Source organism: Diadema setosum, chromosome 14, assembly GCF_964275005.1.
Source record: "Diadema setosum chromosome 14, eeDiaSeto1, whole genome shotgun sequence".
In the NCBI taxonomy this organism is placed as follows: Eukaryota; Metazoa; Echinodermata; class Echinoidea; order Diadematoida; family Diadematidae; genus Diadema; species Diadema setosum.
In genome coordinates, this window is record NC_092698.1 from 25,302,025 (window position 1) to 25,565,997 (window position 263,973).

At 37.7% G+C, this 263,973-nt stretch overlaps 4 protein-coding genes across 4 annotated transcripts; 3 read left to right on the plus strand and 1 right to left on the minus strand.

The window, feature by feature from the left end:
- Positions 1 to 46,050: 46,050 nt before the first annotated feature.
- LOC140238242 (neuropeptide CCHamide-1 receptor-like) lies at positions 46,051 to 48,441 on the plus strand. The gene is made up of 2 exons (XM_072318177.1): positions 46,051 to 46,058; positions 47,316 to 48,441. The coding sequence occupies exons 1-2, from the start codon at positions 46,051 to 46,053 to the stop codon at positions 48,439 to 48,441; spliced, it is 1,134 nt and encodes a 377-aa protein (XP_072174278.1).
- A 9,911-nt stretch (positions 48,442 to 58,352) lies between these two features.
- On the plus strand, positions 58,353 to 176,406 carry LOC140238243 (leucine-rich repeat-containing protein 71-like). The gene is made up of 15 exons (XM_072318179.1): positions 58,353 to 58,423; positions 97,836 to 97,942; positions 98,299 to 98,601; positions 99,827 to 99,902; positions 102,993 to 103,067; positions 111,549 to 111,617; positions 112,425 to 112,584; positions 118,308 to 118,487; positions 119,526 to 119,633; positions 130,184 to 130,240; positions 134,706 to 134,772; positions 154,102 to 154,166; positions 156,354 to 156,465; positions 158,468 to 158,586; positions 173,738 to 176,406. Exons 1-15 carry the CDS (start codon positions 58,353 to 58,355, stop codon positions 173,861 to 173,863), a joined length of 1,695 nt encoding a protein of 564 aa, XP_072174280.1. The 3' UTR covers positions 173,864 to 176,406.
- An 8,266-nt stretch (positions 176,407 to 184,672) lies between these two features.
- LOC140237514 (high mobility group protein 20A-like) lies at positions 184,673 to 196,690 on the minus strand. The gene is made up of 9 exons (XM_072317446.1): positions 196,533 to 196,690; positions 195,872 to 195,957; positions 195,163 to 195,224; positions 194,427 to 194,645; positions 193,267 to 193,434; positions 190,311 to 190,389; positions 189,135 to 189,350; positions 188,159 to 188,297; positions 184,673 to 187,552 (listed from the first exon to the last, which is right to left on the minus strand). Exons 1-9 carry the CDS (start codon positions 196,661 to 196,663, stop codon positions 187,531 to 187,533), a joined length of 1,122 nt encoding a protein of 373 aa, XP_072173547.1. The 5' UTR covers positions 196,664 to 196,690; the 3' UTR covers positions 184,673 to 187,530.
- A 38,214-nt stretch (positions 196,691 to 234,904) lies between these two features.
- Positions 234,905 to 257,507, plus strand: LOC140238244 (cholesterol 24-hydroxylase-like). Its single transcript, XM_072318180.1, has 13 exons — positions 234,905 to 235,056; positions 235,672 to 235,746; positions 236,649 to 236,730; positions 237,877 to 238,037; positions 238,828 to 238,966; positions 241,572 to 241,685; positions 243,658 to 243,889; positions 246,864 to 246,936; positions 247,931 to 248,015; positions 253,412 to 253,522; positions 254,345 to 254,436; positions 256,089 to 256,164; positions 257,370 to 257,507. The coding sequence occupies exons 1-13, from the start codon at positions 234,905 to 234,907 to the stop codon at positions 257,505 to 257,507; spliced, it is 1,530 nt and encodes a 509-aa protein (XP_072174281.1).
- The last annotated feature ends 6,466 nt before the right edge of the window (positions 257,508 to 263,973 follow it).

Below are 263,973 nucleotides of genomic sequence, written 5' to 3' on the forward strand. Positions count from 1 at the left end.
ATAAAAATTAAAATAAAGACTAAATCATACGAAGATATCACCATTTCTTTACAAGAAACCATTAACCATGATAACTGTTGACAGCTAAGTATAAAAAACCCCGTTCTTATCAGATCTATTTAGCATATCTAATAATATTTGCAATGATTATACTGATTTAAGTTTGTACATTAGTTGTTCTATCCCTAACTCACAGTTTAGAACTAGTTTGAGGAATTAACTAAAGGTGGGTTTTGGTTTTACGTGCACTTATGGTAAATAATGCCTTGAACGACAACCTCAATCAATTACTGCCATCTTGAATTTTGTGCTGATACTATTTTTGTCGCTAAATATGACACATTGGCAAAATTTGTGCCAAATTCCAAGCTCCTATCTCTTTTTGGAAAATACTTTTTGTTCAATGTTCAATCTTATCTGCCTCAGAACAATCTACCATGAAATGCTACAGTAATAGCGACCAGTGTCACCTACCTGTCCACTTGGCATGAAAAGATAGTTTGCAGGCACTTATAAGTCAATAGACCATTACAGTATTACATGTGACCATGTATACATGAGACCATGTAAACACATTGTATGCAAAATTTATAATGCATAGATATATCTTTTTTTTCAAGTTTTAGATATTAACATGTCAACAGTGTATGATATTGCTTGTAATTCCATAAATATGAATTATGTCTCCTCTCAGTAGATTTCAATCACAATTGCAGGTTTCAAAATAATTATTCGGTTCTTCTTTGATAAATACTAAATCATGCATTTTTACATTTCATTCTTTCTTCAAAACAATATAAAAATATGAATTTCCTCCCCCTCCCCCCATTCATCACAATACTAGTACACAGCTAAAGTGGTATCAACTTTTAGGAAGCTTTTATACTCTCCTTCAAATGACATCAAAGTTTCTGCAATCCGATGTCTCTATCAATAGAAATGTTAAATCAATAAAAATGGCGACCCTATTGGACCGTATCTGTACTTTGGAGGTTTTTGTAACAAATCTACTGAGGTGTACTTACGAAACATTGCTTAGTACGCTTAGTAACTTTATGTATGGTCTTAATATTCATAGAGAGAGTGGAACTCGAAAAGTAAGCACAAACTTGGATTTGACCCTCTGTGACATCTTTGGAAACAGATGCGTGTAAAAACATGATATAATGTAAAATGAGATTTCAAGTTTGAGACATTACAACTCCTGAACCAAATACAATACTGACCTCTAATTTTCTCCAAATATTGATTATATGGGAAAGATGTTAATTTCTACATGGTTTTCGTAAACATTTTTAATTTTTTTTTTTTTTTTTTACTTTTTAGAGAAATATTTACGGTGCATTCTGAACAATGTCTCCATAAAAACCTAAGATGGTTTGAGCATTACAATTTTCAAATTTATATTAAAAACCATATAAACCAAACATTCTAAAAGCAAAAAAGACAAAATTATATCAAATCGAAATGATAATTTACTCTGGCGAAAACACATATGTCAGCTTTGATGGCCTGCAATCTTGATATTTTTTTTTTTTTGGGTATTGAGTCATATTGTTTTGTTAGAAATTTTCTAAAGCCAGGTTGTTTAAGCTTCTACCTCTATTTGAAAGAAATTTTTGCTTCATCTCATCCTTGATGTCACCAGAGGGTCAATCCACTTTGAAATAATAGCGATCAGCGTCACCTAAGAATATGGAAAGTTAGTTTGCAGGCACAAACGCTTGTTTGTCAATGCAAGAGTCTGCGTTTGCTAAGACTACTACACGCACCACTGGCACTGCTACACGCGCCAGTGCCAGTGGTGCGTATAGTAGTCTTAACGCGCGCAGACTTTTTTTATGACCAGCAATGTCTTGTCACAACTAAAGTGCCCATTTTTACAACGTGAGTTTTCAAGTTTGAAACATTATTACTCCTGAACAAAAAGCGGTACTGACCCCTAATTTTCTCCAAATATTAATTATATGTCAAACAAAATTTCTGAAACGTTTCAAGATAATCCTTCAGTCATTTTCTGATTTATGCTGAATCAAGCATTTTCATGATTTTCCTTTTTTTCAGAAAAATATCAAAAAATTAGTGTTTTTTCCTTAAAATCTCAATCCAGTTATCACAATAACCCACAAAAATGGTATCAACTTGTAGAAAATTTATTCTCTTTTATATGACATCACATTTGTTGAAATCTGATGTTTCTGTCGAATTCTATCATTCAAATAACAAATTCAGTAAATATGGCGGCCATTTTGGACGCCATCTTGGATTTGGAGGCTTTCGCAACAAATTTTTTGAGGTAGACCAGTGGAATGTTGTTTGTTACAATAAAAACTTGAAAATAAGCGTGGTCTACTTAGTTTGTAGAGAGAGTGCAACTCACTCGTTAAATAAGCGAGTTTTTGGGGTTTGGCCCTCCGGTTATTTTAAAAAAGAAAAAAAAAAATTATCCATTGATGTCGATTGTCTGAGTATCCTTTCAACACATTATTGCATCTATGAAGCGAGTCCATCAAAAGGAGACCGCGTGACAGAAAGGAAGAGAAGAGAGACAGACAGACAGACAGACAGAGAAAGAGAGTGCGGGGGGGGGGAGGGTAGAGAAGGCTGACAGCGAAGTGGCGAATCTGCAGCGCACCGTCAACCTCCACGGCTACGAGATTATCATCTTTCATAGAACTGCAGCACTATTATTTTGGCTGTCATATTTCGTTGCCCTCGTCATGTCAAAAAGGGTGACAGAGGGGGAATGAGGGAGGAAGGTTGGGGTGGGGTAGGTAATGCTTGTGTCAAGACGACGAAACGTGCCGATGGCCACGGTTATGTCTCCCCTTTTTATTTCTGTCACTCTATTGTAGAGGCTAACTTTGTCCCATAGCACCAAGCAAGGAGAAAAATAGGACCTCTCTCTCTCTCTCTCTCTCTTTCTCTCTCTCTCTCTCTCTCTCTCTCTCTCTCTCTATATATATATATATATATATATATGTTTATATATATATGTGTGTGTGTGTGTTTGTGTGTGTGTGTGTGTGTGTGTGTGTGTGTGTGTGTGTGTGTGTGTGTGTGTGTGTGTAGATATATATATAGATACATAGAGAGATAAATCGAGAGAGAGATTTACAGTATCATACTAATGCTTCTTTGTATGTCGAGTATAGGTAAACATTTTGGGAAAATACAGATTTAATAAAATTTTCATTATGCATATTTTTCTAGAGCCCAAAGAGCAAAATGATGATGTAAGTAAATATTATTTTTCATGTCAACAGATTTGAGTAATATCTTAGATATTTTGACCAAAAAAAAATGAATGTTCATGCTGGCATACATCTTCAAGGTCTCGGTGACGAATTTCAAGACTTCTTCGCGTCAGTTCATTCGAAGATTTGCTCAGACTTTGTCTTCGGGTGCATTTAGTCACTCTCATGGAAAGATAAGAGTCTCTCGTCTTTCTCTCCATCTTTCTCCTATCTTCTCCCCCCCCCCCTTTCTCTCCTCCTCCTCCTACCCCCCTCCTCTTAGCGCCTTTTCTCTATAGCGCCATAGTGGTTTTAATTTCCAACATTTTACTGAAAAGAAAATAATCTAAAGTTGACACCATGATTTCAATTTCAATGTCGATTTCAATTTTATTTTCGTATTTCTCGATGGAAAATACATAAAATATAACAAAATATAATGATAAAGAATGTCCAGCTTGGATATATACAAAAAGAAATAGGAACACAAACATAGTACATAGCGGTCGATGTGTCATTTTCAATCAAAGTAAAGAATGCAAAGAGAAATACAATGGAACCTACTAAAAAGCAAAGCTTGCTGAGTGTAGGTCCCAACAAAAGCTAGTGAGGAGAATAGGACGAGGAGCACGGGTACGACTAAAGACCAAACTAAGGATAAACAAAAGACAATGACTATTAATACCCGGGGGTACAGAAGATTCTTCTCACATAAATTCATGTGTGTGACAAAATGAGAGCAAGTCACCACATGCTGCATGATGCAGAGAGACCGAGCTCTACGAGATGATACCCCAATAACTCAATACCCCCCCCCCCCCCCCATTGCAATAAAGCCCTTCTGGTTCTCATCCGAAGTAATGTTCTTTCTTCAGTCTCCTCTTTCTTAATTTCTTTCATTTCTGCACGCTTATCCCCGTTGACTATAATGTCGGTCAGTTAAGAACTTGCAGGCGAAATGCAATATGCAACAACGTTGAAAGACATCCTCTCACAATATCATAGTAATTATCTATTTTTTTTTCACAGATTACTTTTCAGATGCATTAACGCTGTTATTAAAGGAATCTGCATTCATAAGTGTACTTGTTTACCAACTGAAGATTCTGTTTATTTTTGTCTATTATAGGTTATGGTTATTTTAAAGCCAATTAAAACTCTACCAAAGGAAGGGTGTGTCTCACCGTGGACCTAATATACATGGACTATTCACGGCAGTCTTTCTTTGATGTAATCATCGTCGCCGACACAATCATGATTATGTGCATCTTAAAGGACAAGTCCACCTTCATAAACATGACGATTGAGAGAATGCAGGAATATTAGTAGAACACATAGGTGAAAGTTTGAGGAAAATTGGACAATCCGTTCAAAAGTTATGAATTTTGGAAGTTTCAGTTCCGCGATCGCTGGATGTGAAGACTACTACAGCTTGTGATGTCATATGAGTACAACCATATAAAGAAACTATAAAGAAAATTCAACATATTTTCACTTTTCTCGCATAATTGAAGAGCACATGACTTGCCTCTTTCAGAGGGCAGGGGGAGTAATATTACCCTTAACATATATCAGTTACAAGTTGAGGGAATGTGTACTTTTTTTTTCAAAAAATGAAATTTTGTGGAATTCTCTTCATATTTTCCTTATATCGTTGTCAGCATGTGACATCATCAATTGCAGTAGTCTTCTCATCCAGCAGTGCCAGCACAGAAACTTCAAAAATTCATAACTTTTGAACGGATTGTCCAATTTTCCTCAAACTTTCACTGATGTGTTCCACTTATATTGCTGCATTATCTCAATCCACATGTATATGAAGGTGAACTTGTCCTTTAATGAGTACATTCAGGTGTCTGGACATTAACGATTGTGTGATCATGTATCGTCACTAACAAAAGAATCGTTTCCCTCATTTCAGTCTTGTTTCGCTGATGTGCCTTTTTCAGACTTTAAATAATTACAGAAGATGAGGAGCAGAAATATCTGAGAATATGACAGATTTTGTGTCAAAAGATGGATAATTGCTGATTTGAACATTTTCGCATACGCATAAGACCTTGCCTAATGGCAAGATATATCTGTTCTCTAGCATTATCGTCCCTTTTTGCTCTGGAATAAGCTGCGGAAAAGTGAAATATTGAGATCACAAATGACAATCATTCTGCCGAAACGTTAGCTTTCTTTTAAAAACTGCCTGCTTCTCCAAGCGAAATTGTTTGAGGCATGATTTCCAAACATACACCACAACTGCACATTCACTTTACTTGATTTTTGTGAGTTATTTTCTTCTTCGCATATAGTTTTAGATTTCTCGAATCTCCGTCTTGTTTTTCTCCCGGCTTGCTGGCGGCGACGATGATGGGATCAAAGCAGTTAAGCATTATAAAATGTCTTTGTGGCGCTTTTGAGATGTATAGGTGCATGAATTAAATAACGATACGATGAATGTCCTTGTACATTAGGTCCATGGTCTCACCGAAGTAATTCTGACATACTTTTGCTGACCTGTGACCTCTTCAGATTACGTATATATTTATATATTCTACAGTATATGAAAATAAAAAAAAAATTGCAAAGCATAAAACTATTTTTTTTTTAAAAAGCAAACGGGGGGTTTCGGGCGGTTTAGGGAGTAATAAGACAGGCGGTTTCGGGCTGTTCAGTTACTAATGGGTTAAGTAAATAATTTCCATGTTACCATAAACTTGAAAGCAAGTTTCTATATCAGGACAGGTAATCTTCTATTCAAAGCGTTGAGCCATATAATATTGTGCCCCGGGCACCTGCTTCTAATCAATTGGATCGATATTTCACCTCCTTACATACGGGGAAAGAAAGGGAATACTCACCGTACTGATCAAGTTCGTCACACAACGGCATCGGATTTTAATGGAATTGTCACACACACACACACGCATATCAAAATGACAGGTATTGCGGAATCCGCACCTTCATCATAGACAAAGCAGGAATATATATATATATATATATATATATATATATATATATATATATATATATATATACATATATATATATATATATATATATATATATATATATATATATATATATATATAGATATATATATATATTGAAGAGTTTGATTGGAAACGAGTTAAGCACCATTTTGAAACACTTTAAGTAAGTCCATCATTAGATAGAGCAAAATAAAACTTTTCCAGTGATACTAGGAGGCCCTACCTCACTTGTTACCTAACAAAGAATATTCTTAAAGTTATGACTAGAAATATGTCATATTTTCTTTCTTTTTTTGCAGCTTTAATCGTGAATATCTCAAATGAATAAGAAGTGGAGTCAATAGGTTTTGCGATCACGCTCTGCATGTATATTATTATATATATATGTAAGCCGGGATATGTTGTATTAAATGAGAAAGAAAGAAAGAGAGAGATAGAGAGAATGAGAATGGTATGATTTCACGATTTGTCTAATGCTCCGCACTATTCAATGTTGGCTATCACTTTGATGACGCCGGTTGGCCGGCCACCGCGTTCCCAATGAAATCGGGTAATTGAATAAAGAAAGATTCCCAATGGCAGATGTCGTTATGTCGCTCCCTCTTCACACGCTCTATAAACGTTTTGCATACGCCAGATCCCTAAAGTAATTATCCAATGACTGGGAAGGACTTCCCCGATAAATGGCGCGCTGGCGAGCAATCGGAAAGCTACCGTTGGGAACATATTATTCCGAGTGTCATCGTATATCTCGTCCTTATGCACTGGCCCACGCATATCTTTTGTAGGCTAAAAATGGAATAGAGAAACATATGCTTCGTTTATGATTAGATACTCATTAAGCGCTGTATTGACATCTGGCAAAGAAAAGAAAAACAAACGAGGGGAGATGTTCCTTGCCTCGGACAATTTCGAGTTAGTAACAATCAAGGTGCAAATTGACTGAACAAACATCTCTGAGCGAGTGCTCTAAATTGCTATTTCCATTTGATTGCTCTTTTGTCTTTATTGTACGTGTGGTAATAAACAAAATTGGTGAAATAATTTCATTTTGGGTACAGTTCCACCTTTGTCTGTCACATTGGATAGCTTTCAATCAAATTTCAAAGCCATTATGATAGACGAGCAATTTGGTTCCCCGAAATATATCTATAGGTGTATTTTTTTATTTTTTTTTTTGTTTTAGCAAATCTTAAGTGGAAATCGCAGCATAAGCATTTGGCTCGATATTCGTGTTGTTTTTTTTTTTTATAGATTTATTTAGATACATGTATATCATATTCCTTGAAATTAAACTTGGCGTGAATGCGTCTGTGCCTGCATGTGTAGATATACCCCTGCTCTTGCTGCAACTTGTCTGAAATTTGACGAGTTGCCGTGACTCAGCGGATGAAAACACGGACTATCAATCGCGAGGTCACTGGTTCGATTCCCTTTGCTCGCAGTAGTTATGTAACTTGGCAGGTAGTTTATCCTCATTGCTTATAGTCATTCGGAGGGGACTGTAAGCACTGGTAATTACGCTATCAGTCACGTGGTTGCTTGCTTACGAGCATTCAAATCAATTCAGTTCAATTCAAATTTTATCATATTTTTTGACAAACACGTATACATTTTATTCTTACTTTCTTTGATAACAGAGAATAAAGTAAGCAAAACCATGTGAAATGAGAAGAGTATACAAATTATGGAGCTTCATAGTTATTATACCTTGTCATGAAAACTGAAAGTTCATTGTTTCCTTATAGCATGGGCACTAGAATTCACTTCAAAAAGGCACCCTAAAAACACCTAAAAACTTGAAAAAAAGACTTTAAAAGTTGCAAAATAGCATCGACATATACAAAGATTGAGAGATCATAACTTTAAGGAAATTAAAGTTGTCATAATAGGTTTGTTTTATTAGATGTATAAGGAAGACTACTTATGAATATACGGATAGACACACTCATATACAGGCGTACAGATAAACACACTCTAACAACAACGTAGGCCTAAACGCAATCTGTCAAGTTTCAATTAAAGTAAGTTGAAAGTCAACGAGCAACCGGTCATAACCGGTCACCAAATGCTATTATTCTCATCTAAACATTAAATTCATCCTCCTGTTTAATGACGTGTGCAAAATCAGTGCAGAGTTCACGAAGATTTTTCGCCACGAGCATGCGTAGGCGGTGATGAATAACATGGGCAATGCTTGGTATATCATCGTTAAGTTCTATTCTCTATACCACTTTTTTTTTTCACCGTAAAGTTTAGAAGTCTAAGGTCGGCCACTCCCCTCTCTTAGTCAATGCTGTGGCTGTAGTCGCTCCTTCATGGCGATAAAGCTTTCATCCGCGGTGATGTCGAGACAAACTTTAAACTGCTGCGATTGCCGCAGGAGGAGAGAAGACACACCAACATAACTGCGTCTCTGTCTTATCACAGCTGCGATATAAGTTGCATCGATTTTGCCACAACAAGTTCCTTCGAAGCACGATCGAAAGGAGTGCGTCCCCAGCGCTCATTCCGCGGGATTAAAGCAACCGTCTTTATACTCGTATACACGGATCCGCGATGTGTTGACATGCAGTGAAAGTGATAAAAGCGTGCGACAAACAAGCTGACCTTATATATCTTCTGAGTAAGTTCAATTCAGTTTTGTTCCTGCATTTCAATTATCAATACAATATAAAAAAAAAACAGTTTTATAGTTTGCGCATTATCATTTGCGACATTAATTAACAGAAAAACAGGTTATTCAATACATACATTGCTTGTACAGAGCGCTGAAATAATCTGTTTTTGTCATTATGAGTGTAAACATGTGCAATTCAGCCTTTGGCTGCGAGACATGATTTTTAATAAAACCTGTTCAATTCAATTAAATTCAATACAAAAGCATTGTATAAACATATAAAGCAAGTTCATTGAATGTACGCTAAGAGAAGAAATAATCAATTAATGTTTCAGACAAAAACATTGAGAATACAGAATACCATCGTGAAAGGAACTTATCGTGAAGTACACTATAAATCTTGCAACTCACTGGGTTTCACTTGCCAGAATATTTGTGTCCCAGTAGAATATACCAGAATGTGAAGATTCGGTGCTTATCAAATGGTAAGATTCGTTATCGTTATTTAAATGTAGGTGATGAGCTTTTTTTTCTATCAAATAACATTTATTTCATATTCCAAACTGCAAAAATTAGATAAAAATTGCCATTTACACTCATTCACTAGAGAGAACATCTTACATAGTCAATAACAATATGGAAGATTGAACAAAGGTCTGCCAAAGCGTAATTTCTTTACCTCAAGTCTTCTCCGCAATTCAGATAATGATGGTAAAACCTTTTTCTTTTTTTTTTACTCTGTGATCCAGAACATGTAACAAGCATGGATCATAAAGATATAGAAGCGGCTCGTTCTCGTCAGCGTCAAGTGTGATTAAAACAACAAAATCCCACTTGCGAATCTATACCCGCAGATTAGTGGTATTGTACAGGTCACAAAGTCTAGACCGAAGGGCCGGGGAAGAAAGATGTGCCGAAGGTGTGCAAAAAGAACGAGATTGTATTATGTTACGATGTTTGACTTATGGCAGAATCCGTCATTTGATCCCTTCCGTGTATTTGATGGCATGTGATGATAGCTCTGCGGAGTGGGAGAGATGAAAGAGAGAGAGAGAGAGAGGGGGGGGGGAGAAGGAAAAGAATAAGGTAGGGTCTTAACCAGACAGAGAGAGAGAAAAAAGAAAGAGAGAATTTGGGGAAAAAAGAAGATGGAAAAGATGACCTTGATGAACGAAATATTCTGCATTTGTTAAAGATACACGTTGTGTTAATTCGTTCTGAAGCCATATATAATTGATCTTTTTCAATTTAAGCAAAACCTCAGTTCGCGTATTCCCCATTAGACATGCATCAAGATTAATAGATAAGTGTTGACATACAGCTGTATTATTACTCTGTGTTCTTTTTTTTATAACGTATAGCATTCTATTTTATCCTATCATACATTTAAACTTTTTACAAAGATGGATTATTTGATGTTTTCTGTCATAAATCTGTGGGCATAATCTTTCTAAATGTTTCATACTATAACATTAAAGTGATTGGTGAAATCAACACAAGAAGACAGTAGTTCTCTTCTTTTCCTGGATTTATCTATTTTTTCTAACTTTTAATCACGTATATTTATCTCAGTTTTTAAGAGTTCTGGAATATTCCTATATATTGATTCCCTCCTCCCCCCCCCCCCCCGTCCTTTTTAAATAAACCAAGATATTCTATTTCTGGCCAACAGATGACAATAGACATCAATAACCTTTACCTGTGTACGTTCAATGAGGTAGGTGGGCTTATCAAAAATACTTTCACTTTTAAAACGCCTCAAAAGGCCACATTTACTGACAAGAAAAGAATGGTGATGGATTTTGTCAACGCTAATGGAGACCACTTTTAATCTTCAGTGGATAATAGCAAAACGATTGAATTCCCTCAACCTTATAGTTTGGATTCAGAGAACGAATTTGGTTCTTGTTGACGGATTCATACGGCTCAGCATAGATCATCTTCGTATAGCAACACTTGCCTACGTATAGTCCTAGATGCAATCAGGGTATCAATTTATCCAACTAAATACATAATTGATTCCAAGGTATGTCATCTCAGCTTAAACACAGATGCATCTTGTCACAACAAGAAAGGTGATGATAGCAAAAATCACCACGAGGAATTAGGTCTCTATATCCAGCTTCAAGCACTTTGCCGTACACTAAATAGAGAATTTGCGTCATCGCTGGCACCGATAAGCACGTTCGCCTTTTTGCGATTTGGTGATATCATGGGATAAGTCGTATAAGGACGTGAATTTGCAAAACACTGCAAGTTTTCGTTGCGAACATAAAACTTTTTTGTCTTCTTTTTTTTTTATCCCCGGTTTGATATTTGGATGCCTATAGCCTAGGCCTATACTTGCTTTGACAGTTGCAAATTTCATGCCGGCAAATTTTACAAGATCAAAACGTGCACAAACAATATCTATCATTTGATTAATCCGTCTTATCTATCAGGTGTAGGAATTCAATGCTTAAGGTCTAGCTAGATAGGATTGTTTAGTTGGAAAACTACACCTTTTTCATTATGTAGTTTTCATACCTCTGAGCAATTTCACACCCATGAAACACAAGTTCACACAAACACCTTAAAAAACAGAAAAATGCCGTAACTGATAAATTTATACATGCTACATGACATGAATACTGTGTAAAGTTATGTGTTATCAATTTCAGCGGGTAATGTTGATTAGTAAGTAGAAGTGAAAATGGGTCTCAGCATCAATAAAGATGTGACAAATTATGATATTTTTTTTCATTGTTGTCTCATTTCAACAAACGCTTTGCTATACCACCACTTGAATTTTCATAACATTGACACTATGCTTCGAAATAAGTTCAAATCTCATTACCAGCCCTCTCACGTACAGACATGAGTAAACCAAATCGAATGTCAAGGGAGAATGATTTAGAACCTGATAACTCTATATAGATATAGGCAATAAACGTGCCCCATACATTGCGTATGGTGTATTACAATACACCACAATATTTGCAAAACGCAAGTCATTCCTAATGACCACATAAAAATCAAATAAAAGACCAATAACGGTTATGTTTCTGTAATAGCGTTCGAGGCCATCTCTGATAAGTTATATATCCTGAGGAAAGCCAAAAAAACAATCTAACAAAACCCAAAGAGCTATGTATAGAGGAAACTACCCATTAGAGTGTGATGTTCTATATACCCGCTTCGAGCCATCCCAATTCTCTTGACATTGCATGCTGTTTGGATCACTTTTCAAAATGTTTTCACTGATAAGATTCTGGATGACTTTGAGTAAACCCTAACGAAAAGCCCATCTTCACTTGCTTTGCAAGATGTTTAGACAAAATGCAACCATATAAAATACGATGATCGGATTTCAAGCTGTCTCAGATCATTATTAGGTGCAACATCCAGCAGTAGTGCTATCAAGTCTGAATTTATAGTCCGTGTTTCACAGCTCATGGATATGTGGACGTTTATATACAGGAGAGAAAGAAAAGAAAATGAGTGAACGGAGAAAAGATGTAATATTTAAGTTATAAATAGTGAAAATGAAATTTTTTCTTGAGTTTTTGCGAAGTAGTGGAAATTGGTCGCTGTTAATTTAGGCAAATAAAAAAATGAGGAAATAATATCATCGCATCGCAGGTTTGTCATTAATCTTTCAATATTAAACGGTTTCACTCATCTTCCTTGTGTTGTACTGAAATAACAAGATAATATCATAACATTTAACGATTGCGGAGGGGGCAGTAAAGTATAGGGAAAAAAAAAATCAACGAGGTTATCAACTCCTTGACCATCCAATTTCTCCCCCTAATTTGCTATTGCTTCAGTTGTATTCCACGTTCGTTTTACCACATTTTATATTATGGTGTATACCTGCTTAATTCAGACTAACATTTATGGAATATTTGTTGACAAAACTTTATCGAGAAAACTTGTGAAGTAAAAGAAAAAGAATCCATGAATATTTCATTTTACTTAATCCACTTCAGGGAGCAGATACACCTAATCATACACACACACACACACACATTGTTTGTGTGTGTGTGTGTGTGTGTATGTATATATATATATATATATATATATATATATATATATTATATATATATATATATATATATATGCATATATATATATATAGAGAGAGAGAGAGAGAGCAAAGCAAAGCATGGTGAAAGAAGAGAAATAAATACATCACATGTTTTAAATGTTTCTCCCCCCCCCCAAAAAAAAAAAAAAAAAAATCACGCGCACATACGCACAAAAAAAAATCTAATTCTACCTTGATATAAGCGTGATACCTCTTTTTGAGCAATATACCGCGTACTCTGGAATATCTGTCCATCGAACTGTCACCAGTCTTGGTCCATGAATTAATTTCGGCTAAGTGTCATATTCTCTCCTCATGTCACGATATCGTCGCCATCTGAACATCATGTATTAATTGCAGCCAGGCGTGGACAGCCACTCGAAGGTATATCAGCGGTAGATATGGACGTATTCCTGCACAGTCACGCAATCGTGCCTTACGTCTTTCATGTTTCTTGAAAGAGAAGATACTGTTGTCCGTAATCCACGTGAATTAATTTTTTTTTCTCTCTCTCTCTCAGTGCAACAGCTGGAACGTTGGGAGGAGAGAGAATTGAAGGAAAAGAACAGGAAAGATGTGTGAACATAAAAAGCAGAAGTGTGTGCGTGAGGGGGCAAGAGAATGATGGAAAACATCATCTCTTTTTGTGGAAACAGCACGGAATGACATTACAAGAATACTGCAATCCAAAAGAAATTCTATATTCACTTTTAGCCACTGCTTTGAATGGTTGAAAAGCACTCAACTAGTCATTGGTTTTTAAATGGTTTTCATCGTGAATCAAACAAAAACAAAAATAAAGAGTTTAAAAACAGTAGGAGGGAAAAAAAAAGATCTATACTTAGTCTCGTTGGTATATCGTATGTTTCAAAGAAATGTATCGTGCTTGTAGAAACAGAACAAGTGTGATAGCAATAAAAATGTGATCTATAAAAATATGTGATTTCAATTTTTGGTGTGATAACTAATCAAAAAGATACAAGAAGAAATAAAAGATGGGGGTATTACAAAGTAAGCAAGAAGATTTGACTGAGGTTGTTGTCATGACTTTATTTCAAATACATCTCAACTTTCCTTTAAAAGAGAAAGGAGGAAGTCAAAATGTTATTACTTACAGGCACAATGTCTTTATAGGCTACCCGTTCTATGGTAACTGCAGTGGTAAAAGAGGGTACGTGTTTGAGTAATATCATTGTTGCGATTGTGTGGCGGATAAGATAACGATATTCAAAATGATATAATAGTGTGTTACGATACCAACGTGTGTGTGCAAGTATGGAATCAGTGGGAGAGGAATAAAGAGAACATGAGATTACAAAGAAAGAGAAGCAGAAGAAGATAGGGGGAGAAAAAGAGTGCTCCTCACTAAAAAAGTATACCGGCGAAATCACAACTGTTTTCACAGGAGAATATTCTAAAATTGGTTGCCGCTCCATTGAAGGGGATAAAGTTTCCCGAATACCTTTATCGCAAGAGATCATTGAGATTTTATTGACAACATCAGTCTAAATATACAAGTGGAATGACAAGAGGTTTTATTATACATAGTATGCCCGCAAATGAGACTAATCACTTATAGGTTACCCTGATTCCGGCAGCTTAGAACTGGATAAATTAATCCCCTTAGAGATTGCTCTCAAAGAGCGTCAGTCCGCCGTTTGGTTGTTTGGTTTGATTTTTTTTTTTTTGTCTCTCTCAAACGGGTAGAGGAGCGAAGTGAAATCTCTTCTTTTTAATTTCTTCTTCGGTCAAAAATCTGGCCACTTGGCGCAATCACTGGAATTTACGTCTACCCCCCCCCCCCCCCCTGCCAAACAAGTAGCTGTTTTTGCTATTTACATACTTTTACCTGTCTACAGTGACAGCGAGAGCGAAGTGGTCTGGTCATGTTAATAAAAGGGAGAATTAGTATAATGAGTATGTACCAAGGAAATAATGTAAAATGAAAGACATTATTATTCTCTTTCCCAGTTCTAGAACTGGTGGTATAATAATTTGAATAATCATCAGATTATCTTTATCTGAAATACAAAGGCAGTGGAACAGGCCCGTACCAAAGCAATGAAAAAGGGCGAAACGCAAATTCTGTCGTACCTTATACCAACCTATTTGAATTGAATTGAATTGAATTGAATTGAATTGAATTACAGAAACTGCACTGGTATTTCTCACACAAGAAGACCTTCCTCAGCCCCCCCCCCCCCCCCCTCCGTTCATATATTTATTGTATATTTTGGATAAGTATACGATTTGTTATGCATTTTCACTTTAAAAGTAAAAGCAAGGGGATAAGTCACGCTCTTATGGTGGCCCTGGTCCTCTATACCGCCAATACAGATGCAGTGGAAAAATGCACCAAGAAGCAGTACTATATCATACATACTGTTTACATACTTTTACCTGTTTACAGTGACAGCAAGAGCGAACTGGTCTATCATGTTAAAAAAAAGCCCGAAGGGCTTATAGTTTTCTATTTTTTCTCTATTCTTTTCGCCCCTCCACATTTCATCGAATGATTCTTTTCGATTTTATTAGAATGCCCTCTGAATTGCCCTCGAAATCAATAGAAGGGAAATTGTGTGTTAACACTTCCTATCTTCCATTTGCGAAGGGCTTAACTAAAACCTCCAAAAGGAACCCATCCTTACCACATTCCATAATAATCAATTCCAATTAACCATCATTTTGTGCAAATATTTTATCCCAGCAGTAGCTTATCTACAGAAAGAAATAATCCTGGCCGACGTACAACATGAATGCCCGAACGAAACTTTGAAATATGAATGGATACAAAAGAGTTACGAGACATTTCGGAGGAAAAGTTAACATGTATAGCCTTTTCTTTTATGCTTAGTTGTTTATCTAGGGGGTTTGACAAAGGGGGTAACGCGCAGTGTGCTTTTTGTATCATGCGACAAATGTGACAAAACGTTACGATTTTCTCCTCTCATTGCGTATCACTGAATAATTGTGAGTCATTTTCAAATCGAATCATCGCTTCGAAATTGTGTGAACCTTGATATTTTCGGTTATTCTTTATTTTTTTTTTTTTATTCTTACGGTCTTATTTCTAATGACGATGTGAAAAGTCAAGGAGATATGCTGCCGAGTGTTTGATTTGCTTCCGACATCTTGCTCAAGTCTCTCCTCTTATATCAATTAGTATCCATATGTTTCTCCGGAATAGCCGAAGGCCATATTTCTAGCCGGAACAGCACAATGCAATTACCTTAATTGCCGAGTGTAGATATGATTGAAGACTGTCATCAGAGTTCTGATACAAAACTGCCAGATCTATTCGTTTCCTTTTATTCAATACATTCAAAGCCATATTTCATGAATATGATATGTTCCCTGACGTGCAAAAAACGAGCCTTTGAATGAAACGCGGTCACGTCGGAAAAGTCTACAGTGTTGAAGCTTCCTCGCGAGACGATATTTGTGAAAGATTTAATGGTCGGGCAATTCGTCGTATTATCCTTTGCATGGATGCTTTAAATACAACAACGACAAAAAGCAAGCAGGACAAACACACATAGGGAACCAGAAGGTGTTGTACGTGCATGTTTCACGGGATTGGTTGACATAACGCGGCGGAGGCGCCGCATTGAGGTACGTCATGTGTCAGGCAGCCAATCGGATGAGATGGAAAAATAATACTGCATGCCTGTAGATTAGAGCGCGCTGTTGTGTCGAGTATACAGTGTGTGTTTTCTGGGGAGGCTGCTGCAGCGTCAATTTCTTTCGAAGCAGCTTTTGCCTCGGCTGAATTTCATTCGCGTGGCGCTAAGGCAAACAGATTTAACAAACTCTTTGAAATACCTTTGATGGAAGAGGAGACAGTCTTTCTCTCTGGCGAGAAGTTCTGCTCAGGAGGCTTGCGTGTCTGACGAGACAGCGATTTTCACAGCTCTCGTCTGTAACCCGCGAGCAGGTGCTATCGCAGAAGGCATCTTGGCTATGTCAATGTGCTAAACCTGATGCTTTTTCTCCAAACACTGAATGTTTTCAGAAGTTTGTTATCAATTACTTTTTGATGACGAGTGATCCTTCGTTAAGTTTACTCCTGTCGGAGGCGGGTACGATCCCTCCTCAGTGACCGACTGGTACGCAGAATATCGCTTCCGTCTTGACACATGGACCCTTTAGGAATTTCTGCATTTTAGGCCGTGGGCAACTTGGTGCTTTCCAACTGCACGACCGGGAATTGATTTGTGTTTTAAAATTGCCCATCGGGTTTCTTTGGTAAAAAGAAAAGAGCGTCTAAAGCATCAGAACAGTTCCATCAACTACAGTTTGGAATCAGTGAATGCAGGAGCTGTTAAGATGGACATGACACTAATAACGTGAGTAGTGTTATCATTCATCAAACCTATGAATGAAATCGCCTACATAACATTCCGACTTTTTTTGTCTCTCTTCTTATGTTTCTTTAAACAACACCTGTTTTCTGCAACACTAGGTCAGAGGAATGTGTTTTATTGATTGATTGCTCCCTGCCTAATGGTGTCGATCAATAAAGCAAAGTTAATTATTAGCTATAGGCCTAATATGAGACAAACGAAATGAAATATTTACCTAAGGCATGTTAATTTATTTCTTTTATTTGTTTTCCTTACCTTAACTACTAGCTTCACACATTTCATGTTCAGCTTTCTCTTCAGTATTTTCGATCTTCGTTTCACTCTGCACTCGCTCATACCCATGCTCTCATTTTTTTTTGCACACACACACACACACACTCATGAATAAATAAGTGCAAGCCTTATGCGAGGCAAAACCTCTTTGCCTGGCTTTCTCGTGTTTTGTGTACTTTACTTCTGCTCCGAGTGGCGTAAGACCTCGGAGCCTTTCAAAATCCGATTTGAAGTCTCGCTCGAGCAATGTTCGGATTCCTGTTAGAGATGATAGATTGACAATGTACGTAGAGTGAGTATCCGTCTTAATTCCCGGGTCATATGTTTTATTTTTGTATTCTTTCTCTGCTTGGGATTTTTTTTTAACGTAAGCAGAGACACATTATCTCGTCTACCTTAAGGCAATTTGTATTCTTTCACAAGAAATGAGTGATGATCCGATTTAAGACTCTCTCTCCAGTTTTCAAGGGGCGGTCTTATCTCTTGATGATATGTATCAGAAATTCGCCCACCTGAGCAAAGATCAAATATGAAGTATCATCTTAATGCACATCATCACGAGAACTTTACCCTTAAAGAACCTACAACGGATTCTGGCAGGCACAGCTATTAATCATGACTTTGGTATGTTAGTATATACTATGTGGTATATTTCATCTTAAACGCGATTCGCCTCCCCCAAGCCGGTGGCTGTTCTGTTCGTATCCGAAAAAAAGATACAAGGCATCTTTCAGAACATTTTTATCATTTCTCATAGTCAACAAGAGAGTGACTACTGAGTACTGCTTCGTAACTTTCGGATGTGAATAGGAACCACTGCTGTTTGGAGATAGGTGGTATTTGACAACAACAAAAAGAAACGAAAAAAGAAGGCCCTGAAAGCTTTTATCATGGTAATAACAGCTTAAACAAGTTGAGCTCGATTGTGGTCGCGTTTGGAAGATCAGGAATTATGCATATTTTTGTATCCAATCCAAGTTTATGAAATAAATGTAGATATAAATACACATTTGAATTTTTAATAGTTAAAGGCTTATGAATTATGAGAAGCATCCATATTCTATGCGCAAGCATTATTTGCATGAGGTAGCATCTAGAAATTTGATGTTTCGATTTTATGTCTTCGTTTCACTTCTGGAAGACGAAGAAAAAAAAAAGAATCTCAGACAGACAATCACATCAGCTTTGCCGACGGCCAAGGTCTATTTGAATCGTGTTACACATTGCAATCAACTTTGAAATCAAATTCAGTGAGCAGTCTTCAACTCCCAACGCACAAGCGCGCAGCAACGTTATACTTCCTCGCTGCACTTGCACACCTGTAATCAAATTGTCCTTATGTCATTATTAGTTGGTGGATGCAGTCTTATAGGAAGTTCTAACCTGACTTGAGCAGATTCCTATAAACCGACAGCCTTCGTATTTCCGGTATGTCCGTGGAGCATACGTATGCACATATGCAGATATCACCTGGCGAGTATGGGGCGGAAATATGCGAGCTTATTGGGTTCTCGGAAAAGTCTGCGAAGCATATCTGCACTTCTCTTCTGACTCCATATGCCAACGTCATACTGCTCCCAATTGCATTATGTTTATTAAATTTGAACCATCTTGCATGTTTGATAGATGATAGAACAGAAGATTGAGCAATTTCATGTCATTGCATTTCCTGTAGAACTGAAAGTGATTGATATGGAGCATGTATGAAATAGTAGGTGTTACAAAAAAAAAATTCCCACTTTTGGTCCTTAATAGTTCGAAAACTATACATCAGATAACACTGTCATTGATATGAGTAATAGATGAATAATGTACAATTTAATTGAAGGTAATTTGAATATGAGATCATGAATCAGTTTCGTTAAATCCATGATTAATTCTAAAGTTAAGTTCCAGATTTTGGTCAAATTTGAATCATCTGTACAAAATTGAACTTTACACAAGAACCAATGATGTGTATGTGAGTGTGTGCTTACAATGACCCTGAACAATAGACATGAAAACCACGAATACCACCTTTTCAGAGCTCTGCTGACTAGGCTTCTGGACTCTTGCTCCAAGACACATGAATGCTTTATTGATAATTCATGATGGATTGCCCTGGGCACTGCTAGTCTGAATTTATGGTAAAGGGTAAAATGCATGCACATGAAAAAAAAATAAGCACATGTTTTCATGTGCTTGCATACACTACATTTCAGGATGAATAAAGACTAGCTGTGAAAGTGGAATTTCTCATGAATATGTAATAGAGCATTCCAATCTAGGCCATTGTTCAGGACCATTGTCATGATGTTAACCACACATTCCCATACACACCAATAACGACCCCTGTGCAAAATTAAAATTTTGTACAGAGGGTTGAAAACGGAGCAAAATCCAAAACCTAACTTAAAAATAGATCTTGAATCTAATGAAACTGATTTATGCTATCATTTCTAAATTAACTTCAACAAAATTGTACACTATTCGGCTATTGCTCATATCAATTTCAGTGTAATCTGATATATAGTTTTTGAACTATTAAGGATGAAAAGTGGGAAATGTTTTTGTAACACCTAGTACTTGTTCACATGATTATTTAAGACAGGTGCCTCTGTTGTTTTGTACGGGATGCAGTGCCTTTCGTCTAGTCATTTCCTGAGATGGTACGCATTCACATTCTAAACTTTTGCCTTATTTTCATTGTCATTTGGAAAATTGTGAAAGAAAATTGTTAAACATAAGAATGCACCCGTCACCTCTTCATTCTATCCCATGATAAAGGCATGCACTTACGCTCAAGTACCATCAACCACTTACGAAATGACGAAAGGAACGTTAAAGAAAAAGATGGTATAGGTTTAGTTCAGATGAGAATTCAGGTTTTGACGTTTGTTTTTTTTTTTTGGCAATATAATTAGAAACCATTTATATGAAATACTAAACCAGAGCATACAATCTTAAGAGGAATGAAAAGTTGGTTAAAAAAAAAGAGGCCCTACTGAAAGTTGGGTCCCACCTTTTATTTGGACCACTGTGTTTTGCTTTGTGTGTGTGTTGTTTTTTTTGTATCTCAGCTATTTCAAAACCAATTTAAAAGAGAGAGAGAGAGAGCTTTGGATTCTTCATAGAATTTTCTGTTCTTTAATATTTCATATGTGGTTTCTACTTACCTGTCAAAATGTTAAAACCTGAATCCCCATCTCAACAAAAACTACATACCATCCCTTTACGAACTTCAATTGGCAAGTCATAGATAAACCCGAGGGGAAAATGAAGCAGAAGAAGAAGAAGAAAACGAACAAACAAACCGACGGAAGCAGATGGCAATGGTTTGCCCAATTCAGATATAAGTGTCTTGGAAGAGGATCTAGATAATGCATAAAGTGAAGGTGTTATCTTCTCTCTCTTTCTCTCTCCATTGATTCGTCAAGCAAATGGCTCCAGTGATATTCTCATTCCTCCTCCAGATTTCCCTCATTGGATAACCTAATTATATTCCAGGTGTCATATGGATACGTTCATCTCAGAAAGTGTAGCGATGCTGAATCGCCTGGAAAAGAAAACAGCACCCAGCAGTCGCAAGCAGCAAATTACTCTTCAGAATGCATTGAAAAAACATTTATTGAACTTTTCAGGTCGACAGAGAGACTGATTTGACAGTAGAGCCCTCTTCCGTCACCAACTAAATGAACGCAATTGAACGCTTTCAAAAAAAGAAAAAAGAAGAAGTAACATTGATTCTGTCTTACTCTAGACTGAGACACGGCTATAGAAAAGCAGACTTTAGTCATGCAGTGCTCGTTGCAAACAATTTAGGCATAGATTAGGAAAAGAACGGAGCTATCTATAGATGCGATTAAATGAGCAGGGTAAGTAATTGCTTTGGCAAAATTCCAAAGTGAATCAAATCTGTATGAAACGATTAAGAAAGAAAGAAAAAATTCGCTGAATAGCATAGCTGACTGGTCTTGAAATCCAATTCAGTTCACGTATTCAAATGGGTGCCCAATTTCAATCATTTCTTTGCATATTATGTTGAATGAATTAAAACGAAAGTTTAATTGAATTGAACTGAAATGAAATGACGTCTCTTTCTGATCTGAATTATTACTTCAGTCATGCTTGCGGCGCGCGAGCGTGATTTATACCCCGAATTGTGTAGGATCTTGGAGGATAATTATCATTTACTGTATACTCAGATTCAGCTTTAGGTTCTTTGCTAATTGTTAACATGAATATTTCAGTTTCTTTTGGCGTCACAAAGTAGCTCGATGTCATACTATAGTACTATTGATCACAAGGATATACACACAAAACTATGTAAACTATAAAAAGCATTCGAACGCTTTTACATTTTTAGATGCAGCAGAGTCTACAAGCCAAAATACAAGAAAGAAATACACGAGGGACCATCATAATTATTTGGGACGCTTTATGCTAAACCCTTGTGTTTGTCTTTGTGTGTGTGTGTGTGTGTGTGTGTGTTTTCCACTTCTGCATTCCTTCTATAAGATTAATACAGCGATGTATTAAAGACAAATTGATGAGAATAAACATGGCTGTAATGCAAGGACTGACTGAACTTCTGATTCGTGACAATTAAATTCGAATGCTAAGATACTTTCTACAAAACAAAAGAAGAAATGCATGAGACCGCCATCAAAAGTGAAGCTTGCTGGATGGTGGCCTCAAAACAAATGAAGAGATACAGAAAAATCTAAGTCAGAAAGAACTAAGCAGTTTTGCCTTCGAAAAAAAGGAAAAGAGTCCCTATGTACTAGCATTGTTAAGACTCGTATTTGATTGAAAGTCACTCACTTGAATTCACTGAAACGTGATCACTGTGATATCATTATTGTAAACCGTTCCACCTTGTTATGGTCCGGTGTCTTGATTTGTGCTGTTCTGTTCAATTTTCCCGTGCTGGTAGTTTATACCAGTTGTTTACGCGTCAATCAAACATTTTATATGATATTGAATGTGAAACTGAGTATGTGCAGACTGGATTAAAGGAAAAAATGGTTACGGATACCTCGAAATTAAAAGATTTAGTCATCAAATCCAGAGGAAAATACAAATGACGGTTTAAACGCAAAAAGGTTTAAATGCAAAGCCTTTTTTAATGCCTACAGAGACGCCTTGCTGCAGTTGGGTTCTGATAAAGATAAAGATTCCAATCATTTTGATGCTTCGTATAAAAAAAAAACCAACGTTTTGTTTTCGATTGCTTAACACCGTTTCCCCCTTCTCTTTGTTTTAACGTCTTCCGTGCTCTATACACTTTTGCTCCGTTATTTCTTTGCAAAGTCAATCATTGTTGAAATGTGTGCGTGAAATCACTCACTTAAGAGCTATGTGACAGGCTGGAATTGTTATAATTGAGCCCTATAGTTTTGATGTCGTTGCATTTGACCCCGCAAAAGACACGACAATCATATTTCACCTGCAGTCCGTAGAATTGGTCACAAGGGGGTCGTTAGACGTCAGATTCCCGTCAGCAAATGTCGTTGCCTGTCACTGGTCAGTAACACCCTGCCACTTCCCGTAGGTGTAAATTTGAATTTCTTTGAGACAAATTACCATCATGATTAACATCGTCAACTCCCTGAACTCCAATTACTTAAGTAGTGTACATTCCAGCGATATCATCGTTAAAATACCGCTGGGATAGGTGAAGATTCTGAAAGTCGAGACATGGTAGACCCATCTTGTGTTGATGGATTGTCCGGCAGCGCGATGAGAAAATAACGAGCTATTTTACTCCCCTTGACGGCGGAGACAAATTTCGCAGTGGTTTTTTTTTTTTCTTCTTCTTTTTTTATTTCATGGAAAGTCCACGCAGACTCGAACAAACGTGAAAGGTATAAAAAATTGGTCATTTCAAGCGGAACAATACGGGGTGATTTGATATGCTTCGTCAGACAGTGATTTGGCGCGCATCTGTTGAGAGATTCTGCAGAAACCCCGCAGCTTTACTGTGTTATTGACATGCATGTTCATAAACATAAGAAGACGCTTCCTAGCCATTTTGCCAAGTAGTGTAGATCTGAAGGCGGATGTACTACATGGATCGTTACACGCCAGACCTCTATGGGACAGTACTGTTCTTGGAAAATGACTTGACCGCACTAATTTCACTTCAGCCCTTCTTGCCTCTATTGCAGTGAATCGCTCAATTCAAACACTCAATTCATCCACAAAAACTGCCGTAAGCTTCATTACGTCCATTTCATTACCTTGACTAGACATGTTCTTGTTATCATGATTACCACTATCCAAATCAGATGTCCTTATACTTGAATATTGCTGTCATTAGAAATATGATATCTGTCTTTGTCGTAAGTGGACTCACTAACATCATCAGTTGTATTTGAGAGGCTTGATATCAATGTTATGTGATTTCTTCGTTGGCATTAGAATTATCATTAAATTGGTATGATTATGAAGTGCAATTCCATATTTTCGTCATCGCAAGAAACAACGTGATAGAATTCACAGCCCACACAAACAATATACAGTTACACTGTTTATGTAATCAGAACATGTTATGCATTCTCAGGTGATTACACATTACAAGAGGTAGTCCGTATAATTGCCAATTTAAAGGCTAGAAATGAGAAGCGAAAATCCTCTTGACGAACTCAGTATCACCCACACGTCATAAGAAAGATATTTCTCCCCTGCAGAGAAGAACTCGGTATATGAGTTTTCCTGAAATATTTGAGCGTCCGCCGAAATCGGAAGATTTCTGGTCTTCTAAGGTCAACGGAAATAAATGTCCGATTGTAAAATCGTGACCCCAAATCCCTATGACCTTTTCGAACTTACACAATCATCTTCGTAAATATTTAAGTTGCCGTTCTGTTGATCGGCTACAAAGACGCTACGATGAAAATGACACGAGTTCGATAAGTTTTGAATTGGAAAGAAGAGTTCAATTTCCAAGAACAACAAGCAATGTAATCACTACGTTGCTCGCGTATAGCGTTTTAATACACAAGCCTTGGGGCAATTTTGGTTTTGTTTTTATCATTATTATTCTTTGGATGGCTATGAAACCACGTGTACAAACAAATCCGGATCACATTTAAAGTGTACCATGCACGTCATAGGGGCATTTTGGGGTCACCTTTCTCAGGGGTATTCCGGGAGCAGAACTGCTTGGGGCTTGGATATACACTAGAAGCATTGATTCAAAACCGCAAGTCGACTGTGAAACGGAATTAAACCAACCCTTTTTCCCCGTACATCATTCCCTCGGCGCGCCCTCGTATCCTACTCTCAAGAAGCAAGGTGTCATCCGGATGAAACGTACACCACAAAGAAGCGCCAAATAACATCTTCGAAGGACAGTTTTTCTCTCCTCTCTGTCTCTGTTCATAAAAAAAAAGGTTACAGCATCACTATCTAAACCTCCCCTGTTGACGATTGGACACAGATTTGATAGGGAAGAAGAAGAAGAAAGAAAAACACGTTATCTCAATACCATTTATTGGTCATGTAAATGTAATCGCAGACATATTCCAAGAGTGGAGACGATCACTGAAAGAACGGGATTAAAAAATGTAGAGGGGTGAAGATGTGCTATGACAACGTTTTTATCAATCGTCACCCTCTGTACAAAAATGATTTGTAAGATCGCAACTGCTGTTATATATATTTTCTTTTTCGGCAAAAATACTGTGCAGATGAGAATTAGTGTCACAGGAAGAACTATGCTCGCTTGCTTAATGCTTCTTGATCTAAGGGTAATTTATTCATGAAGCAAAACAGCTGAAATTTTGCTTCGAAGTCTAATTACATGACGGGAAAACTAAACGAAAGAAATGTATTCCACTGACAAAGTAGGTTTTATTCCGATCATATGAATAGAGGTGACTTAACAATTAAGATTAGTTTTGTGCATTGGGAAATCGCTACACCTGTGACAGTGGTCACATTTCAGTAGCCAAACTGGTCAGAACTGTAACGTCATTTGCATATCATTTTCTTTTCAATGGCTTCATAATTTGGAAATCAACTATAAATGAACTACTCCGCTATGTTTTGTGAAGATATTGAATTCATTACCTATTTCATTTGGGAAGGGGGATTTTGAAAGAACAATATGTAAGTATTTGAATGTGCATTAACATTTGTGTTGCGAAAGGTCTTTGGAGTAATACCATGGTCTATTCGTGAAAAAGACTTAACACCATAAAGGGTTACAGTTCGTTATTCCGAAGATTCATTACTCCGAAGTTTTGTTATTCCAAAAGTTCGTTAATCCGAAAATTGAAAAAGGGTCGTTATATTTCGAAGGTTCATTTACTGCTAAAATAAAAAACAAAACAAAACAAAAACTTATTCCAAACTTTCGCTAATACAAGAACGAAAAAATTTTCGCAATTCCGAAGGTTCGCTAGCAGTCACTTTTTGCTTTTTTCATTTTCGAATTAATGAATCTTCTTTCATTTTCGGACAATCGAACCTTTCGGAATAACGAACCTTGTTTCAATTTCATTTTCGGAGAAACGAACCTTCGGAATAAGGAACAACATCCCCTCCCCTCCCGCGCACACACACACACACACACACACACACACACACATACACACACAGATAGGGATACTAGGAGGGCGAAACATGAAAGTGTTTCATGACCGGAATTCGAAGAGATACAATCAGCCACCTGACAAAGACGGCTAATTTGACATGACATTTGATATGTTTGGTAGTGTACACATCCTTTATTTTCAGAGATCTGGGCGTTTCGTTTCGCTCGTGTGTAAATGTCTCTCGTTTGAAAATAAAGACGACTGAGAAAAATAGGTCGTCTTGTGCACTGGCAGGAAATTGGAGGGGATGGAGCTGGCTTGAGAATTTGGAGCAATGATTTCAACTCACAGAGATAGCAATCGTTGCTACTTTTCCAGACTAATGGCATGCATTTTCTTTTATATGTATATTTGCCTTACGCAGATCATAAACGCCCGACATAGTTCTTGAAAGTCGTTTGGACACTATTTGCCGAGGAATGAAACACACAACAAACGTGCATATATAAAAACAAGAGAAAGAGATGCGACACAAAATGCAGTAGAACAATAGTTGTACTCAAACGCCTGAGTTTGTTTTTTTCTTTCTTTTTGGAAATATTTATATATATCCTCCCTCCACAAAAATCACATTAGTACCCATGGTAACGACATGTTTTGTGTTCGTGTTTATCGACGAAAATTACGAAGATTCCCATTTTAGATTCCTCTCTTAACATAAACAAGAATGCATGGGCATTTGCCTTCAAATTTCCATGAAATTGAATTTCGGTTACTGAAGAGAAAAAAAAAATCCTATTCAAAAACGACTTCAAGAATTTAGGTTTTCCATGGTGAATTTCCATTGATTTTCTTGTGTAAAGGAGCTGTTTATCCTATTATGAGGGTGAGCAAAAAGTAAATTATTGGTTTCGTCTTGATTTCATAGTTTATAGTCTCCTTTATCTATTGATGAATGCACGCATGTTGTATATAAATCGGTTTAAACATGAGCCTCATGTCACTCAAAGCATATCGTCAATATCCTCACCGCATTGTCAATATTCTCGGGGTCTTAAAGCTGCGCAAAGTTAAGCCAGAGTTGGGACTGTCGACAGCTATGTTTGTTCAACATTATTTATTTATAACGTCATAATTTCTCCTCGGCTGGCTGTGATAATCACAGTCGACGTTCAGTGGGTAGTCGAGTGTGTTAATTCATGTCTCTTCTTGGCCAGAAATATGGGTTAAAGTAACGCTATTTGACCGCCAGTGGCCATGGGTATTGATACACTCTCAGACATTGATTGACTGTAATTTCCATCCGTCCCAATTAAAGCAACTCCAAGAGCCGTTTAATGGGACACCGCTGTTTAGATAATTCGCAATCGCGTCAATGAAATCAATCGCCAAGGGTCCGTTAAAGCTCCCTCTCAGTCAGTCCTCTCTCCATGCCCCCCCCCCCCCATCTCTCTCTCTCTCTCTCTCTCTCTCTGTCACCTCATCCTCCGTATTCTCGGCAGTTGCTAGTATCTATAAGATTTGGATATTGTTATACCGCGAAAAGAAAAAAAAAATGTGTAAATTTAACCACTAAACCCTTTCCCGGGGTGCGCAAAAATCGTCTCAATACTGTCCGGTGACGTATGTCCTCTTCTAACTTTAATGCACAATAAGAGAAGAAATCAGATAAGTTATACACTCCGTGTCCCATTTTGTCATAAATAGTTCCTCATGGTTCTGATGGCGATGGCTGCAGGTTTTACAAACTAACTTAGGTGTATTGTCGATATACTTTTCATCTGTGATCTGTATAGCATGACTACTCTCGTAGGGATAACCATTTCCGCAGAAAAAAAAATCTTTACTATGCCAGTTCGTGTCAATGAGAAACATGATTGTTTCTATTATGGCCTGTTATATCTTCCAATGTGGTGTGTGTACATTGCTATAATTCTTTACCGCAATTCGCCAGCCCCAATTCAAACTGCAAAGTGAATTTTGCAGTATATCAGGAATTGCAGACATTATACAAACCACGCTTTTAATAAAGCAGCCAAATCTCTACTTTTGCAAAGTGGTTTATTTCATTGTGTAAAGTTCAAGATAAAGGACATGATACGGCAAATATTGGTATACAGCAAGAGTTCGCTATGCAAGTTATGTCATTTGTGTGTATTATGTGTGTGTGTGTGAGCGTACGTTGGTTTAGTTTGGTTTGATTTTTTTTTTTTTGGTTCCATATTTCACATTTTACATGGAAATTCTGAACATTTCAAGAATGGAATATGCAAATTGTTGAACGCAAATAAAGTAGAATAAAAAAAATGTGAAATGTAAAGAATTTAATGTATATAAGAACGTATCCAAAGCCTGATATATCATGCCAACTGTCAGTCAGCATTTAGTGTATAAATCAGATAGAGACGTAGAGATGTATATCTAACATTCAAGGAGTGGTTATAGGTCTTTAATAATGACGCAAAAGTCACCCAATGTCCGTCAAATGTGTAGCATAGCGTGACTCTTGAGATCATATCGGCTAAAAATAGCAGTCGGTGGTTATGAAATTATACCTCATCATGAAGTATCGGTGGTGCCACAATTTGAGTCATTGACTTATCGCTCATCGACGTGCACTTCAATTGCCATTCGTTTTGCTGGTAATGTCGTTTCAAATTGCCCCCATCATTTTGGTTTTGATGGGCTAGATTTAACTCAAACAATTTATTTCAGAAATTCGAATGTCTCAGACTCAACTGCATCGCTTTGGACCATATGCCTCTCTCTATAAGAACTCTGGACTTCCTATTTAAAGCAATTTAACCTTTGCTTAATTTCACATCATTGGCTCTGATAAAACCAAAACAGAACGCCTGAAATAGGATAATAGAAAAATGATCGGTTAGGCTTCCTCAATTTGTTTTTATCCTTGTTTTTGTATGTTATGCTATCACGACTTTTATGATAACAGGAGTTAGGGAACTGTATATAATGGCTTAGGAGAGCTTCGCAGAGTGGAAATATTGTGCTATAATATGCGGAAAGGCAACTGAAACCTCCTCGAAAATATAATTTGAACTCCATCGAACCATGCGGTGTTGAATATAATGTGTGTTAGTCCATGAACTTGTGTTTCCGTATTACAATGCAATAAGTCAGTTTGGGGTTCCACTTTGCGCAATAAAGGTCATTTGTACCAACAGGGCATGCGGGTTTTTAAATTCACCGAGATAAACATCTGTAATGTAATGATTATTCAAGTAATCCTTAAAAAGGCTGCTTGCCAGCACATCCGCCTTACAGGAAAAGTGGTAATTGGCAGTATCAACAGCAAAAAATTGCAAAGTAAGAAAAATGTATGCTGTCCAAAATGTTCATTGATGAAACATTCTGGTCATCTCGTCTTTTTCTGTTCTGATATCAATCTTGACCTTTTTTTCACAATTTCTCTAGGATTTAATGTACACAATCTAATAACTAATGGATGTCATATTCTGGCGAAAACCAATTTGAGGCAGAAAGAGAAACAAATAAAGAAACACGGCACTGCAAAAATCGAGAAACTGTTGTTTATACGATAATTATGTTAATCAATGTCCTTCTAAACATCTACTTTAGATATTAAAACAGTGAATAACAGTATGTTAGAAGCCTTCAGCTGAAGATTCATTTTGAGGCTTACCCAAAAATCGCCCCAACATGTTAGAGTAAATGGGACCGGTGTTGCAGGGTCACACACACACACACACACACACACACACACACACACACACACACCAACACACACTGCTCTCTTTCACTTCGTCTCTTTCTCTCTCTTGAATATGCATATAATTATATATGTATATATAATCATATATATATATATATATAGAGAGAGAGAGAGAGAGAAAGAGAGAGAGATGCAGGGAAAGTCATAGGTGCAAGGCACGCGTTATGTGGCGACCCACTCTTCCTGAATTGGGCGCGTGAACGATGATATGTTGTAGCATGTCGATCCAAGGAGGTACTAGGCGCCTAGTACCTCCTTGGTCGATCCCGGTGTATCATTACGCATGGACAGGCACCTGCGGCATCCGAGCCCGTGGAGGTAGCACCTGCGTGACTTTACACCGCACGCTGGGCGCGGCTCTGCGCTCTAACCCCCGGTATGACTGCCTCATTAATCCTGCTTTGCTATTCGATCGCGCTTCGAACCCGAACATAGTCCGGACATTGCCGGATGACAGTGGTGAACCAAGGCAAGGCGAGAAAGACCGGGCGTTTCAGCTATACAGTGGAGAACAGAGATTCAGTGAAGAAAGAGAGGGGGGGGGGGAATGCTTGACGGAAGGAGAGAAAAAAAAAAGGAGAAAAGGGATCGAGAACAATAATGTGGAATGGAAGGTTAGCAAAAATGTGTGCTTTGTGAGCATACCTCTCACAATGAAATCTCGCATATTTTAAAGTATGCATAACACGTATGTCTTTATCTCATGCTCGCCTGAAGAGAACTCATTGATATCGCTGGCGGAGTCTCTTAATGCATTCTGCCAAAGAATTGATGGAAAGGGTGTGCCTGTTATGTATGAATTCACAGCCCTAGGCTTGGCATTTTGTGGATTAAAGGCAAAAGGCCTTGCTGCAGACATTGTGAATGATTGAACGCATAATACGACGTGACTTCTTGAGTTCGTAAGCCCCGTTTCATTTTTAATGAAGACTTTATTACAGGATCTTGCCGTTTTATTTTCAGCGTTGATACTGTAAACCCCGACTCAGTCCCTTGGGCGAGGAATGAAAAAAAAAAATCAACACTAGTGTAAAGCGATCGCTCGCAATCGATTGTCAAATTCTTTCATCAAGAGTCAACCAATAAGCAAAGCCAACAAAGCCAAAATTAAAGAAAGAAGCAACATGATCTCCGCTGTGTTATTAATCCGCTCTCGTGATTCGATGGTGGAAAGAATGACCAGTGTACTGTGAAAGCTGAAACATGAGCGACGAACGTGAACGTAAAGGAAAAAAAAAATGGTCACTGGTGTGTGTAAACATTTAAAACCTTGATTTGATTCATTGAAACCTTGATTGAGTTTGCCCTGGTGTTTAACAGATAACACGCTTCTATAAAGTCATTTCTTACATCTCCCGAAATGTATCTACCAAAGATCATTAGATCCACCAGGAAAGATGTTTCAAGGATCTTTCTCCCGCCCTTTCTGCCTCCTTCGGTCCCTACCTGTCTTCAAATTACTCTCGATTTCTCTTCCCTTTTCTCTTTCTCTCAACCACTCTTTCTGGGTTCTTTGAAATTTGTCTCAAGTCACTGTATTAAAAATATTTTACACCCCTTGATTACATAGTTCTTTACAGGCACCCATTGTGGCAGTGTTTATTAAAACGATTTATTTTCTTTTTGTTTTGTGTTTTCCTTCCACTACCGTAATGTTCTACACCAGGTGGGGACGCCCTTTTTACGCGGTGTCTCCCTCAGGCTCGTAGGCGAGCAATTCATCAATCAAGTTATTACCTAGTTGCGATAAGCCTATGGCAGGATGAATCGATATTGTTGCTCGGGTATCGTTGTGGTTTAATTGGAAAGATTTGGATATTCTCACCTGAGAAACAAAGAGGTTCAGCTGGCAAGTAGTTCAAGGAATGCAGTGTTTTCCTTTTCCTTCACCTCATCCTTCTGTTCTACGTTTTACTTCTCTTTCCTCCTTCTGTCTCTAAACCTTTTCCTCATTCTCCTTCCTTTTCTCACTTTTCTTTTGTCTTCCTACACTCTCTCCTTCTCCTTATAACTCGTCCTCCTCCTTCATAAGATTATTTTCTTTCATCTGTCTTTCCTCTATGATTATAGTGCCCCCCTTTTTATTTTGATGCGCCTTGAAACATCGCATGATTTGTTGCGAGTAAGACCATAATTTCGGAACACGGCGCATGGACGTGCACATACATGAAGAAATCGTCTTTTTCTCGTTTAAGAGGAGGGGAGTCAAAACATGATCAGGCAGAACATTATCAAGGGAAACACTCATTAACATAGAAGGCAGTTCTCTTCGGACTTGCTTTGTGAGTGCATGACGGCATCTCAGCGCATCGGCTATTAAAAACGGAACAGTTCGGATGTATTAAGGTCATGGTCGCATTTCAAGGTGATGCATTCGTCTGATGGAAAAAAAAAACTAAACGAAACAAAACAAAACAAAGGCACCTCTGTGCGTAATACCTAAACTAAGACCTGGGCAATCAATATTCATTGTAAATCCATTTCTTGGAGCATATCGCGCGATCTAAAACTGGGCCTGACCCACAAAAAAAAAAAAAACCCAACAACAACAACAACCCTTTTTTGTGGTCTAGCCATCATCTCTGCGTTCTCGACCATTCTTCAGCACCCAGATAAAACTAAGCCGGCGAGCGGCTAAAAAGATGTATTCAGTCAACCTACTTTTGACGACGACCCCTCCCCCTGAATTGGGTTTCCCCATTCCTACTCTTTTTCCTCCTCCTCTCCTCCTCCTCCTCCTCCTCCTCCTCTTCCCCTTTGCATTTCCCACTATGTTTCTCTGCTTACATGAAATCATGACACGAGGCTTGTCAACAGTGACTGACAGTCAGTCCGGAGGCGGCCACTTCAGTTACAGCTACCACCTGTCGATATTGCACTGGTTGCATTGGTCATGCCAAGGCGTCACTCAATGCGTGACCGAGAGAGAACCAATTGCATGAGGAAATCAAATAAACTGAAAAAAAAAGACCAGGACAAATCAAAAGGAACGAAAACATAATGTTTCAAGGTTTTAAGGGTGAACGTCTCATTTCCAACAGCGCCATCAGTTTTTCTTAAAAAAAAAAAAAATCAGTGCCTTGACCATGTGAACAAAACGGGACAAATCAAAAGGAAACAAAATTTATGTTTTAACTTTTTAAAGGTATGAACGTACCTTGCATTTTTAACAGTGTCCCATGCTTGACAAAGAAAAAAATATATAACTACGTTGTCACTGAGTAAATGCTGTCTCCAAATATTATTAAGCATATCATAACTTTCAACGTAAAGTGTACGAAATGATGCCGTCCATGCAAAGATTAAACTCTATGTTTCTCTCTTTCTGAAGTTACTGAGAGTACGAATGCTTTTAAGCGAATAGAGAATGAAAAAAAAAAAATGGTTTTCGCGACCTTTATCATTTGTCGTTAGGTGAAATATTGCAAGTGCCTACACAGTACACCGCCAAGAGAGGAAATTCACGGATACAGTCAGTTTGCACGAGGACCTGGGGTGGGGTAGTCCACTTTGTAGGCAAGGAAGTTCTGCTTGCGAAGTGTTTGGTGATTCGACAAAATTGCGCTCCGTCCCAAACAATCCCTCCATCGCCGGAGCTGTCTGCTCAACTTTCACGGGCAATTATTGGACTCGTTTGTGAGCTGAAGGAGACGAAAATAATAAGAAGGGGGAAATGGCGCCGTATAGCAATAGAATGACTGAATTGCCCGATGTACACATCTCCTGCAGCCGATCGTGGTGTGCAAATCACATGAACCAGGTGGGCAAAGACAAGGGAGTCTGTTCTTTAATAATTATTTTCCCCTTTTTTCACGTTGGACACCTATCAATCGCACCGAAATGTCTGCGATATGATGTGTAAACTAAGCTGTCAAGTGAGTGTACGCGGTCATAGACTTGATGACTCTTTGGGTCTTTTAATCGCACGCGTCTCGTGCTGAAGCAATGGATCCCGAGTGAAGATATAAATTATTATCATGTTAGTGCCTTACCAAGTGCGTATAGGACCACAAGTAAAGGCAAGACAAGGTGGAACGTGTATTCATGAGCAATCTCCATCCATGATTGTTACTCCTCCCCGTCTTTCTTACCTCTCTTCTTCTTCTCCTTCTCTCTCTCTCTCCCTCTCTTTCTCTCTATACTGCTCTTTCTGTCTGAATATGTCTATAATATACGGATTCTATGATAACAAATTATACTATAACATGATAATGTACTAATACTACTACTACTATACTACTTCTAATTATCATATTGATATACTTCTAATTATACTACTTATATACTATTATGAAAGTTATACACACGCACAGTAAGAGAGGAAAGAGAGGGAGAGAGATACATTGCCGTTGCATCGACAGGTTTTCTTTCTTTACTAATCTTTCTATAGAAACATTAGAGGCACGGTCAAGGGCTTCTCATCATGTTTTTTTCCCTATCTCTCTCTCTTTCTCTCATGTCATTCTCACCTACATCTAATTGTTAATGTATTTTACATTTACTGATACATGTAGTGTTTAAAGACTTTTTATTTCCCCAAAACATTAGTATGTGTATAATCAAGGTTACATATGGGTTATGCGTGTGTGACACACACTATGTAGTGAAGGGTTCATAACATGACGAACAATCAGAAAGGCAATGAGGATAATACATGAATGTCCCGATGTTATATGCAAGTATACCTTGTAGCTCCATGGTTATACTGAGGTGAAAGAGCAAGGTTACACTGACTGAGCATTGACCAAGTTATTAATGTTTCTTATTTGTGATACTGCCGCCTCTTTAATCTCCCGCGAATTGCGCGCTATTGCCAGTTGTTCTCCATAGCGATTGAATTAATCTCGGCAATATCACAAAAAAGGGGAAAGCTGACGGACCAGCTGGCGGTCTCGTCTTTGATTCTCGTAGAGTCGGATCCACCGCCCCGTATCATACCAAAAAACGACGTGGCGGAAACGGTGTCACTGTGCCATTAGTCGTTATTCAAGCATTCATGACTCGTGATTATATTTTTTTCTTCTTCTTGTTGTTGTTTTGTTTCTTGGCGAAGAACCTAATTTGGAAAATGCTCGGCATCGCTTTACGTGTCTTCTGGCAAATACAAGTTCAAGGATTTCTGTCATCGGTTAAAAAGTCGGCATCTCTAAAGCAAATTCATTAAAGGTACGGCCTACATTGTGTCTCCTCCAACAATGCTCCCTGTATGTTCCTTGAAGTACACCTTTAAGAAAGAAAAAGGAGGAACTTAATCATTTTTTTCGGGTGGGGGTGGGGGCTGGACACAAAAAGTCACATGTTTGATTATCAGCTTCCTATGAAATTTGCCGACAACACAAGGGGTAAAAACAGCCGACATTGTGACGGCATAAAATAACCCATTTCTACAGTTATACATGTCACGTGACGCCACCATGGCCCGAATTCACGAAGGTGGTACAAACGAAACCATGGTCTAAACCATGGACAAAAACCATGGAGCGCCGAGTGTCAAACAGAATATTTCGTTACGAAATTGGTCATTTCGTCGACAAAAATGACTGTGTTGTTAACGAAATTATCATTTCGTGGACGAAATGTTCATTTAGTTACAAAATGTTGTCATTTCTTTACAAAATAATCATTTCATCGTCGAAATGACTGATTTCGTATAGCGAAATATCCGATGCGACACTTGGCATTCCATGGTTTAAACCATGGTTTCATTTGTACCACCTTCGTGAATTCGGGCCCATGTGTCAGTATTCAGATTCGATCAGTGCAGTTTTAGCTTGCACAGAACTAGGCTTTCTGACATCCGGGTGAAGTTAATAGTGTCTCGCCGGAATGTCACTACGTGCGAACATAATGATTATAAGGGCAACAATATTATTAGCATACATTGTATATACTATGTAATATATATATATATATATATATATATATATATATATATATATATATATATATATATAATGTAAACAATATAATGATAATAAGGGTAGTAAAGTTAGCATATATACCGATGATATTGATTAAAGAGAGAATTACAAGATGCCATATCGCCCCGAAGCCGTTATCCCAGTCAAACAAACTGCGGGTTGATGATGATCTCCTAAATCTGTACATACCTCAAAAGATTATAGTTTGTTATTCCGAAAGTTTGGTTAATCTAAAAACGAAATACGGTTCGTTCTTCGGAAGTTTGTTTTCCGAAAATGTAAAAACAAAACAAGAAGAAAGAAAGTGTTCGTTACTCCGAAGTTTTGCTAATTCGAAAACGAAATAAACTTCTTGATTTCGAAGCTTTAATCTACAGATTAACGAATTTCCGGAGCAATGGACATTATTTCAGTTTCGGATTAGGCTATAATTGTTCAGATTAACAAATATATTTCATTTTCGGATTACATAACCAACATCTTGGCATAAGAAATTAATTTGTGTCTTTTGGAATAACGAACCTTCGGAATAACGAAATTTATTTCATTTCTGAACTAACGAATCTTCGGAATAACGAACATTACCCCCCTTCGAATGCACGATCATGTATGTTCTTATAGACTACACGTAATTATATACTCCTTTAAATACTCTGTAAGTATTCTTATTGATATTTCGATGAGGACTTTGGTGATTCGATATAATGATTTTATTTGTACTAGTGGAGAAATAGATAAACTGAAAATGAAAATGATATTAATGCTGATAATAACTTTGGTTTCATATTTCACAGGGAAACTCATGAATGTTTGCATTTTGACAGGGCCCTGTCACCACTGTCCAACCAATGGCATGTAAGTTTCCAACCAGTTTCAGTTCTGGATGAAAAGAGGGACAGGATGGATATCCAATGTTGTCAGACAATATTTACACCTTTCATGAGAAGTCGAATTCCGCATCGGCTGCTCAAGTTTCCAACTTGTCTAAAGTCTCCTTCACTGGACCAAGGTGTTCCCAACTTTCACTATAGTGGCGGCTTTAGAGTGAATCAAAACGTCACGTACTTGAACTCGGGATGGAAACCATGAGGGCGAAATTGCAACTTAACCACCTTTCGTCCAAGACTTTGGAGAGAAAGGATGTCATGGTTTCCTTGCAACTGAAACAAGAATGTTACCACGTGTTTGTTTCTAGGCGCCCGGAGCACGTGCTTGGGCGTAACCAGTCTATCGTAATATATGATTATATTTACTTGCCACCGGCTATTGATTGCCTGAAAATGCAAATCAATGATGCGCTCGCTAATAACTCATTTTTGTCAGTAGGGTACAGACACGAAAGTTTATGCGTCATGCATACGTCATGTATACGTCATATTATGTCTTTACCCTAATCAGTTAAGATATTTCATGACAATTTTCTTTGCAAGACCCCCTACAACACAGCAAAGTAAGGATCAGTACAACCCAATGGGAATACACACGTCGCGTTTTCATGATCTGCAATTTATTTATGCTCTTAAAGCGAATGCGAGGTGCCAACGTTATACTGGGGATATAAAAAGAAACACTCGCTATAGTAAATGAATAATGCACAGGTGAGAGCCCGTATAATGTGAAGATGGAGAGCATTCGAGGATGTATGGTGCGGCGCGCACGATCGCGAGGCACAGTTGAGCGCATGTTGCACGACATTGTGAATATCCAAGAGTGTGCTGCATCTTCACCGCCGTCACAAACTGGAACGTGTGCATTATTTGTTTGATAAAATCGGTCTATGATCTATGGTACCAGCTGGTTAAACTTTGTATTGCAATACTGTGGTGTAGCTCTCTAGACGAAAGTATGAATCATAGGTAATTATTGTTTGGGCTCATATACAGCGCACGCTGAATAGTGGGATTCACACGTACGCGAATTAGCGATAATTAGCGAAATGATAAAGAGAGCGCACGTGATTTATTTCATTGTTTTTGATTGGCTACATTCTTCAACCCATATTTAGTATTCCGTAATCAAGTTAGAATGTCGATACTAACTCAAATACTGACTAACAGAATCTGTATTAAAAATATATAGGCCTACATCATATAGATCTATTCAACATATCCCTTTATTGTATAATTCTCTCTTCTTTTTCTTTTTTTTTTGTCAGTGGCACTGTTTAATTTGAACAGTGTAAACACTATACGTGATATCTAACGCGAGTCCATTGCCTGGTAATCCTCACATCCTAAACCTAGTAGAAATGACCTTTCTGGACGTGGACGCATGGATTCTCTGTTTGCAAAGGAATTATAGATGCGGTTTTTTGTTTGTTTGTTTGTTTGTTTGGTTGGGTTTTTTTTTGGGGGGGTGGTTTCAAGAAAAAGAGATGGATGGTGACATTTCTAATTTATCCTAAGCGTCATTACCTGCGCAGCACCAGTTGTTTTCTCCAATATCCGTAATATTAAGCACAAGTAAAGAGCATAGTTGAATATCCGTTGCTTGTCCAGTTGACATTTCATCCTCACGACACCAGACGCGTGAATCTAATACCAGGGACAGGTATATCGGATTACGCCTGCGTTGTCTTTACAGCCCGGTCGATGTGGAGAAACACGTTGGAGAAGGTCACGTGGTAGAATAAATCGGACGCTGTTACATCCTCTCTACTCTTCAGAGCATTTTTTTTTTCTTTAAAAAACAATCGATTAGGATAGTTCACAATCAGGGGCATTGACCGTCAGCATCAGGGATGATCCCCTGAATAAAAAAAAAAAATGAATAAGGAAAACAGTACCGGTAGAATTGTGTCCGAAGCAGTTTACGTTCCCTGTATATCGATTGAACGTTGTCAACTTTTCTAACGCAAGTAAAAAGGGTACTTGTGTATTCAGACCTTTTTTTTTCTTTCTTTTTTTTTAAGACAGAGGGTCTGACATATTGATTGAGTGAATGGGAGAGAAAAAAAAATATAGAGCAAAGACATAAGGAAAGAAAACTTAACTCCTTTTACTCCTTTCGAGAGAGCGTTTGTGGATTGTGATCAGGTTTATTCACGGACAAGGCTCAATATGTATTAAGGATGATTCACGAAAATGTATTGGGAGGAAGGCCTGCAAATAGAAGCAAAATTGCTAGATATATTTTCCATTATACTACCTTATCAATCAAATCCTGGTCAGCGATTGGTCTACATAACATTATCGTGGCCAAATATAACATTGCTATGATGCCGATGATGTTGAAAACTAAATGCCGATGGAGAAAAATGTGCTACATCTTCTTATGACATAGTACACTATACCATTAATGTCGTCATAGATATGCCATTGATTAATGGTTTTCCTTGATACTGTGTATGTGTATGAAAAACTCTGACACTAAGTGTTCTTCCAGTGTGGTCGAGTATTTACTGAAGTTCAAAAAGACTGAAGTTGACAATGAATAATACAATCCGGGTTTCCTTGACGGATTGCGTAAGAATATCACTGTCTAGATTCAAGGCATTCCAAACAGTAGGCGCAAAGAGTCACCCCTCACCCATACACTAAACGCATGCAAATCGATGCTCAACTTAAAATTGTCCCTCTCTTAAATTCAGTTCTTAGGATTTGCGGTCTAATGCGCACCTCGCACAAAAACTTAACAAAATGAGCTCACATTAAATTGTTTGTGCCCAAATATCCGCTTTTAAAGACATAATTTTCTTTTTCCTAACACTGGTCATTCTCCCATGAAATCTTTGACGCATCATTTTCGCTCAAAATTCATATGTAAATGCCCACGCAGACACCAGTACAGTCGTGATAAGAGAGGTTTTTTTTTTATATGGTTTTAACATAATTTTTATTGTACTGTAGGCATGTTTTACTATCACAGCTAGACGAGAATGCACAGTGATATGAACAGTTACACGGGGCACATATTTTGTTGTCGGCCTTCATTGGTTTTTAGTGAGAATAATAAAGGTATGTAGTGGTCGTGGTTTAGTGATAGGTAGGCATGTTACATCACAGTTGGCTCGCAGAATGGGCTCCCGGTGAACACAAAGCAGACTGATTTGTAAACCCTTACATGCTATGCTCAAATTTCTTTCTTTTTTTTTTGTTTTGTTTTGTTTTGTTTTTAGAGCGTGACAAGAACAAAATAATGTGTGTCCAGATATCGGCCTGTTATTCTCTTTTTAGATGTTTGGGATTAGGATCATTTAAAAAAAAAAAATCTTTTATGTATAATGAAATCACCAGTCACATCTTTATGTTCGTAAGTGTCGGATTTTCATCTCCTCTAGAAAGGATGTTAATATCAACCTTTCCAATAAGTGTGAAGATATCCTATAAGACATACATTATTGGGATATCTTAGTATGATAGTCCCACTGTGGCTGCCATTTTAGAAACCGTTTTGGCTGTTTTGACAAAATCGTTAGATTGAAATGTGAAAATACGAATTACTGCTTTTCATCCGGAGTTCAATCTCCCGAATCACTTCATGGTATATTATTTTTCACCACTTATAATATTATGATACACTTGAAATACTATTCATATGGGAAATTTCAGACTGTTGAGACAAATTTAGTTTGAATTTCTCAAAATCCTTGAGGATGCAATAGTCGAATCATTCAGATTCAGATTCTGCTGCACCCCGGAAATAGTGCAAAACCATCTCTCTCTCTCTCTCTCTCTTTCTTTCGATTTTCCATAATTTAAAATCGGAAATGCGCACATACAATGTGTATTGGCGGCCATCTTGGATATCTCAAAATCTTCAAGGGTGCAAACGCTGCATCATCTAGGTTCAGATTCAGCTACCTCGAATAGGGCTAAACTTTTATTTCTTTTTTAATTTTTCACCATTCATAAGTAAATATGTAGGAATTTCAGATTTTGGCGGCCATCTTAATGTTTCACAGTCCTCAAGGATGAAAGAGTTGCATCATCCAGATTCGGATTCAGCACCATCGAAACAGGATAAAACCATGAAAAAAATATCGGGCGGACGATTAAACATGGTTAGGCCCAAAATCTGACTTGACACCCGCACTATATCGAGTGTGGTTTATAGTCATGATTAAAGCATGATGATATGACTCGGTCAATGCAATGCAATGCAATTCAATTCATTTCAGTTCAGTTCAATTCATTTTATTTTCATGGTCTCTCTTCCACCTCCCTGGTTCTCATTAAGGGTTACAGTCGGTAATTTTGGCATGCATCATTGATGTGAATAGAATGATGTCATCGCAAATACCCAACATATACAATAGGTAGTACATGTACTGCGTTCGCTCTGAAATGGAGCAAAGTTAATTTATTGGTTGTTGATTATCTCATCGAGTAGGCCTAACAGTGCCATGATTTTTATTTGTACTAAATTGAGCAAGCAAGAGGTTTTACGAAAAAATAGCAAATGTTAAATGTGCTTTTTACGCACACAAAGTTAATGAACGACAAACTGCTGCCCGAATTTTCCTGTTAGCAGGTTAATCTGTTGGTTGGAGAAGAGTGCGGCTTTGATTCTGTGTTTGGTTCCTGTTAGATCCACACACACTTTTTTAGTCAACAGAATATAGAGAATTGATCCGTACGTGACTGTTGCAGGAGGAAATAAAACATTTTTACCTACACTTCCATCGGCCATCATTGATAAAGTAATGCGTATGTAAATACATTCCTTCCCCTCTGCTTATGCAGCGTTTGAATAGAGCACAGTGCTGCATCAACACACCTGTTTCCCGGGGCGACATGGGGCCAAACATGAGTTAACATCGGAAGAACCTCCAAGAAGCAATAACAACGACAACAAAAATGTTGAACGATCTTCTAGCTGGTCCTGACGCGCGTTCGCGTGCAACCTTCCATCGGTTAGTCACGCACGCTGCCCAGCCTATATATATATTGCCGACTGCCACTCAAGCAAAGTCGCCCAACACTGTTTGATCAGCTGCCTTGACCATCACTGCGCGTATAGTAAACATACCTGTACCTTCATCGTCCGCACTGCATAGCGGCGCTTGCGCGCGCGGACTTCGGAAATTGCGGGAAAGTAATCAGAGCACAAGGGATAATGTTCACTTCACTGTAAGGTCACTTTGAGGGAGCTCGACGAGGTTGATCAGGATACGTGAAGATTATCATCATCAAATTTTCTTTTTGATAGTACGTCTTCCGCTTTTAGCTGCATTAGTGTTTTAGTTGTCTTGTTGCATAGTGATGTTTTAAGTCACTTCCAAATTTAGAGGAAGGGGAAGGATGGCGAGATCTTGTCTTTCATTTCTTTCATTATTGTTGTTGTTGTTGTTTTTTTTTTTTTTTACCGAAGAGGAATCATGAAGATTGACAAGATTGCATCTTACATACACTACCAGATATACCGAGCTATCTATACCGCAGACAGCAAGTGAACCTCATCCCACTTGCCATTTGCGTGGCGCGTTAATCGGAAGAGTGTCCCCAGCGACTACAGCAGAAACGATAAATCATTTACTGAAATCTTGAAGTGGATGTGACGGCCTAAATTGGTATACTAGCCCCCATCAATGGGGATCGACAGGGATCCTATAACCAACGAAGAACTGGAGTAAGGATTGAGCAGGGAAGTAATGCAGCTCCTCCTGACATTGCTTTTGGTGGTGATGCGATCTTGAAAGTTCTTTCATATCCTCATCTGATTGATTGGAATTCTTCGCATAGAAGACCTCCCGTCCTCATCCCAGTCAAGAGAGTGTGTGTTGATCACAACACCGAAGGGGTTTAGAAGAGCAAGATCACACGGAAACCGGGTCATCTCGTATCGCTCTCCAAGAATGAGATGTTAAGCTCCGGAAAAAAAAAAATGCTATGTTATTATCATAATTATTGTGATACATGACTGGGGCATTCAAAATGCTGTGAAACATAGGGTGATGTTCGTTTTTCCCAAGGTTCGTTGGCCCGAAAATGAAATAATTATGGTTCGTTACTTCGAAAATGAAAAGATGGTGCGTACTAACGAACCGTGGGAATTACGAACCTTGTTTCATTTTCAGATTAACAAACCTTCCGAATAACGAACTTTTTCCCATTTTGGGGGTAAGGGACCTTGTTTCATTTTCTGATTAACGAACCTTCGGAATAACGTACCTTATTTGATTTTCGCATTACAAGACCCTTCGGATTAACAAACCTGTAACCGAAACAAGGGGTGTACATCATGGCCAGAAAAAAAAAGAAGAAAAGTATTATGGTGTATTGTATGACATTATGTGTAATTCCTATATCGTGCCGCTGTGAACAGCTTGTTGCGGAGTCAAAACCTCAAACGTGAGCTGCCCCGAGAGAGAAGGGGGGGGGGGGAGTCAGTTCCTTGTCAATGTGAGTAGATATTAAAGAATTATTCAATGGCTTTTGAGAAACTCCGATAATAAAGGTGTGCCGATTCACGTAATTTTCGCCATCATGATGAAGAAACGTTTATCATATGGTAAGAGAGTGATATAAGACTTGGATTGCACTGTAAACCAAGGGTTTGGCTTTTCACATCAAATGTTCGCTCTTCAGATGTGTGCAATCTCTTCATGAAAAGTAAAGACAAAAACAACGCAACACAACACATTAACAACACTTGGAAACTACCCCGAAATAGATTGCAATGGCAAGTTTCATTTAAACAGTTCCTTAATTTAAGTGACGTCGCATTATGATATATGATTATGCTATATATTCATATTCATGATCTACATGGATATTTCTCTAGTAGATAGATAGATAGATATTACAATCATCTTTTAATGAATATCACACTGAAAAGCAGAATGTGAAGCTAACCTGCGTAAATTATGTATACTAGCAGGAGGTAATGAATTCAATTCAATTCAAACTTTATTTTCATTTTTTTCAACAGAATGTACCAAAAAAAAATGTGAAATTTGAAATACATTTTGTCGAATGTATACACAGACAGCCAGAAATAACATGTTCATATCTATATGATCAGTACAAAAGAGCCCTGTTAATGGGCGTGGGTGTTAATGGGAAAAGAGAGGATGAGAGAGAGAGAGAGAGAGAGAGAGAGAGAGAGGGAGAGAGAGGGGGGCCAAACTGAAATTTTACAGTTTAACTAAATCGCAGTATAGGAACCCGCTGGTTCCTGTGCAAAATACATGAGGAATTAGAGTATCTCGTAGGTGACGGATTAAAAACGTGGCTTATGGCTTGCGTATAGACTGTAAAAAATTGTGATATTGTATATGGCCGTTGGGAAGGATTGTAAATGAAACGAACCCAGAATCATTTTCATTCGGCTTCCCTTTCGTAGAGTGTTCCGATCAGGGGACGTTATTTCGTTCTTATGCAGGTGGGTGTAACGTCCATTAAGACTAGGTGATGATGATGATGATAATGATGATGATGATGATAATGAAACATCATTTATATATCGCCATTCATCCGTAGAAACATTAAAAGACGCCCGGCTCCCACAATGTGTAACACATCATTGACAAAGTTGCTGGAAAAGATAGGTCTTCAGTTCAGATTTGAAGGTATCGAAGATGTTGCAATTCCGAAGCGGGATCGGTAGATAAAATAAAGAGATGTTATATCAGTTAAATACGTTAACTCTTTGTTGCAAAAAAGTGCATTGACAGCAATATTTGCTCTCTCTCTCTCTCTCTCTCTCTCTCTCTTCAATTCTGGAAGAGAAAGAGAAGTAGAGAAGGAGGGAGATCACGTGCTCTTATCACGAAGCACCTTTTCTTATAAGTTGAGACCTCACTTGATACGGACAGCACTAAACAATGCACCCGTATGAACCAAACAATGCTTTCACTCTTCTCTTTCATTTTAAGCAGGGCTTTTGCAAACTACGTCATCTGAAAGATGTTGCGCATGAAACATGACACTATGCAGTGACACGAACTTCTGGCTCATGGACCGTATAGCTCGTGGGCCGTAGTTGATGTCGAGCTCGTGGGCTGTAGACTCGTGAAATTTATTCCTCGTGAGATGTATAGCTCGTGCACGGGTTGTATAATCCGTGGGCTGTATGACTAGTGGGTGTCGAGCTCAAGATGTCCACCCATACATAGTGATTACCTTATAGGGTCATCCCATCATTCCGTCGCCCACGAGTCATACAGCCCATGAGCTTGGCACTGGGCAAATAAGGTTCATGATAATAATAATAAGGTCTTATTTACCCAGGGTAGCCTCTTCAGTGTTGCTACTGCTCTACCAGAGGGCCCTACTATTATTATTACCCTAGCGTTGCCAGGTACCCATTTATACACCTGGGTCGAGAGGGACACAGTGGGTAAAAAACATCTTGTCCAAGGACGTAAGCACTGGGCGGGATTCGAACTCGGGTCCTCCGATCGGGAGTCGGGAGTCTTATCCACTATGCCACAGCGCCCCCACGCTGTCCAACAGTAGGCAAACAAGGCCCACGAGTCCAGCACTGGGCAAAAAGTGCTCCTTAATAGAGCTGGCCAAAACCATCTTAAGAAGGCGCCAGTCATGCATTGCTCTTTATAGCCAACAGGCTGCAAGACCCTCTCGCTAAAATGTTTTATCTGGCTCACCGGTATGCACTCACATCATGAAGTTCCTGTGTATGTTGTAAAGAGGTTTTCTTTAGTCCCACTTTCAGTTCTAGTTGTGACCTGTCCGATTTAATTGCATTTCTAAACCTTACCATAGTTGTCTACGCCCTATCACCAAAATAAAACATTTTCCTATTACGTTTTTCTTCAGGCAATTCAGCGCGCAAAACCCCTTTTGCTATTAAAACAACAGATACCCCTCTCATGTGTAGATTGAAATTGTATTCCAGTATTTGCTGTTTTGCTTATATTTATCTGTAATTCCATGCTGTGACGCTCTTCTCTTCTTCTTCTTCTTCTTTTTTTTTTTTTTTAGTAAAATAGATGAAATACGTTTAAAAGGGTTTGCGCGTCAGATGGTAATCATACGGTCCCGATTGCCTATGAAGCTCACGTGGCGTGTTTAGTGTGCATGAACGGATGTTCCGTATCTCTTACCGGTGGGAAACGCCCACACATCAAGGTAAACGGGAAAACTAAAATATTGAACTTTCGCTTCGAGTCATCGCCAAGCATTCGTCCTGTTGTTGCCTGAGTTTTTCATTATTTTTGCCTTCGGGCGCAGAGTAAATATTGCATTTCTGGCACCTTTGTGCTCACTAACGCCTGGATGAATCCGATAATTATTATTTTTTCTACATTAGCCAAATAACACCGAACCCGCCGTTCCGACAACATTGAATATACATAAGCCCAAAATCAATAGCCATTTCGTCGGATAAAGAAAACGGTCGACATGACGTGGTTGGTTTTTACAGCGTACTAAACCAATTGAAAGCAGTCACACAGATGAAATGGAACGTTATAGAGAACTCCATATATTTCTTGAAATAGATTATAAATAAGGTTTATTATAGGCCTGTTACACAGTCTCTATTCAAGTAACATGTTTGAAATTGATAATTAGACCCCTTCTTAATGAAAGATCTCTTTTACTGTAGCAACATTCTAATCTCAGTCAGGAGAGGGACACCTCAGAAAAAGAAAAGAAAAAGAAATAAAACACCTCTCACAAAATACGGCACGTGTAATGTCCCTTCTTGGAAAATGCCTACGTAGCAACGTAATATCCGTCTAGCTTTGAAAGTTTCCTCATGTATATGTTGCTTACTAAAATTGATTTTGTGTACAACAATGTACCTACACTTTGTGAGCTTTTGTGTAAATTGAAAGTGAAAATAAAAAAGCACTGAATTGAATTAGATAAATAACACAACTCAGCAATGCTTTGCACATACCCTATAAGAATATAGGTTTACTATCAACAAATGTACAAGCAAATGTTTGATCTTTTTGTTTGTTCGTGTGTATGTGTGTGTGTGTGTGTGTCTGTATGTGTATAATATACACATACAGACACACACACACACACACATTGGATGTTCATTTTTGTTAGCATTATCATTTAACACATATTTATGTGTTAAATGATAATGCTAACAAAAATGAACATCCAGAGTTCACGGGCAAACGGGGTGAAATGCCATTCGTAGTAAAGACCTGCACGAACAGCAAAATTTAGGTTGAGATAGCAAAACCTTTTTTTAAAGGTCGATTCACACACACACACACACACACACACAAGAAAACTACAGTGAGATCGCGGATGACATTAAAGCTGCAGTCAAAAGGGTAAAGTACCAGATGTGAATGAATAATGATAATGAAAACATATTTTACGACATTGCACCAGTGATGAGGAAGGAACAACAAGAGTAAGATGTCAGCAATTACCAGAGGGAGTATGTGACGTAAGACAGCCAATAAGTCTCTTCTTTCATAAACATTTTTTTTTATTAGACGCTATCTCATCGCGCCCTGCGTTCCACACTTGAGCATCTCTCCACACACAATTCAGACTTGCTAATAATGTGACAGTCAAGATCACATTTTAGCAAACATCTGCTCATGTTGAGATCAAAGCTAAGGATTGTAGTCATGCTTTTCAGTACCACTGATATAATTAATGAGGTGTACTCTCTTTTCCGTTTTTCGTCACAGGACCACCACTGCCAGCTCTACCACCATGGAGTCGTTTAGCTCCTCCAGCTTCTCATGGACCATCAATGAAACAATGTCGTGCGAGGCTGACTGGAGCTTGCACAAGATTTGGGGACCTTTCTTCCTCATCCTCGTGGCCATCTTCGGTTTCATGGCAAACCTGAGCCTCGTGGTCATCGTTCTGCGTTACAAGCATCTCCAGATGCCCCCAAACATCCTAGTGCTGAACCTGGCCATCGGGGACATGGTCTACCTCCTCGTCTCCACGCCTTTTCACGCCGAGCACGAGATCCACGCCTGCTGGCAGTTCGGTCTCGTGGTGTGCAAGCTCAGCAACAGCATGCAGGTGCTGTCGCAGGGCGTGTGCGTCTATTCCCTGATGGCGGGCAGTATCGAGCGGTACTGCGCCATCGCGCGTCCGGTCCGTGACAACAGCAACGTTTCTGCCCACCTCAAGACGTCTCTGGTGGTCGTCCTCATTTGGGTAGTGTCGTTGGCCTTGTCCATCCCCATCTTGAAGATAGCCAATATGCCACTGGAGTCCACGTGCGTTTACCTGCCGCATGCCACCCAGACGGCGGTGATTCATGAGACATTCAGATTCGCTGTCATGTACGTCATCCCTCTCTTCATCATCGCATTCTCCTATGCCAAGATGTCGCGAACACTCATCCTGAGTACATCCCGTTTCTCCGGGGAACGCCAGCCGGGTGCCGCCCAGCAGCTCAACACGCGACGACGGATAGCCATCATGTTGCTCACTATTGCGGTCTTCTTCGGCATCTCATGGCTGCCTTACTTCACCTACTCCCTGTGGTTCCAGTATTCTTTCGACTACCGACTAGACATGCACATCAAAGTGGCCCACGTGTTCCGGCAAGTCCGCTTCATCCTTGCCTTCCTGAACACCTGCTTTAACCCTGTCGTTGTCTACCTGCTCAGCACGAGCTACAGACGAGCGCTGGTCCACACCCTTCGGTGTCGCCCATCCTGCGAGCTTGGACGGGACGCCGTGAGGAGCACGTACTCTGCCTACAAGAACAGTGTGGTGACGGCCAAAAAGAGGGTTAACAATCAGAACAGCGGATGCTACGAAAGCACGGACATGACCGTCCTCAGTTCGTGACTAGCCCAGATAGGTCAGTGCTGTACCAGCATCGATTCTTCTTGCGAAGATACTAACGAGCAAAGCACAGAACAGCAGCAGCTACAGCAGGATGAAGCGAGCCCATCCTAGACTCCGATGTATTAAAGCTCACAATGAGGACATGCTTACTGCTTGACAGTACCCATAATGGTGTGGTGAGCTTTTGATCATGGTGTCCTTGTCCTGTATGCTTCATCAAGGGACTGATGTCTGCGTTTGGATTTAGAGACTCACAGTTACTGAACATCTCGACGTCTCGATAAGAACTGGAGTTAGTGTAAATAGCATTGCATCGTGCATCAGAATTGTGAGTCATGCCCATCTAATGTCAATCTGATTTTACCAGGCCACTTAAAATTGAGGTGGGAAATATTGCACGAATCGAAAACTAGTTCTGCACACTCTAAAAAAGATGCAGTTCGTTTTCCGATAACTCCACAAAAGGAAAGTAAATTCTAACATTCTGTTTGATGATATACTGCCTCGCGGAGGCAGAAGAAGAAAGGACTGGCATTACGAAGAATTATGACCCGCACAAAGTTCTTCATGACTGTTTGGGATGATGGTTCATCTCTCATTATGTAATTACTCTTCCCTAAATATGACAGCTGGAAGATAAGACAAAAAGAGTAACAGTAATTTTCTACTTGTTACAGTACATGAAAGCGGTAGTCTATACTCCCAGACTTAGTACATCCTCACAAAATGTCATTCGCAATGCATGCATGGATGTGAGTCGCATAGGATGTGTTGAGCCTTACTGAACATACCAAAGCAATGTTTCATATCGACTGAAAGAATAATCAGAGACTAGTTTAAAGGAAGTCCAATCGATTATTTATTTATTTATTTATTTATTTATTTATTCATTTATTTATTTATTAATGCATGTCTTCACTACAAACCGCTAACTAGATCAGGTTGTGGCAAAGGTGAATGGAATCCATCGGAATTGTTTTCGCCTGCAATAACTTACATTATTGATATGTTATTGTGTGGCAAAAATCAGATTGCAACTATTGATCTACCTGTTTATCATTAAATCAGTATGTCAGAGGGATCAGCACAGTTGAATTAATTAGAAATACACCAAACAAATAAAATACACCCAAAAAAAAAAATCAGAGTGCCGCATGAAACATTGTTTTGATTTCAGGCGAATCATGCCCCAGTGCAATATAATTTAAAGCCTTTCTCCCATTTTTTTAAAGTGTGTAAAATAAATTAATTGATGAACTCATTGATGCACAGGGATTAAAAGTGTTACTAATAGTCTATGTTCTTTCCTTAATCTCTCTTTCGCACTTTTGTTTCTTCCTTGCTATTTTTTTTTATCTTACAAGGAATTTGTCCATGTCGTCACTGCTCCCGACGTGCCAACATACTAACTTTGGCAACACAAACGATGCACTGAAAACGATATTTTACATATGTATGTAAATGATAAAAACCGATGCACTGACGAAAGAAAGTTCACAACCGTGAGAAAGATTGTGTAGATGATAACTGTACATCGATAGCCGGGAGTATACTGAAAGTACTTTGAACAAAGGTAGCGAATGCACTACTTATTCAAACCGTATTTGACTTTATAATGTATGAGAATATAAAGTTTTATATAGAAATTTCTTTCCGGTGATAAAGGAAGAAAGTGTGAAAATGGAAAAATGTATTTCACCTTACCATGTACATAGAAGAGAGCATTACTGTCAGTGTAAGGATAGTCTCATTCCTGACTCTCCTAACTTTTTGTGCTCCAGACACACCGCTATGCCGTTGGCTCTGTTAATGTTGCAGGTGAAACCTTCCTTCTTTGGGAGGCCAAAACGTAGTGAAACGTGGAAGTCTGATAGTACATGTTATGTGTAGGTATGGGGAAAGCGATAATTTTGTCTGTTTCTCGTTATCTCAAGATATGACACGTCGGTCTTTTGAAAGTGATCTTGGTGTGTTTCATGATGTAAAAGTAATTTTCAAATAGTTGAGTTTGATTCTGAACTACCTGTGTTATTTTTCTCCCAGCTAATTTATTACTTTCTTTATAGATAATTATGTTTACCAACATGAATGTCTTAGAGCAGATATAAACGAAGTGATGATTAATTGTCTAGGTTAGACTGTACAACTCGCCTTTGTCGTAAAGTGATTATGTGCTTCATTTCTATAGAACAAAGGTTAAAAAAAGCAGTTGACACGCAAAGGTCCAGCCACTTTCACACAATAATCACACACATCCTTTCCCATTTTCTCTGATCCGAAAATCACTTCCCGCTGTTGTCGTGTGCATTTGTGTGTATGAATTTGGACACTTCCCGAACAGGAACTAATGTGTTATATGTTTGATCCTTTTAAAAAAAGAGGAAGATTTGACATCTTTGACTGTATTTGACTGTCTTTGAAGAGATTTAGGCCTACTGGACAGCATTTTGTTGACTTTTACCCTGGAAATTTATAACCTGAACAATATTTCCAGACGAAGTACAATATTCCTCAGGACAACTTCATGTTTAACAACTACTGCCACTGACTGAGCTACACTCGGACAATTACCCTCGGACACTCTGACAAACCTGCTTATAATACGTTCCTCGAAGAAGATCATATTCTGGCACATAAATATCCAGGACCATAAACACGAGGACATTGTACCCAAATGACAACGACTCGTACAGTTACTTATAGAAGACATTTACCCCAATATGATTACGGTCAGATAATAACTTTCAGAACCATTGCTCTTAGACAATCATCATTTGCGAGACAATTGTTTCGATCAATTACCCCATGACCGAGTTTTCTCTCACGTACTGTACTCAGAATACTAGTGATCACTTCAGATGCCATAACGATTACCGACAGACAGTTGATTGCCGTTACATACCCAAGGATGCATACTCGTGACTACCTACAACTCTGTGACGACTGCTTGCTGTTACTTAACCAACCCCGAAAACGTGATCCCATATTCTACAACCAAACCAACGACCATGAATCTTAGAGCGTTCATCCATGGACAGTTATACCCTACGACATTTACTTCTGAGCATTAACCTCCGGACAATGAAAAACCAAATTTCTTTCCCAATGGCCATGCTGTCACAAGAAATGCAGTAATCTCGTGTCGACATTTGAGCGTCTCTGTCTTGTCTCACGCGCATGCTTCGATAGGTGCTGTTCTCCAATCAGTTTTGAAAATCTTTTCATGAAAGCTTTGAAGGCTTGGTGGCGGGTAGAACAGGTAGGGTGGTAGAAGGTCTAACGGTACACCACGTATTCTTTTCTGGGTATGTATGTGGCCCTGAAAAGGACCTACCCACTCCCGAAGTTTCGGCAAGCGTGTTCTTGCCGTTTTCTTGCCGTTTCCTGGTCCATCCAAGCACTATCCAGGAGACGAAGGAACAGCCAGCGGGTGGGCACTTCCTGTCTAACTTTGAAAAATATTGATTGGACACTCGTTCCTCACCCTTCCCTCTCTCACCTCCGTACACTCACCCATCAGATCCAGTTAGAATCCCAAAGGTTGTTTACATGGAAGCAACTGTACTGGATAGGTAGCTTTCATGGTCATGGTGGTCCAGATTGTCCAGATTGGGTAATGCTTTTGTTGTATACGCACATCTCGCCTTGTCAAGGTCGAAATGTGTTTAAATGACGTGGTTTAAGAAACTTTCATCGTACGTGTATCACCACAACAGCATAGCCGTTGATGTTACAAAATTTGTAGTAGAGTATTACGAGTACATTTTGGGGCAGTTTTCACCGTGGCAACGTTTCACAAAATTAAAATTAGCAACAAGTGTCTCAAGTCGAGGCTTTAAATTGCATTATTTTGTTTTAATACTATTGTCGTTGTTTGACAACATAATGTTCTCTGCGATTTATACGAGTACTTTGAATACAGAAAAATATGTATAAAATATTTATCGCACAATATTTGGTACGGGTCTCAATGCAATGCACATCCACACCACAACTTTTGTTTTAAACTAAAAACATGTGTCCGATATTCTTGTATCAAGTCTGTTCTAAGTTTTATCTTTATTGTTTCAGTGGTCAGTAATTTCCTGTTACGCAAAAGGCGCCAAACGTGTTTAGAGATGTCCTGAATTGCGACACCAACATCGCGATTTTTAATGCCGTTTTTGTTTTGTAATATTTCTGTTAAAAAAAAATGAACAAAAATTACCCTTTAGAGACTTAATGATTACTATTAACAGCGCATTGCGTGTACTTATTTTATCATAATATTATCAAGCCTCACAACATTATTTTGAAAGACCATAGAATATAAGCTAGCTGACTTTTAGCCATTCACAATCGAGCATTTCACAATGGTGTGACTTTTTCCCCAGTGTTGAAATAATTTCAGAGGAATGATGCCCCAATCAATTTGGATATCAACTTCACAAGAATGTCATATTCATAAAGATTATTTCAAAAGGACGCAAAGTTATTTAGTAATATCTGAACAAAGCAAAATGAATCATTCTTCTTTCCGGCTCGACTTCAACCTTGTAACATTACCAGCACTGGCAATAAATTTGAAAATGGCACACACACTCACACAAACACACACACAATTCAAATTTCGTGTTAAATCTATAATGTTGCATCAAAATATTTATGTGTTTCAAAGAAACGCATCAATAAACGTGTCACATCGGGCTCGTTATTTTTTTTTTTCGTATCTTAATTTGTCAATTTTCTCTGTCTTCACGATCATGATTCTAAGCCTCTACTGAAGTTTATCGTGCATCATGATATGATCTCCTATAATAATTTTTGGTCTCCCGCTTTGTAAAAAGAAAAGTAACTACTGTGTGCTAGCATGAACAAAGTTACCATATCAATACAATTAAAAGACATGCAGTTGATTATTAGCAGATGATCCAGCTGCTACCGTTGAAATCGTTATCATAAATATCATGCGTTGTACGTGTGCTACGAAACGCGGCCCAGAAGTGCTCCTTTTCAAAGAGTGGTTCGATCTTCAGTGATTATACTCTTGAAGGGGCCGGGGAAAATACCTGTCGGATTTAAGTCCCGGACAGAATGATTTTGAGAAAGGACTTTCCCGATTATTGTTCGTTGTCATAAACTGATGTTGAAGTTTTTCGCGTGATAAGTGTGGTTATATGTACAAAGCACATAATATAGTGTCTTACCATGCAAAATAATACCTTCTTTAATACTTTGTCCTTTCTTTCTCTTTGTTTTTCTTTTTTTCTGTGATTCAAACTGAAAATAAAAGCATGATAAAATCCTGGAACATCGTCAATCTCAAATGCAATCAGACATGGCGTTTTTGCTTCATGTTTATCTGATCAGTGTGAGGTTACAGACATCAAATCGAAAGGAGGGCAGTTCGTTCCCTTGAAGCAATGTTTCTTTGATCGATGAGCAGCACGTCAGTATCACTCAACCATCAACCTCTACCATCGTCAGAAGTCACTGTTCTACATAGTATTTTCAGTAGTATACATATTACGCTGTGTACAATCAAATAGACGACACTCATACTTCATTATTTCGTCTTATTGGGGGAGTATTTGATACCGTTCTTTTTATTGGTTTGCTTTATTTCATCCATCTACCAAAGTTTGTGTGAACATGACCTTTGACAGTTCGTGAAAATGTGAATGTCGTGTTATGACTTTACAATCAGTAAAAGATGACTCCATGTAACAGCATGACTGCAGATTGTTTTTGTATTATATCTTGCTTAAATATATATATTTTTTTTTGCCCCGACAACGCAAATTTCGTTTGATATCACGTAGAAGTGTGGATGTGAGGTAATATTTCATAACTAATATTCAGATTGTGTCGAATGACTCGTTGAATACAACAGTGGACGACACGACGTCTCGGCGGCGTTTGAGCTGTAAAATCATTGTGGTGATGTGGTGGTTTCGAAGTTCTGCATTGTAATGCACAAAGTATGATTTAAGGCCTTATACAAGTTGTATTCAATATACTTTAACGCTAATCTTATTTGGATGCTTTAAGTCCTAATGACTTCATCACAATAATCATGTGCAATGAACATGCTGTAATGCTGAAGTGTTTTTACATGTTTCAAACTTCCTTTCCATGAGTTCTGTTCCTGTAGAAAGAACGTTCCACTCGTGCAAGTATAGTATTCAATTAATGAGCGCTTGAGATATAGATAATAAAGTCATGTATTGAGTATGACGGGGAAGTAAAAGGGTTTACTGCTATACAATTGTATACGTTCAACTTACAGTCTTCGGAAGTATAACTCTATGTGATATCCGTTCAGACTCGAAATATATTCCTCGTTGCAAAACAAGCTGGTTTGTCAACACAGAGTATGTAAGGATGCTTCATGTATAGTATATATGGCAGTGTACAACGCGTCACCTTCTTAATAAAGGGCATTCTTTCATCACGAAATGTACAGGCCTAAGTATCATTTTGTTCACGATGAAGTGCAAGTGACTGATGCAGCAGAAAGTTGTATGTGGGTGTTCTTATGTTGTGGGGTTTATCTAGCTGATGACTTTTAGTATTGTAATATTTGATTATAATTAAATATTAAAAAAAAATTAATTACATTTAAATTTAATATCGACTTTTCCGAGAAAAGCCGACTAAGATTTTACAAGAATTAGCATAGGCATTGCTTTGAGGAAAAAAAAAACAAACAAAATTCATCCTTCATAGATACACGTACAAAGATGCTTTTAAAATTCATTTTTCTATCGTATATGTAATGTACATAATATACATAATATATACATATAATTGTTACATTATCACATATTCACGTGCATGTTATTTTTCAATGTATGACGTACAACCATACATAAGAATGTTGTTAGAAATACGCATTTGTCGTTCACGTTATCAATCAGAAAAGAAAGATTGACACAATTTTAACAAAACAACAATGATGTTGGTACGTAAATTTATATTCTTGAAACCGTTCATCTACGTCCTACTGTTTTCGTCATCCGTTTCCAACAATAGATGAACACTCGTAAGTTTTAACATTTTATATTGTTGTGGCCTATGTCGGGACAATAAATCTCTCAGTGCTTTAAGAGTTTGTTTGTTTGTTTTATTTATGCACGGGTTAAAATACTTGCACACAGCCGTTTGGTTGTTTTTCAGCAAGTCCATATGAAAACAGTGATACAATGAACGTATAAGGTAATACATACAAAAACATAATAATAGAGGCTACTTGTATATAGCGCATTCACAGGTCAACCTTTTGGCGCTCATGGCGCTTCATAAAATTAAAAGATATATATGCATGTATATATATATATATATATATATATATATATATATATATATAGATAGATAGATATGTAAATATATATATATACATATATATATATATGTATATATATATATATATATATATATGTGTGTGTGTGTGTGTGTGTGTGTGTGTGTGTGTACAAACGTGACAACAAAAAAGAAAATGGCAAACAACACATAAACACATGAAAGATAAAGAACACAACTGTTCTTGTTCCGAACATTACAAATTGCCGTTATAATCCTCGGTGTCCTCAATCCTCAGTCCTCATTACAATGAAACAAAAAGATCTGAAAAAAAGGAAACAAGTTGTAATTACACAGCAGGGTAATGCATAATAACTGAAAAATTTCTAAAAAGTCAACTACCCACTAAGATCAATGTGAGGCATTTTAGCAGTGCTGTTGTCATGTTGAATCAAAGTATTCCACCCCTTTCGTGCCCCTCATGCCGCGGTAAGAGGACTTTTTACTGCCTTTCCACATAGGTTTGACATGGACATAGCTGGAACTGGTTTCCGTAAGCTGATTTTTCTTGTTTTTTCTTGTCTTCCATTTTCATTTTCTCGCTAACATCCATTTCTTATAGGGAGCATAGATGGGTCGATCACTTATGACAGCTTAGCTTCGTTCCATACCGGCTGATGTCAAGTTTTCTAAGGAAACTCAACCTGACAGTGCTGACGAGGTGCGAAAATAACAGCCAATATCTGAACTCAAAAGGTGTTGGGTCCATTCTGACATGTCATGGCTGTGTAATCTGATTATTTTGGTCTATGAGGAGGCGAATAAATTAATAATGATCTCCTGTTTGCTTGCATGACCTGAAAAACGGCAAGCAAAGGCTGTGCAGGTATCCCCATACTATCTCAAAGAAGAAATGGCGCCTACTAAATCTATAGCGGGAAAGGCAAAGGCGATCACCCAAGAGGCCCACAGGCATGTTATACACCTTTTCATACGCACAAACACTGACAAAGTTGAAAACATTATCGCGAATGGAATGGGTAATTACTGAATTAAGGAAAGGACATAGAAAGATAATAAAAGACGAGACCAGTATCCAACAAACAATCAGAAATCTTGCAAAGACCAAACATGCCACTTTATTCGTCATCTTATGTACATAATCATAAAGCGCATGTAGCAAGACCATAAAAAAAATCGCGTATATACCAGCATTAAAAAAAAAAAACGATTTCTTGTACTAAGAGTTCATCAATTGTAGTTGAAGAAGATGAAGGTTGATGATAAAAATGTAATTCAGGATGCTGACAATATAGTGCAGTATGTAATCAAGTGGTATTGATCAAGCCTAGCTTCTCTCTGTTTCGCCCATTTAACAGAAATTGGAGAAAACCCCCAGAATACATTCAAAAGAACAAATATTGCCTAATTCATGAATCTATCTCGTAATATGTCCGTTCAGTTTCATTTGTCAAAATGACGGACACACTGATTTTATGTAGGGCCTATTATGCACTTAACAAGCAAGTATGATATGACCGTATTATGTAAATGAAACTTACATTAAGAATGTTTCATAGTCACGCATGCACAAATTTGTACACATGTATTTTGTAAATACGTGTTTAAAAAGTATATGGATAAGAAGGTGTCTGTGTGTGTTGTGTACATACGTGATAACTGAATGATAATGGACATGCGTGTGAACAGGACTGCCGAGTTGCAGCACAATCTCTGCAACATTAACACGTTAAATCTTCAGTTTTTACTTTTCTGGGCTGATAAGGGATTGTGTCCCGGGAAACCAACTTGGAAGCTAGATGGAAATCTTCAAGATATTGCCTGGGGTCAATTTTCCACACACGGGACTTATCGAAACCGGGATAAGCAGCCCTCCTTTTCTATAAAGAATCGGGGAGGTTGCATTCATTACTCGCGTTATTTGCGTTCTCTCTAAGCCCACTCAGAGAGCGTTATTTCAGTGTTTTCAAAATCCCGCATTACAACTGGTAATGTCTGATATTGCGCCGAGGGTTGTTAGCTTTAGAATACGGTAATCCATCGACCGTCTTTGGAGGATCTGGAGACACAATAGTTGACAAGATCTACCTTGGGCAGTAACAGGACTGGTAATCCCTTAAATGGGAGTCCATATAACTGTAAAATAATCGCACAAGACTTTTCACATCTTCAAATCTAGGGTGGGTAAAGTTGTCTCTTTGGGGGGTTGCGTTCACACCTTACGCTGCAGGCTGCTTGATAATTCATGATAAGAAGTGCTATATTTCAGAATATATCCTACATGTTGCATGAAATCGATGTGCGGCTTCTGTTTTGAAAAAGGAGAAATCAAATCTAAGAATCGTTTTCCATGGCGATTTGAGAAGATATCGTTCAAAACAGAAACACGATAAGGTCGAAGTCGATAAACACATCTCTCACCGTGCTCCCCGGGTAACTCGCTTTACAGCTTCTTAGCCCGTGCCGTGGTAACGTGAGAGGCTCTCTGGCGTCAAGGGCACGGGGAGGGAGGGGGAGGTACAGTCCCAAAATTATGCAGTGTAGAGGACAACATAACATTGTCTTCTCGCTTCGTACACCAGAGAGGTCGTCGCTCAAAGAACAAGACCATGGATTCCGCCAGAAGTACCAACACACCACCTTCCAGGTTTACCGGTAGTGGCAAGTGGGGATCCCTCGGGTAAGTTCGCAGTTGCTTGGTGGCTCGGATTTATAGTCTTTTGCACATCCGTTCAAGGATAGCGTTAGAGCCCATAAGCTTACACCGGAGAAAACGTATGCATCTTGTGCTATGTGTGTATAGTGCATTTTTTTTTTCGTGTCGTATATAATATGCTCGTCAAACTAAAATAGGGAACATTGATTTCCAAACGGGATGCCTTAGCATCAACCTTGACCTTTACCTTTACATATTAAAAGCTAACAAACAAACAAACAAATAAAAAGAAAAAACAAAATCCTTTTTCCATCAATGGATTTGCAGAGATGTATATTATCATGGTCAAATATCATAGTTGTAGGATTACGCAATAATAATAGTGTACACTTCACCATGTTCAAGCTGGTTTTGATCATGAGAGTGAAATCAAACATACGGAATGGCAAAACTTCCATTGAAATTAGTCATAACATGATGGAGCTATGGAACTCTTAAGTTCAACGTGTCATTCCGGAACAACAAACACATTTTAGACGAGGTGATTTTACTTATAAAAGTAAAATTTTACTTAAAATTATGTTAACTTAAAGTAAAACGTTGAGAAGATTTGTGAAAGCCTTGTGGAGTGATATCCTTACTTCATCTACTTGTGTTTGTGCTTCCGACGTGTACTATTCGTTTTACCACATCTTTTTTTTTACCAACTTCAGCTGTGGAATTGTACTTTTAATACTCACAGCTGGTGCCATAGTGATTACAAAAAAAAAAAAAGTTGTAGTGGTTGTGAATTGTTGCAAGACGGAGGTAAATTGAGGAGATTCTCCTTTCAGAAGGCGAAATGTCATTACTAGTTATATTCTTTGTGGAGCATAATTGAATGTGACCTGCGGGTGTTTTTCACCGTCTACTGCAGTTTCAAGTTTCAAGTTTATTTCATATTTCCATTTCTCAGTGATTGGTTGAAATCACGTGTCAGTTGGTTGAAATCACGTTAGTATAGAACTAGAAGCACCCTTATCACTAAAATAGCGCGCTCTGAAACAAGAGCGGGCGTAAACGAAATCGCTGTAATCTGATTGGCCGATTCATGTCAACGCTAAAAAAAGTTTGTTTATTTGTTGCTGTTGTTGTTGTTGTCGTTGTTCTTGTTCTTGTTGTTGTTCTCAACAACAAGCACATTTTTTCTACTTTCTATTCTACGGAAAAAAAAAAGAACCACTGCTTAATCAATAGCGTGAGTTTGATACATTAAACTTGGTCGCCCTGGGTGAAACATGATAAAATTAAAGAAAGAAAATGCGAAAGCTGATCCTCACTTTCCGTGAGAGATCCTCAATTATTGACATATCCCTCATGAATGTGGCATGGACTTGAAACCTTGACATTTCGAGCACTGCTTAGAGTTTTAAATGTAAGCACGAACATTTCTTGCTGCAGCCAGCTTTTCCCCCGTGTAACACACACGAATAATGAATGGTTTGCAAGGTATTGATTAGTTGCCATGTCATTATCTATATGAAAGGTGTCAGAAGAAAGATAAACCAAAAAAAAAAAAAAAAAAAGATATGGTCGAAACACGCGTAAGTCAATATTGCGTGGTACAATCTAAAAAGTTGAGCAAAACGTAAAAGAAAAATGATCGCCAGCACAGTGACGTATCGATTGGTTTTCAGTTTGAGGTGTCACATGGGTTATTCACCTCTCGATGTTTATCCGTAATTACCCAGACTGCGTCTTCCTCCAAATTGGTCCCCACCTCCTCCCCCCCCCCCCGCATGGTTGTTCGTGTATTTCTATGTGATTGCTATATGTTCATTTTTTATGATTTTCAATCGACTTTAGGCGTTCTTGTCACTTTGCAAAATTAAGATTTTTGTTGAAGTCCCAACGAGGGGTTATTATGCAGAGATCACTCTTTATACCTGTACATTTCTGTTTGGAGATAATAAAGTAATTGATTATAAATTACAGAGCGCATTCTGTAGATTAACGAGCAACATTTCGAAAGATCCTACTTAGCGGCAAGAAATTGGCTCGAAAGCAAAAGAAAAACAATTATATTATAATGTCATACTCTGGCGCATTCTATCGACATATCAATTCAAGAGCATGGTAACTCAGAAAGAGCGTCGACGTATATGCAGAATCCACGCACAGGACAGAAAACCAAGAAGCTTCAGTTTGAAGCTCCTTGAGAAAACATAGTAACAGCGCTTACGCAACATACGCACACACACGCAAGAGTAAAGGAGTAGTAGGTGAGAAGAGAACACTGTAAGTGTGAGGAAAGTATATAGGGATGTGTAGGTGTGTAAGATATTTTACGATGTGAGAGAAATAAGAGATGGGAAGAGGGGGATGCTAACTTTTTTTTTCGGCAGGCGGGAGGATCGTCTCTGAAAGGCGTAGTGCTAGTGGTTGGTTGGGTCAAGGGACCACTTTCTTCAACGGCCAATGATCAATGATGACTTGTTTTTTAAATGAGAAATGTGAACAATTAAATTTCAAAATTTTCTCATTCTCTTTTTTTTTTCCTGTTTTTTTTTTCAATGATATTTTCGTGACTTTATTTATCAATCTAAAGTCAATTTGAATTCTGAAAATAGTGGTACTGATTATAGTAACTGAATAACGCCTAAATATCTCTAAGATGCTCTGTTCATTAACCCTCGTATCGTCTTGCTTGGTTGATCAAGCCGCTGTTTTGTACTGAAATAATTACAATGGTCATTCATTTTTTTTTTTATTATTTGACGTATGTATTTTCCACTTCATGATTAACTTTGTCATTCTTATAAAAATGTAGATTTCATTTATGACCTCATTTCGTTAAAGTCAGGTGAATACGGATTGATCGAAATGTTACTGTGAAATTATTAAATAAAAGTAGAAATAATATTCCAAAGATTAGATTGCCATCAGTGGGGTTTGTTACTTCCCGTAAGGCTTACGGAACATCCAATGGAAATGTTATATAGGCTTACGGTAAATTTCGTATAATACCTCACTACGTTAAAGTCAGGTGAATACGGATTGATCGAAATATTACTGTGAAACTATATTGAACAAAAGTAAAAGTAATATTCCAAAGATTAGAGTGCCAATGGGGTTTCTTACTTCCCATAAAGCTTACGGAACATCACATGGAATTGTATAGGCTTACGGTAAATTTCGTGTAATATCTCCCTTCGTTAAAGTCAGGTGAATACGGATTGATCGAAATATTGGGTGCTGTTCGTTATTCCGAAGGTTCGTTATTCCGAAGGTTCTTTAATACGAAACACACAAATTCCCTATACCTAGAAGCTCGTTAATCCGAAAATGAAAAAGGGTTCGTTAATCCGAACATTTGTGTCCTTATTCCGAAGGCTCCTTATTCCGAAGGTTCGTTAATCCGAAAGTGAAATAGGGTTCGCTATTCCGAAGGTTCGTTAATCCGAAAATGAAATAGGGTTCGTTATTCCGAAGGTTCGTTGATCCGTCAATGAAATAGGGTCCGTAACGAACCTTCGGAATAACGAGTTTGTTTCACTTTTGGATTAACGAACCTTCGGAATAACGAACCTTATTTCATTTTCGGATTAATGAACCCTCGGAATAACAAACCTTATCACATTTTCGGATTAACGAACCTTCGAAATAACGAATCTTCCGAATAACGAACCTTCGGACTAAAAAACCTTCGGAATAACGAACTGTAACCGAAATATTACTGTGAAATTATCAAACAAAAGTACACTGTAAAAGTAATTTTCCAAAGATTAGAGTGCCAATGGGGTTTGTTACTTCCCATAAAGCTTACGGAACATCACATGGAAATGTTGTATAGGCTTACGGAACATCTCGTGGAAATAAGGTCAATTATTCGAAATTAATAGAGAGATACAATGCAGATTATACTATGGACATTCACTTAACACTTTAGATTTCAAAGATCAGAAGACAGTGGGTTAGTATATGATTTATCTTTTTAAAGACTAGTAGAGGAAAAGAAGAAAAATGAATAAAGATATTAAACAGTCCTTGAACTGAAATGATGCTCCAATAGCTATTATGAAATATCGCTGAAAGTTTTGAGACAGGTTTTGTGTTGGTGGTTATGCCTTCCTAATGATTTCGAATATACCCTCTGGTCATCCGTTTTATTTTGACCTTTCAACACTTTTATCGCTCTGCATCATACACTGAACGACTATCCCGTGAAATGAACTTGCTCCTTTGCCATGACAACAGCGCTTCCCCAGCCATCGGCACTTTACGCATCCAGTAAGACACCTATCAATCATTTTTTTTTTTTTTTTTCGCCAGTCATAATTTTGCCCAGTAAGTAATTCATGCTGTGATCGAGTGATTTCTAGCACTGGTATACTAGTATCTGGAAAAAAAAAAGAAAGAAAGGAAAGAAAGAGGGAAAGAAAGAAAGAAAGAAAGAAAGAAAGAAAGAAAGAAAGAAAGAAAGAAATCTCACGGTTTTTGTTACCTGGTTCCCATATTACGTGAGTGATTTCAATTCGGAAAACTACGTCAAAGTATTCATGGTATTTGAACTCTTTATCATCATAATCCCTGTCAGGCTCGGATCCAGTGAATGACGAGAACCAGTGATCACCATCAATCATTGTTGACTGAATAGCTCTGGGGGTACGTGTTTCAAAAAGCTGATGTCTTTAAAGTTACGAACGACTTAAGAACGACCGGTGATCAGTTCTTGCGCTGAATTATTGAAATTCTGATAAGTATAGCACATCACAACGTGTTCCAGTTGTTCTTAAGTCGTAAGTAACTTTAAGAACAGCTTTATGAAACACCCCTGGTTATATTTTGTAAGTAAGTAGGTTTAAAGTATTATGTCTGTGTCCACTAGCTCATAAGTGTATTATGTGTACGTATAATGGGTGCGCGCGTGCGTCATGTGCATTATGTGTTATTTTGGATGAATGTGTATTTTCACTTTTGTTTTGTTGTTTGTAAAAGAGGATTCCGTAAGAATCTATACATGACAGTTTAGTCTCGATATGCGTACAACTTTTAAAACTGCAACCTTAATATCAAAGACTTGTGCGATTTGAAAGAGAAAAAAAGAGAGGGGGAGGGGGAGAGTGTCTTATATCGCCTTCAACAAACAGGGGAAATAGAATAAAAGCGCCAAACCAGGAAATAAGTCCCAAGAAGTGACTTATCTTCATCTTTTATTATTTTCAAATAACGTACATATCTTAGCGGAGGTGGCCATTAGGCATGTTGTTAGGCCGTAGGACTTTTTTTTTCATTTTTTCTTTCTTTGTTGTTGTTGTTATTGTTGTTGTTGGGGGTGTAGTGTGCATATTAGCTCAGCAGATTCATGTCTTTTTTTGGGAGGGGGAAGATTTTTTTTTTTCAACTACGGAGTGCAAACGCCTTCGTAATCTCGTCACTTAAATGATTATGTATACATTATTTCTCTGTTGTTTTTTTTTTCATTTCTCAGTGTTTGTCTTATGCTTCATGTTTGATATGTGAAGGATTTGAGTTTCAATCTGTGTACAAATAAGAATTGTGTAAGAAAAACATAACAAGGACAAGAAAGAAATGTGAGTGCTTTTGGCTTATGGTGCCGAGGGCGTAAGATGTGATTTGTCTGATTGGGTGTGAAGTGGGCCCATCCTCTCATCATTAATGGATGTTTTATAAGCATTTTTGCCGTGTGCCAACAAGCAAATTGGCGCCTCACCGAGAGTCAATATATAACACTGCTTGAGCTACCCAATGCCGATGAAACGAGACTCCCGTTCGTTGAACCGGGGCTTCGGCTGCCCGTGGGTGCAGTTATGAAGCAACTGTTTCGTTGTAGCCTACAGCGACATTTAATACCGAAGTCTGGTATCATTTTGCCAATACACGTGCGCGCGCGCGCACACACACACACACACACACACACACACACACACACACACACCCTCAGGGAAAACACAGGAATCCTGGAAACGGAATTGTTTACAGAATGTCATCACAATGTGCGCCATTTCCATGGCTTTTTCTTTTTTTTTTTTGTATGCGAACGCAGGCAAAGTAAATTCAACAATCACATTAAGAAAACATGGTGATACGTATACTCCCGAAATAACTTTTTAGACGAAAATCTATAGTGATTTTTAGCTTCAACCTTGGAAAATCGATAATCAGTGTTCATTTTTGGAATGAGATTTTCCCTTCAATAGTGTCATTTGTGTTCGAATAGTGACTCTTCAGTTCGTCAACCAGAACACAACAAAACTCGAAAATTTCCGTCTGTTAAAATAAAAGAAAAGAAAGGATAGCAGAATGTTGATGATCACATAGCAGAAAGGCATCCCAAATGCATCTCGCAAGTTGAAACAAACCGACATTATTCACATGAAAAGGTGTCGACCTCTGCCATTCGCAAAGTCAAACATTAAACTGAATTCGTATTATCTAACCGGATCAATTTGAGAAGTTTACACACACACATACACACACACACACACACACACACACACACACACACACACACACACACACACACACACACATACAAAGTTGCCAAGCGCGCTCATAATCCTTTCAGCGAGCCCCTTGTATAAGTTTGTCAAGTTAATTTGCCAATAATCAATATTCTCCAGCACTGAATCCAGGATCTGACTTTTTAGGAAGGGGAAGTCCCCAAGGACTATGGATGGTTGCGAGTTCAACACGGAGACTTATCAATTATACAGTTATGAATACTGAGGACGGGATAACGGGTAGTCGACATTAAGTGCTACTGAAACATTCTTATGACTCTCTGTATCCATAGCTACCGTAGTCATGAATATTTATGTTTCAATTAAGAGGAGGGGGATTTATCACAATAACTCTCAAAATTATTAGTATTTACCTTAAAGTACAGTAAAATACGTGTGGAATGTGGAAGGAAGCAATATATTGATTCCCGTCCCCCTTTTTTCATTTTATTGGAAGAAGCAGACGATGTTGTTCGCGTTGATGTCGAGTTTAAGACGAGCTACGGTCGATTTATAGACGTAGCAGGATGTGGAGAAAAATCGGAACGGCGTCGGACGCGGCAAAAAGTTTTGAACTGCTCAAAAATTTAGCCCGCCGACAACCACGAGCGGCACACGTGGTAAAGACGTGCAACACACGTGAAACACACGTGATAATCCGTGTTCCGGCAGTGATTAAAACTTGGGGAGACGCGGTAAGACGCGAAAGTTTAGCGGTCTGTCACGGGCAGAACACGGTCATCGGACGCGTGTTACGCGTTGGTATCACGGGAAATAGCGTGTGTTTAGCGGCTTATCACTGACAAATGGATTTTTTTTTTGCCTTACACGTGGCTGGACGTGGTTAGCCGTGCTTAGGCAGTGCTTCAACAGTGGAACAGCCGCCGACAGCCATACCCTGTACAAAGCACGGCCAAACCAAAAATGACCGAAAATTGCCACTTACGACCACGTCCACCAGATTTTCATAACTTTTTGTACGTAATTTAGACGTGGAGTGCTGTGTGACCGGGGCTTGACCCATGTTGAGATGTTTACTGGTTTCAGATTTCATAAGTACTTTTCTACTTTAAAAACCGACTTAACTGTACAGAAACGATGCTCAAATGATACCAACGTGTTGCATCTAGGCCTCTTATGACTTTGAAAACGCGGCGTAATTTTGGGGGGCTTTGCAACATCTCGCGGGATTTGAGTTTTTTGTTTTGTTTGTTTGTTTGTTTGTTTTGATGCAGGAGGCGTCTTCGTTATCATTAAGAACGTGAATACATTTATTCAACTGTGAAAGTGACAGTTTGGATCTGAAATATTAATGTCTGTCAAATTTCGACCAGACACATTATCACTCTGGACTATAGCTTCATTTTCCTCTGATGTTTCGTTCCCACTCACTTGCTTTCATGTTGCATCCAATTGGGGACTTCTATCTTTCCCCCAAAGGGCGACACTCGAGTCCAGGGGATATTTGCAGTCCGAAATTTGCTCTCCATCTCTCTGCTTCGCGCAGATCCAAACAACCTTGGCAATTATTGCGGTGGCTTCACTCACACGGTGCCAATGTCACGTTTGATTCGCTTAGTTAAGTATTACACACTCCTTGAGATAAACACTCCATTTTCTTTCCGGGCCCCAACCAGGAAGATTGGGGGGAAAAGGAAGATGGTTGTGAGCGCAGCTCGCAAATACCGCACATGACGAAAGTGATTAGGGATCTAACTTTCATGGCCCGTTGGCTTTAGGACGATGCGTTGGGTATAGAGTGACTTTTGGCGACCAAGTTGATGATGCGGTGATCGCTCACGGAGAAAAAAAAAATGGTCGGCCTCACTATCCAGAAATATGATTGCTTGAACCCAAGAACTCAGAGCAGCTATAGATGCTGATTATATTTGTGAGATAGCGATAGGAGAATCTTACTCCCTGTCAAGGGATTGAATTGAATTGAAAAAGGAATTTTATTGGATATTTAACATCCGATGCAGCCCTCAGGCTGAACTGCGGACATTTTATCATTGTATCAGCTTGAATACATCAAAATATATAAATACAAAAATACATAAAAGAATATCAACTATTACACAATAATAATTAACTTTTCCACCAACAAAGCAAAAACGAATATTGCCATTTCAATTTCTAACATTACTATTCTCATTATCGTAAATAATCATTATTACTTATACATGAACCTTACTAAAAATAGTAATCTAAATTCAAATTCTTTCTCACCTACTCATCTTCTTCTTCTTCATTTTCTCCTTTCCCCTACTTATAAGCTTTACCTTCTTCTTCCACTTCTCCTCCGTCAACCTCATTTTTTCCCTGCAACAATATTTAAATTATCGTTATCATAATCACACATATATTCCATCATTACAATAAAACCACCTTTTATACACTATTACAAAACAACAATCAATATTACATTCACCAAGAATATATCATGATGACACAAAACTCTGGTTTTATATCAACACAATCGTTCAAACATGATATCAAATAAAAAAGAATACAAAACTTCATATTTCACATGACACGGGAAATACAAAACAGATATGGCAATCAAAATAACATCAGAAAAGTTTGCTTAAGACTAAAAAAAAAAAAAAAAGGCAGATGGAAAAAAAAAGCAGATAGAATCAGAAATGAATTAACATGAAAACATATTTTCTATGTAAGATGCAGGTGGTGTTCTGTTGTATAATCCAATACATAACTTTCTCCTTCTGGGTATGTATTTACATTTTGTTTTCATTTATTATTTCTAACAACAACATAATACATCAAACTATAATCAAAATCTCATCTTAATCAAATTACCAAAATATTACAAACCAACAATTATCATTATTACTTTTTACTCTTTATACTCTTTATTATCGGCAGCATAATGATGCTACACCAACATATTGCTAATAAATAATATTATGTATGTCATCACAAGCCCCCAATCGGCGGCGGGCAAAATGCTAAGTGCTGCAGAAATTGAAAAATATATATAAGATACACACACACACACACACACACACACATACACACACACACACACACACACATATATATATATATATATATATATATATATATAATAACAGTGGCACTTCTATGACGCATCAGTTCATCAAACATATTATGCTCTTCTGCTTGGTTAAAGAGAAAAAAAAAGTATGGACTTACAATGTTGCATGTGTTTCTTATTTAATTACTCCACGTATATAGGATGACTGACGTTCATTGATGGAGCGATCGTTCTAGACTTTGGGCTCATGTGTGAAATGGAGAAAATTCCCCAATAGTGCTTCATCCAAGATAACTAGATGGTCGAAACCATGCGGGGGAATGAAGTAATGTTGACAATTCTTAGGATTTACACAATAGTGGATCCACATTATCGCGCCCGCCGGGAATCTTGCATGCAAATCCACGCGTATTAAAAGACATCTAAAGTTTAAAGGTGATTAAGTTTACTAAATTTCAAATTGATTTACTTCATCAGCTTAAAATAAAAATGAAATATAAAAGAGCCTACAACAAAAATGTAATCAATAAGACAAACATTATGACAAAAAAAAATCTCTTATTTCAAAGAAAACTTAAATGACTTATAAATATATATGTATATATATATATATATATATATATATATATATATATATATATATATACATACATGTATATATATCTTACGGACTGAGAAAACAAAAATCAATGAAAAGACTTATTTGTGGATCGTGTAACCATCAATTAAAGCAAAAAAAAAATAATAACACTTGCATAAAACAGGTAAAGATCCTAAGAAATGAAAGTTGTCAAGATTTGTCTGATTGGGAAGCATGCGAAGAACAAAAACAAAAGTAATATAAGACGAGACAGAGCAAGACAAAAAAAAACAAGAAAAGCAATGCTTTGAAAAGAGGCACAAGACAAAAAAAAATCGGAAAAGAAACGAACTGATAAAGAAAAGGGGACGAATACGTTACGCGTCAAATTATTTAAAAATTGAAAACTTTGATGATAATAAAAAAGGGAAGTCACTGACAAACAACAAAAGCAGCTCCAAAAATTCTCTGCAAACCAGTATTGATGTGAAACAAGCAAACAAAAACTCGATTGTCATCATCTATATGTTCTCACCTGCACATACAACGTCACAAAAAGATACGCTCGCGAATACAAGCATAATCAGCCTGTTGGCTCATTTTAATCTCTTTTCGAAAAATTTTGATTACCAATAATATACTGTCACATATTTTCTCGTCCCTGTTGTCCTGTGACACTTACAGAGTAGATTCGATTCCACTTGTATTACTTCCGCATCTATTTCTCTCTATTTTTCCATATTTCCGTGTCCTTTCCACGCATCCCATTATTTTTTCGATATAGTTCTGTCGAGGATCGCTGGATCTGTTTTGCCTTTCTGTCCGTTGTATTGTCTTCCTATTATGTCAGTCTTGTCTCGTTCTGTCTTGTATTTAAGTCTCCCTTTATAAGTTTTGTCGTCCCAGTCTCGTTTAATGTTCATTCGCCTGTGTATGTGTGTCTGTTTGTTACTCTGTCTTCTTATTGGGCTTCCAGACTTTTTTTTTATCTGACTTTATTCCCAATCATTTTTCCCCTTTTTGCATCAGTTCATTTTCTATTGACATTCTGTACCTGAGGGGCCCACATTCTACAAGCATTGCCTTTTTGGTGGGTTCCCCCATTTTTCGATATTTTGTGTAATGTTACATCGTCTATATCACTTCAGTCAATTTTCATTACAACATATTTGTTACCCCAAGGTTCCACAATTATGTTTTTGTTTTGATTATATTATGCAACCTTATTCTCTGTTACCAAAGAAAGTGAAATGTTTATGTTTTTTTTTCGAAAAATGAAATAAAGTTTGAATTGAATTGAATTGAAATTGAATAACGTCAGATATACTGGTCCTAAAGTTTGGAATAAGTTGCCACTCCTCATGAAAACAGTATATCACTTCTCGTGATTCACCCTAAACATGTTCAAAATGATCGCATTGTTATCTGCACTTATGTCTATTGTTTACTGGAAATAATGTCATTGAACTGTAACTGAATTTGTACTACTCTGTTCTCAAGATTTCATACATTGTAAAATAAATGTAACTGTAATCTGCTGAGGCAGATAATCAAACACATCACTAGAAAGAGTAAAAACCAAGTTGACATTGCTGAATCAACATGCGGTTTTCAGCTACAGTTGAATGTTTTATCAAAGAGAGAAAGTTTTGGCGTGCCTGCGAAGGGCTGAACTTGAATCATGAAATACAGAATGTGTGGGCGTTATAACTTTCAGTAAACGTTGATTATCATCTTCTCTGTCAAAGAGATATCAAAGAAATCATAACTGTGTCAAAACACTTAAAGAAGCTTTCAAGCCTTACACAGATAATGGAAATAGAGTCAGTTGGGATCTCATTTTTGCGAATCTTCCCTGAAGCACTCAAATGAATTCGAGCGGCACATTCTAATAAAAAGGGGTAATATCTACACATAGATCAATTCTGGCGTATAAAATCCCCCATTCGGCATACATGAATGGCTCCGTAATTCTCTAAGAGGCATTAGCCCAGTTTAATTCTTTTTTTTTTAGTTTGTATGTTCAGGATTTGTTTTTCAGTGTGCACACTGATGTGGGCTTTCTTCTCTGTAGAGGCCGAATAATGTCAGGACACTGAAACGAATATAAGTCCTCTGCATGAATGGTATTAGTCAAAGGAAGACAATTTAATGACCCCTTTGCTGACCAGGTAATGGCAATAAATTGCAACCATGTTCCTGGTAGCATCATTTAATCCAAATGTAGGCCTACTGTACATGGGCTGATTAGTGCAAGAGGCTGAAAAACCAGATGTAGGTATCCTAAGAACGAATTGTAGCACATCTTCCTATAAAGCTCGAGTTGTCTACGGAACAAACGAGTAATATACATTTTGAAGGGATATGATAATCTACATCAATGCCAATCGTATAAATAGTGAGTGCAATAAATTTCATCGTGATTTCAAAAGTACACCGATACATCTCAGCATCTCTCAACTTTGAAATAAGATTACGCACTTGCACAATATATATCACATATATTTATGGTGGGTTTTTTTTTAAGAATACTCATTATACTGTGTAGAATCCAGACGGAAATTAAACATTAAAGAAGTACCACGGCATGTAAGCAACATATCTGCAACGCTTATCACGCGATTATTTGAAAGTGTAACATACATTATACCAAGAATGTTATTCCAACTGCTGGAGCATCATCATCAACAACAACAACAACAACAACAACTACAACAACGACAACAAATTAACTGATTGTATTCCATACATTCTGCCATGAGGTGGCCACTTTAAAGAATCGCGTAAGAGCATTAGAAAACTTTTCATAAAACATTATGTCCATCCTCCCCATCTCTCCCTTAGTTACAACCAGAGCGATCAATGCCAAGAATCTCTCTCTTAGTGTCCTGATGGCGTGTTGCCTTTCAGCTCGACACAGGAATTCATTTGCGCAAACTGGAGCTACTCGGAGCTGAGGTCATTCCGGTATATCGTTTCAGGCAGCTTGGCAAAATGCGTGTCTGCGGAAAGAAAAAGGCGATTACAACAAGGCGGAGTGATATCCATGGTAGGATTTCCCCCACGTATTGAATTTCGCGCTCCCATCAACCGCACGACTTCAATGAATGATGTCGATTTGATCAGCCATAAATCCGGCCGTTTTCATTACACCCATTTTGCACTCCGCCGCCCTCGACTTCTCTTCGGAGAGCACCCGGTCCCGATCGATTACTACTGGCTTTGCCGGAACACATCGCGGGGCTTTCTCTGACCAGCAGACAGGTGCGCTGGGTGACTGGGTTATTTCCATCTAATTACTGGCCCATCACACCACCTGATGATTGGCTTTTCATTATTAAGTGGAAGAGGAGCTGCGTTTCCCCCCTCGTGTTTCATCGGTGTATCTCGGAATAAAAGTTTAATGCCAATGCTTGCGTAATAAATAATAGAAGACAAGGCTTGATAAGAGCTGGCGTGCATTCATTTTTCCATATAAGCCATATCCTTCCCGTAGGCCATTGTTTTTTCCGTTTTGTTGTTGGAGGCGCCCTATTTCTCTAGGACGTAATTCAACGAAGAACCGAGAAGATGGTATGACGGGAGTGAGGAAATGAAAAACAAAATGTTTAAAACAGAAAGCAAAAAACCCTAGAATGAGAAAGATATGATTGGAATGACACTTGATACGCCTGGGCGACATATAGGGTATGAAGAAGGAGACTCAAATCCCCATTGGACGTGTTTTTATAAACATTGCCCGCTCAAGATGAATACCAAAGTTGTCAAGAGCGTTTCCGGATCGGGTTTCCATTTCAGCTCTCTAACAAACTATTTGTCTCTACCCTCAACCTAACGGAAGCCCAATAACATAATACTCCGTCTTGAGCGTGAGGGACGCGGGATGGGAAACCGCGGGAGAAGGGACCTGTTTGAAGTCACACATGATATAAGTCCGCCTCATGCATTCCATGAAGCATATTTGGTATAGCTCACACGCTTATTATTGCTCATAGGCTTTGATTAGAGCTTGTAGGTATTGTCACCAACACATTTCGGCATATCTGGTGATATAATACCTAGACACAAACACACGCACACACACACACACACACACACACACACACGCACACACACACACACACACACACACACACACACACACACACACGCAATAATGCAGAACCAGGGAGGTACCTCCCTTGGCACGAGGTCATACGGCCCACGGAGCTCGACATCGAAAAAAAAAAGGTCCATGAGCCATACGACCCGCGAGTCATACAGCCCACGAGCTCGACGCTAAGAAAACAAGGCCCATGACTCCGACAGTAGGCAAACTATGTCAGCGATGCCGACACTAGGCTTCAAAAAGGCCCACGATACCCAAACCCCGTGATGTAATGTCGGTCTCACGGGACCTTTTTGCTTGGTTTCGAGCTTGTGGGCTGTATTATGACTCGTTGGATACATGTCTCATGGGTGTCGGACTAGACTTGCACCCCCTGGTATAATATTCTCAAGACATGTTATAACCGCTAATGTTGAGAGGCTCTGATACAGCAAAATTAGGGGAATAATAACAACGCAGTATTTTTGGGTTGACATGATCGTGTTAATCAGTGCAAATAGAATATAGCCACAAAAATGAAATCCTGATACGTGCATTGCAGATACTTAGAACAAGCGTCTGTGAAAAAAAAAAAGAAATCGCAAATAAAAAATATGATGCTAACAAAGATTTTTTAAACACAAGTGGAGCAAGAAAGGATGTCTGCGTTCGAGAAAGTCACACTAAAAGGAAATGAAACTCCCTAGAAAACGTGTGATTTTTTTAATTTTTGTTTCGCATGTGTGTTTTTAGAGGAGGTTTAGATCTGTTTTCAGATTACTTCCAAAAGACAGTGACTTTGATATCAGAGGAAATCAGTCGGAGGAAGTCAGGTCTGTTTGTTTGTGTGTTTGTCTTTTCAATTCTTTTCGTGTTTCGACCATTTTTCTTTTTCAAATTTGTTATACAGCATATGTACTAGTAAAAGGCAATTAAACAACATTGATTTTCCTTTCCATATATAGGTCTCTTCAACTGTCTCAAAGGTTCCTTTCGCCCTTTTTCAATTTCTTCTCCTGAGTATTAAAAAAAAAATCTTATTCTCTTTTTATCTTATATGGGCACAAAATGTACCATACACGATTAATTAATGCCGTTGAAATAAATATAAACATGTCGAATGCCGAATCTCAGAGACTTTTTAATGTCATTCTATATCCTCCCCACCTGTCTGGAGATCAATATTAGCAAAAGTCGCCTAGCATTTTATCTCGTCTCTGCAATGGGAAATGTGTCAATTATCCAGTTTACAATACAGTACTCAGATTAGGAATATATTTTCCCCGAAGGAGCCGATGGGATGCTTTGTAGTCGGGGGAACAAAAAAAAAGAAAAAAAAAAAAGAAAAGAAGATGTTTTAAAGTTTATCTCGGCTTTAAAAAGTGTGCCAATAATTCATGTTAGCCATATTTACTGGCAGTCTTTCCCCATGGATAAGCTATAAAGCTATAGCAGTTCTCCCTTTCTCCTTAACAAAAATTTCAAATACTTGTAATCACTTTACGTTGATTAATTGTTGTCATCAGTAACTTTTAGGCAAGCTTTTTGGATGACAGAAACAAACTTTGTTACAATGGTGTGCACACAAAATAATGAATATGATAAAGTAGCCTTGTCCACCAGTGTGTAAAGACATGTTACTCGGTCGGGCCTTGCTTCTCTGTCGGCAGATTTCGTTTTGGGGCTAATAGAAAGTATTCAGAAATGGGCACGTTTATTAGCGGCAAAATGGTGTTGATTTATTTTTCACTTGCCTGACAACCAAAAAGATGCATTAGACCAACCATAAACTTATTTAAAAAAATCGAATACAGCCAAGTTGATTTCAAAGTCTTAACTTTTTATTACAGTGCTGGTAACAGGTGAATTCAAAAGCTCGATATTTAGTCCAAGGTCCTAAAAGCCAAAATATGCATTGATGTGAATACAATCAGACAAGCATTGTTAAGCAGACCGTCATCAAATTTCTCACACCTCGCATGACCAACATCTTTGAGTTAGACGAGAGAGAGAAAAAAAAAATAGTATGAACACCACCTGTTTGCGCATGACATTATTTTTGGTATCTTGCTGTATAATTTCTGCGGAAGGTTCTTTGAGTGCCATCAAAAGATAAGATCATTCATTCCCCGCCATCTCCAAATGCAAATTTTTGTGCGCATGTCAGTGGAAACATAAGAGGGGATCTAGTAACTTGCATTTTGATTATGATCAATATTTCACTGTTGCATGTAAACATGTACAACTTTTAGAACGTCCAAAAAAAAAAACAACCACCAAACTTTCATTCTGTGTTCCAATTTAACGATAAGACTTTGGCGTTCTCTATGTTTCTTTAATTTATCCACTTTATCTAAGTTAACTCGAGCACGGATTGCCGTCACTTTAGCCGCAAGGGATTGAAACAGAAGTGTTTCCCACGCGTTCTCGAAAGTTCTTTAAAGCCAACTTTTGTAAATCCGAAAATGAAAACAGGTTCGTAATTCCTTAGATAGTCGAGGTTCGGCAGAAAGCACCTTCTTTTTATTTGCGGATTAACGTGCCTGATTTAATTGCCTTATGCCCCAGTCACATATAAACACGGATACTCAAGGATCTACACGGTGATCCGGGGACGTCCGGGGATATCCGGGGAGATCCGGGATTTTGGTATGACTGTACACACGGTATCAATACGGCAGCTACACGGATAAGGCCGGAAGAGCGCGACGTCTACACGGACAAACACGGCATCTACACGGATCAACACGGCAGCTACACGGCAGCCACACGGACCACCCCGGATTGCTCTGCCAACACGGCAATCCCCGGATGACGCCGGATATTTTTGACCTCCAAAAGTTGCCGTGTTGGCCTCCCGGCGTCAACACGAATCTCTCCCCGGATCAGATCCGGGGTGGTCCGGGGTGATCCGGGATGTCTATATGACTGGGGCATAGCCCTCAAAATATCGAACCTCCAGAATAACTCCACAATGTTAAAGTTCGGATTAACGAATCGTATTTCATTTGCGGATTATACACGTTTCGGAATAAACGAGTCTTCTAAATAACGAATGTCACCCGACTACACGATCATTGCGGACTTTTTTCACAGTGACCCCATTTATTTTCAGCAAGTTAAGCGAACGAGCTAATTCGATGTGACTCATGCTTTAGGGATCATAAATACGCTTGTATCCTAAAGAGTTCATAATTTTTAGCATGTCCAAAACCAAGAAGCAAAGTCTCTCCATATTGCCGGCAACATGTCCTGCGCTGGAATGCGAGCAAGCTAAAATTTCGGCAAAAAGCGGGGCACATACGTTAAAAGCACGGTTCGCTTTGGGAATGCATCCAAGTAATAATGGTTGTGAGAGTTTGAGTCTGTTGACACACAATTACAAGGGAGAATAGACATTCGTTAGAGCGAGAAAACAGTTGTAGAATTTGTGAAAATTTAAAAAGTTTTGACATTCTCGACAGCGGAATGAAGGGCATGCTATATGAAAAAAAAAAAAAAAAAGTGCCACAAGTTACTTCAACAGTTCCATCTCCACGTTCTGGCTGTCAATGTCTTTTACTACAACAAAATTCATATGGCACGTTTTCTCTCAGATTTTCAATTTGTATTCATGCTCCCAAAATCTTCCACTCAGCTATTTTCATCTTTCTATAATTATGAGAAATTTCTAATGTAATTACCGGTCTATATTTCGTGTGTCTCCTGGCCTACTGTATGTTCTCCTTTAACCGAGTTCTTATGTCATATACGATGAATCACTGAGTGTTTGATCTGCCTATCAAATGTTATTCTTTATTTGAAGAGTCCCTGGCTTTATGATACGTACTTTGCGATTATAGTTCCTTATTCCGAAGGTTCGTAATTCCGAAGGTACGTTAATCCGAACATAACATCAGGTTCGCTTTTTCGACGATTCTTTAATCCGATAATGAAATAAGGTTCGTTATTCCGACGGCTCGTTAATACGAAAACGTAAAAAAGTTCGTTATTCCAAGGGTTCGTCCAGATTCGTTCGCACCTTCTCTTTATTTTGGGTTTATGAACCTTATTTCATTTTCGGGTAAATAAAGGTTTGGAATAACGAACCTTATTTCATCTTCGGATTAGCGAACCTCCGGAATGACGAACCTTGTTTCATCTTCGGTGAAAAGACACAAATGTTCGGATTAGCGAACGTTATTTCATTTTCGGATTAACGAATAGGTGGGTATAGGGAATATGTGTATTTTTGAGTAACGAACCTTCGAAATAACAAACGTTATTTTCATTTTCGGATTAACAAACCTTCGGAATAACGAACGTTCACCCCATAAAACAGTGTTCGTTTACTGTCCGACGCTACATTGTATGTGAGTCTTGCTTTTCAGACAACTGAAATTCCAATTATATCCACCAAGGTCACAGCAGGCAATCTCGAATCTGCTCTCGGCATGATGTTTGAATGAAATTGATGGACATTGTAGTAAAGCCGATATCCTAACTCAGCTTTGCAGACTGTATGTTTCTTTGTTTGCTTTTGCAAATAATCCTGGTGTTTGTTTCATAAAATTGTCTAAATAACTACGCCTAAAAATACCAGCGTTTAGCGTGTCAATAGCTAGGCAGCATCCAACCACATTATGCATTTTTCTTGTTCACGTTGTTGCTGATTGCCGTTGTGAATTCCAGTGTCTGGACATCTTCGCACTAATAAAAGCGCGTTTCATATCATGTGACTCCGGCTTATTAAACTGTTTTTCTTGTAATCTATTTTTAGAGTCTATATATACACATTTGCCAACCGGATGAAACTGCCTAAAATGTCTGTGCATTGTATTTTTGTATATCACTCTCATTGTTGTTTTTCCACATTTTTGTCATCATTGTCCGTATTTTTTGTAAGTGCTTTGTACAAAAATAGCGCAGCTCTAAAAATGGAGAAAATCATGAACACTTTTGGTATTCTTAGCAACTACCTTATAATGCCCTATCATTTTGTGGATTGTATTGGATGTTCTTTCTTTATTCCAGCTGAAATAATTGCTCTCTCATCAACACCTTACTGCGTTTATTCTTGCATGTTTGTTTTTTTCTTTAAATCTCGCTTGCTTTTTTTCTTATTCTTCGAACACGAATGTCTTGCAATAAAGGCTAGATTATATCAGTTAAGTCAAAATTGTTTTCAGTCATCAGATTTCCATCTGAGCCACACTCCTCCTCATCAACTGATAGTCTTTATTCACTCAAGGTGCAATGTTAATTCACTGATGCAGGTGGAGTTAACATAAGAACAGACTATAGCAGTCTCATTACACAGAGATATTATAGACGTATTATCACAAAGACATGATATTTCCAGGCTTTTTAAACACAGTAAGATGGAAGCCACACTCTGCTGGAAAGAATACAGTGTCCCACAGTGTTTTCACAATGTGTTCACAAAGTCGACTGTGTGAAAAAAAAAAAAAAAAAAGTTTACAGCTCGTTATTCCGAAGGTTCGTTTTTCCGAAGGCTTTGAATAGTCCGAAGATTCGTTATTCCGAAGGTTCGTTATTCCGAATTTCATTTTCGGATTAACGAATCTTCGGAATAACGAACTTTCGGAATAACGCCACAAATGTCCGGATTAACGAACCCTTTTTCATTTTCGGATTTACGAACCTCTATGTACAGGGAATTTGTGTGTTTCGGATTAACGAACCTTCGGAATAGCGAACCTTCGGAACAACGAAAGCACCCATAAAACCGCTCGTATTCAACAGTATGAAAATGATTTCACACTGTGGTGTGTGTGTGTTTGTTTGTTTGTTTACAGAGAGTTCACACAGTATTGTGTTTCACACTGTAACATCGTGATTCATACTGTAAATCTATGATTCACAATGTCTTCACTGTGTTAAAACGCTCGAATATAACAGGGTGAAGAGATTTCACACTGTGTTCACAATGTGTTCAAACTGTGTTTCACATTGTGTTTCACAATGTGGGACACTGTACTCTTTCCAGCAGGCATAGTGTATTTGGCAAAGTGACTATGAATACCTCACAGCACTCGATCATACAGTTCTTTATAATGTTTATTCAAAGAAATTATGGAATGCAGCATCTGTAACCCTTTCCACACTAACCTGAAACCATTTTGCTGGTTATTCATTTTTGTGAAAACAAAAGCAATTCAAGTATTTTAGGACAGGTCAATTCATTGTGAGGATTTTGACGGCGAAATACGTATGTATTCTTGTCTTTATTTTATTTGGTAATTCCGTAACTCATTTCATAATCGATTTAATGACTTGTCTTCCTCTTTTGTGTGTGTATGTGTGTGTGTGTGTTCCTTTCTGTGTGTATGCATATGTGTTTTTTTCTTTTTATTCACTAATATCCACGCTAGTGGTGAATGGCAAAGCACTTATAACTTTCGGCGTTGTTTCGAATTCTAGCTTGTCTTTAAAAAATGCATCACTGACATCTAAAGCTGCATTAAATACATCTTACATTTTAGTATTAATTTCTCAAATTTTATGTGTGGGGGGGGGGGTGGGTGGATGTGTGTGGGTGTGTAAGTATCCACCCTTCTGCATAGAAGTCTGTGTGTGCTTGTGTGTGTGTGTCTGCGTGTGTGTGTGTGTGTGTGTGTGTGTGTGTGTAGACCAGAGAGATTCTATATTTTGACCAGTTTATTGATCTGCGTTTTGAGTCAGCATACTGTAAGTGTTTGTGTCAGACCGATACAAAAAAAAAAAAGGGGGTAAGATAGCATCTTGATCCAAGCCTCGCTCCAACGGCCTTGCGGAAGTTCGCTTTGAAGACAGAGTAGACACGATTTGATATCCGGAAACCTTTTTGCCTGTCTTATTTCATTGACACTTTTCTTTATTCTTTCTTTATTCTATATTTTCTTTATGTTTTTCGGGATAAATTTTTCTGTAGCTCTCCCTTTTACTTTCTGTCTGCCTTGTCATTGTATTTGCCTTTTTGCTTCCCCCCCAAAAAATCCAGTACTAATGGATTTTGGTTTTGTGTGATAAAAGCCGTCTTAAGAACTAGCAGAAGTGAGTAAAAGCGACACTTCCATTAGAAAGTATATTAGGATCACACCATGGATTAGGCTACCCATCAGAGATATCGCTTGTATGCAATGGGCACGTTGCCACCAATACCCTTTCTCAACAATAATGACATTTAATTGTCCATTTTGTTCAACACCCGTAAACAACAGAAACTGGCATTAGTAAGCACTGGTTAGAGACAAGTGACTATAGTGCCTCAGTGCTTTTGGTTGATGAATAATAGATGAAAATGAGCATTACATTTGAATGAACTGAATTAGCATGTAACATTTTATTTTTTTTTATCTCTATCTCTCTCTTCTTGTTTCTCTTTTCTTGAGTTTGCGTATTAAAGGTAAATATGGTGTTATAGCCCAAATCATCAAGACATAACCCCCTTTGCTTCTTCGCGAGATAATCGGTGGATTTTTATTGCCAAAATGAATTCAACGATTCTTGTAGAGAGACGCGATATTATTTTTCAACTCTGTATATAGGAACGTAAATACAAGCACAAACAACCACAAATGCACGGCAAATACACGGAAAGCGTGTGTAGCCGAAAGAGTGCGTTGAGAGCGTGCCGGCTTTTAAACACTCTTTCGTGTCGATAGCAGCAAAAATAACAGTAATAAATGAATAATCATGATAAGAATAATTCATACTACTTTGATATCTATAAATTGTCTACATGAATGTTACAGCACCATAATAAATGATGTCATTAAAGTTAGATTAGAATTTGAGAAATGACGTTTTTAAAAATTAGTGACAGAATGTGAGATTGAGAAGAGAGATTGGAGCAAGATAGGAAATGGAGAAGAAGGAGGATAGGAGAAAAGTAAGAAAGAGAGGACAAGGTATTGTTACGGCCAGCAGTATTCAAACGGTTTGGAAGAGTTGCATTTTTCTTCATTTTATAGGTTCCGTCTTGCATTGAATCCGATGCCCCCGACAATACGCGCGAGAACGACATGTTCCTATGGACAGATAGTGTTGCACGATTTGTCGTCTCTTACGTCATCAAACATTAATCAGGCACGGTCGTCGGTGTTAGATAAATGCCGATTGCTGAGTTACGTGTCGGAAATAACTTCTATACCATGTGTATATCAATGAGCATTTTACAGTCGCCACGTCTACTCGCAACACCATCCCCTCCTCCCCCCGGGGGGCGGCGGGAGAATTATTGTGAGAACGCCACATCACGAAAAGTTGCAGAAGGCACTCCCCCTGACTATACAAACATCGCTGTGTGGTTTCACGCTTTCTGGCCACGTGGGGGGAGGGGGGGAGGAGGGGAGGGGGATCTGTCACGTGACTTGGAGGAGAGCGTGGCGTATCAGATCATTGATCATCACCAACTTGTCCTTGGTTTTTTTCGTCACGGAGACTGACTTAATATACATAGATACATCGTTTCCCCCCTCCTCTATTTTCCTAAGAGAAGTAAAATGGATATTATTTAACAAGTCAGTTTTAATCGTTATCGTCCATATTTCATCAGTGATATTTCACAATGTTTTAACACGATTTCAGTCATTATCCTTAACCTATAACATGCTCTCTTCAAATGTTCTTGTTCTTCTTACTGTTGTTCGCATGTTTCACTTCTACTACAATGTACCAACATCATCACGCACGTATACGAAAGTTCATTAGAAAAAAACCCCCAAACCAAATAAACAAACAAACAAGACACAATATCTCTCATATTATCAAGATAGATACAACGCCTTGATGGATATATAAATGTTCAAGACTATAGCTTCATTTGTCTCCGATGCACGTTGTAATTTCATTCAAAGTATACGTGCCCTGAAGGCGCAAGCAGTAATGTGTTCATAACTGGAACAAAGCAATTACTTCTGCTCTGTTTTAGTTTGTTTCGTTTCGCCTTTTCGTTTTTCTTCAAATTTGTCACAGTGGGTTATCCATCTTTGTAGTAACTATATGTAATGATTTATCTCCTTTGGTATACATGAATCCCTATGCAGTCCTCACTTCATTCTGAATGTACCCTAAATTATCATTTCCAGAGCCTGAATGATGACTTCAAATGTCATTAATCGAAATCCCAGTCTGAAATCCTCCAAATCTTCCAAGTCCTATTCCCGCTGATGCACACGGAAAGGGAATTAGACCAAATGGCAATCTGAAAAAGACAAACCTCATGAGATCATAATAAATTATTTCGTAATGGAGGGGACGGTTCCCCCGAAATGATCTGATAATCTGATTTCATCGCATGCCTGATCTTTAAGATGTCTTTGGGCCTATCTCAAGACCACGACGAAATTGATAATAACCCTCATACAGGCATGACGTTTTAACGAGAATCTAACGACTTTGACGATTATGTTTACCCGGACAATGCTTAACATCAGCGCCAGTCGCAGCCATGCCATGAAATGCTTACGGCATCCCTCCTTAGTAATAATGAGGGGGTGTGCATTTACCCCACTAAACGTTGCACACCATCCGAAGTGATTCAAGTTGATATTTCCATAAATAGAATACAATCGATCTCACGGAACGATAAAAAAGTTTCAATGATCAATGAATGGCCTTTGATGTAAAAAGTTTTGGTATTTCGAAATTCAAATGTTTTCGCCTGACTGTGCTGGCAGTCATCATTAACCACAGCCACATATACAAATTAGGTGAATCTTATGTCATCTCTTTCATTCTTTTATACACAAATTCATCATAAAAATCATGTCATCGTTGATGAATCAGAACCTATAAAATGCTGCTCTCTTTTCAAAAAAGCCCCAAACATCGTTGATTGCTCACGATGATACTATAACAATTTTGTTCAAAGGGATACGAGATTCTTTCGTCGATTCATTTCAGAACAAGACATTTTAGTGACGATGGGTGCGCACGTCGGTTATAGAAGATTTATGAGGCAAAGGTATCATTACCATCTCAATTAATTTACATATTTATGTGATTAAGACCAATATCACTTAACGCTCCAATGGAGATTGAGTAAACTTGCACCTTTACGTCTGGGAATTAAGTTTCCCCTCAAAGTAACTGAAAAATGAGGAAAGTTAGCACGTGTTGTTGTTGTTGTTGTTTTTTTCTATCAAATACTTTTAGGTTTCAATGTCTTCGATAAATCGGTTTAAAATGAATTAGTTGATTTTATGTTGAGAAATACGATTTTTCGTGTTTAGGCCTACCATAGTTTTTTTTTTTTTTTTTTTCGAGGAAAGGTTTGTTTTGCTCATTAGAGAGGGCCTTTATTTGGTTTGAACTCTCTAGTCGTCGTCGTGACAAACTGATCTATGCCTTTCCTCGAAAAATGACAATAATATCATTTAAAGAGCGACGCTCAATATTCTAACCCGAGGGTAAGTTATGACTGCACCTGTTTTGACGGGAGTAGACGGTGACTCTGCTCCGCTTAAAATAACCAACAGGAAGGATGACTTGGGCATCCTTTAATTTCGTTTGAAAATAATAAAGTTATAGCGTGTTTATTTTTGGTGCCAACTTTTCTTCTCTGAATAAGCCTCAAATGTCCCAGTATTGTTATTCAATAATTGTTTCCTGTGATAATTCATTTATTTGGATAAGTTCATTTCCTCTCCTATTTACTATCACGCAAGGAAAAAAAAATGAATGAATTAGGGGCAGTTGCAATTATGAGATAAGTTGCCGATAGTTGTTGAGATCTTTCGAAGTGTATGATTAATCAGAAAACTCTCGCTTCCGCTTTAAATCGATCGATCGAGTCTTTGTCGCGAACTGAGATTAAATCATGATGAAAAAACACACACAAGACCACTCTTCGGATGCCGAGATCGACGCAGGGAACTTGGAGCGGGAAAAGTAAGACGGGAAATGTGACAAAGTCGCGCGCCTAATCCGATTGCGCCGTGGGCTCCTGTTTTGATTTCTCGCGGGAATATGGTCTGGTGGCGGTCATCCACCTTTCAGACGAGGCGCTACCCACCTGCATGCAAATCTCAAATCGTGACGACTCAAAAAGAAAAAAAAAACTACTTCAGAATTCGACAATAAAAAGTGATGAAGTTCTGCAATCCAACGGCTTCGAGCGTGTCCCTTATCAGCACATTCATCACAGAGTCAAAGACCGGAGGGTGGAAAAAAAAAAGAAAGATGCATGCATGTCTCAGTGACAGTTTATCCAATGTTTCCTTATTTCACTTCGCTGGAAGATTTTCTCGCATCGACTGATGAGAACAAAACAATAAGAGTCAGAAACAAACAGACAGGGGGCAATGTTGGCGCACATCTCGCTTTTGCCTGATGTTATCACGATACTCTCTCAAAGTTTCTTCTGTTTTGTCTGTTCCCATGCATGCGAGAAGGTCAGTTTCCATGGTTACATTTTGACGAAAAGCTATACATCAAACGCGACTTCTTTGTTGCGTAGTTTATTTGACAAAAGATCATTATAATGATAAACTATTGTAACATCAAGCAAAATATGTGAATCTAAAGATTCAGTTTGTATCAAACATATCTTATAATAGATAGATAGATAGATAGATAGATAGATAGATAGATAGATAGATAGATAAATAAATAAATAGATATATAGATAGATATTGGTTTCTTCTGATCAAACAAAAAAGGTACATAGCAGCCCAGAGATTGACCAGCGTGTCATCGGTGTACATGTAGATACAAAACAATAATTGATAACAATAATTATGTACATTAAACATGAAAAATAATGGTCCTTATTATACCATTGTATACGTTAGAAAATATACAACTTTATTTCACATTATTTCTTTGAATCAAAGACTAATTGCACATAGAATATTGCGACTTAAAATCGAATCAACTGATTTTGGTTAAATATATATATATTTTTTTAATGTATGTGAACCGGTGATACAATAATCACTAATGTAAACGGATCTTAGCTAAAAACAGATCATTTATGTATACAATGCAATATTGTTACAACATTATGAGATTATAGTATAAAAATCATTCATTCATTCATTCATTTATGAATTTCCATCAGAAACATAAACATCTTACAGAAATTGAATACATAAATTTCATCTTAAATATACATAATAAATAATAGGTTAACAAAATATTCTAAGTTTTGCTGAAAATGGGGAGGAATGCTAAAAAGCAAAAAGAAATGCTAAAAAGCAAATAGAAGACAGCCAAAACCAGTTAGAACTCTAAACTCACATTATATGAATTATGAATGTTGACAAGAAGAAAATTTCGACATCGTAACCGCATGACTGTTTTTTTTTTTTTTTTACATTACGCAGTCTCTTCCATTTGGCAACTGACAAGCTCTTTCTGTATGTTTTCTTCATATTCATCTAGAGATGATTGTATCCACCTTTGCCGAAATACCCTCTAGAAGAAACTTATCATATACTATACCGTTTCTGTGTACAGAAACAAAATGTATTTAAAAGAATAGTAGATGCTGTTGTAATCACATAGATAAAAACAAATGTAAGTAATATCATTGATTATTATGATCAATATTTTGTTTATGTTCTTGTATCATTAAGCCACTGCATGTTCCGTTCATGTGAATGACCCTACCATGTGTCTTTGCTCTATCCTTTTCTTCCTTTTCTCCTTCTCAACACCCGTCCCGATTTTCGTTGTATTGTTGCGATTCTTCTCGTTCGCACTTCGATGTGCCACAGCTCACGTGCCTGTCTTGTATCTTGTTTTCTTCTTTGTTCTCAGTCCCGTCTCTACTAGATTTATACACTTTATCTAGTTTTATCAACCTCCTAAAACAATCTTAATTGATGTATTCATGTTTAATTTGGTTTATTGATTAAGCAATGTGACCAAGGTTTGATGAACATGCGTTCCCCCATTTTGCATTGACATTGTATTTATTGTAATCAATGGGATACACAATCCACAAGTTTCTTTTTTTTTAGTGGCCCCCTTCCAATCTCCATCCTTTTATTGATTTATCACCAAAATGCATATTTCTGCAATCCTCGTCAAAAGTGTAATGTACCCCTTTTTTATTGATTACATATGTTGATATTTCTTTACTTTCATGTAAATTTCAATATTCAATATTATTCAAATGAGATTTTATTTCCAATAACGTATGTGTGTTATCGATGCAGAATCAAAGAAAACAAAAAGTACAATGTATTACAGCAAAGGAATATGCATATTATATTATGGAACTCATTGTTCAAAACATTGCGATAATGGAACATTCGGAGTATAGTATATGTTACTGATTTTGTTTAAATTGAGAAAATTCAACTAAACTTGAAGTTGAATTTGAGCTACAAAACATTCAATATATGTATCATGCTGTAGTATTTGAAATACATGAAAGAGTACGTATAAAAATGTATTAATATAATTAGATTCAAAAAATTAAAGATTCTAATTTATTTTCATTTCCATCGAATAAACAGAGAAATTATATACAATGTATAAGCAGGAGATATTTGTAATAATTGCACAAAAAAAATGATTTTACAAAGTACATGCGAAAATGAGTAACACTTGTATAATCATATATTTATATATAGTGACAGCAATGGACTAAACCGGAACATGGCGAGTGATGCAAGGACATTACATATTGTCAGCAAATTGATATTTCTATGATATATCATTGGTAAAATTATTATTGAATGAATCATTATTTCGAGTACATGAATTAGCATCATGATAATGACAACATGTAAAATATCAGCCAATGTGATGTATGTACATTGTATATGCAAAAAAAAAAAAAAAAATGTTCGTCAGGATACATATGCATACACACACACAAACTACCGTAACGGTCCGACATGTATTAAATGCACGGGATGCGAGAAAGCAATATTATGGAAAGTCGATGGGCAGGGGTATCTTCTTTCTAGCTTTTCCGAGATCAGAATCGCATATTGAAGTTCCAGGGGAAAAGCATTGCCCATGCACCTTAAGTGCTACATTTTGGTCGAGAGTCGAAAATGGCATGTCATAAAGACGCCAAACGAACGATAATTTATCATGAGAATCTGAAAAGAATGACAAAAACAAAACGACTATGCTCCTCATTAATGTCATCTCCAAAACAAAAAGTTAGTGTATTTCCAGTTTTAGTGAGTCGCTATTGCTAGGACATGTCGAAACTGCCTTATCACCATCCCTATAGAGACAACAAGGTCTTTTTTTATAGTCCCGTGCAATATTAAAGAATTAAGATATACACAAACTAAAACGTTTCCACATTTTTGTCTGATATATACAGTAGACGATCGAGGTGTCATTATTAAAAGACAAATTTTGTCCACATTTTACAACTGCAATGCCAACTTCCAAGGTCATTATTTCAAACTATATCACAAGTCTCGAAGTAACTTTATGTGATTGTGATTGTGATCGTCGAGGTTTTTTTGTTTTCTTTTTTTAAATTTAGATTTATGCATGTTCGAAAAAATCAAAACTTCAAAATTTCACGATACTCTATTTTGGGTCTTATCTTAATAAAATCATTAATGAATCGAGTTAGCTCGTTTTGCGATAAAACTGGTGTGGGGATTCCCATCAAGTATCAAGATAAGACCAGTCCTGTGGATAAATACAATTAGTTCTTAATTTGGCATCTGTCAGGTCTGTTTCATTGAAATCCGTATTGTTTTAAAGAAGGTTATATTGTATAACAAATACCGTTTCATTTTTTTTTTTTTTTTTTTAAGTAGGGTAAGGAGCATTTATTCAGTTCGTTAGACTTAGGATATTACAGGGGCTATATTGGTACGATAACCATGATAACGAATAATACGCAATTTAGGGTGTATGACGTACCTGGTGACGCCATAGGGTATATGTCGTACAGGTGTGACGCCATAAGGTGCATATTTGCTAGCCATAATACATCATTTTACGGTCCATTTCTGAGGCATTTGGACGGGGATGGGTATACCAAGGTAGCAAATTTGTTCAAGAGCGTCAACATCATGCCAGTATGCATTTAAGGATTGTGTTTCACGCATCGCAGTTGGCCATCTTGTACACACTCTGTGTTATTATCAACTTCGACGATTTGTGCTCAATTCAATTCAATTCATTTTGTTTTCACTCAAAAGAGCTCAGTTTCCGGTGTAACTGGTTATGAAATGTTTGTACTTCGTACAATTTCAAAGCGCTGAGTCGAACGCAAATGTGCTCCCTTCCCTCACCTGTTGCCCAGTCATCTTTAAAAACGTATTTGTCCTGATGATGTCATAATTATTATCCGTGAAATACTGAATTAAAGTGAGTGCTTATAGTATTTTCGCAATCCATTTTAGCATCCCCCCCCCCCCCCCCCCCCCCCCTGTTTGGGGTATTAGAAAAGATGTGAGAATAATTCCGGTGAAAATAGCATGAAAGATTGACTTGACGTCAAAAATAATCAAACTAATCAGAGGAAATTCAAAGCTTATCAAATCGTATCATTCCTGCCCAGGCTCAGTGAGTCAAGCTGAAAAAAAAAATCAAAACAAAACAAAACAAAAAACAAAAAAAGGGGAGGGGGTGGGTCGTGGGGGGAATGGATGTTGAGCGTGTGTTTATTGTATGCCAACGATGCCAACTCAGAGGGCGTCGTCTTAATTATGTCGGCAATAATTCTGTTGCTAATGTACACAACGTCCAGTATCCAACGTTCGATCTGAGAGTTCTGTTCCGATTTTTGTAAGTAAATTACTGCCTATGCCAAGTCAGATAAGCGCGTTGAGGGTCAGTTTCACGAGTAGTACAATTTAATTTTACATGAATTTCTTAAAACTGTAGGATATTCAATTCGTCTGGATAAAACAAGAGATATGCCAACACTGGTAATTGAACTTTGATACTACCCGTCTCTTGCCGTACGACCGGACCGACACGTACATGTTTGTGTTAGCGTATAGACTACTTTGAATGCTTGTAGATCTAGATCTTTACGAGCTCCATGCTGCGTGCGCTGGCCACTGCATGAGCTGGTGTACTTTTAATACACTGGCTGCCTGTCCTCACTAAGAATACTTACGAACTCGTGATGGACGTCATAGGGAAATAGCATTGTTGAAATCTTATATCCAGATGTCGTACTGGTTTTATAGGCTATAGGCCTAGACAAGTCTTCTTAAGTCTGGATTCTAATTATAAATTGAGGAGGGCCAGGGCCCCGAGCCGGGGTTAGTTTCTTATTTTAATAGAGTGTCTACGTTAGTTAGATAGATCTAGATTCTAATACTAACGTTAGACTATAGATCTACGTTTGTATCTTTCTGTCTATGAAACTACAATCAAACTACAATGTAGGGTCTAGAACTCTATACGTGTAGCATGAAGAAGCCGACAATCATAAAAAAATATGTGATCTGCTGCAACAGTGCCAAGGCTCAAGCAAGAATAATCCGCAAACCACATGTAATGTAATGAGCCCCCAAAATACGTAGAACTAACGTACAAAATGTATGATTGATGGAGATATCTTGTATGGTAGCTCTACTACACATCGACCACCCTTTTTTAAACCGACCACGTAGTTTTGGCGCATAGAAAGCTTACGTAGTACGCACTGCACTGCGCGCAGAGCACAAAAAATGTATTGGCTTTGACTGTTGATGAGGATGTGTGGGAAAACATGAAAATTCACTGGTCATTAATGGTTTTAATCAAGGACAAAATTTTGAATGAATATTTTAACTGAATCGTAATGTAATGTCAATGCATTTTCTAAAAATCTTTGTACAACACGGTGTTCAATACAACTCGGTTTGTGTGCACTGTCAATGCAAAAACAGCGGTCGATCTAAAAAAGGAGCGGCACCGCAGGGAGCTGAAAAGAGGCCACGCAAGTTCAATGGCGATATTTTTGCACTGAAACTTTGAATTGAAAAGGGAACAACAGCATTTGATAGTGCTGGATTTTCTCAATCACATAGGTCAAGTTTTTATGTGAATTTCAGTGTTAAATATTCTTATCAAGCAAATGAAAATTAGGCAGTCATGAGTAGTACATGTACACCGTAGGTCCAACCATAGGTATTCAGATGCACTGAAGCGATGACAGCAGATGGTTTGCTGTAAACACAATTGTATCAAGCAATTCAAATCACTCACATGGGATCTGTGATGTGTTCTACAATCTTAGGTTGCTAGATTTACAGTAACTCTATATGTATGTTATCAAGTGTTGTAGACCGGTAGGGCCTTCAGTAATACAATCATCCAAAATGGTTGTAAATGTGTATAGAATTCTAGACTCTAGTGAGTAGTGTGTTTTGGAACGTTGATAGAAGCATTTCTGTACAACATGTAGCTGCAGCCTTTTTCTGCATCTGCATCAGCCCATGCATCATGGGCTGACTGATGCGCTTACCTTAGCTTAGTCTGTATTTTGCTCAATGTTTCATTCAGTGAATACAGTCTACTCTCAAACATTGTTAAAGGGATGGTACAGTATTGGTGGAGATGGGAATTGGGCTTTTAACTTTTTGCGAGATACCAAGAAAACACTTATTAAATAGTACAGAGCATACCATTTTAAGAGGAATTCAAAGTTTATTTGATAAAAATCAGGTTTGGAATGACTGAAACATCCAAAAACAAAGTAAAACAAAGCGATTGTAATAAAGTGTGGGTCCCACACTTATTAGAATCGCTCTGTTTTGGATATCTCAGCCATTTCAAAACCAATTTTCATCAAATAAACGTTGAATTCCTCATGGAATTACATGCTCTTTCATATTTCATAAAGGGTTTCTCATTATCTCACAAAAAATGTTAGAAACCTTTAATTAGGTTTCAACCAAAACTATACGATCCCTTTAAGCTATTAAACCAATTAGTAGTGAAATAATTACATTGTACATGTACCGTAGTTATACTATAGGTAAACTCGGCCCCCAGCACGCGCGTTACTACTAGCTGTAATGTGGGCGCAGGGGCCGAGTTTACCTACGTATAACTACGGTACAGTACCGTACATGTAGTTATGGGTAAACTCGGCATAGCGAGTAAATTGGCCACTTGTAATGAGGGTGCAAGGGGCCGAGTTTACCTGTTTTGGCCGAGTCTACCCATAAATATGTTCAAACTTACACTGTAAACTGCTGTCATGACTGCACATGCATGCAGTGTAACTGTTGTATGTTGAATTTAGTTTCGAGTCTATGAAATCATGTTTTGTTGTCATTTTAAAGTGGAAAAGTATATTAAGGGATGGAAGTGAAAAAGTTCACTTTATTCAAAGTCACACATTACTAAATAGTAAACTGTGACCGGCAAGCTTTTTTTCATTACAATGTATGAAACGTTGGACCAAGTCTGCATGTAACCTGTTGAGGACAGGCTGATTTTCCTACAACATGCATCTCCCATAGACGTCTGCCCAAGTATACTCGGGACTCGTCATCAACGGGTTAAGGAATATCAAATCATGTTGGGAAATGTGTTCTGAAGATTCTAGGTCATTGAAAAGTGCTCTTTACATTTTTTTTTTTTTTTAACTGTGATTTAAAAAAAAAAGATATTATTGTATGAATGTACATTGTACCTCTTTCAAAAACATTACTTTGTGACTGTATTCTCCCCCCCCCCCCCCCCCCCCCCCCCGCACAAGGAACCTGGTAGGGTGGGACATCCAATTACCGGACGCTTTTTTTCGTGGCTTTGATTTCCGTACTCAGTGGATGAAATTTCGGCTAAAAATAACACCACTTATTCACAGACTCCTGGAAATTACGAATTCAGCCAACTTATGTCAATTCTTCGTTCCAGTTTTTAGAAAATATGCTTCAAACATACCCCTCTAAAAATAGTTGTTTTTTGCGCGGTGCTAAATCGCATTGTATTACCGGACGCGATTTTCGTAATCGAATAATCGAGGTCCTTCGCACCTAGTCCTTGCACCAGAATCATAATTCATCCCACAAATCACCGTACACATTCTCACCGAGCGGATGACAAAGAAAAAATCGGCAAATGAGGCTCAAATTTCGTATTTTACAGTAAAATGTCTGTCTTGAACATTTCGAACAGTTCACGCAATAAAACCTTGTGAGAAATCGACAACTGGTTAGACTCTATACTTCTAGTTTACGTGCTTTGTCTATAGGAGCTGCACGCGCGGGTGATGAGCTGCGGGCCCCTTAGCGCACAACTATTCCGCATCGTTCGTGTTTGAGGACGATAACTACAAATTTCCGATATCGATCAGTGAACTTTTGGTTTTATTGGAATCTTCAGCATTTTTCCTGTATGTGAGTGGGATTTCATAGAATTTCAGTCGTGAAATGTGATTCAAACATGCATAAATATTAACTATGAAGAGGTGCGGGTCACTCCACTATAAATTTGAGGTAAAATGTGAATTTTTTCGTGTTTTTACAGTTTTATGTGGCGTTTTTTGCGATTTCGGTCCACACAAAGTCCTGTGAGGCTAATCTACGAAGTCTCGCGCGTACAGAATGTCATTAGTACGCAAAAATGTGCGTGTCCGGTAATACCATGCGTCCGGTAATACCATGCTTGCCCCTATCAGGTTCCCGGACAACATCGAAAATCATTGCAAACTACCGATTTACAAAAACTTTCACCATTTGCACAGATGCACGGCAATCTACAGTGTATTGATTGCTTGCAGAATCATTCCCCCTATGAGCTGTGCTATAATGTCAATAATATTATACAAATAATACATATCAGCTCTACCTGGTCCAACTGTTTTATTTCTGTGTGATTGCTTTTAACCCGTTGAGGATGGGCTGATTTTGCTATAATACACATTTTCCCTAGATACTGCCTCAGTATACTCGGGTATTGACCGATTCTGTGACGCGCTATGTGTATTTTTGGCATGGGCAGCGCCATTACTGCGGTGTATCATCCGACCCCCCCTCCTCTCTCCCCACCCCTCTCACGCGCGCAGAATGAAAAACTGATGCATGGTTGTTTTAGCCAATGGGCATCTCTTACTGAGTGCGCGAATGCTTGCTTAGTGCGCGAACCTTTGTTACAAGCGCGCGATAAACATGTTGCCCGTGGGGTGGGGGAGAGCAGGGGGGGTCGGCTGAGACACCGCAATTTGAGCTCATGGCTGCGCCCAGTGCCATAAAATGTCTGCTGCCCTCAACGAACCCGAATCGGTCAATAGTCTTCAATAGGTTATGAGGGTCTTTTCAAGGGTTCAAATACATTTTCACACAATGCAACTCTGCCACCAAGCTCTCAATACAACTCCTCCAGTAGGAATCCTGTATTATAGTGGCTATGTAAATTTTGATAGCAAAGTGATGATAGAAGTCAAGCTTTGGTCAGTGAAAGAACGGGACTTTTTTTAATCCATTGAGGACGGACTGATTTTTTGACAACATGCATTTCCCATAGACACCTGCCTGAGTACATGTATATTCGGGACTCGTCCTCAACGGGTTAAATTACAATTTTGTTTTGTGTGAAGTATGGCAACAAGGCAATCAGACAAGCATCACTTGGTACTATAGTCTGTTTCTACCTGAATGTGTTTACCACATCCCAATTACTGCACTTTTGGAAGCAAATCAAGGTATTAAAGGAAGGAGCAGGAGCAGCAGGTTTCATTAAGATATAGAATTTTCATAAATCTGACCACTTGTAAAAGTTACATTTCAAATGTCCCATATCATACTGCTAGTACTGTATAAGCTGTTATTTTTGTGAGGGTTTAATTTATTGTCAATTTGCAAATTACTGTTGGACTGCGATTTTAACATTGATCATGCAAAAATTGTTGCCAGGCACTAGAGTAATAGTGCACTTACAGTATGATAGCCTCAGTGTCAATTCCTGAAAACAGCATCTTGCGAAAATGTCCATGACCTCCTCGGATCATCTGCGAAAATATCTGTACACAAAAATAACAGCTTATACAGTACATTACAATGAATGATGGCCTTCACTTGACAAGCCCAAATTTCTCATGATTTGCTCTTCTGCTGTGCAGTGCAAAAGCCCTCATTTCTGGCTTAGTTTTCGTTTGTCTGCTTTTAGAAAGGAATTCATCACTGGCAAATTATGTCAACGTAAGTTTGCCCTTTAAAAATCTTTGTCGCCATTATCATTACATCATATGTACAACATGTTTGTAATATCCATTGTATAGTATAAGAGGAAAATGACCAGCAGGAATGAGATATAATCCTGTATCCATGACAACCTCTTCCACGTTTTTTTTTTTTCTTTTTTTAGTTATCATCTTCTCTTCTGCCTCTTGTACATTGTATGACAATAACTTTGATAAAGAACATTATATAAGTTCAATTCATCAGCCCCACTTTTTATTTGGGAAGCAGGAATGCATGTTAACAACAAACTGTATCTTTGGAAATGTCTAGTACAAGATTGAGGGTGGGAATACAAAGATGTACATTTGTAGGCTTCAGAATTCAATGCTTCCTAGATTCCAGATCTCTGCATGCGTGTTGTCTTAAAAACAGTATGCATGTTTGAGCAGTGTACAAGCATACTGTACATGGTGTACTTGTACAAGCTGCTCACTTCGACACTTGAATAACAAACTCCCATGATTTTCCAAAAAGAATCAATGCCAAGAATTGGACTGTATGCAATAACTTCAAGCTTTGATTACGTCCCTTTCATATTTTTGCCATTCATTGTGCCAGTTTGTTTGTAAATGCACACTTTCTTAACCCGTTGCGGACGGACTGAGTTTGCTACAACACGCACTTCCCACAGGGTAGACACTTGCCGAGTACATGTATACTTGGGACTTGTCCTCAACGGGTTAAAACTAAGTGGTCTGAACCAGGCCATCATACAACATCATATCACAGAAGGTGGCTGGTAAAATCATTATGTTTTATTACACTGTAATCCATGCCATGTTCATGTTAATGACCACTCCTAGACAGTTTAGGTGCTCATATTAAATGCACCTTTGAACTGCTATTTACCTCAATTATTCTGTATTTTTGCCAATTTATAGATACACATTCTAAGCCTTGAAGTACTACAATATGTCGTACATATGCATTGTATACTGTATTTTGTCTCTCTGTCAATTCCAATTGTAAATGTCAGTCTTTATTATTCATATACTGTCATTGTCTGATCAATATACTAAATGATCATTCCTGTCATCATTTTTACTCTTGAAACACAATATTAAAAATGCAGTTACCAGGTACAAGCTGTACATAGTATCAGTATAAACATTACCAAGATTACTATCACTTTAGTCATCATAATTATCAATACTGTAAACGCCATCACTGTGTCACAGTCTTTCACTAGGGAGTAGAATATCAGGATTTGTGGCCTGGCTTATTTAATTGCCTCTGATGGGTATCCATTGCTAGGATAGATACTCAATATCCTTTAAATATTAAAAGTTAATAAGGTGGAATCAGGCCATATGATGTGTACATTTTTTCCTCTTTTTTTTTTTTTGTAACTGCATGAATTGATTGTCTGAAAAGCACAAGGCAAGAGAGATTGATGCATCACATTTTTTTTTAATACCCTTCACATGAGAATTGAGCCTACATTGAAGCGCTGCTAACACTTTACTGTATAATGCGATGGTTCCCAGGCTATTTTTATAGAACATGATATAAATTATGTTCCATGTGAGCATAAACAGACCTACAGGTTTCTGTTGTCAGACGGTTGAGCCATGGTTTGAAATAGTTTTTGCTTGTAAAAGTGTGATTTGGTCTTGATCACTGGCATCCAGTTTGATTTTACATTAATTACTGGGTACTGTATGCTTCTGTCAGTAGCATCTATAGAACTTTGAGTATTCATTTTCTTTGTTTCGTTCATGCAATCGTCATTACACTTATTGCAAAGGTGGGGAAGCATTATACACTGTAAGGCACATTGTCAAGATTTTGTCAGGACTCTTTGTACACATGCCGTACACATACATGTACCTGTATATAAACCCTAGAGAGAGAGAAAAAAAAAAATGCAAAGTTGAACAAAGCCTTATCATGCCTGTATTTTTTTTGTTGTACACAGTGCACAAAATGTTCTATTACCTGATCAACCATCATCTGAAGAATGTACGACATTAAGATGTTGGCAGCAGAATGATGTTTCGTTTTGATGGGTTTTTTGAAGACCATGCATATTTCAGGTAGAATGATGTTGATGTGCAGATCCCCGTCATCAAACATCCAAAGCCCCAGAAACCAATTGTATTCACACCGGCAAGTCAGTATAAACTTAATTCCGCAAATGCAAATCGCAATGAAAATGGATCAATAAAATTTCTATGTGATTTCTGAACTTGAAGTATTGGATCATAGGCATGAGCAAATGCAAGCAATTTTTTCCCCTCTTTTTATCACAACTGCTCTGGATATGTTTTTGCAGCAAATGCCGTTATATGGGAAAGTGCATTTTTTTTTTTCAGTACAAATTCTGAGAGTTTACAATATCAAACTGTTACGTATATAAATGTCTGAGTAACACCATAACTTCCAATGATGAAAGTGCATCTGCTTGTGCTCATGATATTTGACACTCAGTGACAGTTCAGTGTATTCACCATTTAATTTTAACAATTATATTTTGCCCTCGAAATGATACAAGTTCATTTGAACTTATATTGTGAGTGCCGTATCCTGAAAGAAAAGAGAAAAAATTGTCACAATACTGCTCCTTTATTCTTGCAGGCAACTGTTTGGCAGAAAAGGATTGCTTTGATTACTCTACACATAGGTACATGTTATCCAGTAAAAGACCTGCCTACCAAAATGAAAAAATCATAGTCCTCGACACACACACGGGGGAATACATACAACAGGAAAAAAAAAAAAATATTGAAAAGTCTTCAAAAGGGGACTCCTGGAAATTGTTGATAGTGATTCTTTTCTCTACAAATATCTTTAAATTTGGAATGTTGAGATACATCTAATACACACTGGAGTAGTAATGATAAAACATTGTACAGTTTGCCTGGTACAGTGCAATGTGTAGCCACATGTTTATCAATGTATTGCCATCTTACAACTTTGAAACGAAATGATTTTCTTCATTTCTTATCTTATTCTTTTTTTTTCCATTGCAGATACAATGTTTGATAATGTACATGTACATGTACATGTACACATACACGTACATGCTGTGTGTTTGTTACCATTTTTTGTAACTCATCTTTTTATGATAATGTCCTAGTGATACTTCCTTCATGTGAAGGCATTCTGTTGGTTGTGAAGAGGGAAGGACATTGAGCTGAAATGTATTGTATTTTAGGCAAACTTACAACAGTGTACAAAAAGCTGTACGTGTACACGCTGTATAAATGGACACGTGATACATACACTTGTATGCCATCGTGCACACTGATGTGCATGTTCAATACATTGTGCGCTCTTAATTCATACATACAAATTAGCATTCTTATAGGCCTGTTCATTGGATTAAACATGTACTGCACTTGCAAATTATAAATGACTAGCATATTGCGAGTCATTGTGTTACATAGTGGTGCACTCAGTTTTTCTACCCCGTTACTGTGACACATAATCTCAATGGAATATATTTTGGCCAAAAAGATGTTTTCTAATAAAAAAAAGTAACTTTTGTTTCCTGTTGTTATTGACAATCACTGAACATGAACTGGAGCAAGTGTATGCTGTTATCATACTGTACGATGTTGATATCTTCCTTGCCTTAAAGATCAATACTGTAAATTTACAGGTTATGTTGTGATTTCGCCATTTAGAGAAAAATTCAAAGTCGTACCGTCCAGTTTTCTCACTCAATCTTTACAGTGTATTGCATGTCCTATCACCAGTGTACACTTGTACCTCATGTTTTTCATTTAATATTGTCTCAGTTTATTTCCCATTCTCATAATTTGTACCCATCCTTTATTCATTTATTTATATATATTTCATTCATTTCCATCATAAAATATATTGTAGATACATGTGAAACATATTATGCTTAAAAAATGATCCATACCAGTATATTCTTAATATGTAAAATTATAGTACAACTCCATACATGTACAAATTTGTACGTCACACAGAATAAGACATGTACCTTGTCAAGCAAAGATACCTAATATTTGCTGAAGGATGTTGAAAACAGAAAATCTTTACAATTATTTCCTCTGGTTTTTCTTTTTTCTCTTTTCTTCATACTTATTTGTTTGTTTGTTTGTTTGTTTTTTTGGTAATCACAATTTTCGTATCATCATTGCATTTATTTTTATCTTCTTCCTTTTTTTTCAGCCTAGTCAGGAAAGTGAAGATGGGAAAGCGGGTGGATAAGACGCAGAAGGACAAGGGACCACCGTCCACTGTGCCAGACAATGAAGATGACGCAAATAAGACGCCAGGTAAGATATTGGTCTTCTGAAGTGTAGTCCCTCCGCATTTTTCAACCTTGATTTTGACCAATCGGAACAAGGGCTGGATGTAATCTGCATAGTAGTCAGATCTAAGGAATGGGGATATGTTTGTGGTTTATAGATAGCAGACTGTACATACAATATATTACTACATGTGGCTCACAAAGACTGAATGGGAAATGGGTGTAACCAAAGTGTACACTAAGTAAGATAGCCCCAGGTTCACGTGTAGGTTGCCACATGAGTGACACATTATCCTACAGTATTTGATATCAAGACTGCGGTTACATTTATGTCGTATCGGCTTGCTGTAAGAGAGTGACATTTCTTCTTTGCATATTTAGAGCCTTACGTGTGCACGGGCAATTTTGAGGCCGACTTCACCGAGCTCTGGAGGCGGGCGGGGCTGCAGCAGGCCGAGATGCCCCCGGTGGTGATCAGGGCCAAGCGGCCGGGCATGCCCCCGCCCCTGGACCCCAAGTCCAAGGGGGACCCCACCCCCGAGGAAACAAAGGAGGATGAGGGGGAGGATGCCAAACCCAAGACATACGTCACCAAGGAGAAGTTCTCCTACTTCAAGCCCAAGATCCAGGTGGAGATGGAGAAAGAAGACAAGCCGGACACAGTCACAGAGGTCTTCATCAGAGGTCAGCTTTAACCTGCGGTCACTGGATTGACCAGACTTTAGTTCTTTAAACATTGAATATTTTGTAGTGCAAAGTTGTTCGCACAATTTGCCTCACCACTGACACATGTATATTGTGTCGTCATATGTTGTAATATTATGTCTGTTGTCCTTTGTGTGTGAGTGTGTGTGTGTGTGTGTGTTGGGGGGGGAATGTAGAGAATGGTTATACAATTTTTGGTTTGTGTTCTTGTGTCGTGAGCTTGTGTTCTCATGAAACTGGATATTCATATTGACTGTTGAAGAATTGTTTTTTGAAAAGCAGAGAAATTTCACAATTTCACGACTTCCTGAAGTTTAGCCCGATTTTGATCAAATTTTCATTGTTATGGTCATAGCATTGTACTCTTTTTTTATCAGACTTATTTTTATCTGGTCCAGAATTCCCCTATGATAGCTTGACAGTCAACTTTGCTGCCTTTATAGATACACCTGTTTTCATTTATTTCAGAAAGAGGAAAGCAGTAAAAAAGACAATAAAAAAAATTGAGTAGAATAAAGGGGAATTTCATCCATGTAGAGCAATGTAGGGACTTGTTCTTGTTTTTTTTTATCTTCTCTGAAACAGTGAGCGTGGTCAGACTCGTCAAAGTTGGAAATCTGAGAAACTGGGTCGCCTTGAATATAATCTAATAAAGTTTAATCTCAACTCAAACTTCAAATCTAATGAGTGTTCTATTGGGACTGTGAACCCTCTTCACAAGTCTAGATTGTAACTATGAAATAAACAGTTTGGCTCACACTTTGCAATATAAACTTTTCTATTCCCACAGTGAGTGAAAAAAAAAACAACGAGGAAAAAATAATAACTAGACAAAATTGCCCCTCTAGCGCCACCAAGTCATAGGGCCTTGTAATTACCCTCGTAAAGGAATGCTACTTTAGTTTCTAGTGACAGGTAGTTGTTATGGACTGCTTGTCTCCAAGTGATAACAATAATCATACTCCACGCCTCTTCCTTTTATCTGTCCTATCTTTGTTCCAAATGGCATTGCCTCCGCTGTAAATGCTACCATGTCAGTCATCTGGGAGGTACTCATTTTCTGTTATGGCGGCATTTTGATTTTTGTTCTTTCTCTGTTGCAGTTGTTGTTGCCTACAATCAATTAACTTCCTTTTTTCGCTCTCTCTTTTCACTCATCTCCTTCCACCCCCCCCCCCCTCTGATCCCGACCACAACCCATTAGGCTGGAAGATCGATGATTTGATGGTGAGCATCTTCAAGCAGTGTTTCCCGGCCATGGAGAAGCTACATACAATCAAGTAAGTGGGGGGCAACCCAGTTTCACACGTTTGGTGAGAAGAGGCGTCTGAATTGTGGCCTTTTTTTTTTTTTCTTTTTTTTTTTATACATACGGTGGGCATTGCAAAAACAGCGATGCCCCACATGCGTGAAAAATCAGGGACATATGGAGAATCAAAACAAATATGCCCTCAAAATATTGACTCAAAACTTTGCGGGAGAAATGTGTCCTATTGCTGCTGACCTTATCGATGAGTGAAAACAATATGTGGTGGGCAGGAGTGTGATAACATTAATGATGTATCGATTACAATGCAATGACTTTTGACATTTTTAAGGGTATCATTGCAGGATGCAATAAAAGGACGACAGTAAAAGGACTTTTTTTGTGTGTGTGCCAAAGTGTTCCTTCATATGACTCAGTTGTACCTTTTGTCCCTGGTTTGGGCGGGATTTGCTGTTTGTTTGTTTGTTTCTTTTGTAGGACTATTCAAGGTATGAAGATGAACATGATACAAATGTAGCGTAATGTGGGACAATGTTGCTTTTTTTTTGTTGCTCTGTCTTTCTTTTTTAATGAGCAGATATTTCACTTTTTGAGTAAACTCTGATTGTTGTTATTGTAAAGGAATGTGTGCATTTGAACAAAATGCACATTGAAATTGAATCGTATGATGGATATTCAGTAGTTGCATTTTAGATTAGTACATTATCCTTCTCTTGAAGTAAAGCCACCTTTACACCATAGTGAAAGTGTACATTCTCTAACTAATTACAGTTGTTGTTATTTCAGATTTTGCACTCTCCTCGTATTTTGATATCAATTCAAGTCTTGAAGCAGAAAAAAAAAACTTTTCAGTTTACAAATAACTTTCTGTTATATCAAATTGTGATGATTGCTCATGATATAATTTCGTATAAACCTTACAGTCATGACGTGATGTGACCTAAAAGATTAGCATTTGTCTCGGGTAACAATAGACTCTATGATTGCTGACAGAAAAAAAAAAAGAGAAAGAGAATACTTATTGTGTGGGAGTATATTTGTTTAAAATGATCATCTGAGCATAAGCTGTTTCGTACATGGAAGATCAAATGTGTCTCAAGGGATGAATTGTTAGCTGTCATAAAATACTTTTGCACAAAGGGTGATCCTTGTCTGTGAATTGAGTGACGTCAGTGATGACGGCATTTGTGCCAACAATTCCTCTCACCTTGTTTTATTCGTAGCAGTGTATTCCGTTGGTTGTTACAAAGTAGAGGGCATTGAACTCAGCACTATTTGATCACAAGTTAAAAACTTCGATGACTTTAGGAACTTTCAATCAACTGTCTTTATTATGTGTGTTGGTTTTGTTTGTAACCTTTTCTTTATTTATTATTATTATTATCATTATTATTATTGTTGTTGTTGTTGTTATTATTTATCTACTTATATATTTACTTATTTGGCATTTTTTATTAGTATTAGTATTACACTTGTAGCTTAATTTTGTATTTGTATTAGTGTTGTTCCGCTCAACCCCCAAAGGCATTGGGAGCAAAATGTACAACTCTACCGTGATTTACATATTGCCACATTTTTTTATTTTTTTTTTTTGCATCTGTGCGTACCCCCTTTGTCACTCACTGTATGTTAGCACCAATAATGTTTCATAAATGAATACCACAATGTAGTTTGGAGCACTCTGTTAATCATTTGCTTCTTGTGTGTAAACACATATTTTTAATATATATTTTGATTTTTGAAAATAAACCCAGCACACATAATCATCATACCTACTGAAAATATGCCTCGCACTTCAGATTTGAAAAATACAGTCTTGAAATAATACCTTGCTTATATATACCTTATGAAATGATACCTAGCAAACAAGATTGAAACAAGTTCTCTTTTACTGTGGAATACAAATTCTTGTGCATGGAGCAGATGAAAACATGCACACATACTGTAAAAGTGGTTATTTTCGCTCAAGTAATTTTTCACGCTCTGCTGGTTGAGATGAATTTCTTGTGTTTTTAATTCCATGGAATCAAGACATTTATGAGTGGAACATATGACATGCAAAAGTATTTAAAGGGGATGGCTAGTACCTGATCAGTGGGAATCAGTGGGAATGCTGGGGGATGATTGTTCCAATCCTTGTGGACTCATTTAAGAGTACATTTGTTGTGTGAAAATTATGTGCTTCAGAATGGTCTCATATTCAGTTCATATGCAGTTTAATGTTTCCAGGTTAGCATGCCTGTACAGCGATCGTTAACGGTTAGCATGCCTGTGCAGTGACGGGGCGATCGTTAACGGGCCGTTAACGATCGCCCCGTCACTGTACAGGCATGCTAACCTGGAAACATTAAACTGCACATTATTTAGATATGAGACCATTCTGAAGCAAATAATTTTCACACAACAACAGATATATAATGTACTCTTAAATGAATCCCACAAGGATTGGAATAATCATCCCCCAGCATTTCCACTGATTAGGTACTAGCCATCCCCTTTAAGTGTTTTTTCTCTTTGCGCTGGTTTCTGGTCGTGCATAATGCACTAAAATTTTATACTTTTACAGTAATGGAAATCATGGACTGCTACAGTGTAAATGAAATCATGGACAGTGGTGGATATCTAAAATAGATTTTGAGCTGTAAAAATTAAGTTACCCTGAATGACAGAAGTAATCAGTGCCATACTATCAGTGCTATACTATTTCCTGTATCCAGCATCATTACAGGAGGTCTTTACTACAAGGAATTTGACTTTATGTGCCATAACCATTTATAATTTTCATGATGTTTCATTTCAAGTTTTCTTGCTCTCACCCCATAATCTGAAACCCTAGGAATTATCCTATCAAAGCTGTGATAGTCATATGTCTCAGCCTTTGCATTCATAAGATATTTCAGTGTTTCACAAGTCACACTAGTTTAATCTTGCCTTGCAGTATATACATAAATAATATGTCCAGAGAGCGATATAAAAGTATGCTGTTTTTGTCTTTCATAGCACTGTTGTTTAATAATGTCTTATGGATACATTTGTGAGTGTCCCTTCCAGTCAGTTATCACATATCTGTACTAATATTCCCCTTCTTTGTTTCCCTGAACAGTTTCTGGAACACGAGTCTAACAGAGAAAACCCTGAAGGAACTGTCGTTGTTCTTGCATCAATGTCCAAACCTTAAGTGAGTAATCAAAAACTTTCTATTCATTAGAGATTGTAGAGTTCAGGCATTTGATATCTTAGGCTAGTTTCATTGCCCTTGAAGCTCTTTCTGCCCGCGCTTTATACTTTTGTGGGGCTTTCATTGAAATTGACTTTGAAATCATTTATTATCAATTTATTGCTTCCTTAGCATTTTTGCCTGAAGTGCTTATGCATTGTACAGATTTCAAATGATAATTTATTTATATGTCTGTTGATTTGGAATGTGTTTCCATGCATTGTTATACAGATACAGTACTGTATTACCTATTTTTAGAGGACTGGTGTAATATAACAATTGATATCTCCAAAGGAGATATACTTTCCCTGAGAATTTATATTTCCCTGAAGTGTGCAGTGCTGACTAGTGAAATAAAATATCATTGCAAGGGGAAATGTAGCTCTCAGTGGACTGTCAAATATTGTATTATTACAATAGACAAGAAGGCAATATTTGTTCTATTGCATGGTCCACTCAAATACACATCAGTTCATTGTAGCTTCATTGCCACAGCTTGCAATGTAACAGTTCCGATCCTTGCTGCATTAATCATGTGATTGCATTATGACCAATCAACGACCAGTATTTATGTAGACCAATGTAGTATATTACAACCCTGTGCATACTGCAGGTGGTACTATCAACCTGTTCCGTACAGGAACCGGGTGTATGCACCAGGTATCAGTACTGTAGGGATTTATCTCACAGGCAGTGGTTTAACAATTTAGTTTTGTCAATTTACTCTACATTCCATTTAAAACTTACAGCTACACATGCATTTTGTTTTGTTGAAAACTACTAGTATTCAAGGTATGAATTTTGGTTGTTGTGGGAGGGGACACCTATGTACAGGATGATCCATATATGAAGGGTCTGAAATAGCATTTTGAGCCCAGTGAACTTTTTGTATATATTCTTGCTGAGATAAGGTATCATCTGTGTAATATACTGTAAAAGTGGATATTTTCGCGTGACTAATTTTTCGCGCTTGGCCGGGCCGGAAGAGTTTCGCGTGTTTTTAATTCCGCGGAATCAAGACATCACGCACAGGCACATATGGCAAGCAAAAATATTCGCGTGCTTTTATTTTCGCGCTAGTTTCTGGTTGCGCGAAATGCGCGAAAATTTGAACACTGCGAAAATTTCCACTTTTACAGTATTGATAAGGGTTGGTCAAAGTTCATTGTACTTTGATAGTAATGCTCACCTTCAAATTGTTGTGGTTGCCATTTGACATGTACCATTGTCAATGAGCTCATGCAGATAATTTGCTGTAATGCACAGTTATGACACTTCAGTGTCTTTTCATTACATGCTGTATTTCTGTATTTTATTCTGTATTTTATTTAGTGACACTTATTTGATTTGATCTTTGTTCGTTTTAATCGGATCCCCCAGTAATAATATGGTCTAAAAAATATTTGTACTTATGTTTCCCCAAATCTGATTTTATCACGGGACCTGCGGCTCTATACAAGCTTGCTTTTACGCAGGCCCCATCATATTTTTTCGCATTATGATCTCAGTTTAACTCGCATGTATACAGACCTTGTGTATACCAAGACAAACTTTTGAACATTCCGGTGAAGTTCTATTTTGAATTATGTTCTGTATAAATTTCGCATCAATTTACTTTATATTGTGATATATGTGAGAAAATATGAAAATAAATTGAAATGAAATGAAATGAAAAAATGCTGTAAAAGTTGATATTTTCGCGCGACTAATTTTTCGCGATCGGCGGGGTAAGAAGAGTTTCGCGTGTTTTTAATTACGCGGAATGAAGACATCAACTACTGGAACATATGGCGAGCAAAAATATTCGCGTGCTTTTATTTGTGCGCTAGTTTCGAGTTGCACGAAATGTGCGAAAATTTCAACACCGCGAAAATTTCCACTTCTACAGTACATTGTATGCGATGTGTCCTGAAGTTGTGTGCCCAAAGTCCATCACATGCTCCTTCCATCAGTTTCATTCAGTTAACATTGGGAAATGTTCACCCTTGAGTGGACATTCCTTGAATATTCCTCCCATATGGAAGAACATTGCAAATGCTCTGTTATCATCTGACCATGGCTGTGTAATTGCTGACTGGTATTTGGCAAACCTATATCATTGAGTGTGAGATACAATGTAGGTACTGTAACATCAACAGTGGCACGTTCAAAGTCAGTTATGTCCATTTGCATCTGTTTCCACTGAAGAACAAAAATCCTGCATCTGTAGCCAGTTATGATGACTGTGCTGTTCATTAGAATCATGTCATATGATGACCTTTAAATAGTTTAGAACTACATATGTCGTCAGATTTTTTTTTTTCCAGGAGGAAGAGGGGTTTGATGGAAACAATCCTTTATTTCTGTCAATGTTTACAATATGTAAAATCAAAAAAGGAAATGAAGTGTTTTATATTAACACATTTCTTATAACATAGAGATGACGTACAAGTCATCAAAACAAAAGTGGTTACAAACAAGTCATCCAAAGACAAAACAAAAACAAAAACAGAAAGGAGAGTGTGGCTATTGAATTGGAGTTAAAGGAAAAGGTGTCACTGTAAAAGCCTCAAGGGTTTGCAGTGATGGCATCACTTAATTAGAAAGAGTTGATTTACTCAGGAATTGATAGAACAAATTGCAGTGCTAGAATGGTTAATCACAGGTGTGAGACCTAAAGTGTGAAATAAACTGCAATCTAATATTTTGCAAGGAGAAGTATTAAAGATTGTTTTTTAAACATCCAATTTTAAGTGTGAATGTTTAAATGCTAGGTAGGAGTGAATTCAATAATGATGGGACCAAGTTGGTGAAATGAATTGGAATGGATGTTTGTTTCCATTTTCCAATGGTGGAATTTGGTTGATTGTTGGGTCCTGTAACTATAGTCCGACCCGGGAGTCTGGCCCTTTCCTATCCAGGCATGTTGGGACTGGCACCAGACCGTATTTTTTAAAGTGATATGGCCGAATGTAGGACAAACAGTGCTTTTATATGAATACAGGTATGTACCTGTAGCTACTGTACCAAGCCAGTGGTACAAATACACTGTATATAGCTGAGTAGTTAGAGTACACTGCAACAGCAATGTACTCTATAGTAGCCTACTATTGAAAAAAAAAATAGTCTTATTTTTTAGGAAATTTAAACGTTTTGATGTAAAATTCATAGATGTGTGTATCATTTTTTTCTGTAGAAAATATCATGGTAACTCTCAGCAAATCATATGAGTTTTGTAGGAGTTTTAAATGAGTTGAAATCACTTCTTTTTTTTCATCTTCACTGCTCAAACAAGTTCGGATAATAGAAGGGTGCAGATACATTGTAAGAGATGGCTGGATAATTGTGGTTGGACTATATTTACATTGTGTCCAAACAAAACATCTCAGTACGTAAGATAAGGGGGAAGGCTTTTTGTGAAATACATTACCTGTGCACTGACATAATGAACCTACAGGTTGTACAGTGTACTTGCAAGACATTGCAGTCGTGAACATTCAGTGTGTGAATGTAATGAAAACAGTTGGCACAAGTACGGAGACGAGTGCTTTCTTCTGGAGTAGGAGTGCTCTTGACACTTTAAAGGGGTGTATGGCACAGTATAATATGGGGTATCATTTTAATATTCATTAATGTTTTGATAAAAGGCACGTTACGAGACAATATAAACTTCAAATTCCAACAATCCGGAATATATTATATATCAAATCTCATTTTTTGTGACAAATGAAGGGAGGTTGTACCGATTTTGACAATAATGAAAACAGAAGCTCTGGCTCCAAGAAGTTTCTATGGGATTAGAAATCGTCGCCTGGGAAATATTGTGATGTTTATACGCGTAATCTCACATGAACAACATAGCGGATCATTGCATCTGCACCAGTGGATGCTTTAGATACAAAGAAGATTGTGAGGGGAAAAAAATGAGAGAGAAATTGTTTGATATTAGACTTCTGTCTATTATGATTATCAAGAATTGTTCTCGCCAACTGAACATTAAAATGTCACTGCTGATGATGAACCCATCCATTTCCTTGGTGTCTTTTTTTTTTTTTTTTCAATTCTGTTCAGACATGATAACAATTTGCACTTGAGTATAAAGAAATAAATGTGGAACTATACAGTGTAATGCAGTAGGGCCTATACTGTACACTAGAAATGCAGGTGATCATATTTCTTAGAATGACCTTTTCAAAATCATAGTAATAATCTTTTTTTTTTTTTTTAATAGTTTCACACATTTTGTTTTGATTTTTTTTTTGTCTATCTAGCATTGAAACACTGTTTCCATGTCTTATATTAATTCTGTTGCCAGTCTCATACAGTAGATACATTGGTATAGTATCCAACTTGCATGCTATAAATCGTAAATCAATTCTGTATTGTCCTCCATCCACAGTCAATAATCAATTACGCTCTTAGCTCCGGTTGTGACTGAATTCAAAATGAAATCATGAATGCATTTTTTTTGGGTAAACTATCAATTGTAGCTAATCACTCATATGCCAGCCTTTTAATAGAATAACAATTACACGTAGAGTACTTTCATGTGCATACTTTGCCGGAAGTACAAAATATTGTATGTGTGGTTTACATCATTGACATGTTTTTACAGCACGTTATAAGACATCATGTTGGCTCTTGGTCTGCCCAGAAGGCCTCAAGGGATGTCTATCTCTGAAGTTGCATTCACATGCAGTTGCCAAACTTGAAGTTTAGGTTGAAAACTTAGCTCCACTCGTGAATTCACAGCTCGGGTTCACATGTGCACCTACACGAAACTTTAAGTTACAAGTTACAGTACGAGCGAATCCTACTCAATGATTACTTGCAAGTGCTGAGTCTTTGCTACATGTAAATGACCGTGCAATGCCCATACAAAATAGCGCAGCTGGAGGTTGACCTGGATGTGGACGAGAAGCGAGGTTCACACTAACTTACAAGCTCGTTGATTGTTGTGTCCACACGGAGCGAAACTATAATTGGGACCCCCCATGGCTTGTGGAGAAAGCGTAAACCCTAAGATGTCTTGTGGTTCTAATCATCGACTAAACTTTAACATTGCTAACTTTCGAGTGCATCCACATGGTGCTAAACTAAAAGGTAATCATTGAGAGTTAAGTTTTCAACCTAAACTTTAAGTTTAGGAACAGCGGGTGAACCTAAATTCAGATATGAAGCTCTCTTTCAGCACATATGCCAACATGTACAATGTACGTACTATGTTCTTCTTTTTTTTTTTCTTTTTTTTTTTTTTACAGTTGGCAAACCTGATATTGTAGTAAATATTATTGCATAATCATGATATAGGCCTTGAGTCTCAATGTGTTTTTTATGAACATATTTTGTTTTTAAAAAAAAATCCAGTAATTTCTCACCACTCTATGCAGGTTTGGATGATTATTGAAACAAAACAAAACAAGACAAAACACACACACACCTGCATCAAACAACATAATCATAACATGTTCAAAAACAGACAAGAAACAAAAATGAACTCAGGTATTAATAATACTTCTTAAAAGTGCATTTGATGCAGCATAATGTGTATGCAAGTAGGGTTTAGTGGTGATTGGTTGAAAAAAAAAAAACCAGTACATTCTCAGGAGAGATTATAGCACTATATGTATGATGTACATAGATCAACACAGGAAGATTTGCTGAATAGTTGAAACATATCATACAAATCTATATATATATCAAAAAACTGAAAGCCACTGCTTATTTATTCATTGGATATGATGTTGAAAAGGCACACCGATCTAGGGTCTTAAGCCCATTTTAACAGACCTTACTGTGACAATGCTGCGACAACAACCGGAGAACAAAATTCCTCTAACTTTGATTCCAATTAAACTGCAGGAGAGAGCGAGGGGTACCATTTTTAAAACAGACACACACCGAAAACCTTTAATACCCAGGTAGGATTCCACAAAGGGGGCATGTCCACTGATGTGACTACCCCGCCCACAGGCCAGTGCCATGTGTCTGTAAACAAAACGTTGTTCAGTGCCCGAAAATGCAGTTTAAAAGATGACCAGGGACAATCATTAATTACACAGGGTCTAAATGCTGCACTGCTTTCTTTGCGATGCCCCCCCCCCCCCACCCCCATAATTTCAAAGAGAAAGGGGAAAGCACAGAGATCATTTGTGTCCATTTTAAAAAAAAAAAACTGATTTTGGCTTTCTTTGATTTCTAACCATGATGAGGTGTGCATGAATGCAACAAGGTGTGTTCTTGGCAGCATCAGTGCTTTCATGAAAAAAAAAAGATGGTAGATAAAATTAAATGTGTTTATGCCAAGTTTTAGGATAATCTGACAATTCCTTCCTACTGGTTGCCATGGAGTCTTAAATCACAGTTTCATTCCATACACAGCAAGATTGGAGTGGGTGTATTTCAGCAGAAAGCGCTAATGGATTTTCTATCACTCATTTCAATTGGTTAACAGTGGACTTGGATATTAAGTTAAATGCATTGTAATATCACTTCAAAGCTGAGAATTTCTGATTTCTGTAATCTATATCTATCTATTTTTTTTGGGGGGGGGGGTAGTGATATAAGACAAAATATGATGTGTATTTCTTTTAGTGTAAATGCAGAAAATTTCATCTAAAGAGAAATATCAGTATGTAGCTCAAATCCTCACAGTGCTGTTACATATAGCTGTACAGTAGAGGTGTATACGCGGTCTATAGTATCAAATTTGTAAAAGTGAGATGTTCAGTAGGTAGTTGTCGTCGATCGTTGGATGCAATCTATGCTGATGAATGGCCCAGCCGTTATAATTAGCTGCTGGGACCTCCTGGGAACAATGCTTCAAGATGCCATTGATAAATTGGTCAAAGTGGTTGCCAGAGGTATTAACGGCAGAGTTACATTGTAAGTTGGGAATGAACATTCATGCGCAGTGGAGGGTGAATGAAAAACCTGATCGCCTGCTTAATGTGTGATGTTTCACAGCGATGCTCTGCTTTTCCGGCTCATTACTCATTGTTCAACTTCTTCTTCTCTCTCTCTCTCTCTCTCTCTCTTTTTACCTACTTTACCCCCTTTCTTGCCCAAGTTTTAGTTGCACACTGTGTGTGCAACATACAAATTCATTGTTTTAGGATTTCAAAATATTTGCTTTCACCGCAGTCCAGTAGATCTATTGTAATGCATTATACACAGTCACCATGACAGAATATGAAAAAGAACTTATGGCATGGTATATCTTTTATATTTTATATTTTTGTTATATTAAAGTGATTCACTACTAACATTCCATTATACTCAACTCTAGCACGCGAAGATGTATTAAGTTTAGAAAACATTTCATTTTTTTCTCCCTCATCCTGTACACACTGTCATAATAATGCAAAGTGCATACTTTTGTGATTATCTAACTTTTCTGCTATTATGATGTCCAAGGCTGTTAAGTATAGACAGTATTTTAATGGTGATTTTTTTACAAAATGTAGCTCACTTGAGCCAAAGCCAAAGGCTCAATGAGCAACTGCGATCATTCATCATGCGGCATCCCTCGTGCATTATAAAACTAAACTTTTTACATTTTTATCTTCTCCTTCAAAACCTCACAACGATTTTAATCAAACTTGGTAGGTAGACTCCCTATTAAAGGGTGATATGATCTCAATTTGTTCAGATGGATGGGGAGGGGGCAAAGCCCCCATATTTTTAATCTTTTGTAGTATCAAATTTATACTAAAAAAATAGATTATCTTTATAATGACTGTACACAATTGTACTTTTACGTTTGTTTGCTTGGATACGAATTGGGGGCTAGTTTTCAATAATCTTTTCAAAAATGCATTGTCAATTTTTTTACAAACTTGGCAGGTAATATTGCCATTGTGATACGTGTAGAATTACAAATGGACACACCATACTACCCTGGAGGTAAACACCCCCCCCCCCCCCCAGTTTGCTAATTTCTTTATAGAATTATACTAATGGGCACCATGGTACAATACTCTGGAGGCCACTAAAGCCCACCCTCCCCCTCCCCCCCCCCCCCCCCCCCCCCGCAAATCTGTCAATTTAATATGTGATAGTGAGCAAAAATGCATGGAAGGTGAAATCATAAGGTGAGCACTAGACCCCTCTGTCTCTTGTTGAATGTACCTGTTTGCTGTAGGGCCTATTACAATTTTATAGTACATTTTCTTCATCCGAAATGTCTAATTTTAGTTTTGAAATTTCTCCATTTGGGAGTAAAACTTGATACATTTTTTTTCATTTAACTGATTATGTTTTGTTATGATGTAGTACTACGTAATTTGGTCTGCAGAGCTTCGTAGTGCTGTCTGTATGTATGCACCAGCTTGCTGTACTCATAAGGCCGCATTCTGGTTTTTTGGTGCATGAATACACATGGTACAAAGGCATCATGTGTAAATGGTTTGCATAACTGAATTTCCTTCGACAATTTCTTGGCATTATCTTTTTCCCCACCAGAAATGTCAGCATTGAAGGCAACCCGATACCAGAGGAGCCATGGGCATTCCTTATCGGTGAAGAGAGCATGTGAGTATATGTATCTGTGCAGACTCATACGTATATGATATCATTTATTGCACTACGCTCATTCACACTACCACCGATAGCCCCAATTATTTGCATTGCAATTTGAATCGCAACACAAGAATAATTTTTTTTTTTGTGTGTGTGTGTGTGTTGTGGACATAAGTGAGACTATTTGTTAGAATCAAATTTAGATCCGCTCAACACTAAAAGTGTGACTTTTGTGAAGTATTATTTTTCTTCTGAATAGTTGTGATTATTTATCATTTAAGGAAAATTCCACAAAATTTCATGTTTTATGAAAAGTTCACATTCCCTCTTGCTACTGAGATATGTTAAGGATGATATAATTCCTCCTGTGTTTTGAAATAGGTGAGTTGAGTGCCTTTTCATTATGCTAAAAAAATGAAAATATGTTGAATTCTCCTTTATATTTTTTTATTATCATTGTATGTCATTGACATCTTGAAATGTTGTAGTCTTCTCATCCAGCAATGGTGGCTTCAAAACTTTGAAGACTCATTTTTTTTAACGCATCATCTGATTTTCATGAAACTTCACTGATCTTTTCCAATATTGCTGCATTTGCTCAATTTACTAATATATAAATGTATTATGATATAAATATATTAGTTTCATTCTCTTTTGCATAAGTGCCATTAAAGTTTGGAGCTTATCTTGGTTAGAGAAAGAAAATGTTACAGCCATAGAGTGTAGGGCTTCTATCTTAAGAATCTAATATCGTGCCAGAAGTATAGCTCCATTTGTATCACGCTGTAACTGCTTCATGATGGATTTGTTTCCCTGCAGAATCGTGAATCTCTCACTCCGTCATAACAACATCACGCAGAAGGGGGCGGTGCTACTCGGGCACGCCATCTCCACGGAGAGGTTGTGCAACAAAAACCTGCTCTCCCTCAACCTGAGCAACAACAAGCTTGGCGATGAGGGCGCCATAAGCCTCATAAATGTGAGTAAAAGAAAACGAACTAAACAAAGCAAAAATCTTCCGTGGTCACCTTGAATCTCTTTCCTATTACACTGTACGCGTACACTTTCCACTTTCCACTGTACCTTGTTTGCGTATTTCTGGGGTCTTTTTTGTGTGTGTGTGTGTGTGTGGTACAGTGCTTAAATGCATTTCAATTTGTATATTTATCACTCTTTACAAGCCATCGGACTTTGTTGCAGTCTAAAACTGTACCATTTCATCACAGCCTTTATATAAATCTGAATAATTTTTTGACTGATGTTTGTTACATTTGCATGTATCTTTCCTGTACATTTTATTTTTAAAACTGGAATGAACAAACTGCATAAAACTTTCCTGTTGATATACAATTTATCTTAGTAAAATTCTCAAGCCTCATTCTCTTTCGTTTCCCCCTTTTTTTAAGTGTGATGCTTTGTCATAACTGCGAGAATTTCTCATTTTTATTGAGAATTTCCGTCACAGATGTTAATCTTTCTGGAGGCATGTTGATGCTACAAGGATGCAAAACTTTGCTGAATAAGCATCATGTATTTTCTTTCCCGGTAAAATTCTTCATCATGTGGCGCTTGTAAGGACAGACAGAGAATTAAAGAGAGAGAGAGAGTCTGTGGGCATGCTACTTTTGATTAGTAAACACTTTTCTATATTCCTATGAGAATTACATTGCCATCTCTCCCCCCAACTGCCGTCATACAGTGCCATTTGGTTTTATTATTATTTTCTTCTTCTATTTTTTCTTTTTTGGGGTGTTGGGGGAAGATGATTAGTCATCAACCTTCAACTCTCATACCATGGGAATCAGATCGCTCATAGAAATTACGCATGCATCGTGATTACTTCGTCTCAGCTGACAAATAGCCGCCGTGATGTTCTGACCGTGGCTGTCCTTGACAGTTTCTGCTGTTCTTTTGTATAAGAAACTGGCTGACGTGTGATTTGACTTTGAATGTCCATAAATATCTTAGCATCGGAACAGACTCAGATGCTTGCAAGGGAAAGTCGCCTTCGGGGAGAGGAGTTTATCGTGCGCAAGAGATAATTTAGGTCTTCTTGAACATATCATGTCCGGAAAGATGTCATCGAGTGTGCGTCGATACATCAGCAATGGACATTCTAGTGGGATCTCGAGGTGGCTACAGTGTAGCTAATATATAACTAGGAGATCTCTATTCATCAATGCTATAAAATTTGTACAAAAACAACTTTTCCCCCCTGGGGAAATAACGAGTGCAAATGACTTACGTGTATTCTGTTACTCGTAGGTTGTTTTAACATGCATAAAGGTCTTTGAAGTACGTACCAGTATCTAGAATAGTGTCATAAGGGAATATTTGTTATTCCAAAACGTGAAGTGAGTGACAGTCTCAAATAGAATATAAAACAAAATGCAAGTATGTCATTTGAAAAGGAAGTCTAATTTTACCTGCATACTCTGATAGACCTCCTCCACAAGGGCCCAATGCTCCCAAAGTCATAAACATCCGGTCCTTTCGTGACGCCACCGTAATGATAGTACTATCAATTTTAAATAGCTGCAGGTCATCTGCTTCAAATACAAAACTCTTGATGAGAGCTAGAGACTTTACAGAGATGGTACAAACATTCATTCTCAAGAGTCTCTAAAGATCCTTCAAACTTTCCAGACTATCTTCTTTGAATATATGCAAGGCTTTACTCATCAGTTTGTCTGTATGTGTGTGTGTGTGTGTGTGTGTTTCAATGCATGTCTTCTTGATATGCCTTTTTATGATGCACGGCAAAGCATGGCAAAGATGTAAGGATGTAGAGATATAATGGGATTGTAAGCAAAGAGATGCATTGTAATATCCCACGGAATGATTTCATTGAATACAGTTAAATCTGCCTTAGTGGCCACCTGTCCATAGCGGCCGCCTGACATATAATGGCCACTAAAATATGTGAAAATCCCACAGAGAAAAGCCAAATGTTAATGATCCTGTCTATCGCGGCCGCCTGTCTATAATGGCCACTTTTTGTCTCTCTTGGATTGGCCACTATAGACAGGTTTGGCTGTAATTATGTGCGAGTACCACTGTATAATATGAAAATGTGCTCAGTCAGAATCAGAGTTCATATCTGAGAATTTCACACAAGTTTGTGCTCCGTTAGTATAAGAATCCCCTTCACTTCTTCTTGCCCATTTTCCTATAGAAGAAAACTATAATAAGACATAAACAGGTGTTCTTTTTATTTCTACACGTAACTTGGTGCTCAAGCATGTAAGAGAGAGAAAGGGAGAAATTCGAGAGAGAGCGAGAGAGAGCGGGAGAGAAAGGCACTAGATTTCGCCCATTGACAAAGAACAGACAGATTGGTAATCCACCTGTGCTAAAGCAGTCAAGTAGTACAACTATTTCCTATCCGAGCTGGTCAACTGCATGTGCCATCGAAAAATGCAAAATATCAGTTGAACGTGAGATACAAACAGAGCGTGCGCTGGGGTGGCAAATTCTTTTGTTATCACTATAAGGCCCCAAACGGGGTCAGTGAGAGTCAAAATCTCATGAGCTCAGCCTCTATTGCTACGTACATGTACGTCTTCATACAGGTATGTACAAATTTTGCAGCGAAACAAACATGCTATTACGTTGGAAAGTGTAAATCACACAAAACATGCAATTCTGAGACAGAAAAAGAACTGAATAGCTATTGATAGCTAGCAGAAACTCTAATCTTTCTCAAAAAGTTGTTTTTCTAACATCAGAATGGTACAGATAAATATGACTTTTGGCCACCAATCGAGACACACTTGTGTACATTGGGGAACCGGGTATACCTGGTTCCTGGAAGGAATGGGTTCAAATTAATAGAAAATGCCACTTTGATAGACAACTGAAAGTATATTATATAACGCCTGAAGAGGTCCTTGTCATTTGATTGGTTGTTTGACATTGATCATTCGGCCCATTTCACTATGACGTCATCGTCCGTGCAATTGTGGCTCCATTTACAGTGCAATTGTGGCTCCATACGATTTGCTCCATTGCACGCTCGTTGATCAGTGCCCGAAACACTACGCGTGTAAAACGCTTGCATTTGCAGTGTGTGTATGCGACAGCGCGCTAGCGCAAAGCGTTCACTGAGCACTCTCGCAATCTCAGATTCTCTCGTTTCTAAATCACTAAAATATCAAATGACAAGGATCTTTTTTAGGCGTTATATAAAACAAATAATAAATATTTTTCATTCGTGCAATGGACAGAATATTTCATTCGGTGAAAGATGAAATGTTTGATCCATTCAACTCGGCTGCGCCTCATTGAATGGATCACTTCATCTTTCACCTCATGAAATTGGAATCTGTCCATTGCACTCATAAACATTCATTATTTGTATACTATGGCATGGACTGCTCTGCCTTTATTATAAACACACTATGCAGTGAAACATACATTACCAGGTATTTGGAAGAGAGAGTCATTCCACTTGATTTTTCTTACCCACAAAATGTTTCAATACAACCTGTAGACTAAAACTGTGTATCTATTCAAGATATTACTATCTCAGGTATATATACATTACAGTTTAATATATTGGGGGCTTAGGGATTTTTGTTTCAGGGGTATTTTTGTTTTTGTGTTTATGTTTGTTTTTTTGTTTTTTTCACTTCTAAATAATCGAACAGGTTAACTCTAGTCAGAAATTTTGTGCCCGTAGTGAGCTGGTTTTCACGAAATTGATATACAGGAAAGAGTTGCTTTTTTTTTTCTTTTGATAATCAAAATTACTGGTCTATGATCATCATAGCATGCCCAAAACCAAATTTTGTACCTATCAATCAAATTTTCATCGATCAATCAGCACTATGATTGGAATTTTAACAGCGACAAATGGCAGAGATTTTCTTGATCCAGGCTCCACCTGTGTTGTCTCTTTTTTTTTTTCACATCTGTGATGCTTCTTTGGGCACACATCCATCACAGCCAAGACAGTGCTAGCAGCATCGAAACTCCTTGTTGATTTTATGCAAGTTCTTTGACGTAAATCCTAACCACAAAAATACTGGAGATTAAGTCAGCAAGTGTTCATTTCCTCCTCCATCCATTAAAAAAAAATATATATATATATTATTATTATTATTTATTTATTTTGGTGCATGCAGGGGCTTTAAATAAGAACCTTTTGACCAGGGAGGGGGTTACATCCTGGATATTTTGAGGACAAGTTTCCTTAAAGTTGTTTTCTCATCGCCATGAAATGGCATGGGGTCAAGAAAAGGAATATGTTAGTGTCTTTGGTAAGGGAATTAGTTAGTCTAATCTTGCCGTAAGAATTACATATATGCACCAACAGAATCTTGTGGTGTAATGATTGTTTTCTCATTTCAAGTCAGATGACCTTTAATGATGATCTGCGTGCTATCAGCTCATGAACAGAGTGGCCTTCTTTTGATAAAAAAAAAAGTCTTGTGAGAAGATATCATATTTCAACTATTTAATTCCACAGAGGAGAATGACCTGAGGCAAAAACTTTTTAGAATTTGGCTCTTCAGAGAGAGTTGATTAGAGGAGCGTTTGCTTCCATGAAAGCAGTGGAGAACTGGGGGGGGGGGGGGCAGATTCTTCAATGGACATGATGCTGGTGCAAGCAGCCTAACAACCCAATCAGTTTTCAGTTTAGTTCATTTTCATATTTCTCAAAACATAAACAATACTTTAGTGGTGACATAAAATACATAACATGCTCAAAACACATCTCATAAAATATACAGAAAAAAAAACAATATTGCAGATGTAAAAGAGTTAAGACTAGAGAGAGAAACATGAAGGAAACCTATGGAAGCTACAGCTTGTAGGAATTGCAGGTTTTCAAGGAAATATGAGTTCTTAGCATTATGGAGGTCTGAAATTATATGAAGCTGTCCAAAACAAATATTCATATATGAAAAACTAGACAAAACTGAACAACTTTCTTTATTGAAGCACAACCATGATGTAGCGGTAGGACAGTGTAGTGAGTTATTTTATAACTCATTATAGAATTGCATGATATGGGACAAACAGTATATCCAAAGAAACAGCTCTCAAAAAGCAGTTAATTCTGTTGTCAATCAAACTGATGGTTTTACCATCTCCAGTATTAACCCCTTTGAGGATGGGCTAATTTTGCTACAATACACATTATTTCCCATAGACCCTTGCCCGAGCATACACGGGACTCGTCCTCAAAGAGTAATTAAACTTCGGCACACAAGCTTCAAGGGTTGCATAAAAGCAGCTGAAAATAATTTTATCTCTTTTTCTTTACTATATTAAAGACATGATACAATCCCATGTGTATTTATCCAAACAAATGCAGAGAAGGATTGGGTATACACAGCTTCTATGATTATAAAGTTCAGTCTAGTCTTTTTATATTTGTTAGTTTGCATAGTGAATTTGTTTCAATATTCATCGATCTATTCATGGATTTTGTCATTTCTTCATACATTCATTTATTCATTCATAAATTCATCGTTTATTCTTTAGTCATTTATTTATCTATGTATTTATTTATTCATACTTGTTTATTTAGCTACTTTTTATGTTCATTTATCTATTCATTTTTGATACTCTGTACTGTTTATTTATTGCTTTCTCCATTGTTCATTGACCATTTCCTTTCTGTGTTGTTTGTCAGTCTTGTCACCATCATTGTCTTCTTCTTCTTCTTTCACCTCCCCATCCTCCTCCGGACAGGGTCTGAGAATGAATCGAGTGGTCCTGTCCCTTTCCCTGGCTTGTAACGAGCTGACCGACAAGGCAGCCACCTACATAGGGGAGGTGCTGTCGCGCTTTCCCCTCACCCACGCCGAGGTTGTCGAGAGGCGCAAGGTTCTCAGCGACAAGGGGTCACCGGAGCGGGGCAGTGGCAAATCTGTAAGTTGTCATCGCGTCTCAATTAAAAAAAAACACACACACACTCACAACGATGTACCCCCCCCCCCCCAAAAAAAAAAAAAAAAAAAAATGTAGGCAATATTTCTGTCTTCATGATTTCACAGAAATTTGCAAAACCTATTCAGATGTTATGTGTCTTACTCAGAATCACAGAATTATGATTAGTTTCTTCATTTCATTTGGCTCTGTATATTGATCTTTCTGGTACGACATTCCAAGTACTTGTGGTTGTAAAGAATATTCTTTGTTTCAGGTGAATACCGGTACACTGTTTGCATTGTCATATGATTGCCATGCAGCCAGTTTCTATTTACTGCAATGAATATTGTGAAGTTGTGAAAACAAAGAAAAATTTTCTTAAAACATTGACAATGCGTTTGCTATAGACAATTCCAAATTATAGCGCATGCATGGTTTATCAGAATCTATAAAGAGAAGAAGTTTTTTTTTTTCATAATAAGTTATCATTTACATATTATGTCAATTAATGAACTTTGAATTATGACAGATTTTATACAGTACTATCTTTTGTGGTTGTTAAATTAGAGATGTGTGCAAATACACACAAATGATCACATAGACAAATCAGACGCACAGCCACAATATACTATTAAAACTAAATCACAGTCATATTTCAGTTTGTGATGTATGGAAATTGGTGATGATCACCATAAACACATTATTATTCCCAGTGACCAAACCTACACATTGACGTGGTCACTATCATTTTCATTGTTTTATCAAGCTTGTGACATTTGAAAAGAAAGGGATGTCGGTCACCGCCAATTGAGCGTGGGCCTCAGTTGATTTGCAGTCTACCTGAGTCCCAGATTCTTTCTGGGATAAACATGCAGTGTTTTTCAGGGTCAAACTGTAATCCCTGAGGGAATCTTGAATAACAGTGAAACCCAAATCGCAAGATCTCGAGCCCTCTTACCATGAAAAACACTGGGCAAATAGTGGGATAATCAACTTAAATGTGTAAACGTGTCTCTCTCTGTTCACCAAACTTTGTAGCCGCCCCCATCCAGGAGAGCTGAGTCCAAGGACAGGCCGGGAAGCGTGAAGAGTGGGAGCCATCTGGATAAAAATGACAAGAAGAGAGACAAATCCTCTAAGAGAAAGGTAAGTTCTGTGTCTGTGAGCTAGTCCCACCCTATCAAATTAATGTTGCCTATGGTGATTGCACTTAAAATGGGTATTATGATACATGGACATGGTCTATACATACTGGTATATATATGTGTATTTACACCCTGTATGCATATGTATGTCATATTTATAATGTATATTGATATAATACAATGTATTCATTTCATATGTTTGTGTATGAGGAATGAATGCTGTCGGCACATATTAAAGTGTGCGGCGCGCCATTTTATGATAACCGAACGTTATAATAACCGTTTACCCTCTGTCCTTGAGAATGAACTTGCATGCCTGATTTGCCATTTATTCTTATGCGAAAACTGTGTTGGTGTTTTGGGAAAGCATACACTTGTCTGCATGTGCATTATTGTACGTAGCTTGATATTTTCTCTATCTTTAAAGATTTTCCACATAATTACAAACTCTTAATACATACATCATGTTGGTGGTACCTTCCTTGTAATATCATCTATCAAAGACGTATAGGCCTACCTGAGAGCAATGTATTGTTGTTTTGTATAAATGAATATTTCAACGATGAATTAAGTTTCAGGGACCACATGCATGTCACAAGATTGTATCGTGTAGAAGGGAACTGTTATCACTGCAACTTTCATTGTAGTTTCATGCAGTGACCATAGAAATGGCTGGGAAATGTTTGCAGTTACATGTAAAGGACAAGTTCACCTTCATTAAAGGGAACGCAAACCCAAAGAGCAATGTGGATTGAGTAAAATTATTAACATTAGTAGAACACATCAGTGAAAGTTTGAGGAGAATCGGACAATCGATGCAAAAGTTATGAATTTTTAAAGTTTTGGTGTTGGAACCGCTGGATGTGGAGACTACTAGAGGTTATGACGTATGAGCGGACAACAACATAAAGAAAATATAAAAGGAATTCCACAAAAATTTACTTTTCTAGCAAAATGAAAGAGTCCTTGACTAACCGCTTTCAGAAAGTAGGAGGAATAATTGCTACCCCTAACATATGTCAGTATCAAGTTGATGGAATGTGTAATTTTCATGAAAAATGAATTTTTATTGAATTCCCTTTATATTTTCCTTATATTGTAGTCCACTCATACGTCATAACCTCTAGTAGTCTCCTCATCCAGCGGTTCCAACACCAAAACTTTAAAAATTCATAACTTTTGCATCGATTGCCCGATTTTCCTCAAACTTTCACTGATGTGCTCTACTAATGTTACTGCTTTCACTCAATCCACATTGCTCTTTGGGTTTGCGTTCCCTTTAACATAAGGATTGAGAGAATGCAGCAATATTAGTAGAACACATCAGTGAAAGTTTGAGGAAAATTGGACAATCGATGCAAAAGTTATGAATTTTTTAAACTTTTGTGTTGGAACCGCTGGATGAGGAGACTACTAAGGTTCGTGATGTCATATTAGTACAACAGTATAAAGAAAATGTTAGGAAAATTCAACATATTTTCACTTTTTTTTTGCATGATTAAAGAGCACTTGACTTGCCTCTTTCTAAAGGCAATGGGAATAACATTACCCATAACATATGTCAGTAACGAGTCAAGGGAATGTGTACTTTTTTCAAAAGACGAAATTTTGTGAAATTCTCTTTATATTTTCCTTACATTGTTGTACGCATGTGACATCGTACACTGCAGTAGTCTTCTCATCCCGCGGTGACTGCACAAAAACTTTAAAAATTCATAACTTTTGAACGGATTGTCCGATTTTCCTCAAACTTTCAATGATGTGTTCTACTAATATTGCTACATTCTCTCAATCCTTATGTTAATGAAGGTGAACTTGACCTTTAAATAGTCATCGCCCAGCCTCAGCAGTGGTTACTTCAACTGTTGTAAGTTGCAATATATGTGCTTGATTTTATGACATTTTTTATATTTGATACTAACCATCTCTCCTCCTCCCCCTGAAAAAAAAAAAAAACACACACACACAAAAAAAAAACGGAGATAAACACGCAACATGCATTGTGTGAAAGAAAATGAACTTGTTCACCCTATCGTGGTTGTGCCAACAGCAGATAATGGTGTGGTGTACTCATATTGATATAGAAAGAAATCAAGATTTCCTACATTGCTGGTGATTTCACCCATCTCAAATGAGGAATAAACATGACCGAGCAGAAAGTGAAATGTTAAATTGAGTTGTGGCTGTGCTACCAGCTATGAAATTTTCGTGGCAGTGTACCAGATTTTTATGTTTTATATACACTGTATATATATTTTTTAAAACTCAGTACAGCATGGTGTCATGACTTGGGAATTTTTTTCCCTGTGGTCGAATCTTGAAGGTGACTGCCACCTGTATTGGCAAGATGCCTATATTTTAAACAGGAATCAAAGAAGAGGCATATATGGAAGCACATGGCATTCACTTGGGTTCTTGTATAACTGCAATCTTAACCCGCTGCCTGTGTTATGTGTCAGTGAATATGTATTCCTTTTTCGGCAGGATTCAGCTAGGGCGCTGAAGGAAGAGCTCAGACATTTCAGGGCAGAAGCTGTGGTAAAGCGACACCGAAGTTCTTCAAAATTCCATTGAGACGCAAACGAGCCAAACCTAATTTCCTTTTCATGATACACGCTCGCTTGCTTCCAGAATTGATATGTATGGCCACAGCTTCGTTCGTGAAGATCAAATCACGTGCTACATTTAGAATGTATCAAGTAGTCGCCCTGAAGACATCTACAGTAGCTTCTGTGATAAAATGCTGACATCAATGAGAGTGCCGTACATTATTTTGTTATCATTCTAGCACTATCACATTTTCACTTCAGAGAACCGATAGCCTAGCCTGGTACTGGTTTACAATATTAATCGAGTCATATCATGTATTGCCCTATTACTGCTTTGCTCCATGTGAACTGGGGGGGGGGGGGAATGAACACATGTACATTATATGAATACATGAATTATGTGTCTTGCAGATGTCATGGTGCATTCTGAATTCCTTAAGGGGGGGGGGGGGATGTTAGATTATTTGCCACAGTAAGTAGGGCATATGGGTGAACCAGGAACATAATAGTGTGAGTGTGAGTTCTGTCTCGAGGTTATTTTCAAAGGTATATATCATAGATATGTCATCAAATTTGTCCATGTCCATATCTGAGGTGAGTGGATTGGAGCTTTGACATAGATTTATTATGGTTGTGTACTACGGCACGTACATGGCAACTGGGGAAGTAATCAGATCAAATATTTGTTCATTACAGCAACAATTCAGATTGACAGCTTCTAGTCTCCTCTATGAGAATTTGATCTTTATAGAGAACATAACTTCCCACCCCTAATGGGACCCAATTTTGATATGATTTCCACATATGCAAAATATTGTCGGCCTTATGACAAAAGGGCCTTAGAGAACTTCCCCTGTTATGCCAAAAGGGCACTAATAGTGTACAAAATCTGTAGTGTTAAGGGCCTTTTGGTATAACAGTGGAAGAGGTTTAAGGCCCTTTTGGCATAAGAGCGACAATATGTTTTATAGTAACGTTTGGTTTCGTTGAGCTCATCAAAAGTATACAGAACTGCACTTCAATTATGACGTAATTAGAATACAGTTGAAACTTCAGTCAAATGCAACACACAAACCAGAGTTGCTGATTTGAATACTTGAAATATTTTCATTGATTTATTTGGTTTCAAAAACACTGCTAACATACTGGCCACATTGTTTCAGTAGTTTAGACTTGTAGAACGAGCAATCAACCTGTTAAAGACTGGTTTCGAGTGTACTGTATGCAGGTTTCTGTGTGAAACATGCTGTAGCAAAATTAGCTCATCCTAGATGGGTTGATTTTGATTGGGAAAGAAGTTGGGGTAAGTGTGTTTCATTCAAAGATGTGATGCTCTGTACTGCCACTTTTGGATTGTTGCTTTCCATTTCGGTGTTCAAATCGTTTGTGAGATCTGGCAACATTCCGTGTGCTTTCGTTGTTTGTGCAAATGATATGGCATCTTGACGCTTTGAACCACTCCACCCTGTGTCTCCCATGCAATGATGGAACTTTTCATATATTGAAGTAAGTTTGCCCATTGCTCTCTCGTACACATGTTATGTTGGTTGACTCCCATTAGTAGGTCACCCCTCTATGGCAAGAATACACAGGGACGCCGCCTTCTGGCACAGAGTCCAGATGTCAAAGTGTACATAGTCATTTTTTGTTCCTTTTTTTTTTCCTCCACAATTATGGAAGGTCCTGGACCTGTTCCAAGGCATGAGACAAGACCTTTCTCATTATAGGACTGTCATGGCACTTAACATCCTTGCCCTTCATCATGCAATGAATAATTATTCCTCCATTTTGTGGGATATACAAGATGACAGCATGCATTATGGGGATTACAGTAGCTCTTGTCTAAGTGTTTATGTAAGCCATTTCTCAGTGAACTCATGGGCAATTGATGTCAGCCTGATTTGCTGTCTCTTGGTCTCTTTTTTAAGTACTGTAGATTTGGGGTAGACTGGTACATGATCAAAAAAAATATATATATATATATGGGGTATTACGGTACCCATTTGCTGCTTGCTATTAAAACATCTCTGCATTTCCTAATTATTTTGTAACTTTGCCATTAGACTCAAAAGGGTGTCATAATCCTTGCCCTTTCCCCCAACCTTTTTTCTTTTTCCTCCATTGGCAATTGCTTTCATGGAAGAAGAGTGATGATGATGATGATGATGGTGATGATGATGATGATGATAATGAGAGGTTGGTTTTTCATTTACTGGAGGATGCCTTCTTATATTGTACCACAGTAAAATGCTCAAAGCTTATTTTAACATCTTATTACATTATGTAAAAGTACTGTGTACTAAAAGTCCACTTTAAACTTTGTGGGATTTTTTTTTTTCGGTGATAGGCAATCATGCAATCTGCTGTAATTTCAGCCACCAATTTCAGTTGAGGGTGTTTTGCTGTTCTTATTTTTTTTTCATCGTAAATGCAAGAGAGATACTTGGTATATTGTAAATGTTAGATTCAAACTTGTTCCTTGATTAAGATTTGAATGAGATCTTGGCCTGTTACAAAAGGTCTTGGGTGAAATTGATAAGTTCTCATGGCATTTCTTATAATGTTTCTACAGTAAATAAAATTGTCATCTGTTCAGGACATTATAGATACAGGTATAAACACCTCTACCATTTTTTTTTAAAAATAAGTACATGCTAATCTGCATTATATTCAGTTTGTAACAATAAGCATTTAAAAGGAGAATGAAATCCAAATATACGTGGAATGAGTGAATGCAGCAAAATCAGTAGAACACATTTAGTATAGTAAACTTTTAGGAAAATAAGACTATCCGCTGTAAAGTTATGAATTTTTAAAGTTTTGGTGCAGCCATCGTTTGATGAAAATCTACTACAGTTTGTGTCATCACTTTTGGAAAACAATCTAGAGAAAATATAAAGAAAATTCCACAAGCTGTATTTTTGTATATTATTGTGAAAAGTACACATTCCCTCGAGTTGTTACTGACATATGTCAAGAGTAATACAAGTCAAAACTTTAAAAATTCATAACTTTTGAACAAATTGGCTGCGTGATTATGCAGATTTAAGTGTTATGTCTCATGAAAAACACATAAGTCAAGTTCAAAGTAGGCTTTGTGATTTGAGCAATATCACCAAAGTGCATATCAGATGGTTGATCAATAATTAGTACAACATACCTCATGTGTGACAGGTAGCTACAAGAATATTGGTGTCAGGTTACTCTGAAGTTAAATCCTGAAGAGAGTTTTACGTACCATCAGTGCCAACTTCTGAATATGGAGAAACGATGACTTTGCAGCTTTTCACTTTAATAGACATACTCGATTGAAATCTGATCATAGAGCATGTATCAAATCGCAAGACTATTTCTTAAAGGAGGGTACACCAGCTTATTGCCCAAGTGATCAAGAAATCTAGATATTTTTTTTTTTTTTGCAGGAAGATTAACCTTTCGATTAACTCTTTGAAAGATGACACTTTGTGACGTCTGCTAATATTTCAACGTAGCATGCTGAAAGTCACAACAAGCTGCACAATTTTTACCATAAAGCAAACAACTATTAAGAAATGTGTCAAAAAAGGAGTGTTATTCATCAGATTTAAATCTTTAGTTTGTTTGCTCCATCAGAATATCTTTTTAAAAGGTAGTCATCTGACAAGCAGCTAACCACCTGACAAGGACAGGCAGTTTTCTTTCCACAAGCATTCTAAGGATAAGCTTTAGTGACTACGTACATTGACTTTTGTCACACACTATCTATGATATGGAGATTTTATCATTGGCCATTATCCTATACACATCTGCTTGTGGGAAATTCAGGCTCAGATTCCCCCCCCCCCCACCCCAAATTCTGCAAGCCGCAAACTCAGAGAATTCCTGACCAGAAATCAAGCGTCGACCACAAGGAAAGAAAGGATGATAATATACGGTGACCGACAAGAAACAAACACACACAGGATGAGTGGAAAAAAACCCAAGAGATTTGATTTTGTGAATGTTGAGCTCACATTCACTGTCCATCCGCTGATTGTACTGTAGGTGCTTGAGTTACAGCCGGGAGAATTTTATTCGGGAGAATTTTATTCGGAAAAAAAATGATTTCCTGCATTACTCCTTCGTTCCCTGCCGCTGATACGGTTACCCGGCTGGTGCTTCGGGCATGCTGAGCAATGGGAACTCCCGCGTAGGAGTAACAAAATCCATTACACCCAATGCCAAGTTTCTGCCCCCTCGCAGTTCAGACCTATACGAGGCGGTCATCGATACCTGGATGGAGTGTACGTCAAGGCCAAGGTGGGAATATTTGGCAAGATGATAGACTAAGATTATTGCGAAGAAGCTATAGGCCTACAAGCTAGGGAGCATACATGTAATGGACTCCAGGTCATTCCATATAAAAGACTGTCCAAAGGGGAGGTGCCATTATGTTGAAAACGGGACAAAAAAAGAAGAGATTTCTTCAGCATATATGAGAGAGAGGGGCAGGGATGGGAAGTGGTATGAGAGACTAGAATAGACAGATGAGAGTATTAAATATGAGAAGGAAACTGAGATAAGATACAATGCATCAGATATGACCTGAGAAAGTCGACAAGTTGAATGAGGCAGATAGAAGCGTAGGTGCGCAGTATTAAAAGATAAAGCTTTTTGGCAGCCTGGGATGATGTACAGTGTGCATTTATGCTGAACAAAACCAGGGCAGATCAAAAAGATAGTAGGTTTTGCAAAAGTACATTTTAGGAGGGAAGAGCACAATAAACTCACTACCATGATGGTGTTGTGCAACTGAAGGTACAGCATCATCTTTGAACATTAAAGGACAAGCCTCAGCCTAGTTTTAATTGTTATTATGAGATATTATGTATATGATGCTTATACAAACTCAGTGAAAGATGTTGTTTCAACAAATTGTGGCCCACAGGGCTTTGTCAAATCAATATGGCAAGCTTTAATTTGGAGATGGTATAAATCAAAATAAAAGATGTGTCATCAGTCATCAATAAAATGCACATATACAAGAAGCACACAACATATAAAGACATCACAAAGAATATACCAAGAAAGCAAGGAAAATACAGAGAGCATACACACACAAAAAGATGTCACAAAGAACACTAAGAAAGCAGGGGAAAACACCATCACAATGCAAGATGGTGTATGTGCACATTTTATTATGGATGCACTACCACTGACGACGCATTATTTTGATTTATACCATCTTCAAAATAAAGCTTGCCATTGACTTGACAAAGCCCTATGGGCAAAAATTTCTTAAAACAACATCTTTCATGGAGTTTTCTTAATTGATACTGTTGTGAACCAATATTTAGTGGATGCCGAGCAGAAACCTTTTGCTGTTATTCATTTTGAGTATACAATGTACTTGTACAGTACATCTTGCTGGGATTGGTCATGTCTTCAAAAGCATGCCTGATTCAGAAATGTTCCTTTCATTTAAAGAAAACAAAAATTAACTTGTTTTGGTAAGATGCAGGGTTGATGCTCCGACGGTTGACATTTGCCGGATGGTATCGCCAAATGTCATTGATCTGTCGCCTCCACGCACCCTCTTATGGATGTGTGCAGCCAATAAGCCTCTCAGTCCCCCAGGTTTACGGCTTGCCTCCCTCTCCCCAGGAGTCCTGTTGTCCCACATATATCCCTCAAACGAGAAGACAAAAAAAGACGAAAAGTTGTGAGAAGGAGAAACACAGGTGGACAGAGAGACAGACAAAACAAAAAAAAAAAGAAAAGTTTTAGAGAGACAGCATACTATTGTGACTGTGAGAGATAAAAAGGGAGAAAGACAACATAGACATTGAGACATTGAGACTGGAGATAAAGGCAGAGCCATGCAGAAACTAGAAAGAGAGTGCATACCTCTGCCAAGCAGCTCATTTACACCGATGCACGCATGCTGAGAATCGCCCAATATAGAAGCTTTTTGTATATTACGTAATCGGCTTCCAGCTGCGCGGCGCCTCGCCCGAGCAGAGCATGCGCTTCAGTGCCCGTATGCAAATCTCAAATACGCGCAGCTTGAACTTTCAAGTTCATTGACCTTATCTGCCAAAATATAAAAAAAAAAATCCTTTAAAATTCATTAAAAATTTCCTGGATCAGTACCAAAATTTAATCACCTGTTCCTTGTGTCATTATCAAGTTTTCCTACAAGTTTCATTCAAATTCGTTCACAACTTTTTGAGTTATTTTGCACGCAGACAAACAAACAATTAAACTAACAAACCAACGGCGATGAAAATACAACCGTCTTCTGTTGCAGAGGTAGTAGTGAGGAGTGACGCAGTCGATAGTTGAGCGTGCCATGTGCAAAATTTGCTTCTGCGCATGATCAAATCTGAAAAACGTCCAGTCCTGGGGAAAACGAGTACAGTACTTGGCCAAAGTACAATATTGTAGCGTTCGGTCCCGAGCTGGGCAGGATTCAGCCAGCCAGCCAGCCAGCCAATCATCGATCTTATTGCCGCGCCTCCATCCTGCTTTTAATAGATATAGGTACGGGAGTCCGAGTGTGCGGGGACTGTCACAGTTGATTGCTTTGGCGTATTCTTGGTCTTCCCGTCGTCTAGCGAAAACTCCCTAATAAATGGTGAGAGAAGGATGAGGGGATAGAAGGCAGAGACAAAGATTTGCAACCGATTACAGATGGGAGGGCAAAAGGCCCGGAGGCTGGGGAAGAAGACTATCACAAAGACATACCGGCCCAAATTCACCAAGATAGTGCAAACCAAATCCATCGTGGTCTAAATTTAGTCAATGACCTATTGAAAACAAGCTCGAAGTAGGCGTACCTGTCACCTGCGAGTATGAGCCCACGTTTATTACCGAATGTCTGTTGGCGTATGCAATCTGTTATATCTCACATTAACGGAAACAAAATTTGCACAATCCATGGACTAAATTTAAACTAACTTCGTGAAATTTGGCCACTAAGTATAATGTAGTAATAAACAAAGATTGAGAGTTGTTTTTTTTTTTTCTCCATGCTGCATTCAGCTCTTGCATTTCATACTTTTAGTGCCCCGAAGTAGAGTCTCCCAATTCTGCAGAAGATTTAAAAAAAAGGAAAAAAAATTATCTTGTTTATGTTAAGACAAGAGTATACTGTAATGCACCATTTGTTTAGCGAGCCTAATTTTCTTGCTAATCGGGACTTCCCTACAATTTCGCGAGTGGTTAGATTCCTGATTGTGGAGTATAGTATTGAACAGAAAAATGCTTGTCACATTCATGTCAGAATGAGAGGTAAATATTTTTGCATGTTTTTGAATTCGCAAGTAGCACCTGACTTACGAAATTCGTGAAAATAAAAACTCCATGAAATATTTGGTGTATACAGTAGTCTTACTTCAGGGAGGCTTAGGTTTGATACACGTATGTAGGTACAATATACTTCATTATGCAGAAATATTATACATAACTCTTCCTGTGGTAATTCAGAAGTCATTCTCATCTATTTAGGAGTAATTCCCCTATTATCATGTGTGAATGTTGACTGTCGTGTGCTTTCCATCTTTGCATTGTTTCAGCTTTATAGCAGTATGCATGATATATATATATATATATATCACTCTTATCCATACTTTATTGTGTGTTCAGCTTTTGCAATTGTTGCATTTTTTTTTTTGTTTTTTTTTTTTTGTTTTTTTAGAGAGAGAGAGAGTAGTAACTGTAGTAGAAAATGTGTGATTTTACTTTCCTGTGTAAAAGTGTGGTGTGGCTGCAGTACGGTATGTAAGCCTGGAACCTTCATAGTCGTTCTAGATAGGATAGCTTTGTGTTATGTAGTTGTGAGTCATCAAACTTTCTCTTTAAAGATTCATTCACATTTATCACCTCCCGGAATCAAATGTCCCTGGAGTGATTCTCTTCCAGAATAACAAGCTTGTGTACAGGTATATGTAATACCTGTTATTATACTGTGGGAAATTTCATACCTGTTTGTTTATTACTGCTTGAGAAAAGATATAAGAATTGACCTTTGACCCTTTTCCAGGATGGCAAGAAAGACAAGGAAGAGGAGAGGAGCAAGGGCAGCAAGTCTGTTACCATGGTAACTGCTTCATCAGTGGAAAACAAAAGAAAGATTTTAACACTACTTGCAATTTTGGATTTTGGCAGATCTACTACCAAATTACTTTTGATTTGCAGCCCAATGCTGATAATTCTAGCTATCATATTACATGATCTAACTGGTCGTTGGGAACGTGCTAATGATGCTTAACTTTATGATTTATTGTAAAATGTGCTTGTGACTGATGCATAATTATGTTTACATTATTTATTCATTCTAATGTTTAAAGCATTGTTTATAATCCATCAATCTCTCTGTTCATTTAAATCATTTGTTAGCACCTGCTTTCAATTTCCTGTTTAGTGCTTGTTATTGTCTTTTTGTCTGCCCTTTTTTTGTTTTTGTTTTGTTTTGTTTTGTTTTTAGTTTTCTCCTTGTACATTTTGCTGCATTTGTCTGGTGTTTGTTTCAGTATAAAGCAACTATTACCTCCTCAAAGGAAAAAAAAATTGGATCTCGATTTGAACCCTTTGGATCAGTACATGAGGTCCCCTGCCTGTAGTTGACTCACTTTCGAGGATTCCCAAGCTCATTCAGGCGCTTCGCGTTTTTGCCAATGGCCTTTCAGCGTCAGACATAAATCATCTTTCTGCCTCTGCTCGCCAACAAGGAGATACAAGCTACTTCTTGCAGTTCTTATTGTTTTTCGATGTACTGCATTCATTGCATTGCTTGCCATGTGACCAAATGCTTCGCTATAAAGCAATACCGCTAACTTATTTCTTGCTTTACAATCAGCAGCTTGGTCATCTTCCTGCCAAAGAAAGCATTTTACTACTTTGATAACATCAAAAAGTAATTTGCTCTTTGTCTGATGTTGATTAACCTTGTTAATCATTTCACATTGCAACATAGCCAACCCCCCAAAACAAAAAACAAAACAAAAAAAAAAAGATGGAAAACCCCAATAGCAGTTAACATGGTTGAGTGTGCAATTACTGTATGTGATACATTGTATGTTGAAGGGCAGGTGGTGATGTGTGATGTATATTGAATACTTCAAAAAATATTCGTTTTGAAAGAATTGCATACATTGCAGGGTGCTACATAAGCACTTGCCCAATTGCCTGGGGGGCAAGTAAAAATCAAAGTCAGGCAAGTGTTTTGGAACAATGAGAAAAAATGCTAGCCAGTTTTGAAGCCATTTTTTTTTCAGTTTTCCCCCCTACAAACTCGAGAAGTGAACCATACAGGAGCCCAAAGTTTATGACTGTTCCGTGCGCAATGCACTTTAATGTCATTTCAGCAACTCTCCAACACTTACGTGAAGAAGTTTCAGTGCAATGCAACACCAGTACACATACTTCAGTGAACCAAGTTTGTTTATAACTCAATGTGTTTATCCGTGTGCGAACCAACATCTGCTGTTTATATCCAGATGACTGTGTTTTATCAAGCCCTTGACTTACAAGTGATTTATTTCTATATCATTTTTATTTTTTATATCTTTTTGACTTTTTGGGCAAGTGAAATTCATTTTGGGCAAATGTTCTGCAGCAATTTGAAAACCTACTTGCCCAGCTGGGCAAGTGGTTAAAAAATATTATGTATTACCTTGTATTGTAGATTGCGAAAATTTGTATTAAAGAGAAAGTCATCATTTCACACAAGCTACTGATAGTAGTAGCTCCTCCCCCCCCCCCCAAATATACTCCCTCAGCTTTTGAAGTACTGGATAATTTTCTTTTTGTTGTTTGTTAACTTTTAATAGTTATTTTGAAGGATTATGTTCTTTATTTCAAAGTTTCATCTGTCAGAAAATGAAATAAGGTTTGCTATTTTTAAGGTTTATAAATCCAAAAATGAAATAAGATTCTTTATTCCTCAGTTTTGTTAATCCTAAAATGGAATAAGATTTCATTTGTTAATCTGAAAATAAAAAAGAGGTACTTTTGAATTATGAACTTCATTTTGTCTTTTGAATGACAAGCGTTCAGAATAACCAACCTTTATTCATTTTTAGATTAACATACCTTTTGAATAATGAACTGTTAAGATATTGATAAATGAACCTTCATAGTGATGGATCTTAATTTCATTTTTTTTTTTTTGATTAACAAACCTTTGTGATAATTAAGATTCAGAATAACAAACCATATTTTATTTTTGGATTAACATACATTTGGAAAAAAAAAAAACACACCTCCGGGATAATGAACTGTAATTGTCTTGAAGGCCATGTCAGAAAGGTTTGTCCAAAATCACTTTGAAATCAGCCATGAAGAGAAGAAAAGTGGATATGCAGTTCGTGACAATTCATGAAAACTAAAAGTAGAGCACTCCAATGCAAGACTCATTAAAACTGGAGACGCATCACAACACCACCTATTGCAGGTTGCTCCTGGGATGCTATGATCACTAGCAAAGAAGCAAGCAGTGCTATTGTATTTTTGGTCTAATGTTGCTCATGCTATTTATCGATCTACTTTTTTGTATTCAAATATATAATCTTGTTCAAAGCTTAAATTTCTTGTCAGAAAAAATAGGAAAAGTTTTTTATTTTCTGACTTATTGTGAGTTGTTCCTTTCTAATCATGAAAAGTTGCAAATTAATGTTGGTTCACACAATACATGTCCAGCCATGTAGTTGCGATCACTATTCGTTTTACAGGCATTTAATACTGTTTTTTAAAGTATAAATATTACGTGTTTTTTTTTCTTTCCACCATTTCATCTATATGGTGCTTTGAAGTGATTTGCAACATGAATGAAAGATGGTCAATATTACACACTCAGCCAGCCCTGGTGTGATAAAGAATTGATTGTTGTTTGCTTTTTTTAATTTATAGTAGATGAAAGAGGCAAGTGCAGTGGAGACTGACGGAGACACACGTTATTATGCCTCAAACATGCCAACATAAACCAATGTTATGTATTAGTCATTAACAAATGAGACTTTTAACATGACATACATGGTGAACCTAGAGAACTAACTTAATCCTCATTGCAAACAGCTTTAAATGTTGCAAATGGTGTGTACGAATGCAATTACCAGTTGTAACCCATGGCGGATGCCCTATACTCTGTTCATGCGGTCTCCATCATGTGATTTCATTTTGGCTAATTGGAATTAATCATTCACTAATCCACTCAAAACGCGTTCTGATTATGCTCCAGGTTATAGCACACTTGGGATCATAATTCAGAAGGCATTTCATAATTCTGCATCTGTGATTTGATAGCAAGCAAACTGGCATGAATGTTGGTAATTTCCAAATGCCCACCTCAATCATTAAATCCACGTTTATTGTATAATCGAGCTTCATGCAACTGTACGAAACAATGTGCGTCTGTAATGGAAAAATCTATAAATCATAAATGATGATCATGAATTAGTAAAAGGACAAAATATAATATGTGTGGGAGCAAGCAATTTTGGCCTAATATCACTTTACACCTTTTACACATGTACTCATCCTACTTTGCGAATTCTGGTTCATTTTGAGTATAAGCCTGCACTTTCCTGATTTAGACCTTGGTGGTGTCTCCCTGTATTTTTGTTTGTCCCGAAAGCATGACCACTGTTTCTGAAATTGTTAAAAGTTATATGCTGCCCAGCAGTGTGGTGGTGAGAGAGTTGACTTGAAATGGGAAGAGAAAAAGACAGAGAGAGAGAGAGAGAGAGAGAGAGACAGACAGACAGACAGAGACAGAGAGAGAGAAGGAGATGTCAATAATATATTAATTCATTTTTTGACCAAGAACTTAGAGAAATTTGATCATTCTTTAAACGTTTCAAACGTGTGTTTGCGTTGAGATGTTAGGACCGTTTCCTGGCTGTTCTAAACTGCTTTTTGTTGGTGATGGTTGTCCATTGCTTGGAGTGGTAAAGATATTGCAAGTATTCAGTGTCCACTTGAGAATATAGCCATATGAAAGGAATACCATAAACGGCTGGATAGAGAGAGAGAGAGAGAGAGTTCATATCTTCATCAGACGACGGTCACTGCCCGCCATCTGCCCTTGTCTGGTGGCGATATTTCCCAGAAAAGCTTTCTTTCATTCAGAAAAAACAAAACAAAAACAAAACAAGCAAACAGAACTTTCATACAAGTTTTTCTTTTATGGTGGTTTTCCTGCTATTTTCATCAATTTTATGAAATTCTGCAAGAAAATCAAATGAAAAATATAAAAAGACCTGGCTTTCCCATGCTGATCTGACAATCAAACAGCATCGTGAAAGATGAAATATCACGTGCGTAATCCTAGTATCTGCAAGCTGGCATTACGGAAGCAGCCATTATTCAGTGAAAGGCATCCGATTGGCAATTGAATGAAAGTGGGTGTTGCAATTTCCGAGCTTGTAAAGTGCACCGAGTGATGGCAAAACTCGTGATGCAAAGTGTAATTGCTAGTCATTGCTCATCATTGAATAGAGCATTATAAGGTTAAAAGTGGTATACTTTTATTTGTTTACTTCCTTTCTTTCCCTTTCAATAAATAGGATAGCAAGAAAGAGAAGGACGAGACACAGAAAGGAGGAACGAAGAAGGATGACAAATGGAAGAAAGGTAATATACAACTTTTGTTTAAAAACTTTGTATTGCTGCAGAGGTTTAATCGTAAAGTGAGGAAAGTTTTAAAAGCTTTTATTTGCATCGCACTCGGGCATTCCTGCTTAATGTGGGAGTCCCCTTATCGTCTGTCCGCCCATGGGAACTATAACCAATGAGAACAACGCTACTTTGACGGACTTTATGAGGGAGAAGCTTCCGACAAATGCCCACATTAAGAAGTGATATTATCTGATGGACTTGCTCCACCAAATCTGAAAGCTTACGGAGGGTTGAGCTGGGGCTCATTTCTATTTCACGGGGACAGCTCCCAGGCATGTGATAATATATTAAAGCACATATTAATGGCTTTCGGATAATGCATAAGGCGGTGAACGTGGAGAGAAAAGGGGGAAACCTAATCTCCTCCGTAGAATGTCACTTTGGTTCTCGGTCAAAGATTCTTGAGACGAGATCATGCTTTAGAGCAAGGGGGATGCTGAAATTAGTCTTGTGGTTCTTCAAAGTGCCTTCTACAATACAACATGTCTCAGTTTTGTTGTTTGTTATGTGGCTATTTAGTTATTCTGTCCGTTCAATCAGGAATTATTCTGGGAAAACAAAATGGCAGTGAGAGCTTTGCTATATTCACTTCAGATGAAAAAAAAAGGGGTCAGTTGGTGATAGCCATTTTGGATTCTTTAAATAGGTGTAGCAGCCACTGTTTGGAAATGCACAGTTGTGTAAACAATAAAAATTATAGCAATCATTTGAGTCACAAGTGGTGATACACATCAAGACATTTGCAATCATGCTAACAGCTCAGAGAAATCTGCAGTAGGATTTGCAGAAAGTTTTCCATTTGCATGAGCTCCTCTCTGGTTCCCACGCACGCAATGAACTCGTGCATGGCTGTCGCATCCGTAGCGACTGTGGGAAACGTTGAATCTCGTGCAGCTTTTGGAGATGCCAAAATCTTAAATTCAACTCAGAGTAGCATTCCACTACATCTCTGGTTACATGGGGGAAGGGGGGGGGGGGGGAGAGAATTGAAAGAAATACAATTGTGTGGAAGCTCTCTACAGATTGGGTGCAGGTTTGTTTTAATAGGCCACAAAAGTTACAGCAGTCACCTGTAATTATTATTTGTGGTGCTGTAGTATCCTTCTCAAAATGCATGTAGCAATTTGTCACCCTTGTCATTTGACGGAGGTGGCCATTGCAAGCAGGTTTGACCTAGGTTTGGCTTCTCTTGTCTTCCTTTTTGGAGCACAGTATGTCGTTCACCATGTGTGAGCCCTTAAAAGGACTGGTAGAATAACAGGAGGAATGAGAAGTTAGGATAAGAAGCAAGAAATTGAGCGAGAGTATTCTTTCTGGAGTGTGTGTAGTCCTGAAAAGGACTGTGAACCGAAGAGGGATAGAAGAGCTGGGAGAAAAAAAAAAAGGCACATTGTTGAATACAGTATACATGTATCTGTATTCAACAATGTATTGTTTTTGTTGGTTTACTTTTCAACATAATGCATTGTTGTTGTTTTTTTTAAAGTTTTGCATGAGTTGTGTAGACAGTATGTTGCTCGCTGTAATTTGTTTTGAGGATTATGTCATTTAACATTTTACTGCCATTTCTTTTCCTTTGTTTTAGCAGCTCATCTTGCACAATTTTGCCTAACAAATACTGTGAATTGGGCAAAATGATGTGTTTTTTGTTTCCCTTGCAGAGAAAGCTTATGAATTTCTGCCAGCAAAATTATGCATTTTACCTGATCTAGTCAGGTGATTGGCCAAACCGTGTCACATGACCTGCTTCAGAAGTTAAAAAAAAAAAAATCACCATACAACGATTGTGATGTGTTCTTTGCATGCTGCCAGCATGACCTTAAAGAATGTGTGTGATATGCTCTTTATAACTTCTGATTTGAATATTCATAAAGCAACATTTGGATGCATAGCATGCTTGTCATGTCAAGTTTTCCCAGACAGAATTATTGTACATTTTACATTCTACACACTTGTCATTGGTAAGAGCTTCTAGGTGTGTACATAATGTATAAATCTCAATTGCTTCCAATTTACCTTTGGATCAAGAGAATCCTTTGTGCAACCATGTTTAATACCTTAAATGTCTTTGACATTTTGATATGTCTGGCTTGTAAATACCATCTTTTTTTTTTTTTTTTTTTTTTTTTTTTTTTTTTGAGATAGACCCATTTCTACTTTTGCCAAGCAGGTGAATTTGTTATCAAAGATGATCTTACTTGTTTGGCATAAATGTTTTAAATCTAAATCCAAAGTGTATTGTGTAGAGTGTCTGTATTTGCTGATATTACTTTTTCTTGTATATTTAGTGAAGTAATTGTATTTTTTGGTTGTTATGAGGAACATTCGTACATTGATGTCCCATCTTGTATAATATTAATTTACATCATCCATTATCTGTCAAATTTCATGTGGGAAGGGAAATGTGTGTGGATAATATGTCTATGAACCTGTAGTGATGTCTTTTTAATTGAATGTATAGTGTGAAGTTTGTTTGAATTTGTATATACATGTAGTATTGATATGTCATTCCAAATATAAGAATTGATTTGTTTGATCTAGTCCTTGTTTTCATCAAAGTAATTCATACATTCTAGATGAAGAACTTGTTTAACTGTACTGTAATATTCACAATAATGTAAGTTGAGTTAGCAGTTGACCAAGCAATGTAATGTGTCCATGCTACGACAAGGTACCAGATATTGTTTGTCTGTTTGGTTAGCCTATGAGTGCAATGTATGCTTAGAGTATGGTGTTTAGTAATGTAAGAAAAAGATCCTTTTCTTACTTTATCACTGTTTTTCTTGACATTGCAATTCTTGGTAATATTGACCCCATCATATTCTTGTCGTATACATATGTGCATTTCACAGATTCTTTGAGCGATCTGTGAGTTACAGGTGTAAAAAAATGTAACATGGTAGAATTCGCCTGTCAGAGACATTCTGATGCAAGACAAGAGTAGGCCCTCTTAAACATTGTTTTTAAAGTGTACCAATACCCTGGAAATCAAATATGTGTGCCGCCAGAATACACACCAAAAAAAAAAAATACTTGTATTTCACCTGTAATAGCCCCTGAAAGTATACAAAGATATTGATATTTTAAATCAGATCATATCTCTATAATAATTTGGCACTTGTGCTCTTACTACATGTTTAAGTTCTGCTGCATATCAAAGCACCGGTACTGATGTATGCATGTTTTAGTTATACATTGTACGTGTACGTTTTATAAATAACATCGAGATTCCATGTCAGTCGGTTAACTGATTGCACGTACATGTATGCATTGCATGTATCACTATTGTTCAAGACGTGTTTGGAAAAAAAAATATTGATAGCGTGATCGTTTGATTGAAAGAATAAAATGATCAACTAGCACTCTTTAAAATTTACATTTAAAAACCAATGAACAAAAATCTGAATGACAAGGGCATGTCTCAAGTACAGATATAGTTATTCTACAAATATAGCAGACAGTAATACTCAGGGTATTGGTAGACCTTAATATAATATCATTATTGATATAATATATTATCATAAAAAACCTTTTATTCAGTATAAGGTATCATAATTTCATAAGCTACTGAAACTTATTCGAAAAACATTTTTTCACAAGACATTATTGTGGTATACAGAATACTCACCTAGCCAGGGTGACATTCTTTTTCCTTTCTAACATAATTACTGAATACAGAGAGGAGTATGAATATCTTATCACAGCTGCAAGAAATGCAACACACTTTTCTGTTTTCACTTCTGCCATGCCTTTTCATTTATTTCTTTTAGTCTCTTTTTAGCTATACTGCACTTTGAACGTATGTCTGAAAAAAAAAATCAGGGTGGAGAAATTGTTAAAAAAGCTCTGTCTATCTTTATAGCAAACTCTTAAAGTGCCATTCTAACGTTCACATCATGTTATCAGAGTAGTTCTTTAAAGAGATTGAGGGAATGCAGCAATATTACTAGAACTCAACGGATTTTGAGGAAAATCAGTCAGTTCGTTCAAAAGTTATGATTTCTTTCAATGTGGTGCAACTATCGCTGAATGAGAAGACCACAACACTTCATGTTTGGCTGAATACAGACTGTAAAGAAAATATAAAGAAGTTTTACAAATGTTCACTTTTGTAGCATAATGAAAGAGCACTTGCTTACCTTTCTCAGAAAGCAGGGGGAATAATATTACCCATAACATATGTCATGAAGAAATTGAGGGAATGGGTACGTCCCCACCCCCCCCCCCAAAAAAAAAAGAGGAATTCTCTTTGTATTTTTTCTATGCAATGGCACATACAGTATGTGACATCGTGAACTATAGTACAAGGTACTTTAATAAAAATTCACAACTTTTCAATTGATCATTTACTTCCATACAACTTCACTGATGTGTGCTATTAAAATGTTGCTGCCCTCACTCAATCTACATGTTTATTCGGGTTTCATTTCCTCAGACCTATACTGTCTCAAACTTCCATTGAAAATGCTTGCAACCAGATTGCCCCACTGTAATGACTAAGTTAAGCACCAGACAACTTTACATAATATAAATTATTTCTTTGAAAAACTACATCAGGTCAAGCTTCCTGTTAATTTTGTGTGGATGCTACTGAACAGACTTGTACATGTGCTAATTGAATTGTATACTACTGTAGCTGATAACAAATTCCAATTCGCACATTAATTAGCTTCCCAATTTCAAAGATTTTAGAATTGTTGTTTAGAAAGCATTGACAGAAAGAGAGGGAGGTTACTGCACCATTCTGTTTCACGCCGTCACATGAAAAAGGAGCATTCCTCTAGATTTGTTGCCTCTTCGCAATGCATTATATTTGTCCATTATGCTTTTTGATATGTCACCCACTGAAAGAAAATCTTAAGTCGTCGTTATGCTTCGTGGCTACAGGAAGATTAGATGAGGCACATTTCTTTCATTTTGTGTAATGTGTTTTTAAATACTTACCATTTTCTTTAAGATTTTTGGTGCTGTAACAGTTAATAAATGTTTCAGCAAGGCTTATCATATACGGTTGTATTAAAGTGCTTTCATATGCACTAATGCTTGCAAATGAATGGAAAAAAAACCAAAACATCTCTTTGGTCAAGCAAATTCCCATCCAAGAATCTTAGCACTAATCTTGTAACTATATGCATGTACACCTTTCTTTTCCAGATTTCTCCCTGCATGAAGTCAAGTGCAAGGTCTTAATCATTTGTTTGTCATTTTGTTTTGCTTCCTTCCTTTCTCCTGTGTAGCTGGCTTTAAAATGTCATTAACTGGTAGGATATAGCTATACCTTTATATGCTTTGCTCATTTCCTAGCTGTCTAGTATTGACAGTAAATTGGCTTCCAGCACTTCCACAGCAATCCAGCATCTTATAGTTGTGCACTTTTGTTTTGTTTGTTCTTTCATTTTTGTTCTTTATTTTTTTGCCTGTCTCAACTACTGCACGTTTTGCCATTATATTCATTTTCTCTACTTACTCTATCAATTTGTTTCGTCAGAATGTGGTTCCTTCACACCTTATCACCTCATGAAGGATAAACCCACCATTTTAATTCACACCGTTACCATTCAACAAAGGATGAGCATTACGTCCAGCACACTGCGATTTTTATAACCTGCAAAAGCTATTTCTAACCCTCACTCACAGTAAGTACAGTTCAGGTCTGTGCATCTATGAGATTTTCAACAAATTCATTAGATCGATGTGATCAGACATACAAGAGTTTCATTCACCGACAAAAAGCAGCATAAGATGCTATTCACATTTGCGATAAAGCTACTGCCACGACCGCACCATATATACAACAGATACATGGCACTCACCATCATGTACACATATTCACTCGCCTACCACTGCTTCAATTTCACTCACAATACTGGTATCACACGACTTGTCAGTATTTTGGAGCTGTGTGAGTTTTTGATCATAAGGTTAGTGCTGCTTGATTCAGACGGGCCACATATGTGTTCTAACTCAGCTCATGGAGTTGGAGTGCAGATGCCTATTACAAAAAAAAAATAATAATAATAATAATAATAATAACTTACCACAAATAAAACTAAACCAAGAACCAAACAACCATCACAAAAATACTCCGTATAACTCCACAAAAATACACAAAATTTCCTTTTTCAGTCTCCCACACAAGAATTCCCTCATAGCATATGTATGCCAGGCAAGAACGGAAGAAAAAGGAAAATAATCAGTACGCAAGAATACTGGTTAAAGAAAAGAAGGATTGAGTTTGAAGATAAAAAGCTTCGGCCTTTTCCAAAGCATTGCCTCAGTTTGGTGAATATCTCATCCAAATTACTTTTCCCACAGGCAGATTTGGATCCTCTGTGATTATTTCTCTCTTTTTTTTCTTCTTCTTCTTCTTTTTCTTTGCTTTCAGGATATGCAACCTCATTTCCTGTGAGCTATAGAATTAGCATCAGTTGCAAAGATGGCAATTAAAGAACCAAAAAGCTGTGCAAAGTTTTTACTCTCTGTTTAAGCTTGGCTTCAAACCAAGAAAATTGCAGACTTTGATATAGAATGTAAATTTCCTCCAGTGAAGCCAGTTACACAAATGCACTTTTATCAGCAGGTTTACCAGAAAACTATTAAAAATCAACGACATAATAGGAAACTGTTGACGTCATAAGAGCTGTGTGATGTACCACACAAAAAAGACGACTATACAATATAAACCTGTTGTGGCCGTCTAGATATCTTGTCAACCACGTAGCAATTACACTTGAATGAATCAGTTGGGATAAATGTGACAACTGTAGCAATTCCTTTATTATCCTGTTATCAAAATCGTGCCCTCACTCAATCATCGACAAGTGGTTTGACTCCACCGAGATTGTTGTCAACAGCACTCGGGCGACAGCGTGCCTTAGCAGCTCCATTTTGTTATCCATGACATATGTTTTTTTAAAGCATCGATATTCATCCCAATAAAGCTTGCATTCAGAGTATATACCTCCCAGTTGGCACCTTCAGCGGATCCCGCATCGCTTTACCGTAGAAGGGATTGGCCGACTGACTCTTGCATACCGGTAGCCTCAGATTGGGAGCAAGCATCAGTATTACAAGCTCCTTCAATGAGCATCTCCACGTGGACCATCTCAGCAGATTAGATCCAAGTGTGAACTCTTATTGGGAGAGAATCACTTTTGTTCTTGCTTGTTTTTTCATACAGCATGATTCTTAGTGAAAAAGTACTGCAGTATGGCCAGTGATTGAGAGCGCATCATTTAATCCATGAATGGCAAACATGTTTTATTGTTTCTTTTTTTTAGGGGGGGGGGGGGTGGTACTGTGCTATTACAGTATGAATGTCCTTTTGATGTAGTGAATATATGACTGTAGTTGTAAAAATACTGTACCATCTTATCTCCACAGGGTGGCTTTTTACAATGCTGACTTCAATGTTGTGTCCATGTACTGTGCTTTTGATTTTTTTTACAATAACCTTGCTTGTCTGTGAAATACATGTATGTCTCGTACTGCTTGCACTAATATGCAAATGCATTACCTCATGATACATGTACAATGTATGTATACGTATCTACAATACATGTATCTGTATATAATATATTCAGTATATCCTGGTAACAGAGTTATATTTGATTCAGTATTGTTTAATGCATGATCAGGTGTTGATTTAGGATGATATCATTTGTAATACGTTGTAACCCTCTGCAATTAGAGACAGTCAAGTGGAATCAAGCAATAAGTGCAAATGAAATCCTGTATGACGCACAGCGATCAGGTTTTTAAGACAAAGGAATGTAGCGATTTGGGGGTATTTCATGAAGCATTTTGCACGACAAATATGTCAGACAAATTTGCTTTCAGCCGATCAGATGCAAGGATTTCAGTATGTTGTAACAGTTTGTCAGAAAAAATATCTGACAAAATGCTTCATGAAATGCCTCTTAGGTTTTCAAAGGCAAAGGAACATATAGTGCTGGATTTGCTTGAGCTGTTCCAACTCTCTTTTACAAGCTCTGACATGCTGTACTTCTGCTCAAAATACACTGTATGCTTGCTCAAAGTAGAACACGCATTCATTTAGCTCATTGTATCGAGATCTTTTTTAGCTGTGTGTTTGCATATCATGATCATGTGCTGGCATGAATGTATTCGTATTTCACCTTGACCCTCTCGCATTTTCAAAAGTTCGTTTTTTCATAAACGCCATAAATGTCTGCATTTATTATCATTCCCCAAAGGTGGTGGCCGTGCTACAGCAGTTATGATAGGTATGCGACTATCAAATAGTCTCTTGAGAGAATTCTTCTCTCTCTCTCTCTCTTACTTTTCTTGGGTCAGTAGAATTTACTAATTTAGTTTCTTGTTACCTTCTTTTCCTGTCCTAATGTTACATCTATAAAGGAAGGACACAGAAATAAGATCCAAGCAAAGGTGGCTCCACCTCCTTCGAGCCAGGAGTTAATTCTCTCCCTTGATATTTTCCTCTCCCCCTGGGATGCTGTCTGCGTTTCACCACACCAACCTCACTTCTGTGGCATATATATATATATATATATCTGTGTGAAAACAAGGCAATATTTCCAGAGAGGCACCGGGCAATGTTTCAGAGATGTATTTTTTGCTTGGCACGCCTTCTGGGAGAACAGATTAAAAGTCACAATGTCCCCTCTCTCTCTTTCCATCTTTCTCTCGCTGTCTTTCCTGTGGTTCACATCCATTTTTCTTTTATCCAATGACGGCATCTTGCCTCCATAATTCTTAGAGCAAACACTCCTTATTTCTGCTCCACTGCGCAATGTTTTTGTCTTCTTCTCGTCTCTAGTTGTATAAGCGCATTTTGGCATGCGTGAGCAGCTTCTCCCTTCAATTTTAGTACATATTTTCTTCTTTTTTTTTCTCTATTCTTTTCTTTCATCAGTGCATGTGACTATGAATTTTTTGCCCCATCTAATACTGGAGAATGAACAATGCTGTCCTGTGCACACCCTATCAGAAGTAAAAGACAATCATATTAGAAGCAGTAAGGATTTAATGCAGCACAAATTCCATGGAGTTCACAATAATGCCCTTTCGCTTCACCACTGGTGTTCAAAGGAGTAGTGTTTTAGCAATGAACGTTTTAGAAAATTTGTAGCCACACCTTTCGCTACTAACACTTGTCCATATCACTGTGTATGAACTGTCAAACTGATGACTATGTCAGCCACTAAATTCCCTGCTGAAATTTTGATGAACTGTTATTCCAGAAATTTCTTTGAAGTTCAGTTTCCAAAAATGTCACTCACTTCTTTACCTGTTCACTGTTGCAAGCCACTTTCTGTGACTTGCAACAGGTGAAGCAAAGTCCCGACTTTGAATCGTCTTCAAACTTAGAAGAAGAATCAAGGTGCAATGATTCAGTTTAATGCTAATTACATGCAAATATTAAAATGCAGATTTATGCAGTAAAGTTACAGATCAAAATGTTGCAACTACATTGTAGTGCCTTTCTAAAGACTCCTTTACAAAAAAAAATTCCAGGATCACCACCGAACATTTTCTTTTTTTTTTTTTTTGTTCCTGAGCCAATTCTGACATTCCATGCAAAAAAAAAATAATAATAATAATAATAATTAAAAAATAGATAGATAGTTGAAATCATCCAAGTTGGTTATTGACTTTTGACATACATATTAAAGACGCTAATTTAACATTTGATAGACAAACAAGCAAACTAATGTCAGCAAAAACATAATGTCTGCCAAAAGCAAAGGAAGGAGTTGAGAATTGTACATGTTTTAAGAAAAAGTGATATGAGTCACAATCACGTATGCAAATAAGACGAGTCAATGATTGCATCATATCACCACTATCATCTGTTTGTGCATACTAATGGTATGAAATCATTCTTCAGAATTTTTTTTTCTTCTTTTTTTTAAGGAGCTGTGACTATGCTCCCCTTTTCAAAGTCATCCTCACTGGATTCTTGCAACTCTAAAATAACACTGTGTGAGGGATATCATTTTCTTCTTGAATTTATGTCAAAACAGTCTTTAAAAAGATGTATTTAAAACTGTTGTGCATGTGAATGGAAGACTTACAGTTAGTTCATGACATCATCACTTTCTCTAATTTACATATTTGGCTTTGACTTATATGTTAAAACAATTTTGAAATTCTGCAATGTCATATTGTTTGCTGATTTTGATGACACTGTCACTGCTATGTTTGTTTTGAGGTGTTTTTTTTTTCTCTTTTTCTTATTTTTTTCTTCATAGATTTGTTAGGATCAGCTTGAACTTGAAATTGTAAATTTTCACAGTAATAAATTGTGAAATATTTCCCTCTCTGTTGGTGTGATAGAGTTTATATGCTTCATGGCAGTCGTAAGGATAAACAATTAATACTGTTGACTAGATCCCATTTTTCTCTTGCTTGAAAATCTTCCTATCTAGATCTTCATTGCTAATTTTGTCATTAACAGTTATAGATAGACTGAGGTGTGCCATTGTGCATTGCCTGATACGTACAAACATTTCCAGCGTCTAAATGGAGAGAAGCAGTGTTTAATGTGTGCACTAAAGGGGGTTTCAAGCTTATGTGTATACAGATTTCTGCAGCTAATATCATAGGAGAAAGCTAATTCCAGTGTGAGGAATAGAAGAAGTTTACTTGATTAAAAGCAGTCTTTCTTATTCTGCCATGATGGGCATTTTTTACAATCTTCCAAAACAATTTTATACAGTTGACGAAAAGTGTATGCATTGCAAAGTCAAAAGAAAAGGTGGCCATGGTAGTGGTTTCATACTTACATGTATAATGATTCATTTGTTGAAATGAAATGATATCTGTCTAATAAAGTCAAAGGAAAATGGCAGAGCCTTCTGTCACAGCAATTAGCTGATGTACACAGTATTCAAATTAATGACTTTACATGTAGTTTGCAGACCTGAGGAAGCTCGACACTTTTCGTTGCAGTAAGGCAGTGCTACACAGAGTTACATGCATAAAGTCACTGACGCGTGTATGCAAGCTGTACATTTAAAAGCCATCCAGAAATTGAAGGACTGTAGTAGTAATGATCATGGTTCTAGGAAGAGTGCCATCATGATTCCTCCCCATGTGGATAGCTGTTCTCCTCATCCGGGGTCTTTTCTGTTTTCTGTTTATTTTTCGTCTTAATATTCCTCTAGACTGTTGTCTCAATTCACCCCCTCCTGGAATCACATTCACTTTCCCAAATTGCATTCACTCCCCGGAAACATGTACCCATCCATCTCATCCAGATCACATCCTTCTCCCCCAAATAACCTCCCCATTACCCTTTAACAAACCTACCCCAGGTCACATCCTTTTCCCTTAAATAACATCCCCCTTTCCTTAACAAATCTACCCCTCTGATTTCTAGCCCTCCTCCTGTTCCTTCTCACGCAGTGGTCGTTCTGAACTCCCGTCAGAGCCCTCTCTGTAATAATATGATGAACGATTTGCAATGTGATGACAGCCTTGTTTGCAAGGCAGCTAACCAGTCACTTCTAATTAGCATCAATCTTACAATTAATTATGTCTGCCTGTTACAGGAGGGTGCTGTCTCATCTAATAATGTGATTTACACCTCACTTTAATAATAGTTTGCTCTTCGAGAACTGATACACAATTGTGTTTAATATTGTGAACTAATTTGTCTGTGATTTGAATATGTCTGAGTCTTTGATCCTCCCAAAATGGGGGATAAGAAATGCTGATATGTGAGAGAAAGATGTTTAGCCAGTATTTTGAATACTGCTATATTCATCAGAAATTAAAGATAAGCAAATAAAAGAAATCCAACAATTCAGATTCAGAAAAAAAGTCATGTCATATTTGAATATCAATGTGTGTGGCACATTGAAGGCATGTTACTTGTAGAAGTTTCTGAAATAAAGACTGAAATGTGTTCTGTGCTACTTTTTGTACCCACTATTGTTTTATGCATTGTTTATATTCAACTAATCACAGGTCTACATCATGTGGAACTGTTATAGTATTGATTAAAAGAACAAAAAAGAAATTGACAATGACATGATCTCATATGTACAATGTATAAAAAAGTAGAAAATTTACCAGTGGTAAAAGAAAGATCTAACCTGATTATGATGTAGAGAAATTAGATAATTTGTGTGATCATTAACATTGTAACAGTAACGTGTGCTAATATGTGACTGCACTATTTGTAATTGTATCAATGTTATATTAATCAGTGTTGTACTATATCAATGTAGTATTGATTTGAATATCCTTTGCACTGTGGTACTTGAAATAAATTGTGTTCTTTCCCTTTGATCCCACGACACAGATTGACTGTTGCACCCACGAAGTCATTCACCTCTTTCCAAACCCCAAAATGCATGATATTTATAATATTCATATTTTAATATATATTTCATTTTTGAACAGAAATGCCAAGACTCCTTGCGTCACCCATTCAAAGATGTTTATCTTGATATTTGCCCCATTTCTTTAAATATTGCTGTGGTGGTATTGAAAAAGTGGGGAAACCAACAAAAGAAAGTCACCATAAACTTAAAGTTTTAAGCCGAGCTGAACTCTGCAGAAACCGGGTGAACAATGCTGAAATCAGTGACATCTAACTGATGATTTTTCTCTCAACTTCTTGGGACATTAAATGCAGCAATTTTGATTCCCTTGATGCAATATTTGGGGGAAGAATGGCATCTGCCAAAGAGTTTTGCTATTAAAAATGATGTCCCTTATGAGCAATACATGTATGCATTCTAATTCTTTTAAAAAATAATAGTAGGACAACACTTTTTGTCCGTTAATCGTCGATCTTTCCATTCCCAGAAAGGCCCCCCCCAAAAAAAAAAGAAGAAGGAAAGATTAAATGTTGAAATAAAGATATACACCATTTTGTTCTCCCATCTCCATCTCGAGATCGTTATCTCCCATCTGCACTCCGGATAATCCTCCTCCCGTCCTACATCAGCCACCCTCACTCCAACACCGGTCTACCCCGATGATGCACGATAACATCTTCTTTTTTTCCTTTGCTCCCACTTCTGTCCTGACCCGTCTCTTTCCTGTTGGACCCTTGTCAACCGTGTCATCTGCGGCTGCAACAAAAAAAAAAATGATGTCACGCCGTTTGCCTAATAGAACCGAATCAGCGCCATGGATCTAGAGGTGTTTTTTTTTTTTTTTTTGCGTGTGTTTTGTTTTTCTTTTTCTTTATAGTACATCCGGTGAAAGAATATAGTAATTTGACCTACTAGCATAGGAATTTGGTTTGGCATGTAGTCCTTCTAAAAAAAAAAAGAAATAAAAAAAGAAAAGATAAAAAGTGTTGCAGTAGTTAGAGTTTAGCTTGTGTGACATTCTGTGCAGCTTATAAAATACATTAATAGCCTCCTTTTCTCTTTTAACTCTTTCAATTTGTAAACCAAGAGAACAAATTGTCTCATACAAGTAATGCTTCGAATGCTACGAATCATCAAAGTTCTGCTTTCTAATGAAATATTAATCTAATCATGCATGAAATAGCCACTACTGACATTGGGTATTTGGGTCTCCATGTTTTTAATCATAGTTATCATTGGGTTTGATTGATCAAATTACAACAGAGTACTAGTAGCTAATTAACTTTAGAGCATAGTAGCCAAAATTAAACCACTAGGAGATAGAATACAGTGCCTTTGTACTAAAAGTGATTGTCTCTTTAGATTTACACTGTAACACACTCTTGCATGCAAAGTGAGTTCATTGACACTGACCTTTAGTTCGTAGACTACAGCACAGGTCGTCATCATTTGCCTTATTGTGGTCGTCATCGTTATCATCCCCACAGTCTTCGTAGTCTTCATCACTGCTGACGTCGCTGTGCGATTCGGCTGCCAAGCTATAACCTGTAGTTCTACTAGTATGTAGTAGTCCTCGAGATATATGCAGTAACATTTAGCAGGTGAATTATTTCAAATCGCTATGCCTACATGGAACAAAGGACGCCATTACCAAGATATATAGGCAACAGATCCACCGCTTTGTACAGATTTTTTTTTCCCATTTTTAACACACAAAACAATGAAAAATGAGAATGGGCATTTCCATGTCATTGAAAATGGACGGTCAATATTGTGAATTATACATATAATTGCAATGAGTTTTGATATTTCTGTACTGAAAAAAATCGATAGATCAGCTCACAGAATGAGGTATTAAAATTGCATCGTCAGTGGTGGGGAGGGGGGAGGGGTAACTTATTTATTTCCATCTTTTTTTTCTTTAGTATTGACTGACAATGTGCACTTTGAGTACAGAGTCATTTTGCGGAGATGAATCGTTGATGCTCTCTTCATTTGCTCAAGTGTTAAAGTCTCAATGGTAGTACTGACTGCGATAGTTGCACACAGCATCTGTTAGTGGGAAGAGGCGGCGAGAGAGAATGCAAAATGTAATGTAAAATGCAACAACAACAACAACAACCAAAAAAAAAAAACAACAACAACAAACAAACAAGCTATAAAATTGTTCGAAGGGGAATTGAGAGTATCCTCTTACCCGGCCACCTCTCCCCAGGGAGATGACTAAACGAGAAGAAGGATTATGATTCTGAAAGAAAAAGGTGCACTCTTCAATCAGGATTATAGAGCAGGAATGAAAAACTGCCAAATATAGGCTCCTACTCATATGCTTCAGAGCACAATATCGTACATGCTGTGGTCGAGGCAAAGAAAATCTTTTCAAAAGGAAAAGAAAGAAAGGTAGTTTGGATATAACAACAGATCAGCAAAAAAAAAAAAATTAACAAGAGATTGATCATCTCTAGTGTTGAAACAGAGAATGCTAGAAGCAAAAACTGTAGGTGTCGCCATTTTTTATGTGACGTGGCATCCACAGGTGTCGGCAGTTTGGGTCATGTGACCACGATATCATTAATTTCTGTTAATATTCCTCAGTTGATTTGTTCACAGTTTGAGTGGTCTCACTCAGGGGAATTGACCAGCTCTTAACTTTGAGAGTGATGGCGTGTGACCAAGACGTTTATGCCTTTAAATATTCCTCGTTCGTTGCATTTATGTTCACAGATCTTGTTCAGGGGAATTGACTATCTCTTATAGGCACATAGACCCGGTGGTTTAGTCAAATGTGTACACGGGCAGACAGCGCAAGTTTCCTATAGATACCGTATGCTATCGACTGCTCTTTAGTGCTTACGTTTAGACCCATTTCCACTCTGGGTTACGCATCTTTAACTTTGTCAGTGGTGTCAAGCAGGGTCACAAGAAAAATATTTTCCTGCAAGTATAGGAGAAAGTTCTTCAGAAAATGATGAGTGACATTGCTTGTAAATAATGATTCATATTTTTGTTAATAGTCATCAGCAATTAGTAGACGGTTTTCAGTACTGATGCCGTAATTGCCCACATCAGAAGGAATATGAAAGAGAATGAGTATAACAACCATAATTATGCTATTTTTGTTGTCAGTGTTGTTGGGGTTTTTTTTTGTCAGTGTTTGCGATAACAGAGCAAAGAAAACATATTGGTTCTGTATACCACAACTGATGTCACTCTGTCCAGACCAAAACTGCTTTTTTCATATCCCACGGAATGCCACGACATTGAATGTGACTTTCAGTTATTCAAATGGTCATATCTCTCTCAACGTTTGATTTTAAGCAAGTATGTGACTGATATAGCTGTATGTAGATTCACTGTTTTTGTTGAAATTAGCTTCCTTCTCCATTTATTCATCTTTTTTTAAGGTGAGTTTTTGAAGGTGTAGGCATTGATACTTTTTGTTGAGGATGAGCTGACTTTGCAATAACCCATGTTTCCCATAGACACCTGCCCGAGTATACTTGAGACTAGTCTTCAACGGGTTAAAGAAATGTCTGTTCTGAAATATATAGGCCTACATCTACAGTGTTGCAGATTCCATTGAAGAGAAAACTGAGAAAAATCAACAGATTATTATGTATATGAATTCTATGTGCGATTGTCATCTGTTTGTGCATTCTAATGATCCGGACACGCTCGGTGCTTCATGCTTATAGATTATTGGGTCTCCTGCATTAATAAAAGTAAAGCATCGGTCGCATGCACCTGTATAAATTAGGTATAGACTACTTCATTCTGCATGCACAGTGGTTGCAACTTGGTGTATGCACGGGTCAGCGATATTTTGCTCTACATTACATTGGTTGCATCAAGTAATGTTAAGTGATGATACAGAGCATAAACCTGGTAGAAGATGACACATTTTGTATGATGTCCATCTTTTCAGTAGATGGGAGTTTTTGAGACAAAAAAAAAAAAAGACTTTGCAAAAGTAGCAAAAATGAAGTCCTGGCCTGTCGGTATGCTTTCAAGAGTGGAAGCCGCCTGTGTGTTTTCTCATGGTAAAAATACATGTTGTAAGATGGCAGGTGCCCTATCCAAGGACTGTACTTTTCAGTGTTCGTGGCTGGTGACATCTCTAATGAGGTACCAGTGGGCCTGTGCTGAACTTGCATTCATCTTTGAGTAAATTTGTCATCATCTGCTGCTTTTTGACACATTTTCCACCTATGTACAATTGTAATTTTTCTATTGTGTGTCATGTAATTTGCGCGTGTACACGATTGTATACATGTATGTCACTTTCAAAATGAGGCTGCTCATGTTTTCAACACGACATCGGCATCACACAATTTAACCTATGAGCAGCGTTAAGGTACATTGATTTCACCCACATTGTGCAGTGATTTTCATCGACTGTAATCTCTTGTGTGCATCCATACTACACTGTGTGCTGTGTTACTAAAATTAATACTTTTATTATGGTGAGGGGTTTTTTGTTATCCTCACATGTGTTGTTTTGAATTTTTTACCTGGGTAAACGTTTGACATGACACTAATACCAAACAGTGGAATAAAATCTGCATTAATGCATACAAAACATGATGAAGTGTAAACAAAAGGTGGCATCCGGTAAAAGACATTTCGAGTTCATTTCTTTCTGTGTCACCTATTAAATCATAAAGTATGTGAAATTGTTTTGAAACCATGAGGAGGAAAAAAAAAAAATATTTGTGATGTGGGTCATTCCTTGGAACTTTTTAGCCACCCAAAAACGTGAAAACATGTTTTGTTTTGTTGGTTCATAAGCAGTGACTTTTGTTACGCTTTTGCAAAGTTAACCGCCAGCCAACAAAGTGTCACCAAATAATCAAGCAGTCACTCTCAGTTGTTAAGACAACATCCCTTAAAGGCATAATTTACCATTTGCAGATGAAACAAAAACCCAGCATTAGTGCTTGAAAATAGTTCTAAAATGTGACTTAGAGATAGAAATGACCACTGCAAAAATTCAAATCCGTAATATCGTTGTTAAGTATTGTTAAATACACAAAATGTGAACAATAGTTATAATAAAAATGTTTCCAGACTAGACTGTCTACAGTTATGGTTTATTTAGAAAAATACTGATATCTTGTTATATGTCAGGCTTTATTGTGAAAATTTTATATGGTAGAATGTTTTGTGATACTACAGACCTACACATATGCATCAAATGTGATATCTTGAAAATTTTTTACATCACTGCTCCCAAAGGTAAACTGTACCCTTAGACAAGTTTACACTGGTGTAAAATTAAATTACCAAAACACCAGTGTAAATTTTCGTGAGTTGTATAAGTGTAACAGTGTGTCTTGTAGTCACTGCCTCTAATAGAGTAAACATGTCATGATTAAATTGATGAAGCTCCCTTTAAAAAACCACATATTTATATATTTTCAACATTTAAACAGAAACAAAAAAATCCTATAACTTAAAGAAAGGAAATCAAGGAATCAAAAATGCCAGGTGTGCAGTGAGGCCTGTAAAAGCCAAATGCACAAATTTCTTATGGCCATCATAGTTGGAGTAGACCTCCCAACCAGTCTGAATTTAAATTAGAGGAAAGAATCTAAATTGTGACCATTCAAAGTCCTCGTTTCAATGTCATTTTCCTATTGTTTTTCTCAATACTTTTACTACACACTATTATGGGAACTGCTCTTTTCTCATTTTGAGCCAAATCATTCTATTTTTCAGTCAGAAAAGTTGAGAGATCTGGTTGGAGTGACGCTTTGAGAGTGAAGAATCCCAAGTCAAGGCATCCGAAATCATGCTGAGAGAGAGAAAGTAATAGTAGGGAAAGTTGTTGGTTGAGCTCATCCAACAGACCACTGAACATTCATGTGTTTTGTATGCATTCATGCAGAGAGGTGATGTAATGTCAACATCATGTGCACTCATCATGTGAGTGTGAATCCAGCAGTATAATTGTTGTATTTATGCAATCATGATGATCGCTTTCATGTCATCAACTCCTTTGGGTGCTGCACTCCACACACGTTGGGTTCAAAAGGTTGTAACTGTCACTTTGATGAAAGGCATTGCACTCTCCATTTTGAAATGTCTATCAATGTGTTTAAGAGCCAATGGTTATAGTGATGACTTGACATAGTCTGATGTCATAAAAATGAAATATGTTTCACTGTGCGTTTGCCTATGTCAGAAATTTGCAGATCATTGTGAACGCATTCCATTAACAATCAACTCGTGTCAGTGGTAATATTCTGACCAGAATTTCAAAAGTGAAAGAGCAATTCGTGTTCTGCAGATCTGAATTTATTTTATAGTTTATAGTCGCACTCGTGATTCCTGGGAATTTTTAGTACTAAAATAAAGAAGAGTTCATATCTGGTGAAGAAAGACGTCTGTGATGTCATTTGCTATCATCAAGAAACAATACCTAGTTTTGTTTTGTTTTTGTTTTGTTTTTTGTTTTTTGGGTATTCTTTTTTTTTTTTAGTAAAGCAGGATTTTTACCAAAAAAAAAAAAAAAAGAAGAAGAAGAAGAAATAAATGCAGCGTATCTGTATTAAAATCATTGCACAGGATTTTCCGTTCTTATCATCAATCGCACACTTCCTGGGATTCAAACAAATATTAGAATCCCTTTCTTACCGGGAAGGAGTGAAAGTGATGCACTTTGTAAAGATGAAAGGCAGGATTTTCTTGTCGTAATACCATTATCCCCCAGAAGGAAACTTGTATCGAAAGGCAAGGGATAATGTAAGCTAACACTGCATAATTCTACCGGATAGCGGGGGCATAAAAAAAGAGTATATATATATATATATCTATCTTACATATGATCGTAAGATATTGCAATATTGGTGTAAACATCGAGTTCAGCAAGAATATTTCTGTGTAATGGTAGGCTTATGGTATACAGAGATATTTGTGTTGCGACTCGAGCTCAAGCTTTTGTGTTCTCTTCCCCCTTTCTGTCGAACAGCGGAAACGATGAAGGTGACTAAAGGCAAGACAAAGGGAAAGGACAAGAAACAGAGTGAAGCCGAGGTAAAAACTCAGAGAGGACAAAAAGAACAAATATCTGCACTTCATTTGCCCTCCAAACCCCACAAAGATACTCATTTCATACCATCTTCTTCTACCAGCTCTATTCTATTCTAGTGTGGTAAAGTGTAGGTCCTATTATTAAGTTTATTTTTTTCGGGGGGGGGGGTATTGCAAAGGTTTGCAGCTTTGCTTAGGGATTGGGTCGATGTAACACATTCAAACCTTTTTGCATCTTTTCCCGAAAACTGCTTTAAGTTAGACATTCAAAATTTACTTTAACGCCATTATAATTATATGAATAGTGTGATCACAAGACAACTTAACTCCATACTTGTTAATATGAGATATTTGTGATTAAAACTGCTAAAAACAAAAGCAAAAAAATATATATATAAGAAGATATGGGCTATTTGTAATCATAACTTCAATAATATTAATTGTTATGTAACAAGTGATGTATCAGTGGAGAGGTTTTATTTTACTCTGTCTGATTACGGACTTGACTGTAAAAATAATCCAAAATGGTGGTTAAATAATTTTGCAAGCAAACTCTTCGTATATGGACATAATTATGTAGGCTCCAGTTTTGATATGGCTACTTCTGATCGAATTGTATCTTCATACTTTTTACTTCACCTTTAAATTGTCCTGATTGCTACATCAGATTCATCACTTCTTCTTCCCTCCCAAGATACCATCCATTATCTTTCTCTTGCCCAATCCTGCCATCACCCTGCCTTTTAACAACAAGTATATAGCCATTCTCTCGTGCAAGTCCCTCATTTTTTGGATCTTTTATGTTTGTTTTAGCAGGGCTGGCCCAGTTAAGTCACTAGTATTTCTCCCTGAAGAGCACACTTTGGTGTCAAGAGTGGGCATGTACTCTGGGTCAGATCAAACTGCACCAAGCGGATTAATAGTGCCAAAATTTCTTCTCCTTCTTGTACCCCTGATAATCTTAATCCAGTTACATTAGCACCTCGCTGTCGCTAGCAGCGTGCTTCATCTATCTCACCTCTCCCTCTCTTGGTGTCTACGTCTCCTCCCGTACCCCTCCCCTCTCCTCAATTCTGATTCACACCACTAAGCATCTTTAACACCCGGTCCCTTGTTCGCAACTGAACTAAAAATGCGGCCCTTGCTCTATTAATGCCTGTCTCCCAAATACATCCTGACCGTCTTCCATCATTTGATTACTACAAGTATCCTGATCCCCGCCCCTCTCCAATTCCCTTTTTCTCTTTAATGCGTGCCTTCCCTATCCAGCCCCCCTTGCCCATTACAAGTGGAACCATCATAATCTTGTTGAGCGCCCGGTAGCAGGGTTCATTCCCCAGCTCCATTATAGTGCTCGCCTGTGTGATAAAATTGTCTGCTCTGTCCACTGCAAATGTCTTCACTTGGCTACCAAACGTGCACTTTATTTTGTGGAGGCAGAGGTCGTATATTAAACCTTCGTGTACTGAGTTTAGAGAGAGTAGAGGCAGGGCGGGGGGTGTTCAGGCAGAATCCAACAAAATCTCCTCTTTTTTTAGATTGTATTAATTAATAATAATAATAATAATTGTTTTAATAATAATTGTTTTGGATATAAACTCCAAATTTTATTGTCCAAGAAAGGAAATTCTTTTTGCCCAATTGATCGTGGGCCCGGCAGCCACTGAGCAGCGCCAGATCGACGTTACTCTAACCTTTTCAACTGTTGAACGGCAAACAAGGTAGCAGCAACTCCCATCTTTTAACGTCTTTTGGTATGACGCGGCCGGGGTTTGAACCCACGACCTCCCGATTGTGAGGGCAGCCGCTCTACTCACTGAGCCAACACATCGTTGTTGTTTTTTTAATAATTTGTGTGCTCATTGTTTTCAGTGACCTGTGCAAATATATACTAATGACCAAATTATCTCAAATGTTTTCATGTCTCATTCAGTTTACAACCATCTTCCTTTCACCTGTTTTCTCTAACTTACTATTTTATCTGTCTTTGTTTCTACCTTCTTTTTTTTTCATTGATTTACTGGTAGGTAGCTATAGCACGCCTTACCACCCAATTGCCTGACACCCCCTTTCACTTGTCCTCCCCTAGCTCCTCCATCTGTCACTTCTATCTGATGCCATGTCTCAATCACTCTGACAATTAATGTGTCTCGTCCCTGTCTTCACCCCTCCCTCTCTCCCGTGCATCAGTCACCAGACATCCTGGAAGCCATCAACCCTCTCGTGGCGGAACAGCCGGAGTCGATCGACGGCCAGCTCTGGATCCCCGGCAACCGGGCTCTCATCAACCTTAACCTTGCACGTGAGTAGGCAACTCCCTCGATCCCTCCCCTCGCTCTCTTTATCTCCCCCCATCAGCGTGCATCGTCGTCATCGCGGGCACGAGTCCTCCAGAGTTTTCCTTACATTGATTAGGGATGTAATCCATCTCACGTTTGCTCACTCCTCTGGCGGGATCGATTTTCCTGCCCTCCTCGCGTGCGTTACCGAGAAGCCGTGAGTCCCTTCACTGGCGGGTCGGAACAACGACATCAGTGCTCAGTGCTCAATGTCAGGCCCAGAAATAACCATCCTGTGTACACACATGGGGTTTGAAGCCACCATTATGTCTCAAGTGTGTGTTTTTCATGAACAACACAAAGAATGAGTGAAACAAGATGTTTGCAATGTGGACTCACGTTGGCTCAATTTACTTCATTTTTCTTCTTTTTTTCTGTGTGTGTTTTCTGTAGATACAAGCACAAAAAAAAAAAAAGCAGTCTGCTTGTACACTTCATTGCTATTTGGACATGCTTCAAATATGACATTCTCATGAATATTCATGGTTTCAAAGAAGTGCACATGAACGAGAGGCGGGAGAGGATGGGTATATAAAGAGATATTTGATGCGCGAGGTGATATATTATATGAACAGACGATACGAACAGACTTGTGTGCCTGCAAACTGATATGATGCTCTGCTGACATTTTGACAAGAAAAGATATGGGGAGACTGCATTTATATTGGAGATGACCAATCATCATATCAAATGATGCTTCAAAAAATTAATCATGCGTTTGACATGTGGTGCTTTTCAGATGGGTATTGTTTGTATGTCTTAAGTCCCTCTATCTCTCTCTCTTTCTTTTTAACACATAGATGAGGGCACCCACACTTTTCAAGAATCTAATTCCTTTTCAACTATTAAAGTACGACATAATACTCCATAGTAAACATAGAGAATGCTTTCAAAATGATACCAACAGTGACAGGAAGCCTAATTGATACAGAAAACTTTCAGCAGTTTGAGTAAACACATAGGAATCCATCTGGTAATTGCCTACTCTTTCTGTCATTAGGTAACCTTATACTTGGCTGACTAGCTTTCATCCACTCCATTGGACTTCATTTCTCAGGCCAAATTATTCTTTCACACAGCAGCTGCTTGTTTGACGCTGCTTCCAAGTCACTAGGGTGTGGATGGGAGACGGTATTCATTCAAAAGCTAGCCAGTCAAATGATAAGATTGTTGACGCTCATAGATGCAGTAATGAGGAAGTTCGATTCCCCATTGCTGAAAAAGGTGCAGAAGGCACTTGGTAAGGATGCAGTATAACATTATCTGCATTGAAGAGTATCAGTCATCATCATTTTAGGCTTGTGACAAAAAAAAAAATGAGAATGTATTGACAGAGTGCCTTTTGAAAAGTGTTCCTTTATGAAGTACAGTGTGCAGCATCCCAGAACCCAGAACATATTGTTCATAATAACTCCTCCTGCTCCTTCTTCTTCTTCCACTCCTCCTCTTCCCTCTTCCTCCTCCTCCTTCTTCTTCTCCTCCTCCTCTTCCCCCTTCCTCCTCCTCCTCTTCCTCCTCTTCCTCCCCTTCTACCCTCCTACTCTTCTTCCTCCTCCTCTCCCTCCTCCTCCTCTCCCCTTCCTCCTCTTCGTCGTCCTCATCTTCCTTCTTCTCCTCCCCCTTCCCTCCTCTTCCTCCTTCTCTTCCTCCTCTCCCTCCTCCTCCTCCTCTCCCTCCTCCTCCTCCTCCTCTCCCTCCTCCTCCTCCTCTTCTTCCTCCTCCTCCTCCTTCTCCTCCTCCTCCTCTTCCTCTTTCTCCCCCTTCCTCCTTCTCCTTCTTCTCTTCCTCCTCCTCTTCTTCCTCCTCATCCTCCTCTTCCTCCTCCTCTTCCCCTCTTTCTCCTTCCCCTCTCACTACCCCCTCCTTCTCCTCTTCCCCTCTTCCTCTTCCCCCTCCTCCTCTTCCCCTCCTCCTGTGCTCCTCCTCCTATCCCCACATTCTCTTTTTTTGTGCTTCACACCACAGGTAATCAAATCGGAGAGGCAGGTATGAAGGCATTGCTTCTCGCTGTCCAGTATCAGCAGACCCTCAGCACGCTGTCTCCTCATCCGGCTCTCAAAGGGTTAATGAGACTGTCCATTGCGGTAAGTCAACTCTTGGTCTGAACAGGAATTCTTACCCAACAATGACAACATCTCAAGCAAAGAATAGGATCTCAAAAGTGACAAGATACAGTGTGCATACATAGGAGCACTGTAAAATCATTCTGAAATGTGTAAAAGTGCCAAAATCAGTGGCAAATATTCAACTTTTATTTGACTTTGTAGACTCAGACATAAGTATTTTAGGTTGTGAAATGTTTAGGGTTAGTTTGCGCATGACTGAAAATCACTATGGGAGCCTACAGGGCTGTGTGAAACTACACTAGTGGCGCGTGCTATAGCTTGCAATTGCCCTTGTGTGCAGCGGCTTCAGATCAGAAAAATAGTAAGGACCTCCCACATTACTCTCTTGAAAAATCCAGACTAGAAACTAACTTTTTCTTTTTTACCTGGCCTTACATACCAATTATGCAATGCTCTGTCCAGAATTTCCAAGCAAAAGTTTGCAGCAATGAACAAATGCAGATATTCTTATCACAGCATCCTCATCAAAAACTTTTGTATAATATGTCTCTCAATAAAGATTGTGGTTATGGATATTTTCAACGCTCAGGTTCTCATGAATTATTTTTTCCAACTGATGTTCTCTGAAAATGAATACATGAAACCCATATAGTCTGGCACTAGAAAAATAAGGGGGAAGGAGAGGGGGAAAAAATGATTAGTCTAACAGAGATGTGAACAGTCCTCACCAGTAATCCTCCGGGGATCATCATGTACCGGAGTAGATCCCAGATCTCACCATCGACTTCTAAAGTGTGAGGGGGAAAAGCAGGTTGGCAGTGCTACTGTGAAGGATTATACAATGCAACCGTGATTGTCAAGTTGTTTTTAGTTGAAAGGAATATGTCATGTTGGAATAATAAACTTTGCGGAGATTTCTTGCTTCTGTGTACTCAGAAGATCATTGCAGGGGGGAAAAACTGGAAATATTTAAAGATAGATGAGAGCTTTAGATTGCACAGTTGACTCAGGGAAAGAAATACATGAGGTGCATTTGGGTATCTTAATTCCCAATATTTATTACTTTCTTGCTTCTTGGGGGATTTACGTGCCCCGAGGGAGCACATCTGCATTTATATGAATTTTCTTACCTATTCCTTCTTTACTCATAATGTGTGTTTGTGTGTGTGTGTGTTTTCCCTACATTTATCCAGAATATCAGGATGCTGTGTTGTGTCAATAGCTATCAAAACAGGTGTAAATAATCAGCCCATTGGAAGCGCAAGTTTTTTGAAAAGCCGCAAATTGCGTATTGTGCGGGGATTCAAATTAGGCTGAACTTTGGGATCTCGGCAGACTTCCCAGAGCAAAGGGGAATGTTAATTTGCAAGCTTACTGATGCTTGTCATTAATAGAAGGCGATAGAGTGTAGAAATGAAATAGAGCTGGCAACTTCTTAAAGAGAGAGAAAATAGAGCTCTTCAACAAGTATGTAAATCCTTGTGCCCACTTATGTCTTTGGTGTAGATGCCGAGTCTCATACATTCCTAACATTGCGTGTTTTGATGACTATCAAAAAGCTGTTTTGATTGGCCAACAGTTTTGGTGAATGGATCAGTAGCACATCAGAATCCAAAGAATGGATTAGAATTGCCTCTCTTTGTGGAGGAATAGATGGAAAATGCTGCATGAGACTTGAAGGGAGGAAGAGAGAATGCTCTCCAAATCCAAATCAAATGAAGTTGCTTATCATGGCAGCCAAAATGGTCAGGCGATAGCCATGTTTTTAAATCCATATCTTTCTGTTTCATTGCTGTGCTGAGTAACATCAAACATGAAACAGATAGCAATGGACTCAACACAAATCATTCTGTCAGTAAGCCTGTTTAAACCAGCATCTTGGTCTGAAAAAACCCTCACAATTGCAAACACCACTAGTTTGATTCCCCTGAGAGTTGGTAATGTGTACACAGTTTTGCCTGTGTGCAATGTCCACCTGTCAGTAAAGATCATATCATTATGTTTCCGTGCGAGTGGTCTTCGTATTTAGGCAGGTTAAATGCATACAACTTCTGGTTTCCGAAACGGAGAATCACATACATGCTGCACTTGCAGCTGTCACCATGCTTCTTGGTACCCTGGTAGATTTCCAGCATACAGATAATGTTTTTAAGAACCACAAACAGAGTGTGGTTGGAAATGACAAATTCAAGCATTGTCAAGTTTTCCCAAAATTCCCTTAAAAACCACATGAATCCTCCACATGGCCACAGTTTAGTCCAAGAGGTAAAAAGTGCTGAAATTACACAGCAAAACATGACAATCCCCTAGATTTTCCACAATTCTCAACACTCCATTTGCATCAAGACCTTTGCTGTAATTTCAGCAAAACTTGATATTACCAAGTTTTGCTGAAATTACAGCAAAAGTGTTGATGCAAATGGAGTGCATCTGAAAGTGCATCTAGGAGGGTACTTACTTCTGGAGTACTGATATCAGCAGAACAGGTTTTGCTGTAATTACAGCAAATCTGTTGGACCGTTGTAGATGCACAGTGAACACCATGCAGGTGGGGGTCTTTCGTTGCACACTTTCTTTTTGTGGTCATTTATGTGTTGAAAATAATTTTATTTGGAAAAGACTCCTGAATGTATTAACAGAGACTTAAAGGAAACCAAAAGCCAACGAGAAATGTGGATTGAGTGAAAGCAGCAACACTTGTAGAACACATCAGTGAAAGCTTGAGGAAAATCAGAAAATCTGGTGCGAGTGATGAGTTTTTACAATTTTTGGTGTTGGAACTCCTGGATGAGGAGACTACTAGAGGCTATGATGTCATGCGTGGACAACAATATGAAGAAACTGTAAAGGGAATTCCACAAAAAGTCATTTCTCATGAAAATTACTTAAATTCTATCAACCTGATACTGATATATTAAAGCGTGTCAATACATTATATTAAGGGTAGTAATTATTCTCCCCTGCTTCCTGAAAGCGTTTAGTCAAGTACTCTGTCATTATGCTAGAAAAGTGAGTTTTTGTGTAATTCCCTTTATATTTTCTTTATTGTTGTCCACACATGACATCATAGCCTCTAGTAGACTCCTCATCCAGCGGTTCCAACACCAAAATTTTAAAAATTCGTAACTTCTGCATTGATTGTCCGATTTTCCTCAAACTTTTACTGATGTGATCTACCTGCACGTACTACACAATCAGACCAGTCACACAACTAGAGAGGCGAGCCGGTTGATGACTTCTTGCAGACTCAATAATGCATACTACAATCAAACTAAACATATATAGGCTTACGGCCGTTCTGGTTTCAGTACATCATAATGTAGCATGATTCACAGAAAGCCCATGACTCGTTGTGACAATTCGACATGTCAAATCTCTCCACCTGGCAATAAGACCCAGTCACATGACTGAAAACTGGCAAGACTGGTACACTTCCAGTCTTAAAGGGGACGTACGGTTTGGTTGGCCATATGGCACATCTTTCTGTTATTTAGTGGTATTTGCAGAATACGTGATGACATTGTGTTAACCAGTAAATTGTGGCAAAGGCATGAAGTGTGTGGTGTCCTTTAAGCTTAATTGTCTGACTTAACTGCATAACAAAAGAATGCAAGAAACAGAAAAGTTTGCAATCACAATTACATCAAATCATTAGAGGATATTGGACACTCATTTCAAGAAGTTGAAATACATGTGTTCCTGGAAGAGCTATTTTAGATTTCAGTTCTGCCTACACTTGTTCATGTTCTCAAAGGTCTATAGGTCACAATATTTATATTCCAGATGATCAGAATGCACATGATCAGCAAGATAGTGTGTCCACTAGATGTTATGGGACCCCTTCTTTAATTCCATATCAGATCTGCCAGTAGTCATGTCGCCAGGTCATATAACCAGCACCTTTTTGGATTCTGACACTCAATTCCAGAATCCAACAGAAATTTCACACCTTTGCATTTGGAAATTCTTTACAATTTTTTACTGCCAGTCTGATGAAAGTATCATTCCATATCATCCAGTGAAACACCATTAGCCATGGTTCCTCTAAAGTCCCATCCTGCTCTTGACACCATATTGTACAAACTGTTCATGCTCATTCTGTGTGAATGAGATGAACTGTACAACTGACGACTTCCATGTCACCATAATATCTTCTTCATCAGCAATACAGTATTGCCATAGTATACTGGTTAATTGATGAGTAGCAATACGTCTTGTTGAGTGGCATACATTTCAAAGAAAACGAAGTATACAGATTCCCATCCACGTATCTTCTAATGCATGCATGAGGTACTGCCACATTATTAGTCAACCAGTACTTCACAGTCAATTTTGGCAGGCCAGAATGTGGTATTTTCTCCAGTAAATTTGTCTTCAAAGTCACAACTCCACATAACCAATAGCTATGTGGGAACACGATTGTACTACAAAGTGTAGTCTGCCCAGTTTGGCTGCTATGCATTTGACTACCAAGTTCAACTTGCACAGTCTTCATCCAAGTTCAAGTAGAAAGGCCGACTGTGTAGTTACACAGGGATTAGCTCCTCCACAAACAATCCCTATAAGGATGCAAACATTTTCCTGTTGAAGCAACTACACCTAAAATGCAAGGCCTGGCCTCAGCTAATCCAAACAATCAACACTACTTCTTAATATGTTGGATAGGCCTACATGTATTAAAAGTGTACATGTGGAAAGTGTTGTTACAGTGAAGGGTACTCTCTTGCATTCTGTGTTGTGTGTGTTTTATAAAGAGCAGGGAGGTGAGGCATGTGTCTCACCTGCCTTGTGCAAGAGGACATTGTAGTTTCCAACTAAAGTGTTACTTAGATAATATAGGAAAAATGTACAAAAGAATTTAAGTGCTCCTTGAAACTTTGTTGCTGTCCAAGTAAATGATGTAATATAGAATAGAACATTTTTAAACAGCTCCAAAAATATGTTGAAAATTGTGTTTTATAGCATTTCTAAACTAAGTTTAACAAAATTACTTTGGACATACAAAACTATTTTTCATAGCATTTTTGTTGGTCGATGTTGCATACACTGTACACTATACTGTGAAAACTTCAGCTACAAAATGCAACTTTCAATAGAAAAGTAGGGCTGCTATCTTTTCTAACCAATGATAGGCTATTCAGTTGAACAACAGCATAGATGCCAAGTTAAAAAAAAAAATTATGAGTGAGATTTTTATGACTCGGCATCTCGGGGAGCGCGCATGTGCTTGAGTGGGGGAGTGAAGCGACTGAGCAAGGGGAGGGTGTTGAAGGGGAGTGATGTCCGCCCTCCAACGGTAGGGAGCTTTTTCAATTTTTAGCTGGTCCATACTTAAGTAACTGTTTTTTACTTATTTTGAAATACAAAAGGTAAATATGCCTTCAATAGCAGCTCTCACTTTAATCCTTTAAGGTATGCTTCCAATGCGTGAGAATAATGGGTGTCATGCGTGAGATATTGTGAGAAAGACCCGAAATGCTTGAGTCTCACTCACAACGCGTGAGACTTGGTAGCTCTGCAACAGCAAAGTTTCAATGAGCATTCATTATTTGACCTTCATATGTATCTGCATGTGTTACGCCAAAATTTTTATTTCATTGGCAAAAATTTTACTCCATTGCTTCTTTGAAGCAATTTTGGGACAAAGTTATCTCTCATTCAAGCGTTCTACAAAAAGTTTGTATGATATTGGGGCAATGCATTGTGGAAAATAAAGGGACATCCCCGCAGTACTAGTGTTTACTGTGAAAGTGCCCATAGATTTGGCTCAAAAGATATCAAGATAACATGTCTATAAGCTTGTCTTTTATCAAAAGAATTAGTTGATTATGTATAAATCCCCCCAAACTATACCCAACTAAGGTCTGCTGTCAAGACGTAAAAACGTGCTAACATGAGTACTACACAGGTATACGTATAATGAGAAAACATGACTTTAGTTACATAGCTTGAAACTTAAATTGCTTGATCATTATTAGTGTGGTCATGGATAATATTCCTTAATATTAATATCTGAAAGCTTGCCTTAGCACCAAACATATCATAATTATGGTCATTTTCTTGTATATGTCATGGTAGATAAACACATATTCTTTTATAGACTCCACTGGGAAAAGTCTTTACTTACTGTGAGAAATATGAGTCTAAACTACATTTAAAGCAAATATCTACAGGCTTTTATTTCTACATCACAAACATTCTTTTCTGATTGGTTTGACTGCAGTTCAGTTGTTACATAAGATTTCAATCATCTCCAGCGATAATAATAATATTCCACGATGATTAGTTGAATGACATAATGTGTGCACACTATATTTTGCACTGTTGCCTTCAGGTTGTGAAGCAATCATACCAGATGCCTACAGGTACTTTTGATGATAATAATAATAGTGATAATAATAAATCATTTATTAAGCGCAGAAACTATGTCTATATATTCTACTGCGCTCAAAGAGCTCTTAAATTCCTATGTTGCACAATATTGCATGGGAAGTTAAAAAAAAAAATGATAGCTACATGTTGTGAATATTGCTACTCCATGAATATGCTGTTTTCATTTTCTTTGTACATCAGTCTTAGCAAGTACAGTCAGGTTCATTCTGTGCAGTTTAAGCCAAAATCAAACAAACTTGCCAACTTCAAGGACAATAGCTGAGGCAGGAGGGAAGTTTGATTTAGCCCTGATTGTGCAAACACCAGTCTCCTTCCATATAGATGTACAGCATATATTCAGCTCTCTTTCATTAGCTCATGGAACAAGACCAAACTTTCTGGAATGCTTCATAGTACTGAACATGCTATGTGGGGAGGTATTTGGCTGCTGTCTGCTCAAACTGCAAAGGCCCATCAGGTGAGACCACAGTAATAGTGAATGATAAATGTGTTGCTTTTATCAGCGTCAGGCAACAGTATTTCTATCTGAATGAAGCAAGAATGTTAACGTTGTTAGCTGACATTTTATTTTTTGCATACCCCTTTGAACTATAGTTTTGTTGCATGCAGACATTGTAAATTGTACCTTGTTACATGTACCTCCACCAAGGGAGGAGGTTATGTTTTTTTTACCGTTGGTTTGTTTGTTATTTAGTTAGTTAGTTAGTTTGTCCGTGTGCAAAATAACTCAAAATGTAGTTTTGATTTGGATGAAACTTGCAGGAAAGGTTGAGAATGACACGAGTAACAAACGATTAACTTTTGGTAGTGATCCGAGAATTTTGGGAAATTTATGAAGGATTTTGATATTTTGGCAGGTAGGGTACAATGAACTGCGTGGCTTTTGAGGTTTGCATGCGTGCACTAAAGCGCGTGCTCTAGTTTCTGCTAGGGCGAGGCGTGCCACGCATCTGAGGGTTTAACAGTCAGACCGCAACGTCCTGAAAAGCCTTCGCATTTATCGTACGCGTATGCATGGACCTCGCGGACATGAATACGTAATGAGTTGGGAGACCACATTTTTAGAGTGTCTGTAAATCTAAACGACATTATCAATCTTCATGATTTATATATCGATAAAAAGCTGAAGAGTTGTACTTTGATGAAATTTGACCACTTGAAAGGTTATGACATATAAAACATACTGAACAAGGAAATTATAAAACACAAAATTTGCATATTTTTCATTCTTCTTAAGGGGTACACTAGACCGACGAAATTAAGGAGGACCAAAATGGAAGAGGTATAAAATGAAAGAGGAAATATCATTCTATGAAAACATAATGACTTTATGTGGACTGATCCTATGAACGGGTCAGGTTGGCGAATAAATCATTGCGTTGTACAGTTAATTTTTGACGAGATTTCAGTTTGCCGCGAATACGCGTTTCTGATTGGTTAATTCCCTCTGAGTGGAGAGTTGAACGCACCTCGCGGAATGACAGTAAACGTGTACTCTACATAACAGTAATACACTGTGTGTAGATGACAGTGTAGGACCCTATATGGTGTGTGTGTGTGCGCGCGCGCACAATGTGTGTATACGCGCTCAGGTTCAGGCAACTGCAGCTGGTGTAAGATCTCCACGTAAACAACAAGAACAACACTCCACTCTGATCGACAGCTCAACTTTGGCTTGAACTTTTTTTGCCAGCACAACTAGATAAGAGTAGAGTGCATTAATAAATAGCATACAAATCAATGATAAAAGATCTAGCACTGTGTTTGCACACATGAGTTCTTTGGGGCTCTCTTTTTGGTATTAGAATAATTATTCCTTATTAATCCACTGTATACATCGCTGAGTAATTTATCTAATGATACCCTGGGAACGCATGTATCTCAAATTGCCACACTATGATTTTTACTCGACGAGACTTTCAATTTTTATTGTTTTCTAAGCGAGGGACCAATTCAGTTCTTAGTGTGCTATCATAACAGGTATATCTAAAACGTTGACTATCATTCATGTGGTGATTCAACCTATGAACGGGTCGGGTTGGCAATAAATAGAAAGCCTTGTTCTAATTTGTCTCAGGGTCGTTTGGAAAATATCGATATAATGCAGAGGTATGAATAATGGTATCATAAGCTCATTTTGTATAATGTAAGCATTAAAAGGTGTGATTTATTTCAAATATTCACAAACCATGTCAATTAGTCATGGATAGTAGATCTTCATGTCGCCAATAAGTGAATCTCGTAGACCATGCACTTTGTCTCTGAATTATCTCGCAAAATCTCGGGTGCTGAGAAGGACATGCGCAAAAACCTGCGCGTACAATAAATTTTTGATTTGAGCTCATTAACAGCAGCGTTGCGGTCTGACTGTTAAGACGTTACAAAAGCTTCTATGTTTAGGGAGCTTTAAATTTTGATGCGCAGACGTTTGAGACGACGCTTGCGCTGGACGTTCTCCTCTCCCCTGCGTCATGCTGAAAAGTAAAATAATAAAATCGCGCCCCCATATGATCAGTGCATGAAGTAGCTCTCTACGTTACAAACTGTGCGGACGTAAAAATAGCCCATCAATACGCGTGGGGAAAAACTCAGGGACGCAAGCTAAAAATAGATCGACTTGACTTGCGCTTCTGCGCACGCTCAGAACATGTTTTTTCCCCTCTGAACGTCAGGACGTCTAAAATCTAAAGCTCCCTACTGTTAAATCAGGCGACTTTTAGCATACTATAAACACTTAATCAGCATGCTATGAGTACGTATGGATGGAAATCGGGGGCCCTTTGCATAAAAGTTACAATGGTGACAACTTTGCCATCCAATGGTAACCACCATGGCAACAATACTCAACAGCCAATCACAATCAAGAATTCCATGGAAGTTACCATTGTATGGTAAAGTTGCCATTATTGCAACTTTTATGCAACACGCCCCTTCTATGGAAGAACAAGATCAGTGATGGAAAAGAGCTGCATGCTTGGTGGAGGTCTGCACTCTCAGAGTGCTTGTCTAGTTAAATTTGTTATTGAATTGCAGTGTAATGTGTTCATATCCATTCAATTTCCAGGTTGAGTAATGAACTTGTATGAATTTTTGAATGATTTGGAAATAATTTGTGCACAAGCCTCAATGATGGAGCATATCACTTTCAGCACTTCAACTGATCCACAACTGAGATCTGAAGTGGGGCCAAAAAGTTCCACCCCCCCCCCCCCCCATGGTTTTAAGTTCCTCAAAAAACCAGGTGGGTGTAGGGTTAAAGTTCTTGAACAGTCAATAATATGCAAGCAATGAAGTGATGTTGCTATACCCCCACAACTTGCCATATAATTCAAACTTTGAATTTTCAGTTATTCATTCAAAGGCAAACATGCATCAGTCTAAAATCCTGATAGATTGACTTGATCATTGAAGTTATTTAACCAGGAATAACATCACTTCAATAACAGAAAATTGAATCTTATCATTTCTTTGGACATGATCAATAGACAATTGTAAGGTTATGACAACATCAGCTCACTCATTTGCATATTCATGTCAAATACATGTATGAAAATGTATAAAAACTGTTCTGCAAAAATTAGCAAAACTTCACAATTTCATAACTTCCCTATTTCACTATTCATCCAATTGTGATAAAAAAATTTTCACTGTCGTCCTCCCAAGTTTTTACTCTTATCATATTATACAGGCTGATTTTACTGAGCATGTGAATCATTTGCAAAGGATGTAAATGTCAAAAAATGGCAAAGTCCAACATTATAGAATTTTCGCTTTCTTTTTTTACTTGTTGCGACAATGGCGCTGAAAATAATTCTCGTCACGAGTAACACACAGCTAAACATTTGTAAATAGAAGCACTCTGAGAGCGCAGACCTCCATCAAGCAGCTGCTTTCCACCATGATCTTGCTCTTCCATAGAGATCAGTGATTTCCAGCCACTGAAAAAGCACCCAATTTCACAATATAGAAGCATTAACATCTTAAACCCTCAGATGCACGGCGCGCCTCGCCCTAGCAGAGATTAGAGCACGCACTTAAGTGCCTGCGTGCAAACCTCACACATACGTGCAGCCCTAACTCCAAAGTTCATTGACCCTTCCTGCCAAAATATCAAAAATTCTTTACAAATTCCCCCAAATTTCTTGGATCACTACAAAAGGTTAATTGTTTATTACTTGTGTCGTCCTCAACCTTTCCTGCAAGTTAATCTGTTAATCCCAATCCCAATCTGTTAACTACTTTTTGAGTTATTTTGCGCATGGACAAACTAACTACGTAACAAACAAACCAATGGTGATGACATCATAACCTCTTCCCTAAGCGGAGGTAATAATGCCTCAAAAGGTATGCAAATGATTTGCAGATATGTTGTAATTGATCAGAAAAAACTTCACAGATTTTGCTATTAACATACACGAGATATTCTACAAACTGAGGAGTTCCATATGAAAGTTCACAAAGATTTCCCGAGCATTATGCACGTCTTGTGAAGGTACCCATATGTACACATATGACGAGGCTTTTACACCCTTTTTCACAGCAAATTATGAGCAGATCACGAACAAATGTGCAAGTCCACAAGAAATTGTCTAAGTTTTGTTGTTTTATTTTAAATCAAAAACTAAAAATGACACCAAAAAATATTTCACAACACCTTCAATCCCCTGCTTAGGTTTTGCAATCATTTGCAAACTATTAAAAATGTGAATGTTAAACTTTGCTAGTTTTTCATCTACATCCTTTGCTAGGTTTACAAGCTCTGATAACCTGGAATGGAATTCCTGCTTAATAGCAAATGTTATAAAACAGTGTAACAAGGCACCAATACAGTGTATGTGATATGTGTTAGACTTACCATTATTGTGTAGGACTTAAAGATTTGAATAGAAATAATATTGTAATTAAGGATACTTGTAGAAAATTCTCATACAATTAGGAATCTAAGAAGCAAGCATTTTGTATTTTGTTTGTTTACAACTTTGCTTAGTCTCTGGCATCAGAGCACTGTTAAGCTTTGAGGGAAGAAATGGAAATGAAAATTAAAGTAAAAATATATTGCAGTACATTATTGGAAGCTTTACAGAGCAGCACACTGTTGCTTTGTGAAAGAATACATGCTGCAGTTTTTGCAGAACTCTCCTCCGCACAAATTTTAAATCTTCTCATTTGTTAATTTCATTTCTAGGGTATCGGCTTGATGGATTCCAGCTTCACGCAACATCACCAACAAGCAGCATCAGTCCAAAGTTTGATGTAAATCCAGGGGCATAATGGTCGCACCTTCAAGTATCTGGTAGTTTAACAGATGCATCAGTTATCACAGAATGCATATTAGTGTGCCACATGATTTAGGGCAGTACAGATCATTATAACATCAGAGTTAAAAAATCTATAACTGTAGCTTAAAGGACAAGTTCACCTTCATGGACATGTGGGTTGAGTGAATGCAGCAAAATAAAATAAGTAGAACATATCAGTGAGAATTGGAGGAAAATCGCACAATCCGTTCAAAAGTTATGAATTTTGAAGTTTCTGCTCAGCCACAGCTGGATGAAAAAATGTGATTGTGATGTCATATGTGTACAACGATAAAAAGAAAGAATAAAGAAAATTCAACATATTCCTATTTTTCTTGCATAACACAAGAACACTCAACTTCTCTTTTTCAGAAGATAGGGGGAATGATATTACCCTTAACATACTTTAGTAACAGGTCGAAGAAATGCGCACTTTATTCAAAAAGTCAAGTTTTGTGAAATTCTTTTTTTTATTTTCCTTCAATCGTTGTATGCAAGTGACATCATAGCAGTCTTCACATCCAGCAGTGACTGCGCAGATACTTTGAAAATTTCATAACTTTTAAACGGATAGTCTGATTTTCCTCAAACTTTGTGTTCTACTAATATTGCTGCATTCTCTCAATCCTTATGTACATGAAGGTGGACTTGTCCTTAATATTTGCCTCATCACAGAATGATACAAAGTGTGATTTATAAATCCAAGGAGGTTAGAAAGAATGGATCACAACCATCTTATATCCTTTGCCAGATGTTCGATGCTGCCACTCAAAAATATTTGAAGCATATGCCAAACTGGGTCTGCCGCGCAGATAGGAATACGATGGACTCGTGTCTCATTGTATCACCAGTCACTCTCTGGGAAAGATGTGTACATCTATGTGATGGTAATTACTTTTTGCTATCCCTTCTTATTAAAGAAAGGTGATATAACTATGATGGTTAAGACACAGGGATGCCCAAATAGAAATTCAAAAAAAAAAAAAAAGGAATAAAGATGAAAATTACCAGACTGCACAAGAGTCATCGAAACCAGACATAAAACTTTTTGTTAACATGAAACAGTGATTTCTAACACCATACCCTAAATTCTAACTGTACTTGGTCTTGTTTTATGAAGAGTTAGAATTGATTACAAAATTTACTTCTATTATAAGTCTGTAGCAGCAATTTAAAATCAAAATATCTTTTGATTAAACAGGGTCCTAGACTGTTTTGACCCATGGAGAATCAAAGGTAGATGTACAAGACACCGTTTTTGTTAGTATCCATAATGCGTTGCCATGACAACGGCAAATTTTCATTAAAAAATTATTGATTGAATTACTCTCATTTTTTGAGCAATTAACCCCAAATGTAGCATGTGTAACTCCCATCAAAAGAAGATGTGCAAGACACTTTCTTCATTGTTATAGATCGCCTAGTGCATTGCCATGACAACAGCAAATTAAAGAAAAAAATACAGAATGTTGTGGATGGAGCTACTCTTTCATTTTTTGAGTAATTGACCCCAAATTTGGCATGTGTGACCACTTTCAAAAGAAGATGTGCAAATGCTTTTTGTTAGTGTTGCATAATGCATTGCCATGGCAACAGCAAATTTTGATAAAATCTTATACATTGTGGTTGATCAAACTACTCTATCAGTTTTACAGCAATTCAGTTGAAATTTGGGATATAAGATGCCATCAATGTAAGGTGTAGTTGTGCAAGATGACATTTATGTATGTGTGAACAGATATGTTGCCATGGCAACAGCAGTTTTTGTATCAATCATACACAAAAAAAGGAGTGGATTGACCTAACTCCCTGTGTTTTTTGAGTACTTGACTTGAATTTTGGCACATATGTGACGACTACTGTGTGTAGAAGTGCAGAACAGTTTTATAAAATTTGTACAATTATTATTCAGAGAGCCTTACTGTTATTCATTGAAGCTATTCAAAAGTTAATATGAAAAAATTATTTTCAATGAAATTGTGTATTTCTTTTATTTATCCTAAGTTTGTATCATCTGAGCAATTCATATCCAAGATGCCATAATGATTGTAGTGTTTTTGAAATGATGAGTTCTGCCTGTAAATGTACATGTATTGCCTAGATTTAACAACTGTCAGTATTCTTCTTTTCTGATAAAAACATTTTCCTTTTTCTTGTATGAATTCCCATGTGTATTACAAATGCCACATATCAAGTACCAAACTGTAACACCCCCCCCCCCAAAAAAAAATGGAAATAAAGAAATGTATTTCAACAATAAACACAAATCTTACTATATCATTTATAATTATTTGGTATCTGTCGACAGATGTACTGAGATATGTTTTATGGAGTAAAGAGGAAATAGAATGAAAGACATAAAATTGAGTTGATGAGTGACTTGTCTTACTTCTGTCAGCTATATCATGGAGAGTGAAAGCCTAAACATGTTTGAAATCCATCATATGAGACAAATTCATCACATTTAGTTACTTGATACTTGATACTTGATACTGTAATCCCTCTCGCAGCTCCAAGAAGCTATACTGGGATGAAACTACACATGTGTGCCATTGGGAGGTGCCATGGTGATGATCTCTATTCACAATAAAAGTGTGCACTGTGCGAGTAAAATCTGAATGCATCCTCCTTTTAAAGGATGAGTGATCCAGAAGAAGGCTGCAAGGTTGTAATACATGGGAGAGCAGCTTCTCTGAATGTTGTTATGGTGGTGGCATGTACAACTTGACTAGGCAGGCGGTTCCAGATCCAAATTGTCCTTGGAAAGAATGAGTACTTGAATGCATCAATAGTTGTCTTGTTGACAATAGTTGACAATAGTTGACAATAAGGCTAGGATTTACATGTACATACTAATATTGTCAATTTCAACAAACCATGACATATGCATAATAAAAAAAAAAAAAACATAAACATGATTAGGTCCTACAATATGCACTCCAGCATCTGTCCAAAGGCCTATATAATTTTGCTGAAATTACAGCAAAATTTGGTCTCCATGGAAAGACCTGCACATACATCATGTTTCCTGAGCATTTGTAATGGTCCAAGAGATTTGCTGTAATTACAGCAAAACTTGTTCTGCTGATGTACCCTCCTAGATGCACTCACCAAGTTTTGCTGAAATTGCAGCAAAACTGTTGATGCAAGTGGATTGTTGAGAATTGTGGAAAATCAAGGGGATTGTCATGTTTTACTGTGTAATTTCAGCACTTTTCTTGAATGAGGATTGTCGTATTTTGCTGTGTAATTTCAGCACTTTTCACCTCTTGGACTAACCTGTAGCCATGTGGAGGATTTGTGTGGTTTTTAAGGGGATTTTGGGAAAACTTGACAATGCTTGAATTTGTCATTTCCAACCACACTCTGTTCACAGAACATGACTAAGAGAAATGCTGATGTGCATATATATCGCGCTTGAGCTGATCTGTTGATTTTCGTTTCGTCATGTTACATGTCTTCAATCCATCCCTTTGCAGAAGAATGGCGTCAGCGGAGAGTGCGAGACTTACCAGAAACTCCACGACCTCATGGTCCAGAAGGACCCATTCTACAAGCCGGTGTCGCAGAGCCCCTCGGGGGACAACCAGTCAACGGCCGGCTAGTCGGAGGATCTAGGGAAAAAAAACCAGCCATCAAAAATGAGAGCCAGGCAGTTTTCTTCAATGACTGCACACGGCGGCGACAGTGGGCGTGGGCGGGAAAGAGAGGAGGGGATTGAGAGATACTATAGAGAACTCTTTTTAAAATTTCCTTCAGTCTTCCCTCGAATGCAAAACGACCAAAGCGAGTGGTGCACACCGGAGTGCAGACGCTGTGATCTTGTGAATTGTGGTGTTGGCTATTGCTCATCACTAGATATATTTTCATTTCTCACCACTCCTCCTGTGTCAGTTTGTGAGAGGCAGAATGACATCACAAGGGAGATTAAAAAATCAACAATATTTTTAGCAAGATTAAGAGTTGCGGCAGCTAGGCTTTTGCTTGATAATTAAAGGTTGGAGAGTATGGCTCTGGCAACATTCCTTGATGGTTTTTTTTTTAGGGGGGGGGTTGCTTTTGCTTTCTTTTTGGCTTTTGGCGATTTAGTGTTTTTTGTCACGAAGACTTTTAGGCCTCTGTGCTGTTGTTGTTAACAACAGATCATGGTGAGATGGCATACACAGAACATTATATTAGTCAAGTAATTGAGAATTCTGTGAAAATCCAAATGAATGTTTTAGAAAAGCCCCTTGAAATTCCAGTCTGTGCTTTATATCTGCATTAAAACGACTGTCTTTGAGACACTAATCAAAGATGGTCTGCAGTTTCAAGCAATCTTTGAAATATTTTAGAGTTCATATATGCTATTTTCTAAACATTCTTAGGGTCTACTTCACTATACCTCTCTCTTATTCCATGATGAGAACTACATGGCATTTATGTGTTGTTTGAATGGCATTTGTTGTTTTCGTTATTTTGATACTTCAGTGTTATTGGCATGGAATGCCCATCAAATTTCATTTCTTATCATATTTGCAGATTTTTTTTTTTTTTTTTAAATCAGGTTTACCTTGAAAGGCCACATTCACTTGGAAATGATTCTTTAATCTCATCTTCCACTTGATTTGAGCTTGGATAATGATATTTATATAATATTGGATGTCAATGAATGGAATACCAGGGAATATTGCAGGAGTTAGGGGTCATTATGCACGAATTAAAGCTAAGTGCAATATTGGCTCTAACGAGTGCAATATACCCTGGCATTCCATGAATTAGACCATCCAATCATTATTCATTATTATCAATAATCATTAACTAGAGATGGCATAAACTGTAAAAAAAAGTACCATACTTCTACTAGACTTCGAAGTCAACTCTGCAAAATGAAGTGCTCACATTGGCGTATGTAGCAAGATGTTTGCATGGTTGTGAATTGTAACAGGAGTTTGTGCACCTGGCAAGTGCTCGTGCGACAGACAAGACAAAACTACGGTGTAGTATTGCACAGCCACTAATAACGGTAGCATGTGGGGAATAAAAACATTGGCTAATGCATTTCGTTCAATATTTTCTCATATTGCACAGTGAAAATCAAGCGGACAAGCTTTTTGAATGCACCACTTAAACGTCCTGTGTAATTCATAATTCCAAAGCACCCTGCAACTCAGTACTGTGCCCTTATCAGTGCTGATATAGATTGTGAAGAAATGTACATGATTTTTCAACATACCATGATATTCGTACAAAGTGTTTTTGTTTTTTTTTTTCTCTCTCTCTCTCTTCTATATCTTTACAAGGAGGAGCCTAAGGTAACACAAGCATTTGTGATGACATTCCACTTTTAGCAAATAGCAGATTATTTGCCCAGATGTTACAGCCGTATAGGTTTACACCCCATTTGTTTACCCTGGCGTAAAATCCAGTATTTGCTTAGACTGCGCCCGTCGGTATTAGTAGTCTTTGAAGATTTTTTTTTTCCCCATTGCTAAAAGGGGTTGGGGTTGATTTAGAATGAAAATCTTCATTCGTTTTTTCCTCCATAATTTCAACATCTAATAAAAGACCACAATTAATAGATTTTTTGGATTAAAAAAAAAAAAGGCAAAGAGAAGGTAGGCACTGTTGGAGGACAGAGAAGCAGGAAGTGGAAATGATGAAAGAGAAGATTTACTCCGTGGAAAGAGAGGCAAAGAAAATAAGATATGCGTGTGTGTGTCTGTGTCTGTGTCTGTGTGTGTCTGTGTGTGTGTTCGTGTATGTGTGGATGAGTCCATGTGAAGGTGTGTGCTGAGTTTGTGAGTCTCCAGATTCCCCCCAAACAAAAGAAAAATTGATAATTTGAAATTTGCATAACTTTGTAAATACAACGTACAGTTGGATATGTGAAACGTCTGTTCAATGTACACATCAGCTGAGTTGTACATTGATGGCTGATTACTATTCAGCGCTTGTATAAACTGTATTGTACATGTAGAATGATCTGTACATACTTTTGTATACTTCATATTGTGATATATGTTTTATCACTTGTACATTGCCTGAGAAACTTGGTAAATTAAATCTATGAATGAATCATCTATGAATGCAATTCAAATTCTGTGTCGTGTCTTTCGTTGTGTGATTGTGATAATGAACGGGAATGAGAGCAGAGTGATTCTAAAGAAAGCACTTTCAATTAAAAAAGAAGATTGATTTACACTGTATTGATATATACATGTACCACTCAATGAGAATGAGAGTGTACGAGAGTTGGAATTATATCTCCACTTTCACCCTAGTGCTTCCATGCTTTCAAAACAAAAAACAAGTGGCCAACTCTCAACAAACTGACAAGACAATGCTTTCTACTCCAGTGACTCCGTGTGTGTTTGGTATGACAGATATTCACAAAGCATTCTTATACGATTTAGACCCCCAAGATCATTATGTCGGGACATATTCTATTCTTGTTTTCTTGTTATGAATTATGTGTTGCATTTCTTACCATTGAAATGACAATGAATGGTACCAATGATACTGAAAATGATGATGATGATGATAATAATAATAATGATAGTAATAAAAGTAGATGCACTGTTGAATCAAATCTGTATTATTTTCTGGCAATTAATCAAATCAACATACTGTTTATATTCAAGGAAAACCAGCTTCATAATGGCACATTTATTGCCACAGGGAACAGAAAATATATCAAAGAAAGCATTCAACAAGTATACTTTTATTATTACAGCTAGAGGATGAGAGTATAGTTTTTATATCATTCTGTGAAGTGTGTCCAGGAACTTAGTGCAGAGCACCGCCACATGACTTGTAGGATGGAAATATACTCTGAATGTCTTTCATGCATAGTTGGAGGAGACTCGCCCGAAGTTCACTGTTGAGAGAATATTTGCGCCATTTATGAACGAGACAAATGAGGAATTCTAGAATTCAAAGTAGTTTCGTGACTCTGCAGATTCTAGATAGTATTTGATTCATTTTGTGTCTCGAGAGACATTCAAATTTTCATAGATTTCATTATGTGTTTTCTTTTTCAACGAACAGATCAAGATTGCATGGCGGCAAAGAGTGTCTGTGCATATGATTAACCCGTTGAGGATGGAGTGATTTTGCTACAACACCCATTTCCCATAGACACCTGCCCGAGTATACTTGGGACTCATCCTCAACGGGTTAAAGGGATAATATAGTTGTCTAATAACAAGTGGGTCCCACCTTTTATTATGACCTCTTTGTTTCTTAATATCTCAGCCATTATTTCTTTTTCTTTTAAAAATTGATTTTCATCAAATAAACTTTGAATTCCTCTAAGAATTGTATGCTCTTTCATATTTTGTAACTGGCTTATTCAATGAATATTGGTTTCGAAATGGCTAAGATATCCAAAACAAAGTGGTCCTTATAAAAGGTGGGTCCCACCTTTTATTAGGACCATCCAATAAACTTTGAATTAATCTTAGAATTGTATGTTATTTCATATTTCATAAGTAGTTTCTTATATTCTCACAAAAGAACAAAAAAATCTGAAGGCCGATCTCAACCAAAATTATATCATCCCTTTGATGCAATGATAAGAATCGTAGTATAATTGTATGGTCATCTGCCTTGCAAGTTGGTAATGAGTATGAAACTTTAATGGCAACTTGCTCCAGTTATCAGAAATAGAAAGTGGTTTTTGTTGTTGATGTTGTTGTTGTTCTGCTCTTGTTCTTGTTTTGGAGTTTGGTGGATTTCACTTATCCGGGAGTAGGTTTATAAATGCACCAGCTAGGGCTGTATATTCAGGGGAGCCAGCATTCTGCTTGAATCGTAGGAGGGTGGAGTTTCCTTGATCAAGGGATGTCATTTGAGAGGATCTTTGCGGTGTTCTGCTCATATTGAGACTTTTCCGATGATGACGGGCGAAATAAAAGTGCTAGAGGCCGTGTAATATCAAGCTCAATCATATCCTTTTCATTTCCTTTTGTTACTCTCTCTCTCTCTCTCCTATCTTTCTCTCTCTCTATCAGTCTATATATTTCTCTCTCTCTATCAATCTATATATTTCTCTCTCTCTATCAATCTATATATTTCTCTCTCTCTATCAATCTATATATTTCTCTCTCTCTCTATCAATCTATATATTTCTCTCTCTTTCTCTACCTACCCCTCTCCAGTCTTCCTCCTGCCTTATATTTGCCCTCATACTGACCTTAATATTTTTCTTTCATTTTCCCCGTCTGCCATTTTGCCCCATATTTTCTCTCTTCTTTCCTCACTTGTTTTCTTGTGATTTGTCTTTATTTTGTGAGTTATCTTTCTTTCCTCTCCCTATTTTTTTTTTCTCCCACACTCATCTTTTTCTCATATCATGGCTTCTCATTTCTTCCACTATTTTTTTTTCTTCTCTTTTTGTGTTTTCCTTCCCATTTTCTACCAGCTATTGTCCTTTTTGTTTCCTCACACTCCCCGTCCCCGTCTCCCCCTTCTGTTTATTCTCGTTCTGGTGCTCCCTCTTTTCTTTAATTCGCTGTACGTCCTTTTCTCTGTCTGCACACATGTTGCGTGGTACAAATAATATGAGCCAATATCTTGCCGCACATACGGGACAATTTTTATCAGCACCGTGCAAAGAGCTCCTAGAATTGTCTCCTGCCTGCTAGTGTAATAAAAACAAAACAAAACAGAATTAAAAAAAAAAAAAGGTTTGGCGAGGGGGGGACTCGTGGCCCGTTATTTCAATCAGTCAGAGATGGGGGTTGTGCATCAGTAGTGACAGTTGCCCGTGGTTCTCGTTGGTTTGAAGTGTTACCAGACACGTCCTGGCCCCAAGAGGGCAGCGTACAGACAAAAAGGCAGGAATGCGACTCGAGTAAAATATGGAAGGAAGGAAGTGTTGGCAAAATATGATGTTCTCTTATTCCCGTAGGATGTTGAAGTGGGCAGGAGGGGGGGGGGGAGGAGGGAAGGGGCGAGGGAGGCGGGGATGATTCTGCACGAGGGCACGCATTGTCCTGACAGATCAATTTAGACAGCTGTGGGGAGCCTCGTTATCGGGGACATTCAATCATGGGTCGGGATCGAAGTGTGCAGCGGGTAACATGGATGCTCAGACTCCCGGGCCACTTTTTGGATGGGCGAAGCGAGACGAAGTTTGATTGCTTCTCATTCCCCTGGTGATGCAGGTGACAAATGTGATTTCCAGTGCATTGCAGAACAAAGAAGACCCAAGTAGTTTCGAAACAAAACAAAGAAAAAGACAGATTGTAAAGTCGTTAATTAGGGTAGTGCTTCAACAAATAACAGTCCCCCGTAAGGAACCAGGGAAAGTATCGGAACAGCCTTGCACCGTACAAAACTTGTTGAATATGAAACAAAATAAAGTGACAGAGACAGATGAAATCATGCAGCAGCTGCAAAATTGATTAGGAGCAGAGGATACTGTGGCTGAAATTAGAGCACAAATCTAGAGAAAGAGAAACTTGATGGGTTTTGTGTGCAATGCCGATACACAGTTTCAATCAGATATTCTGAAAATGTTCAGTGGAATGCTTAACCCAGTTAAAATCCAAGGGAATAGATGAATTCTCCCCGTAGGGAATGGAGAAATTGATTTCGCCACTGGATTCTCAAACAGTAGTCACCGAGATGAAATGAACTGTTGCTCTTATACCATTCTAGAATGTAGCAATTAATAGACGGCACCAAAAAAAGTTTGAGGCAATTATCTATGGGCAGCAGTTGCTGTCCTTATGGGTGTTTACGAGAAGTCAATATAATTTTTATTTTCTTCGGGGTCACATAACTTACTGGTTGACATTCATAATACATCACAAAGGAAGAATGTCTTTGCACGGTAAATAAAAAAGACTGAACCAAAAAGTTTCATAAAGAAAGACACATGAAGACAATGTCATACATTGTTCAGTTAGGTGCACTAAATTTCAACAAGCTATATCTCCCTACTTTCTTAACTGACCATTGTTTTCAATTTAACTGATTAAAGCGTTGACTGTCAATCTATAGCGAGTTGGCATACTGGCCAGAGTTCCCTATAATATGCATATAATTATACTCAATGCCCAGTTTGAGATACTAATAATACCTTGGCCATAAATTTCGATCTTTTGCAGTCCAGCTAGGGATTGCTTGTAGGTAATCATTTTGTTTTAAAGGGTAAGAAGATTCCTCCCCCCCCCCCCCCCCCTCCATGGAATGATAGGTTTGTCTTGACGCTCATGGCACCTTTCTATATATGCCTTACAAGAGACTGTAGGTGAAACATGATTGGGGTACGTTGCAAAGTGTGAATAATTGCTTCCTGAATGCTTTTGGGGGAATATATATATGCGTATATATACACACACATCACGGTAACTTCATTATTAATTGCCAAATTTATGGCTTGTAGACAGACTTATTTTTATCTCACAGCTACAGGCATTCCAATTTAATTTCGCTATTACCACTGTGTTAAATGGAAAAGAAATGAAAAGCAAATGTGATCATTAGTCGTAGGCCTATGTGGTCAGTTTCCTGTACAGTAAAAACATCATATGATTGTGAAACACTGCAAGCTACAAGCATATTATGCAGGTGAAATTGTAGGAGAAATTCCATCAATTCAATTCAATTCAATCTATTTCACAAACATTCAAATAATCAGCATTTTCATCACATACACGTTATTTGATATTGTTGATATAATGTATATCAATCACAAAATATGATATATGCAGATAAGTAAAATCGATATATTGTAGATGGAAGGGGCGAGGTGAAAAACCAAAAAGAAAGTGGGTTAAGAAGAAAAAATAGAGAGTGGTGAATTAGGATATAGGATAAAATTTTGGAGTTGTGCTGTCTATCGCTCCTCGCCAATGGAACTCCCTCTTTTCTCTGTGAAATTGACAATCTTGATCACTTCAAAGCCTCACTCAAGACTTATCTAGTTTTCATCAGGCATTCAATTGCTAATTCTTTTCGAGAAGTCTGCACTTTTGAATGTTTCTACAACAGATATATGGTGCTATACAAATGGTTTAGCATTACTGAAGTGATACACATTGGCTACAGAATGAATAACTGCATTTGTGAGTACAAAATACCACATATTGACCATTAACTAAAGGTCATAATAATTATAGTATCATCAGTCAGCATACAATGAAGTATGCAAGGAGGTCTTTTTTGTTTTTGTTTTTTTGAAGTCTCTCTTTGAATACAGACAAAGTGGGGGCAGATTAAACATCGACTGACAAATCATTCCAAAGCTTAGGACCAGAAGAATAGAGAGCAGTGCTTAGTTGATCTGCTTTCAACGTTCGCACACAGCCAGAAAGAGGGATGTGATGATGATTGTGTTGGAGACAGACAGACAAAAAAAAAAGAAGGGAAAAAAAAGAGAAAGAAATGAGAGAGAGAGTAGGAGTTGGAGCGAGGGAGTGATGGGGGAGGGGGGGGGGTATTGATGGGAGGGGACCCTGGAAAGAGAAAACAAATATGCGGTATATATGATTTTTGTTGTCACTATTTATATTCTTGGCAAACATCATCCATGGGGGTTTTACAATGAGGAATGTTCCATGTGCATATCACAGCATAAAAGATATACATGTAATGCGCATAGTATGTTTGTGTATCCTAGCTTTCATAATGTGGCCGACATGAGAGCAGGGTCGTTGTCATTGGTGGTATTGTTGTTTTTCTTCATATTCTGTGGTTTGTCTCGTCTCAGCGAGCGCTTAGGGGAAGTAATTGGATCAGTCATGCTAGAATGATGCCCGCGATATCAATATGCATTAAGCCCTTGCTCGACCCTTGGAGGCAGCAGTCCTGATTTGGATAGCATGCTGGAAAAGCCATTCAGTGCAGACCAAAATTATACCTCTGGTGAAAAACATTACAGCACACAATTTGCAATTATAACAGCTCTACTAGCAGATGAAAAATACTCTTTTTCAACTCTCTTTCTCTCTTTTTCTTTTACCTGGACTAGGAAGAAATAGAACTTAAGGCATTTGCCCAAACATATGAAGTACCTGAGGCGTGAGTATGGAAGATAAGTTTTCTGTCATTTTCTACATGCATCTCATGAGGATAGTATACTTCTAGGGGGAAATTGACATGGGTGGCAGATAGGGGTACGCTGTTAACACCCCACAATATCAATAATGTGTTTCTGGAGGTGCATTTCTCTCTCAAAATAAACAGAGAATGTTTGAACCTGTGAGAAGCAAAAAGTTATATAAATGTTATGATAAGAGTTTATTGTAGGAACAGTATCAGTGTTCTCCATGATATGAGTCAACCATTGTATATCATAAATTTGTTGTTTACTGAACAGGTGCCTCTCTCACAATGCACACGCAAAAACACATTCAAAAATCTAAAAAATGTCAAAAATAAACAACAACAAAAGCCCATCACAAGGGGATAATACCCTGAAATTCTTTCCGATGAAGGGGTGGGGTACCACTGACCACTTTAAAAAAAAAAAAAAAAAAATGTTCTGCACAGCCCCACGCCTGCTGCACAGATTATAATGTGTAAATGATTGAACCTTACCTACATATCTATCAAATCAAAAGAAGATTATCCACAACACATTCTGGAAAGGAGAGAGAAAAGGGGAGAGACAGACAGACAGACAGACAGACAAACAGAGAGGGAGCAAAAAAGTAGTTGAGGTAGACATTATCAAATCAGGAACCCTTTAAAACATCATTCATGAACCTCTCTGTTTATAGATGATGGGTACACCGCTCCCCCACCCCCACCACCACCAACCCACCCTTGAAAGTGGCTTCTCAACAACAAAATCTGTATAGTCCTGAATTCAGTGGCTTCACAGAAGCTGTTTGTACCAGAGCTACCAAGTCTCACGCATTCTGCGTGAGACTCAAGCATTTAGGGTCTGTCTCACGATCTCACGCATGGCACCCATTTTTCTCACGCATCTGGTGAAGTCTGCAATTTGGGCCAAAAATAAGGAGCATAGCTCAAAGGATTAAAGTGATAGTTGCAATTGAAGGTACATTTTCCCTTTTGCCTTCCAAAATTAGTAAAAAAATAGTCACTTAAGTATGCACCAGATCGCATCATTAAGAGCTAATAATTTAAAAAAGCTCCCTACCATGGGAGGGGGACACCCTCCTCGTTCGCGTGCGCATGCGCGCGAGCACCGAGACGCTGAGTCATAAAAATCTCACTCATAAAAGTTTTTTGAACTTGGCATCTCTGTTGTACACGTTTTTTTTATTAAAGTTTGTATGGTGTGATCATAGACGTGTGTTAGTATTATACTCTCAGGGCGTGATCAGTATCGGAGGCAGTTTGCAAGGTGCAGGGGTGATGAAACTTCTACCCTGCACAAGAAAGTGTATTGGTTTCAGCTCCCCCCCCCCCCCTTGCTTCTTTCCTTTTTCCAATAGCCACACAATGGATTCACTTTGAGAAAATAAGAACGACAAAAAGGGAAAAACTTATTTGATGAGCAGTTTGACTGCTTATGGTGTACATGTATTTCATTACTGCACATCTGTACAAACTTTATTGATTATATACAAGCTGCTAAAACTAAACACAGAACAGGCTGTGGCATAACATTTAAGTACACAGTAGACACTGACAAAAACTGATTTTTAAAAAAAAAAAAAGAAGAAAGAATAAAGTACTTGAAATGTGATATACAGCACAAGTGAAACAATTTTTCTTTGTGTCTTTCAACTGCAAATAGATATGATGAATCTATCAACCCAACTACAAAGAAGCTGGATTTTTGTAATAACTGCTATGAATGCATAAATCCATTGCAAATCTAATACTGTAAATAATATTGTTACTATGCTTGTACACATGCATAATATTTCATTCACAGTCCTCTGTCATTATGAATACACTGCATCATGTGCCATGACTGGCAAATATAATTTGAATGCGGTACTAACGACAACAATCTGCATGCTACAGTACAAAGTAAAGAGAACAGTGAAATTATGTTATGTACATCAATTATCTCCCCACATTTTTTTTCTTTTTTCTGTTCTTCTTTGAACACAAAGTAGTTTCAATAAGCATTTGAAGGAGAGAAATTACTAAATACCACTTGCAGTTTATTCTTTTCAAGTGCCTATCTTTCCCCACATTTGTTTATATTAGATATATTATGATGTTTGAAGAGCAAGTTGGACATTATGTGCACCACATGTTCACAAAAACTGAACAATAGATAAACCTTTTCCACAGCATGTCCTCATTATACATAACTTACTCATCAAACCATGCTTGATCTTGCAGTGCAACATTTCTGCCACATGATCTATCACAAAGAAGAAAGCAAGAAGGCCCATGTACACTTTTGGGGAGACATTTTGGGACATAAAAAAAACAAAAAACAAGGCAAGTGGAAAAAGTTGTTGTTTTTGAAGGGGGGGGGGGGGGAAGGGGCTACTTCATCATCTCAAGGAAATTGTTAAAAAAAAAAAAAACCTCCTGATCTTTCAGTCAAATTTCTGACATATCACCTTCCACTAACGTACTTTTTTTAAAGACGATGAAAAAAAAAAAAAACGGAGGGTGCCAATTCCAAATAATGTCAGTACTAACATTTACTTCAGTACTTTTCAGCTCCAAAGCAAGTTGCTCAGTTACTTCCTTTCATTTTGCTTGTATGTTTGTATGCAAAACCATGGGTATCGAGGGTCATAGGAAATTAGCTCGATCAACAATCACTGGCTGATTTCTTTATAAAAAAAAGAAAAGAAAAAAGAAAATTGTTTGTTTCACAATGACTTTGCAAGTTCTCATTGTATTTTCATCCTCTCACACAAATTTTATCCCATCAGATTCCATCAGAATTATTCTTTTTTTTTCTTAGAATTCAACCCTTAACTTTAACCCATGACTATGACCCAAAACACAATCAGAAGTGTCTCCATCTCAACCAAGGAAAGCAATCACAAGAATGATTCTGCTGGAAAGCAGAATAGACCATGAGTACGACCAAGGATGTCCTCTTGCATTAACCATTTCAATGCTTTGAGCGATGACTGGCATGAAAAACGCCACAGCATTGTACACAACTGCCCAAAGTCCCTGACACAGAAAAGGATACGAGGGTAACCCCCTGTGGGTTCTGCATGCGAGCCTTTTTTTTCTGATTCTACCTACACATTCTCTCGGATTTACAGAAGTTCATAAAAAACATTGATGCTACTGAAGCAGTCTTTCTGCATAGACAAACATCGCCTGCTGTAGTTGGTACAGAGAATAGAATACCATGAGAATCTAAACTTCGTGGCAAGAAAAAAATTACTGCACTACTAATGAGAGTTTGGTTTACTAGCATTGGTCATCGCAAGATGTCTACCGCATTAGATGTAGCATAAGTGCTCAATGTTTTTCAAGTGCAGTGATTAGCTATCATTCCCCACACTACCAAAGCAAAAATGCTCATATTTAATGCGGAAACCATGAGAAAACTTTCACTTTCTACCTAGAGCTGTGAGGTTAGGACATTGACACATTATTTCTTTAACTTTTAGAAATTGGCAACAACTGAAAATAAGGTTAGTATCTAATAGTATGCGAAATATCTACAGCATGACCATAAAGCAGCAGCACACATAACTAATAATAGTTATATTATTATGATAACAAGGGATCAATGAACAGAATACACAAGATCACAAGAAAGAAATACACAGAAACAATTGTACAGCAGTCTATGGCGAGTGCAGCTCATACCCTTTTCACATGCTGCTGCTGTTTTCACAGTATACACAGTATATTGTTGTATGACAGTTTGTTACATGTAAGATGAACAGCTGTAAGGCAGGCAGGATTTTCATGAACAAAAGTAAATGTCAATCCGTTGAGGACACTTTGATTTTGCTACAACACGCATTTCCCATAGACACCTGCCCGAGTATACGTACTCGGGACTCCTCAACGGGTTAATGTGCCTATGAAAACTACATTCTTTTTCACACGTGGCAGTTTATCTTGTAAATCAGAGAAAGAAAAAGTAAATATTTCCATTGTATAAAACAAATGTCTATGGAAACATATAACAATCAATGGTACTGCCTTTGAAGAAAATGTATTCACTCTGGGGTTTGGGATGCTAATTGATTGTATTGCATTCCTCGTCACTATAATGGTGTCAGTCACTAGTGTACCTTTGGGTTTTACACGATAATATCCTCTTCTTAAGACTGAACATTTAGCACACAAATTCATCTCGTAGAACAAAATTGATAACCACAGATATTGAAAATACGTAGTTGGATCTGTTTAACCGGACTTACTTGTGAAAATCACGGAAACGACAGTTTTGTTTCTTGTCAAAGTAACTTCTTCAGCTCCAACTGGCTAGTGGGTATTCGATTGTGATGGATGAATGGATGATATTACTGCCTATAATTATTTACACACTGGACACTGCTTTGAGGAAAAAAAAAAGATGCCATCCTCAGCAAGGAACCAGATGGTTTGACAAGTTCCCAAAGCTGTATATGTGAACTTGAAAAAGTCCTTCCCTCATCAAAGGAGGGGGACTCCGACACAGCCTTTCACCAAAATATAAATCAGTGATCGGGAAAATTCTTTGATGTCTAAACAATAAAGGCAGTTGCATTGCCCATTCATTAGTCACAGTTGAATGCTCGCCATTCAGTTTGAGCTGAAAAAGAGACCCGGTAAAGTCACAAATTGTTGTCTTTGTTATTATGGCAAAGAAGTCCATTCAAACAGATTGAGCTACTAGCACGTGGTGTTTTCCTGGATGATTCAAAACCTACATCGATATAAATCACAGCTATTGTTCGTTTGCTACGCGACAACCACCTGTCCATTACTCTAATCTTCCTCGCTTTCACCACTCCGCTTGGCAGGTTGAGAGCGAAAAAACTTGTCGCCGCAGCAAGCACGTCATCCAAGGTGACAAACTCCCGAGGGCAGAGGGCGAGAGGGAGGCGAGGGGGTGCATCAGCTCATTTGTTCTTTTGACCTTTTTTGGCAAATCCTGGAATCTCCTCGGAAGATTATATATATATACACATTCAGGCAGCTTACTTACAGCACGAATTATTTACATGTTTGCTGCTCTGCTCCCATTAGAGCGTGTTCTGCGAGAACTTGGGATTCTCAACCACGAGGATCAGAAACTTCAGTTGTTGCTGTTTTCTTTTCCTGGCAACATCCATCTTCCTCCTCTTCTTTTGATAGTTTTTTCCACAGGTCCTCTTTTGATATCAGTGCAGCTGTATTTCACCCACAAAACATATCACTGGTGAGCCCATGCTGGTCATAATTTTGGATCCACATCACTGTAGACATATACAGCAAACAAGGAATCAAAAGAGAAACAGAAAAATATGAAGAAAACAACGGGAAACTGGTAAGATAAATGGAAAAAAGGATACAGGTTTGCAACCGCCATTTTTTTCTAATCACAATATGATATAGGTCAGCCTTAATTTACATACAAAATAAAATATAAATGTTCACCACAAGCATATATCATAAGTGCAAGGTTAGAATTTCAAAAGAAATAAACCAGCTTTACACCATGTACTTACCAAAGCATTCTGACTCATAAAATGTTGCCATGTTTTTATCATTGCTACTACAGGCCACTCAAACTACAAAGAAGTCCTCAGGATCACCAGTTTTCTTTTGATATATTGAAATTTTGTTATGGCAAAACAATTACAGCAAAACAATTATTGTGGTACAGAAAGGTATATAGCTAATAATGTTGGCATCTGAATTTTTACTTCTTTGTAAAGAGAGTTTCATTATAACTGTTTTTGTTAAAATGAAAGTGCACGGTATGAAAATATTAGAGATGTCCCTTTTAATTCTTGAAAATAAACTGCTTGCCCTGAGCAACACAAACTGACCAGACTGCCTCCAGCAGCCCCGATCCTTACCAGTGCAGATCCAGTCTGTTGACGATCTCCCTGACGTTAGTGATGAGGTTCTCGTTCTCCTGCGGTGAGTCCATGATGAGTTGGTGCAGCTTGGTCATGTAGGTGTCCACTGTGGTCAATGAGGGCACCTCGTTTGAGCCTTGGACATTAAAATCACACAAGATATATTATCTATACAAGTCACACATGCACCACAGTAAGATGTGGATAGGACAGGCAGGGGGGGGGGGCGTTGAAAAGGGTGGTGATGGTGATCATGGCTAAAAATGTAGGAAATAGGTGTTGCCGTAGTCTTCCTCTTGAAAATGTTCTCCCTCAAGAGCTGTAAGGGGGGGGGGGGGGAGAGGCAGTGAGACACTGTGCAGAGATGTCAATAGTCTGAAGGACTCCAGCACTCATGCATCAAATACTGAACGAAAAGCGAGATGGGAAGGTGAATTCTCAATATTGGCATTTGTATTTCCAGCCACATGAAGTCACAATGGAAGCAGAGACTTCCAACTCCGTGGGTCGGTCCACATCGCCCACCCTGCAGTTGGCTGCGATGTATCTCCCACCTTTAGGCCATTTTCACAGTGAGAGGTGGAAAGGATGGTGAGAGGTGGAAAGGATGGGGAGGGGGGGGGGCGGGTTGAAGGATAGTGGGGTAAATTATTTGTTTAATAGGATCCCATTTTTTTCTCTCTTTCCTTTTCTTTAAAACAACAACAACAACATTTTCACAAAGCCTCCTTTTCTCCACCCTAAATTGCAAATTTCTCCAGCTCTAGCCGAGTGTTTCCCGCTTACAGCATATTTTCTCCTGCGTATAGTTTATTTTTATCTTGCCCAACTATAGTTCTTTGTAACATGTGTAACAAAATAAGGCTATAACAGTACTAGATAGCATCTATAAACCTAGAACTTCCATGGCCCTGAAGTGGGTCCTGGACCCCGGCTTTATGGCAGCTTTAATGACACTGCCACCGCTGCTCACCTGGAAGGGGCACCCCGGCAAAGTTGGCAGTCAGCGTTGCCCGCAGTTGCTGCAGGTGGCTCTGCAGCGCCACGTTGGTGTTGCGCTGCTGCACGGTCTCCGCCTCCAGCTTCTCGATGGCCTCCTTCATCTTGTCGATGTGTTTCTGGAGGATGGCGTTCTGTTCCTCGTACTCGGTGGTGGACTTCCTCAGCTGCCGCAGCTCGTTCTCCCTCGCTACACACCAAGGAGAGACGGTGATAAGATTAGAAAAGCACTCAGAGAGCACAGACCTCCGCCAAGCAGCTCACTTCCACCAATAAACACATGCTGAAAATTGCCCAACATTGTATTTCCCAATGACAAGGCAGCCTTTGTAGTGTCTCAGAGTCTACAGGTACCTCAGCTCCCTGCTGCGCCTTGCATGCTGCACATAATGTATGCACACCTCAAATATGCGCAGCTTGAACTCCCTCATTCGTTGGCCCTGAATCCTTCCCAAAAAAAATCCTGGATCCAGATGGCTATCTGGATCACTACCAAAATTCAATCATCTGTTCCTAATGTCCCTATCAACTTTCCAGCAAGTTTCATCAAAATCTCTAAGAAAAGGATCATACTCCGTACAGCAGAAAGCAAACCTTCTATTTGATTACATTTCATTTGATGGTCTGGTTACTACGTCAGCAGAAAAAGTTGTCTCATTTTGTGCCCTTTGGTAGCAAAATGTCCTCAGAAAAGTTCGAGCCTTGTTTTACTGCACAAACCCTAACCCTATCCAGTATATGATTTGATATGTCCATCCCTATCTTTCTCTTTAAATAATAATGCTAATAATAATAATAATAATAATAATGATAATAACAATAATAATAATAATAATAAAAATAATGATAATAATAATAATAATAATAATAATAATAATAATAATAATAATAATAATAATAATAATAATAATAATAATATTAATAATAATAATATTAATAATAATAATATTAATAATAATAATAATAATAATAATAACAATAATAATAGCGGCCTTTATAATGCGCTGAAGTCCATCACGAATGATGCTCATGGTGCTCTTACATAACCAGCATGAACAGTACATTATACAACCATGCAATAATCAAATACGATAACTTATCAGAACTTGGCAGAAAACTGCCTCTCAAGTGATCAAACTGATTCACTCACCCTTGTTGTAGTTCAGAAATTCCTCTGTAAAGATAGGGATGTCAAAGCCGGGAATCTCTTCCCTATTGTCATCGATGAACTGGAAGGAAAAGATAGCAGTCATCATGAAGGAGCGCAAGTGAATGATTAACCCTAAGGGCCTTTCTACGCCAGGGGCTTTAAACAGAGTGTACAACGCTATGGGGTTATCTGTGTTGAATGACACTCGAAGAACACAAAGGGCTAATGCACGGGCCATTCACTGCTTACAAAATGGAGGTGTCAAGTCACAAGATCAAGACAGGCAATTTGCAGCGTCCAAGTAAGCGACATTTGAATGGAAAGAGCTTTGCCTTTTACTAATTTTCCAACTTTCCTATGTTGCTTGCTTTTTAATCAGAACAGCTTTCTGTAGATCCCTCTCACAGATATTTCTGACTGGTTAAGTAGAAAACTTCTTACAGCTCATTAAAAGAAAATAATAATAATATGAGAGCAAAGTTCATTTTTGGCAGACTGATCAGGAAAAGATTACAGCATATCACAAGTACTTCAAGCACTTTGCAGCCCATAATGTACTGGCAGCTAATAGGAGATGATATTTTACTCACAGTAAGGCAACAATAGACATACAAGAAAACGATTCCATCACAGGAGGACAAGCATGCCCCCTACCTACATTTGGAATAAATGGGACACTCTATGAACTCTGTCGTTTCTCTTTCGTAACTTGCAATCTGGTGTAATCCCAAAGTGGAGTTATTCTGATGCCATCTGCATTTACAGGGCCCTGCTGCCGATAAAATGTTGTAGTATTTACTTTAAAAAAAAAAAAAAAAAAAAGTTCCAACTACCTGGGAAACATTGCAGGATTTCAACAGCTGATTTGTTGTTTTCATGGTTATTAGCATTTGTACAAATGGCATTTATAGTATTTCTTCAACTGTTGGGCCACGGTGAAATTCAATGTGAATTGGGATAATGAACAACACGCAACAATACCATTTTTAATGAAGTCTGTGAGATATCTGCCCTATATTTTGCAGTAGTTTTCTTTTGGTAAAATTCAAGGATCAACTGAGGTTTGCAAAATGAACAACAGGCTAAAATATTACTACCCCATGACACATATGCAATGTCACAAGTCTTCAAGGTAAAAAATTACATACTTTGCCTATTGAAAAGGAACACTATTAACATTGGTTTCACATTTCATTACAGAGGTTCTCAACCATGAACTGAACCATTTCAGCAGCAAAATTGTCTGAAGTCCCGATTCCCTAAACTTTGAACTGTGAAATAAATGGTGTTGTATGCTCAATAGTCTCCGCATAATCACGTGCCGTTGGGCAGAGCATTTTAGAACTTAAGGATTTCTCAAAATCTGTGCAGCTAGACCCCTATGCTGGGCATGCAGCCAAGTGCTGCTGCAAATTCTGATGTCCTCATAGATTTACTGTAAGTTTATAGTTGCCATGAACAGCTTGAAATAAGGATTAGAGGCTCAGTGGAGCTAGCTCATCCCTTGTTTTTCTTGAGAGCTAGCTAGACAAGTGTTGGGATTAGTGTGTCACTGTGTGTGTATGTTGCAATGTTAGTGTGTAGTGCTGGTGCAAGTGTTTGTACATGATATGCATAAATACATGTCTGCTTCCCAGCAATACGGTGGGTTAGTTGCACTAAAAATGTGAATCTAAAGGCTGTATATCTTCTCAGCATATCAGAGTTTCTTACAAATTTATATTCAAATGCATTTTAAAGATTTTCTGTTGGAAGCTATGAAAACAGTGCATTCTTTAAGCATGTCTGCCCATTTAACCTTAATAAATGCCTACCCAATTTAACATCAGGTATCATAACATGCATAACTGATAGTCCTACCTGCGCATCAATTGAGCTGAGTACCCGATAACTATATCCCATTATACAGGAGACTACTGTACTATGTAGTCAGCTATGTCTTGTGAGCTTGGGTGAGTTTGAGCACTCTCCTGTAGCATACTGTACTGTACAGTACCATGCCTACGACAGAGGAAAACTTGGAACACTCCAAAATTGTACCGCATCGTTCTACACTGAGCCAAAAGTGGACCACTTTTCGATGTACTCCAAAACCATATCATCATACCTCATAGGGAAGGTACAGTATTGGCGGAGATGAGAATTGGGCTTTTAACTTTTTGCGAGATACCAAGAAAATGCTTATGAAGTAGTACAGAGCATACCACTTTAAGACGAATTCAAAGTTTATTTGATGAAAATCAGGTTTGGAATGACTGAAACATCCAAAAACAAAGTAAAACAAAGCGATCGTACGAAAGGTGGGTCCCACACTTAAGTAGAATCGCTCTGTTTTGGATATCTCAGCCATTTCAAAACCAATTTTCATCAAATAAACGTTGAATTCCTCATGGAATTACATGCTCTTTCATATTTCATAAGAGGTTTCTCATCATCTCATCAAAAAATGTAAGAAACTTGAAATTAGGTCTCAACCAAAACTATACGATCCCTGTAAGTTGGCATGAGAAGAATGCACGACACACACTACATAATAATGCAAGGAGTTAATCCTCTTTGTTCAGGAAAACTGTGTAACGTAGGCACGCCAGGTGCATTATGTGTGGCCCCTCAGACTCATCGTTTTATACCGAGCCAAAAGTGGACCAATTTCCAATGTACTCTAAAATAAAATCATCGTACCTTAAGTTTGCAAGAGAAGAATGCACATGACACACACTACATAATAATGCAAAGAGTTAATCCTCTTTGTTCAGGAAAACTATGTAACGTAGGCACACCAGGTGCATTATGTGTGGCCCCTCAGACTCCAGTCCAAAAGTCACTCATGAGGTATGATTTCTCCATTAACTGCTTTAAAACTGGGATGGTTTGGCATGATACGGTATTGCCTGGTTCGCTTTTTAGCACTCGCACGCGGCTTACAACATGCGACAGTAGCAGCCCCCTTTCTCACCTCCATGGAGGAGCCATTGATCTGGGACTCCTCGGCCTCCATCATCTCGTTGCGCAGCTTGCGCTCTTCTTGCTTCTTGGTGAAAGCCTTGAAGGCCTCCGTCTGCTGGTACTGCTGCAGCTCCTTGGCGTACCGCTCCTTATCGCGATCTGCCTCATCCAGGTAGCGCTGAACCCGAGATGGAATGAGAGTGAAGCAACACAGTCAGATGACCATGTCGTGCAAAACATATATGGTATATTACACTCTTATGTACAAGGGCAGAGTCAACCAGTCCTGACCTTCTATACTGCCAATTCTCTGCTTATCTGCTACAAAGCATAATATGGTGTTAATTATCCAAAGTAGTCTCCACAGTGCTGCCACTGCTCTACCAGAGGACCCTGCAATTATCATTATCTTTGCATGGTGAAGTATTATGATACACTTGGGTTGAGAGGGACATGGTGGGTAAAAACCTACTAGGATTGAGCAAAAATGTATGGATAGATGAGCACGATAAAGGTTAAGTGCTGTGATGGTCTTCAACTCAATACTTTATAAAAGCAGCTGGATGCAACACTTGTGTCATGATACTTCACCCCACGCTCAGTGCTTACAAGTATTTGATGTGCCATGTTTGCATGCCTGTCTCAGTCAAGTTCACATTTTTGCTTGAATGCACAAACACAACCAAATCGACAACTAAATCACCAATTGCCACAGAGCAATGAATGCTTCACTTGTAATTCCTTTCCTCCCACCTGTACCTTGAAATTGTATGTTGACTGAAAATCAAGCGGTGTCCCCTTTGGATTTCCCTGTAAATTCTATGTTTCTATCACTGTGTTGTGTGCAAAGGTCATGCCTGTGCCACTATGTACTTGTACCTGGTCATTTCAAAGAAAAACTAATCATACACAAGTTACATTATTGTAAGGATTTAAATTTTCTTTACAATTTTGCTCATTGTGTGTTTCACATATTAAACTAAAAATCTATAAAAAGTTGCATGGATCTGAAAAATAAAATGTTTTCCCATAAAATGGATGTGCTCCAGTCTCAGAATAATGTGACACACACATGGTTTACACAATGGGTTAATAAAGAGTTAGAACAAGCAAAGAGATTACTAAAATTGTCTGCAAGCAAATGTGAGATGTATATTAAAGCAGACTAACCTGCTTCTCCATTGGGGTCATTTTGGACCACTGGCCTGCCAACAGCTTTGTGATTTCCGCAAAGCTCATGTTGGGATTCTCTGCTCTGATCTTCTCACGGCCTTCCTTCAGGAACCTCACGTAACCTGTGTGGGGGGCCCGTGGGGCGTTGTGGTCCCTCAGGGGTTTCATCTTCCTCTTCTTACCCTTTGGCCATCCCCCTTTACCCTTCGACGCAGTCTGAAGGAGTGAAAGAGAAAGAGAAAACACATTTTTATGAATACATAGAAAAGGAGAGCTTCTCCATAGGTGTATTTATGCTGTAATTTCAAAATACTATTTAATCATATGATTTCAAATCAAGTGCAGCAACAATGATCTACCAGTGGTATAACTGGTGGTATAACATTTGTAATGACCATTCCTCATTTATCATATCTGCACCTTCGATGTAAACTACATTCATGACACAGTACGTCGATTTAATTTTTTTTTTATACTCCCTGCAATATGAAAATTGAAAAATCTGACAACTTGAGCTGATGTTACAGTTTCTAAGGATGATTACAGACATTGCATTGTGTTTTGGATAACAGCATGGAGGCAAAGGACTGATTCCTACTTCTTCATTATGCCTAAAATGTGCTGCAAATGATGCATCCACAAATATTATATAGCATGACACTGTATTCCTTAAACAAATGACATTCCTTGGAGGACACATGTACAGCATGCTCACGAATGATGCACCGCTTACCTCTGCATCTTTGTTATTATCCGTGGCATCTTGTGAAGGAGCATCTTGCTGTAGAATGTCCACTGTGATCAAATGAAATAGGAAGAGAACTTTACTATCAGGGTCACAACATTCTTTCAAGGATCTACTGGACATGTTAAACACCAAACTGACATCTACATTCATGATGCTGTGAATGCTAGCAAAATAATAAAATTTTGCACTAAATGTAAACTGTACGTAGTAGCTCTTTGAAGTTCTAACATAAAGCAACTCTGCCTTTCATGTAAATTAGCTTTAAAAAAAAAAAAAGATTGAGTCTACAATGTGTTGTGAAGTGTCTAAGACTTAGACAGGAATAAATTACAGGTGTTTTACATACAACATAGCAAATAGGAGCTGACAAGGATCTATTCATAAGTGTGAAAAATTCTGATCAATTATTTTTAATTTCTATGGTTTCTCCAAGCTTTTACTTGTAAGTTTTGTACAGTTTATGCATGACACATGTCAGTTATGGACACTATACTCTTTTTCACATATGATCAAACATGTATTTTGCAATTATGTGAAATAGCTGGTTGAAATATCCTTTGAGGTAATTTTCAAGGCACAAATGATGTAGGCCATTCATAGTGGTTGATAGCTGATCAGAGGAGTACACCAGTGAGAGGAGTGAATACATGAATAATATCCCAAAAAATATTTCAGATGAACACTTTGCACTTACCTTGTGAGATGTCTGTAATAATCTGGGGATTACTAAGTGACTGGTCCAGGCTTCCAGTGACATTTGGTGTGCTGGATTGACTAAAACTGGAAATACATTGTATGTACAGTTGATCGATTACAAACATTTTATACAATGAGTAAATTAAACATATAATATGGAAGAAAGGGTTCAATGACTTTCACATCTCAAATTGGTATTCAAACAAATATCAATATTCAGAAAGACTGGAGATCCCTGGATGATAGTGAATCATGATTACATCTCTGTTTTGTTTTGTTTTGGTTTGTTTGCTTGTTTGTTTTTATTCTAAGAGAAGATGCAAATGGAGGCAAAATCACAAAGGCTGTTGGCATTATGCCTCACTGACTGAAAAGAACTACTACAGCAAGTAATTAAACAACATTGCAGAATGATTCCAGATATTTTGACTTGCATCATCTCTGGATGAAGGGCAACCTATTATTTATCATCATCAAAAACAAAAACAGTATGCACACTTTTTCTATAAAAAAAAAATATATATACATACATATATATATACGGTGTAAGTTCCTCCCCATTTGTATTTAGATAAGTTTGATTATACAGACATACTGCTGTATCTTCGAATGGTACTAACAACTAGTGACAAGAATGTGTGATATCAGCATGCACGTGCCTTCCTTCTACAGTAAGTTGAGAGTCATCTTTGGAGACATCCTCCTCAAAGCCTGTGATGTTGAAGAGACCCCCAGAGCCCGAGGCCGAAGACATCAGAGATTGGTTGGTTGATCCCTCAGTGAGATCCATCGCTCATCCAACTTAGATGCAATAACCAATACCTGAGACAAACAATGACCAAGAATGTACACCATTATAACTTCCATGGCTGAGAACTCTTCTGAGCTATGCACACATAACATAAAGTATATCCATGGATGTTGAATTAACAGCATGCTGATGGTGATGACAATCCACTTGGGCCCATGTAAACAAAAAATTTTACCCTAATAGTATGTGAACCCTGATGAGAAGATCCCTGAAGCATCTTTTTTTCTTTTTTTCTTTTTCTTGTAGAATGATGCCCATGTACCATTCTGTAGTGAACCAACCAGCAGGTGAAGAATATTGTAGATATTTTTCCGGTTTGTACTTTCTTCAAGATAAGTGGGATGGGATGTGCAGTGACACTACAAGTGTAAGTACGAGAAGGTGTACGGAATGACAAATTTTCTCTTTTGGAAACCAGGGCTGTGCAAGCACAAATCATGTTCCTGCAGTTTACTGCATCCAGGAACTTACAGGAGATTCCAGCACTGTGATGGTGGGCAGGACCAGGGTGGCTTCCTTGGAAAGCAGCGACTGTAGTGGCTGGTACCTGGTTCCAGGTGTGAGTTACATGTATCTCCACTCAAGTCATTTACACGTACAATTAAGTATGAAAACCTTGTACATGTAGTACACCTTCTTTTTCTTCTTCTTCCTTTTGTGATTAATGCAAGGGCATGCACTGGGAAAGATGTCATGAATCTCCTACCCCTAGAATGCAACTCATAAGTGATCTTGTCTGTGAACATATTGCACACAGTTTTTCACCATGACTGAAAAAAAAACATGAAACATACAGACAGTACACATCTATATTGCATGCAATTCAAGTCATGTCTAGTAATATTTTGGATGTAGTGGTACTTGCAAACACCTCAAAGTCTTTGTATAAAATTGTAACTGCACCAACCACTCAGTGACCCCAACATTTGGGTGTTTTTAATACTGATTATTAAACACACAGTGCCCCAGAGTTATAACTCAATTAACTGCACAAACTCCTCTTTTGAAAATTTCTTACTCCGAGAAAAATTGAGGTGCGCAATTTGCGAGTACCCGAACGAATGAAGGTGAAGTCTCAATAACGACGCGATGCATGATCAATCGTAAATCAAAGTCCAAAATTAATTGTAACTTTGCTATTGATTTTAAATTCATCTTATCAAATAAAGAAAATGAAAATAAAGTTTAAAATGAAAAAAGTAAAGTTGTCTAGTTGGTGAGATAATAATATATTAAATGAGATTAATCTAGGAGGTAGGTTCATCGCTTTGCGGTGGTACATCATATCGCGTGTTGATGTGGCCACAAACACACGCACACACAGTGTTCCCCGCTATGCAATCTAAAGCTTCTCCGTGTGTGTGGACATGTACATTACACACGAGTGTGGCTGTATCCAGCGACTCGGGCCACACTCGTGTGGCTGGATGGTAAAGACACATGCGTGTGGTTGTATACACTGCCTCTCTTTTTTTTTTTCTTTTTTTTTTTTGTCATGGTTCTATCAGTATCACTATCAGGTAGATTGGTAGCCCCGGAGACCGAGCTGCGGCAGCTGTCGCAGTTAGATTCTAGCTAGGCTAGTAGATAAGTAATTTATACATATAGGCCTAGATTCTAGGTCGCTGTGGGCACACTGACGCTTACCGGTCAAAACGTCCCCACGTCAAAACGTCCCTAAGCCAAAACGTCCTCGGGTACGACCAAAACGTCCTCGGGTACGACCAAAACGTCCCCGGGCCCAGCTGGCACCAAAACGTCCTCGGGTCAAAATGTTCTATGTCATAAATTTTTTTATAAAATCTAAGTATCACTTATCAATTCATAACGGTAAATGTGAAGAAATTTTGTTATTTAGAGCAGCATTTAGGTAGGTCGCTGCTAGCTAGCTGTGCTGCCGTGCGCGCTGTCTGCTCCTATGCAACGCGAATTCGATGCAACGCAGTGATCACCGAGTGAGTAGTTGCAATCAAGATTATTCCCATAAGTAGATAAGTGACAAGAAAAAAAAAATGGTGAAAATTCCATTTCTACTGGACTCGAATCTCACTCAGATGCAAGTAGACGTCTATTTAGGTTACTGGATAACTAGGGTGAGTTTGTGCATGTTTGGAGGTCATTCGACAAACAGGTGCGAAAGTACACTAGCGTCCATATGCGCCAGAGTGTATTTTCTTCATGAATGTGTGCATTTGACCCACAGAGCGCGCGCGGACAAAAGCGGGGACGTTCTGGTACTTGACCCGGGGACGTTTTGGTTGGAACCACCGAACTAAAACATAGTGGAATGCGTGTTCACCCAGGAAATACGCAGCCACCAAAACTTGCTACCACCGCCATTTTGATAGGGCAATTTTTCCTTATATGGAATGCACGCTATGTGGATCCAACCACTCTCTCATTTTCGATTGTTCATGCACGCGTCATATCGCGCACCCCACCCCCACTTCCTCATCAATCGCGCACACACTGGTAACACGGGAGGTATATGGTATGATCAAGGAGGTATGTTCAATTCGGTGTAATAATGGCATAGATAAAAATGGCAGTGGTAAAAATGGCAGAGGTAAAAATGTCAGAGGTAATAAAGGCAGAGGTAAATAATTAAGACAGTGGTACAAATGTCAGAGGTAAAGTTGTCAGTGGTCGAAATGTCAGTGGTCAAAATGGCAGAGATAAAAATGTCATTGATAAAAATTTAGTCGTAGAAATGCAAGATGACGAGGTAAAAGTGACAGAGATTTTATTTTCGTTCATGTTTCTGACACCTTTCTAGCAATACGCGCTTTTCGTGCCTTCTCCTGAAATAATTAAAGCACGGGGGAGACCGGGGAGAAATGGGACACGGGGAGAAATATAAACTCATGTATATAAGTTGAAAAATGGTCGGCAAGTCAACAATCCAATTATATCAGTATGAGCCTCGGTACACCTGAAAAAGGACATATTGACTACCATACAGCTCTACAGGTATCTTGTCAGTAAAATATCAAACTTAGATCTCGTAGGTCCTATACTATGTTAATAGGTATTTTAATAAGTGTGCAAACTTCTGAAAATAAAATTGCTTGATAACAGACATGCAGGTATGAAAAATTGGCAGGGATCTTTTACTGTTTTTGTTATCACTGGGAGAAATTCAATAGGGCATAGTGTTACATTTCTCCCCGAAGCATAAAGTAAATCCTACTTTGGTCATGATGGTTATCTAATTTCTCTCCAGGTTGTCTCATTTCTCAGCGCTTGATGTTCCGTATTCCCCCCCCCCCCCCCAAATTAGGGGTTAAACAAATCATTAATTACACGAAAATGTTATATATATATATATGGGTATCACAAAATGCTCTACTAATGTTCCTACACTCCTGTGCTACATACTCTCTCTAAAAAAAAATTGAGTGAAAATATTCACTCTTAAAGGAGTGAATACAAAAAATAGTGAATTTAGAGTGAAATTTAGTGAAAATATTCACTCTTAAAGGAGTGAATACAAAAATAGTGAATTTAGAGTGAATTTTAGTGAAAATGTTCATTTTCACTCATTTTGGAGTGACCTCAGGGATCACTCCTAAATCTTTGAACAATGCCATTTCTACCTCTGCCATTTTACTATGACATTTTTACCTCTGTCATTTTTACCTCACAATTAATCATGTATTTGTAGCCTGTTTGAAAAATTCCAGGATATTCTTGTAAATTCCAGGAGTTTTTAGTGTCGATTTCAGGAGGACTGACCTTGAAAAGTGGAAGCACTGATGATATGAAGCAATAAGACAGACGCAGGATCTTGCCTGCTTTTGATGAGCAACTGAAACTCTGGGCCTAACTTCTTTTAGTGGCGAGCATTATGCCTAAATTAAAGTGCTTATTAATGAAGAAACTTGATTTATTCACGGTGCATATGTAATTCTAGATTTAATAAAGCATTATAGAAATTCAACAGCAAGAAAAAAAAACACGCCGCAAACATGTTAAAAGAACTAATGTGAGTCCTCCGCATAGCCGCCATACAGCCTACACACAGCGCCCGTGCACACATGATTTCGTCGAGCTCTAGACCCTTTTTATCGACTTTGTCAGACTGGCAAAAGATCGAGAAGTTTAACTCTAAGTTTTGCCAGTGTGACCGCAAACTTTCCACGTAACTTTCCGCCAAACTTCTCGATCTGTTTGCGGGCTATGTCTCCGAAGCGCAAGGCCATTGTCATGTACAAACGTGCATTGTTATGTCATAATCACTAGCCACTGGACGGCGTACTCTTGCTTGCGCGCGTACCAGTGGCCCAGTCTGACCGCGCCTAAGCGTGCACTCCATATAAGGAAAAATTGACCTAACAAGATGGCGACGCAACACGGTAAATTTGGCTGCACGGTCTCGTGTATGTTGGGAATAGGGACACGCATTCCACTATGTTTTAGTTCGGTGGTTGGAACACGGCGGGGACGTTTTGACGTGGGGACGTTTTGACCGGATTCGGCACTGACCGACAGAACACAAAATCCAGCTATAGATGTGTTAGGTTTCTTCACTGGACACTGCTTCTGAGAGCTGACTGAGTAGCTAGATAGAGCCTTCTACTGAACAATCGTGTTGGTGTTCTATACAGTTGATTAATTCTCAGGACACACACCAAATATTCAATATGTGGGACTGCACTATGTACATAATGTATCGAGGTGCGGAATTTAAAATAAAATGCAATTATATCGGTACTCGTATTCACTAAGCGCTGTTCTTTTCATATCAGAATTTTTTGCTTCCTAATACAGTTACTAGAGCAGATAACCAGAGGTATGGAAACACGGGAATTGAAAATTCTTGATATTCATAAATGATAGCACTCACCAATTATAAGCCCAAGCAGTTTGCCCAGCTTGCTGCAAGAATGAACGTGCGAACGTCGAAGTACAGTCATACGTTTTTATTGATACTTGTATGTAGGGCCTATGGCAATGCACGCACGCACGGTACGCACAGCCAAAGAACACAGAGCCTGGAAACCTTGCTTTTCATAGTCTTCTCTCAAGGCTGCGGGGTACAACCGTTACAATGAAAAATGAAATGAAATGAAATGAAATGAAATTCATTACTACATTATGGACGTTGTATATTACATACAACATATCATGACATCTTTACATAAAATTGAAAATGTAGAGGGAACTTTTAAGAAGCAGTGCATGTAAAATGTAGAACCCCCTACGGAATACAGACAAAAGGGGCATTCCAGACGATTTTCATAATTTCATATCATGTGATACATAAATCGATAGTTCCATGTATAGATTTGTGGAATTTATTGAGGTTCTTGAGCAGAGAAACAATACTTTGAAAAAACTTTAAAAAATTACACTGAACAGTGTCGATGACAGAGGAGCCTCACATATTTCAGAAATGTGGCAGCGTAATTCCATTACAACACAACTTGCTTGCAAGTTCACCTATGTATAATCTATGCATGCCTTCTTCTTTTGTTCTGCTTCCTTGAGCCCCAACTCATGCATTCTTATGATGAGGCTGCCATGTCATCATCCTTGTTCATTGCAATTTGTTATAAATTTCGAAAACATTCTTATCCTTCGTCCCAATCACTATAAAGTCTGAAACTCTGTACCCCGTATAACTAATTTATAGTTGTTCAAATGTAAAAATCTGAAAATCATCCGGAGGTCTCCTCTACTTAGCAATTTCGGAAGACAATGAAGACACAATGTATACATACTTTCATTATGAGCCCTATGTATAGATATATGAAAACTAAGTATAGGATTATACGTACATTCATGTACAAGGCGCTTACCGTGTAATGTCGCATAAAAGCATGAATGAAACAAAAGATTATCATCCAAGTATACAGTTAAAATACTACTAGAAAACAGTGAGTAAAATGCACAGACATTTAACTGCCGTGAAACCAATGATTACAGAGGAAATCCAGTCCAAATATAAGTTAGTCTGATAAAACAGAGTATAAGGTTACAAATTCAACGATAAAAATTTGACTGAAATAGAATGAAAAATAAGGAAATTTTGAAGTAGTGCCAATTTCTGCATAACAGTTCTTGTACAGTGAATAAGAATGATAAATGCAAATGGTGAGCTAACCATGTCATACCCTCACAATTTTCCATTGATCGTGTACAACAACAACAACAACAAAATGACAAAAATGCAATGTTTCTGTCATTGAAGTCTGAAACATGATGTTATTTGTGGTTGAATAACTTCAGAACATTGATCAGTTGTATATTCTATATGAGGATTGGAGAGCCTCGGGCATCATTGCGTTTGAATGAAAAACGGAAAATTTCAAAATTTTATGTACAAACTATAATTATGTAGAAAAAAAAAAAAAAGCTACCGACCCCATGGCCTCAACATCCAGGAGGAAATGACTAACCACCTTTATATATTATACATTACATTTTAATATTACTGTTATTATTCTCTTTTCCATTTTTAATTTCATTTTGTTCTTTCTTTGTGCTTTTTCCAATTGCAGACCCTTTTATTCCCAATTGATTCCTTCCTCTAGTCCTAGTCTCTTTTATACAGCCTTTTTCCATCTACACATACACACACTTGGTTTTGTTTGTTTATACATATTTGTGCTTATTATGCTTATGCCTGCTTAGCAACATACAGTGTATACAATTTTCTCTCCTTCGGATGTTGTTCCCCCCCCCCCCTGTTTTTCACATGTGCTTTATTTTATTTCTTTTATCAATACCTTTATCATTATTGTTATTTTAATTATCATTATTATCATTACTGTGTGTGTATAATACTTTGATATATTTGATTACCTTCATTTTGTTGCCTCCTCCTAGTACACATTTCAGGGTTCACTGTTTGCTCAGCCCCCCCCCCCCCCTTCCCCTTGCTATTGCTTTTTCCCTCTTTCCCTTTCTTTATCCCTCTGTTGTTCCTTATCTACTTTGATGTTGCCTCCCTATTTATCCTTTTCCTTCAATGGTTGCCCCATGATGCTCATGATCATCACTGACCCTCCTATGCCTTTTGTCTGTCCTTATTGCTTTCCCTGCTTGTTTGTCATTTTGCCTCTGACGAAGATTCTGCTAGGATCGAAAGCACAGGCCCCTTTTGACTCCACTCTACAATGGTAAGTTGTGAGGGGATGACATGCTCACTTTGCTATTTGCATATTCATGTTGACTGTTCAAGAACTGCCCCCCCCCCAAAAAAAAAAAAAATAGTGAAATTTAAAAATGTCATAACTTCCTAATTTTTCATCCAATTTTGATAAAAAATTATACAGTTGAACTTGTATTATTTTACTCTTTCTTAGGAAGATAAAAATCGCTGGTTGCTTGCCTGGTTGAATAGGCATGCTCAACTTTATTCTTTTGGAACATTTCCTTAAATACAGCGGGAAATATCGTTCATTTCTAGATTGTATACAGTACACAAAACAACCCAGCTGAAGTATAATTATGTTATAATTATGTTAAAATGGTATATAAATTTAACATGGGTCTTTGTTTTGTTGTCATTAATAAAGTTTTGTTTTTTTCAAACATGATTAAAACAATACGCATATAATTATATATATATATATATATATATATATATATATATATGTAATATACATACACACACACTTTTCAAAATAAATAAAAGAAAACAGACATAAGTACCAAACGTGAAACATATACCCTGGTTTGCTTGGTTTGTTTTTGTTTTTTGTTTGTTTTTTGTTTTTGTTTTTGTTTTTGTTTTTTTTTTTTTGGGGGGGGGGAAGGGGGTCATACCTCTTATGTTTATTCTCTTCTTCCTCTTTTCATTTCCTTGCTCTTCGTTTCTTTTACCTATCTCTGATTATTGAAGACTCTCACTGTATAGTCTTGTAAATGATTTCTCATTGGGGATTTGGTTTTCATATTTGGTGTATTATGTGATAGTGTTTTATATTTGCATTGTGAATCTGAGACAAATCTGAGACAAAAAGGACAGACGTATTTTGCAAATATGGCTGAACTGGCAATCCTAGGTTTCTTCATACGTAATATTTATTTTTCTTGCATATTGTGCATACTTTATCTGAAGACGGAAATAAAAACAACAACAATAGTATATACTTATATATGCACATCGATACAAACGAAAAGCAAATAAACAATCTCGCAAAATAAGCAATATCGCCTCCTTATGTGCTGATGACCGTACGGTGAACTCCACGAAACACAGATCAGTATTTATTTGATTATTTTGATAATGTGTTTCTTCTAAGCTTATAGCATAAAGGGGTATAGCAACTCCTCTGTCACATCAAAGCAGAAAAAAAAAATACTATGTAAGAATATATAGTCCTACGTTATATAGAAGTCAGGAAAAGTGTGTGAGGCCTGTTTGGAATTATAGGTTGGCTCAGCTCCAGTGTATGGTAAAATAACTTCGTTCATCTTCGTAACAATGCAATGTATGTAACACACATTAACACACATACACAACACAAGCACATAATTTTCACCCCCTCCCACTGAGTCGTCGTTGTTCTGCCTATCGAAATACAGGCTTCTGTTTTTTCCTCTTTCAACAAACATGAATTCAATGAAGTTCATATTTGCGGAAAACACAGGGTACATATTAAAAACAGACAAACAAAAATGCAATTAAATATGTCTGGTAACATATTGTTTTCATTCATTTTCTTTCATTTATTTTTCCATCTCTTACAAAACATGGAAACATAATATTCATATATATATTTGTTTACATTAGATGATGCATAAACATACATATATCGACATTATTACAAAATATGATAAGTGAAATTTGTGGACATACCATTGATGAGGTAAAAAGAAAAAACACAAAAAGCATTCCGAAATTTTTGAAAATGCTGGAGATGGGAATGAATGCTAAAAAGGTGGTTTTCGGGCTATAGTTATTCCATGACGTTATTGCAAAGGTTCGTTAATCCGAAAATGACAAAAGGTCACTATTCCTAAGGTTCTTTAATCCGAAAAAGGAAAAGCACGTGCATACTATGACAAACCGTATAGGAACTTTTTTCGTTAATTTTCGGGAAAACGATCATTTTTTTTTTCATTTTCGAGAGTACGTCCCTTCATATTACGAACTGTAACCACTGAGACAATGCTGTAATCACCTGACAATAATTATTAGCTTTGTAAGCTGTTTGACACTAAAGTGTTGCGGTGGCTCCGGGCCGGAAAAGTTTAGCATGCATGATTATCAACATCTCCTTTAAAAGACACCATTTTGTGTAATTTCTGCTGCCGAAAATAATTATAATTCCGTTAATATACTTTTCGTCTCGAAATTATAATTATCAAAAATGACATTTCACTGAACCAAGATAAAAATCATAGTCATAATTACACACGCCATGATGAATGCAAACCATGAGATAAACTAGTTGGTATACAACAACAACAACAACAACAACAACATCGATCGTCAATTGTCACTTGAAGGAGAAATTCCACCTCTAATGCAGATTTTGACATACGCGAATATAAAAAAGCTGTGCAAAAAACGAAATTTTCATCAGCAAATATGACTTATAAGCAGTCTCATGCCCTAAATCGCACGTATAAGATGATCGTTAAAAAGAAATAAATTAATTTCAGTTGCTAATCAGAATACTTCTTTTATGAGTGTTCAACTTAATAATATTAAAAATAAGGGATTGAAATCATTATGAAATCAAAACACATGCATGTGTTTTATGTCAAATGAAGTACTGTACTTCATAACCCTGTAACTACCAGATATTAACGATACCACTCCGCAATACTAGTGAAGCATATGCAGTACACAGCGTACAAACTGTAAATGTACAAACATGATAGTATGATATCATGTGATTACCAATGTTATTCCTCAGCAGCACCCATCCAACTCCTGAGAAATAACGAACGTGTTATTATCTCCTTGATAGCAACACACTGCATTTTCATGAATGATTTTATATATTTCGATTTCTTCAAAACATTCTTCATCGGAGTACACTCCGATGATATCAAACATTCTTCATCGGAGTACACTCCGATGATATATGTGAAATTATATCTTGAGTATATAAAGGTTATAATAATGTTTGTTAGTTTATTGTTTCATTCATATTTTGTTTTATTCATTATCCTTATTTCACTTAAATAAAATATAATTATGATTGTGATATAGTATATTCATTCATAAATTATTAATTTTATCGCAAAACGAGTTTATTCATTTCGTGTTAATCTGAGATGTTTAGATAGAAGCTATGAACAAAGGAAACAATATGAATGATTGGATATTTCATACCACAACTAATATCATTATATTCCTTATCATGTAACAAGTGATGTAGGCCTGTTAGAAAGATTTCATTTTGCTCTACATTTGATGATTTACTTACTGTATTTATATAGAATGCTTAAAATGGCGCTTAATCCTGTTTTGCGATCATACTCTTCATATTTATATTATATGGATTAGAAAAATCATTCTTATACTTTGCAGTCATTTTACTAACGGATTAGTACCGCTCGACCGTTGTACCATCTTTGCTTATTAAAAATTTTGTTCACAAGAATGAGTGAGGAAGGACGTGGTGGGCAGTGAATAAAACATCTGGTCCAAGTGGAAATTTGTTGTTTCTCTACTTTTGGTTTTGATGCTCGTTTTGCACAGGGATAAAAATAATATTCAAAGTATCATGTAAACTATATCGCATAATATCTTCACTGATTAGAGCGATACGAATTCAATCTTTCTCTGATAATGCGGCTCTTGGTAGAAGTCTTAAATCGATTGCACACTTTTGGTATCACATATCAACACACACACACACACACACACACACACACACACATACATATATATAAATCGAGCGATAACAAATCTTTCTTTAAAAAAAAAAAGCTGTAGTCTTCACCGTGTAACCCATCACGATGTCTGAAACGAAATCCCTATTAAAATTCAAGCTGGAAATGTCGACAATGAATGTAAGCTGCATCATGATTGTCCTAGCAAAGCAAGTCTCTTTGTATATCTTGCCTCTAAAGCGAAGTCTTATTGTGCTTGCTATATTATTTTATTTTGCTGGATAGTTTCCCTCGTTGGGCCACTTGAAGTAATCGTACAATTTGACGTCACCAAATATTGCCTTGAACCCCGTCTTTCCTCTTTTCTTTGAAGTCTTTTTCTGCGGACATTTGCCACACGTACATACTTCGTTCTTACAAAAGTAAGAGAAGGTGAATGATCGTGTGGTCCTCTGGTTGAAGTAGTACGGATCCTTTCGCATTGCTCGGTACCGAGCTATGGAGAGCGCTTGGACGTATGCTCGCCCATAAGGATCATTGTCGCCTGTTACTTTTGTTGATATGGCTTTTCTTTTGTCCACCTGCGGGGATTTGTCGTAAGTATTCGTTATATCAGGCTTACTTTCGTCTTTGACTTCAGAAGCTTCTATACCAGTTGATGTTCCAGGTTCGTCATGTTCTCTCACATCTGTATGCTCACTTATTTCGCTTTCACGCTGGGCGCTTCTGCGATCCTTAATGTGGCTGTTGCTTGTTGTACATCTGTCACTGCCTCTGCTGGCACGTGACCCTGTCTTCGACGAGAGCAAAGACTGTTGCGGACTGTTGAATGGCACGCGGTCTTGATTTCGTCCATTCGAATTACTCCCTCGAATCAGGCGTCTCCGTTTTCGACGGCGAGACCCGATTGCATGGTCCATGTCAAAGCCCACATCGACATCATCACTTTCCGTTTGCCATCCGTTCGGTGAGAAGGTGGATCGTGAAAGGTTTGGGAGTGCTGGCCGCGCCACTCCGTGATTGTACTGCAAGATCGGGCGGGGCGTCGGCTCGGATGACGACTGGTCAGCACTCTGCTTTTGCAAGCGATACGCAACCTTGGCTTCCCCTCCCTCTCCATGCCTAGGACTCGAGGGACTGATGTTCGGTAGGGCTTTTCGTTGGTTGAACGGCGTCCCATTGTGCAATCTCGAATTTAGACCCAAAGTTGACTTCTCGTTGCGCCCAGAGTCTACAGCTTGCAAGTCCTTTGATGCCTGTGGTCCCGTCCTGGGCAACACTCCCCTCCAGCCTGTCTCGCTCTTCCGTGGTGACCTCCTTTTATTTGTGCCATTACCGAACGAATCCCTAGCCCCAGTTCCATGCTCCACATCAATGAAGTGTCCATGAGATGCGTTGTATTTAGACACCACGGGATTGGACCCCTTTGAATGGTCCCACTCGGCGGGCCGGACTAGTGGCCGCCCCAACGGCGGGTGACTGGCCACAAGAGAATTGGCGGCCTCATACTGACGATAGAACTTGCTCTTATATAGGTCACGGACGGGGATGCCTTCATATACCTGTAAGATTCAAAGTAAATAAGGAAATAAAGCGAGTAGAGAGTATACACCATCAAAAACAAAGTTATTAAAACATCGTTGTAGTTAATTGTGCTTGTTCATAGAAGCCGTGCATGGCTCATTTTCGTTTCAATTTTTTAAAGAGATGGAACATGATTGTAACAAGCTAGCACAGGAGGGACAATGGCTGCTTTATATGGCTTCTTATATGCAGACTAATAGTAGTCATATGTTATTGCTTTGAAATTTCCAAAAATACCAAAACATTAATCAACAAAGGAAAACGTTCTGCATTAAAGTTTGCCCATCATGCGCTACTCTATAACATTGTCTGGATCAGTTTTAATATCAAAAAGTTTGAGTGCATGATCTAGGTTTACGATAACGGGTACGATATAGGCACATGGATATAGGACTACAATTTTTTTTTTCCATTTTTACCAAATTGTAATCTTTACAAATGTGATAAAAAAACGATACGAGATCGGAGTGCAAAATATCTAAATACCCATTGTCAAAAAGGACATGGTGTACGGTCCAATTCAGTGGCGGATCCAGAGGGGGGCGCAACCGGCGCACGCCCCCCCTTTATTTTTCGTAAAAAACAAAAGAAATAAAAAGAAAAACAATGAAATGAAACCCGGAAGTGGCACCAGAAACATTAGTCACGCCCCCCCTTTACAGAATTCCTGGATCCGCCCCTGCAATTCACGAACTATGTAGTTCAAAGTCTTCCTCTGGACATATCACTTCCATTGCTTAGATCTGATATCATAGTCTTTAACAAACATTATGAAGTGTAAAGAGGTGTTACTTTGATTATTGTTATCTCACTAGATCAATTTGGGTATAAAAATCCAGATACCATGGTCATTAGGGCAGACAATATTAGGCCCTAAATTGTTATTCAATTTTTGTAGAGCAATCACCCCCCCCCCCCCCCAAAAAAAAAAAAAAAAAAAAGTTTCACAATCTGAAGTTAACACCTCGTCGGCCTCAAGGATGTAAGCAAACACGGTATCTCCAAGTTTTCAGTTAATGAATGCATAGTGCCTATTTATCAGCAACTGTTAGGACGTCCAGTCATTAATTTTCTTCATGATAGTCTTGATATTCTTGCAAAAAATGTCATCGTGGTCATTCTTGAGAGGACAAATGCATTTTCCTCATTTACGAGATGTGGCACTTTTGTCACGAGTCCCTTTGTCAATATGTGGCAGGATACTGCAAACTTAATGTGGCAAACATTATTAAAGATGAGGCTGATGATGACTCATATCATTCGTGTATATGGCGCCATTTAATAGTCTGTTTTCCCCGTTGAGGACGGTTTAATTTTGCTACAACACGCATTTCCCACAGACATCTGCCCCAGTACACTCGGGACTCGTCCTCCGGGTTAAACCATGAAAAGACGCAGACTCCTAAATGAGAGTCAATTGTAGTGATTGAATGTCTTGCGAAAAATGTGAATCTTATTAGTGAAGCATTGATTGCATGCAGTACTCGAGATTGTTAAGTTCACGAAGAAATGGAGTGATGAATAAAGCGACAGCGAACAAACAAACAAACAAACGCAAATGCAAAATAAAACATGTCTTCTATAATTACCGGAAATGTAACCTCAACTTGTCCCGATGCCCTCAACAGCGCCGCCACACGCCGCTGCTCGAGACGCACTTCCACCAAGTTCACGGCGCCGATCCGCATACGTGGAGCCGTCGCCATTCATTTTTCCTGGCAGCCTCTATATACGAGCACAGATTCAACCAAAAGGATCTGTGAAAACAATTATGGAGAGAATAGGTAATTGACAGCATTATTTTATTCTTTGAGACATCGTGTTGTTTAATAGAGACTTGTTTCATATTTCAAAATAATATCAATATTCTTCAAACCTATCCACATTCGACATTATATCATATGTAGTTTACAAATTCACATTTGTCTGTGAAAACAATTCTGGAGAGAATAGGTAGTTGGCAGCATTATAATTCTCTGAGACGTCATGTTGTTTAATAGAGACTTGTTTCATATTTCAAAATAATATTAATTTTCCTCTAACCTATCCACATTCGACATTATATTATCCTATGTAGCTTACATATATTCACATTTGTTTGTGCGTGAAAATTATGATAAAAGTAAAAAGAGCATGATAATTCTTGGCATTTCATTTTAAAAGCAATGATACATCTCATATAAATATCAAAATTTGTAATAATCATCACTGACTATACGGTTTTTCATTGACGGATGGATGTCTCCAGAGTGATTGTTGCTCAAACGAGAAAATGCTTTATGTTTGGCAAGAGGATAAACGTTGTACATAAACACAGCATTATTCAGCAGTGTCATAATAACATTCATAAACAAGAATTAAAATAAAAATGCCTAGCAGATAAACCTGAAAAAGAATATACTAATTTCTTTTTGACGCAATCCCCACGGTTTTGTTTTCAAGGTATATAGAAATGTGTATTCAATTTCTCATTTTCACTCGTCAGTTTTCACCTGATGCGTACAATGTCATCTGCATTTAAGAGGCGGAAAGACTGCATGAAAGAGTTCGTTTGCAACCTCAAGGGAAGTGTTTTTTTTTTCTCTTGTGCAATGTTAAATGCCGTTATCTACAATGTATCACCTTGCATGTACTATTTGACTAGATTAATCACGATGAAGGGACATATAGAGGCTTGTTTTGTGAGTGGTACTGCAGGGGTCTTGTTCATAAAGTTCGGTTTGACGATGAAGCTTTTGGAAAGTCACTGCATTATTCGTGGTTGCAGCTCAGTAGCGGTTTTATACTGCTATCGTAACCTGGTAACAAGGCACGGTGACACTGCATCATTCTGGTTGCCATGGGTGTCAAACGAAGCGTTCATCGATACTCCATTTTGCACACTATATAGGCTACCATATTCACAAACTAGACAAAGGTCGAATATTTTAAACTTTATAGTGATGTTTCGTCGATTATACACTTCAAAAGGTCGTAAATCAATACCCCCGTCGCAGACTGTGATAAATACATGAGTTTTGTGGGTTGTTTTTCCTGTATATTGATCCACCTCGGGCTTGTGCAAATAGAAGACCCACACATTACGTCAGAGATGGAACATGTTCAAATAGTCCAGCTTCAAGTCACGATTGCTAGATAAACAATTCGGTGTGTGAGGGGGAAAAACACCTTTAGAGTATGGCAGCATTCACTAAAGATTAATGTCTGTTAGTCTCAATGATGGAACCGATTGGCACTCTGTCATCTTGGTAATTTCATAATGGCTAAATATTGTTCAGTATAATGTGATGAACACGTGATGCTTTAAAGGTATACTGTTTACCATGGGGAGCAGTGATTTAAATCTGATGCGTAAATATGTTTAAACTCATTATATCACAAAACATCCTACCATAAAAAATTTCAATAAAGCCTAAAATTTCAGGAGATATCACTAGTTTTTTTTTTAAGTAAACCGTACATGTAAACGGTTTAATCTAGATACTTATTCTATTAGCTATTGTTCATTGATTATACTGATTAACATTTTTACACTGGATGTTTCTATATCCCTTACTCTCATTTCAGAATTATTATATAATATAATGGTAAATAATGCTTTTATAGAGTCAACCGCAAATTACCAAGGGGACTTACCAGAGATCACTAAAATCCCCTCTCTCGACGAGAATGTTAGATAACCTATGATGCATATCCATTTACTTATTCAGTTATAATTAAACTACGACGTTTTGATAGCACAACTGATACAGAAAATATTTAGAACGCTTTAAGATACTTATAAAGGTAATCGAGTGGGTTGATCTTGGAACAGCTTGAACTGATACATCTTGAGGCAAATGAATAAAGGCTATAAATAAAAGACACACAAAATGTAAATGTTTCATTTCTTGCCTCAATATAGCGATATAGTCAATATTCCACAATACATCAGTGTACAATAAACATAGCAAAATAATACAGTATCGGGGAGAGTTTTAAGCAAAAACACTAAAAATAAACAAAACATCAACTGTAAAAAACAACAACAACAACATCATTCATGGGAGCACAGATAGCATTCTATCGAAATGTTTTGAATCACGATGAAATATGATGCCATAAGCCGAACTAGTGGATTGTAACTCCTCTTGATTCCACAACACTGGCAAACGCGTTTACAAACCGACCAATCCCTATTTTCAAACTGCTTGATTTTGAAGGACACCGGGGAAAAACATACTACAACCTTTGCAGACTATTACTAGTATACAGTACGCTGCTTGTAGATTGGGAAGCGGGTTATTTTTCACTCGTTTAAGCCCCACTTAGTTCCTCTTAAACTATCCATGTTCTTCTGAATGGGTGTAAGGGTGTCTCTTTGTTGAAATACAATGACATCCCTCTCGCGCTGAGCCCTTACAAGGATTCTTAGCTTGGAAGGAGGTAGAAGTATTTACTCAGTGAACGTTCTATACTCTTGTTGCTGAGTGATTAGCACTCTTCGAAAGCAAAGGCAAAGATTGTGTTAAAACGCTTTCTCTGTGCGTCGATACTCTCTCCCTCTCCCTCTCCCTCTCCCACTCCCTTTCTCTCTCCTTTTCTTTACCTCTAGAAAATACAGTTGTATGAGACAGTACTGTTTGTGCACACATACTCATATGAATGTATGATATACATTCACATGAGTATTATGCGTTCTCAAATACAATATACACAAACGAAAACAGAAAGATGAATCGCAGATGCATTTTTGGTACTTTGGTAATTGGTACCTCCTAGTTTATAATCCCAGTGATGATAATGATGGCAATGATATATAACTACAGGAATGATAATGTAACATTTTGATATTCCAATTCTGCAATGTAAATCTGCTTAGAAAATTGAACTCATAAGTTCTGTTAGATCATTGTAAAAAAAAAAAAAATTATGATAGTAAAAATCAAAGTCAGACTGTATTTTGGAGTGGTATCTGATGCACTGTTCAATAGGATAGGCCTACATTCGAAGTAGCAATGTAAAAGATTACTAGTATGCAGATTCTTTCTTCCCGATCCCCCCACACAGACACAAATCCCACACGCAATCGTTAGAAAAAAACAAAATGAAACCAAATACGATCGTGTCGTCATCAGTTTGGATAAAGGAAAACAAATTCGTTTGGACTCACCAGTCACAGCACCAGTTAACACTACGTGTATTGTCTTTTTTTTCATTTGATTAATTAAAAGAAATTGCAGTCTCCTATCCGACGAAGTATTTTATCAAGAACCCATTCTGAGGACCAGTACGTAGGCCTATATACTGCATACACTGCGGAGTTGCGTAGATCAGTGATGCCAATTACTGCCGATTATCACGTTGATATTATCACAGTATAGTCTCCACTCAATGCTATGGTAACGCGAAACGAGAAATCGATAACGATTAATTCACTGCACGTCGAAGTAGATATTAAACACCGCACTCTTTTGAAACAAGTCCTCACTTCAATCTAAAACATTCTCAACACACAGCTACTGCAGATTGCGTCCTTCATGGTAGTTTACCCTCACTCACTCTATAGAGGCAAACAGAAATATGTGTTTATCTAGCGTGATACGACGTGTAGATAAAAATGACATGAACTTTATTGATTCTTTGTGCCAGTGACAATATCGATTTTTCAATAACCGGGATCAGAGGGCAATGCTGGTATACATTCCAACCTGTTTACCTTTTATTCCCCTATCTTAAACACACATCGCAGGTTGGTCTTTATCTCTAATGTAATCATGCCTCGTATATCGCATAATCATATGAATGCTCGTTTATGGATGTATTTTGCCTTTATCGTCCTCAAGATAATTATTCCTTTACTAGTAGGCCTACCGTAAATATTGGATAAAAGAGAACGGGGAAAATGTTGCTAGTATAAAGAAACTATAGTTTCCGCTGGAACCAGGCAGGTGCAATAGTCATCCTACACACAACCCTATGTGTTGTTCGAGCTAGCAGCTTTTAATCTGGGGTCGCAATTATTGTATGGGATGCATGATCACAGCCCAGTTACTGTATTAGTAGGCCTATACGGGTATGTTATATACCTATATTACAACACTTTTGAAAAGTAGTGTTTCGTTCAATCTCACAAAAGATCTTCCGATGATCTATGTATGCAAAGAATAATGACAAGAAGATTTGTACGACAGTATATCAAGTATTAGAACTCTTCTTGACGATTTTACAGGTTGTGTTGTGTCGTCTTTGACTCAATTTACCGATTCACGTTCGTGATCGATTTATAGACAAACGCCACGGATGAAAAAAATCTTTAAAGTTAAGTTCAAAGGCTTATTATTCTCAGGCAGAGAAGCGTGTCTTCAGTACAATGAGGATTGGGTGATCATCGTGATGGAACGTATCTCCTCTGTACGTGATATCTTTGATTGTTGTACGCGATGTACGCGATGGAATACAGGAGACGTAGTTTGCAAGAGATTCTATCAATCAAAAGACGAAATGGAAAAAAAAGTGTAGAACAATGAAACTGATTAATTTAGAGGCAAAAGGGAACTTTTGTGTTAGACATGTTAGAAGCTTGCTTCTGAGTCGCTTAGTATCCAAACACATGAAAATGTTGTTGAAGCTCTATAGGGTCAATTGTTGTTCATGGATTCTAAAAGAGCACGGTATCACTCACCGAAGTTTTTAGCTTGGCTATTATGTGCACCCGGACACTGTGCTCTCTTATGTGAATAATTATGTATATAATCTATCTCTCTTTCTGTCGCTTGTTTCCGATGTTTTCAAATGATTATAGTCATGAATGCTTATAGCCATCGGATACGGCAAAACACTGCAAAGCTACTGCTGTTTTGTTTTCCCCTATATTGCATGGAAGTATCCAGGAATTACATTTTCTCGCCGACTTCCTTTGCTTGCATCTTTAAAATCTCGATTCAGTTTAATACCTTCTCAACAGAATGAATTGAAACATGAAATATATCATCATAACACAATGACAATACAATAAGTGTGTTATGTGTGGAATTTGTAACATCAAACTTCGATTTGACTTGCAATGACAGAATTGCTGATGATTAATTTACATTTTTCAAAAGGCAACCGTCATATTGCGATCTCTTTTGACTTGAGGAAAAGCAGAATGTACAACAAACCAACTTATTATTTTTTTTTTCATCTCAAAGGAGGGGAGAGAATAAAGATAGGGATTCAAGTAGGCCTAATAAAGCTTACCTGAAAAGTCTCCTAAAACAGCCACCGACAACTTAAAGATACATTTGATCGCCTTCACCTCGCATGGATCCGGATCATGTATGGATCAACACTTCATTCAAGTAATGTAAAATCGGTCCCAGAGCTGTTATACAAAACCAAGCTTGTCATAGGGAAGATTGTACAGCAGAGAACGTCCGCTTTGTCTCAGTAGTGAGGTGGGGTAACAGTATGACTGATTCCTCGCGCCGCTTTCACCCGATACTGGTCGAAAACACTATGGGGCCCTCAATAGACGGTATTTTGACAGGTAAGTGTCACTCCGTCTGAATACGGCTTGTCATGATGAAGAACTTTCATATGCATCTCGCCTTGGTGTATACATGTATATAGAGCGGAGTGGTCTGTCCATGATATGCATGTACTCTGGCGGTGTCTGGCGTAAGCGTGCGAATTGAGTACCTCAGTACCGAAGCAGCTACCGTTAATTACCAACATCTTAACCTTTGTATAAGTGCTCTAGACGGTTTACATCTTTTCTCAACCAATCGCATCGAGAAGCGTACCTTCACCCTTTTGTAGTGGATACAAAGTTCAAAATGTTTATGGGCCTTATTAATTCATAACTATATCCTTTGCATGTGATGAGAAAAAAAAAAGACATCAACATGTATGCTCAAGATATCTATGTTTTTGTGCAAATATTGATGTGGTTGATATCTTGCCATAGAGTGTTTTGACTGCGTATTTTGAATAACATAATTATTCTTTAAAGAAATTAAGACCTAAGGTTGAATCTTCCTTTCCAATTTCTATTTCCCTGTTTCATAGTTGTATTTTGCAAAATTAATTCTCTCACAGTGTGATTATATTAGATCCTTACAGTTTGAAATTGGTGGAAATCAACGCTTGTGGTTAGATCTAATGGTTAAAAACGAACGGACAAATAAGGAAAAATCTCGGAAACTGTGCATGGCTCTTGAGATATGACCGCCATTACTAAATTTATCAGCACTTATGGCAAATTATCTGCTATATTTCCTGGTGCAGCAGTCTCCGCAAGCAGAACAGGGGTAAACAGAAAATATTCAAATGTAATAATAGGAATCGTGCATTCTTGTTAAACTATACACTGAGCCAATAACTACATGAAAAAAAAAAGTATTTTGTTGTTGATGAAAAGAGAAATTACTAGTCTGCAAAAAAGAAAAAAAAAGACACGGAATGTTAAAAAAAATGAAAAGAAGTATTCATACCTGTCAAATACGTGATAATTTTAATTATATTGTATGTCCAAGTCCAAAAACACACATCTGAATGTAAAAACTTATTTTTATTTCATGCATTCCAGGAAACCAATTAGAATTGCTACCTGAATGTCAGGACATTGTTTGAGCCAGGAAGAACAACACAAGGAGCAGTGGAGATGAAGAAGTACAACGTTTGTCTCACACACGGTAGTGCGTGACAAAGGTAGCTGCAGTTGGGTCAGCTGAGATTGGCGTCCGGAGAGACACCAGGGCCGGCGGAACGGTCGGGGTCATCCCACGAGACCAACACCCACGAGTCATACAGAACACGAGTTTGACATTGAAAACAGGTCCACGAGTCATACCAGCTCACGAGTCATACACCCATGAGTTCGACACTATTATAGGCAAATAAAGATCATGAGTTCGACACTAGGTAAAAACAGCCCACGAGTTCGACAGATATAACATGGGGCTATGTGTCGGTCTCGTGGGCTTTGTTTGCTTAGGGTGGGATTTCACGGAGCACGCGAACGATTTGCGAAGGACGCGAATGGCAAAATCCAGCATTCGCATTTTGGTCTGCAAAAGATCGCCAAACGAACGTGAGGGTTCGGAAGCGTCGTCAATTGTTCGCGAATGTCGTTTTTACTTCGGCGAGAATTTTAAAAAAGTTTGAAATTTTCTGCGAACCTTTTCCGCACACTTGGTCGTGATTTGCTCGTGAATTGTTCTCGAAAGTGTCTTTATACCCTCGTCATATGCGCAAGACCTTCGCAAGACACGCGTGATGTTCGCAAAATGTTCGTGAAACCCCAAACAGACTCCGAAACTTTGGAGAATGTCTCGCGTATGTTACGCGAAATCTGCGAAGTTTTTCCGATCATTTTACGACGTAATCGCAAACTGTTCGCGTAGCTTTTGAGACATTCTCGCGAACGTTTAGCGCACGTTTGGGGGATGTATGACCTATACGTTTTCTACAAATAAAAATCGTAGCATACACCTAAACATCAAACAATTATTAACAACTATAGTAACAAAAGAAATTAAAGACTAGCAAAGAGAAAGAAATGTTTGAAATACAAAAAAAAAATCGCAGAATACAGTTAAAATTAATGTAAAGTATGTGAAATTTCATTTGAAGTATAAAGATTATGTGTTGGAGGAACTGAAAAAAAAAAAAAAAAAGATCATTATGCTTTACTAGTGGAGATACGTCCCAGGAAAAACAAATGTAGGCAAGCACACGATAGAGAAAGGAGAAATAGAGGAAAGAAAAAAATTCAACTCAAGACAGCTTCCACCTCTCCTTGGGTACATTTTCTCCCATGATTATTGAAAATTTTTCGTTGTTCGCATTTCCGTCGCGTGTTCTTCGTGTACGTAACATGCTGTACTTTAGCAATGATACACACGACATTCGCACATACGTCGTGGAAACTTCGCACAAATTGCGCAAGAATAGTTTTTGGCTTCATTGTCGGAATACATTCGGAGAAAAACTTTTCCGAATGTTGGATTTTGTCATTCGCGTCCTTCGCAAATCGTTCGCGTGCTCCGTGAAATCCCACCTTTTTTATAGGGTGGGATTTCACGGAGCACGCGAACGATTTGCGAAGGACGCGAATGGCAAAATCCAGCATTCGCATTTTGGTCTGCAAAAGATCGCCAAATGAACGTGAGGGTTCGGAAGCGTCGTCAATTGTTCGCGAATGTTGTTTTTACTTCGGCGGGAATTTCAAAAAAGTTTGAAATTTTCTGCGAACCTTTTCCGCACACTTGGTCGTGATTTGCCCGTGAATTGTTCTCGAAAGTGTCTTTAAAGCCTCGTCATATGCGTAAGACCTTCGCAAGACACGCGCGATGTTCGCAAAATGTTCGTGAAACCCCAAACAGACTCCGAAACTTTGGAGAATGTCTCGCGTATGTTACGCGAAATCTGAGAAGTTTTTGCGATCATTTTACGACGTAATCGCAAACTGTTAGCGTACCTTTTGAGATATTCTCGCGAACGTTTAGCGCACGTTTGGGGGATGTATGACCTATACGTTTTCTACAAATAAAAATCGTAGCATACACCTAAACATCAAACAATTATTAACAACTATAGTAACAAAAGAACTTAAAGACTAGCAAAGAGAAAGAAATGTTTGAAATACAAAAAAAAAATCGCAGAATACAGTTAAAATTAATCTAAAGTATGTAAAATTTCATTTGAAGTATAAAGATTATGTGTTGGAGGAACTGCAAAAAAAAAAAAAAAAAAAAAAAAAAAAAGATCATATGCTTTACTAGTGGAGATACGTCCCAGGAAAAAAAAAATGTAGGCAAGCACACAATAGAAAAATGAGAGAAAAAGAAAGGAGAAATAGAGGAAAGAAAAAAATTCAACTCAAGACAGCTTCCACCTCTCCTTGGGTACATTTTCTCCATGATTATTGAAAATTTTTCGTTGTTTGCATTTCCGTCGCGTGTTCTTCGTGTACGTAACATGCTGTACTTTAGCAGTGATACACACGACATTCGCACATACGTCGTGAAAACTTCGCACAAATTGCGCAAGAATAGTTTTCGGCTTCATTGTCGGAAAACATTCGGAGAAAAACTTTTCCGAATGTTGGATTTTGTCATTCGCGTCCTTCGCAAATCGTTCGCGTGCTCCGTGAAATCCCACCCGAAGTGTCAAATTCTGGGCTGTATTAGGGTGGGATTTCACGGAGCACGCGAACGATTTGCGAAGGACGCGAATAAGCAAAGTCCAGCATTCGTATTTTAGTCTGCAAAAGATCGCCAAACGAACGTGAGGGTTCGGAAGCGTCGTCAATTGTTCGCGAATGTCGTTTTTACTTCGGCGAGAATTGCAAAAAAGTTTGAAATTTTTGGCGAACCTTTTCCGCACACTTGGTCGTGATTTGCTCGTGAATTGTTCTCGAAAGTGTCTTTAAAGCCTCGTCATATGCGCAAGACCTTCGCAAGACACGCGCGATGTTCGCAAAATGTTCGTGAAACCCCAAACAGACTCCGAAACTTTGGAGAATGTCTCGCGTATGTTACGCGAAATCTGCGAAGTTTTTCCGATCATTTTACGACGTAATCGCAAACTGCTCGCGTACCTTTTGAGATATTCTTGCGAACGTTTAGCGCACGTTTGGGGGATGTATGACCTATACGTTTTATACAAATAAAAATCGTAACATACATCTAAACATCAAACAATTATTAAAAACTATAGTAACAAAAGAAATTAAAGACTAGCAAGGAGAAATAAATGTTTGATATACAAAAAAAAATCGTAGAATACACTTAAAATTAATCTAAAGTATGTAACATTTTATTTGAACTATAGAGATTATGTGTTGGAGGAATTGCAAAAAAAAAAAAAAGATCAAAGGCTTTACTAGTGGAGATATGTCCTAGGAAAAAAAAATGTAGGCAAGCACACGATAGAGAAATGAGAGAAAAAGAAAGGAGAAATAGAGGAAAGAAAAAAATTCAACTCAGCTTCCACCTCTCCTTGGGTATGATTTTCTCCCATGATTATTGAAAATTTTTCGTTGTTCGCATTTCCGTCGCGTGTTCTTCGTGTACGTAACATGCTGTACTTTAGCAATGATACACACGACATTCGCACATACGTCGTGGAAACTTCGCACAAATTGCGCAAGAATAGTTTTCGGCTTCATTGTCGGAAAACATTCGGAGAAAAACTTTTCCGAATGTTGGATTTTGTCATTCGCGTCCTTCGCAAATCGTTCGCGTGCTCCGTGAAATCCCACCCTTACTCGTGAGATATAAAACTCGTGAGCTGTATTACTCATGGGCTGTATGACTCGTGGGTGTCGGCCTACCCCCCCCCCCCCACTATTTTTTTTCCACAATACATAGGAATACATAGGTTGTAACCACTTTGGGCCCCGCCCGAACCTGTTGGTTTTCTTTTTAACCCGGAAGTGGCACCAGAAAAGAGGGTTTTTTTTTTCTCTGGGTTTTTTTTTTTTTTTTTGTGTGTTTTTTTTTTGTATGTTTTTTTTTACGTTGTATATTTTGCCAGGAGATGAGACCTAGAGGTGGGAGCGCGGGTAAGTTTTTTTTTTCTTTGTTGTTGTTTTTGTTGTTGTTGGGATGTTTTTTTTTTTTTTGCATGTCAGCTGATGATTTTTTATTATTTTTTTTTTTTGCATGTTAGCTGATGAAGCCTGCAAGTGTCACCAGAAATATCAACTGCCTCCCCCCCCCCCCCCACATTAAGACGTGGCGCCGGCCGTGGACACTACTGTACTGAGGACATTCAGAGGCTGTACTGAGGACATTCAGAGGCTGTGCCCCCCCCCCCCACCACCACCACCACCACTAATGACTGGGATGATGAGAAGAAGGATGATTTCTGCCATCATCTGCACGGAGTTCTAGATAGTTCTAGATAAAAAGACAAGGTAATACTCATGAGAGACCCTTGCGCCAAGACTAACTGGGACAACACAGGATACAGTGAAGTCACGGGAAAGTATGGACTGCGACAGAATTATGAATGAAAATGGGGAAAAATCTACAGACTTGTATACCGGCTCATCCAGTTGGAGATAAGAGGAAGCATCTTCCCACATAAAAGGAATCACAAGGACACGTGGAGATCATCAGATCATGTGACTGAAAACCACGTTGACCACATCTGCACCAGCCGTAGGTTCAGAAGATCCTGGAGGGACGTCCGGGTAATAAGAGGAGCAGACGTATCATCAGCTCGCGGCTGCTGATGACTACGGTGAGACTTTGCCTCAAGACCGTGACTTTGCCGACGACCTTGCTCTCCTAGCACCATGCAACCATACAGTCAGATGCAGGACAGGACAACTCGCCTGAGCTCATTAGAGAGTTTGAGCTTTAGTACTTCATCTACTTAGGGAGTATGGTGGATAGGCGGGGTGGGGTGGGGAGGATCGTCAAGATCCCCCCCCCCCGTAAGATGGACAAAACCCGAGCAGTTTCATCATGCATACGCAAGAACATCTAGGCCTCGAAGAGTCGAAGGAAATCCACCTCAACACCAAGCTTGAACTCCATCGTTAGACTAGTGCTGCTGTACGGCGCAGAAACACGGAGAACAACCAGGGAGGTGGGATCTCTTCCCACTTCCGTGGAACAGCCAAAGTAATAGGCCTACGTCAGAATTAGACACAGGCATTTTGTCTGAGGCGCATCTTTAACATCAGGTGGCCAGAGAAGATCTGCAACGAAGTTTAAATGGACTGTACAGTACTGGTTGAGGTGAGGATTCAGGTCTATAACATTCCTAAGTGAGATAATGAGAAACCTCTTATGAAATATGAAAGAGCATGTAATTTTAAGAAGGATTCAACGTTTATTTGATGAAAATTGGTTTTCAAATGGCTGAGATATCCAAAAGAAACGTGATAATAATAAAAAGGCTACAGGCCACGTCTTTTGTTAGGATCTCTCGTTTCACCTTGTTTTTGGATATCTCAGCCATTTCAAAACCAATTTTCATCAAATAAACCTTTGATACACCTTAGAATTATGCTCTTTGACATCTCATAGAGTGATTTCTGTACATTCGTTGTAATGTACTATATTATGTTGTAATCATAGTCCTTCGCACTAATTTTTTCCACTATGTATAATTTACTAGAAATTTGCTTTTAAATGCTCTATAAACGCGACTTTTGTACCCTGTTTTTACAAAAAGTCCATACCGTGAGAGAGGGTCAATACCCCCCTCCCACACCCTACCCCCGCTCGGTTGCTTCGCTCCCTCGCCAAGGACCTCACACCGTCACATAATGTGCCCCCGTCGAGATCCCCCCCCCAAAAAAAAAAAATAAATAAAAAATACAAAAAAACACAAAACAAACAAACACAAAACAGAAGTGTTCCGGCGCGCTTGTATGCAAAAACATATACCAAGTCAATAGAAGACCTACACAAAGGAGAGACGAACATAGAGCTTGTTTATCAAATTCTCATATAAATCGTTAAAGGGGTCTATAGTTTTGGTTATGACCTAATTTCAAGTTTCTAACAATTTTTTGGTGAGATAATGAGAAACCTCTTATGAAATATGAAAGAGACTGTAATTCCTTGAGGGATTCAACGTTTATTTGATGAAAATTAGTTTTATAATAGCTGAGATACCCAAAACAGAGCGATTCTAATAAAGTGTTTGACTCACGATCGCTTTGTTTTACTTTGTTTTTGGATGTTTCGGTCATTCCAAACCCGATTTTCATCAAATAAATTTTGAATTTCTCTTTAAATGGTATGCTCACCAACAGTTTTCTTGGTATCTTGCAAAAAGTTAAAAGCCAAATTCTCATCTCCATCAATACTGTACCATCCCTTTAACCGCCTCCAAACACACACACACACACACACACACACACACACATGCGCAATACAAATAGCGATTTCATGTTTGTTTGTTTTTTCAATTCTGCCTTAGTTTGTTAGTGATAATGGTTGACCCCATACAAATACATACAGGCCTACCAGGAGAAGGGCTACAGAAAAGAGAGACGTATGGAGCGGTTGTTTATCAAGTTATCATAGATCGTTAACCGTCTCAAAACACACACACACACACACACACACACAGACACACACACGAACACACACACACAAAATAAAAAGACAGGCGAGGCACAAAGGTAAAAGCGTATAGTCATATTTCAGAAATAATTTGGCCTCCGGACATGCCGGAGCAGGGATTTAATAGTTTCCAACTTCATACCTCACTTGCTTTACTATGTATTTTACGCGTGACAGATGTTACTATAGTGCGTGATTATAATAGGGCCTAATGCATGTACATAATGTACCAAGAGGAGCTTCCATACAGCCTCGTTATAGCTTCGTTAAATACACTCATTCTCACACCTTCCATTCGTTATATACTTGACGGTATTAATGTTCGTTCACTTGAGTCAACTTTCTTCTTCACCAAGTTCTCCTTTTTTTTTTCTTCACTTAGTTCTCCTTCTTTTTCTTTTACTTCTTTTGCCCTTTGTACATTGCTATTTTAGCTTTTGGAATAAATGTCCTCCGTACTTACATTGTGTTCCATCTCCAATGCGAGAAATATTCAGGTCTACTTTGGTATTTGTTTGCTGGAACCCGCAGTTACAAGCTGCTTTTACAAACCTTCATATTTCACATCCTACTGGGAGAAGTCTTTTGAAAATGTATGCAGACACGGTTTGTAATCATAAATAACTGTATGATATCTGTTGGTTTGATAGATATGTATTACCTCAATGTCGAGTGGAATATGAAAACAAATGTTCAACAATTATCCCCTGTTTCTCGAGTGAAAGACCGATGCAGTTTTAGTAATCGAATAAAAAAGTAAAATAAAATCAATTAGAATTACCATGATTACGTGGAGTTTTAATAGATACGTACAAATAGGTTGTTGATTAACAAACCAAGTAGCAAACATCTTAAACATTTGAAGAGTGCAACCAAGTATATCTTGCTCATTAAAGTCACGGATGAAATTTTCACCAATGGGGCAGAAACACAAACAGACAGACAGACAGACACACACACACACACACACACGCACAACATGCACACACAAAGGCCAACAGATCTTCATGCTGCATGCGTGGCAACTTATATTTACAACTCATATTGGCAACAATTTGCATATTGATAATATATAATTTTCTAACCCCTAGTCTGACCCCCGCAACCCCCCCCCCCCCCTCACTCCATTTGAAATCATGGCACGATATCATTGTAATTGTCGTTATTCGTCATGCCTGTTGAGAGTACTTAAAGAAAGGTTCAAAGTGATGATCTGGTAGCCAGTATAGGCCTATGTTTATTTATTTATTTATTTATTTATTCATGTTTTCTTTAAAAATACAGGGTAAGTCTCATTCAAGCCAGAGGCCTGCTTTTCAAGAGAGCCCTGTAATTGTACAGATTCATTTTGCACATTATGATAAAAATTATACAGGGAAATAGAAGATAATGCAACAAATGACAATTCAAAATACAAAAGATTAAGGAAATAGACATAGTCAAAACCTTACATATACACACAAGCGCATATATTCATGCGCGCATGCACATCATGCACACACGCAGACACACAGACACGCAGACGCACACACACACACACATGCATACGGACACAGACACATCTGTCTTTAGAAGATCCATAATAACAAATAATGCGTTTCATTAACATGTTACAATGTACACTACTGCCAAATAAACTTACTAAAACATCAATCTAATCTGCCTTTTGAATGTTGACAGTGATGGACACGTTTGTACAGTACTTGGTAGATTGTTGTATAAAGAGCATGTTATGTACGAAAAGGAGCGTTTCTTATAGTCAGTACGCGGGTGCGGAATGAATAGTGGACTATTGAGGGCGTGTCTGGTATAATACAACGCAGGGCGTCTTTCGACTAAAGGGTTTAAGTACGGAGGGGCTAAATCGTTCAAGATTGTAAAAACTGTAACACAATACTGGTATTTTAATCTCCCATCTACAGACTGCCATTTCAATGAGTTTAGTAAAACAGCTTTTGGAGTAGTATAATCAGCTTTCAGAATTAGTCTTGCGCATTTGTTTTGAAGCCTTTGTAACTTTAATATATTACCTTTCGTGCAATTCCCCCATACCACTGCACAGTAATCTATGTGAGATAAGATCAGGGAATAATATAACTGTATCAACATATATTTGGGTAAGAATTTTCGGATCCTCCTTATACATGATATAGCTCGAGAGATTTTGCTTATGATTTGGGAAATATGTGGTGACCAGTTAAGGTTTTCGTCAAAATATACACCTAAGTATTTTAGACCAGACACGCGCTCTAAATGAAGGGTTTGTTTGCAAAAACCGATAAGTCCATATTTGAAGATTTTGAAGTGCGATCTCTGTCACAAAGTTCAAAATAATACCTTTTAAATGATATATTGGTCACTACATATAATGGTATATTTTTAAAGTTATGGTAAAAAGAAGCAAAAATTTTCTTATTATTCTCTTTATTTTTTTGACCTTTAATCGCAAATATCTCCATTTAACAAATATGGAATTATCGGTTTTTGCAAACAAACTCTTCAAATATTGACCTTGGTAACAAATACTAAGTTGACATTTATTAATGCGTTTCTTTGATCCAAACAGCATCAATTTAGTCTTATTAACATTAACTTGTATTTTGTTTATATTAAACCAATTACACATCAAATCAAAATTATTCTGTAATGTAATTTGAACAGCATTTGCATTTTTCCCTTTCACAAAAATGGCCGTATCATCTGCGTATAAAGATACTTTTGATTGATTATAATCAATGTTGCACAAGTCATTTATATTCAAACAAAACAGAAGCGGTCCAAGTATTGACCCTTGTGGTACGCCTGATTTAACTTTGAGAAAACTGCTCAGTGCTCCATCATAAAATACACATTGAGTTCTGTCGGTCAGGTATGATGTAAACCATTCTAGCTCCATATCCTGAATACCATAGAAAGACAATTTCTGTAATAAAAAAGAATGAGATATAATATCGAAGGCTTTTTTCAGATCTAAAAAAATTGCCCCTGTGACGTAGCCAGCATCCATATTGTCTAAGATAAAGTCACTAATGTCTGTCAGACATGTTGAGGTTGAATGCTTAGGCCGAAAACCGGACTGCCGTTCAGATAATAAAGAATTGTCGATTAAATATTTGTAAATTTGTTCATGAATAGCTTTCTCTAATATTTTCGATATTAATGGTAACAGCGAGATTGGTCGAAAATTTGAAAGTTCTGATGATTGTCCGGTTTTTGGAATTGGTATTATTTTAGCAACTTTAAAGTCACTGGGAAATTTTCCTGATGAAAGCGATCGATTAAAAAGGACGGTCAGTGGGCCAGCAATGAAAGGTGCGGCAATCTTGAGTAGTTTAGGATGCAAATCATTTAGGCCACCGGCCTTTGAACAATCAATACAAATCAATTCCTTTTCAACAAACTGTACACTGATATCAGTAAATTTAAACATACTTACAGTTGGTTGCAATGTATGCATATCATTAATACCAAAATTATCGTTATTACACATATTCATACCAACATTATTAAACATTTTATTTAATTCATCAGCTATTCTATCTTTATTATGACAATGTTTTCCATCAATAATGACTTTCTGATCAGAAGCTGATGAGGTTTTATTTGGTAATAATTTTTTCATCAATTTCCATGTTCTACCCATATCATTTGTCTGTTCAAATTGTTCTTTATAATATTTCCTGCGAAGTTTTTTATTTAACTTATTTGCTTTATTCCTAAAGTATATAATCTCTCCCAATATAAAACATTTTTCGTTTGAAAAAATTTCTTTTTATTATAATTTCTTTCTCTTGCTAAATGTAAATAATCATCGTTAATCCACGGAGATCCATTCTGTTTCTTTCGTACAGTAGTGAAGGGAGCATGTTTGTTACTTAGTGTAACAAAGTTCGATTTGAACTTGCCCCACATTTCGTCAACGTCCTGCGACTCTGAAAAAAAGCAATCCCAATTGATTGCTGCCAAATCTTGTAAGAAGAGGCTCTTGTCAAAACGTCTGAAAGAGCGAAAGGTAGAGATTTTGGGCGTGTACTTGGGAATGGACGCTTTCATAGTTACATACACAAGAGAGTGATCACTAAATCCCACTGACTGAACTCCAGAATTCAAAGAACCCATTGAATCCGTGGCTAGGATAAGATCTATTAAGGATGAACTGGTTGGAGTTACGCGGGTGGGAACATCAATTAGCTGGGAGAATTGTAAAGAGTTACAAAGTTCGTTGACTTTCTTTGAAAGAGGATTTTTTGTTAGCATGTTACAATTAAAGTCACCAACAAGAAAGATCTTAGAATAATGCAAGGAAGCACAGTCTACTTGGGCTTCCAGTAACTCAAAAAAGGTATTAGTGCAGCTGGGTTTCCTGTACACAATTCCAAGTAAAACTGATGGCGAGTTTGAAGACTGAATCTCAACCCACATTAATTCAATATCGTTGGTTTCTATGTTATATTTTCTCACATATGATACGTTATCTTTAATATAACATGCTACACCACCTCCGTGTTGGTCTCTATCTTTTCTTTCACATTTATAGCCTTCAATGGATAACATATTTGAACCAATCTCATCATTAAGCCATGTTTCTGAAAGTGAAAGAATATCATACTGGTTGTTCCTTAAGAACATAGATAATTCATGAGTTTTGTTTCGAAGACTTCTTATGTTTAAATGTGCTATTTTCATTCCTTTACAAGATGGAAACTTTGAATTTTGTGAAATGACATCAGGTTTTTTCACAGATTCAATTTTGGCATTAACTTGATCAGACGTATCGTAGAATGGTAACACTTTTAGAATACATTTGGGACACTTCCAATGTAGAAATTTTTCGGATGAGTTGTACTGATCAGATGTCACACTCGCACAAGAAATGTGAACCCATTCATTACACTCTGTACTCAACAATGCTTTTTGGTTTGATTTGACAGGCAGCAGACAACATACGCATGGATACTTAAATACCATTACAAATTAACGACATATATCACAGGCAAAAGTCGTGGTAAATACATGAAATAGGCAAATGATAAAAACAAAATCAAGATAGAAAGGTGATATGGTAAGTCATATCTCAAGTTCTTACAACCGGGAGTTGAGTCTCTCGAGATCTCGGTCTTTGGTGATGGTGAATCGTTCGCCTCTGGGTGATTTCACGATGATTTTACCGTCTTGCGTCCATAGTTTACAATCTCTCTTTGTCTGGTCTCGCTTGATTTTCCAGAAGAGTTTTGATCGTCGGTTCGTCAAGTTCTCGTTGATGAAGACGGTTTTGTGCTTCGAAGATTGCTTCCTGAGGTTGAATCGCGCTTGGCAGACCTTTTCTCTCACGCGATAATTTGCGAATTTGATGATGACGTTCCTTGGCTGCGATTTCCTTCCCTTGTTCGAGGTCGAGGTGTTCGAGGTCGAGGTGGCGGCAGACGACGGCTGTTCGAGGAGGGGTCCTAATCGATGAGAACGGTCGATGTCATCGTCACGTAGTTCGATTCCGAGATCCTCCTGGCATATCGTTTTGATGATGGTGTCGGTGTTTTCGTCTGCCTTCTCCTGTATTCCAGCAAAGATGAGGCAGTTTTTCCTGGAATATTGTTCTGCCTCATCCATGGCGGTTTCCAGATCACGCACGGCCGCTTCCAGGGACGCCATTTTTTCATCGCGGCTTTCAATGTCGAATTGCAGAGATCGCTTAACTTCCTCACATATGGTAGCCTGGACCTCATTTAGCAGCTTGTGTTTCAGAGCGTTGACGAGCTTGGTGATAAAATCCGAGTCAGATAGCAGGTTTTCCACTGCAGCCTGAATAGTTTCAGTCAGCTCGACATCATACAAATTAGATAGTGTAACTCTTAGAATTTCGCTTTGGAACCGGGTTTGTATAATTTCATCATACTTGCCGCAATGTATCGAAAGCAAACAAGCTTGCTTTCATGTAACCCCGTCATACTTTTCTTTTTTTCAACCCCATTTCGATTTCGACCAGTATTCATTGTAATTGGTGTGTTATTACCATGTTTTTTTTTTTTTTTTTTGCACATTGTTGACAAGGTAAAAGGAACTTGTACTATTATTTCTGATGTAATGTTCATAAATGGGAAGTATGAAACAAATGAATTGAATTGAATTGAATTGAAAATTCGGTTTCCAACTTTAATTCTGAAACGCCTCTTAGATTCACATTTTCCAAATTCAACTGTACCATCATGTACGTGCACGCATTTGCACATTCTTACCAGCTTTAATATCTCACGCCGTTATTATTAAATTAAAGGAATTATTAACAGCCTCCGCAAAAATGCAGACAAACTTACAAGGATCAAGGTGATCATATTCAGAAATTCTTTCCTCTGTAGGATAGAACTTTTATTTTGTTAACTAACTTGCATACTGCATAAGGAAAAATGATGTTGCCCTGACTGATAGTGCTTGGCTGTGCGAATATCAACGAGCGCCAAGGGAAGAACTCGAAGCCATTGAATGAATGAAGTGAAGCATTTCTTGCTCATTCAAGTCAACGGTCAAACCAAATACATAAAATGGAATCATTGAATGAACGCGACCAAGTATATCATGCTAATTCAGTTCTCACCAACGGCGCAGAAACTCACAACCCCACACACGCACACCACACACACACACACACACACACACACACACACACACACACTCACACACACACATAGTAACCATAGACAACAACACATGAATATTTCGGGGGAAACGGCAAGGCTGGTTCTTAACAAAGCTGCCGAGAGATGTAAAAACTTGCCTGCGCTGTATCATTGCCATGAATAAAGTGTCAGTGGCGTTATGGGATAGTGGTTCTAAAAGAGAATTTTGCAACCGACTCGCTGCTCTCTTTAATCCGCATGCACATTTTGATGCGAACGAATACTGCACGAACGAGCTAATAAGGTGAAGTCAAAACAAAACAGGTAAGAGCCCACCATTTTCTAAAATTATGAAGACATGCTTGTCTTGAATACACTGTTGTCTGTGATTGAATCTCAGTGTCTATTTTTTTTCTTTTTTCTTAATACTAAGATGTTTGCTGAAACCTATGCTGCCAAAGTTTGACAAAGATACGTGTGGGTCCCCATTGGGGGTGTATAGTGGGATGGCCGCGAGGCGGCTTCATTTGTTTGTACGCCCTGCCTATCCCGGGCCAGCTCACGAAAATTTGAAACTTAGTTATGTTTAATTTTTTTCTCTTTCCTTTTTGTCGTATTTTGCCATATTATAACTTTTTTTAATTCCTATTTTAATAATAATTTTAATAATCAAGCACACTGGGAGCTCCGCCATGTTTGATTCCTGCTGTTATCTTAAAAGTCATGTTTTGAGCTTCATGTTTGCCTCTGTTGTTATGTTTGTTTTGCTTTGTTTTATATGCACGTTTATATTCTCGCTTGTCATGCATGCACTTAATTGTGTTGATATTCAGCTGTTAATTTCTCTTCACATCGGACCCTTTGTCTGGTTCCGCTCTACATATGCCATGTATGGTTTTTTTTTTCCCCTTACAGGAGCCGGCACTCCATATTTCATACTAAATTCTTACTGCTATTATGACACAGACAGGCAGTTTTGCTTTCCAATCTCTTAATGATGATGATTTTAGTGACGTTTTTGTAATTAACCATAAAGATCAGCAAAACAGCGATACCTCATTTATATAGTTAACTTGCATGTTCCCTCACCATGTCTTTTGTTAGCCACATTGATATCACAGAAACATGCAAGTTATGCTGAGTCGAGGGGAAGGTGAATTCCAATGTCTTTTGTTAAACATATCAGTACTTTAGCAATGATTGAAAGATGAAGTCACAATAGAAATATTGGTTTGGAAGGGGTTTTTTTGTGGGCGCAATCCAAGTAATCTGAAGAAAAATGGAAGAAAAATTAGTTAAAAATATATGGAATGTTTCTAGTTATTCGTTTCACAGCAAAAGTGATGTTGAGGGTATCATAAATCAACACAAATCAACATGCATCTGTGTTACATTCATTCATGTTTTATTTTCATTTCCAAACAATATACATACGTAATAAAAACGCCAAAATGATAGCGCCAAAATTTCTTGTGCAGCCCCTAGGTTGTGGAATAGATTACCATTAGACATTCGGAAATGTCAGACTTTAGACAGTTTTAAATCAAAAGTGAAAACTTTTTTGTTTTAGCATGGGCCTATTTCTTTTTGTACTTCCCATGCAGCACTGTGCAACATAGGAATTTAAGAGCTCTTGAAGCGCAGTAGAATATATAGACATAGTTTCTGCGCTTAATAAATGATTTATTATCATTATTATTATTATTATTATTATTATTATTATTATTATTATTATATTCTTGTAACATACAATACATCTTATTTCATTAAGGACTTGGTGGAAAGGAAAATTGAGGGGCTGCTAAAAAGCGAACTTGTACAGTGCAGTCCCCTCACTAACTCACGTTACATACTACAATACATTTATACATACCTTACAAACCCACAATACATGTTACGAACAATTTAATCATTGAAAGTATGCACTTCATTACATCGATGGTAACATGAGGGAACCTTTAAGGTCAAACAAATTGCATTGAAACCTTCTTAAAACTATGTGTATTTTTTATAGTAAATTTTTGAATAGTCTCCCAATATTGAATGACAACTACAGATAAAATTGCATCAGTGAAGTTTTTATGCTTGATAAAAAAAAAAAAAAAACTCTCGTGGAAAACACATAATATTTGCCTTAAAAATGTCTCGGAATTGGTGTTATTAGTAACATTCAATTCTATGTTCCCACCCGCCCTCTTAATCTTATATTTGGCTTTAATCCTACCATATTCAAATTATGGTAGCATAGCTTGGGGAACACTCATTTAACTTAATTCGATAGACTGTCACCTCTCCAGAAAAAACAAACAAACAAACAAACAAACAACAACTACAAACAACCACTTCTTCTAATTATATTCTTTATTTATTTCCGAAGGAAAAAAGACTTAAAAGATATCTGATCTTTATAACTAACAATTTAGGGACAAATTTAGCAAAAATGAATTCACTACCGCCCATTTTCATTAACGTGTTTGCAAAAAGACATTCTTTCCTCTTTAACTAGAATTATTTTCACGCGATCTATATATTTCCATTTGCTAAACCCATATTTATTTTTAGTTTTAGTTTTATGTTATAGTTTAAAAGCGGTCCCTAGGTTCATGTTCTTTCACAATCAATTTGAAGAAAACAAAATAATCATATACAAAGAAACTGAGTCTCATCATCAAAATTAAGTTTTATATACTAACATTATGAAATCGTCAAATCTTGTTGACCCTTTGATGGTTGCAAAAGAACCGGAACATCAAACCTTATTTTTTTCTTAAAGTCAAGAAGTTGCTAAGCGGCTCCGACCACCCATATAATTGTTGTCTTGTTATAGTCTTTCCTTTTTATCTCCACACCACTTTTACTGCATGATAACGACTTAGTATAGGGACTTCCATAGGGTGTTTGTTTTATGTTTTCATGTCTTTGTTTCTATGTTTATTTCGAAATTCCGTTTTTTTTTTTATGTAACACAGTATATCAATCATGTGATTTGTTGTATAACATGTGGGGGATGCACCCTACAAGCATATATCTTTTATTATTGCACTTCATTTCTAACATTTTCGTATGTTTAAAAATCTTACAAAGTTATACATTTCACTTATTGTAAACTGAAATTTAATTCATGCATTTAACGTCTGTAAAAGATTATAATTATGTTTCTGTTGGAAGTAGAAAAAAAAAAAAGATTAATGAATGTTTGATTCCATCTTCCCCTACCCTCCGCTGACCGTGTGTCCGTTTGTGTTCACCAAACGAAAAACATTTTGAAAACACTCTGGGAATATTTCTGAAGACTAATAACTATCACACACATACAAGAAGAACCGTGTTGCCGACGGATTTGAAAAGGTACTATATATTACTAAAGACTATTTTACTATAGACGAGGCATGTTGGTTGGTTATATGGAAATGGCATTAAGTATCATATGTTCTTCACGTGAGCTAATAGCATCGAACTTTAAATCTATAAGACGCTAACGCTATTATATAAAAAAAAAGACACCTCCTCCCGAGTTGGACAAAGGAAACAAATGTCTCGTGCATGTTTGACCGAATGTTTTGTCATTTTTTTTTCTCTCTCTCTCTTTTTGGAATTTCTTGCATTTTTTTATGTTTGTTTAGTTACGTCTGTGTTCTTTCGATGTATGTTTATCAGATTTCATTTTTAGAAATTGATATTTTTTATCACAGTTGCTGGAACAAGATTTTACTCAGTTAGCATGTAATATTATATTGCATTATCGTAATATATCATTAGGTAACACAATTTCTTCTATTGTCTTTTTCTTATTTGTCTGAGTGTGTTTGATATCTAGCGATTTGCGGCAATCCAAAAACACACTTTCTCTACTTATTTGTTAATCATTTGATTAAATTCATGAACATCCTTCCAGGGAAATAATCTAAAAACAGTTTGAGTCATCATTTCAAGAGAAAATAAAAATCAATTATTTGCAAATTATATGCAAAGAGAGCTGAAAAAAGGATAAAAAAGAGGGTCCCAGTGCAGAACCTTTAATAGAACACTAATCTGATTTTACATTGTTTATACTTGAATATTTTGTACGATTTGATAATAAGTTGTTAAACATTCCATTTTAATTGTTTCAGCTATCAAGGCCGACAGCACAGTCCATTAGTCTTCTGACTAAAAGCCACGGAGCAGCGATGGCCTTCCATAGCAGTCTTATATTGGCAGTGATTACCTATGCCATCTTGGTGGTCATTGCGAGTGTTGTAACCCTGTTCGCAGCGTACCTACTTTACATCAAATACACCCACATCAAATATCGCCACATTCCCGGCCCACAAAGGTCAAGGTAAGAAACAGAACAGTCTACAAAAGTACATAGACTTATGAAAATTACTTATTGTAGCTGATTGAGAAGACGATTTTCTTTAATGTTCTGGTATAGGGATTCCCTTACATGGGACTGTATGTATCTGTATTACAATTTTATATGGGCTGGAAACGAGTTATCAGACTTTACATTTATGATAATTTATGTTAAGAGAATCCATTGTACAATGATAGTTTTCCTTTTACCTCCAGCGCAGAGAATGATCGTTAATGTGTTTTTTGGCATATTTGTGGAATAGATTAGAGTAATGTGTTGATGTGTCCTGCTGAAGCATCATCCTTATGTTGTTAGATGTTGTATTATCCATAAGACAGCTTTTTATATGTAGCTCATCTGTCCTTCAAGTTCTAGTGATATTTGTGTGCCATCTGTAAACTCCTGTGCTCTCATCTTCTCCTTTAGCATCACGGTAAAGCTACAAAATGACCCAAATATAAGTCATCTGTTCATCTGCATTTTCGTTTACAGTAACACTTATTTGGATTATAAGTTACAGCTTGAATCTAGATATCATTAAACTGAGATATTCACCGTGTGAGTTTGACTTCTTTATTTCTTGCTTTCGTCTTATAGCTTTATCTTCGGCAATGAAGCCATGCTAAAAGAACGCTTGGAAGAGGATGCCATTGGAAAGCTGGTATATGATATGTAAGCCTTCATTATGTCCTAGGTATAAGATACACAATATGAATATATAATACAATAATGATATGATAATTGTGTAATTGTATATATATATATGTACATATATATATATATGTATATATATATGTATATATATATATATATACAAATACATATATATTATATCTCATATATATATATATATATATATATATATACAGATATGCTACCAATATAATCGCAGGGAGGTCATGTGTGTGTATACGCGTGTGTGTGTTGTTGTGTGTGTGTGTGTGTGTGTGTGTGTGTGTGTGTGATTGTTTTCATAAATGGGGAACTATATAGGCACAAATGTTTTTCTCCTTCGCATGATAGCCTTATGAGGAAAGAGCGTCGTCAGACGCCTAGTGCCATCTTACATGGTCTGACAGAAAGTCAGTGCGAAATGCTACTCTGTATAATGCGATACTTTTCTTCTATTCTTTTTTTAATCAAAGAAAAAATGAAATAATGGAGCTCTAAGGGCTAATAAGAGAATGCAAGTCGGTGAGATTTTCTATTTTCATTTCTTATTTGTGCTGCCATGGCGGATGGTGTGATTCGCTGTTACATAACAAACATGCTGTACCTCCTTCAAAATTATAAAATGTCTTTACGTTACAAGTTTGAAGCGGTCACGGTCGTCCCAGGCGTCGTCCCAGGGTCGTCCCACGTGTTTGTATGCATCATTGCCTTCTTTCTGCCTTCAACATCAGTGGTTTAGTAGTGACATTTCACAACACAACACTCTATGAGCAAACGTAAGCACCGGGGGAAAAAATTATGCAGGAAGTATCTATACTTAGTGACTGTTTGAAATTCTGTGACTTCTAACAAGAATGTAATGCATTTCCCTTCTGTTGTTATTTTCCTTTTTTATCAATCAGGTATAAGAAGTACGGCATGCTTCATAAATTGCAAGTCCTGCATCGTGTTCTCATTTTCACCGTGGACTCTAAATTTGTTAAGGTAATAATGGTCACGTGATTTCAGGGTGTACACTTTGTAAAATTTTGTGAAGAAGTCATGAAATAATATTTAGAAGTGTAGTACTCTGATGGGACAAGCCAAATGCTCTTTGGTAGTGCAGCTGTACATTTTATTTTTCATTGGGATGCATCGCAATGGCCTCTTCGAAGGGCCATAAGTCTTGTGTGTCTGTCTGTAGTGATATTTACTCTGAGGTGATAGCTGATTCTCTTTCATTTGTGTACAGCCTCATAGAATATAGGTATGTCAGGTAAAAAAAAAAAAAAAGAATGTTATTTTCCGTGAGTATAATGTACCAACTCAAATATCATCAATGCACTTCCCTATAAAGTACAACCCTTTAGAACGAAAAGTTAGGTGAATTGTGTGACGCACAAATTGCACTTATGTGTGCTCACAGTGAACTTTCTCTCTAGGTTGAAATTGACATGCTAAAGTAAAATCTAACGAAACGGTAAAGTATCTTTAGAATTAGATATGAAATCTCTGTCAGAGATGTATCAATACCCCTGGACTGTATCATTACCTTTTATGATTGTAAAGCTCCTTACGGCTCACTATGAAGGGCTCTGTAATGAATTTTTGTTTGTTTGTTTTGTGTGAAGTGACTATAGTTTGACGGCTTCTTTTAGAGTGCATCTAGAAGTACTTTTAATCTATGCATTCTGTGATACACTTATCGTGACCCCCCCCCCCTTTGTGAGGGGGGACTACACATAGGACACTCGTACCATGTTTTCTATGCACTCTAAAGAATAATGTTAAATCATTTTTACTCTAAATTTGTAATTCAATTTAAAAATAATGATAAATTGTTATTACTTTAAAAGTTTATTTCAGTACTCAAAATGTTAAAGTTGGTATTTTGAGTTTTTTTTTTTAATTCAACAATGGCAAAATATTTTGAGTTTTTTAATTTAACATTGGCAAAAGGTTCGAGAAGTGGCAACATTTAATATGTTGGCTTTATTTTTTTCATTTTTAGAGGAAAGGGTGAGAAATGGTACCTTTATGGGATCTAGAATGTCAGGTCTGTTATAATGGGATGGATGCATGCGAGTAGCCAAATGTGACCTGTCGATTTTTGATGGTTTGAATCATTTCCATTCCCTGCCATGCCTGTAGGACCTCTTGACCAATAGCCTGCATACGAAGTCGCCGCAAGACTACAAAAATATGCAGTTCGTGTTTGGCGAGAGATTCGGTGGCACTGGGCTAGTCTCTGAGCTGGACCATAGCAAGTACGAGAAGAAGCGTGCACTGCTTAATCCTGCATTGAAGAGAAAGTACGTTTACTGTCACAAGGCTTGATTTTCATTTATTCTTTTTTTTTTCACTGTTTTGGACAGAGTGAGAGAGACTTCGATCAATATTTGGATGCTTTTTTAAGGAGCATGTGATGCAATTATTCACGAAAATAGAATGAATGCAGCCAGTATCATTTTTTTTTTGTTCAGTTCAATATAAATACTTTGTTTCTTTCCATCATTAAAAAAGAAAAAAAAAAGATCATGATTTATAGCGGTATAATTATTATCGATTCGTCTTTCATTCGTCTGATAACAGTAGTTTTTTTTTTCTAGAAACAAAAAGTATATGCACGAATGATGTCATAAAAAAAGAAACAACGCGCACTTTGGCATGGTCACAAAAACAAGTAATCATAACGATAGAAAACAGTGTTACACTAAAAATCCAAGCTTGTAAGACGTGGAACACTGGAAACAAAACAACGACAGCACCAATTTTTTTCATGCCAATAAAATATATTCATATCAAATTCATCTATGTATAGTGAGGTGCCCGCACCTCGCCAGGGGCCCGAATACCGCCACCCTACTTAAAATTGTTACAAGCGGGACTGTGTTCAGTATTTCGTAAAATACTTTTCGCGAAAGTTTGAAATTTATATTGGAATACGTGTTATATGTATCATCACGGTCACCCGCACACGTCTTTTACGTGCTTTCTCTATGTCAAAAATTTGAAATCAAATCTTGTTGCGTTTTTTTTTTGTTTTTTTTTTTTTGATACGCACTATAGATTTGTGTCTCTGTTGCTTTCTCATGCTGCCAGGTACTTAATGGGTCTGATCGAGGAATTCAACACAAGCGCCGACAGTTTCATTCAGAGTCTCATTCCCTTTGCTGACGGTCAACAGGAAGTGTGCATGTTGGACAAGTTCAACAATGTCACTCTTGATGGGATAGCAAGGGTAAGCATACTAGCACTAAATGACTGAAAATTTAGCAAAACCCGAACAAGGGTTGGGGAGCTCGTTAGGGTGGAGGTAATGAATCGCTGTATGTAACGAACTCTTTGGGAACGTCATTTTTTTTTTCCTTTTGGATTTTTTTTTTCTTTCAAGAACCACAAATGTCGTATCCTACACATTTCTTGTACAACCCATCTCCAATCAGCGGTCTTTTTGACCCCCTCCCCCCCCCCAAAAAAAAAAAAACAACAACAAACAAACAAACAAATAAAAACGCACAAATACTGAAGACAACTGCACTGCACATATTATAGGCCCTAAAAATGACTCTCTGCGCACAACATTGTAGAATCGCCAAATGTGTATTCCTATACAGCCTAATAATGGCTTATCATATGGATGTAAGTGAAGAAAAAAAAATGTTTCTGAAAGTGTATGTGTGTTTGTTTGTTTATGCACTTTTATAAGGAGCAGAATACTGTATATGATTTTAATCCCTTCCCCTAGAAATCCTTTAGAGCAAGCAATCATATTTTTGAAATTTGTCTTGCAGGTCAGTTTCACGACTGTTGTTGCAGGAGTGTGCAACGGCATCCACTGACTATCGCTCTTTTTCTCGGCTCAAATAAAAGCAGATGGATTCAAATTGAATCATGAAACTTTGATGAAAGGGGATGGCTAATAACTGATCAGCGGGAATCAGTGGGAATGCTGAGGGATGATTGTTCCTATTCTTGTACATCGTACATCTATTGTTGTGTGAAAATTGTTTCCTTCAGAATGGTCTCATATTCAAGTAATGTGCAGTTTAATGTTTCCAGGTTAGCATGCCTGTACAGTGACGATACTGTACAGGCATGCTAACCTGGAAACATTGACCTGCACTTGAATATGAGACCATTCTGAAGGAAATAATTTTCACACAACAATAGATATATAATGTAGACCTACTCTTGAATTAATCCCGCAAGGATTGGAACAATCATCCCCCAGCATTCCCACTGATTCCCACTGATCAGTTACTAACCATCCCCTTTAAGGGACATATCCTAAAAGTGCATGATAACACACTGATTATACAGCGTGTCCCAGAAAAAAAAACCACAACCGAGTTCTATTGCAATATTTTGTGATCATAATCAAATATTTTCTTTATGAGATGTACATGAATGGAAAGGTATACCTCTCTTCTTTCACTGAATGCACAACTCATTGTTCATAATTCATGCATGACTAACTTAGAACAATAGACAGTAATGCTACTAAATTTTTGTTTGCACGAGCAAATGGCGACTTTGAATGAGTTTTTCGGGCTTTTTCAGCAATTTTTTGCAAAAAAAAAATGAATCATAGCCTTAACATCCATTCTTTTCCCTTTCATATGACATCTCCTGAGTTTAAAAAAAAATGATCTACGCATGCTCGAGAATGTTTGATTTTAAAGCATGCTTCTATTTTACCCAGAAAGATGGATTGTAAAAAAGGAGCCATGCAGTTAGCTTTCCCGACGCCTGCCCGATTTGGCAGATATCACACAATGGCCTTCATGCTTCCATGAATTTACAGAAACATGAAGGGAGAAGGATGTTACAGACGGTTCGGAATAGGGTCGTAAATTAGCACATGATCGTGAGCTTGCCTGACCATGCAGCAAACCAAAGAGCAAAGGGTGTTCATCAGCAGAATGTTGAAGGGGGAGGGGAGCGACCAACCGAAAAAGGCCTCAGAGCCCCCCCCCCCCCCCCCAAAAAAAAAGTGACATGTTAGAAGCGCAAGTTCAGTGATAAATAAAGTGATGTACCCTCTCTTTCTGCTTCACCGTCCCTTTCAAAAACCTCAAAACCCTGTCAGTGATGAAGGGTGAACCACGCGTGAGAGAATTGTAGAGATGAAAACAGTGAGATAAGTTTGAGGTATAGAAAACCGTCAAAATGTGTACAGTATCGCTGTTGTAACGTTGATTTCCCATAGCCATTTGACTGCCTGCAGCCTGAGAATACACACGATATTAATTAGTCTTCAATTATTGGTTGTAAGTCTCATAGCTTATTCTGAATAAATGACAACAAAGGGCTTTCAGTCTTATACAGTATTCTCTGTAAATACCTCTGTAAATACCTTTTGGAGTGACCTCAGGGGTCACTCGAAGATTTTGTAGTCATCCCTGAGGTCAAAACGAGTGAAAATGAACATTTTCACTCAAAATTCACTCCAATTTCACTCTAAATTCACTCTTTTTGTATTCTCTCTTTCAAGAGTGAATATTTTGACTCCATTTTTTTAGAGAGTACTACAGCAAATGAAGAAGGAAAGTTTATCTTTCCATTGATGTATATCTCAAAAAGAAAATGTATAATTTCGATAGTAAAAAGTTGCACGAAAACTCGGTTTCTTTTTTTTTTCTGGGACACGCTGTATATAAACTTACCTTTGGTATGCGCTTATCGAATTGCACGATTATGTTGCTTATGTGAAAAAGCAGTTTATCAGTCTTCTTCGCGAAGATATCACTTTTTTTCATCATCCCCATCGTCATTATCACCATCACAATCTTTGTCATACATATCATTTACCTCCATTTTTCGCCTGGCATGTTCTCACACAGGCTGGATTCTCCATGAAGTTGGATGCTTTCGATGATCAAGACAGCACATTTCCGAAAGCTATCTACAAGGTTTTGAATGGAGTGATGGAATCACTTATGAAACCCTGGCTGTGGGTAAGCTCTCATATGGCTAAGGAACAACGAGATAGGAATACCGAAGGGTTATGAGATAAAGGAAATTACAGCAGCAATACTAATGAATAATTATCATAATGATAACAATGCTACTGATTTTTACTGTAGTTTTAAGGAAGAGGATGAAGACAAATAAGAAAAGGGATGAGGAGGGTGACAGAAAAGAATTAGTGCACTCCTCAATAGTTGGGAGAATAGTGACTTATTTTATGTATCCATCAGTCCATAGAATGTATCGATAAACAGTTATACTGTATGATACTTCACTTTGTTGGAGGGGATCAGCTCTTCAGACATGATATGAATGAAGGAGTGGTTACTCGTTATTTTGCAAGGAGGGGACTATACAGTAGAATGCAATGCTAAATTGGGAATTACTATAAGGGCAGCGAAGGGGTGAGAGGGAAGACCGGACATAGGTGGCGTTGACGGCTGGACATCGTGACATTGTTGAATCCTGTACTGAACATACACAGCTTTGAGCGAGACGTACGCCACCTCTAATGTTCCTCTTACGACCCTTAATTCCTTTCTTGCAGTTTGATAAACAATGCAATGTTGCTCTCATTGAGGCGTTTCCCTTTGTTTTAAAAATGGGGAAATCCATTGCAAATATAATTTAGTCTGATAAAAAAAAAGGACTTAAAAAAAAGTCAATGGTAGAAATTTGACTGAAATCAGATGAAAAACAAGGAAGTTATGACATTATGAAGTTTTACTAATTTCTGGAAAACAGTTCTTGTACAGTGGACATGGATATGCAAATGAGTGAGTCAGCCATGTCATAACCTCACAAATTTCCATTGATCGTGTAAAAAAAGAATGAAAATTCACTGTTTCTGTCATACAAGTCTGACACATGATCTTATTCCTAGTTGAATAACTTCAGAATAGTGATCAGTTAGATATACTAGGATTTGAGCCTCGGGCATAACTGCGTTTGAATGAAAAACTGGAAATTTCACAATTTTATGCACAAACTATCTGGCAAGTTGTTGAGGGAATGACTTGCTTACTTTACCATTTCCATACTGACCGTTCAAGAACTGTTTCCTGAAAAATTAGCAAAACTTCAAAATGTCATAACTTTCTTAGTTTTTACCAGATTTCAATCAAAATTTTACCGTTGAACACGTAATATTTGACTCGTTTCAGTCAGAATAAGTTATAGTTGGGCTGGAATTTCCCTTTCAAAGAGCAAGTCTCTCATTACATTAAAAGAACATCAAACTGACGTACAGTGACGTCATTGAAAGCACAGAGATAAGCGGTTCACAAGGGTTCATGACATCGTATAGAATTTACAAAATGATGACTTCGGCGTACTGTTTTTCGAGTGATCCACATCTCACTACATGTAACTCCGCTTTCCAATAAATCACTCTTTCCATCACTATATTAATTTTTTGTCACCACTGCAAAGTGAGTTTTATTTCTCTTGTTATGTATATGCTATATATATATAATATATATATATATATATATATATATATATATATATATATATATATATATATATATAAATATTGTATTATGATCTAATGATAGAAATAATGTTATAAATAATATTGTACACAATTTGGGGAATCTTATGGGAAAATACTGTCAGGATACAGTGCATATGCGGCATTTAAATGCGGCAATGATTTTACAGTGGCTTTCTCAATATTTACTTTTTGTCGCTTTTGCTACACAGTATTTACGTTCTTTCACCACCCAAAAAGTATGCATTGTTTATCTCGTTACATATATTCATTAGAACACATATTTTGTATTTATACTTTATGTTTTGTTTAATCCATCTGCGTATCACCTTTGGTTAGATGGAACTAAAGTATTGAATTTGATTCAATTAAATCGGTGTATACAGGAAATCAGCAATGGCATGTGCAGACATCAGGTTGGCGTCTTGAATATAATTCTCCATGTCTTTGTCACTTCATATCTTCAGATGGTGCCTACTAAGGAGGCGGCAAGTTTTCGAAGCGAAGTGAGAGAGGCGACTCGTTTCATCCGCAACGTCGGTCGAGACATCATCCTTGAGAGGATGGCAGCCCGTCAGAGGGGAGAAGACGTCCCCAAAGACATCCTGACTCACATCCTGAATGCTTCCGATAATCTCAGCAACCAGGGGTTTGGCATGCAGGAAATGATTGACGAGTTTTTCACCTTATTTATAGCAGGTAGCCCCAGCTGTTAATCTTTTTCCAGTGGTGGCTGGAATCAACTTATGTAAGAGAGCTTGGGACATTCTGTCTAATTATTGGTTTCTTGCTGCAGCCATATTATGTATGGCGCTCACCTCCCTGCTGCATCTCACTACTACCAAGAACTATCAAGATGTTTGCACTATGTGTTGCTTTTCCTGCCAAAAATGGAGAATGCATCCACAGTGGGTGCATCACTCCGGTACAAACGCTGTAGCAATTTGTCAATCCACCAACACAAGGAAATAATGTCCATATATTTGAGTCACGTAACATGTTGTGAAGCATCAGCCCAAATATCAAATAGTAAACAATGTTAACGCAATTTCAAGGATTTTATTTGAAATACAGTACTGTCAGCATACGCTGCATCTGACAGTGGCTGCTGTACGTGCTAAGGAAGGACCACAGGAAATTGATCAAGAAAATTAAGGCCTTTGCTTGATGCAATTTAAAGGCCAGTCTCATGTATACTCTTTTTTTTTCATTTCATTTCATCTATTTCCACATTAAAAACAACAATCATTACATTTTCAAGTCATAACATATTCATTGTGGGGGACCTATCAAAGCCTTTCAGGCTTGCTGGGAATAGTAACCAAAGTAATTACAGGACTTTCTCAACTCAAAATATATACCGGTAGGTACAAAGTGTATAGAACACAAATGCTACACAATCAAAGCAGGCAGAAGAAGGGAAAAAGTAAAGAGTAAAATACTGGCAGAATATACAAAGCTATGTTGCTATCAAAAACGGAAAGTGTGTCTAAATTGTTTCTAAACTGCTGTAACGATTTGCATTATTTCAGTTCCTTTGGGAATGTATTCCACAAATACTTTCCAGTAGGGCCTACTTTTTCAGGCCTCCGCCACGAGGGGGCCGGTGCATTAGCCACGCTTTTGTGTTTAGTAATCCAGCCGGGCTATTTAGGTAGATGATGGAGCGTGGGGGGGGGGGGCGGGGGGGGGGGGGTGGCTTGTTGCGAGGAGGGATTTTTCAGCACGCAGGAGACTTTTCCGCGGGCGGACAAGAATTTTTGCGAGTTTCACACTTCTTGTTTCTTCCCTACTAGACGCCGCGTGCTACTTACCTTCTACTTGCGTGTATTCTATGTGACCTGCGTGAGAGCTTTGAAACCGATCCGTTTTCTGTTACGAACGACTTACGGGTACTGAGAAGTACCTGCGTTAGAGTTGCCTGCGAGGTGCTTCAGATAAGGGTCTCCTACTGGTGTTCTGCGTGTACCTCTGAGAGCGAACCCCCACGAGTTGCTCAGAACAAGTTTTGAGCATGCTCAAGGCCTTGTCATACCGTGTCTGGGGAAGTTTTGCGGCTTGACTTGCGGGGAAACAAATTTGCTACCCGGAGCTCTCCCTAGTTGATCCGCACCTGACAGTACCCAGCGAGTATCTCGCCTGTAGTTGCCCGGATGTGCGCACGCAAGTCCGATTTAACCGTAGCCAAGTTTTGAGCTTGGCCAAAACTTTTTTCGAATGAGTCACGGGGATGCCCGGAGAGATCCACGCAGAACGCCAGTAGGAAGCCCTTAGCGGCAGCAACTCGCAGGCAACTCCCGCGCAGGTACTTCGCAGTCCCCGTAGGCATATGCAGCCAAGATAATGACATTCTGTGGGACTTCTGTCATTCCTTTAGAGGAATTCCTTCACCGAATTGTCAGCCCCCATCACGCGACCGGTACACAAGTAACATAGTATACCCGCAAGTAGAACGCGTCCAGCAAGTAAGACACATGTACCAAATCCTTGTCCGTCCTCAGAAATTGTGTGAAAGGAAAGGTGTGACAGGGCCTAAACATAGTTGCGGGTAAAAAGATTTGCGTGCACACCTCAGGGCGACTATGGATGAGAGTGGTGGGTACTGTCATGTGCGGGTCATCTGCGGGGACCTCCGGGTAGTAAAAATTGTTCTTCGCAAGTCGCACGCAAGGCTTGCCCGGAAAGGTGTGACACGGCCTTTAGTGTCAAAAGATGCGGCAGACTCGAAAGAAAAAAGGTCAGGAAAGATCGCGGTGATAGCTTTTTGCGATGGCGATACATCGCGCGGAACGTCGAGGGGGGAGGGGGAGGGCTCCAAGCCCCCCCCCCCCCCCCGACCTAGTTAGGATTTTTTTTTTTTTTTTTAAGGGGTGGGTATGGTAATTTTGGCTGTGTTTTGAAGCAAAATAAGGACAGATAGAGCATTACACACTCAAAAAAAAAAAGAAATCATTCAGGAAATGTGAAATTGCGCCTCGTTTTAGAATAAAGGTATATACAATGTTTTGCGTTTTGTATAGATCTTCCTGCTTGTCCTTCACTCCTGATAAGACTGCCTTTGGCCACATACGCTTAGACTCGTGTCCTTCGCATATACCACCAATTCATTTTAGAGATTATCTTTGAATTTGTGGTGACCCCTTTATGGGCCGCAAAAGCAACCAGTGGTCAAGGTACAAGCAGTATTGATTGAAAAGAAAACATATGGAGATTTGGAAGAAAAAATGCAAACAGCATTAGCAAACATGATACCATGTTTTTGTGGTGTAGAATTATTTTCAAATTAGTGTGTGCATGGGAAGTCTCTTCTCAATATCTACACTGACCCAAGCTTGTATCATATATATATATATATATATATATATATATATATATATATATATATGTATGTATGTATATATATATATATATATATATACATATATATATATATATACATATATATATATATATGTATATATATATGTACATATATATATATATATATATATATATATATATATATATATGAATATATATATATATATATATATACATATATATATAAATATATATATATATATATATATATATACATACATAACATTATATAGATAGGTTTATATATAAAATTATATGAGCCGCCTCTCCTTTTTCCTCATTCTCTGGAAATTCTTTGCATTGCAACACAAAGGTCAAGAAACAACTGGCAATCTACTTGCTTTCACCCTCCAGCAGTTGTGCCGATACCCACATGTCTATGAGAAGTGAGTGTTGTTGTTTTATTTTTGTATGGCGAGCACACATCCAAGTTTGATAATAATATTCAAATTTAGAATATGTTTCATTTTGACTACCGAACTTTTTTTTTCTTTTGTTACATTTTGTTTAGATCCATTGCAATACGTGTCTTCTGATACTTGTATTGGTTGTTGTTTTGAGCAGTACAAGCCCGTGAGTAGCTTATACGTTGCCAAAAGAAACCTTCGATAAGAAGAGATGCCTAAAAATTGATTGAATCTTTTAAAAAAAAAAAAAAAGTTTGGTAAAATATGATTTTAGATCAAGAAGACAACGAACTCATTCTTTAGTGGACGTTGATGACAGCGAGACGTTATTTAATATAAGAATGCCCAGAAGATACACCAATATAGAGATGGGAGGGGGGGGGAATATCAGTTTCATATCATGCCAATGTTTTAACCACTCGTTTTCACTGTGTTTATCTCTCGTGTCACAGCTTACCTTTTGAAGCATTTAGACTTTCATGCACAATAAATCAATGAGAATATTACTGCCCCTCATGGTTTGCGCTTGGCAGATTGCTTGGTGTTTTACACGAGTGTGGGTGTCTTCTTCTCCTTATATTACTTCTGGTTTGTGGTCTATTCCATGAAAGCCAGTGTAGATATCGTTGATGACGGTGTTGACGGAAAGAATTTCATACAGTGAGATGTATAATAGGCCTACTGCACAGGTTTCAAATATGCTCAATTCTCAAATGCACGAAAACAGCAAGATCTCGAGGATTTGGGAGTATTAGCTTGTTGTGATTGTGATTACTTATGCTTAGTAACGCCATGGACCTGCAACGTTTCGTTGTAGGTCCATGGTAACGCAGAGGGTCTCCCTGTATCGCTTCATTGAGTGAAGTTTAATCCGAGAACATAAGTCTTTATGAATAAGAGCATGCGATCATCAGAATAAAATGGTTTTACTGCATGTTTTTTTCTGCTTTCTTTGGTATTTTTTCCTTCACAGAGTGAAGCAGGAGTTAGATGAGAAGTTGGGGGACAAAACGTTTGTCTCTTATGAGGATATCATGAAGCTCGAATACCTCATGCTGGTGAGTGGACCTCGCACGTCATTTATTGTCGTGTCATCACGATTGTTGTTCAACATTTTTATGTTATTAATAAACAATGTAACATGAAAGGCCTAGGTTGTGTCCTGGATTAAACAGAAGGCACAAGGCAAAAGCAAAGGACAATACAGAAAAACATGTAAATACATTTTACATAATAAAAAACATACTCAATTACAGTTACATAATCACAAACAAATTGACAAAAAATACAATGATACACGAAAAATTAATTAAAATATGCAACATTTGTTTTCAAAACATGCATTTCTATCATATAATATAGGTTTTGCCGGCCAATTTTGCACTTTTTTTCAGTCCATTTGATAAAAGGTTCATTCAATTTAGCGAAAATCCTCTTCACTGCACATTCTGTCATTCAAAATTGCAACTTGTTCGTTCAATTTAGCATTTCGGTCAATGAAATTCGCACACGTGCCTTTTGAATTCGTAAAACGGGCATTCAAATTGGCACGTGCTCTTCAGTCATTCAAATTCGCCAGCACTGGCGGAAAATGGTATTTCAGTCATTCAATTTCGCGTATGGGCAGTCAAATTCCAAACATGTTCATTCAAATTGGCGTAATGTTATTTCTATTTTGAAAAGATGAGAACCGTGATTTATGCGTATTTAAATGTAAATTTTTGTTTCATCCACACACTGTTAAGTATATAGTAAAGGTATCTTTGACCCTAAATAACTCAAATTTGTTGTTCTGTAACGCCCCTCTTCTTCCATACATGTTATCAGAACTATACATGCCATGCTTGCACCAGTACCATAGATTCACTTCACTTTCTTATGTCCAGTCATGGCAGCACGAGTTAGATACAGGCGTATCTCTCAAGAAAACAGGGAAAGAATCATAGAAGCATTTGAGGGTAATAACCTTGACAAATTGATGGCTAGAGCTGATCCAAGAATTTTTATTTATTCCTAATGATAATTAACGCAATCTAGCACCCACCAAATGAAAATAATGAAACATGCAGATGAAAGAAATAATCATGTAAATTGAAACCGCCTTCTCCCAATTATTGACAAAACAAACTTAACATCAATGTATCTGTGAATGAAATAATGCTATCGAACATTATAAACACATACACTTATTTTGAAAGTACTGTTGCAAAGGTGATATCAGAATAAAAGCATAAACGTGTCTGCTAAATTGACTGCAGTAAATGCGAAATTGGATGCCCAAGAATGAATTCGAATGAACGAGCGCAGCGTTTACGTGATCACGTGACTATATCGTGCTAAATTGAATGAACCATTTGCGAAATGGTGCTTGTCTTACGAATTTGAACTGAAAAAGTGCTGATTCGAATGATGTAAAAGGTAATTTGAATGCTCCAAAATGAATTTGAATGAAAAGATTATAAAATGGAAATACCGAACATGCCGTCTAGGCTAAATTGTGCTAAATTGAATGCAGCAATTAGGAATTGGACTGAAAAAAAGTGCGAAATTGGCCGGAAAAACCTATAGTACAACTTTATCTCATTCTATCTTTTTCATCTCTTTACCTTTTACTTTACTTTTCCTCTTTAACCTTTCTCTCCCTGTCTCTCTCTCTCTTTCTCTGTTTTCACTCTCTACCTTCCCCTCCTACCTTTCTTATACCTTTCTTTTACTCCATTACGCATTGATTCATTTAACACCTTCTCAATTTCTTCTCCAAAAAGGTCCACTTTAACTTTCTCATTAATAAATAACAACAATCTGTTAACAATGCCAAATCATATAACATCAAATCTTATATAATAAATCTGGACAAAGAGCGTCAGTGTTCAGCCAAGCGAGAACAAAAATTTGTTTTGTTGATTGCACTTGATAGATGAGACTATGGGGCATCCATAAATATGAAAAAAAAATCTTCCGTATATTTTGAAATGTAATTTAGACAATTTTTTCAAAAGTGTAACTTTTTTGATACGCCCTGTATATACATGTATGTATATATATATATATATATATATATATATATATATATATATATATATATATATATATATATACAGTTACCCACAGTCATGGTGAGGAGACTTCAGCTGTTGTCTGTGCCTACAGCAAGTCTTGCCGCTTGCCCTGCCCTTATGCATGGCGCTGAACTGTGCCATGGCTCTCCTGCCTGAAATGCAGCGCTACGTATCAGCTACCTCTCTATATTCCCATCACCAATGAGTTAGAAGAGCATACCCTTGTACTGCTCTGACAGGATGTTCAGATCCAATTGATTTTCCCCTCTACATTGACTTTCCTTGTCGCCTCTAATGTAACTCCACCTCTACTGTGGTTAAACATGGTTCCAACCAAGGAGGTTCAAGAGACGGAGTAACAACAGTGTTATTCCCTTTGATCCCATGTTTGATGCCGCCACTAAGAAATATTTGACATATGTGCTAAACTGGAGCTGCCTCACAGATAGGAAGACAATATTGATTCATGTGGCATTGCATCATGACTCGTCACTCTCAATGGAAGATATGTCTTTATGATGGTAATCAAGGGCGCCGGAAGCGGGGGGGGGGGCGGGGGGGCGCAGGGGTGGCACTTGCCCCCCCCCCCCCAACAAAATGTTGAGGGGGGGGGGGGGGCAAAACGAGTTTTTGCCCCCCCCCCCTCCCCCCCCCAAGTGCCCCCTGTAACAAAATTTAATCACTGATTTAAAGACCAAAATGAACAATAAAGGCATATTTCTTGTGTAAATGTTGTAATTTCATTACTGAAAATGCAAAATTTTTCACCCCTAACGGGGCGAAAATTATAATACACTAACAACGTACATTATTGTATCTATACACTAATAATAACTTATGAGTAAATTTAGTATATAGATGGTAGCCTCGTGTCCTCGAGTGTGCCCGCTGAAACATACCTGTAGTAAACCTTACATTTTTCATTTTCTTCTTTGCTTTCTAGCAGTATAAGAATAGTTTTTATTGTTCGAACGATGCGATCATGTTTATGCTTTTAATGAGTACATTTCAGATAAATTGCAAAGTGACAGTGGCTCGCTCGTTCTGCCCGTACTTATAGTAAAATGAAAAGTCTTCATAAGTTATTATCATAGTTCTTCGCCGTGATTTCTTTTACTGTGTTTATTTCCTCAGAAATCTAATCTAAAATGCTCTATAAAAGCGACTTTTATACTCTGTTTTTACAAAAAGTCCCTACCGTGGGAGGGGGTATCCCCCTCCCACACCCTCCCCCGCTCGGTCGCTTCGCTCCCTCGACGAGGATCTCACACCATCACGATATACCCCCGTATGTTAAGATCATAATAGTCCTTCCAACTGATTTCTTTTTTTCAATATGTTAATTACCTAGAAATTTGCTTTTAAATGTTCTATAAACGCGACTTTTATACTCTGTTTTTACAAAAAGTCCCTACCGTGAGAGGGGGTGTCCTCCCTCCCACACCCTCCCCTCCTCGCCGAGGATCTCGCACCATCACATTATTAAAGGGGCATTCCGGACGATTTTCATAATTTCACATCATGTAGTACATAAATCAACAGCTCCATGTATAGATCCGTGGAATTTATTGTGGTCCTTGAGCAGAGAAACCAATAAATTGAAAATCTTAAACAAATTACACTGAACAGTGATGATGACATCAGAGCCTCATATATTTCAGAAATGTAGCAGTGTAATTCCATTACAATACCGCTTGCTCAACAAGTTCACCTGTGAAAATCCATACATGCCGTCTTCTTTTGTTTTGCTTCCTTGAGCCCCAACTCATGCATTCTTATGGTGAGGCTGTCATGTCATCATCCTTGTTCATTGCAATTCACAATAAATTTTGAAAACATTCTCATTACTTATCCCAATCACTATAAATTCTGAAACTCTGTTCTCAGTTTGACTAATTTATAGTTGTTCAAATGTAAAAGTCTGAAAATCATCCGGAGGTCTCCTTTAATGTATACTCCCGTATGTTATGATCATAGTCCTTCCAACTGATTTTTTCAATATGATAATTCCCTAGAAATTTGCTTTAAATTCTCTATAAACGCGACTTTTATACTCTGTTTTTACAACAACAAAAAAAAAAAGTCCTTACCGTGGGAGGGGATATCCTCCCTCCCACACCCTCCCCCCGCTCGGTCGCTTCGCTCCCTCGCCGAGGATCTCACACCATCACATTATTATGTATACTCCCGTATATGTAATAATCATAGCCCTTTGCACTGATTATTTTTCACTATGTTTAATTCCTTAGAAATTTGCTTTTAAATGGTCTATAAACGCGACTTTTGTACCCTGTTTTACAAAAGCTCCCTACAGTGGGGGGAGGGGGGAGATTTGGAAAGGGGGATTTCCCCCCCCCCCCCCCGCTCGCTTCGCTCCCGCGACGAGGATCTCACATCGTCACATAAATGTGCCCCCGTTGAGATTTTGCCCCCCAAAACCAGAAGTGTTCCGGCGCGCTTGATGGTAATTACTTTTCGCTGTGCCTTCTTGTGAAACATTAGCGGTACATAAAGGTACAGACACAGGAAGGTGACAGGGATGTACGAATAAAAATGCCACAAAAATTGATGAAATAAGAATTAGAATTACCCGACTTTACATGCTTTTACACTAATCTAACATATAAATGAATAAAGAACTACACTTGAAGATTATACCATATCAGTTTCATTTGTCGGAAGTGATCGGAAAGATGATAAAATCAACTTTCCAGTAAGGGTGCAGTTCAAATATTTTCACAACGTACGGCTCAGATTTACACTTTTTGACATAATCCTGGACAGAAGTTACTTTCTTTTTCATATGCTTTATCATTAGCTGAAATTTAATTTCCTTTAACACAAAAATGAACAAATATAGCCGATATTATGTTAGCGCTCAAAATGAATCATCTCTGCTCGGAAAGACGGCGACATCGTACCCCATCATCAAAGTCACAAATGCACCTGTGGAATTCTTTTGTACGTCAAAAGAAAACTGACAGCTGTTTGAATGTTTACAGCCAGTTGGAATTCCATTTCTCCATTTCTTCGTCGCCACGGAATCCAGCTGGCAAATGGTCTGGAAACCAGACTATACCAATGCGTTTGTTTACAAGCAGAACGCCACGGGTTATACGACAAAATATTGAAAGGTTTGAATTAAAAGCCCGGGCCGAGCCCGGCACTGTATACGGAGAGAATTGCGGGGCTCGGCCACGCAATTGAGGCCAGGCTCGGTCGCGGCTCGGCCGCGGCTCGGCCCAGCCCCTCACTGTAAACGGATCTGACCTCTAAGGAACTATTTATAATCAAGAGTTACATTTTTTACAATTCAACTTTTACAAAAGAGCACCAGTTGAATGCTCCTGTCACCGTTCTATTCTTCTTTATTACGTTCTAATTAATGTTTGCAGGTTCTAAAGGAAACAATGAGGCTGTTTCCACCAGTTCAAGGCACAAGCCGTATACTGGGATTTGACGTCCAGTACGAACAGTACCATCTGCCCAAGGGAACTCCAGTCATGGTAAATACAAACCAGGGGCACCCAGGTCGTTTAGCGTCACGCGTCCGGGTAAAAGAGATGGGGCTTGCAGATTAATATGAGGAAGGACAAAAATCAAAACTATCGTAACTAATTACGATCTTCTTATCAAAGCAAATGGCAGCTGACAGCTAGATAGACATGTCGCTATGGAGACCGGTATGCCGCCGTCATAATGCATGGTTGTCCTAATAGGTCTATGGTACAATGTCCTGACAATGTGTGATGACATTTTCACGTAATAGGCAAAATATTAAAATGACAGGTTTGTCACAAAATGTGTTGACTGTTCACTTTCCTTGAATTAGGATTAACTGGATGAATGGCTGTATTGTCTAAGAGTGCAGGTATTTGGGGATTGGAGGATTTTACATGGCTTTTGACCCTTGTATAAGTTTATGCAATGATTAATTTTCAAGGTATGGAGAAAAAGTGCAATTTCGGCATTAGATAGTTAAATATTATCATTTTAACTTGACCTTTGTCCCTGCGACCATAAAATTCCAAAGAGAATCACTGTCAGGTAGAATATGCATAAATGATATGTACCTTGAGTCACTTTCGAGATATGGAGAAGAAGTGAAATTTAGCTCTTTCACTTGACCTTTTACCATTTGACCTTTGGTTTGCAAGAAACTTCCCAGAGAATTACTCCTTGCGACAAACGTCTAGCAAAGAGAGCGTGAAAAAAAAAATCTTCGTGTCAAACTTTCCATTTTATTCCATTTTTTGAAGGCGTATTTCTATCTCTGTCATTGCACATAATGTCATTGAGAAATGAATAAGTTAATGTTCCCGTTACAGGTTGTCGTCCAGGCCATGGGTATGATGGATTGCTACTTTGACAACCCAGAAGAATTTCGTCCTGAACGCTTCCGACGTGACAACGACGAGCAGTGAGCTTTGATCTCTCTTTTTTATCTTTTTTTTTTGAGAGAAAGAGACAAAGTTAAAAAAAAAAAGGATTTATCATTAAAGGACAAGTTCACCTTAATTAACATAAGGATTGAGCGAATGTAGCAATATTAGTAGAACACATCATTGAAAGTTTGAGGAAAATCGGACAATCCGTTCAAAAGTTATGAATTTTTGAATTTTTTGTGCAGTCACCGCTGGATGAGAAGACTTCTGCAGTGTATGATGTCACATGCGTACAACAATATAAGGAAAATGTAAAGAGAATTTCATAAAATACTTTTGAAAAAAGTACACATTCCCTTGACTCGTTACTGACATATGTTATGGGGAATATTATTCCCATTGCCTTTAGAAAGAGGCAAGTCCAGTGCTCTTTTATTATGCGAAAAAAGTGAAAATATGTTGAATTTTCTTTACATTTTCTTTACACTGTTGTACTCATATGACATCACGAGCCTTAGTAGTCTCCTCATGCAGCGGTTTCAACACAAAAATTTTAAAAATTCAAAACTTTTGCATCGATTGTCCAATTTTCCTCAAACTTTCACTGATGTGTTCTACTAATATTGCTGCATTCTCTCAATCCTTATGTTTATGAAGGTGAACTTGTCCTTTAAGAGGTTTCATTTTTACTGTTCGTAAGATCATGGGAGTCAATCTGATCTACTGACAGAGCTCTTTGAATCTTGAAATTCTTTCTCTTTCATGTTGATCATCTGAAATATCTATACATATGTATATATATATATATATATATATATATATGATATATATATATATATATATATATATATATCATATATATATATATATATATATATATATATATATATATATATACATATGTATAGATATTTCAGATGATCAACATGAAAGAGAAAGAATTTCAAGATTCAAAGAGCGTGTGTGTTTATATTTATTTTTTGCAACATCAAGTGAAAGCTTTTCAATTCGAACGACATATTGTGATTAACACAAAGTTACTATACTATAGTTTGTTCAGTGTGTTAACTGTTTCTTTACTTTGTGGTAATGTGATTTTGTTCCGCAGCATCAAATCAAGACGCAGTCTTGTCCATGAATGGAAACTGTTAGTTATTCTATGTGATGCAGTTTTTTTTTTATGGGGGGGGGCAATGATAATTCAATTCAATTTTATCTATTCCACATGCTAAAAAGTATTAAAAAACAAATACACGGACATAACATATTGCACATTGCGTTTACATTGAAAACAAAAGGAATAATGCAAAGATATATACTTAGCATGTGTGGGCATAAAGACCATATAGGACTTATCAAAGCCGATTCTCTTACATATGAAGAGGCTACAAATTGCCATCAAAAATATTCATTTTAAGAGTAAATCTATGCCATTAGAGATTATACACAAAATTGCAAGTAAGAAAGGACAAAATACACACAAAAGACAACAAAACAAAACAAAAAGGCAAATATCCAAAGAATTATTCAGCTGCATTTTGGATTAAAAACATTCTATAAAAGATGAGAGTGTAGGACATTCTTTGATGATAGCAGGTAACTTATTCCAGCACTTAGCTCCATTATAATCGATATCTAATGTTATTGTAGTCTTTCAGCACCTGTTTATCATACGTTTTACCAACAGACGGATGAAATCCATGTATGCCTACATTCCCTTCTCGCTGGGTCTCCGGTCGTGCATCGGTCAACAATTCGCCTATGTATGACTATTATTGTTTTAATTTCATGGTTGTTGTTTTTTTTTTTTCATGGAAATCACCATTCCTTTGGGGTTTTTCTATCCTTTGATTTGTTCGCAATTTAAACAGTGCCTTGTTCCTATCATGTATGACCATATTTTGTTTTCATTTATGGTGTGTTTTTTTTTTTCATGGAAATCACTATTCCTTTGGGTTCTTCAGTCCTTTGATTTGTACCTAATTTAAACATTGCCTTACTCATATTATCGAAGACCATATTCATCCAAAAGCTCCGATGGGATCACTCAAGAGCAATTGTTTCTGCTTGCATTGCTTATGAGGACCAGGGAGGTGTTACAGAGATGGAGTGGCAACTCTTCGTAATTCATGCAAACGTATGTTTGGGTACAAGGCGTTACAATGGGATATCTAGCATTCCACTACGCTTTGAAGTCATGCTCGGCACCGCTCCAGTTGCAAGAGGAAGTTCGGAGACGAAGAACGCATTTCACCTTTCGTTGAATTACGAGCTTTATTTCACCGCAAAATTTTAAATGAAATACTCGAGTTGATTTAGAATAGTTTAGGAAAAAATTCAGTATTATAAACATGTATTTCTAGTTTCTTCGTAATTCGCAAATCGAAATGAAATGAAAATTTGGCCCTCTTAAAAACCTAATATTTTTCTATAATGCGTACATTTCCGCATGGTAATTTTCTATCTTTTAATAAGGGATATTTTGATCTTTCAAATAAAGTACTCCGCCAAAGCGTGTTCCAGCGTGTTTTTAAACTATTTGCTGTTAAAATTGTGAGTTTTACACTGCATTTTGATTCGCTGCTCCAATTAAAGGTACACAAATTCATTGTTGCCATCACATTGAAAAATAGAGCGAATTGCAGTAGGGGCAAGTATTTCTAGATGTGAGAGCGCTAGTCCCGATTATTGATGCTCTCTTTTGTCAAAGCACATGGGTAACACCTGTAGTTGAACGCATAACTTCTCGGCGGTGCCGCGCATGACTTCAAAGGAGAGCAGTAGTTGTCCCTCCTTCTCTCGCACCTCCCTGTGAGGACCGAATGCCTGTAAGGAGTAGCATTGTTCCATGCTTATGCCTTTCGGATATGTTCCGCCAATGGGTAATTTTCCCAATATTCATGCACTTGTGGAGTAGGGAGTGGATTATAAGCGTTAAAAGATGCAGTACCTCTTTTAATCCTCTTAGATTGAGTCCCGCATGATTCTGGCCAAGCTGTTGCGGAGATTGGACTTCAGGTTGGTACCGGGTCAGAGGTTCACAACGACTACTCACCTCACACAGAGGCCAAAAGATGGGTGTCTCACGTACATCAGTCAGCTGTGAAGTGGTCATCAGACACCTATAGCCAGAAGGTATACTTTTGTTGAATGTCCTGCATTTCACTAAAGAGTCATTTGTATAACAAATCTTTCTCTGTAGAATTGCTTCAATCATGTCGAAAGCACTATACTGTCTATAATGTATTTTGTTCCATGCCTTTCTGTTTGCCTCATACCTTGTTTACAATTTAACAAGGAAAAATGTAAATAGATTTAATACTTCGGTATGCCACCCAATTTTCGAGCAAAATCCCTCAAATGTATAAAATGTCAAAGGTCATAATATCTTTGCACCTTTACTCATAATCTTATAACTCATCATTTTGAAGTTTGCTACGTACTCTCTTTCTTTCTCTCTCTCTCTCTCTCATATATATATATATATATTATATTATATATATATATATATATATATATATATATATATATATATATATGGGTATTTCTAGTCATTATTTTGTTCAAATGAGGCATTTGTTGTAGCGGTAATCATTACTTTGGTTGATTTTCTTTAAATTGAATGACTGGAATATAGAAATTCTGGGTTTTTGTCTTACCTATTTGAATCTCACCTGTACAATGTTGTGTACAAGCCAGTTGAATACCCCCACTTTGCTCACGGTGATGTAAAGGTATTTTGCCGTTTCCAACATTTTGAATTTGGGTATCTCTTATTCTTACTTCTATGAGGGCATTACACTTTGATAGCATACGCCATCTCGTATCAATAATTGACAATGATTTACTCTGTGCATATCCATTAGTCCAAAACTTTTTTTTAGTCTTTTTTAAAACAGAAACTCCTAAGGAGGTGGAGTGATCCGTTGTATAAATTATGAATTCAAACTTGTCTTCCTCATGACGATGTGATTTAGAATATTAGCAGCTAGCGCTATTGTTTTTATAAAGCAATCACAGCCATATACGGTGTGTTGGAATGGTATCAGTTATCGACCACCAAACAGTACAGCACATTTTTTCTGACGAGCTAGAAACAAGCACATATAGAAACAGTGTGAGATATTTCCAGGAACGTTGAAATACTTGCCGATCTTAACATCAACATGTCAAGTCAAAACCCAATGTCAGACAAGATTCGCAATCCATGTACTTAGGGCCTACCTTCAATCGGAACAGATTGTTGACAAACCCACGACAATTACTGATTGCAGTCGAACATGTATTCACTTTATTCTGGTACCACATGGAATAAGTAATGTAATTCAGGAGTTATTTAAATGGGACTGAGTGATCACTCGTTTTTTATGTTAATTTGAACATTAAAGTACCCCATAATATTCGTTAGTTTAAAAAGTTTGACAGAGGTCAGTTTATATCACACGGCAATGAGCTGGGATAGTCGTGGTCCACATATTCTCGGCAACACGATGTAAATCAACTTTGGACATTTTTCGAGGAGTCTTTTTTGAAATTATGTGATAACTATGCCCATAGGATATAATTGAGAAAACAGAATAAAAATTCTCCGTGGATAAAATGCATATATTACATTGGTTAGAGAAAGAGATTTTTTTTTAAAGAAAATTCGATGATACTCGTTGTACAATAAATTCGGAAAAATATAACAATAAGAATAAGAAGTTGAAGCCGTAATACTATTTTGGTGAATTTCACTCTTGCAGCTGATTCTAAACAGGCGTAGAAAGCGTTACACTCATTTACGACTAGTTACGACTGTCTACTCATTTAAGAGTAAACAGGTTGAGCTCAATGTCAAAGGTGCTGCATTATCGATTGCAGGTGACATTGCCAATACTTTCAATGAGCACTTCACTACAGTCAATGAGATGCCACAGTCTACAGGCCCTAATAACCCCTCAGAGTTCACTGATAGAAAGTTTACATTTGTTCAAATAACAGAGGCAGAAGTGACCAAGGCGCCGTATGTGTCTATTCACAACGCATACGCATGAAACGACATTCACCCCCGTTTGTTAAAAGAGAGCACTCGATTTGTATATTACACAGACTCTTACTCATTTATTTAATACATCCATTGAAACAGGTAGAATACCGGGCGAGTGGAAGCAGACGAGAGTCACATCAGTGCAAGCCTTTTGGCAAGGCATCCAGGCTGAAAAGGAGACTAACTGCGAGGAAACTGGTGAACGTGAGTCCGAGTGGCGCCACTAAGCTTGTTCACCCGTTTCTCGCGGTGTGCTCGGTGTTGCGAGTTAGCCTCATTCCTCATCATTCCGAAGGTTTGTTTATCCAGAAATGTAATGACGGTGCAAACTAACTCATACCGGCCAATATCTGTAGTATGCATGGGTCATTATGAAAATATCTGAAAAAATAGTTCATGGGCAATTATAATGCTATTTGAATAATTATATAACTCGTTAAGTGATTGTCAATCGGTAGAGATTTCGTTCACTGCATTCAACAAGTACAATAAATGAGCGTTTGATACCGTAAATCATAATAAATTTATATTGCTTGAAATATTGAATAGATATGGTATTGACGGCAAAGAATAGATGGTTCGTTGATTATTTCCGAATATGAGGAACAGTGTGTTTGTATCAATGGGGCCCAGATATGCATTCAGAGAAGTTTCTATTGGGATACCACAAGGCTCTCTCTCTCTCTCTCTCTCTCTCTCTCTCTCCCTCTCTTTCTCATAGGTTCAATATTTTACACGATATTTGTAGAAAACATTTGTACAGTTGATTTGCAAAATAGGTCGAGAATGGCTACTGTGTTTGTATGCAGACGACACTGCAGTGTTTGTTCGTTCGAAAAATGTATAGGAATTTAGTCAACATATGCGAGGTAAACTGAATTTAATTGGTGAACGGTCATATAATGGTTGGCGATGAATGAATACTAAAAAAAAAGTTATGTTAACCGGATCGAAAGGGAGAATAAAGAAGAATAAGTTATATATTGTGTATAAAAAGTATTGGTATTGAATATGTTGATTCAGTTAAATATTTAGGTGTGATTATTGATACAAATTTTGTAGTAATCTTAGCTGGGATAAGCATGTTAATGCGGTCTTTTACGGATAATTACATATATCAGTAGAATTAAGCATTATTTGTCTGAATGTATAAGGCATTTCTTATATGATAGTTTGATATTGCTACATTGATAGATCATTGTATTTTTGTTCGGGGTAGAAATGCACATTTTTTTTTTTTCGGATAAAGTTCAGAAATGCGAGAATTGTTCTTATAGTTGGTATATTAACGTCGCACAAGCAAATGCTCTCAAAATTACAATGGCAATCAATACAGCAAAGAGTTCAGCATACCAGAGTTGCATATATTTGTACACTATATAGGATAATCAATGAGATAAGCCACGTTATCTCAGACAACATTTTAGTTGCTGTGAGATACACGGTCGGGTAGTGCACACCTTTCATACGCCTTATGTCATTAATTGTCCATTGTTCAAAAACAAAGAATACACCCAAAACGGATTATTTTAAAAACTCTTTGAAAAACTCCTTTCATTATAAGCTTCAAACATGTGGAACAATTAGCCAATTTTTATTCGAAATCGCAGTCATTGTTTGTTTTCAAGAAGTCATGCAGGTTACTTACCATGATTGACAGGTTATGAAGGCATAGAGCATGGAGAATGTATTAAATTGAATCAATTTGTGTGTTTATATTATTTTTGTGTTATGTATCATCAAGTTTCAATTTCATTTTAGTATTGCTCCACGAGATCTTGGCGAAGTGTATTCCAGTCAATATTTTCTGACTCTTTAAATGTTACATAATATTGTGGTTAAACTGTTTGTTTTTCCTATCAGAGAATTTATGAAATGATCACTCATGCATAATTTTACAACACCCGGGTTATTCGTCAGCTTGTAATAGATAAGAGTCGTTGTCTCTTCAGTAACTCCGTAAATATCATTTATCCGATTATACAGTGGTTCCCTTTATGCGGAGGGAAGGGTTTTCTATAAATATCAAAGTTTATATCACCCATGATAACTGAATAACAAATGAAGTTTCCAATCAATGTCAGCAAATCTCCGTACGTATCTAAAACTGCACGTGCAGAATTGGGGATATAACTTTGAAGGTTTCTATTGTCGTTGTATACAAAAGCTATTTAAACAAAATGTACATGTACTGTCTTTCAACGGCGATGTCATACATGTATCTATTAGCACAAACTCATTATAAAACATATGCAGCTTACATCATGGCTGTAAACATAAACAGTAAATCGTGTGTCATTGGTAAATACACACACGAAAGTATATTTACGTTAAGATGTATATAAGAAAATAGCCTTTTTAGTTTGTGTTTTGGTCGTTATGGGATGTATTTCGTGTAAATATACTCTATATAATAAAAAATACAAGACTTTTTTTAGTATTATAGAAATCCTGCAGAAATTACGAACATTTAGATTATTACAAACGCAAAGCATTTATTCATTTAATTTCCTTGCTCTGTTGTCATAACACAAGATACATTGTAAAGGACCAATCAATATGGTAAACTTAAAAGACCATTAGAGGCAGATGATCAATGCATGTTTGATTTTTGTAAACTGTGTGCATGTCTAGCCACATCGTTTGGTTATGTGTTGACATGATCTATGTAAGATCCAGGGCATTGCTTGTCTGGCCGTGTGTGTGTGTAATTCCTCATGCACGTCACAGCTGTGTGACCATAAGGCATGATGCCTAGGTGATATTCGTTATTCAGGTGTCACTTAATGCAGAAAATGAAATCAGGTTCGTTATACCGAAGGTTCCTTATTCCGAAACATGAAACTTCCTTACACGCATAGATTTTCATTCCTATGGTAATGAAATAGGGTTCGTTAATCTAAACATTTGTGGCGTTATTCGGAAGATTTGTTATTCGGAATTTTTGGTGATCGGAAAATAAATTAAGGTACTCTATTCCGAGGTTTCGTTATTCCGAAGGTTTGTTACTTCGAAAAACGAAATTATGTTCGTTATTAAAAAAAAAAAAAATCTATGGGGATCACTGCTTCAGTGGAGTAGTTATTCATTTGTTCATTTCCATCCGGGGAAGATGGCTGTATAGCCCATATTCAGCTATACGCTAATTAAGCTGGTCTTCCATTGGGTCCAGTTGGATGTGAGGTGGACCACTCCACCGGGTTAAACAGCCTGCTCTTTGCTATGAATGAATGAAGCAGAATCTTTTACGTGCATAAGTTGTGACTCTCTCATACACTGGATCTCCATTTTATGTCCTATCCGAGGGACAGAGTGTCTTGCATCTTACTTTGCCTCTTGCAAGAGGGGACGGTATGATTACACACAACATTGCTCAGTCCAGACTCGGGTTCGAACCCGAGTCCTTAGGATCATGAGGCAGACGCTCTACCGACTGAGCCAACTCACTGTAAACGTAATGGGCTGACTAGTTATGGCCAGGGAGCTTGCGCATGAGTCTTTCAAAGGTGATAAGAACATGCATGTGTGATTGATTTTTCTTTACCTTTGAGTGGCATCTTATGATAATTGTTTCTACGTTATTATACACGGCTCATGATGATGAAGTAAATGGGCATATAGAGGGGGGAGAAAATACTTCTTTCGTTAATAATCGATACGATTGTATTCCAGTTCGCCAATAAGTGTGCGTATGTGTAGGTGTTTGTTGTGTGTGTTTTTGTTGTTTGTTTGTGTGTGTGTGTGTGTGTGTGTGTGGTGTGTGTGTGTGTGTGTGTGTGTATGCGTGCGTGTGTGTGTGTGTGTGTGTGTATGCGTGAATTTCAGTTTAAGTTGTTACACGGGGTGATATATACAAGGGAACATTTGTTTAAGTTTGGTTTTGTGAATGATAATCTTTGTTCTTTTTGTCAATTGGAAAGGGAAACTTATTCACATATATTTTTTGATTGTGTGAAAGTAAAGCCGATATGGCAGTTTCTTATTGAGTTTTATGATTTAGTTGAGTTAGAAGAATTAGAATGGAGAGATATTTTTTTAGGTTTACGAAGTAGTTCAAATCGAATCAAATGCGTGAATGCCTTGATAATTTTGATGAAAATTGTAATATTTCGGTCAAGAGAACAAAATAAGTTACCCAAGAGGGAAAAGATAAAGAAATTTGTTCTGGATTTTATAGAGGAGGAAAAGAACGTTGCGGTTAAAGCAGGTAAGCTAGGTTTTCATTTGCAAAAATGGGAGCAGTTGAAACTTTCATAGAGTCAGATGTATGGTCAGTTTAGGTTTTAGCCGTATTAATGTTTAGGAATTGGTATATGTATCAGCATTATGCTGGTCACTTTTTTTTTCCCCCATGTAAAATGTTTAGTTAGCTTCGGTTTTAATTTGGTGTGTGTTTAACTGTCAAAGAAACAGGTAACCAAGATACCACAAGTATGTAGTGTGATTTGGCGTGCAAATGTTGGTGTTTGTGAGTGCGCACTGGTAGGTATGTTGTTGTTGTTTTGGTTGATGTCTAGTGCATATATGGGTGTGTGTGTGTGTT

Bases quoted from the DNA above. Each gene is read 5' to 3' on its own strand.
- LOC140238243 (XM_072318179.1), top strand. From the start codon at position 58,353: ATGGATTCCGCCAGAAGTACCAACACACCACCTTCCAGGTTTACCGGT. The intron at 99,903-102,992 runs GTAAGTGGGGGG...TTCCCTGAACAG, and splicing joins GAGAAGCTACATACAATCAA to TTTCTGGAACACGAGTCTAA. The intron at 112,585-118,307 runs GTGAGTAAAAGA...TCCTCCGGACAG, and splicing joins GCGCCATAAGCCTCATAAAT to GGTCTGAGAATGAATCGAGT.
- LOC140237514 (XM_072317446.1), bottom strand. From the start codon at position 196,663: ATGGATCTCACTGAGGGATCAACCAACCAATCTCTGATGTCTTCGGCC. The intron at 195,958-196,532 runs GCACGTGCATGC...ATGTATTTCCAG, and splicing joins CAACTTACTGTAGAAGGAAG to TTTTAGTCAATCCAGCACAC. The intron at 190,390-193,266 runs GTGAGAAAGGGG...TTTTCCTTCCAG, and splicing joins TCAATGGCTCCTCCATGGAG to TTCATCGATGACAATAGGGA.
- LOC140238244 (XM_072318180.1), top strand. From the start codon at position 234,905: ATGGCCTTCCATAGCAGTCTTATATTGGCAGTGATTACCTATGCCATC. The intron at 236,731-237,876 runs GTAATAATGGTC...CCATGCCTGTAG, and splicing joins TGGACTCTAAATTTGTTAAG to GACCTCTTGACCAATAGCCT. The intron at 256,165-257,369 runs GTATGACTATTA...TAATCCTCTTAG, and splicing joins TCGGTCAACAATTCGCCTAT to ATTGAGTCCCGCATGATTCT.